At 39.1% G+C, this 285,863-nt stretch overlaps 17 protein-coding genes, 5 long non-coding RNA genes, 3 other non-coding genes and 15 pseudogenes across 42 annotated transcripts; 20 read left to right on the top strand and 20 right to left on the bottom strand.

Moving 5' to 3' along the window:
• The first annotated feature begins 3,237 nt into the window (after nt 1–3,237).
• On the top strand, nt 3,238–3,476 carry LOC147924744 (signal recognition particle RNA; annotated as a pseudogene).
• A 1,346-nt stretch (nt 3,477–4,822) lies between these two features.
• LOC147924743 (uncharacterized) lies at nt 4,823–7,552 on the top strand (annotated as a pseudogene).
• Nucleotides 7,553–7,870: 318 nt separating this feature from the next.
• On the bottom strand, nt 7,871–9,626 carry LOC104759890 (cytochrome P450 71B28-like; annotated as a pseudogene). Its single transcript, XR_015587317.1, has 2 exons — nt 8,783–9,626; nt 7,871–8,674 (listed from the first exon to the last, which is right to left on the bottom strand). The product of XR_015587317.1 is annotated as a cytochrome P450 71B28-like (transcript).
• Nucleotides 9,627–34,789: 25,163 nt separating this feature from the next.
• On the top strand, nt 34,790–39,023 carry LOC147924742 (uncharacterized). 3 transcript variants are annotated; one of them, XR_015587641.1, is made up of 6 exons: nt 34,803–35,280; nt 35,380–35,526; nt 35,736–35,853; nt 36,012–36,087; nt 36,314–36,414; nt 38,713–39,023. It is a non-coding gene; the product is annotated as an uncharacterized LOC147924742 (long non-coding RNA). The 3 variants fall into 3 exon arrangements; XR_015587639.1 differs by lacking the exon at nt 38,713–39,023 and having other exon boundaries at nt 34,790–35,280; nt 36,314–36,482; XR_015587640.1 differs by lacking the exon at nt 38,713–39,023 and having other exon boundaries at nt 35,622–35,853; nt 36,314–36,482.
• A 13,024-nt stretch (nt 39,024–52,047) lies between these two features.
• Nucleotides 52,048–53,248, top strand: LOC147924741 (uncharacterized). The gene is made up of 2 exons (XR_015585962.1): nt 52,048–52,323; nt 52,809–53,248. It is a non-coding gene; the product is annotated as an uncharacterized LOC147924741 (long non-coding RNA).
• A 7,630-nt stretch (nt 53,249–60,878) lies between these two features.
• Nucleotides 60,879–61,997, bottom strand: LOC147924740 (uncharacterized). The gene has a single exon (XM_087496930.1). It carries the CDS (start codon nt 61,995–61,997, stop codon nt 60,879–60,881), a length of 1,119 nt encoding a protein of 372 aa, XP_087353056.1.
• A 26,460-nt stretch (nt 61,998–88,457) lies between these two features.
• On the top strand, nt 88,458–90,170 carry LOC104759879 (putative F-box protein At3g20030 pseudogene; annotated as a pseudogene).
• An 8,802-nt stretch (nt 90,171–98,972) lies between these two features.
• Nucleotides 98,973–101,495, bottom strand: LOC147924739 (uncharacterized). The gene is made up of 7 exons (XM_087496929.1): nt 100,878–101,495; nt 100,583–100,789; nt 100,418–100,507; nt 100,230–100,337; nt 100,051–100,128; nt 99,476–99,796; nt 98,973–99,377 (listed from the first exon to the last, which is right to left on the bottom strand). The coding sequence occupies exons 1-7, from the start codon at nt 101,493–101,495 to the stop codon at nt 98,973–98,975; spliced, it is 1,827 nt and encodes a 608-aa protein (XP_087353055.1).
• A 132-nt stretch (nt 101,496–101,627) lies between these two features.
• Nucleotides 101,628–111,967, bottom strand: LOC147924737 (uncharacterized). Of its 3 annotated transcripts, none has more exons than XM_087494168.1 (6): nt 109,975–110,052; nt 109,256–109,880; nt 108,891–109,178; nt 108,684–108,789; nt 108,517–108,592; nt 101,628–102,178 (listed from the first exon to the last, which is right to left on the bottom strand). In XM_087494168.1, the coding sequence occupies exons 2-6, from the start codon at nt 109,750–109,752 to the stop codon at nt 101,628–101,630; spliced, it is 1,518 nt and encodes a 505-aa protein (XP_087350294.1). In that variant the 5' UTR covers nt 109,753–109,880; nt 109,975–110,052. The 3 variants fall into 3 exon arrangements, with proteins under 3 accessions (XP_087350294.1, XP_087350293.1, XP_087350295.1); XM_087494169.1 differs by lacking the exon at nt 101,628–102,178 and adding an exon at nt 111,711–111,967 and having other exon boundaries at nt 108,026–108,592; nt 109,975–111,614; XM_087494167.1 differs by lacking the exons at nt 108,891–109,178; nt 109,256–109,880; nt 109,975–110,052 and adding an exon at nt 108,435–108,443 and having other exon boundaries at nt 101,628–102,173; nt 108,530–108,592.
• LOC147924738 (small nucleolar RNA R71) lies at nt 106,344–106,450 on the top strand. The gene has a single exon (XR_015587946.1). It is a non-coding gene; the product is annotated as a small nucleolar RNA R71 (small nucleolar RNA).
• Nucleotides 111,968–117,150: 5,183 nt separating the features above from the next.
• LOC104759880 (signal peptide peptidase-like 4) lies at nt 117,151–120,055 on the bottom strand (annotated as a pseudogene). Its single transcript, XR_015586058.1, has 7 exons — nt 119,964–120,055; nt 119,702–119,853; nt 119,404–119,586; nt 119,275–119,309; nt 118,341–118,847; nt 117,658–117,743; nt 117,151–117,556 (listed from the first exon to the last, which is right to left on the bottom strand). The product of XR_015586058.1 is annotated as a signal peptide peptidase-like 4 (transcript).
• Nucleotides 120,056–135,764: 15,709 nt separating this feature from the next.
• Nucleotides 135,765–139,233, bottom strand: LOC104758315 (uncharacterized; annotated as a pseudogene). The gene is made up of 5 exons (XR_015587701.1): nt 138,890–139,233; nt 137,035–137,120; nt 136,659–136,965; nt 136,340–136,423; nt 135,765–136,237 (listed from the first exon to the last, which is right to left on the bottom strand). The product of XR_015587701.1 is annotated as an uncharacterized LOC104758315 (transcript).
• Nucleotides 139,234–140,743: 1,510 nt separating this feature from the next.
• LOC147924736 (uncharacterized) lies at nt 140,744–143,101 on the top strand. Its single transcript, XM_087496928.1, has 10 exons — nt 140,744–140,791; nt 140,867–141,140; nt 141,398–141,488; nt 141,589–141,713; nt 141,807–141,888; nt 141,983–142,100; nt 142,231–142,394; nt 142,488–142,602; nt 142,709–142,891; nt 142,967–143,101. Exons 1-10 carry the CDS (start codon nt 140,759–140,761, stop codon nt 143,099–143,101), a joined length of 1,320 nt encoding a protein of 439 aa, XP_087353054.1. The 5' UTR covers nt 140,744–140,758.
• A 1,738-nt stretch (nt 143,102–144,839) lies between these two features.
• Nucleotides 144,840–148,281, top strand: LOC147924735 (uncharacterized; annotated as a pseudogene).
• Nucleotides 148,282–148,331: 50 nt separating this feature from the next.
• Nucleotides 148,332–149,212, top strand: LOC109129955 (uncharacterized; annotated as a pseudogene).
• Nucleotides 149,213–149,931: 719 nt separating this feature from the next.
• LOC109129956 (F-box protein At2g35280 pseudogene) lies at nt 149,932–150,573 on the top strand (annotated as a pseudogene).
• Nucleotides 150,574–155,841: 5,268 nt separating this feature from the next.
• Nucleotides 155,842–165,865, top strand: LOC147924734 (uncharacterized). 2 transcript variants are annotated; one of them, XR_015587078.1, is made up of 4 exons: nt 155,842–156,014; nt 156,126–156,289; nt 156,405–156,482; nt 165,715–165,865. It is a non-coding gene; the product is annotated as an uncharacterized LOC147924734 (long non-coding RNA). The 2 variants fall into 2 exon arrangements; XR_015587077.1 differs by lacking the exon at nt 165,715–165,865 and having other exon boundaries at nt 156,405–156,633.
• A 7,483-nt stretch (nt 165,866–173,348) lies between these two features.
• LOC147924733 (uncharacterized) lies at nt 173,349–174,051 on the top strand. The gene is made up of 3 exons (XM_087496927.1): nt 173,349–173,483; nt 173,571–173,841; nt 173,933–174,051. Exons 1-3 carry the CDS (start codon nt 173,349–173,351, stop codon nt 174,049–174,051), a joined length of 525 nt encoding a protein of 174 aa, XP_087353053.1.
• A 3,944-nt stretch (nt 174,052–177,995) lies between these two features.
• LOC104758314 (putative carboxylesterase 4, mitochondrial pseudogene) lies at nt 177,996–179,494 on the bottom strand (annotated as a pseudogene).
• Nucleotides 179,495–179,532: 38 nt separating this feature from the next.
• Nucleotides 179,533–180,899, bottom strand: LOC104758313 (putative carboxylesterase 5). Its single transcript, XM_010481154.3, has one exon. The coding sequence runs from the start codon at nt 180,656–180,658 to the stop codon at nt 179,699–179,701; it is 960 nt and encodes a 319-aa protein (XP_010479456.1). The 5' UTR covers nt 180,659–180,899; the 3' UTR covers nt 179,533–179,698.
• Nucleotides 180,900–183,959: 3,060 nt separating this feature from the next.
• LOC104758312 (uncharacterized) lies at nt 183,960–189,086 on the bottom strand. Of its 3 annotated transcripts, none has more exons than XM_010481153.3 (18): nt 188,817–189,086; nt 188,223–188,396; nt 187,941–188,122; nt 187,747–187,852; nt 187,567–187,643; nt 187,231–187,318; nt 186,679–186,865; nt 186,448–186,574; nt 186,276–186,344; nt 186,082–186,183; nt 185,900–185,995; nt 185,674–185,748; nt 185,418–185,537; nt 185,201–185,329; nt 185,015–185,092; nt 184,669–184,755; nt 184,452–184,538; nt 183,960–184,303 (listed from the first exon to the last, which is right to left on the bottom strand). In XM_010481153.3, exons 1-18 carry the CDS (start codon nt 188,869–188,871, stop codon nt 184,253–184,255), a joined length of 1,890 nt encoding a protein of 629 aa, XP_010479455.1. In that variant the 5' UTR covers nt 188,872–189,086; the 3' UTR covers nt 183,960–184,252. The 3 variants fall into 3 exon arrangements, with proteins under 3 accessions (XP_010479455.1, XP_010479453.1, XP_010479454.1); XM_010481151.3 differs by having other exon boundaries at nt 184,415–184,538; nt 188,817–189,062; XM_010481152.3 differs by having other exon boundaries at nt 184,469–184,538; nt 188,817–189,044.
• Nucleotides 189,087–189,168: 82 nt separating this feature from the next.
• Nucleotides 189,169–189,241, top strand: TRNAR-CCU (transfer RNA arginine (anticodon CCU)). The gene has a single exon. It is a non-coding gene; the product is annotated as a tRNA-Arg (tRNA).
• Nucleotides 189,242–189,353: 112 nt separating this feature from the next.
• On the bottom strand, nt 189,354–195,747 carry LOC104758311 (ceramide synthase LOH2-like). Of its 2 annotated transcripts, XM_087495830.1 has the most exons (6): nt 195,328–195,747; nt 194,897–195,108; nt 190,490–190,645; nt 190,137–190,322; nt 189,856–190,034; nt 189,354–189,697 (listed from the first exon to the last, which is right to left on the bottom strand). In XM_087495830.1, the coding sequence occupies exons 1-6, from the start codon at nt 195,727–195,729 to the stop codon at nt 189,678–189,680; spliced, it is 1,155 nt and encodes a 384-aa protein (XP_087351956.1). In that variant the 5' UTR covers nt 195,730–195,747; the 3' UTR covers nt 189,354–189,677. The 2 variants fall into 2 exon arrangements, with proteins under 2 accessions (XP_087351956.1, XP_087351957.1); XM_087495831.1 differs by lacking the exons at nt 189,354–189,697; nt 189,856–190,034; nt 190,137–190,322; nt 190,490–190,645 and adding an exon at nt 194,568–194,766.
• A 440-nt stretch (nt 195,748–196,187) lies between these two features.
• On the top strand, nt 196,188–196,856 carry LOC104759883 (DEK domain-containing chromatin-associated protein 3 pseudogene; annotated as a pseudogene). The gene has a single exon (XR_015587513.1). The product of XR_015587513.1 is annotated as a DEK domain-containing chromatin-associated protein 3 pseudogene (transcript).
• Nucleotides 196,857–203,640: 6,784 nt separating this feature from the next.
• Nucleotides 203,641–206,456, top strand: LOC104759878 (DEK domain-containing chromatin-associated protein 3-like). Its single transcript, XM_087496926.1, has 10 exons — nt 203,641–204,004; nt 204,106–204,139; nt 204,531–204,613; nt 204,797–204,856; nt 204,937–205,049; nt 205,112–205,178; nt 205,248–205,328; nt 205,408–205,491; nt 205,660–206,203; nt 206,353–206,456. The coding sequence occupies exons 1-10, from the start codon at nt 203,651–203,653 to the stop codon at nt 206,454–206,456; spliced, it is 1,524 nt and encodes a 507-aa protein (XP_087353052.1). The 5' UTR covers nt 203,641–203,650.
• Nucleotides 206,457–206,953: 497 nt separating this feature from the next.
• On the bottom strand, nt 206,954–207,837 carry LOC104758317 (uncharacterized). Its single transcript, XR_762669.3, has 3 exons — nt 207,729–207,837; nt 207,497–207,533; nt 206,954–207,382 (listed from the first exon to the last, which is right to left on the bottom strand). It is a non-coding gene; the product is annotated as an uncharacterized LOC104758317 (long non-coding RNA).
• Nucleotides 207,838–208,992: 1,155 nt separating this feature from the next.
• Nucleotides 208,993–209,529, bottom strand: LOC147924732 (uncharacterized). Its single transcript, XR_015585897.1, has 2 exons — nt 209,414–209,529; nt 208,993–209,329 (listed from the first exon to the last, which is right to left on the bottom strand). It is a non-coding gene; the product is annotated as an uncharacterized LOC147924732 (long non-coding RNA).
• Nucleotides 209,530–217,642: 8,113 nt separating this feature from the next.
• LOC109129850 (uncharacterized) lies at nt 217,643–220,620 on the top strand. 4 transcript variants are annotated; one of them, XM_087494339.1, is made up of 4 exons: nt 217,643–217,712; nt 217,820–217,889; nt 219,854–220,099; nt 220,182–220,620. In XM_087494339.1, the coding sequence occupies exons 3-4, from the start codon at nt 219,867–219,869 to the stop codon at nt 220,429–220,431; spliced, it is 483 nt and encodes a 160-aa protein (XP_087350465.1). In that variant the 5' UTR covers nt 217,643–217,712; nt 217,820–217,889; nt 219,854–219,866; the 3' UTR covers nt 220,432–220,620. The 4 variants fall into 4 exon arrangements, 2 of the variants coding, with proteins under 2 accessions (XP_087350465.1, XP_087350466.1); XM_087494340.1 differs by having other exon boundaries at nt 217,660–217,712; nt 217,811–217,889; XR_002036155.2 differs by lacking the exon at nt 219,854–220,099 and having other exon boundaries at nt 220,182–220,320.
• LOC147924731 (glutathione S-transferase T3-like) lies at nt 218,453–219,600 on the top strand. The gene has a single exon (XM_087494069.1). The coding sequence runs from the start codon at nt 218,803–218,805 to the stop codon at nt 219,559–219,561; it is 759 nt and encodes a 252-aa protein (XP_087350195.1). The 5' UTR covers nt 218,453–218,802; the 3' UTR covers nt 219,562–219,600.
• A 4,135-nt stretch (nt 220,621–224,755) lies between the features above and the next one.
• Nucleotides 224,756–225,710, bottom strand: LOC104759877 (putative CCR4-associated factor 1 homolog 8 pseudogene; annotated as a pseudogene).
• A 2,858-nt stretch (nt 225,711–228,568) lies between these two features.
• On the bottom strand, nt 228,569–230,936 carry LOC104759876 (disease resistance protein RML1A pseudogene; annotated as a pseudogene).
• A 1,549-nt stretch (nt 230,937–232,485) lies between these two features.
• LOC104759875 (presequence protease 2, chloroplastic/mitochondrial) lies at nt 232,486–239,170 on the top strand. The gene is made up of 19 exons (XM_087495637.1): nt 232,486–232,847; nt 232,974–233,142; nt 233,384–233,558; nt 233,664–233,796; nt 233,902–233,972; nt 234,282–234,365; nt 234,489–234,579; nt 234,695–235,215; nt 235,295–235,459; nt 235,534–235,752; nt 235,832–235,959; nt 236,593–236,782; nt 237,275–237,358; nt 237,438–237,535; nt 237,702–237,966; nt 238,045–238,207; nt 238,290–238,470; nt 238,569–238,640; nt 238,871–239,170. The coding sequence occupies exons 1-19, from the start codon at nt 232,583–232,585 to the stop codon at nt 239,010–239,012; spliced, it is 3,216 nt and encodes a 1,071-aa protein (XP_087351763.1). The 5' UTR covers nt 232,486–232,582; the 3' UTR covers nt 239,013–239,170.
• A 1,936-nt stretch (nt 239,171–241,106) lies between these two features.
• Nucleotides 241,107–242,372, top strand: LOC104758320 (cyclin-dependent kinase inhibitor 7-like). Its single transcript, XM_010481157.3, has 4 exons — nt 241,107–241,479; nt 241,649–241,707; nt 241,794–241,952; nt 242,075–242,372. Exons 1-4 carry the CDS (start codon nt 241,165–241,167, stop codon nt 242,142–242,144), a joined length of 603 nt encoding a protein of 200 aa, XP_010479459.1. The 5' UTR covers nt 241,107–241,164; the 3' UTR covers nt 242,145–242,372.
• Nucleotides 242,373–253,412: 11,040 nt separating this feature from the next.
• Nucleotides 253,413–255,455, bottom strand: LOC147924730 (uncharacterized). Its single transcript, XM_087496925.1, has one exon. It carries the CDS (start codon nt 255,453–255,455, stop codon nt 253,413–253,415), a length of 2,043 nt encoding a protein of 680 aa, XP_087353051.1.
• A 9,554-nt stretch (nt 255,456–265,009) lies between these two features.
• Nucleotides 265,010–267,518, bottom strand: LOC104759873 (protein IQ-DOMAIN 23 pseudogene; annotated as a pseudogene).
• A 659-nt stretch (nt 267,519–268,177) lies between these two features.
• LOC104758269 (putative F-box protein At4g11580) lies at nt 268,178–269,553 on the top strand. The gene is made up of 2 exons (XM_010481097.3): nt 268,178–268,736; nt 268,825–269,553. The coding sequence occupies exons 1-2, from the start codon at nt 268,387–268,389 to the stop codon at nt 269,408–269,410; spliced, it is 936 nt and encodes a 311-aa protein (XP_010479399.1). The 5' UTR covers nt 268,178–268,386; the 3' UTR covers nt 269,411–269,553.
• A 280-nt stretch (nt 269,554–269,833) lies between these two features.
• Nucleotides 269,834–269,940, bottom strand: LOC147924729 (small nucleolar RNA snoR26). The gene has a single exon (XR_015588013.1). It is a non-coding gene; the product is annotated as a small nucleolar RNA snoR26 (small nucleolar RNA).
• A 94-nt stretch (nt 269,941–270,034) lies between these two features.
• Nucleotides 270,035–272,668, bottom strand: LOC104758268 (coatomer subunit beta'-1-like). The gene is made up of 9 exons (XM_087496924.1): nt 272,657–272,668; nt 271,787–271,897; nt 271,467–271,658; nt 271,241–271,381; nt 270,912–271,121; nt 270,737–270,828; nt 270,512–270,628; nt 270,357–270,414; nt 270,035–270,267 (listed from the first exon to the last, which is right to left on the bottom strand). Exons 1-9 carry the CDS (start codon nt 272,666–272,668, stop codon nt 270,178–270,180), a joined length of 1,023 nt encoding a protein of 340 aa, XP_087353050.1. The 3' UTR covers nt 270,035–270,177.
• Nucleotides 272,669–273,064: 396 nt separating this feature from the next.
• On the bottom strand, nt 273,065–274,313 carry LOC104759872 (coatomer subunit beta'-1-like). Of its 2 annotated transcripts, XM_087494281.1 has the most exons (4): nt 273,966–274,311; nt 273,583–273,881; nt 273,424–273,495; nt 273,065–273,334 (listed from the first exon to the last, which is right to left on the bottom strand). In XM_087494281.1, the coding sequence occupies exons 1-4, from the start codon at nt 274,227–274,229 to the stop codon at nt 273,103–273,105; spliced, it is 867 nt and encodes a 288-aa protein (XP_087350407.1). In that variant the 5' UTR covers nt 274,230–274,311; the 3' UTR covers nt 273,065–273,102. The 2 variants fall into 2 exon arrangements, with proteins under 2 accessions (XP_087350407.1, XP_087350408.1); XM_087494282.1 differs by lacking the exons at nt 273,065–273,334; nt 273,424–273,495 and having other exon boundaries at nt 273,583–273,664; nt 273,732–273,881; nt 273,966–274,313.
• Nucleotides 274,314–282,561: 8,248 nt separating this feature from the next.
• Nucleotides 282,562–284,152, bottom strand: LOC104758266 (glycylpeptide N-tetradecanoyltransferase 1 pseudogene; annotated as a pseudogene). The gene has a single exon (XR_015587577.1). The product of XR_015587577.1 is annotated as a glycylpeptide N-tetradecanoyltransferase 1 pseudogene (transcript).
• Nucleotides 284,153–285,863: the final 1,711 nt, after the last annotated feature.

Below are 285,863 nucleotides of genomic sequence, written 5' to 3'. Positions count from 1 at the left end.
TGATTTGTGATGGAGCAAACCATCTATTTATAGGTGGGAAGAGGACCTTACTCCTCATTAGGGTTTTGTCTCATGATTTAATCTCAACCATCCATCATAGTAGAGATGAAGACAATGGTGACATGTGTGATAACAAGTGTCTAGTATTGCTTCAAACACAACATGCAACTTCACACTTGTCCTCTTATAAGCTTTAGCATGACATGTAGCTTAATACTTGTCCTTATAAGCATAAGCTTTACATGTAGCTTAACACATGTTCTTTTGGTTCCCAAATGATTAAAATATAACAAACCCAATTAAATAACCTACTAACTATAAGACCACATACATGGGTAAGAAATAATTATTTTCTTATTATTTTCTTACACCAACGACTTACAACCGAGGTGACTGACAAGTTCCACACCGTCGAGAATTCTCTTCACCGTATTGTGGAAGACAACCGTCAGGTAGCGGCGGAGAGCAGAGAAGCCATCAACCGCCTAATGGCCACACTTAACAACAACCGTGACGGTGCTATACAGGGTCCTCGTGAGATCCGTCGGATGGAGAATACTCCACCACCCCTTGCTCGCCACGTCAAACTGGAACTTCCTCGTTTTACTGGGTCTGACACGTCCGAGTGGATCACAAAAGCTAAGCAATATTTCGCCTATCAAGAGATACCCACAAACCAACAGGTCCAACTCGCTTCCTACCATCTCACTGGTGAGGCCAACGAGTGGTGGCAAGCAACATCCGCACGTCTAGGCACTAATGTCTATGATACCCCATGGGAGGTGTTCGAATCGGAACTTTGGAAACGCTTCGGTCCTATGCGGGGCCCCTACTTTCACGAGGCATTGTCAAAAATCCAACAAACCGGTTCGTTGCGTGAGTATCAAAGGGAGTTCGAACGCTTACAAAATCGTGTCACCAACTGGTCGGAAGAAGCACTGGTGGGCACATTTCTCGGCGGCTTAAACAGGGCTATTGCGGCCCAATCCGTATGTTCTCCCCGACAACACTTCAGGAGGTTTTCAATTTGGCACAATTAAGTGACGACCATTTACAGGCGCAGAAGAAGACATTCAATCCTCGCCCATATACACATGGTTTGCTCCCTTCTGCGACGACGCAATGGTCACCGCCGAACCCTACAATACAACGCTCTTCTGAAAATCGACAGGCACAATCAACACCACCCAAACGGCTGACGTGGGAAGAAATGAAACACAAACGCAGCCTTGGCCTTTGTTTTAGCTGCGATGAGCGCTACAGTCCGGGCCACAAATGTCGGACATCTCAGCTTTTACTCATGGTGGGTGAAGATGATGACTCGGAGGAGGCAGAAGAAGAGTTCCACGAGGCAATCGAACCGGAGATAACAGCACACGCTTTGACCGGGTGGGATTCACCCCACTATTCGGGTTCACGCCATGATCAACAATCAACGCCTGGTCGCTCTCGTCGACAGTGGCTCTACGCACAACTTCATCAGTGAGCGCGTGGCTAACAAACTCAATTTGAAATCGACACCAACGACACCGTTTAATGTCAAAGTAGCGGATGGACACCCACTCCGCTGCAAGGGCGCATACCGGAAGGTCTCCCTCGCGCTGGGTTCCACGACTTTCGTCCTTGATTTGTTTGTCCTTCCCCTCACCGGACTCGATGTCGTTCTCCGAATACAGTGATTGGAGCAGCTAGGTCCGACAGTTTGCGATTGGAAGGCTAAAACTATGCAATTCTGGTGGCTGGTCACGAACATACTCTTACTGAGCTGAGGCCCAACAATATTTGCCAAGCTTGTCCAGATGAGTTTTCTAGAGAATTGCGCAAGGGCCAGGCCTGTTTTACAGTCAGTGCCCAACATGATGTCATCATCGACGACACCGTTTCTTCCCTACCGGAGGATTTACAACGACTTCTCCATAACTTTGTCGGCGTTTTCTCTACTCCGACACAGCTTCCGTCTAAACGTGAGATTGAACATCGTATCGTACTAAAGGAAGGATCGGATCCTATCAATGTCTGTCCCTATCGATATGCCCACTTCCAAAAAGATGAAATCGAGCGTCAAGTGACAGAGATGCGAATAGGTTGTATTTGCTTTCTTGTTCTAGTGGAATCGAAATATGGACGTGGTCCCCGGGAGTAGGAAAAACCGAACCTCGTTAACAAAGTTCTTGTGTTCTTTACTTTCTGCACTTTATTATTGCCTCATCCACATTTACATAAGACACCAAGGTGAGTATGACCGATGCGAATGCTCTTAGAGACACATCTATATTTATTTATTCTAGATGCTTATTGTTATTGCTATACCTTCTGTGATCTGACGGATCCCTTGTGCTTAAGAACTTAATTTTTTTCATCAAATTCTTTTACAATACACCAATATATTTCCAATGTGCATGCATGCTTAGTTCTTAATATATAGTTTTTATACGTATTTACATATAAGTAGCTAAGCAACTAGTAACTTATTAGTGACAAGGGTGTGACTTATCTACTTATCTCATGTAGCACAAAGAAAGGATCTAGATTCTAGATTTAAAACAACCATGATACTAAAAAAGAGAATTTATGAAGGGTTATTAGAAAACTTATCTTGATTTGTGCCATATTGGCCGTGTTTGCGTTGAAGCTTCCGAGCCGAAGTGAATTTTTTTATTTTTTTGATCCTCTTTTTTCTGATGCAGAACAAACTTCAGTTTGATCTCCATGGAAAGACTAGTCTTGTTAGCGTGGATGTTGGACCCTTCCGTAATATCTTCAACAACAGTCCATATATAATGACTAATTGAATGTTGGAATGACCATGATCACTGTTCTAATAAGAGAACATTGCTCTAATATACAAGAATCTGCATCAGTTTTTAGAATACAGATTCTCTCGTGATTTCATGTTGTTTTGCAATGCTTGCATAGTTGCATTATTGCTAAACCATTGTTGCTTACGATTGTATGAATATATGAAGCTGCAGCAAATAGTTATTAACTTGATACGTGTTTTAATGAAATTAACCATCACACGTAATAAAAGTGATACTTATCTTTTTTTGGTGAATTTTGTTCTTCAAAGATTCTTCCTTAAAATTTATTTATCTTTTTTAAAAATATTTGCCTCCCAATATTGTAGGGTGTCTGAGTTCTAGTATATTACTAATATACTAATGTGATAAAGTCCCACATCGGAAGAAACAAACTTTTCTTTCTTGGATAAATAAGTTAAGCTTTCTACGTTAGTACGTCGAGCTGAGTAACGTTGGCTTGTGATCCGACTGGAGACAACAAAGGTGTTGGAACAATGGGTCGATCTCATTGCGCCGGGTTCGGGTTTGGCTTTCTACTGGCCTGCCCATTCTAAGTCGGGAGTTGCGATTTTGGTCCCGTCCACCTCCCGCTTTCGACGGTGGAAGGATTACAGGCCGGAGCCTTCCGAGTCCACTATGACTCAATAAGCCGACTCCAACTGGACCATCATTTTTTTGCAACCAAATCACATTACAGACACAAATAATTCATTTCTTGTTTATGAATCAAGCTTAGTTGTATGTAACCAAACCATATATATTCAGTGGAGAATAAGAAAGTGACCATTATTTTTTTATCTTTGAATCTCTAGTGTACACTACAAGAAATTTGACTATTGATAGCATAAAAGGATAGCGTTTTTGATGTTTATGCTATTTTTGAGTGAACCGTATATTAAAGATAGCGTTTGGTTATTTGTAAACGCTATCTATGGTTAACAGCGGGAATTAAAGATAGCGTTTGGCCCATTCTAAGTCGGGAGTTGCGATTTTGGTCCCGTCCACCTCCCGCTTTCGACGGTGGAAGGATTACAGGCCGGAGCCTTCCGAGTCCACTATGACTCAATAAGCCGACTCCAACTGGACCATCATTTTTTTGCAACCAAATCACATTACAGACACAAATAATTCATTTCTTGTTTATGAATCAAGCTTAGTTGTATGTAACCAAACCATATATATTCAGTGGAGAATAAGAAAGTGACCATTATTTTTTTATCTTTGAATCTCTAGTGTACACTACAAGAAATTTGACTATTGATAGCATAAAAGGATAGCGTTTTTGATGTTTATGCTATTTTTGAGTGAACCGTATATTAAAGATAGCGTTTGGTTATTTGTAAACGCTATCTATGGTTAACAGCGGGAATTAAAATTTGACGCGGGCCAAAATTTGGTTCCTAAAAATTTGTAAACGCTATTGAAATTAAAAGGGGGAAAAAATTCGTCATTTCCTAAGGCAAAAAAATAGATCTAAGGCAAAAAGAGTTTTCATTTTTCTCTCTTTCTCGATTTTTCCTCTCAATCGACTTCTCAGTCTCTCAAACTCTCAAACTCTCAAACTCTCAAACTCTCAAACTCTCAAACTCTCAATCGACTTCTCGACTTTTCCTCTCAATCGATTTCTCTGGCTCTCAATCGATTTCTCAGTTTCTATTTCTTTCTTCCTCAACTCGGTTTCTCTTTCTCGATTTCTCAGGCTCTCAATTGATTTCTCAGTCTCTAGCTATTTCTCTCTTCCTGAACTCGGTTTCTCTCTCTCTCGCAACTCGATTTCTTTGTCTCGGAACTCCATCTCTCTCTCTCTCAACTCGATTTCACGGTGGAAACCCTAATCAAGGAGTACACTCGATTCTCACACTCAGATTAGCCGGGTGGGTAATTTTATCTTTGCTTGTTCTCTGATTTGTTGATTTTTTGATAGGGTCTTGTTGGACGATGAGTTCACTCTGATTCTCACACTCGATTCTCTGGTTTTAAATTTGAGTGTATGTGGAGCTGAGTTACGGTCTTGTTGGACGATGGATAAGTCATGGGTTTGGCTACCACGGTATGACATTATTTCCGGTTTTTTCATTGCACAGAAGTCTTGTTTTCATAGAAAGCTTCAGTATTTCAGAAATACAGTGTTTTAGCTTTTCTATGTATATGTTTGGTCTTGAAATTCGTTTTTAACAGAGATATGCTATTGAACTTTTTAATGTTTGTTGCTTACAGGGCTAGCCTTGAGTATGGGATAGGAGCTAGAAATTTTGTGAATGCAGCAACAACAAGTTTGGGTAATCCTAGTTCTATGCTATGTCCCTGCACACATTGCCGGAATTTGTCTCATCAAGGAACAGAGACTATGTTTGATCATCTACTGATTAGGGGAATGGATGAGAAATACAAGAGGAATTCGTGTTGGAGCATTCATGGTGATAAGAAAATTGCTCAGCCAGATGAAGATCCAAGCTCTGAGTTTGAAGCTTATGATTTGATTAGAACAGCCTTCTTTGATAGTGATTCAAAGCCCAGTAGCCATAGTGAAGATCAGAATGATGATGTTGATAGTGTAGAAGAATCTGAGTTTAGAAAGAAGCTACAAGATGCGGAAACTCCTTTGTATTCAATCTGTCCCAACTACACCAAGATATCTGCAATCATGGGGCTTTACAGGATTAAAGTGAAGAGCGGTATGTCGGAGAACTTTTTTGATCAGTTGCTCAAAATGGTTCATGAAATGCTTCCTAAGGACAATGTGTTACCGAGATCAACAGATGAGATGAAGAAGTTTCTGAAAATTTTTGGGTTTGGATATGACAAGATACATGCATGCAAGAACGATTGTATCCTATACAGGAAGCAATATGCAGATATTGAAACCTGTCCAAGATGTGGTATCTCCAGATGGGACAGGGATATGAATACCGGTGAAGAGAATAAGGGGATTCCAGCAAAGGTTCTAAGGTATTTTCCAATTAAAGATAGATTTAGGAGGATGTTTAGATCCAAAAGAATGGCTGAAGACTTGAGGTGGCATTTTAATAATGCAAGTACAGATGGTACAATGAAGCATCCAGTTGATTCATTAACTTGGGCCAATGCGAATGATAAATGGCCTGAGTTTGCTGCTGAACCAAGAAACCTCCGCCTAGGCCTTTCCACTGATGGGATGAATCCTTTTGCCATCTAGAATACGAAGTATAGCACATGGCCAATATTATTAGTGAACTACAACATGCATCCGACATTGTGTATGAAGGCTGAGAACATGATGCTCACTCTTTTGATCCCTGGGCCAACTGCACCGAGCAATAACATTGATGTCTTCCTAGCTCCATTGATAGATGATCTGAAGGATTTGTGGCATGAAGGTATTTTAGTTTATGACTCTTTCATGAAGGAGAATTTCACACTTAGAGCAATGTTGATGTGGAGTATAACTGATTATCCAGCATTAGGATCATTGTAAGGATGTAAAGTCAAAGGGATATAGGCATGTATTGTTTGTGGAAAAGATACGCCTTCTAGATGGTTAAAATTTAGCCGTAAGCATGTGTATTTGGGCAACAGAAAGAGGCTCAGACCTGATCATCCATACAGAAGAAGAAAGAAATGGTTTGATAATACAGTAGAGAAAGGAAGTGCAAGAAGAGTTGAAACTGGAGTAGAAATCTGTGAGATGCTTAAGGATTTCAGAAATGATTTTGGTAAATGTATAGAGAAAAAAGGGAAAAGGAAAAGAAAAGGTATAAGTGAAGATGCAGAACCATCGAATGATGAATCTGATGAAGACGATGGTAGATGGAGGTGGAAGAAAAGGTCCATCCTGTTTGAGTTACCTTACTGGAAGGTATATAGATTCAAATTTCAATATAAAGTTGCATATCATATATATATTGAACTAATTCTGATTTGAGTTACCTTACTGGAAGGTATATAGATTCAAATTTCAATATAAAGTTGCATATCATATATATATTGAACTTCAAATTTCAATATATATTGCATATCATCGGTAAAATTTTGATTTTGGTTGATTTTTATGAAACTGTATTATTATCATTCCCTGTTCTGATATATATTTGTTTATGACTGACTTAGGTACATGACATGGTCATCATCTACGATTGTAATGTGGAGGAGGATGAGATAGTTGCTGAGGGTCATATATGGTCTACTGATCCAAACGAAGTGATCAATGATATTCGTATTGGTTCAAATGCTGCAGTGGTGAAGGTTGATAAGGTGGTTAAGAAAGATGCTTATTTGTGGAGACCAACTACTGAAAATTACTTGATGGAGCATGTACTTCAAGATTATATTGCCTGGCCAATTAACAAGATCAATACTCAACCTTCAAGAGAAGCATCACCAAAAGCATCATCACCTAAGGTATAATTTCCAGTGACTGAATTTTAAGTTAGTCAAATGTTATATAATGATCTTGAGTTGATCTTTAATTTTGTTCTAAGTGGTAGAGTATAAGCTGCAGCGTCGGTAACAGCTCAACAAATGGAAAGAAGACTTGCATGTTGTTGGACTGTGAAAACTCAGGAGAGATCGTTGCAGAAGGTATAGTCATGTCAGCCAATCCAGAAGACACAGTCCACTGTAAACCCTTAGGACCTAATGCTAGCAAGGTATGGGTTAAAATTATAAAGATTGGAACAGCCAAAGTATGGAGACCAAGTGCGGAAGTGGAATGTGTTGCTGATGCTTTAGGTACAACAGTGGCATGGCCTACTGATAAGATTGTAGGGTCTTGAGTTCAACACAGTTGTGTTAGAAACAAACTAGGGCCTTAGCTTGGAACTTGAACAATTGTGTGGTGTTTATGTTTGGCTAACTAGTTTATAAGTTTATTGAACTATTGTGTGGATTATGTTGGTTAGTTGGATTGAAAACCTAATGTTATTTTATAAAAGTTTTCTTCTTCACTTCATTTTGTCGTAAATCAGGAATCCAAACAAATAGCATAAAAAGAATGCTACAAAAAGTAATATAAAAATGTAAATAGTCTAAAAATAACGAAATATAATCGCTATTGTATACACTTAAATATGGCGGTTATAAAAACGTTATAGTTTTTGTCAACATTCAATAGCTCGCTAAAAACGTTATTGTTTATCAACATTCAATAGCGCGCTGAAAACGTTATTGTATATCAACATTCAATAGCACGATAAAAACGTTATCTAAAGTGTCAGACTTTTTATCGCGGGCGATGACATAGCGTTTACCAAACCGCTATCGTATGATACGGTAGCGTTTTTCAGGCGCTATCAATAGTCAAATTTCTTGTAGTGGTACATATATAGTCAGTGGTGAAGAACTTGAACGAAGTTAAGAAAATCTTCATTTCCAGTGACGATCTCGTTGGCTTCACCCATCTGCGGCAATCCCCAATCGAAGAAGTAAAGCAAATTCAACAATGCCAACTCAACAAGCATGATTCCCATTGTCATCCCTGGACATATTCTCCTACCAGATCCAAATGGTATGAGCTCAAAGTTTAACTGTCGAGAAACCTGTCAGGGTTAAACTCATCTGGCTCCTCCCATAGTTTTGGATCACGAGCAATCGCATAGGCATTGATAATGATCTGTGTTTTCGCAGGAATGTCGTAGCCTTGGATCTTGACATGAGACAATGTCTCTCTTGGAAGCAAGAGTGGAGCTGATGGATGTAACCTGAATATCTCCCTGACCATGAGCTTAAAGAAGTGAAGTTGGTTTAAATCTTCTTCTGTTACTCTCTCCTTCTTGTCCCCAAGTGTTGTCCGAATCTCGTCTTGCACCTTTCTTCATGACTTTCGGGTTTCTGATCAGTTCGGTCATTGCCCATACCGCTGTGGCAGCGCTTGCGCCAACTCCTGCTATAAATATGTCCTGTGACATAAAACCAAAAACACAAATGTTAATGTTGCAAGATCATCAAACACTTCGGAGTATATATAAAAACTTGAAAAAAGACTATTATATTTTAGGTTTACGTACCGAGATCATCCCTTTGAGATGATCAGTGGTGAACTGGAAAGCATCTCCATCTTTCTCTTGCTTCTTCATCATATCGATCATCACGTCAATAATATATGACCTCTCTCTTCCAGGCTTGAGATGATGATCGAGAATTTTTTGAAAGAAAGTGTCTAGTTCCGAGAAAAGATTGTTCAACCTCTTGTTCTGACCGGAGATCCGGTCGATGAGCCTACCGATTCTTCCGGGAAAGAAATCAGAGAACAGAGACTCTCCTATGAGCTCATCAGACTTGTGCACAAGATCAACGATATCCTATCTTCATCAACGAAGTCACACTGTCTCATAGAGATTGATCCCGAACCCGATCCTACACACTATGTTTCCGATCAAAGTGAAAAGGGTTTTCTCAAGATTCACCGGAGATCGTTTCGTAGCAAAATCAGAGAGTTTCAAGCTGAAGAGTTCGACCACCGAGAGCTTCCGCATCACTCTCCACTCTTCACCGTAAGGTGCGAACCCGACGTCTTTAAAGTTGTAAAAAGTTGCTCTGGTCCTGCCGTCTTAGGTCGACTACAACACTCAAGAACGTGGATCTTTAGAACTTCCTCTGCTGCTTCTTTCGAAGAGATCACCACCACGGGGACGAATCCGTATTGGAGAAGCACCACTGGTCCGTACTCGTCGGAGAGGTTCCGGCGTTTCCTGGGATGTAGTTCCCGGCGTTGGTGTAAGTTTCTGATGATCGGAAGCGTCTTTGGACCCGGAGGAAGCTTCCATTTCGAAGATTTGAAACTTTTCAAGAAGATTAAGATAAGGGGTAAGAGGCAGAGGAAACAGAGGAAGAGTGACATTTTTTCTTGGCCTTCGTCTTTCTAGAGGTTAATAATATATCCTATTATGTATTCCTTTAAAGGGCAGACCATGATTATTCAACTCATAAGTCACTGTCCGCTGTAGACTTGTAGTGTCACTGTCGATAATAATACACGAAGACTAAGTGAACGAACAAAAGCAAATTATAAACAAAACTCTTTTACTTCCTGTAGTAGTGGTTCGATTGATTACATTAAAGATTGGAATCTTGACTTTGCGGAAATATATAAATCGTTTACCTAAAAAAATCTACAAATTGTAATATTGTATGAACCTTGAAAAAAAAATGTGAACGACTTAGATGATCAAATATTACGTTTGGACTTTTGGACAATTATATGACCATATTGTATTATAGTTATCAGTTATTATCACATATCAAAGTACCATTTTTAGTACGAGATCTACCATTTTATGAAATGTTGTTGATTAAAAAATAAACTAAACACTAGTGTCACTCTTTGTATTCTTTTTTTCCTTTGGCGTTTTCAGATTTGGACTATAAATTTGATGAAATCGAGATCATCACGTCCTAACGCCTCGTTAAATAAGCAAAGATTATACCAGAATTAATAAGAATTTGTTTTGCGACTTTTTACTACGTATAAGTATATATTAATCTAGGTATATGGTACATACATATTACTATATATCAGTTAACTGTGTTCCAGTGGTCTACAATTGAGTTGTGAAATTGCTTTAAGCATGACAATATAAATCTAATCCGCATTTAACAGCTGTGTTTTTTCAATCGTACTTTTTTGGATATTTTCTGAAAGTCCTAATGGATCATTAGAACGGTTATTTATGAAAAGTTACAACTGTTCACTGTAAAGTTGTATTGATTGGAACATTCGTATCTTTTGAAATCTATATATATTTGTCTGTTTGAACTGTTTTCATTTTTTTACCATGACACAAAATCAACAAAAATTTAAATCTTAACGATTTATACATTTTTCAAAATGATTCTCTAGCATTCATTCTTTTAAAAGTCAAGAAATTCTTCTAATTCTTGATTTAACAAAAGATTTTTGGAATGATGAATCTAATTTACATCTTTTAGTTCATTTTAAATATAAAAGTTTAATGACAATACCTCAAGTGTTTTTTCAAGATTTAGATGGATTACATAGTGGGTTTTTGGATTGACATTTCAATATATTTAAACCCAATCCGAATACATGCCACCAAAAGTTGTGTTTTTTCAATCGTACCTTTTGAATAATTTTTTTAAAAAATATTTAAAAAATTTAAATTGTATGTTTTACAAAAAGTTGCGATTGTTCATTGTAACGATTTTTTTGTATAATTGCAACTGCTCATTTTAGAGATGTGTTTATTCGAATATTCGTATCTTTTGAAATCTATTTGTTTAAACTGTTTTCATTTTTTTGCCATGACACAAAATAGTATAAAATTTTAATATCAACAGTTTTTACAGCTTTCTAAATTATTCTCTAGCATTCATTCTTTTAAAAGTAAAGAAACTCTTCCAATTCTTAATTTAACAAAAGATATTTGGAATGATGAATCTAATTTACAACTTTTAGTTAATTTTAAATATAAAAATCTAATGTCTATATATAATAGCAGTCCGAATAAATGCCACCAAAATTTGAGTTTTACAAAAAGTTGCGATTATTCATTGTAACAGTTTTTTTTGGTAAAGTTGCAACTGTTCATTGTAGAGTTGTGTTTATTCGAATATTCGTCTCTTTTAAAATTTAGATATATTTGTCTTTTTGAACTGTTTTCATTTTTTTGCCATGATACAAAATAATATAAAATTTTAATATCAACAGTTTTTAGAGCTTTCTAAATTGTTCTCTAGCAATCATTCCTCCAATTCTTGATTTACCAAAAGATTTTTGGAATGACGAATCTAATTTACAACTTTTAGTTAATTTTAAATATAAAAATTTCATGAAAATACCTAAAGTTTTTTTTTCAAGAGTTTGATGGATTATAAAATGAATTTTTGAATTTGACTTCTCAATATGGTAATAAAGATGTCTTCTATTTAAAAGCAGTTTATATGAGCTATTAGGTGAAATCAAGTGCAGACATAACATTTGCGTTTTTTTGTAGCACCTTTTCATTATATTTTTTTTAATTCAAACCGTTGTATCTGTTCATTGTAAAGTTGTGTCTTTTCACTATATTTTATTTATATCTTTTCATCACAACATTTCGGTCTAACAGGTGTGTTTATTTAAATAGTCATGTCTTTTAGTCCATTTTATGTTAAATCTAAATAATTAAATATCTAATATTCAACGTTATTCTATAAACTAACTAAAATTTTAGAAATGATTATAGCAATAGAGAAATTTAATACAACTTAATATAGAATTTACAGTTGCGCCTATTTTTATCTTAACTTTTTGTTAAAAAAATAGTTTAATATTTAAAAATAAGAATAACAATCTGAATAAATACGAACAACAATTGCGACTTTGCTTAGTATTTTTTTGTAAGAAAATTTTTTTATTCCTTTTTTTAAACTCAAACACTTGTATCTGTTCATTTTAGAGTTGTGTCTTTTCATTATATTTAATTAATATTTTTTCATCACAACTTTTCGTTCTAATAGGTGTGTCTATTTAAATAGTCATGTCTTTTGAACTTTCTATATATTTGTCTTTTCATCAATAACTAACAAATCATTCGTTGAAACAAATTTTCCGTTTTATGTTTAATCTAAATAATTTGAATATTAATATCTAATATTTAACGTTATTCTATAATCTAACTAAAATTTTAGAAATAATTATAGCAATATAGAAATTTAATAAAACTTAATATAAAATTTAAAGTTGTGTTGCATCTATTTATCGTAACTTTTCGTTAAAAATTATTTTAATATTTAAAATTTATACTCCTTCCGTTTCAAAATATAGGATGTTTAAGGTAAATGCACACATATTAAGATAGTTTATTTTTCTTTTTAAAAGTATCATATATATTTAAATTAAAAAATATTCAACCAATCATAAAGAAGACTGTTAAAATAATGATTATAAATCATTAAATATATATTAAAATTTGCATGGATAATTAGAAAACATCTTATATTTTGAAACAAAAAAGAGAGGCCAAAACATCTTATATATTGAAACGGAGGGAGTATTATTTTGTTTTTAATTATAATTATTTAATAGAAAATTATATTTTCTCATTACAACCATTAGTTCAAGGGATTTTTGCCATTTATGCCATATGTTTTGTAATTGTTTTTCAATGTGCCATATTGTCGAAACTTTTCCAAATCTGCCATATTCAGTAAACATGGCAGTATAAGTTTTACCAGATTACCCTCCTTATTACTTTAGTTTGACGGCGGCACGAGGATAGGGGACGGGCGCGTGTTGAGAAGCTGAGCGAGTTGAAAAGGGCGAGTGGTGAGAAGCTGAGCGAGTTTACGCGGCACTCAGGACGTTCTTAAGAATACGTGGACAATTTCCCGAGAATCAATAAAGCTATTGTGGACAAATATAATTATAGACGAAGTGTAAAATTGGTGGACTTTAAGTAATCTTATTTGAAGTTGTGAACCAAACATAAGGTCGTGGACTATATACAATGTAGAGAAGATACAATGTCGATAAAAGTAAGTGACGAATATAATTATAGACGAAGTGTAAAATTGGTGGACTTTAAGTAATCTTATTTGAAGTTGTCAACCAAACATAATTCCGTGGACAAGATACAATGTAGACAAGATACCATGTGGAAAAAAGTAAGTGAATGGTATGAATTACTAATAGACCCTCCAAATTGGCGGGATGAAATGTGTTGTTGAGCGGCCTCATTAGCAACTGACAAGACGTGTAGTTAATGCCTATGGGTTGGATAATAGGGTGTTTGTTGAATAATTTGCAGAGGATCCTGTTCTCTAAAGATTTTGAGAAATTGGACAAAATTTTTTTTACCTGGAAACGAGTTGGAGGTGATTTTTTAGGAGACGACCGTCGTGAGTATTTGTATGGTTGTGGTGGACAAAAATTTGATGGAGAAGCTTTACGTGTTGTCCTACAAGGCAGCCATATAAGTTATAGTCGTCCGCCACAAATGATGGTGGTTGGAGAGATGTATAAGGTTCTCTCAATAAATATCGTGGGACTTATATAAAGGTGTAATTTTTGAAATCTTTTTCATGGTTTTTGGCAGGACTTAGGGTTTAAGACATGGAAGAAACCGTCTGTGCCCTTTGTGGCGAATGGGAATGTTGTGAAACTGGAGAATGGAAGATTTTCCCTGCCCATGGGGAAATGGGAAGTGTCATATGGAATTGCCACATGTTTCCGGGAGTTTGAAACATGCATAAAAAACGTTTTTCATTTAAACAAGGAGTGTAGCGTTGTTTTGACTTTTTGTGATTCTTCAGGTGAAACGGGGCCATTAAGTAATGGAAAAATGCCCCCTGTTTTAGTAAGCAACGATGTGGAGTTGGCGCTATTGAAAAGGAGAAATAGTTAATTTGTAGGGATGAGGTTGTACGTTACAGATAAGGAAGTTGGGGAGGCTGATGTGTGCGGGGTGGAAGAAGAAGGTCTTTCGGATGATGTCCTGATAGCGTATGTGGAGGGATTAGAAGCACAAGAAAAAGGTGAAAGAGTTGACGGTGTAGCTATTGGACAAGAAGGGCTAAAGTCGCACGATAAAGAACAAGAAAGAGCGTCAACTTTGATGGACGACTATATGTCTACAAGGTTGTCGTCCACCACGACATTATTGGAGAATGATGGTGGACAAATCGAAGGTCGTCCAAACAGGCCGATGAGTAATATGATGGTATGTTCTTTGGGGTCCAGCATGAGTAACACTGTCATAGATTTAAGCGTTGACAGGACAGGTGAAATTCATGCATCACAGACCGACTTGTCGACGGAAGACAGCCTGGTAGAAGTGGAAGTTAGGTCATCGAATACATTTACTAATGATGAAGATATGAGGGATGCAGAAGGTTCTGTTTGCGTTTCTGATGATGAGCCAGATTACAATTTTGACGAGTGGAGTGAGAGAATTAACAACGATTATCCACTTGATTGGGATCCTTACTTAAGAACGGATACAGTGGAGGGTGTTGTGCCTGTTGAAGGAGAGACGGAAATAGGAAACAGTGGGTTGAGGATGGGTGATGAATTAGATGTGTTTAGGCAGGGTTTAGGCAATGATCCTCTTTTGGAAGAACACCCAAGAACAGGTAGCCAGGTCAGCATTGGGGATGAGGAGTTTGAGAGAGCTAGATCTTTAATACTTGACGTTCATGACCCCTTGCTGTTGGAAGATTCTCCACCATTTCATGATAATGTCAAAGGTGCTCCACGCCACGAAAGATACATGGACCTTAAAAGAGCAGAAGATTCAATTTATATAGGTCGAATTTTTGAAAGCAAGGGAGCCCTTCGACAAGCACTTTGTGTATATGCCATGAAAAGGCTATTTAAATTTTGAATTTGGAAGTCCGACAAAGGCCGGGTCATTGCAACATGCGTGGACAAGAACTGTGGTTGGCAAGTATTTGCAACCAACCACCCGAATTCGCTAAATGTGGAAATCAAGACTGTATGCTTGAAACATAGCTGTGATGTTTCGTTGAGGTCTAAATATGGGGATAAAGCGACATGAAGGATTTTTTCCGAATTAATACAAGCAAAATTTGCAAACGGGAAGAGAGGTCCACGAGCATGTGATCTACTTGAGATGGTGCTGGCAGAGCAAAACGTTACAATTTCCTATATGAAAGCATGGAACACAAAGGAATTGGCCATGAATGCTGCCCGTGGGAATGAAGAAGAAGGTTATCATTTTTTGGCAACATATTTTCATTTGGTTGAGTCCACGAATCATGGGACTATCTACGATATTCAGACATGCGTTGATAAAAAAGGGAACACTAAGTTTAAATATTTATTTTTTTTGCGTTTGGTGCGTCCATCAGCAGGTTTAAGTATCTGAGAAAAGTTATTGTCATTGACAGCACAGCTATGAAAGGTAAATACAAAGGATGTTTGGTTGCTGCAAGTGGTCAAGATGGGAATATGCAGATCTTCCCCCTCGCTTTTGGAGTAGTCGAAGTGGAGAATGATAGTGGTTGGGTATGGTTTTTTAAACATTTACAACAGTTTGTTCCTGACGAAGAAGATTTGGTATTTGTATCAGACAGACATGCATCCTTTTACTCTGCACTCGGCAAGGTTTATCCACTAGCGCACCATGTCGCATGTGCAGTCCACCTGTTTAGGAATGTGAAGCATAAATTTAAATGCGGTGGACTTGCTAGCATGGTTTCAAAAGCTGCAAGGGCATACACAATAGGTGATTTTGAGTACTGGTGGAAAGAAATTGAGAATCGGAAGCCAGCTTGTGCGATCTATCTTAGAGAAATTGGTTTGTCTCATTGGACTCTTTTTCACTTCTTTGGAAATCGGTACAATGTTATGAGTAGCAACATCTCTGAGTCCCTGAATGCAGCAATGGTTAGGGCGGTGGATTACCCTATTGTTTCGATGGTAGAATTCATAAGGGCTATGTTGATGAGGTGGTTTTGGTGTAGGAGGAGAAAAGCACGTAAAACGAAGAGTCGGTGGATTGTGCTGTATCATCCGCCAGTGATTGGATATATCAAGTTAACGATGGAATCGGTTGTGTGTTTACAGTGGATTTTGAGAATAAAACATATACCTTCAGACGGTTTGACGTGCTCAAGATTCCTTGTTGTCACGCTTTGGCAGCCTCACAAGTTCGGGGAGTTGATAAGTACACGTTGGTTGATGAAATTTATTTTGTAGGTCCGTGGACCAACAAGTACAAGGGTATAATTATGCCAGTCCCTAATGAGAAAGACATGGTTGTCCCAGAAACATGTACGGAGGTTGATGTGAATCCACCAAACACAAAAAGAGGTGGTGGAAGACCACGTAAAAAAAGGATACCATCTCAGGGGGAAGGGCATCACGTAAGTAGTGTAAATTCTCTCTATACTTCAGACTTTGCACTTTTTGTTTACTAGCATGTAACATGTTATAATCATTGTTTAACAGGGCAAGCAAAAAGGAGGAAAGCAGAAGAAAATCCGCAAATGTGGTAGATGTTTCAAAGTTGGCCACAACAGGAAGACATGCTCCACTCTTATATGAAAGGGGTGGCTGTCATTTTAAATAACAATATGTATTTCGGGGGTTTTTAAATTTTGTATGGACCGCCATAACGGTTGTTAGCATATTAAGTTTGGAGGACATCTTACTTTGATCTATAATGTCCACATAAGATACATTGTGGAGGACAAGTTAATTTGATCTCAATTTGTCTACATAAAATCAATTGATAGACAACTTAATTTGATCTTAAGATGTCAACCATTCGTGTGATGGACAACTTAATGTCATATTCATTTCTCTACCATTCGTGTGATGGACAACTTAATGGTATGTTCAGTTGTCTACCTATCAATTGATAGACAGCAATAATAAGATGGACAACTCGTAATAAGTAGATAGACAACATTCATAATGGACATACATATGATAGGACATACATATGTAGATAGACAACATTCATAATGGACATACATATGATAGGAAGTTTTTTTTTGATGGACAAAGACGTAGAAATAGTTTAACAAGGGAGATGAACGACCAACTTAGAGAAGACCTTTAGAGAAGACCTATCGGACGTGGACAAACGCTACAAATAAAACTATGGACTACATGAATGCATAATAAAGGGTGGCTACCAAGACAAAGAGGAGAAACCCAATCGCAACCCCTAGGAGAACATGAAACGTACTGTTTCTTGTTACGGCTAATCCAGAATAGTTAGACCCTTGGTTTTTGATGTTCCCCCTCAATTCATCCAGTAGCTCCGTGTAGCCCCCAACCATGGGACGAATTTGATGCCTCAGTTCCCTCATTTCTTGACCCAGGAATTTGACTTCAGCCCACATCCTTGACAGTTCGATGGTATCGCCATCAGGTCCTAGAGTGAGGTACGATATACGGTCCTCCTGTTGAAGAATCTTCATGTGGAGGTCGTGAATTTCGTCTAACACGGCTTTTTCCCAGGACTTGACGAGATGAAGGCCACCATCCTAACCAACATAGAAAACAATATTTTAGCAGAGATTAGTAGATCTACTTTGTATAAAATAGTGGTTGAGGCTTACATTGTAATTTTCACACTTGTAGAATAAGCGGCTGTGGCCATGATTGATGTCTGGTTCCAGAAACAAGGCACCACCACAGTTACACTTCTTAGGGATCCCAAATTTTCCGTTACGTCGGTCTCGGGAATTGATTGACGAGATGGATGAGGCAGATGAGGAAGAGGGTTGACTGTAGCTATAACGCCCCATTCTCAGGAGAACTTGTTTGCAGTTGATTCTCTTAGTTCTCGGGGAGGAAAATTAGGGTAAAAATGTAGGAGATATCGGTATTAACAAAAACTATAAATAAATAAATGAGACATCACTATTATCCAGTTCTGACAACACGCAAAGGTTTTGATTTGGTACAGCACATACAAGTGGGATGATGGACCCCATAATAGATTATAATAAACGTAGACAATATAAATGTTTAAACGATGGACTTGTGACAATGTCAGTTAGGTTCTTGTAGACAAAAGTAGACAACATTAAAACGGACAACATAACGGACAACATTAAAACGGACAACATTAAAAAGAAGGACAACATTAAAAAGAAGGACAACATTAAAACGGACAACACATAAAAAGAAGGACAACAACAATTGTTTAAGGTATTAGGAACAATTGTTTAAACCTTTGGTATCGCCACCAAGTGTAGCATGTCGGGCACCTGTTGCATGGACAACACTTCGCGCAAACGTCAGGGTTGGTAGGAATTCTCCTTTGTAACTTTAACAATCCTTTAACTCGCCCATGTGCGGAATGTCCACCAACTGCAATCATATCATAGAAAACTATTTGTGCGACGACATTTATTGCGTCCTCATGAAGGAACAAACTCCTGAACTTTGTCATTAGGCCAACTCCCTCTAATGTTTCCCCAACACATAACATCAAAAGGGTTAGAGTGAAAGTCATGGATGAGGATGGATGCTTATTACCGAAGAGCAAGCTCCACTTGTACGAAAGCAAGGGTATGGCTTCACGGTAGTCGCCATATCTGAAAATGAATCTTATAGCCTCTAAATACATTGCCGTAGGGTTTTTAGCCATAATGGTGCATTCGAAGAAAGGACGAAACATATATCCATTATTGACAACAATATGATTGTGGTCAATAAGGAGTATTGAGGCTTCTCTCAAAACGCCCTCATCAAACGCAAGTCGCATACCATCCGGACCAGAAGCAATAAGAGGACCTAGGTGCTGGAATCTGTCCTTTTCGAGGAGGCTAACAATGTATATAGCTAGATGGTGTGGGATGGTAAGGAGGTTCGTCATGGCTGAAGTGTAAGCTCTAAATAACTGTGTACATACTAAATATAACAAGAGACATTAGTAGGTATAAAAACACCCTTATAAATGACAAGTTGGTTCGGAAGTAGTGTGATATTACGTGTGGTTTTAAGTTTCAATAACTTTCTAACCTAACACAGTACTACGTTAATTAACACTTGTCGTTATCCATACTAGGTACAGAAACACATTTCGTATGAGTAGTAAAGCATAATAGTAAGTAACCAAAAGACAACAAAATCTGAAAAATAAACTTAGGTCAATAAGTAGCAAATCATTATAGTATGCAAAAGACAAATAAATCTGAAAAATAAACTTCGGTGAATGAGAGACAATAAGTTTTACAAAACCATAGAAGTAGTTACTTAGGTTAAAAATCCCATAATAGTATGCGTAGAAATGTGTACGCGATCAGCCACATAGGCTGAGTACAAATTCGTCGTAAACATCAACAGCAAATCGCATCCGCATCTCGTCCACAGTCTCATCTGTCAATCCATCCAACCCCAATCCTTGCGCGTGTAACTCTATAAACTTCACGGTCAGATGGCCACAGTGTCCGGTCCGATCGTTTTGGTAAACATCAATGACCCTCTCATACGAAAAGACATTAGGTACGGGATAGGTAATACTTTCCTTCTTCACAAAATCCTTGATTGCGATAGGAAGCATTTCAACGATCGGTTTCATGTGTCGCGGAAGCTTTCTCGAATCATTCTTTATGATAAGGGGATCAAGGATGAATACATGTCCCAGCCTCATATCTATAGCCGCTGCAACCCAATGACCCTTTCCACAATTCAAAGGTACGTAGACAGTGTCGATGTCAATAAACCAAGCCATCCTTGCTGACCGACTCGGGACTACACCTCTAATATAGTTCTTAATGACACTGTTCCAAACAAAAGTCGACTTCTTTTTTGTCTTCTGGTATCGACTGTAATCATGAGCCAGAGTTTGTGAAAACCAGGTATCCAGCACCGCAACCCTTGACTGAAGAAATGAGTCACCCAATCTTCTCCACAAAATGGTCAGCATGGCTTCAACATGCTGAAAATATTGGTATTAGATATTTCGTCTGAGGGCAATAACGAGTAAGAAATACAGAGCATGTTAAGCAATTACTTATTGAACTATCAACCTAGTTTGGCGGTTTGTATATGCATTCAAAAAAGTTGCTTTTCACCCTATGACCATCAACGATGTACTCCCTGAAATCCACAAAATATTGAGATCAGACGAATCCATCTGACCAGATAGTTGATCTACTGTAACTTACTTCTTCCGATAAGATGCTAGCTTTGCTAAGAATTTCTTCTTAATACGTGCTTCCACGGGCCGGAAGGTAATGTACGCATGTGCTTCAGATTCGGGATCAGGTGCCTTTTCTTTCGAGCATCCTAATGAGAAACCAAACCTTCTAGTCTTCGTCCTAGCTCTTTTGGCGGGAAGAGGGGTAAGCTCTTCTAACTCATTACATGGCTTCCTTTTCTTTCGCTGTAACATAAATTTCCAACCATCAGGACTTCAGCAAACGGTCAATATAAATTATGTTTAGAATTTCCATGTAGCTAAATACCTCATCAATGTGTACTGTCGATAACTGTGCGTCCTCGGCGTGCTTGTGATGATCAACTTCTCCATCATCCTCTTCTCCATCATCATCTTCTCCATCTTCTTCTTCTCCATCATCCTCTTCTCCATCTTCCCCTCCTACATCATCTTCTTCTCCAACATCCTATTCTCCATCTTCTCCTCGTAAATCATCTTCTTCTCCATCATCTTCTTCTCCATCATCCTCTTCTCCATCTTCCCCTCCTACATCATCACCTTCTCCATCATCCTCTTCTCCATCATCGTCTTCCACATGATCCCCCGCTACATCATCCTCTTCTCCTTTATCACTATCTCCACCATCCTTTTCTCCCACATCACTATCTCAACCAATACCTTCTCCCTCATCACTATCTCCACCAACATCTTCTCTGCCAAAATCTTCCAATACTATAACTCCGTCAGTTTGTCGCTTACCTTGGGCATCACCTTCTCCGTCTTGTTCATGTTTGTCATCTTGGTCAACTATTCCAGGTGGGTCACCTCCTCCAGCTTTGCCACCTTCGTCACCTTCACGCCGAAAACCAGCAGCTTTTTCAGTAGCAGAGTTTCCTGAGCACTCCCCAATGGTTTGCAGGATTACCTTTGAACCACCAAAAAAAATAAAAAAGTTAATGTTACTCTAGGCGGTTTTCCATAACACAGCATTACACCCGCTAAGGCACCCAATACATACATAACATACCTCATCTGCTCGTGGGATTTTCACTGATCCGTCTCCCCTTATTGACCATGAGGACTTCTTAATATGACTTCTCAACTCCGACTGGGTAATAGGACCACAGTGATCAAATACACATTTCTCCCTTAGGGTTTTCATAACATCATCAACTATTTCGTCTCTTAGTGCACCCCTCTCCAACTCAAGCTTTAACTCTATCTTCGCAATAGCTGCATCATTTCTACAGTCGACCTCCTTCAAAAGTTCTTCAGCAGTTAACCCATCTACAACCATATTACCTGAATCACCATCCAGAATTCGCAGGTTTGCAACCTTGATATTTGCCTTTTTCGTGTTGCCTCTTCCTTTGAGGGTGCTAATTCTACCTAGTGCAACTTTTTTGGGTTTCTCAACGAAAGTGGTACTTAGCATAGGCAACTGTGCAAACCCACCATGCCAGTCCTCTTTCCGAAAACTATGTCCATCTTCAAGTTTACCCAAAATGTAATCCACTCTGACATCATCAACCTCATCACTCCAAGAGTAATCATGAATGTCAAAGTTCCGGTCTGCAGAGGGTAATATGCTTTGAACTTAAAGCTGCGTTTGGAAAAATGATCACCCACTTATATACCAAACAAATTAAAATTTTAATTTAAATGGTGGAATAGATTATAAAACTTACAGTAGGATCAATCTTGGTTTGAGCAATTGTGGAATTGTGGAAGGTCTTAAGCATGGTGAGTTGGAGGACTGAACGATCCGTAAATGTCAACTCATCTGATGCTTTTGGAAGGTACTTTTCCACGAGGGGAATAACATGAAAAATCAACAGTTGGAAGGAAAGTGTAAACCCGAGAGTTGCTGTATGTGACTGGTTAAATTTGTCAACTAGTTTGTCAACACAGTCGACTTTATCACCAACTTTCACCATTTCTATTGTCTTGCCAAATGATACACGCCCCCACGAATATTTGGCAAATGCTTCTACATCTTTCACCATCTCCACAATTTTTTTCGAAGCTCTAACAGTAGATGAGTCGCAAAGCAATATACCCTCAACAATTACAATTAGCGCCAATTGCAACCTCCTTGCGCCATCCATTTTCTTCGACTTTGGCATCCTCTTGTCTAGTTTCAACATATTAACAATCTCTTGTATAGTATATGAGTTACGAGGCCTACTTCAGCAAATGATTCAGAATCAGGCTTTAACATCTATGGATATCGCAAAATGGTTTGCAGAGATGAGCAACAAGATCGACTCAGGATACAATGATCTGAACGCCAAGTACGAATCGCTCAATACTAAGGTTCAATATCTCGAAGGCCACCACAACAACCAACCAACTCCAAAGCTTAACCAACTCCCAGGAAAGGCTGTTCAAAACCCTAAGGATTATGCCACTGCCCAAGCCATCTTCCTTGATGATGATTATGAGGATTACCTCACTGGGGACAGTGATGATCAAGATGGGGAGGATATGGATCACCCAATGAAAAATGAGGCCAAATACTATATATCCGAGTATGAACCCGAGCCTTCACCCGAGGAGACTGATCGAGTTGATGGTCGAGCACTGGTTCGAGAATCACAAGTCGAAGAACAACCCGAGGTGGAACCCGATGACCTACACGATGATGGTGATCGGATGATGCATCGAGTAGATGTTAAGAAAAGAGATCAACCTCAACTACCTGTAACAGCAAAGGAAGGGGAGCTAGAGGAAAGGTTCAATGCTGCACTTGACATCCAGTTGGAGGTGCTTGCAGAGCGAATGGCTAAGCGTAAAGCTCCACCACCTAAGCTTTTGCCGCCACACGAACTTCAGGAGGAAGCTGCCAAGGAAGCAGCTCGATTGGAGAATGAGGTTAAGGAAGCTGTCAAGGAGATTGGGTTCGAGATTCTCAGGACTGGAGTGTGTTTAGATCCTGAGCTGCGAATTGAGGAGAAACTAGAAGATCCTGGCTCCTTCAGTCTGCCCTGCTCGATAGGAATTTAGATCTTCAAGAATTGTTTGTGCGATCTGGGAGCTTCAGTTAGCATTATGCCTCTGTCAGTAGCCAAGAAGATGGGATTCACTGATTTTAAACCAAGCAATTTGTATTTGGTTATGGCTGACAGAACCGTGAGGCATCCGATTAGGATCCTGGAAAATCTGCCTCTCCGAGTTGGAAGAGTGGAAGTCCCCACTAACTTCATGATCCTTGATATAGACAAGGAACCAGACGATCCACTGATTCTAGGAAGATCATTCTTGGCAACAGTTGGTGCTGTGATCGAGGTAAAACAAGGTAAGAAGAATAGAGCATGGTGAGCATTTCAAGATGGAATTTGATGTGAAGAAAGGGATTAAGAGGCCAACCATTGATGGTCAAGCTTTTTCCACTAAGACCAAGCAGAGGAAGGTCAAACATCTTGAGGAGGTCAACACCACATTTGCCTTGGAACCTGGACAAAACCTGGAGAATTTGTTGAACCAGCTTGCTACAGTGGAGAGGATTCCAGAACCTGTTCCACCTGGATCCCATGCTTAAGGAGCATGAAGTGTCAAGCTTAGTGACTTTAAACAAGCTCACTTGGGAGGAAGTCCCAAAGGTATCTTTTGTTTTGTTTTATTTTTGATTTATTTGTTTTATCTTATTTTTCTATTTTTGAATTTTCAAAAAAAAAAAAATGGAAAGTTAAAAAGGGAAATTGAGAAACCCGAGGGTCAACCCGACACCGTACTCGATGCGCCTGATCGTGTCCATGCTCGGGTGGTGAGTGGAGTCCAAATTCCACAAGAAAGCCCACTCTCGGCGAGGCCCACCAACCAAATCCTACTCTATTTAAGGGTTTCGAACCCTTCTCCCTCATTATCACCGATAAGTTGCCTCTCACCCCTAAAGTTCTTTTAGCTTCCATACTTTCTATTCTCTCTAAAACTCGAGTTTCATTCGATTTACTTTGGGACTAACCCTATTAACCTCAAGACTTAGCTTTTTCTTTCAAGGATTCGACAATGTAGCCAATTGCGAAAACCTACCAAAGGAAGGGAAGAAGATCAACCTCCACCGCTGCTACAACCGGAGGTGATGCCATCGAACCTCGAGAGTCCCAAGGGAGAGGAAACGTTCCTCATTCCCAACCGCTGGCTGGACGTTTTGCCTTCCCAACCTGATGCTCAACCCGATCCACCACCCGATCTGATGCTCGAGTAACCGATCGAGTAGGCCACCGAGTTCGCTCACCGAGTCCAATGGCGAGTGCTGTTCGCCGCTCTCCTTGACGTAGGGACCTGTCTACGTCCAAAAGAACCGTTACCGACCCCATGGAGGTCGATTCTGATGCTAGAGGAGAAGAGCAAGGGGAGATCCAAACCTCTCGATCAAGGAGAAGAGCTGCGGTTGCAAGAGGGAAGAGACCGGCTTCAGAGAAGGCTGAGAGGGTAGCTGAAAGAGCAGCTGAGGAAGAGGATCAAGACGCAGAGGAGGAGAACCAAGAGAGAGAAGAGGAGCAGAGAGAGAGAACACGCCAAGCCTCGCGGAGGCTGAAGCAGAAGGAGGTGGATACTCCGGCAAAACTCTTCAAAGTTTTCCGGAAGATGAGCTTTGTTGGCACCCGATACCCTCACCGTGAGACCATGAAGCAGATGGGCATCGCTAGAGATGTTGAGTTTCTGTTTGATATGTGCCACTTGGGCCATATGATGCGAGCCCACCTTGACGCATATGAGGAGGAGACGGTCCACTTCCTTTCGACCTTGAAGCTACATTATTTCGAAGACCACCCGAGCCTACTACCCAATGGGGGGATCGGGTTCATCACCTTCTCCGTGAGGAACAAAGAGTACCAGCTCACTTTCAAGGAGATGGAGAAGCTATATGGCTTCAAAGCTGGTAGTGGAGAAGGAATGGAGGTTAGCAAAGAGGAAATGAGGTCCCTATGGCTGAGAATAGGAGACAAGCTCCCCTACAAGTCCACAAGCTCCAAATCCGTTCAAATAAGGAGCCCTGTCTTGAGGTATTTTCACAAGTCCCTTGCATGCACTCTTCTTGCTAGAAAAGAGACTGGGAATGTGAACGAACATGAGCTCCAGCTGCTGGACATTGCATTGTGTGGAGTTTTGGACAATGCTAGGGATGGTACACCGCTAGTTGGAGATGTTGCTACTAGTATGGTGTTTGTGCTACTCGATCAATTCCTCTATCTTAAATCGTGGGCAATGAAGAAAAGAGAAGGAGGCGGAGAGATCTCCATTGGAGGACTAATCACACCGATCCTAGTGGCTTGCGATGTGCCCTTGAAGGGAGTGGTACACAACCCGAGATGGCTGGATGTAGACTACCTCGTGCTGGCGAGAGTTTTGGCCCATGAGAGGCCTAATGACATGATGCTGTTCAAGTTCGTCCATCCAACTGTCGGAACTGCCCAAATGATCCTACCTAATGTCATATGCACCAAGGTTTGGCTGGGAAACAACATTGACTTTGCACCACCTTTGGAGGAGCTGTACAACCCGTAGGAGGAGTCCGAAGCTGAGAAGAGAGAGAGGAAACTAGGCAGAGACAGGGAGATAGCTCGGAGGATTTCGACTTTGAGGAGTATGTGTGCTCTCAAAAGCAACCGGTTGGAGTGAGGGAAGCTCACAAGAGGATCAGATGGCTGAAGAGGATGAACAAGTTCTTGGTGAGGAAGGTAAAGGATCTTACCGGTTCAGTGAAGATAATGGGAGGTCAGATCAAGGAGCTGCAAGATAAGGCAAGCTGTGCCTCAGCCCCTACCTCGGCATACGCACCAACTTGGATGGGGAGAAGCGGACCGCTAGGAGGATCTCGAGGACTGCCACCTCCAGAGGCCCACAGAGCATCATCATATGGGTACACGATGAGGGAGATGTCACTCGAACTAAAGCATCATGGAGAAGCCATTCAGACGCCTACCTTATGCCCAACCCGATGGGATACACGATGCCCTATCCGATGCACCCATCGAGCACCCATTCGGGTGATTACTCGAGACTTTTTCCTCCGCCCTACCAGATGCCATTCATGATGCCGTACAAGATGCACCCTGCAAGTGGATACACGGGTGATCATTCTGGACCTCTTCCGCCGTATCCGTCATACTACCCGATGCCATACCCGATGAGCTATGCGATCCCACCCTCGATCAACCCCTCAGATGTTGGTCCGAGTAAGTCGTCCGTGCTCATTTCTAAGCTCTCTGACGAGCAAACACCGGCACCTGCTGAAGCCAGAGACGACACTGGCTACACGTTGGCAAGTATGGAGGCTGCTGCAACCTCCTTCTTCACTAACCCATGAGGTACCACTTTCATCCGATCTTTGTATATATCATTGCATTTAGTTTAATTCATTTTGTGTGATTCTTGGATTCTTTTTCCAACTTTTATTTACACAGGGACTGTGTAATTTAAGTTTGGGGGAGGGTCCTAGAATGTATTTAACATTGTGTTTTATTTTCTTATTTTTATTATTTCAAATTTTTGCATGCTAGTTTTATTCATTTGAGTCTGCATCTATGTGCATTAAAAAATCCAACAAATTTGAAAAATTTGAAAAAAAAAAAAAAAAAAGTGTTCATGTAGTTGCATTTACATATTAGGATTGAGTCTAGTTTGTTTCATATAGGATTGTTGCTTATGCATCTTAGGAGACAATGATTAAAACTACCTTGTTTAAATCAAACCTTAGGATTGAAGCTATAGCCCTTATCACAGTTCATTGTTGCTAGATCAATCTTTGGAAAAAAATGAAGAATCTTTGCTTAGATCCCTGTGTCGTTTGAATGCTTCCTCCACTTGCTTGAACATTAGAACATCTCTATATTACTGGATTTAATTTGAACTTTAATTGTCTTGCTTATGGAACTTGAATACTTGCTCTTGGTAACTCTAAACTCGGGTTAGCACTCCACTTTTACCAATCTTTTCGTTTAACCCGATTTGTTTGTCATACCCATGAACCCAAACCTTTCTTTCAAACCTTGTTGTCAAATGTTGAGTGAGACCTTTTTCATTGTGCTATAGGTTGTGAAACCTTGAGAGTATTGAGAACGATAAAGAACTGCCTCTTGATTTAGCTAAGTTAGAATTTGAACTAGCTAATAGATTCGGTCTTGAAAGATAGGTGGTTAGTATGTTTATTTGGGGTTGGGTTGTGGAATAAATTAAAAAGAAAAGAAAGTCCCTAAGGTTAGAATAAATTAGCTCTAAGTCTCTAAGTAAAAAAAAAAGAGAGAAAAGATCTTGCTATAGTCTCCTCGAAAGAAAGAAAAAAAAACATATATAGACATATTAGGAGTTTAGCAAAGAAAAAATACAAAAAAAAAAGAGCTAGAATTTTTAAAGTTTAAACCTTAGGGAGTAAAAGAAAAAAGAGTTAAATCAAGGTTATGGGTAGCTTAATTCTAGGGTGTTTGGTAAAATAATAAAAAATAAATAAATAAATAAAGAGAGAAAGTGAATGAGAAAAGGGTAGATCATCAAGAGTTAAGCTTTTTATGCCCAAATTGTTCTCAGTCTTAGATAGTTTTCACAACTGTCTAGCATTCCTTCTTTTGAGAGAAAACCACCCCAATGAATTTGTTTGAAACCACCTTACTAAAAAGCCTTACCCTTGAAACCAATTGAGCTTGATTCACCTTCCATTTGCAAGAATTCGCCAAAACACTTAATTGAATGTGAAAGAGATGTTCTTTATCTTTAGTGGGAGGTTGAGCTAGATCGATGCATGGTAATAAGCATAGAAAAATATTTGTAAGTATGTTGATTGATCTTAGCACCATTAAACTATCTTTAAGGACTATAGCTTGAATCCTTTGCTTAGCATATTAAGGTTATGAGTCCCCGCTTTCAAACCATACCCTCTTACTTCCTTGCTAGAGGACTAGCAAGATTTAAGTTTGGGGGTCTGATAACTCTCTAATTTACATATTTTTAGCATTCTTTTTTTGTCTATATTTTGCATTGTTCATACCTCTAACTTAAAATTTTTAGGTCATTAACTGTAGGAATTCACTTTTAGACCATTTAGGGTGTTGCATTTTTGCATTTGCATGTTTTGGATGAAAACATGTGTTAAAGAGCCTAAAATGGGGGAAAACAAGGACAAACTCGAGCATATATGTACCCAAAAGAGCCATCGAGCTGGAAGAACAAGTCCAAACCCCAACACGATCGAGAAGGAATATATAAATCCCTCCTCTCCTAGCTCGCAAACGAGCACGCCACAGACTCTCAAACCAGAGAGCGAGAGCTTTTGTGAGAGAACTGAGCAACTCAAACATTTTTCCCTTTTGGTTTACATTTTATTTCATAGTTTTTATCATTTTTCTTAGATTTCTATCTTGTATCTTTTCGTTGCTTTTTTTCTTATTATTATGGCCGAGTAGTGTAGTAAAGTTTCTAGGGATGGGATAGATGATTTTGTGTTTTTGATCGGTTAGGATGCCTTAGTTTGATTGTATATGTTTGATAGATTTCCTTCTAGGTTGGTGTTCTTAATGCTGTCAACCAACCGAGAGGTTGAGATTAGATCTAGAGTGTTTTACCACCGAAAGGTGTAGAAGAGATGCTTGAATCAACCAATGCTAGAGGTTCACTCTCTCTGAGTAAGAGATTAGATGAGTTAGGGTTTACTGACAATAATGAATCGATCTTAATGCCTGCTTGGTCATGTTTCTCCAACGAGAGTTGGGTAGGGAAGTGATCAAGGTTGATTGTTGCTAGTGCGAGAGTGTGGTAACAGAGTTTTAGAGGTTCATTGTCTAGGAAATATTTGCTTGAGGCATGTAAGGCATCTGTATTGGTCAAGGATACTTAGGATTCGATTACCCCATCCTTAGAAGCTTTCATATTTTAATTGTTTGCATTTTCTTTCATTACTCGATCACTTACCCGATCAGATACACGATAACATGTATCGAGTAGTACCTCGAGCTGTTCATATCTCATTTGCTTACTCGATCACCCCACGCGATCATGTACTCGAATGCTTGCATCGAGTGCTTAGGTCGTGTGGTTTTTTTATTTATATTCTTATCTTTCATTTATTTTAGGATTGTTAGATCAAAACCCCTATTTGCTTGGCTTGACTTGTATTGTTCTGATCATATCCTTCCTGCTGCTAGTGAAAAACAACCATTTGGATTGATAACCCTTTGTACTTCAACTGCATAGGGAATTGATACGCTGGGTGAAAACCTGTCTATCACAGCTTCACTGACCCAAGACCATAAGCTTCTCCCATCTCATTGTACTTAACTTTCTCCTGTGTATTTGGATCCTTTGCAATGTATTTCATTCTGGTAGGTCCTCGCTTTTTCTTACGATTAGGCTGATGTGTTTCCTGCTCATTATCAGAAGCAGGCAATTCAGACTCAGTGTCATCCACTGGATTATCATTTATACCTTCGTCAGCATTTTCAGCAGCAGACTTTTCGTCTTCTCCATCATTCTGAGTCGCAGGCAGTTCAGATTCCTCATGATTTTGAAGCTGTTCAGATTGATGCTCAGTATCCTCTAAATGTTGTTGTTCAAATTGCAGCTCAGGTTCTATTGTACACACAAACTCTACCGCACTATCTTCCACATTCTTCTTCCTTTTAGTTGCTTTCTTATTCTGACCCATTTTAGTTCACCTGAAAACACAAGATAAATAGTTAATTAAAATGGTAGACAACAATTAAACACAAATCATACTTAGTAGACAACAGTTAAACACAAATCACAACATTATTAACAACAAGTGATCAATCAATATAACATAACTAAATGAAGCTTCCATTACTGAACAAGAAGATCCAAAGATACATTAAAGTTTGTAAAACAACATTTTTTTTAACTAAAACATTTCTTTCAAACATAAATGCCTTCACAGTCAGCTCTGGCATTTTGTGCTTCATCATCTAAGTCATCATCGGTCATTGACACAACTGATGGCAATGGCCCACAATCTAGATTTGCATCTGCTGAATCCTCCTCACTGTATCTCCTGGGAGGACATTTCAGAGCAACATACCAATTAGACATATCATCTTCCCTTGAGTAAAATATTTGCTTTGCTTGAGAGGCTAATATATACGGATCCTTTGAGAATGTAACTTGGCTGTGGTTGAGGTTAACAAGTGTGAATCCATCTTCCACTTTGACACCATTATCTCTAACTGCCCATTGACACCGAAATAGAGGGACATAAAAGACATGATAGTCCACCAAAATTATGTCAAGAACTCTGCCATAGTATGACACTAAATCAACTACTTGTGAAGTGTCTCTTGCACTGGAACTACACATTGTTGTTGCCTCATAAAAGACTCCACTATTCTGACTTTGCCTTTGAACTTAGACAGTATGAAACCTCTGCCCATTTACTATATAACCTGGCTGTACTACGCGGACCATATGCCAATCATTTAAGTGTTTCTCCATGTGTTTCTGAATCAATATGCACCTACAGTTGACAGAAGTCAGCTTAAAGTTTTGGGCCGCCAAATGTATATAAATTTCACTAATAAAAGACACTTGCCTGTTCCTTTAACCATGATGCAAAATTCTTAGTATGCAACTTCCACAACAATGGTGCATCACGTCTAGCTCTTGCATCAGTGTCTTGTAAATATTCTAGGTGCATGCTTGTAGATAGATAATACATGAAATATTAGACTGTTGTTCATAAGTGACAACTAACAAGTGAGATTAATCGGTAAACAACAACTTACTCCACATATGGCCCACCACAGCCGTGTTTTGTATCACTGCAAGATGGATAATCTGTCTCTCTGATTCAATAAGCTCCATAGACGTTGCTGATGATATTGGACGACCCTCTAATATGGACTTGCTTTCATATTCTGTATTTCTATCAAGCTTCTTTTCTACTTGTGTTGTCTTCTTCAAAAATTCACTGCAAAACCTCATGCTTTCATCTGCAAGGTATGACTCAGCTATACAACCTTCTGGTCTTGCTCGATTTCTTACATAGTCTTTCAAAATTTTCATGTACCTAGTCAGAACGAAAACTATGAATATCTACACATAATCATCCAATTTTATGAATTTAAGTATAAATCTGAAACCAGTACCTTTCAAAAGGGTACATCCAACGAAAATGTACTAGCCCTCCTAGTCTTGCTTCTCTTCCTAGGTGTACCGTCAAGTGCACCATAACATCAAAGAAAGTTGGAGGGAAAAATCGTTCAAATATGCAGAGTGTTTCCACAACTTCAGCTTCCATTACTGAAATTTCCTCTCTATCAATCACACGCTGACACAAATTGTGGTAGAATGGGCACAATCGTTTAATAGCCAGCCTAAGACCTTTAGGTAATAAACCTCTAATTGCAACTGGGAGAAGTTGTTGCATTAAAACGTGATAATCGTGAGATTTGAGTCCTGTGATCTTGCAATCATCTAAGGTTACACCTCTCGATATATTAGAACAATATCCATCCGGTCCTTTGAAGTCAAATAGTCGTTAACAAAAGATTTTCTTCTCTGCCTTTGACAAAGACCAAGGTGCTGGGGGAAGATAAGTTCTTTTACCTTGGGATTTAGGGTGTAAATCCTTTCTAGTGCCTAGAACTTGAAGATCTTTCCGACAATTAATACCATCTTTTGATTTTCCACAATGTTACAGTGTCGAGACAATACTTGCATACTTGCAGCCACGTTTCTCTCCACATGCATTACGTCTAAATTGTGTCTTACTGGCAGCTCCTAACCAAATACAAATACACAGTTAAGGAAACTAACAAAAACCTGAATCGAGAAACTAATTTATATTCAAGCAATCAACATACCTCCCAATAAGGTAGCTTGAAAAAAATTGATCTTTTTTTCCATCTTGATAACTCATCCAAGTCAACTTCTTCTTCTTCTTCTTCCTCTTCCTCGGATTCAAAATCTTCATCCTCACTGTCAGCTACTGAAGCAACACATTCAGTCCTTTTTCTTTTCTTTCCAGGTTCTCTACCATTTCCAAAATTATTTCTGTAATTTTTCAAGAGTTGAGCAATATTACGGCCACTTAATATTCTGTCCTTTCTCCCATGTTCAGCATGTCCATCAAACCATGTTTTTTTTTAACTTGATACATATGTGTTGGAGGTAGAGACTTTCTATGGCACATAAAGACATGTTTTCTGCTGTGACTCAACAACAAACTATCTGTGTTCTTCCCACATATAGGACAGCCCATTTTTCCCTTTACTTTGCAGCCAGCCAGATTCACGTAAGATGGAAAATCACTTATATTCCAAAGAAGCATTGCCTTAAGTGTAAACGTCATTTTACTAAAAACATCATATGTCAATTATCCATTGCTCCACAAATGCATTAGATCCTCAATAAGAGGTTCTAAGTAGACATCAATGCTATTTCCCGGTTGATGTGGACCTGGAATCAACACGGTAAGCATGATGTTCTCCTTCGTCATACATAGGTGAGGAGGCAAATTATAGTTCACCAGCAAGACCGGCCAAGAACTATACCTTGTATTCTTTATGATAAAAAAGTTAAATCCATTTGTGGACAGTCCAAGACGGATGTTCCTTGGTTCAGCAGCAAATGATGGGTATTTATCATTCATTTGATCCCACGTCATAGAATCTACTGGATGGCGTATCTTCCCATCGTTGCTCTTGTTACTGAAATGCCACCTTAAGTCCTTAGCCATTTCTTCAGACCTAAACATCCTCTTCAGACCTAAACATCCTCTTCAGACGAGAAATTATCGGAAAGTACCGTAATACTTTTTGTGGGATACCCTTCTTGACTTCACCAGTGTGCATATTGCTCTTCCATCTTGAAGCCTTACATTTGGGACAGTTGTCCAGCTTCTTGTACTTCTTTCTGAATAGGCAAAAATCATTTATGCAGGCAAGAATCTTTTGATAACCTATATCAAAAGACTTCAGAAATTTCTTCACATCATTTAGTGATGTGTGAAGTACATTACCATCTGGTAACATTTCTGACAATTTCTCAAGGCGATCATTGAAGCTTTTGTCGGACCAGCCATTCTGTGTCTTCATTCTAAACAATGTCACAATGGCTGATAGCTTGCTATGGGAAGAACAACTTGGATATAAAGGGGTTTCTGCATCAGCTAGCTTTGCGTAGAACTCATCATCTATCTTCTCTTCCCCCTCATCATTCTCACAATTTCTTAACGGCTCTTCATCCATAAACTCAGCAACTTGATATAAACCACAAATCTCATCATTCCACCGACTTAATTTCTCAACGAATTCACCCCCTGAGTCCACTTCACCGTGATGATACCAATCTTTCCCCAACTTGTAAGTCTCATCCATGCCTCTAGTTACTAGATGAGCAACCACAACACTACACAAATGACGATCTACATTTCTACAGTCAATGCATGGGCATATTACCATGCCACTGTCTCCTAACTCAGCAGCCACCGTCCGGACAAATTTCCAGGCACCTATTTCGTATGCTGGATCAAGTCTTCATTGTATTTGGAAGGAAGAACGACACAAACGAAGATACCTTAATGTCTATATTCCTTTATTGAAATCCTAACATTATGTAATCAATTACATACCTGCTAAGATGAACCCATTCCTTGTCCAGCATTTTAGTTTTTAAATAGTTGAATCTAAAACTAAGCATAAGTTTTTAAACAGCTAACAAAAATAAATACAGAAATCTAAATAAAGCAGATGTGACCAAAACCAAGCAACAATCAGTTCAAGCACATGAAGAGGACACAAACATGCAATTTTCAGATTCGACCAAAATCAAGCAACAATCAGTTCGCACATGAAGAGGACACAAACATGTAATTTTCGAATCTGAACAAATATTTTAACGAAAATGTGAACAAACTTACAGATTTGTTGTTTAGGTTTTAGATTTCTCTTCTTTCAAGTTTGTCTTTGTTGTCGGACGAGCTTGACACCTCACAAAACGAGATTAAAAGTGAAATTTAGGTTACTGATCGAAGATAAGAATGAAATTGAAACAAAAAAACAATTAGCTGTCTAATTTAGGTTATATACCTTCGTCGTTCTTCGTCTGAGAAATCGAAGAGAAGAAGATATAGCTTGTCTGAGAAATCGAAGAGGAGAAGATATAGCTCGACAGAGAAATTGAAGAAGAAGATATAGCGCGACACAGAGACAGAAGGAAATTGAAGAAGAAGATACAGAGATAGAAGGAAATCGAAGATACAGAAATTTGGTCCGCGATGGCGACGGTGGTAGATTGTGTCTAAGTTTTCAGACTTAAACTTTTTATTTTTTTGAGACTTATGTTTTGTGATAGAATGAAAATTTTTGCTAAGTGTTAGAGCGGTTGAATAAATTTTGGGCCACCAAAGTGATTTTCGCATCCCACTTATGCTATAAATGGGCTTAGCACTAATAAAGTGCTTTAATATAATTTCTAAAATCCGAAAGTATTCTTTAACAGACAGTTACAGAATTAGTGCTATCAATAAGCAAATTTGTTGTAGTGAGCGGCGGTGGTGGAGGAGGAGGATTCGCCTGGATCTGCCGCCAACGAGTCATCAAAACCGCCGTCGGATCGACCTTCTCTTCGTCAACGTGGATCTTCATCTTCATCGTCCCCAGGATCGTCATCGTCTTTCACGGAAGAACAACGAGCGATCGTGAGGGAGATAAAGTCGAAGAAGGATTACTATGAGATTCTTGGATTAGGAAACACATGTTCAGTTGAAGATTTGAGGAAATCGTGTCGGAAACTCTCGTTAAAAGTTCATCCCGATAAGAACAAGGCTCCTGGTTAAGTCTGTGTCTTAGATTGTTGCCTTCTAGGTCGCTTTAATGGTGTGTGAAAGGTGAAAGCTTTAAGCTTCGTTTCTATCTCCTTGAGAACAATAAGGAGTGGTGCAAATTGTGACACCAATCTCTTCGTCTCTGGCAGTAAACCCTTTTTTATCACTAGATTCATTTCTGGGTTTTGGGGTTTCTGGCTTTTTAACAAATCCCATCTAAATCTGATTGCTCTTATTCCTGTTGTAGATGGATTATAGCTCCTAGCTAGCTACTGAATGAAGTGTACTATGCGTTCTCACAGGCAAAGCGAGAGTTCAGTTTTGGTGATAGTTTAGAAGAGAGTAACTGAGTTAGAGGAACAAGTGGAGAGAATTTGGAGCCAGACTCATTGAGGTAGCAGCGTTATTGATATATATGTTTATTACCCTTGTCTTGTTCGTGGTGTGGAAGAAAAAACAATATTGAAGCTGTGTTTTCTTTTCTTGCAGCTCCTAAGCTTAGAACAGCCATGACTTTTCGTCTTTACACATAAATGAGCAAATGTTCTGGAGATTGCAAAAGTAAAGAACCTTTGATTCATGTTTAACCTCCGATTTTTGCAGGAAAGAAGGTAAATTGTTGTAAGAAGTGCAAGTGGCTATCGCGGTCAAGTTTGTCTATGTTCTCAATGAACACTTGTAGGACATGCTCGAAAATGAGTTTTATGTTGGTGCTTACAAGGTCTATTCACTTGGCTTTTAATGTTTTGGTATTATAAAGGGTTGAATCTTTATTTTTCAATAACTGTTGTGTTTTTTAGTTGATTGTATTCATATGATCCAGGGAGATTCTTTAAAGAACAAGGACTAAGATTCATGTTTTATTTATTCATGTTTCAGGGAGTTGTATACTTACTTACTAGCTCAAGCAAAGCAACAATGTGGTGGACAGATTACTTCTAAGATGAATGGAATGGTTAGTTTCCTCGTGTTTCTTATCGTAAAGTGGTGCTTCCTGCTGCTCTAATGATTTATGCTCTCTATATCATCTCTAGCAAATACTTGTGTTCCTTTGATTCTTATTTGTTTGTAAATTGCTCTAGTTTATGACGATAGTGACAAAATAAGGTTCATCTAATTAAGGAGCTCGATAGAGTAACCATACATGTTAGTATTTAAATGTTACTTTCATGCTTTACCAGGTTTGAACAGAAGAAGACAGTAGCAGTATTGAGATGGAATTTAGTGCAGCAAGGCAAGAAGGCTTTGTTTCAAAATCCCAAACATACTAATCGAATTGAAAGTAAGAAAAGAATCTATTGGTACATCATATCATTTCATCATTCATTATAATCATACATTTTATCATCATATCAAAGTATATGATATCAAACAATAGACATATCCAATCACATAGTTTCCAAGCCTATACAAGCAATTCATGAAGAACATGTTTAGAAAATAATCATTGTGTTTCCGCGATTACCACCCTCACATTTGCCACTTAAATGTTGAAACTCAGTTCTCCTTTCCCATGTCAGACCCAATATTAAAGAATACTCATACAAGCTGCAGCTCCATCCAACCTCAGTTTGCCAACCAAACATTACAATGTCACCATTTACTCTATACCAACGAGCCTCCGAAACACATAAGTAAAATCACAACCAACCGTTAAAATCGAAATCCCATCCGTTGAATATGTAGCTAGTAATAGCATGAAGAACTCCACAAAGTTTCGGGAAAATCGGACATTTCTATGAACTCCAAATGTTGCCTTGAAGAACCTATCTCGGAACAGCATCTTAGGATATCTGAGTTTACAGACTTTGCAGTTACTTTTCCAGAAAGAAACGACCATAACTCCTCGAGTTTAAGTCCGATTAAAGTTCCGTAAACTGCTACGGATTCTTCACTGAATCAGCTTTCCAGAGACGCCTAACTCGTGATCTAACTCCTTCTGTTTCGACGGGAATCATCCCCACAAAACATGAACTCGGATCTGCCTCCTTAATTAATTTTCCTCCTTTCTTTTTATTTGCTTCCTCCACCTCTGTTTACTATGGTTTTGCTCCTCCACCACCACCTAGACTTTCCACGGCCATGACATGAATAAACAGACCCCACCTGTGTTCTCCACCACCGTCGCAAATGGCAACGTCTCGTTCTCCCCTCTCCTTCACGACTACTTTTCTCTCCTCTTCTCCCTTTATCTCCCTTTTCTATCTCTTCTTCCACTTCCATCTCTCGGCTCCATATTGTCGTCTTCTCTTTCATGTCCTCTCTTCTATTTTCAACTCTCTCAAAAGCTTCCCTTCTCTCCTTCTTGCAGCGAGGGAGATACATACGTAGGTCTATATATATATATATATATATAAATATGTGCACTATGCACACTTCTAAACGTCCAAACCCTTGTCGTTTCAATCAATAGAGTTACTGGGCCTTCATGGGCTGAAAATTATTAACAAAAATCAGCTTAACTCCCAATTAGAAGAAAATTATATGTCGGTTTGGGTTCACAAATGAGATGGTTAGGGTTTAGATTTTACAAGTAGAACAAAATTATATGTCGGTTTGGGTTCACAAATAAGATGTTAGAGTTTAGATTTCACAACTAGAACGAAATTATATGTCGGTTTGGGTTCACAAATGAGATGATTAGGGTTTAGATTTTACAAGTAGAACAAAATTATATATCGGTTTGGGTTCACAAATGAAATGGTTAGGGTTTACATTTTATATGTATCGGTTTGGGTTTATTAAAGAGCGATTTAAGTTTTTTAAATTTTATAATAATGTATACAGATTTTATTTCCTTATTTTATAAGGGAGTGAATGGAGAGGTTCACCCCTAGGGGTGAACCCAAGTATTGTTCGTAATTTAGTATGCGAATCAAATCAGCAACAATATTATCAGCAATTCAGCAAGCAATTACGATAATTAAATTCTCAAACCATCGAATAAACTATGAAACTATACTAGGTATAATATGGAAACCTCACACACAATTCCATAACAAAAACATGAATCAAGTAAGTAAGAAAGATTGAACCAATATATATAAGCGAATCACACGCTAAAATGTATATCAAGCTAACGAGAGCAAATGTATATCAAACACCTAATAATCATATACCACTATCTATTTTTTCTTAATAATTAATGACTCGGTAATGAACGAGAGCAAACCGGCGATACCTACAACAATATAGAAAAAAATTAATTGTTAAATTAAAGAAAACAATATTATATATATGACTTTTCTAAAGTAAAAATATGATCTTTATTTATATGTTATACCCTCCCAATAGGCGGGCTAAACTCTTTTAATACAGTTGTCATTGAGTAAATCAATAGACTCCGTAATTTCCACAGAGTAACCATTATGATTTATGGTGTATCATCCTCCTCGAGCGTAGCTCATTCGCACCTAACTGTTGCCACAAACTATTAAAACAGAAAAAAAAAAAAGAGTTCTCTGGTAATCGAGTCTTAGCAAGGATGTCAGAAACTTTGTTGCTCTCAAATGATATCCAGCTAATCTTGATCATTTCAAATCTTTTAATCCATTTCATTACTTCTCGGATTCAATTATAGGTTGCAAAGTTCATATGGGTTCCGTTGAGAAGATTGACCACCTCTTTGCTGTTTGCTAGCATGGTTCATTACTAAGACCATAGCCTAAAACTCACTTTTAAAGAGTTATTTGTTGTTGTCCCAATAGCGTGTCCAGATCCCATGTTAAGATAGATAAAATTTGAAATTCTAAACTTCCCTAAAACTTTGCTATCATTCATTTCTATTTACTTCAAAAATCTTTATTTGTTTTCCATATCTTAGATATTTTACTTGTTCTCCAAGATTTTCTATACTCGATCAATGAAATACCCTAGAATTGTTATAGGAAAGTTTAGAATTTCAAATTTTATCTATCGATGAAATACTTCACTCGTATTACCATCCATAAACTTCCAGTGCTACTATGGGACAGTGAAGCAGTCTACACCACTGAGAAAGAAGTCGATCACATTGTCACCCAAGATTCACCTCAAGGAAGAGTGAGAGTTGGCTGAGTTGCACCATTTCGCTTTAAATTTTATTGTTCCCTAAAAATTTGCTATCATTCATTTCTATTTACTTCAAAAATCCTTATTTGTTTCCATATCTTAGATATTGTACTTCCTCTCCAAGATTTTCTATACTCGATCAATCATATACAGTAGACATCTAAATTATAGATATTGAAGTCCAGTAGAGGTTTTTAACTCATAACTAGGATTTAACCCGCGGTACACCGCGGGAAAATATGTTTAATTTAAAAAAATTCAAATTTATATTGTATGTACTTGTTATTTTATTAATTTTAAAAATATAAAATTTTACAGGTATTTGATGTAAGTATTCAAAGTATAGGATTTTTGTAGTGTTTTCAAGGTTTTAACCTGTGTGATATATTTATAGTTGAAACACAATCTTTTATGGGTGTGAGATGATGGATGTATGCAACGGTGAGATATGAAATGAATGGATGGCAGGGTATTTCAATTCCCCTTATGCAATTGTAGTACAAGAGGTGTCAATCCAATCTGAGAGTTGTGAACAATCAAGATGTGTATATGAGCCTAAGTTAAGCCAAATATGCAAAGGATGTTTGTCACTAACAATCCTATTAATGAAATGTAAAGAGCAGAAAGTAAAACTACTAGAACTAGATACTAAATGTAAATGGAACAGAATGATTATCACTAAAATGAAGCTAGAATAGAAATAGAAACTATACTAATGAACTAATGCAAGACAATAATGAACAGGAAAGTAAGTAAATGCAACAGAAATGCAAATAGAATGAGACTAGAGATAAGACAGGACAACTACAAATCATGAACAAGAGTTCTGGGGATGAACTCGAGCAAGCACTCGATCGAGTGTAGATCGAGTGCAGGGTCGAGCTGGACAAATCCGTGAAACAGAGCAATGCAAGAAAAACAGAGCAACACAAGAACGAATCAAACAACAATCAAACAGCAGGATTAAGACTTAAAAATCAATAAACAAGGAAGGCCTTGAGGAGGGATTCATGGGCTGGACTAATGATTGAGGTTATCTAACTTGGTCAACAAATCTCAAGCAAACTCTGAGCTAATCTCTAGACATATAAATCTAAGACAAGTTTCTTCCACTCTCATGGCAAGAAACAATCAAACCTATGCAATTCTAGACTTGTTCTCACACAGTAAAGAATCTACACAAGCAGGCAGTAAGCAATACATCTCAAACCAAACAAGACCTCTAATCTCTTAGCAAGCCTAATGGTAAGCTCTAGAGCTAGCCTTATTTATGCTCCTTAAACATTGGTGTGATGCTAAGATGCTTGAAATCAAACCCTAACCTCTCAGTTCAGGATTAGCATTAAGAACATCTAGCCTAGAAGAGATTCTACCACAATCAAGCTTGACCAAAGCAAACAAACCTCAAACACAGCCCAACCTAACCCATCCTCAAGATCCTAAGCTACTACTCACAAGAACACATGATGAGCATCAAAGTCATAAACCCAGAAAATACTGAAACTTGCATCAAATGAAAGATAAAACAAAGATCTATAACATTCAAGAAGGAATCAAACATGAATTCTTAATATCTTGAAAGTTATGAAACCAACAAAATCCAAGAATCTTCTGTTTTCTCTCTTAAAAGAGTACAAGATCTAAGAAAAATAAAAGTGCAAAAGGAATAATTCCCAAAAGGGTAAAAACTAGGTTTCTAACTATTCTAAAAAGCTGGACTCTTTGGTTGCTGCAGGTACAAGGCTTTATATAGGAGAGGAGGTCGAAGCCCTAAAAATACTAAAAGACAAAATAGTCAACGGCTCGGTCAACTCGACCATGTGCTCGGTCGAGTGGCTGGTCGAGTTGGCTTTTCTTCTGCTTCCTCCACTCGGTCGAGTCCTCCTCAGCACACGGTCGAGTGTCTGGTCGAGTGAGCAGTCGAGTTGGACTCTGGACCTTGTTGCTTCAACCTTAACTCTCTCTTGCTTTCTCCTCAGCATTGCTTCCATGCTCCTTAAGCTCCAAAAGCACCTGTTTATGCATGAAAAGATGCAAATGCAATGCAACTATACTCTAATGCATGATTAGTCCTAAAGCTACACAATAATGGCCTAAATGGATAGCAAAAGATGCAAAAGATGTTAATAAACTAAGGGAAAACAAGGTAAAATATATGAACATCAACACCCCCAAATTTAGTCTTTGTTTACCCTCAAGCAAATAATCAAGACATAAGAAGGTAGGTGAGGTTTGAAAGTGGGATCTCAGCTCCTAAAGCTTGCAAATAGACTATCTAGAATCAATGTCCAAGTTACTAGTACTATGATGCAAGTTGAATGAGCTGTACTTAAAGATTTTAGACAAGCATATCACAACCTTTACTGATTTGAGCCTTAGATATCCACATGCATTCAAATCAACCATTTCCTTTAACATTCATTAATCAAGAACACGAATCAATTCTATGCAATGCTTAAACTCATTTGGCTTGGAGATAAAAGTTTAGAGACAATGATGGTCTCTCTTTAGAGTGGGGCTTATCAATATCAAGGTTCTCTCATAAAAAAATGGATTGAGCTTTAGAAGAATGCTAAAGGTAAGAACACTTAGACACATACAAGAACAAAATCTTGTCTACCCAAAGGCACCCAAAGTGTTTATCCTATCAATCTAAACCCAAATGATCCTAGTGCTACCCTTTAACTTCTTCTTTTCTGTTTCACCCTTTTCTCTTTTGGTTTTCAAGTCTTTAGGAGAGGTTTCTTATTTGATCTTTCTAGTGGGATGGGGGATTCTTACTTATTTGCTATGGTTCTCTTTTCTTCTTATTCTTACGACATACAAGCTTTTTGCTAGACTTTTCTTTTTATTTCTTTTCTTGTCTTTAACTAGAACCATCGTAATAAAATTTTACTTCCCATCATTTCACTAGACCTTGCTTAAACACATTCTCCTCTTAAAGACTCTACCCTTTTTCTTTCTCTTTTTCCTCTTTTCTTTTCAAAACAACCAAGTCCCAAACCCAACAAGTGAACCACCTAGTCCTATCTAGTTTGAAAAATGCAAACTAGAACTACACAAGGTTTTACTCTTGTCAGTTCAAACCTAACACTTTCTACCAAGCTCAATCCTAAAAATATAGGCCACAACCACACAAGAATAAACATGGCTTGAAAGAAGGGTTGGTTAAGGGGTAGGGAAACTGATTTTAATCAGCTACTTAGATCAACAAGAGTGGTAAAAATGAGAAAGATGATCCAAATATGTATATGGTATCCATGAGTTTAAAGCAATGCACACATTGATATTGAAATTCAATATTAGGTTCTTATAAATAGGAAATAGTGTCAAATCACAACATGCTTCAATATAGACCAAATGCAATGTAGGAATTCAAGGCTTGGTTCAATCTTATGCTTCTAACTACTCAACTAGCATCAAAGTACTATTAACTTGGGCATTGATCCTAGTCTAGTGAATAAGCAAGCTAACAAGGATATACTCATCATAGATCCCTAATGCAAATATTATACAATCCTAAATGAAACATGCTAAACAAGATCCTAATATGCAATGCAAACTACATGAACACTCTTTTTTTTATAAAGATTTTTGCTAAAATTTTTCAAATTTTTAGGGTTTTTCTATGCCTTAGATGCTTATGCAAATACTAATATGAAGATGCTAAAAATTTGAAATAAGAACACAAAACACAATGTCAAATGCTATCTCAAACCCTCCCCCAAACTTAAATCACACAGTTCCTTGTGTGAAAGAAATTTGTAAGAGGATTCAAGACTAAAAACAAAACACAATTTCAAATGCAATGATATTTACAAGTTAAGGTGATAGTGGTACCTCAAGGGTTGTGGAAGAAGTTGTCCACATCCTCTTGCATGCTGTCAAAGGAGTAGTTGGGGTCTTGTTGGTGACTTCGAGATGGAGATTGGGGCAGCTCGACGACGGCAATCGACCTGCACTCGGTCGAGTGCGTGCTCGAGTGGGGGGGGGGTCGAGCTGGACCGGGTGTGTCCCTCTCTTCTTCTGTTTAGACTCCCTTGCTTCCCTGACCATGCAAATACCAAGACAAAAGTCAAAATACCAAAATCGTAAGCAATATATACAGAGATACCTTAGGGACTTCCTCCCTAGTGAGCTTGTTTAAAGTCACTAAGCTTGACTTCTATAGGTTTTGAAGCTTGAAGGGCATCCTTGAGAAGCATTGAGCACTTTTCATGTGTCTCCTTTTCTCCCAAATACTTCTTAACTCTCTGACCATTAACTGTAAACTCACTGCCATTTTTGTTGAGAAGTGTGACAGCTCCATATGGTAAAATCTCTTTTACTTCAAAAGGACCTCCCCATCTACTTTTCAACTTCCCAGGGAATAACTTGAGTTTTGAATTGTAAAGCAAGGCTTGGTCTCCAGCCTTTAGGTCTTTGATGAGAATCTTCTTATCATGGAAGGCCTTAGTCCTCTCCTTGTAGATTTTGGAGTTTTCATAAGCTTCCAATCTGATCTCCTCAAGTTCATGCAGATCAAGGCTTCTCTTAGCTTGTACTGTCTCAAGATCCAAATTCAAAAGTTTGATTGCCTATAGACCTTTGTACTCAACTTCAACTGGGAGGTGACAAAACTTTCTATACATAAGCTGGAATGGGGTTCTCCCTATAGGTGTTTTGAAAGCTGTTCTATAAGCCCAAAGTGTTTCATCAAGTTTACTAGACCAGTCCTTCCTTGTTGCTCCTACTATTCTTGATAAAATGGCCTTGATCTGTTTGTTTGACACCTCAACTTGTCCACTTGTTTGAGGGTGATAGGCTGTAGACACCTTGTGCTTAACTCCATACTTCCTTAGCATCCCTTCAAAAATCTTGTTGATGAAGTGTGTCCCTCCATCACTTATTACAACTCTTGGGATTCCATACCGTGGAAAGATTATGGTCTTGAAAAGTTTGAGAACCACCTTATGATCATTAGTGGGGCTGGCAATGGCTTCCACCCATTTGAAGACACAGTCCACTACTACTAAGATGTAGACATTACCATTTGAAGGAGGATTAAAAGGTCCCGTGAAATCAATTCCCCACACATCAAATATCTCAACTTCAAGAATTGGATTTTGAGGCATCTCATTCCTTCTTGTTATATTCCCCATTCTTTGGCAAGCATCACACTTTGTGATGAACTTGTGGGTGTCCTTGAATAATGTAGGCCACCATAGGCTAGCTTGTAAGACTTTCTGGGCTGTCTTAAAGGTTGTAAAATGGCCTCCATAAGCAGAACCATGGCAATGTCCTAACACTCCTTCAACTTCATTCTTTGCTATGCACCTTCTAAACAATCCATCTGATCCCTTCTTGTATAAGTAAGGTTCATCCCAATAGTATCCATTGATGTCCTTGAGGAGCTTCTTCTTCCTATAGGGGTCCATATCTGCTGGGACTTCTTCACACACCTTGTAATTGACTATATCAGCATACCAAGGCAGATCCTCACTCTCAAGTGCCATCCACTCCTCCATTTCATCCTGCTCGATCGGGCACCCAAACACACTCGGCCGAGTGCCTGTTCGAGTGGGTGGTCGAGTTGTGGGCCGTGTTGTCCCAATCAGCATCAGTTTCTCCTCAGGCATCGAATCATCAATTGGAATCTCCTCTACTATCCTCTTCCTGGACAAGTGATCAGCTACTCCATTCTCTATCCCCTTTTTATCAACTATTTCCATGTCAAACTCTTGGAGAAGCAAAATCCATCTCAACAACCTTGGTTTTGAATCCTTTTTTGAGTATATGTGCCTCAAAGCAGCATGATCAGTGTACACAATTACCTTGGACCCTATTAAGTAGCTTCTGAATTTTTCAAAGGCAAATACCACTGCTAGGAGCTCTTTCTCTGTTGTTGAATATCTTCCTTGAGTTTCATCCAAGGTTCTACTTGCATAATGAATCACATGCAGCCTCTTATCTTTTTTCTGTCCTAGGACTGCTCCTACTGCAAAGTCTGAAGTATCACACATAATCTCAAATGGAAGATCCCAGTTTGGAGCTTGGACTATTGGAGCTGAAATCAAAGCAGCCTTGATCTCCTTGAAAGCCTTCAAGCAATCTTCATCAAAGTTGAACTCAGTTTCCTTACAAAGCAACCTTGTCAATGGCCTAGCTATCCTTGAGAAGTCCTTGATGAATCTTCTATAAAACCCAGCATGACCAAGAAAGCTTCTTATGTCCTTGACTGTTTTGGTGCTTGAAGTTGAACCATGACTTCAATCTTTGCCTTATCAACCTCAATCCCTTTCTCTGAAATCTTATGACCAAGAACTATCCCTTCTTCAACCATGAAGTGACACTTTTCCCAGTTCAAAACTAGATTTGTCTCCTCACATCTCTTTAAAACCCTGCACAAATTAGCAAGACAAGAAGAAAAGGAGTCTCCATAGACAGAGAAGTCATCCATAAAAACTTCAACAACATCCTCAATGAGATAAGAGAAGATAGACATCATGCATCTTTGAAAAGTTGCTGGTGCATTACATAATCCAAATGGCATCCTTCTATAGGCAAAAGTACCATATGGACATGTGAATGTTGTCTTCTCTTGATCATTAGGATGAATAGGAATTTGGAAAAATCTAGAATATCCATCCAAGAAACAGTAGTGAGTGTGATTAGCTAATCTTTCCAACATTTGATCAATGAAAGGAAGAGGAAAATGATATTTCCTAGTGGCTGAATTAAGCTTTCTATAATCAATGCACATTCTATGTCCTGTAATGGTTCTAGTGGGAATTAACTCATCATGATCATTCTTTACCACAGTAATTCCTCATTTTTTAGGGACACAATGAACTGGTGAAACCCAAGTACTATCAGAGATAGGATAGATTACACCAGCATCAAGCAACTTAAGGATCTCTTTTTTAACTACTTCCTTTAGGTTGGGGTTTAACCTTCTTTGAGGTTCAATGCTGGAGTAAGATTCATTCTCAAGATGGATTCTATGCATGCAGAGACTAGGTGAGAGTCCTTGAATGTCATCCAAGGTATAACCAATAGCTTTTCTATACTTTCTTAGCTCAACAACTAGCAAATCAAGTTCTTTTTTACTTAACTTAGCATTTACTATCATAGGATAAGTAGAGTTCTCACCTAGAAAAACGTACCTTAGCCCAGTTGGGAGAGGTTTGAGCTCTACTTTTGGTGCTTTTAGTTCAGACCAATCATCTGTGGAGGACTCGGCAGTGCACTCGGTCGAGTGGCTCTGGTGCTCGGTCGAGTGCGTGGTCGAGCTATCCAGATTTGCTATTTGAACTGACCAGACTTCTTCTCTTAATGCAGGTAACCCCTCAAAAACCTCTGGATGGTCTGATTCCCTACAGGAGTCCAACATCTCCTCATAGGCCTTGGTTTCTTTATGAATGAATCATTCCTCCCCACTTTTGGTTAAGGCAGTCCTAAGGTGATCTTGTTCTGCTAGTTCTTCCATCAGTTCTCCTGCTAATTTGTCCATCTCTTCAACCCAAAAGACTTGCCCTCCAATGGTTGGTTTCTTCATAGCCTCTACAATATCAAATGTCATCTTGAGGTCCTCTCCCAAGTTGAGATCAATCTTCCCTTGTCTCACATCTATTATTGCTCCTGCTGTAGCTAGGAAGGGTCTCCCTAATATTAAAGGGTCTTTTGGTTCTTCATCCATTTCCAAGACTACAAAGTCTGTTGGGACTTCTTGGAGATGATGGGTACGTTAGAAAAGTGTGTCTTGGCGAAGCTGTGAATCATGGAGCATCTCTCAACTTCAGCGAATATGCGGCTTCTTGCCCACTTGTGTGTTGTGGCTCTTATGTTCCAAGTTTAGCACATATCAACCAACTTGCAGGATTCAAGAAGGAAAGAGAAGAAGAGGAGGCGAACCAACAACCACTCGCTAACAAGAAGACTCACTATTAATTAATAGCTTTTTTTTTTGCATATCTTTTCATTCGTTTTTGTTTTGCATTGTCCTCTGCACACAATGACCCTTATTCTTGTTTCTGTTACAGTTTTAGCTGATCAGACATTATACAAATGTTCTTGTTCTGACTCCCCCGAATTCCCCCTCTCATTTGTAGTCATTTACCTCTCTCAGGCGTACTTGGTTACTGCATTCTGCATTTTAATATTTTTTTTACCCTGGTGTTTCCTTATTTTGTGATATTCAAGGTTTTTGTTGTTTCTTGTTTATCACAATGTAAGCATATTATATAAGTTAAACTAGTTGATATACGGGTTGTTGTATACTATGTTATGATAATCAATTTAAACTTATTTAATAATTATAAAAAAGAAGCATAACAAATAAATTTCACCTTCAATAACAGCTTTGACACTTTTTTTTAATTCAAATTATACAATACCAAAATACATCACTTATTTAAATATAATTAGAATGTACAAACATATCTCTTGAATTTCTTCAATTTTTATTGTTGAACTTTGATAATAGTTTTCATATGCATTTTGAGCATTTGACAGTAAACAACATATTATTAATGATAACAATGAAAATTTTCTATAATATTCATATATTTAATTTATGTTGTTAATATAAAATATCATATCACCTAAACTATTTAAGGGTTAATATGATGAGTCTTGTTAAAAAAATGCATTACTATTTTGATGGAGGTAAAAGAGAGTCAAAAAATTTGATTTGATGATTATATTACAAAAAGTTCGTTTAAACAGTCCATATTTCTAAGATAAAAAAATATACATGAATATATAAGAAATAATCAAACATTCAAATTAAAGAATGGAGATTGCTTCTTTAGCTTCATTCGCTTATTGTGATATGATTAAAATGTATATTTAAAATATGTATCGATAAATGAATTTTCTTGTACCATTAGCCATCAAAGTTTTGTTATGCATATTTATTTTTAATTTAAATTATAAGAAAACAAAGAAGAATGGAAAATCACATATAAACAAAGAAAAAAAATTAAAGAAGGTGATCTGGTTGCGGAAGTCAAGAGAGAAATGGTTCAACTTGGGGGGACCGGAATACCAGCTTCTTTCATACCTTCACTATTATTTGACAACGTCGGAATAGGGTTGAGGCTTTGAAAAATGATGCTGGAGTTTGGTTGACTGATCCACAGGAGCTTGAAAACATGGTAGTGGCATACTATAAGCGGTTATACTCTTTGGCGGATGTTGACTTGGTTGTTGCTGGATTACCAAGAGGAGGGTTTCAAGCATTCACCTAGGAAGAGAAGCTCAGTCTCAGTAAGCCTATGCTTGCTGAAGAGGTGAAGAATGCTATCATTAGTATGGGTGCATATAAAGCTCTGGGCCTAGATGGATACCAACCCATCTTTTACCAGAAGTGTTGGGACGTTGTTGGAGAATCAGTCGTTAAGTTTGTGTTACAATTCTTCGACACGGGAGAGCTTCCGTCGGGGCTGAATGATGCATTAGTATGTTTGACCCCTAAAGTGGCCAAGCCAGAGAGGATTACACAATTTCGACCCATCAGTTTGTGTAATGTTATTTTAAGATTATAACAAAGGTAATGGTGACACGGTTGAGGCTGGTGATATTCAAGTTGATTGGTCCTTCCCAATCAAGCTTTATACCAGGACGACTAAGCATGGATAACATTGTTATTGTCCAGGAAACAGTTCATTCGATGAGAAGGAAGAAGGGTCGGAAGGGTTGGATGTTGTTAAAATTGGATTGGAGAAGGCTAACGATCGTATAAGGTGGGATTTTCTGGAGGATACATTGCTTGCAGTAGGTTTCTCGAACTTATGGATTAAGTGCATTATGTAGTGTGTCACAAACCCGTCAATGAACATTTTGTGGAATGGAGAAACAACAGAGTCTTTTAAACCTTATAGGGGGTTACGTCAAGGGGATTCATTGTCTCCATCCTTGTTTGTCCTGTGTTTGGAGCGTCTTTGTCAGATGATTGATAGAGCTACAGCGGGGAAACAATGGAAACCGATCAGGTTATCACAAGGTGGACCTCTTCTTTCACATATCTTCATTGCTGACGACCTGATTATTTTCGTTGAAGCTTCAGTAGCACATATACGAGTTATTCGGGGGATTCTTTAGAAGTTTTGACTTGCTTCGGGACAGAAGGTGAGCCTCGAGAAGTCAAAGATTTATTTTTCTCATAATGTATCACGAGATATGCAGCGGTTGATATCAGTGGAGAGTGGTATTAAATCAACAACTGACCTGGGTAAGTATCTTGGGATGCCGAGTATCTTCGAAGTTAGCAGGGTGGAAGGAAAGATGTTTGAGCTTTGCGGGTCGGCTAACATAAATGAGAGCTGTCTTAGGAGCGATCCCGATTCATACCATGAGTCCAAAATGGTTATTGGATGAGTTGGAGAAGGTGTCACGTTCTTTTCTTTGGGGTAGCACCTTGGAGAAACGAAAGGAACATCTTGTAGCCTGGGATAGGGTTTGTGCTCCTAAGGGTGAAGGAGGGTTGGGCATTAGGCGTATGCAAGACATGAATAAGGCGTTACTCGCTAAAGTGGGGTGGAGGTTACTGGGTGACCAGGACAGTTTATGGTCTCGTGTGCTTCGACGCAAATACCGGGTGGGGGATCTCCGGGTGGTGGACTGGTTAAAACCAAAAGGGAGTTGGTCTTCCACTTGGAGAAGTGTAGCGATTGGTATTAGAAAATTGATTTTACCAGGTCATGGTTGGGTTGTAGGTGATGGATGACAGATTCGTTTCTGGAAGGACAAGTGGTTGTTGGAAGTGCCTATCATCAACAGAGCAGAAAATGGGATCACTGAGAGCAGAATGAATGAAATGGCAAGCGATTTATGGGAAGATGGGAGGAATTGGAGGTTGGACGAAATAGCACCTTAGGTTTCGGTGGATGTTAGGTTGAGACTCGGGGCTGTGGTTATGGATACTTTTTCTGGGGCTCGAGATAGAATATCATGGCCAAAGACGGCAAATGGACAGTTCACAGTCAAGTCGTCGTACTCTATGCTTACTCATAATCCGTGTGAGGGTCCCTAGCCTGATTGTTTTTTGACTCGTGTTTGGGGTGTTGTGGCTCCGGAGCGGGTGAAGGTTTTCTTGTGGTTGGTTGGACATCAGGCTCTAATGTCGAATTCTGAGAGGTTTCGTCGACATCTATGCGCCTCTTCGTTGTGTGAAGTTTGTAAAAGTGGAGAGGAAACTATACTTCATATATTGCGGAAATGCCCGGCGATGAATGGGGTTTGGAGGCGTCTGGTACCAGTTCAGAAACAGCCTTGGTTTTTCTCTGCGTCTTTACTTGAATGGCTTTTCACTAACTTGAATGTGGAGACATGTTCAAGGGTTTTGGTGTGGTCTACTTTGTTTAGTGTTGCGGCTTGGTGGGGGTGGAAGTGGAGACGTGGTAATGTGTTTTGGGCGTAGGGTAAATGCAGGGATAGGGTGAAGTTCCTGAAGGATTTGACTAAAGAGGTAGAACTTGCTCACAGAGCTAAGAGGTTGATAAGATCAGCTCCGGAAAGGGAGGAGAGTTTAATAGGTTGGTCTCGTCCACTGAGGGGATGGTGGAAAATGAATACTGATGGTGCTACAAGAGGGAACCCGGGTTTAGCGACTGCAGGTGGTGTCTTGCGGGATGAAACAGGGGTTTGGCAGGCGGGGTTTTTTCTTAACATTGGTGTTTGCTCAGCTCCGATGGCGGAATTTTTGGGGGTCTACTATGGTATGTGTTTGGCATGGGATAATCGAGTTGAGCGGTTGGAGTTGGAAGTGGAGAGTGAGATAGTGGTCGGCTTCTTACATACATGGATTAGTGCGACTCATCCGCTGTCTATCCTGGTACGGTTGTGCCATGACTTTATATCAAGAGACTGGGTAGTCCGGGTTACTCATGTGTATAGAGAAGCTAACCATCTTGCTGATGGATTAGCTTCCTATGCTCTTTCTTTACAGCTTGGTTTTCATTTGTTTGAGGTTGCTCCGCCTTGTGTTGCGGTTTTACTCTCGCAGGACATTAGTGGTTATGTTACACCAGGGACTGTTTGTATTTGAGTTTAATTTTTCTTTAATAAGTTAGGGGAGTCTACTCCATTTGTTCTACCAAAAAAAAGAAAAAAAATTAAATTTTCTAAAAATATATGCTAAACAAAATATATAATCATATTGAGTCTAAGACATTCATGGATCTTATCGAGGATTACGAAAAAGCCTCGGATCAGAAGGTGAATCTTGATTAATCATCTATCATGATTGGGAAGAAAGTATCATCCCAAACCCTTGTTTAAAAACATGGCCGCCGAGGCCGCGGTTATCGTTCGGTGGCGGTGCTCTACCGGGATTTTATCCAAATCAATTTTAAAATCAAGAAAATAAAAAAAAAAAACAATTTTTCTGAAAATAGGATGATAGATGTTGGATCTAACATTTGGTTATTAAACAAAGTTGAGTTGAAGGAAAAATAGATGAAAAATATGTATTTAAATGACTGGCAGTCATAAACTAGGGTTGCAGGTTCAAAAAAATCAGGTGGAGAAGATGACCTAAAAATATAAATAATAAGTATTATTTAAAAAATGAATTAAAATTTTGATGGAGGTAAACAGTGTTACAAAAATATATTTGACGATTATATTACAAAAAAGTTTATTTCAACTGTCCATTTTTTTGAGAACACAACAAATATACATGAATATGTAAGAAATATTCAAACATTCAAATTAAAGAATGGAGATTGCTTATTTAAGTCATCTCAAACGGTGGAGCTAAAAACACAACAAATATACTTTATGTGAAGCTGTGATTGGCTAGGGAGAAATTTTTTTTATAGATATATATATATATATATATATATATATATATATATATATTATTTTTGTGTTTGGTTCCCATGACTCTCGTCGCTTGTCACTCACATCTCTCGTCTCTCTCTCTCTCTCTATCTCTCTCAGTTTTTTGAATGAACGGCGAAAGGAAGACCAACAAATTTACAGGAGAACCCGTGGGAAACTTGGCGTCCACTGGCTTTATCATCATCTTTAATGATGATGGCACCATTGGCGACGATCGGTTCATCAAATCGGAAGCATATTGTTTAACCAAATCAGAGATTCAAGTGGCCACATCTTCGATTGTTTGGTTCAGTGATCCTTTAATCTGTTTATCTTGGTAAGAATCTATCTGATTTCAATTGTAGGTTGTCATGCATTCGGATTAATTTATGTGAAGAAATTAGGGTTCAACGAATTGAATTGACATTGATATTAGGAAAATTAGGGTGCTATGTTGTTAGAAGTTTGGGAATTGGAAATTGATCTTATTGTCTGATTACCGATAAAAAACCTTGTTTTTGATTGACAATAAGAATCAGTGGTTTTTTGTAAGTTTTTGATAAGTTTAAAACGATCTTCGGTTTAAAACCTCGCTTATTCTCACTTGTTTATTTCCAGTTGTTTAATCTATATATATAAAGTTACCTTTCTTCACTCCTGGTGCTGCCACATCAGCCACTCCATTAATTTAATAAGCCTAGTTCTTTTTGACATAACCCACTAAGCAATTCCTATTCCTTTTTTTCATATTTTTTAAAAAGTCCAGTTTCATATTTCTTTAAAAATCCAATCCATTAGTAATACATGTTTTATATGCTGTAGAAACAAAACCCTTCTCCAAGAAGCTCCACTCCGCCGTTCACTGGTGTGCGACCTGAAGTGTCCCCCTGATACACAGGTTTTCACCCAGGGTATCAATTCCTATGCAGTTGTAGTACAAAGGGTTATTAATCCAAATGGTTGTTATGCTAGCAGATAAGATTTGATCAGAACAAAGCAAGTCAAGCCAAGCAATAATAGGGGTTTTGTCTAACAACCTAAGGTGAACAAAAAATAAGAAAACAAAAAGAACAAAAATCAAGAACAACTCGAAGTACCACACGATGCAGGTGATCGAGTACCTGATCGGGTTGGTGGTCGGGTTGATATAAAAATAGTAAACATCAAGATAAGAAAGCTCCTAAGGATGGGGTAATCGAATCCTAAGTATTCTTGACCAGTACAAATGCCTTACATGCCTCAAGCAAATATTTCCTAGACAATGAATCTCTAAAACTTTGTTACCACACTCTCGCACTAGCAACAATCAACCTTGATCACTTTCCTACCCAACTCTTGTTGGAGAAACATGACCAAGCAGGCATTAAAATCCGATTCATTATTGTCAGTAAACCCAAACTCATCTAATCTCTTACTCGGAGCGAGTGAACCTCTAGCATTGGTTGATTCAAGCATCTCATCTACACCTCTCGGTGGTAAAACACCCTAGATCTAATCTCAACCTCTCGGTCTGTTGAAAGCATTAAGAACACAAACATAAAAGGAAATCTATCAAACATATACAATCAAACTAAGGCATCCTAACCGATCAAGAACACAAAATCATCTATTCCATCCCTAGAAACTTTGATTCACTACTCAGATCTCATGGCAAAGAACATAAACCCAGAAATAATAAAAATTGCATAATCATAAAGATGAGAAAGAGATAAACGTTTTATTAAAAAGAAGCAATAGCAAAATGTAAACAGAATTCAAGTTGAAAGAAGAACAAAAACATGAAAAGAAATGCTAAGAAAAGAGTGGAGACGGCTCTCGCCTTCTGTCTCCCGAAAATAGGGTTAAGAGGGGATATTTATAAGGAAACAGGTTGACCTAGCCACGACAGCGGCCATGTCAGCAGGTATCCGACCATGCTACACGAGGTGGAACTCGAGCTCCCCTTCGGGTGAATGATCGGATAGGTGATCGGGTGGTTCCATTCTTCGATCTGGATGTATATACGCTTACTAAAACAGAGTTAACTCTTGAACCGCACATCCGATTGGACTCAAATCACCACATTTGGAAAGAAAACTCGATATCCTATAACTTTGATGAAGAACTCAGAAGCTGAATCCCACCGTAAAATCTTCATTCGAGTCGATATTTGCAGGTCTCGTCATGAACTCGACCAGGTGCTATGTGGTAATTATCGGGTGGTTTGGTCGGGTGCCTCCTTTTTCCTTCTTCATGCTTCTGTGTAAACCCTATAAATGTAACCAGTTCCTTCCTTGTGATAGCTGCAACTTGTTAACCCTTCTTTTTGCTTTTTTTAGGCTCTAAAGTACATGTTTTCATCCAAAATGTGCAAATGCAAGAATGCAACACCCTAAATGACCTAAAAGTGAATTCTTACAGTTAATGACCTAAAAATGCTAAGTTAAGGGTATAAATAATGCAAAATATGGACAAAAAAGGATACTAAAAATACGTAAATTAGAGAGTTATCAAGACTGTCACAAAAAGGATGCTAAAAACATGTAAATTAGAGAGTTATCAGGATCATATACATGCCACAAGGGAAAACAATATGTCCTAAACAGGACCGTCACAAAGACCAAACAATCTGTCCTCAACAGGACCGTCACAAAGACCATCTATCCCAAAGGACCGTCAGAAAGACTATCTGTCCCGAAGGACCGCCTAAACAGGCACTCTGGCTAAACAGCCCGCCACAAAGGCCATCTACCCCGAAGGACCGCCTAAACAGGCACTCTGGCTAAACAGCCCACCACAAAGGCCATCTGTCCCGAAGGACCGCCTAAACAAGCACTCTGGCTAAACAGCCCGCCACAAAGGCCACACATCTGGCTAAACAGCCCGCCACAAAGGCCACACAATGTCTAAAAAGACTGCCACACACGGGCACAATGACTCAAAAGTCCGCCACTAAGGCCACACAAGCCCTTCCAAGGCTCTCCACCGCTAAAATGGATAAATTCTAACTCACCTAAAATTTTCCATATTTAGCACTTTCTATTTTTTGGAAACTTTCCACTTTTGGAAACTTCTATTTCAGGAAACTTTCTCCAAAACTCCACATCACGAAAACTTTGTACCCCGAGCACCACCTCATCTTGTTACTGAGTCGCACAACAAACCACCCCAAGCGACAGAGTAACAAGAGAGATGGACTGGAATACTCCATTCGTGCTCCAGGCACGGATTATAGATGGGAACAGGCTAGACAAGTTCAAGTCGCGGCTTGCTTCTCATACCACTTCTTAAACCTTGTCTTCATCCTCACCTCAGGCTCCCAAGTCTGCTCCTCCACACAATCACAGTCCCAAAGGACTCTCATCAAAGGAATCTTCTTCTTCCGAAGTTCCTTAATCCTCCTCTCGAGAACCCTCACTCGTCTCACCTCCAAAGTCATGTTAGCCTGAAGATCTTCAGGAATCTTAGCCAACAACTGATCATCCTCACAGAGACACTTCCGCAACATAGACACATCGAAAACCTTGTGGAATGCATGCAAGACCTCAGGTAACTCTAGTCTATATGCCACTGGTCCAACCCGCTCAATCACTCTGAACGGACCCATATACCTCGGACTTAACTTAGTCTCAGTCAATGACCTGTTCGGACCCTGCAACATGGCCAACTTGAGGTACACTCTGTCTCCTACCTGAAACTCAAGATCTCTCCTCCTCCTATCAGCATAACTCCTCTGCCTATCCTGAGCCTCCTTCATGTTCAGCTTGAGAACCCGAATCTTCTCTGAGGTCTCCTGAACAAAATCTGCCCCATACATGCTCCTCTCCCCCACCTGAGTCCAGCATAACGTTGTACGACACGGCCTCCCATACAAAGCCTCATAAGGAGCCATCCCAATACTCGCCTGATAACTGTTGTTGTAAGCAAACTTTACCAGGTTCAGGTGATCTGCCCAATGGCCATCCCAATCCAAAACACACATCCTCAGCAAATCCTCCAACGTCTGGATCGTCCTCTCTGACTGACCATCTGTCTGGGGATGATAAGTTGTACTCATATGCACCTTAGTGCCCATCTCTGCCTGAAATGCCTTCCAGAACACCGAAGTAAACTTAGAATCCCTATCAGACACAATACTTGCTGGCACCCCATGCAACCTGACTATCTCCCTCACATACTTCTTAGCCAAGACCGCTGCTCCATCAGTCTTCTTAATGGCCAGAAAATGTGCTGACTTAGTCAACCGGTCCACAATGACCCAAATAGCATCAAACGTCATCGACACTGGCAAACCCACCACGAAGTCCATAGTAATCATATCCCACTTCCACTCAGGAATGGGTAGACTCTTCAGCAAACCGCCAGGAACCTGATGCTCAGCCTTCACTAGGTGACACACATCGTACCTCGCGACCCAACTAGCTACATCCTTCTTCATCCCGACCCATTGATAGTACCTCTTGAGATCACGGTACATCTTAGTCGCTCCTGGATGAATAGAAAACTTGCTCGCATGAGCCTCTCTCAGAATCTCCTGCCTCAACTCCTCATCCTTGGGCACACAAACCCGACTGTGCACCAAGATAGTTCCATTATCTGAGACCTGATACACTGAATCAACATCCTTTGAGGCATTCACCAGCCCCAAATCCTGCTGTTGAGCCAACCGCAACCTACTCAGAAGATCTGCTCTATTAACTGCTTCCAAACCCAACGGTTCCTATGAAACAGCACACAAGCTCAAAGCACTGATCTCTCCTACCAGAGACTCCTGAGCCGAAGCTACCCTCTTCCGACTCAGATCGTCTGCAACCGTGTTAGCCTTTCCAGGGTGATAGGCTATCTCCAAATCATAATCCGCCATAAGCTCCATCCACCGCCTCTGTCTCAAATTCAGCTCAGGCTGAGTGAATATGTACTTCAGGCTCTTACGATCTGTAAACACCTTTACCTTTGCACCATAAAGATAAGATCTCCAAATCTTCAGGGCAAAAACTACAGCAGCCATCTCCAAATCATGAGTAGGATAGTTGCCCTCATGCTTCCGCAACTGCCGCGAAGCATAGGCAATCACTTTCCCATGCTGCATCAGCACACACCCCAAACCAACTCTAGATACATCAGTATAAACCACATAGGGTTCTCCCTGCTCAAGCAAAGCCAACACTACCGTAGTAGTCAACATCTCCTTAAGGGTCTCAAAGCCCTCCTCACACTCCTGTGACCACACAAAAGGGACATCCTTCCCTGTCAACTTAGTCATAGGGCATGCTCTACTTGAAAAACCCTGCACAAACCTCCTGTAGTAACCTGCCAAACCAAGGAAACTCCTGATCTCTGTGGGATTCTGCGGTCTAGGCCAATCCCTGATAGCCTGAATCTTCTCCGGATCTACAGAAACCCCCTCTGCAGAAACAATGTGACCCAGAAAACCCATCTCACGCTGCCAAAAACTGCACTTGCTTAACTTGGCAAACAACTTCTGCTCCCGCAGCTTCTCCAAAACTCCCCTCAAATGCACTGCCTGCTCCTCAGGACACTTAGAATATACCAGGACATCATCGATGAAAATGATGACAGACACGTCCAGAAACTCCTGAAACACGCTGTTCATCAATCTCATAAACGCTACTGGTGCGTTAGTCAACCTGAAAGGCATCACCACAAACTCATAATGCCCATACCTCGTCCTGAAAGTCGTCTTCCTCACATTTGCCTCATCTATCGGTATCTGAAGATAACACGACGCCAGATCTACCTTGGAGAACCAACTAGCACCTTTCAACTGATCCAACAACTCATCGATCCTAGGAAGAGGGTACTTGTTCTTCACAGTGACCCGGTTCAAACCCCGATAATCGATACACAACCGGAAACTTCCATCCTTCTTCTTCACAAACAACACCGGCGCTCCCCACGGTGATACACTAGGACGGATGAATCCCTTACTCAACAAATCCTCTAGCTGCTTCTTCAGCTTCTACCATCTCTGCTGGAGCCATTCTATAAGGAGCCTTGAATAATGACATCGTCCCCGGTTCCAGTTCAATAGTGAAAGGATCCGAACAAGATGGTGGTAACCCCTGCAATGACTGAAATGTTGGGATTTAAGCGGAAGAAGTTGAGAAGAAGAGAATTGTCGGCAAGGAGAATGAGATAAAATGTTGTATTCCATAAGTGAGTATTACAAAGGTTTACATAAGACTATTTATACTAAGGGAAACTAGGGCTACACCCTTTATTACAAATCGCATAAGAGATAAGAGATAAGGAAAGAGAATTGGTTCTTCCCAAGAGTGAAAGCGACCCCTCCTTGTTTTCTTAAACAAAGCACAACCCGTGACTCCTCTCTCTCTTCTACTCTAACGGCTACAAGGAGGATCTCGAACCTTCTTATGGGCTTTAATGCAACCAGTCCTCCTCACTACTCCATATATTCGTAGGTGACTCGGCCTTATAGCATAACTGTATGGACGACCAATACTTGTTCGGACTAGCATGATCACTTGTCAATACTCCCCCTCAAGCTTAGCTAGGTGAAACGGCTAAGCTTGGAACCCATGAGAGATCACCTCATTAAAAACCTTAACATAGAAAACCACATGGGACAAAACTATGCTAAGGAAAAGAGTGTGATCTTCCATAGGTTAGGAGAGTTTCTCACGGATGTGTAGGGTCTACTAGTCCAAGCTTGCTGGAGATGTATTTGCAAATTTGATGACTAGTAGCCTTGGTGAAGATGTCGGCCAATTGGTCTTTGCTTGGAGTGTAACACGGTAAGACTACCCCTTCTTTAATCTTTTCTCGCACCTTATGACAATCTACCTCAATGTGCTTAGTTCTCTCATGGAAGACCGAGTTGGTTGCTATGTGTATCGCCGCCTTATTATCACAATGCATGGTGATTGGTTGATCAGACTCTACTCCAAGATCCTTAAGGAGGCCTTTGAGCCATGTGAGCTCGTTGGTTAGCTTCTTCATAGCCCTATATTCCAACTTGGCACTTGATTGAGACACAACTTTCTGTTTCTTCGACTTCCAGGTTACTAGGTTCCCTCCAATGAATGTGCAATACCCTGTCGTGGACCTCCTATCTATTGTATCACCCGCGTAGTCCGCATCACAATAGCCGACAAGTTCCGTGTTGTTGTTCTTTCCCATCCAAATGCCTTGTCCTGGACTACCCTTGAGATAACATAGGATCCGCTCGAGCGTTTGCCAATCAAAGTTCGTTGGAGCCTTCATGTGTTGGCTGACTTGGTTCACCGCATAGCATATGTCCGGCCTCGTGATCGTGAGATAGATAAGCTTTCCCACCAGCCTACGGTAGCGTCCCACATCTTTGTATGGTTCGTGCAACTTGTTAACTGGAGCACCGTGTGTTGGCTTCTCCCCCTTTCGCTTGACCTGGTGACCTTCCTCAAGTGGCGTTGACACCGGTTTAGCTCCTATCTTACCTGTCTCATGTAAAAGGTCAAGTGTATACTTCCTTTGAGAAAGAACAATCCCTCTGGAGAGCGAGAGATTTCTATCCCAAGGAAGTATTTAAGTTCACCTAAATCCTTAATATCAAAGGTAGAGTTAAGAAGAGCCTTAGTGGCACAAATACTGTCCTTATCATCACCGGTGATAATGATGTCATCTACATAGACGAGAACGACGACGTGGCCACCGTTAGTGCGGAGAGTGAACAGCGTATGATCAGCTTCAGAGCGCTTGAAACCATTCATGCGTAGTGTAGAGCTGAGCTTGTGGTACCACGCCCTCGGAGATTGTTTGAGACCATATGATGTGACCCGGAAACGCGGTCACGATACGGTTGCGGTACGGTCGCGGCTTGAGCTCTCGGTCAACTTTCAAACGATAGAACTTTCCTCGGCCGAGGTTCTGGACTTTGGATCTAGGAAAGAATCAAACGAGGGAAACGGAGTTTGAGGGAATTGAAACGAGCCGTTTGGGGAGATACGTCGAGAAGCCACGAATGGATCGGTCGGGCGGTACGGATGCAGAACGAACGAACGATCGACTACGGTGGAAACGATGGCGGAGACGATTTGAGGCGATTCAGTGGAGAACTCGAGAACTTATGAAAGACAACTCGGGGTGCGAAGGGGAAAGATGGAAGCAAAGTGAAGAGGGAAAATACGAATGGATCGAGAGACGACACAAGAGGTTTGGCTCTCCTCTTGATACGGTCTCTAACAAGGTCGAACCTGGTTCGAGGCTTGTTAGGGTTTTCTCAAGGTTCAATCCCGGATTGAAGAAAGAGAAGAGTGAGACAAGTTTCAAGAATCTCTCTTGAAGAAAAGTTTTATTTTCATACAAGTCTAAGGAGGAACAAGGGCTTAAGGAGAGTTTAAATAGCTAGGTCTAGATAGGAGCTTAAGGACACGCGGATTCATCTTGATCCGCACATCGTCTTTTTGACGTGTCCCCTTTACAAGAGAACACATCGCCACCTTTTGACTAAAACTCTTAGCCACAAACACTCTCCAACGTTCACAAACATAAGGATCAAAAGAGAATATTCTTACATTCAAAATTAAAGAGAGATAACCGCCTTGGCCTTGCGCGTGAAGCAACTTAGCCTTTAGGCGTTTTGCGTTTAGCTCCATGCCTCGTTAAAACCTTCTCCGGTAAACCCATTGGGAAAAACCCGGAGGGAGGAAAACGAGTACACTTCCTTGCTTAACGACTTGACCGTCTTCACTCTTGGGTAAGAGTGAAGACTAAGCGGACTGAGCCTTCGGAGTTTTCATGGGGGGGCTGGCTTTGGACGAATGTTCGGACAAACAGGTTGAGCCGCTGCTTGGCCGCCTTTGCTGAGCTCTTGGAACGTGTGGTGGCTCCGGGAAGGATTGTTGGAGCCTTGGCCGCGTCTGAAGAGGTTGCCCTGGTCGCGTCCGATGCGTCTTAGTCAGGCGTCTCAGTCTCGTCCGGCGTATCTTGGTCTTCTTGGCCGAGGTCGCGTCCTGCGATCACATCACCATAGATCGCCTTGTGAAGCCGGAGAACTTTACCCGGAGCAACAATGTGCTCTAAACCCGGTGGAGGATGTATGTAGCCTTCCTCGGTCAGTTCCCCCTGAAGAAATGCGTTCTTGACGTCCATTTTATAGAGCTCCCAAGAGAGGTTAGTGGCCAAGGACAAGACGACCCGGACTGTATGGAGTTTGGCCACTGGAGCAAAGGTGTCCGTATAGTCAAGTCCATAGGTTTGAGTGAAGCCGCGTGCGACCAAGCGGGCTTTGTAGCGCTCGATCTCTCCAGTGCTCAGATATTTAATAGTGAACACCCACTTGGAGCTGACAGCCTTTTTACCTTGAGGGAGATCAGCCTCGTCCCAAGTTCGATTCCGGATCATAGCCGTCGTTTCATCGTCCACCGCATCAAGCCACTCCTTATATTGCTTAGCTTCCTCATAGGTTTGAGGAACAAAGTGCTCATCAAGCTTACCGAGGAAGGCAGAGTGATCCGAGGAGATAAGGTCAAGCAAACACACGGCCTGAATAGGGTGGGCAACAGCCTGATTGTTATAGTAGACTCGTTGATTCTTTAACCTTTCACTACGCCGCGGTTGTTTTAAATGTTCACTGCGCCGAAGTGGTGGTGGAGATGGTGTGGGCTGGCCTGTCTCAGCTGTACTATCGTCAGGTGATAGATCAGGTGGTGTAGTCAAGGCCTCTTCGGATTGTGTCTCTCTTGGCTCTTGAATATTGTTCTCCGTACGGGAAGGAGAAGCATCATGAGTTCCTGGAGGTTCCGGTAATATTGTAGGCCCATCGGAGGGTGGTTTTGGTAGAGACGCCTCGGGATATGATGGTTTGGTGACGCCCAAATGGTCAAGGAGGAACCGCAAGTTGGCTGCCCGGTCAGTGTTGGATTGAGATAAGTCTTTTACGCCTTCCCAGTCCTTCTTATCATAATACCCTTGTTGTTCAAGAAACTTCACATCTCTAGAGACTAGTGTGCGGCCAGTGATCGGATCGTAACACTTGTACCCCTTCTGACTTGTTGAGTAGCCAATGAACATACTTCTAGTGCTTTTGGCCTCAAGTTTATTCCTTTGTTCTCCGGGCACTAAAACAAAACAAACACACCTGAACATGCGTAAGTGATCAAGAGAAGGTTTAACTTTGTTTAGTACCTCATAGGGTGATATGTCATTTAAGACTTTTGTTGGTGTTCGATTGATTAAGTAGCACGCCATCATGACCGCATCACCCCAAAAACGCTTAGTGACATTCGAATGAAACATCATTGACCGAGCCACCTCCATTAAGTGTCGATTTTTCCTCTCGGCCACTCCATTTTGTTGAGGCGTGTATGGACAGCTGGTCTGTTGGAGGATTCCATGCTTAGCTAGGTGCTCTTTGAGTTTGTGGCTTTTATATTCACCTCCATTATCCGATCTTAGTACCTTTATTTTTGCATTAAATTGATTAGTAACATAATTCTGAAAATTGACAAAGGCATCATAGACTCTATCGTTAGATGGTAACAAGGTGAGCCAAGTATATTTAGATTTCTCATCAATAAAGGTCACCAAATACTTGTTATTATCCCTAGATAGGCAAGGAGATGTCCACACATCAGAATGTACTAAATCAAAGCAATGTTCATAAATAGTACTTGATTTCGGAAAAATAGTCTTGCAATGTTTACCAAGAATACAAGACTCACAAGTGGAGTTATCAAACGAAACATTAGGCAACATCAATTTAAATGCACAAGAATGAGGATGGCCTAGTCTAGCATGCCACACATCACTTAAACTACTACTAAGATTCGAAGCAAAAGAAAAAGAATTAGAAGGGCTTGAAACTTTCTCTAGGACATAGAGATCTCCTCTACCATCTCCTTCTCCAAGAACCTTTCCACTCTCAATATCCTGAAAATGTACACTGTTAGGTCCGAAAATTGCATAACAATTCAAATCTTTAGTAGCTTTCTTAACCGATAAGAGATTCGAAGTAAATGAAGTCATAAAGAAGGCTTTAGAACTTTTATCAAACAATTTTAGTTCTCCTATTCCTTTAACCTGTACTCGATCTCCATTAGCAATAATAACATTACCTAGTGCCGGTTTTATGTTGTGTATAAGACTAGGTTTTGAAGCAAAGAAAGTGGTACCGGAGTCCTTTAGCACGGCAATGGACTTGATGAGGACCTCTAGGTCCGACTTTCTCACCAGGTCTCCAAGGGAAGCTGCCATGGCCGTGGCTGCTGCGTCTCCTTGTGAAGGATCCAACATTTGTCTTTAAGATGGCCCCTCTTCTTACAATGGTCGCATACCATTGCTTTCCGGTCCTCATGCTTGTACACTCCCTTGTTAGCCGTAGCCAAGTCCTCCTTACCGCTAAACAAGCCTAGCGACCCTTGCTCTTTTTGAACTTGAGAACACACATCTTCAAGAGTCGGAAGCTTGTCACCACGAAGGATGTGCTTGATAAGGTCGTTGAACGCCGGGTTCAGAGTGAGGAGGAGACCGAAAACCTTGTCTTGTTCCTTTCTTTCGTTGAGGATGGCCGGATCTATGGTGCTTGGCCAAAGCATCTCTAGTTCGGCCCAAAGAGACCTAAACTTGCCGAAGTGCTTTGTGAACTCCAAGTCTTCTTGGTGGAGACAGTTGATAGCCTTTTTGACTTCAAACACCCTGGTCAAGTTAGTCACGTTTCCATACACGTTCGCAAGTGTCTCCCATAACTCCTTGGCCGTCTCACAGTAAGAGTATGCTTCAAGGATTGGTGCATCAAGCGAATTCTGAAGAATGGCAAGCACGGTCTGATCTTCTTGGAACCATTTGACTTCCTTTTCAAGTTCAGCCTCCTTGTCTTCTTCCTTTCCTTCTTTACCGTCGTTCTTAGTGACTTTCTTGGGAAACTGGTCCGTTTCAACGTGGATCCATAGTCCCCGGCCACTCAACGCGGTCTTTGTGGTTCTTTTCCACAACAAGTAGTTGGCCTCCTTTAAGACCACCGGTGTAACAATAGGTTTGGTAGTGTGAAACAAGGTTTTGTATGTGGTGATGATGATGAATGTATGCAATGGTGAGATGTGAATGGATAGATGGATGGGTGTTTCAATTCCCCTTCTGCTGTTGCAGTATAAGAGGTATCAATCCTAAATGAGTGTTTGTGAACAATTAAGATATGTATATGAACCTAAGTTAAGCCAAATGCAAAGATTGTTTGTCACTACAATCCCTAAGATGAAAATGTAAAGATGCAGAAAGTAAAACTACAAGAACTAAGAACTAAATGTGAATGGAACAGAATGATTATGACTATATGAAGCTAGAACAGAAATAGAAACTACTATGATGAACTAATGCAAGACAACAATGAACAGGACAAAGAGTAGATGAAACATAAATGCAAATAGGAATGAAACAGAACAATCACAAATCATAAAGAAGAGTTCTGGGGATGAACTCGAGCAAGCACTCGACCGAGTGTAGGTCGAGTGCAGGGTCGAGCTGGATAAATCCGGGAAACAGAGCAACACAATAAAAACAGAGCAATGCAAATACGAATCAAACAACAAGCAAGCAACATGATTAAGACTTAAAAATCAATAAACAAAGAAGGCTTTGAGTAGGGATTCATGGGCTGAACTAATCATTGTGGTTATCTAACTTGGTCAACAAATCTCAAGTAAACTTTTGAGCTAATCTCTAGACATATAAATCTAAGACAAGTTTCTTCCACTCTCATGGCAAGAAACAATCAAACCTATGCAATTCTAGACTTGTTCTCACACAGTAAAGAATCTACACTAGCAGGCATTAAGCAATACATCTCATACCAAACAAGACTTCGAATCTCTTAGCAAGCCTAATGGTAAGCTCTAGATCTAGCCTTATCTATGCTCCTTAAACATTGGTGTGATGCTAAGATGCTTGAAATCAAACCCTAACCTCTCAGTTCAGGATCAGCATTAAGAACATCTAGCCTAGAAGAGATCTACAACAATCAAGCTTGACCAAATCACACAAACCACAAGATCAATCCAGCCTAACCCATCCTCAAGATCCTAAAGGACTACTCACAAGAACACATGATGAACACAAAAATCATAAACCCAGAAAATATTGAAACTTGCATCAAATGAAAGATAACACAAATATCTACAATATTGATGAAGAAATAAAACTCGAAATCTTTATATCTTGAAAGTTATGAAACCAACAAAATACAAGAATCTAGTATTTTCTCTCTCTCAAACAAGTACAAAATCTAAGGAAAATAAAAAGTGCAAAAAGAATAATTCCCAAAAGGGTAAAAACTAGGTTTAGGGAATATCTAAAAACTGGCCTCCTTTGGTGGCTGCAGGTACAAGGTTTTATATAGGAAGGGAGTGGAAGCCCTAAAAGTACTAAAAGACAAAATTGTCAACGGCTCGGTCAACTCGACCTGTGCTCGGTCGAGTGGCAGGTCGAGCTGACTTTTCTCGTGCAATCTCCACTAGGTCGAGTCCTCCTCAGCACACGGTTGAGTGTCTGGTCGAGTGTGCGGTCGAGTTGGACTCTGGACCTTGGTTCTTCAGCCTTAACTCTCTTGCTTTTCCTTCATGATTGGCTCACTTCTCCTCAGCATTGCTTCCATGCTCCTTAAGCTCCAAAATCATCTGTTTATGCATGAAAAGATGCAAATGCAATGCAACTAAACTCTAATGCATGATTGGTCCTAAAGCTATGCAATAATGGTTAAAATGGATAGCAAAAGATGCAAAAGATGTGAATAAACTAAGGAAAAACAAGGTAAAATATATGAACATCAACACCCCCAAACTTAGTCTTTGCTTGCCCTCAAGCAAATAAGCAAGACATAAGAAGGTAAGTGAGGTTTGAAAGTGGGATCTCAGCTCCTAAAGCTTGCAAATAGACCATCTAGAATCAATGTCCAAGTTACTAATACTATGATGCAAGTTGAATGAGCTGGAATTAAAGATTTTAGACAAGCATATCACAACCTTTATTGATTTGAGCCTTAGACATCCACAAGCATTCAAATCAACCATTTCCTTTAACATTCATTAAACAAGAACATGAATCAATTCTATGCAATGCTTAAACTCATTTGGCTTGGAAATAAAGGCTTTGAGACAATGATGGTCTCTCTTTAGAGTAGGCCTTATCAATATCAAGGTTCTCTCATGAAAATGGATTGAGGTTTAGAAGAATGCTAAAGGTAAGAACACCTAGACACATACAAGAAAAAAACCTTGTCTACCCAAAGGCACCCAAAGTGTTTATCCTAGCAATCTAAACCCAAATGATCCTAGTGCTACCCTTTACTTCTTCTTTTCTCTTTAACCCCTTTCTCTTTTGGTTTCCAAGTCTTAGGAGATGTTTTCTTATTTGATCTTTCTAGTGGGATGGGGGATTCTTACTTATTTGCTATGGTTCTCTTTTCTTCTTATTCTTAAGACATACAAGCTTTTTGCTAGACTTTTCTTTTTTTCTTTCTTTATTTTCTTTAACTAGAACCAATTTCAACAATCTCATACTTCCCATCCTTTCACTAGACTTTTACTTAAACACATCTCCTCTTAAAGACTCTACCCTTTTTCTTTCTCTTTTCTTTCTTTTCTTTTTATAACAGCCAAGTCCCAAACCCAACAAGTGAACCACCTAGTCCTATCTAGTTTGAAAAATGCAAACTAGAACTACACAAGGTCTTACTATTGTCAGTTCAAACTTAACACTTTCTACCAAGCTCAATCCCAAAACTAGGCCTCACACACTCAAGAATAAACAAGGCTTGAAAGAAGGTTTGGTTTAGGGGTAGGGGAACTGATCTTAATGATTTAATCAGCTACTTGGATCAACAAGAGTGGTAAAAAGGAGAAAGATGATCCAAATATGTATATGGTATCCATGAGTTTAAAGCAATGCACACATTGATAATTGAAAGTCAATATTAGGTTCTTATAAGTAGGAAATGGTTTCAAATCACAACATGCTTCAATTTAGACCAAATGCAATGCAAGAATTCAAGGCTTGGTTCAATCTTATGCTTCTAACTACTCAACTAGAATCAAAGTACTATTAACTTGGGCATTGATCCTAGTCTAGTGAATAAGCTAGCTAACAAGGCAAACTCATCATAGATCCCTAATGCAAATATTATACAATCCTACATGAAACATGCTAAACAAGATCCTAATATGCAATGCAAACTACATGAACACTCTTTTTTTATAAAGATTTTTTCAAAATTTTTCAAATTTTTATGGTTTTTCTATGCCTTAGATGCTTATGCAAGTGCTAACATGATGATGATAAAAATTTGAAATAAGAACACAAAACAAAATGTCAAATGCTATCTCAAACCCTCCCCCAAACTGAAATCACACAGTCCTCTGTGTGAAAGAGATTGGATTGAGGATTCAAGATCAAAAACAACAAAACACAATATGAAATGCAATGATATTTACAAATGAAGGTGATAGTGGTACCTTAGGGGTTGTGGAAAAAGTTGTCCACATCCATCTGCATGCTGTCATAGGAGTAGTTGGGGTCTTGTTGGTCACTTGGAGATGGACTTTGGGGCAGCTCGATGACGGCGATCGACCGCGACTCGGTCGAGTGCGTGTCCGAGTGGGGGGGTCGAGCTGGACCGCGAGTGTCAAAATGTTGACCTTGCGGCTGGCAAAACTGCTGGTAGAGAGCTGGAACCATGTAGTATTGAGGTGGGATGGGAGGGTAAAATGGATAACCTGGATAAGCAGCTGGAGGTGGGAAGCCATAGGGTGATCTGGGCTGGTACTCGGCCGAGTGCATTGGAGGTGCTTGGTCGAGTGGGTGCTCGAGTGACCCGGTCGAGTGCCTCGAAAATTGATGTTCTCGGGTACTTGAGCTCCTCTTCCTCTGATTTGGCTCATACATTGAAACTCTAGCTGGTTCCACAGGAATAGCAACCCTTGAAAGTGCTCTAGTTGAGCTACTTCTCCTCAAAGGGCTTGAATGGCTAGGAGATGAGTTTCCACTCTTCAGCTCATCAATCTCCTTCTTTAAGCCTTTGATAGAATTAGACATGTTGGTCACCTTCTTCTTCAGCTTATCAAACCTCTTTCCATGCCACTTGCCCCATTTTTGCAAAAGAGTCAACCTTTTGGCATTCTCCCTCACTCCTCTACTATCCCTTGATGAGGGCTCATAGTCTTCAAAATAGAACTGCTCCTCTCCATCAGCTACTTTTGCATTCCCAGCTTCCTCAACTCTAGGTTGAACCACTCCATCAAACCAATGCTCCTCAGCTGGCCAAAAGTCAATGTTGGCTCCTTCTTGAATGGTGGTGAGCTCTTGGTTAGGCAATATGAATTGCTTTTTCCAAGTGTTGGAAGCTCAAAGTTGAATATGTGGTTCCCTTGATGCATCTCCTTGGCTAGGATGAGAGTAGAAGTGAGGTAGCTTGAGTCAATCCATCTTGGTGAGACCCTTTCTCCTCTAAGTGGAACTTTAGCAGCATGAAGGATTGGAGTGATGATGCCTCCAATGGTAAGTGCTCCTCTTGACCCTTTGTTCTCCAACTTTCCTACCCAACTTCTCAATTGAATCATGTGGTCAATGAGCACCATTCCTAGATCAGTCTCCACTGTGCTCCTAACAATGATGGTACCATTCCTTGCTTGAAAGATCACTCCATTAAGAGCCAAGTCAATCATCTTTAGCTCTCCCTCATTGATGTTCCCAGTTTCCTTCCTTGCAAAGAAGGTGTTGGCAAGAGCTTTGTGGAAGTACCTTAGGACTGGGCTCCTTATCCTTGAGCTCTTGGAGTTGGAGGATGAGTAGAGCTTGTTGTCTCCAATGGTTTCCCACACAGCATACAACTCTTCTCTTGGAACCATCAAACTCCTATTGCTCCCAACCTCAAAACCAAACACATTGGACTCTGGACCTTGGTTCTTCAGCCTTAACTCTCTTGCTTTCCCTTCATGATTGGCTCACTTCTCCTCACCATTGCTTCCATGCTCCTTAAGCTCCAAAATCACCTGTTTATGCATGAAAAGATGCAAATGCAATGCAACTAAACTCTAATGCATGATTGGTCCTAAAGCTATGCAATAATGGTTAAAATGGATAGCAAAAGATGCAAAAGATGTGAATAAACTAAGGGAAAACAAGGTAAAATATATGAACATCATAGTGTCCATGAACAAGATTTGCGAGAGATAGAGAGAGAGAAATAAGAGTAGCGAGTATAGAATACGAGTAAACCAAGAATAGAGAGAGAAAGATTGAAGAAGATAGAGTATAAGAGAGAGTAAGAGTAGGTTTATAGAATCAAAGATCGAAAAACTGCTCTGATACCATGTTGGGATTTAAGCGGAAGAAGTTGAGAAGGAGAGAATTGTCGGCAAGGAGAATGAGATAAAATGTTGTATTCCGTAAGCGAGTATTACAAAGGTTTACATAAGACTATTTATACTAAGGGAAACTAGGGCTACACCCTTTATTACAAATCGCATAAGAGATAAGAGATAAGGAAAGAGAATTGGTTCTTCCCAAGAGTGAAAGCGACCCCTCCTTGTTTCCTTAAACAAAGCACAACCCGTGACTCCTCTCTCTCTTCTACTCTAACGGCTACAAGGAGGATCTCGAGCCTTCTTATGGGCTTTAATGCAACCAGGCCTCCTCACTACTCCATATATTCGTAGGTGACTCGGCCTTATAGCATAACTGTACGGACGACCAATACTTGTTCAGACTAGCATGATCACTTGTCAATATGAAACACATCCTCAAACTCCTCCACTACCGGAATACCGCTAACCGTAGACTTCCCCACTGACTCTGGCATAGATATAGTAACCAAATAAGCATCACGGCCCTTCTCGATCATCTTCCCAGCCTAGATGGCCGAGATCACGAGACTCCCCGAAGTTGGTCTAATGCCCTGAAACACCAACTTCCCTCCTGGACGCTCAAACTCCACTCTACCCCGATGGCAATCCAAATGCACCATATGCCGATGCAACCAATCCATCCCGAGAATAACATCATACAACTCCACTAGACTGATAAGCAAATCCGCTGGCCATGACTCTCCTGCGATCTGAATATCAACTCCTCCAACTCGTCCAACAACCCTCAGGAATTTGCCTCCCGCAACTCTGACAACTCCTGAACGCTCCCGGGATCCCCTCTGACTTCCGCGCTCTCTGCACACTCCGGAGTAATGAATCAATGAGAAGCTTCAGAATCAAACATAACGTGGGACTTAAACCCGCCCACCAACAAGGTCCCTACACAAACCTCATGTGTTGAGAACCTAACACTTTATCACAGGAAAAACATAAAATCTGAACCGACTAAAATTCACAAAGCTTAAGTACCAGAAATTATACATGTGATCTCCCCGGCACTGGTTCCACCAGTCTCTGCTGTCGTGTAAACCCGTGGCGCCTGCTCAATACGAGCCACCTGCTGACCTCCAGGCTGCACCTGCTGCAACGCTGCCACTGCTGCCGGCTGCAACTTGGGACATAAGGGCCTGAAGTGCCATGGTAGCACTCCTCTTGGGACAGCTAGCAAACTTGTGATCCTTAATCCCACACTTGAAGCAACCCTCGCCACTCTGCGTCTGCGTAGCCTCCCACCTCCTCTTGGTTCCCTGCACAGGCTTGCCGCCCTTGCTAGAACTTCCATGATGCTGAGCCTTACTAGGCAGAACTGCTGGACTAACCGCCACTGACTGTGCCCAGATATCCTGCTCAATCTCTGTTGTAGTCTAAACCAGCTCTGCACGCGTAGCATAACTACGTCCTCTACAATGGACGCTCAAGTCATCACGAAGAGCCCTCATAAACCTCCTGATCTGGGCCTCCTCAGGCTCTATAGCCCGATCCCCATAACAAAGAAGTCGACTGAACTCCAAGTCCAGCTCCCGCACTGACCGTGTCTCCTGAGACAACTGAAGGAACTACACCTCCAACCGGTCCAAAGCCTCTCTAGGAAAATACTTGCGGTTGAACTCCAAGACGAAGTCAGCCCAAGTCATCTCCCTCTGCATTCTCCTAGCAACCACTTGATCTCCACCAAACCTGAGCATCACCACTCAAATGGTGGACCCCTATGTCCACCCAAAACTCACCAGGACTTCTCAGAGTATGGAAGTTACGTTCCACACTCGTCCCCCACGCATCTGCAACAGTAGGGTCTGTATCACCCAAAAACTGCACAGTCTTGAGACGCGTCATCTCCTTGAGCATAGACAAATAACGTCCATGTGCTCCTGCATCCGCAGCCACTGGCTGCCGCTCCTCCGCCACCACTGGTGGCACAACCTGAGCCTGAGCCAGTACCACAGCTGGCAACCACTCTAACACCTGTGCTAGCAAAGCTGCAAAATCAACACCAGGGACTCCCACACCCGGGACCCTAGCACCACCTGGAGCATCAACACCGCCCCCTTCGGCCACACTCACAGAATCCCCCAGAACACCCTACGACTCGCCAACACCCTCAACTGTCACACTCTGTTCCACGGTCTCACTAACCTCTAGGACTCTGCCCCTACCACAACCACGTTCGCGTCCACGACCACGATCAGCAACAGCACCATCTCTAGCCATCTACACTACCATGAACAGAAGACTAAGCAAACAAATTTCTATTGTAACACAGAAAACATAAACTCACTGTGGAATCACACAGTAGGCTCGAAGAGGATGTTCTAGGACTCCATGCCACACACAATTGACTAACTCACATAATCAATCAAAGCATGCAAATCCCAAACATCTACAGCACAAAGCCTAGTGAACCCAAACCTAGAACCGTAAGGGCTCTGATACCAAACTGAAACGACCCGACCCATTTTTTTTTTAATAATAAATAATAAATATAATATAATAAATAACTACAACTAGTGGTCTTATACCCACTAGCCACCTAACCACAAACACAATCAACAGCGGAATAACAATACCAATATCCAATAAATATAAATAACCAATATTCATAACATAACTAATATCAAAATAACCAATCATCAAAAAACATGGAACTAGCAACCTAGCAATGTTTCTAATGACTCAACTCTAGAAACCTAGCAATGCCGGACAACATCCAATCGAGTCCCTAGAACATCCTCCTCTTCATTGCCTTGATTCCACGATCACACTTTGCCTTTACCTGCACCACAAACACATATTGCAATGCATGAGTATTTTATAAAAACTCAGTAAGGCAATCCTCCCAATTACTGGGCTATACACACAAGCAATAGAGACATCTCTAACCATCAAACAACAATCAACAAACAACAAATAACAAACCAGGACTCTGCATCGGCAATTAGTAAGGCTTTCAAGCCAGATCGGCTGGTATGACATTATACAAAATCCGAGAAATATTATGTTGAATGGGGTTATAGGATAGGAAAGTATACAGTTGACAAAGTAGAGTTCGGCCCAACCTGTACAGCTCTAAAAGCTCATGCATAGAAACTTCGCCTTGCACCAAAAATTAAGCATTTTTTGGCAAATTGCATATGGTTCCCTCCCTGTGATAGACAGCTTAGATCACCGAGGCGTACAGTGTGATACTTGGTGGAAAAGATGTGATTCCGCGATCAAGACAATTAATCACGTTCTTTTTGAGTGTACATGTTTGCGTAAAAATTTAGGAATTGTCTTCAGTTTGGTTAATACAAGTGGGCTTTCCCTATGATTTGGTGTTTGCGAACTTGGATTTTATCTTTTGGAGGGGATCATCTCAATCGGGAGAACTTGAAAAAATTTATATAGTTATCATGTTTCTTATGGTCACTTTGGAAAGATAGGAATACAAAACTTTTTCAAGGAACGGACGTCGAGCCTTTTGATATCATTAATCAGGCTTTGTGTAAAAGATACTCTGGAAAGAGGCACAATCGTTGTCGAAAGACTCGCCGGGGACCTCAGAGTCTTTGGAACTTCATGGTCATTTATCTCATTTCCCGATAGATGTTTGACACCCGGGTTTCAGAGACATTTAGAGAGGTTTAAAATAATTGATTTGGCCACATATGTCACCAAAATGCACTTATCTTTTCGGTCAATTGTCCTGAGAGAACTCAAGAAGTGTGCTTATGTTGGAGTAGTCTCAGGATGGCTGACCATCCGGAAAGTGACTCTTGGAACTGTGTGAGTGAGGACAAAACACAGGGTTAGATCATGTAATGATTTGTAGGGAAGGTAACAAGTCTTAAAAACCTCCCGGACGTAGCAAGCTGACCATCGGATATGGATGAGCTCACGGGCCTACTGAGAGGATGTGAGGCCCATTAAGGAAGGTATGCCCATGGACTAGGAGTGGACATAGAGCCCACTAAGAGGTGATGGTCGGGGCGTTACAAGATAACTATTGGAAAGAGACTTATATTCAGGTTTGGGATGGTGGTGTTGTACCAATGAGGATCAGACTTTACTACTAAGAGTAAAATGTCTTTGTCAGAGTCCTTCCCCCCTTTGATCAATGTTAGAAGCACTGATATGGGTCATGGATAGTTTCGTTTATAGCGGAGTTGTTTGTCAAGGCTTTGAGATAGAATCTGCAGAGCTAGTCGTGATGATCCAGATCCCTGAAGATTGGCTGGTGTTTTCCAACCTACGAGATGATTTCAACATCTTCGTGAGTCCTTTCCTTCCTCTACCTTTGCTAGAATCCTATGTTCGTCAATGTTTAAGGCGACTTGTCAAACTCGGTTTCCCAGATCACTAATATCAGTAAGTTTATTTATTAACTATTTTTCTCTTGTTTCGGCTATCAATATTGAAGTTCTCTTATAATTAATGTTTGGTTGACAAATATATATATATATATATATATATATATATATATATATATATATACTCTTACAATGATAGAACATATAAAAAGAAATAAAATATTTAGGATTGAGATGTGATCTTACAATGATAGAACATATAAAAAGAAATAAAATATTTAGGATTGAGATGTGAGAATGATTATTTATATGATACTAGATGAGGACCCGCCCGATGTGCGGGTTTAAAGTTTTATAAATTAAATTAAATTTAACAAAATTATGTTAAAATTTGTTGTATGTTATTTATAAATTTTATTTATATTATAATACACTGATTTATATCCATTTATAAATCTTTTATGTAGGTTACTATTAAAAAAGTATTTTTTTACATCTAAAATATACTCTATGTTACAAATATATTCTTTATCACCACCTAGAAAATATCTATATGAACACATTAAGCCAATTATTTTACTTTTACTTCTGCATAGTTTTTTAATTACTAAAATTGTTGGCTCAAAAAATATATTACATAATATATTGATCAATGATGTATCATCACAATAATGCATGATCACCATGGAGAAAACCTCGGCTCCGCCCTCATCCCTTATGGAGAGAACCTTGCGTCCAACCTCCTCCACCATGGAGAGACTTGGCTCTGCCTTCCTCCTTTGGGGAGATAACCTTGCGTCCAACCTCCTCCACATTCCTCCCTGGGGGAGGGAACCTTGTGTCCAACCTTCTCCACTATAGAGAGAACCTCGGCTCTGCTCTCCTCCAATGTGGATAGAAAATGTTCGCATCTTTTTGCTTTCTCAAAATGGCTTTGCTCCGACAACCAATGAAAGTTTAAACTTTTTTCTAACGTCACAAAATCTTTTGATAGTACCTAACGTTAAACCTTTCCCAATGTATTCGTGGAAAGTGTCTTTGACACACTATGATGTAGCCTCTGTCTCTGTAACGCCTCAACCGCCACCTTGCTTAATAAGCCCATGTCCACTCTCAGTCCATGGGCCCACTTTCCTAAGTGGGCCCTACATATATTCCCGGCCCATGGTGAAAGGACCGACCTTTTTAAAAAAAAAAATAATAAATAATAAATATAATATAATAAATAAACTACAACTATTGGTCCCATACCCACTTGCCACCTAGCCACAATCACAACCAACAGTGGAATAACAATACCAATAAATATCCAATAATAATCAATATTATAACCAATAAATATAACATCAACAATATCCAATAATCAAATGACAGGAAACATAGAACCAGCAACCTAGCAATGTTCTAATGACCCAACTCTAGCAATCTAGCAATGCCAGACAACATCAAACAGAGTCCCTAGAACATCCTCCTCTTCATTGCCTTGATTCCACGATCACACTTTGCCTTTACCTGCACGAGAAACACACATTGCAATGCATGAGTATTTTATAAACACTCAGTAAGGCAATCCTCCCATCTACTGGGTTATACACATAAGCAATTGAGTCATCTCTAACCATCAACAACAATCAACAAACAACAATAAACAAACCAGGAATCTGCATTGACCGACACCAACATGCATCGACCGACACCAAATGGAGGTTGCGTCGACCGACGCAAGATCTGCGTCAACCGATGCAAGGTTAACTTGCATCGATCGATGCTCCCAATGCATCGAACGACGCATTCTCGACATAACACGAAAACCCTAGAATTTACGCGCCGTCCTCGCATCTGCATCGACTGATGCACAAAGTGCATCGACTGATGCAATGCAGAGCATCGTTTTCCTCCAAAGCTTCTCGCCGGATCTTTGTTCCTACAACCACAAAACTCGATCCCAAGCCACAAGAAAGCTTCCTAACGTCAAGAACAACGATCAAACAAGTCTAACAACACACAACAAGCAAATTAGAGAGTTCTCAAGCTTAGATAAGCCATGGTCCTGCACTTACCTTTGCCAAGACGAATCTGAACCTAAACACAAGAAGAAACCGCCTCTAGGAAGCTCCTACAACGTTCTAAGCCTCAGATCTCACCAAGAAACGCCACAAATCACCCAAAATCTCCAAAACTTCTCAAAAACTTTTTCTCTCTTTCGTTCTCTCTCAAAAACGGCCACAACACCACGAATGAGACAAAAAATCGTGTTAAGAGTTTTTCCTTCACCCAAAACGCAGCATTTAACTTAAGTCAAAACGCATAATCTCAACCTTGCATCGACCGATGCAACAACTGCATCGACCAATGCAACTCATAAACCGGATTTCGGTTCACGGATGTTACAATTCTCCCCCACCAATCTAGATTCGTCCTCGAATCTCGAACAACCATCAGCCAAGGACTCCCGTGCAACCGTTTCCACGGCCCACACTCCTCCGACTGATCTATAGAAGGTCACCTTTAGGCGATAGACTCATGCTCCAGGCGTTATTTGCTCTCGACTTTTTGGACTTTCCTTTACTCATAGGCCTAAACCTTGAGTTTTCATTGGCTCCTCATCAGACCAAAGTCTGCATGCCAATGTTGGCTCCTCATCGGGCCTAAACCCGCATGCCATAATATATATATCCAAAACTCGTCTCTCTGGTTGCCACCCTACAGCGCGCCCCTGGATCGTCATCCGAAGTCGATATACCAACCATATTCCCAAGCCACAAAGTCTCTGAATATGGCAGTACTAGGAGAACCTAAGTCCTCCAAGAGCCGCGAGCAAACAATTCTGAACACGTCTGAGTCCTATCCCTATCCAAGTTTCCTTCCCGTGGCTCGCATAAAACATCTCAATGTCCTACCAACCACATATCCCCTCACTGGAATACCTCATGACCAAACAAGGATCATATACAAGGCCAAACAAAATGTCCTAAAGAGGACCGCCACCAAGGCCAAATAAAATGTCCTAAAGAAGACCGCCAACAAGGCCAACCAAATGTCCTAACAGGACCGCCACCAAGGCCAAACAAATGTCCTAAACAGGACCGCCACCAAGGCCACTCGTCCCGAAGGACCATCACAAACACCATCTGTCCCGAAGGACCGTCACAAAGACACTCTGGCTAAACAGCCCGCCACAAAGGCCACACAATTTGGCTAAACAGCCCGCCACAAAGGCCACACACGGCTAAACAGCCCGCCACAAAGGCCACACACGGCTAAACAGCCCGCCACAAAGGCCACACAATGTCTAAAAAGACCGCCACTCATGGCACACTAACTTGAAAGTCCGCCACTAAGGCCACCCAAGCCCTTCCAAGGCTCTTCACCGCTAACATGGACAAATTCTAACTCCTGTAATACTTTCCATATTTAGCACTTTCCATTTTTTGAAACTTTCCACTTTTGAAAACTTCTATTTCAGGAAACTTTCGTCCAAAAACCCTGCCTCACGGAAACTTTGTACCCCGAGCACTACCTCATTTTGTTACTGAGTCGCACAACCAACCACCCAAGAGACCGAGTAAACAAGAGAGATGGGCTAGAATACTCCATTCCCGCTCCAGCCACGGATTACAGACAGGACCAGGCTAAACAAGCTCAAGTCGCGGCTTGCTTCTCATACCACTTCTTGAACCTTGCCTTCATTTTCGCCTCAGGCTCCCAAGTCTTCTCCTCAACACCATCACAGTCCCAAAGGACTCTCATTAAAGGAATCTTCTTCTTCCAAAGTTCCTTGATCCTCCTCCCGAGAACCCTCACTGGTCTCGCCTCCACAGTCATGTTAGGCTGAAGATCCTCATGAATCTTAGCCAACACCTGCTCACCCTCACGGAGACACTTCCGCAACATAGACACATGGAAAACCTTATGGAACGCACGCATAACCTCAGGCAACTCCAGCCTATATGCTACCGGTCCCACCCGCTCAATCACTCTGAACGGACCCATAAACCTCGGACTCAACTTAGTCTCTGTCAATGACCTGTTCGGACCCTGCAACATGGCCATCTTGAAGTACACTCTATCTCCTAGCTGAAACTCAAGATCTCTTCTCCTCTTATCAGCATAACTCCTTTGCCTATCCTGAGCCTCCTTCATGTTCAGCTTGAGAACCCAAATCTTCTCTGAGGTCTCCTGAACAAAACTAGCACCAAACATGCTCCTCTCCCCCACCTGATTCCAGCATAACAGTGTACGGCATGGTCTCCCATACAAAGCCTCATAAGGAGCCATCTTAATACTCGCATGATAACTGTTGTTGTAAGCAAATTTTACCAGGTTCAGGTGATCTGCCCAATGGCCTCCCCAATCCAACACACACATCCTCAGCAAATCCTCCAGCATCTAGATCGTCCTCTCATACTGTCCATCTGTCTGGGGATGATAAGCTGTACTCATATGCACCTTCGTGCCCATCTCTGCCTGAAATACCTTCCAGAACACCGAATTGAACTTAGAATCCCTGTTAGACACAATGCTCACTGGCACCCCATGCAATCTGACTATCTCTCTCACATACTTCTTAGCCAAGACCGCTGCTCCATCAGACTTCTTAATGGCCAGAAAATGTGCTGACTTAGTCAACCGGTCCACAATGACCCAAATAGCATCAAAGGTCCGTGACACTGGCAATATTACCACAAAATCCATAGTGATCATATCCCACTTCCACTCAGGAATGGGTAAACTCTTCAGTAACCCACTAGGAACCTGATGCTCAGCCTTCACTAGCTGACACACATCGCACCTCAAAACCTAACTAGCCACATCCTTCTTCATCCCAACCCAATGATAGTACCTCTTGAGATCACGGTACATCTTATTCGCTCCTGGATGAATAGAAAACCTGCTCGCATGAGCCTCTCTCAGTATCTCCTGTCTCAACTCCTCATCCTTGGGCACACAAACCCGACCATGCACCAAGATAGTACCATTATCCGAGAACTGATACTCTGAATCCACATTCTTTGAGGCATTCACCAGCCCCAAATCCTTCTCCTGAGCCAACTGCACCCTACTCAGAAAATCTGCTCTATCCACTGCTTCCAAACCCAACGGTTCCTGTGAAACAGCACACAAGCTCAAAGCACTGATCTCTCCTACCAGAGACTTCATCTCCTGCTCCTGAGCCGAAGCTACCCTCTTCCGACTCAGAGCATCTGCAACCGTGTTAGCCTTACCAGGGTGATAGGCTATCTCCAAATCATAATCCGCCATAAGCTCTATCCACCGTCTCTATCTCAAATTCAGCTCAGGCTGAGTGAATATATACTTCAGGCTCTTTTGATCTGTAAACACCTGTACCTTTGCACCATAAAGATATGATCTCTAAATCTTCAGGGCAAAAACTACAGCAGCCATCTCCAAATCATGAGTAGGATAGTTGCCCTCATGCTTCTGCAACTGCCGCGAAGCATAAGCAATCACCTTCTCATGCTGCATCAACACACACCCCAAACCAACTCTGGATGCATCAGTATAAACCACATAGGGTTCTCCCTGCTCAGGCAAAGCCAACATTGGCGTAGTAGTCAACATCTCTTTAAGGCTTTCAAAGCCCTCCTCACACTCCTGTGACCACACAAAAGGAACATCCTTCCCTGTCAACTTAGTCATAGGGCGTGCTACATTTGCAAAACGCTGCACAAACCTCCTGTAGTAACTTGCCAACCTAAAGAAACTCTTGATCTTTGTGGCATTCTGCGGTCTAGGCCAATCTCTGATAGCCTGAATCTTCTCCAGATCTACAGAAACCCCCTCTGCAGAAACAATGTGACCCAGACTGCCCATCTCTCGCTGCCAAAAACTACACTTGCTCAACTTGGCAAACAACTTCTTCTCCCGCAGCTTCTCCAGCACTGCCCTCAAATGAACTGTATGCTCCTCAGGACTCTTAGAATAAACTAGGATATCGTCGATGAAAATGATGACAGACACGTCCAGAAACTCCTAAAACACGCTGTTCATCAATCTCATAAACGCTGTTGGCGCGTTAGTCAACCCGAAAGGCATCACCACAAACTCATAGAGCCCATACCTCGTCCTGAAAGCCGTCTTCCTCACATCTACCTCATCAATCGGTATCTGATGATAACCCGACCCCAGATCTACCTTGGAGAACCAAGTAGCACCCCTCAACTGATCCAACAACTCATCGATCCTAGGAAGAGAGTACTTGTTCTTCACAGTGACCCGGTTCAAACTCCGATAATCAATGCACAATCTGAAACTCCCATCCTTCTTCTCGACAAACAACACTGGCGCTCCCCACGGTGATACACTAGGACGGATGAATCCATTACTCAACAAATCCTCTAGCTGCTTCTTCAGCTCTGCCATCTCTGCTGGAGCCATCCTGTTAGGAGCCTTGGATAACGGCATCGTCCCCGGTTCCAGTTCAATGGTAAAAGGATCCGACCGAGATGGTGGTAATCCCTGCAAAGACTGAAACACATCCTCAAACTCCTCCACTACCAGAATACCGCTAACCGTAAACTTCCCCACTGACTCTGGCATAGATATAGTAACCAAATAAGCCTCACAGCCCTTCTCGATCATCTTCCCAGCCTGAATGGCCGAGATCACAAGGCTCCCCGAAGTCGGCTAATACCCTGAAACACCAACTTGCCTCCGGAACGCTCAAACTCCACTCTACCCCGATGGCAATCCAAATGCACCCTATGCGGATGCAACCAATCCATCCCGAGAATAACATCATACAGCTCCACTGGACTGATAAGCAAATCCGCTGGCCACGACTCTCCTGCGACCTGAATATCAATTCCTCTAGCTCGTCCAATCACTCTCAGGAACTTGCCTCCCGCAACTCTGACAACTCCTGTACGCTCCCCGGAATCCCCTCTGATTCCCGCACACTCTGTGATCGCCATGGCACTGGTTCCACCAGTCTCTGCTGTCGTGTAAACCCGTGCCACCTACTGACCTCCAGGCTGCACCTGCTGCAACGCTGCCACTGCTGCCAGCTGCAACTTGGGACAAAAAGGCCTGATGTGTCCTGTCTCCCTACAATGATAACATACCTGAGGCCCTACCGTCGGAGCACTCCTCTTGGGACAACTAGCAACCTTGTGATCCTTGCTCCCACAACTGAAGCAACTCGCACCACTCGGCCTCTACGTAGCATCCCACCTCCTCTTGGTTCCCTGTGCAGGCCTAACGCCCCTGCTAGAACCACCCTGCTGCTGAGCCTTACTAGGCTGAACTGCTGGAGCTACCGCCACTGACATCCTCCTCAATCTCTGCTGATCTGATTATTTGCTCGGATATCCTCCTCAATCTCTGCTGCAATTTCAACCAGCTCTGCACGCGTAGCATAACTCTGCCCTGTACAGTGAACTCTCAAATCATCATGTAGAGCCCTCAAAAACCTCTTGATCTGAGCCTCCTCAGACTCCAAAGCCCAACCCCCATAACAAAGAAGTCGACTGAACTCCAAGTCCAGCTCCCGCACTGACCGTGTCCCCTGAGACAACTGAAGGAACTACACCTCCAACCGATCCAATGCCTCCCTAGGAAAATACTTGCGGTTGAACTCCAAGACGAAGTCAGCCCAAGTCATCTCCCGCTGCACTCTCCTAGCAGCCACTGATCTCCACCACAATTCAGCATCACCACTCAAATAGTAGACCCCTATGTCCACCCAAAACTCTTCAGGACATCTCAGAGTATGGAAGTTACGTTCCACACTCGTCCTCCACGCATCCACAACAGTAGGATCTGTACCACCCAAAAACCTCTCAGTGAAAAGGCCCTTCATCTCCTTGAGCATAGACAAATAACGTCCATGAACTCCTGCCTCTGCAGCCACGGGCTGTCGCTCCTCCGCCACCACTGGTGGCAATACCTGAGTCTGAGCCGGTACCACTGGCGGTAACCGCTCCAACACATGTGCTAGCATAGCCGGAACATCAACACCAGGGACTCCACCCGCTGGGACTCCCACACCCGGGATCCTAGCATCACCGGCCACTAGAGCATCAACACCGCTCCCTCCTGCCACACCCACGAAATCCCCAGGTACACTCTGCGACTTGCCAACACCCTCAGCTGTCACACTCTGGTCCTCGGTCTCACTAACCTCTTGGACTCTGCCCCTACCACGACCACGTTCGCGTCCACGACCACGTCCGCGTTCACGACCACGTCTGCATCCACTACCGCGTCCACAACCACGTCCGCGTCCACGACCACGACCAGCAACAACACCATCTCTAGCCATCTGCATTACCATGAACAGAAAACTAAGCAAACAAATTTCTATTATATATCTGTTAATGTAAATATATTTATATAATTTCTAAGAGAGAATATTAAGCCGTTGACTCATTGTCAGAGTAATTGATTTCGAAGATAGGGAATATAGTATTACTTGGTTTTCAGTTCGTATCTAAAACATATTATAAAACTAAACACAACCAATATATATTTTTCCTTTTAAATATAAATAAAAGTTCTTAACAAAATTATTTTTAAAAAGGTTGAATAGGTTAAAATATACTCATGAAGGACACATGGTTTTAGCTAGTTTTGTTTAGTAGCAGCATTTTCCATTGCAAATACCTGAATTTAAACTTAAATATCATGTAACAAAATGACTAAGAAGTTTTGTTTTTAAGAATATATATATATATATATATATATATATATATATAGTGTTAATTCACCTCTTAACTTCAGCAGACTCAGTTCACAACTTGAAAGGGATGAAGATCAGCAATACAGGGCCAACAATCAACCACCTAATGACTATTGATGACGCTCTTTGCTTTTGTAATGCACACCCAAGATCTTGTTCTACAATAATGGGGGTCATGCTTGATTATGAAAAAGTTTATGTTTAAATGGTAAACTTGAATAAGCCGGCCATTACTAGAGTGAAACAACATGTCCAGACAAGATTCATAATATTGGAGGGTGTGGTAAATACTAGGGGTTACCAGAGCCTATTGGTTGGAAAAAATATATAGATATTTATCTATGTTGTGGAGAAAGTTTGACAGAGGACTAAAGGGTGGAACACCATATCTTTATCAGAAGCAGGCAAGGAATTCTACTCAAAACAGTGGCTATAGCCATACATGTTTACTCGATGAGCTGTTTAAAGCTTCCTAAGGGAACCATTGAAGAAATGAATAGTATTTTGTGGTGGGATAAGAAGAATGGTAGAAAACTGATGAATTGGGTCTCTCGGCGCAGTCTAGGACTGCGGTTTGTCATTGTGGCCTGTGTGGGTTGGTGGTGGAGGAGTCTTAATCGGAGTTTGGGGCGGTTTCGTTCTTCTCCGGTGTGGCAGTAGACTTTATGTTCATTGTGGTAAGTTCTCTCCACAGCTTGTGGTCCTCTGTTTCTTTAGGCATTGGTTGTGTTGTGAATTCGGATGAACAGAAACAGAATAAGAAAGACTTTGAAAAGAGAAACAGAGTGTTCTTGAGGCGAATACCCTTTGTATAGGGTTTATATTATTAATCTGATAAACAACCTTACAATCCCCTAGTCTTCTTATATAGGCCTCAAAAAACCCGATACAATAGGAAATAAAAGATATTGTGAATCTTCTAGAATCTATTACACCGTACAGGCGGCTGCGCCGCCTACACCCCCAAAACCCTAACCCTAAGTTGCCTTGAGTCGGTCTCTCCAAAAGCCTAGTAAAAGCCCAGTAAAAGCCTTGTACGCCTTACACAGTCTTGTACATCTTTGTAGACGTCTTCAGAGATTTCAAGTCACTTTAACAACAAACTCCACATTGACGACAAAATCTCATTGACTTCAACTTCAACTCCTTGTTAGCTTTTGGGGAAACCTTTTGTCTTCATCTAGCAATGAAAGACCTGGAGCAAATCCAAGCAGTGCTTGAACGTCTCCATGGTGACTGGCTTGGTCAACATATCAGCTGCATTCTCAGACGTGTGCACCTTCTGCAGTAAAATCACACCAGAAACTGACAACTCTCTGATCTTGTGATATCTTACCTCAATGTGCTTTGTTCTACCATGATACACTTGATTCTTTGCCAGATATAAAGCACTCTGACTATCACAGTGTAGCTGAACTCCACCTTGCTCAACACCCAATTCCATTACAAGTCCGCTAACCCATAATGCCTCCTTAGCTGCCTCTCCCATTGCCATGTACTCGACTTCAGTGGTTGACATGGCAACTACAGACTGTAACACAGACCTCCAACTTATAGGTGCTCTAGCAAGAGTAAATACATACCCGGTTGTAGATCTCCTGTTATCAAGATCACCTGCATAATCTGAATCAACGAAACCCACGACTTCTGCCTTGCACTCATGTCCTCCAAACATGAGACCACGATCTGTAGTACCCTTCAAATACCTGAGAATCCATTTCACTGCATTCCAGTGCTCCCTCCCAGGTTTAGACATGTACTTACTGATTTGACTAACAGCTTGAGCCAAATCTGGTCTTGTGCAAACCATCGCATACATCAGACAACCAACTGCACTAGCATAAGGAACTTGTGCCATGTTTCTGATCTCCTCATCAGAAATAGGGCTCTAACGTGCTGAGAGCTTGAAGTGATTCGCCAGAGGAGTAGACACAGGTTTTGCATTCTTCATGTCAAACCTTTCAAGTATCTTCTCAATGTAGCTTCTTTGAGATAACCACAATCTCTGAGAACTCCTATCCCTACAAATCTCCATCCCAAGAATCTTCTTTGCAGCACCAAGATCCTTCATCTCAAACTCTTCTCCCAGTAGCCCTTTCAACTCAACAATATCATCCATATTGCTTCCAGCAATGAGCATATCATCAACATACAACAGCAAAAATATGGGAGAATTATTACCAATGTTCTTCACATAAACACAGCAGTCATACTCACATCTCTGGTACTCTATCTGCAACATGTAAGTATCAAAACGTTTGTACCACTGTCTAGGAGCCTGCTTCAGCCCGTATAAAGATCTTTTCAGTCTGCATACAAGTGCCTCCTCTCCAGACTTGACAAACCCTTCAGGTTGCTCCATATATATCTCTTCCTCCAAATTCCCATGGAGAAACGCTGTCTTCACATCCATCTGCTCAAGATGAAAATGCCAACAAGCTACCAGTCTCAACACAACACGGATGGACGTGTGTCGAACTACAGGGGAGAAAATCTCGTCATAATCAACCCCTGCCCTCTGTGAGTACCCTTTCGCTACTAGTCTCGTCTTGAAAGTCACAACTTCCTTCTCAGAGACTCCTATTTTCCTCTTGAAGACCCACTTGCAACCATTTGCTTTCTTCCCCTTTGGAAGTGTTGTAAGCTCCCATGTCTGATTCTTGTTCAGACTAACTGTCTCCTCTGTCATAGCAGCAATCCATTCTTCCTTTTCAGGACTGTTAATAGCTTCACGAAAACTTGATGGATCATTTGTACCAATCATCAAAGCATAGCTAGCCATATCTTCATACCCATATCTGACAGGTGCCTTCACTACACGCGTTTCCTTGGTTGCAGCCAAACTCCCCTCTGTACGTATCTGATTATCCTTCTTCCCCACCTTAGGAGACTGCTCCACCTCAGGGGTTTGCTCATCTGCTTCTGCTGCTGGTCTAGCTTCACTAGACTCCTCTTCATCCTCCGCTATCTCTGAACCAGTATCAGCCTCAATGGTTACAGGAACTCGTTGTGAACTCGCCTGTAGCAGCATGTATTGCTCATCAAACACCACATCTCGGCTGATCGCTCTTTTCTTAGCCTCAAGATCCCATAACTTGAAACCTTTCACGCCTTTCTCAAATCCCAGAAAAACGCACTTCTTGGACTTCGAATCCAGCTTTGACCTTTCGTCGTTGGGAACTAACACATAAGCTGGACATCCAAAGATTCTCAAGTTTGATAGATCAATTTCTACCCCAGTCCATACCTCTTCAGCAACCTTTCCTTCTAAAGAAACCCTTGGCGATCTATTGATGAGGTAGACCGCCATGTATACGGCTTCAGCCCAGAAGATCTTCGGGAGTCCTGCATTCAACCGCAAACACCTTGCTTTCTCTGCAATAGAACGATTCATCCTTTCACTTACACCGTTCTGTTGTGGTATTTTTCGCACTGTAAAGTGCCTCTGAATACCATGCTCCTCACACAGCTTCTGAAACTCTCCATTAGTATACTCTGTACCATTATCAGACCTCAAATACTTCATCTTCCTCCCTGTTTGGTTTTCCACTTCAGCCTTCCAAATCTTAAATTTCTCAAAAACTTCAGATTTCTGCCTCATGAAGTAAACCTAAACCTTCTTAGAAAAATCATCTATAAAGATGACATAGTATCTACTTCCTCCTAATGAATGTTCTTGTGTAGGCCCCCACACATCAGAATGCACATAGTCTAAAAGACTCTTTGTGGTGTGTAGACCTGTCTTGAAAGATGCCTTGGACTGCTTCCCCATCACACAGAACCTACATAACTCCATCTTACAATTCTTCAAACCATCCAGAAGACCCCTCTTGTGAAGTTCAGACAAACCATGCTCTCCAATATGCCCCAACCGCATATGCCATAGAGCTGTGTTATCTGATTCAGTTACCACGGCTGCAGCTCCACCTACAACCACGTTTCCAAGTAAACGATACACACTCCCTGCTGTGAGCTGACCCTTCATCAACACCATATCTCCTTTGCGCACATTCACACAGTTATCATCATCAGTTTCGAACCTGAATCCGTCCCTGTGAAGTGAACCAAGAGATATCAGATTCTTCTTCACCGTTGGAAGATGCCTCACTTCAGTTAAAATCCTAAAAGTGCCATCATACATCCGAAATTTGATCTGTCCAATACCAACAACGCTGCAGCTTCTATTGTCAGCCATTTGAACAGTTCCAAAATTTCCAGCCTGATACGTGTCAAACCAATGCTTGTTTGAAGTCATGTGGAATGAACAGCCTGTATCCAGTATCCAAGAATCTGTGTGATTGCTTGTAGTCACTGCAAGCAAATCGAACTCGACCTTCACTGCGTCTTCTGCCTGAACCATGTTCAAAGAATTAGATGAACCTCCTGTCTCGTTCTGCTCCTTGTTCAGAGGACAATCTCTCTTATAGTGTCCTGGTTTCTGACACTTATAACAGATTATCTTCTTCATCTTGCCATCTCTCTGCTTTCCCTTGTTCTTCTGTACTCCGCTACCTTGACTTATACTCACATATAGTCCATCACCTTGAGGGTTGTCACTGCTACCACCACCATGCTTTTGGCGTCGGTTATGATGCCCAAGCAGCGAGTCTGTAGCCGACTGCAGACTTATCGTCTCTTTGTCAGCCAATAGTGCAGTCACCAACGTCTCATATACAGGAGTTAAAGAACACAACAGCAGCATGGCCTTATCCTCGTCCTCAACTGTAACACCCACACGCCCTAGATCTCCAGTGATCTGGTTGAATTGGTTAATATGCTGGACCAGATTTGTTCCTTCAGCCATCTTAAACCAATACAGCCTCTGTTTCAGGTACATCTTGCTAGATGGGGACTTCGACATGTACATCTTTTCTAGCTTATCCTAGATCTCTTTTGAAGATCTGAGATCTAGAACCTGATGCACGACTTCATCTCCAAGACATGTTCGTATCATTGAACCCGCCTTCTCCCTCATCTCATCCCAGTCATCCTGCGAGATCGCTTCTGGCTTTGTGTCTAACAAAGCTTTCTTCATCCCTTGCTGATTCAGCATGTCCTTCACCCGGGTCTGCCAGAGACAGAAGTTACCTGTTCCATTGAAACGTGGAACCTCAAACTTTTCGGAACTCGTCATTGAACCTGGCGCTCTGATACCAGTTGTTGTGAATTCGGATGAACAGAAACAGAATAATAAAGACTTTGAAAAGAGAAACAGAGTGTTCTTGAGGCGAATACCCTTTGTCTAAGGTTTATATTATTAATTTGATGAACAACTTTACAATCCCCTAGTCTTCTTATATAGGCCTCAAAGAACCCGATACAACAGGAAATAAAAGATATTGTGAATCTTCTAGAATCTATTACACCGTACAGGCGGCTGCGCCGCCTACACCCCCAAAACCCTAACCCTAAGTTGCCTTGAGTTGGTCTCTACAAAAGCCTAGTAAAAGCCCAGTAAAAGCCTTGTACGCCTTACACAGTCTTGTACATCTTTGTAGACGTCTTCAGAGATTTCAAGTCACTTTAACAACAGGTTGGATTAGGTTTTTGTATGTTGTTGTCGTGTTCGTTTTATGTTATGGCTTGAAAGGCTAGTCGTGAATATTAGGCGAGGGTTTCCGAGTTGAATAGAGGCAGCGATTCAGTATAGTTGGTGTGGTCTAACACATGGGAATTATTTCTTGATGCGTCATGCTCAGGATTGGTGGCAGGAGGCGGCTTCGCTGGCTGCCCTTAGATGCTCCTGTGACGCCGGTTTGATTATGTCCTCTTTAGCTGTTCCAATTTTGCGTTAGTCCAATGAGAAGCTATACGCACCCTTCTGTTATGAGATTTTGAAGGCTTGCTTTGGAGAGGGTTTCCTCATGGCAACAAAGAGAGAAGATCCGGTGTTAGTGGCAGATTTTTGAGGCGAATATATGATTCTAGACTTGAAAATCTGTTCATGAATCTAGAAGCCATTGTAAGAGATAAACCCATAAAATTAAAATTAATCATTGTCTTCGTCGGCGAGTTTAGAACATAAAAGGATATCTTGGTTTTTTTCATGCTTCAACGCTTCAAAGGCGGTTTAGTTATTGTTTTTTTTTTTTTTTTTTGTGAATGGAAAAGGAAATATACATATATATATATATATATATATTAATTTCTTTTCGGGAAAAAAAGATGACATAAGATAATGATAACCTAAGTTATATAAAGAAGGGGCAGGGCAAGTTAGAAAATCCTGATTTCCTTTGTCTTCGGAACAATGACGACGACGATCTCTGATCTTTCGAAAAATTTGGTAGAGAAGATACTCTCGAGGGTTCCGGAAACTTGTTTGGGAGCGGTGAGATCGACGTGCAAACGATGGAACAGTTTATCCAAAGTTAAGATGTTGTGCAAAGCAGAAGCAAGGCATCAGTTTCTAGGGTTCATGATGAAGAAAAATAAGCTTTGTTCAATGAGGTTCGATCTCAACGAAAAAGAAGAAGGAAGTGACGAATTTGTGGATCCATCTATAAAGGAGTTGGGTAATTTTCTAAATCAAGTGGAGATATCTAATGTCTTTCAATGCGATGGCTTGTTGTTGTGCGTGACCAAAGAGGACAACACCAGGCTCGTGGTATGGAACCCTTATTTGGGTCAAACCAGGTGGATCCAACCCAGAAACAATTACCACACACTGGACAGGTATGCTATCGGATACGACAATAACCGTCAACACAAAATCTTGAGGTTTTTGGATGATCATGAAATCGACATGGATGATCATGAAATCGACATGGGTGATCATGAAATATACAGGAAACACGTTTTTGGGTACGAAATCTATGCTTTTAGCTCTAATTCATGGAGGATTCTTATCAACGTGGTGCGTCTTTGAAGGGAAACACATACTTTATTGCTAAGGAAAAAATAATATTTGAAGAGGATGGAGAGATACCAGAGCCGGCAGACTATATACTCTGTTTTGATTTTACAACGGAGAGCTTCGGACAGTCTCTTCCTCTCCCGTTTCAGCATTTTCGTTTCGATGCTGGAGCTCTATCTTCTCTTAGAGACGAGAAACTCGCTGCATTATATCAGAGCGTGGACAGATCAGAGGTGGAGATTTGGGTTACAACTATGATTGAGCCCAATGCTCTGTCGTGGAACCCTTTCTTAAAAGTTGATATGAACAAACACTATGGTTCTGGTTTTCAGTTTCACTATGACGGTGGCAGTTTCTTCATAGACGAGGAGAAGAAAGTCGCCTTGGTTTTTCACTTTGACGAATCCGAAATGACCCGCTATGAGGATGCAGCTTACATCATTGGAGATGATGGGTACGTTAGAAAAGTGTGTCTTGGCGAAGCTGTGAATCATGGAGCATCTCTCAACTTCAGCGAATATGCGGCTTCTTGCCCACTTGTGTGTTGTGGCTCTTATGTTCCAAGTTTAGCACATATCAACCAACTTGCAGGATTCAAGAAGGAAAGAGAAGAAGAGGAGGCGAACCAACAACCACTCGCTAACAAGAAGACTCACTATTAATTAATAGCTTTTTTTTTTTGCATCTCTTTTCATTCGTTTTTGTTTTGCATTGTCCTCTGCACACAATGACCCTTATTCTTGTTTCTGTTACAGTTTTAGCTGATCAGACATTATACAAATGTTCTTGTTCTGACTCCCCCGAATTCCCCCTCTCATTTGTAGTCATTTACCTCTCTCAGGCGTACTTGGTTACTGCATTCTGCATTTTAATATTTTTTTTATCCTGGTGTTTCCTTATTTTGTGATATTCAAGGTTTTTGTTGTTTCTTGTTTATCACAATGTAAGCATATTATATAAGTTAAACTAGTTGATATACGGGTTGTTGTATACTATGTTATGATAATCAATTTAAACATATTTAATAATTATAAAAAGAAGCATAACAAATAAATTTCACTTTCAATAACATCTTTGACACTTTTTTTTAATTCAAATTATACAATACCAAAATACATCACTTATTTAAATATAATTAGAATGTACAAACATATCTCTTGAATTTCTTCAATTTTTATTGTTGAACTTTGATAATAGTTTTCATTTGCATTTTTGAGCATTTGACAGTAAACAACATATTATTAATGATAACAATGAAAATTTTCTATAATATTCATATATTTAATTTATGTTGTTCATATAAAATATCATATCACCTAAACTATTTAAGGGTTAATAATATGATGAGTCTTGTTAAAAAAAATGCATTACAATTTTGATGGAGGTAAAAGAGAGTCAAAAAATTTGATTTGATGATTATATTACAAAAAGTTCGTTTAAACAGTCCATATTTCTAAGAACAAAAAATATACATGAATATATAAGAAATAATCAAACATTCAAATTAAAGAATGGAGATTGCTTCTTTAGCTTCATTCGCTTATTATGATATGATTAAAATGTATATTTTAAAATATGTATCGATAAATTAATTTTCTTGTACCATTAGCCATCAAAGTTTTGTTATGCATATTTATTTTAATTTAAATTATAAGAAAACAAAGAAGAACGGAAAATTACATATAAACAAAGAAAAAAAAATTAAAGAAGGTGATCTGGTTCCAGAAGTCAAGAGAGAAATGGTTCAACTTGGGGGACCGGAATACCAGCTTCTTTCATACCTCCACTATTATTCGACGACGTTAGAATAGGGTTGAGGCTTTGAAAAATGATGCTGGAATTTGGTTGACTGATCCACGGGAGCTTGAAAACATGGCAGTGGCATACTATAAGCGGTTATACACTTTGACGGATGTTGACTTGGTTGTTGCTGGATTACCAAGAGGAGGGTTTCAAGCATTCACCTGGGAAGAGAAGCTCAGTCTCAGTAAGCCTATGCTTGCTGAAGAGGTGAAGAATGCTATCAGTATTATGGGTGCCTATAAAGCTCCGGGCCCAGATGGATACCAACCCATCTTTTACCAGAAGTGTTGGGACGTTGTTGGAGAATCAGTCGTTAAGTTTGTGTTACAATTCTTCGACACGGGAGAGCTTCCGTCGGGGATGAATGATGCGTTAGTATGTTTGACCCCTAAAGTGGCCAAGCCAGAGAGGATTACACAATTTCGACCCATCAGTTTGTGTAATGTTATTTTAAGATTATAACAAAGGTAATGGTGACACGGTTGAGGCTGGTGATATCCAAGTTGATTGGTCCTTCCCAATCAAGCTTTATACCAGGACGACTAAGCATGGATAACATTGTTATTGTCTAGGAAGCAGTTCATTCGATGAGAAGGAAGAAAGGTCGGAAGGGTTGGATGTTATTAAAACTGGATTGGAGAAGGCTAACGATCGTATAAGGTGGGATTTTCTGGAGGATACATTGCTTGCAGTAGGTTTCTCGAACTTATGGATTAAGTGCATTATGTAGTGTGTCACAAACCCGTCAATGAACATTTTGTGGAATGGAGAAACAACAGAGTCTTTTAAACCTTCTAGGGGGTTACGTCAAGGGGATTCATTTTCTCCATACTTGTTTGTCCTGTGTTTGGAGCGTCTTTGTCAGATGATTGATAGAGCTACAGCGGGGAAACAATGGAAACCGATCAGGTTATCACAAGGTGGAGCTCTTCTTTCACATATCTTCTTTGCTGACGACCTGATTATTTTCGTTGAAGCTTCAGTAGCACATATACGCGTTATTCGGGGGATTCTTAAGAAGTTTTGACTTGCTTCGGGACAGAAGGTGAGCCTCGAGAAGTCAAAGATTTATTTTTCTCATAATGTATCACGGGATATGCAGCGGTTGATATCAGTGGAGAGTGGTATTAAATCAACAACTGACCTGGGTAAGTATCTTGGGATGCCGAGTATCTTCGAAGTTAGCAGGGTGGAAGGAAAGATATTTGAGCTTTGCGGGTCGGCTAACATAAATGAGAGCTGTCTTAGGAGCGATCCTGATTCATACCATGAGTCCAAAATCGTTATTGGATGAGTTGGAGAAGGTGTCATGTTCTTTTCTTTGGGGTAGCACCTTGGAGAAACGAAAGGAACATCTTGTAGCCTAGGATAGGGTTTGTGCTCCTAAGGGTGAAGGAGGGTTGGGCATTAGGCGTATGCAAGACATGAATAAGGTGTTACTCGCTAAAGTGGGGTGGAGGTTACTGGGTGACCAGGACAGTTTATGGTCTCGTGTGCTTCGACGCAAATACCGGGTGGGGGATCTCCGGGTGGTGAACTGGTTAAAACCAAAAGGGAGTTGGTCTTCCACTTGGAGAAGTGTAGCGATTGGTATTAGAGAAGTGATTTTACCAGGTCATGGTTGGGTTGTAGGTGATGGATGACAGATTCGTTTCTGGAAGGACAAGTGGTTGTTGGAAGTGCCTATCATCAACAGAGCAGAAAATGGGATCACTGAGAGCAGAATGAATGAAATGGCAAGCGATTTATGGGAAGCTGGGAGGAATTGGAGGTTGGACGGAATAGCACCTTAGGTTTCGGTGGATGTCAGGTTGAGACTCGGGGCTGTGGTTTTGGACACTTTTCTGGGGCTCGAGATAGAATATCATGGCCAAAGACGGCAAATGGACAGTTCAAAGTCAAGTCGTCGTACTCTATGCTTACTCATAATCTGTGTGAGGGTCCCTAGCCTGATCGTTTTTTTACTCGTGTTTGGGGTGTTGTGGCTCCGGAGCGGGTGAAGGTTTTCTTGTGGTTGGTTGGACATCAGGCTCTAATGTCAAATTCTGAGAGGTTTCGTCGACATCTATGCGCCTCTTTGTTGTGTGAAGTTTGTAAAAGTGGAGAGCAAACTATACTTCATATATTGCGGGAATTCCTGGCGATGAATGGGGTTTGGAGGCGTCTGGTACCAGTTCAGAAACAGCCTTGGTTTTTCTCTGCGTCTTTACTTGAATGGCTTTTCACTAACTTGAATGTGGAGACATGTTCAAGGGTTTTGGTGTGGTCTACTTTGTTTAGTGTTGCGGCTTGGTGGGGGTGGAAGTGGAGATGTGGTAATGTGTTTGGGGCGCAAGGTGAACATGTGGACATGTTCAAGGGTTTTGGTGTGGTCTACCATAAGGGATCAATGCTCGAATTGGTCTCGGTCTAAAGACTAACGTTTGAAGCTGTGGGTACCAACCTTATTCTTTCCACCAACCTTGTTTTTTCCCAACCAATCTCACAGTCTCTGTCTAACGACTGATGATTTCTTTAAGCCTTGGGTAAAGTAAAGGGATTGTTTTACCCTATCTCAGTCACACAGACTACGATGTTTCTTTAAGCTTTGGGTAACAAAAGGGATTGTTATTTTTCCAATGTCAGTCACAAAGACTGAGATTTCTTAAGCCGTTGGTAACATAAGGGATTGTTGTTTCCCAATCATCAGTCACAGAGACCAAAGATTTCTTTAAGCTGTGGATAACATACCCAAACCAATCTCAGTCACAAAGTCTGAGATGTTTTTACCGTGGGTAAGAAAAATGATTGATTTGTCCCTCATCTCAGTCACAAAGACTGAGATCTCTTTAAGTTGTTGGTAACAAGGTTGTGTCATTTCCCAATCGATCTCAGTCACAAAGTCTGAGATGTTTCCAGGCCGTGGGTAAGAAAAGGGATTGATTTGTCCCTAATCTCAGTCCTTGTGACTGAGATTACTTTAAGCCGTTGGTAACAAAAGGAATTGATTTGTCCCTAATCTCAGTCACAAAGACTGAGATTTCTCTAAGCCGTTGGTAACAAGATTTCTTTGTGATTTGTCCCTAATATCAGTCACAAAGACTGAGATTTCTTAAAAAATTGGTAACAAAAGGAATTGATTTGTCCCTAATCTCAGTCACAAAGACTGAGATTTCTTTAAGCCGTTGGTAACAAAGTTTCTTTGTGATTTATCCCTAATCTCAGTCACAAAGACTGAGATTTATTTAAAAATTGGTAACAAAAGGAATTGATTTGTCCCTAATCTCAGTCATAAAGACTGAGATTTCTTTAAGCCGTTGGTAACAATATTTTTTGTGATTTGTCCCTAATCTCAATCACAAAAATTGAGATTTCTTTGTGATTTATCCCTAATCTCAGTCACAAAGACTGAGATTTTTTTAAGCCGTTGGTAACAAGGTTGGTAACCAGATTATTTTGTGATTTGTCCCTAATCTCAGTCACAAAGTCTGAGATTTCTGTAAGCCATTGGTAACAAAAGTGATTGATTTGTCCCTAATCTCAGTCACAAAGACTTAGATTTCTTTGTGATTTGTCCCTAATCTCAGTCACAAAGTCTGAGATTTCTTTAAGCCGTTGGTAACAAAAGGGCAATTTGGTCGTTGGTAACAAGGTTGGTAACAAAGATTTCTTTGTGATTTGTCCCTAATCTCAGTCACAAAGACTGAGATTTCTTTAAGCCGTCGGTAACAAATTTGTCCCTAATCACAGTCACAAAGACTAAGATTTCTTTAAACCGTTGGTAACAAGGTTGGTAACAAGATTTCTTTGTGATTTGTCCCTAATCTCAGTCACAAAGTCTGAGATTTCTTTAAGCCGTTGGTAACAAAAGGGCAATTTGGCCGTTGGTAACAAGGTTGGTAACAAAGATTTCTTTGTGATTTGTCCCTAATCTCATTCACAAAGACTGAGATTTCTTTAAGCCGTCGGTAACAAATTTGTCCCTAATCACAGTCACAAAGACTAAGATTTCTTTAAACCGTTGGTAACAAGGTTGGTAACAAGATTTCTTTGTGATTTGTCCCTAATCTCAGTCACAAAGACTGAGATTTCTTTAAAAATTGGTAACAAAAGGAATTGATTTGTCCCTAATCTCAGTCACAAAGACTGAGATTTGTTTAAGTCGTTGGCAACAAGGTTGGTAACAAGATTTCTTTGTGATTTGTCCCTAATCTCTGTCACAAAGACTGAGATTTCTTTGTGATTTGCCTCTAATCTCAGTCACAAAGTCTGAGATTTCTTTAAGCACACTACAAGAAAATTTTACATATACAGCGTCCAGAAAACGCTATAACAGGTTATCATAGCGGTATTGTGAACGCTATATATGCGCCCGTTATAATAGATATGGCACTTTACATAGCGTTTTCTTCTTATGCTATTATATCTTCCTTTTAGATAGCGTTTCTTTTATTGCAATTGTAAACTTTATATTAGTAGATAGTTATCGTTATTATTTATGGTTTCATATAATTCACAAACGCCACCATTAGTTTTAATATAGCGTTTGTTTTCTATCATTGTTATTGTTCCCCAGATTTTTAAATAATTGGATTTTTGTTTCCCATATTAGCTTATAGTTAAACATCCTGTCATTTATCAAACCAAAACATTATCTAATTGAAAAAGTTCATATATATTGCTACATCAAGTACAAATACAACAAGTTCACCAAGCCAAACAAGTTCTACAACCCAACACAATCCAAGACAATCCAACATAAGAGAAAGCTTCACATATAAACAATGTACTTATTAGGCCAAGCAGTAGTAGTACCTAACGCATCAGCAACAATCTCAAATTCTGATGTTCGTCTCCATACTCGTGCGTCGCCAATCAAGCAGATGTCAACCCAAACCTTGCTGACATTTGGACCCAAAGGATGGCAGTGGACAATGTCATTTGGATTTGTTGAAATAACTCGGCCTTCTGCAACTCTTTCTCCCGATCCAAAGCAATCCATGAGGAAGCATTTCTTCTTAGCTAAGTTGCTATTGTTGTAGCTGTTACTTGCACCACTCTACAAATTAAATTGCAGAAAATAATCACAATCACACAACTATACAACACATCATGTAAAAGACAGATTAATGTAAAGAGCTTTACCTTAGGTGATGATTCTTGAGTTGGTTCTACTTCTTTAGAACCTGATGTTCTTGCTCCTTTAGAACCTGTTGTTCCTCCTCCATCATTGAAAGATGCTCCACCTGTAATGACTAGAAATCTCAAAATAAAAGATCGAGGAAACGAACCGGAAAAGACCTAAGAAAGAAGAGGAAGGAAAATAAAGAAGAATGACCCAAGGAAGTCCGAGGAAATATTTGCGAGTCAAAGGATGACCAAGTCAAGACAGGAGTACCGGATGCACGGTCGAGACCCTAAAATTCGTCGAGAGAGTGTCGAGAAAATCGGTCGAAGAAATTCGTCGAGAAGGTCGAGAAAACTCGTCGAGAGAATCTGTCGAGAAGACCCGAGAGAATTTTCGAGGACTCGAGGAAGTTATCGAGTACCCGAGAGAATTGTCGAGGACCCGAGGAAGTTGTCAAGTACCCGAGAGAGTAGTCGAGTTGTCCGAACCGTATCGCCGAGGCGTACTGTCCGTATTGCCGAGAGATTGCCGAGTGTTGCTGAACGGAGCGTCCAAACGATCGAGAAAATGGTCTGATTGGGACGAGAATTGCCCGAAGGAACGTCGAAGTTGCTAGACGAAGGATTGAGTATTTTGGGGAAATTATTATTTTCTCAAAAATCTCAACCAATGAGAACTAAGGAAAGTGGAGGATTAATTTAATTAAGGAGAAGTTAGTGGGAAGAATTAAAAATTCATGGAGATTAAGGGAGATAGTGGGGATTAACTTAATCGAGCTGATTAAGGGAAGATGGCGGAATTCTATTGGCCAAAGATTAAACACAATTAAGTGTTAATAAACATGCACTAATAGAGAGTTTTACATGCACTAATACAAGGATTAATGGCGAGCAGCTATTGGGGGTGAGATACACGCTCAACATGCAAGGAGGGAGAGAGCCATTTGTCAAGAAGCACTAAGGGAAAGAAGAAACTCTTGGAGCCTATAAATAGAGGATACTCGACCTCATTTTTGTGTTTAGCTCAAAAACACTCAAAACACTTAATCTTTTCGAGAGAAAGAAAGAGACGAAAAGAGAGAGAGTTGTCAAGGAAGATCGAGAGGAGGATCAAGAACGATCGAGAGGGGGATCAAGAGGAGAAATCATCGACGTTTGTGTCTAGAAAAGACCAAGAAAATTCGACGGCTGTGTTGAAGAGAGATCGAGGAGATATGCGGTTGCGGTTGAAGAAGTGGGAAGCTGATCGACGAGAGGACTGTCTGATCGAGTGGTGCAGTGGAATTCCGTAGCCATCGACGCGTGAAGGAGGTGAGTTCTGTGGTAATGCATGTAGGATATACGCATGAAAAATTGTGGTTTAAATTGGTTGCATGCGTAGTTTTGGTAGGATTCATGCTAGTGAAATGTTTAAATGCACATCTAACATGAATCACCATGCGAATGAATTTGGATGCATTTTAAGTAAGATGAACACTTAAAATGTGGTTAAAAAGGATTGCATGCATAATTAAATTGGTAAAGTTCATTTGAAAGGTTATTGAATAAATTCGTGTGAGGTTAGCTTAAATGCTTAAACGAATTTTAAAGAATTAAAAGGGATTAACTCAAATGAACTTGCATGCTTAATCAAATTTGAGAATTTAAGAGATTAAATGGCGTTGCATGCGTAATTTGGACTTAAGGATTTAAATGGTTAAATCAAATGGATTGCATGTATTTTAAGACTTGTTGCATTCTTTTTGCTTAAGTCGCTTAATTTGGTTACATGCATGTAAAATAATCTTAAGTTGCTTGAAACATATTTCTTGCCTCTTGTTGATTAATCCGTGTGGTATTCTTGCTTGATTTCTTGCTATGGTGCTTGATTCATCAAGGCTTGAATTATTGTTGTGTGTTTATTTTAGCTTAGTCTCTTGAATTCGTTTCTCGAGTCTTAGCTTGAGTAGTGAGTCGATATTTTTGTTCCATAAGTGTTGTCACGTGTGAGTTTCCGACGACCACTCACGCGGGGACACTGTCATGGCTAGCTAGCTACTAGCGTGACCGCTACATGACGATGTAGCTTATTTGTGGGTGCATGTTGGTGACCTTTGTGGTCTCAGCATGGGAGGTGTTGGAACGGAACAGATTGTCGAAGTGCCCTAGGTGTAAAGAGTCTAGAGTATTCAAGCGTCCCTTGTTTATGTCTAGTCGTCTTTGCATGTTGCGTGTTGTCGAAGAGTCTATGGTATTTCAAGTTTCCTTCTCATATGCTAGACGTCTTAGTAAGTGGTGTGTGGGAGGTAAGAGTCTAAGGTCCAAGTAAACCTTGTTTCCTTAGTACTCAGTGAGCCTGGGTACCCCGTACGAATTAAGTCATAGTGATCTAACCTCTTTTGCAAGTTTATTGTTTGAATTGCTTCCACTAAGCTTTTGTTGCGTTGCTTTGATGACTTGCATGTTTTCTTTGCTTACTGGGGTAGTCGGGTTGGGAAGTAGAATCATGTTTAGGATGAAGGGGTACCCAGGCTCACTGAGTAATCTTAGATTACTCACGTTTCATTTGTTGTGGATTTGCAGGGAAGCCTAAGTGAGTCTAGAGCATGGAGTTTTCTTGTGTTTCTTGTAAAACCCTATATTTTCTTAAATAAATAAGCGTAAAGTTTTCCGACTATCTTTATATATTGCTTTAATAACTTATTTACAATGTAATATTTTGTTAAAGTAATATATTCGGTGTTCAAGAAAACATGGCAAGTTGCAAATGATACTTGGCCTTGTCCGGGCTAACACAACGCACCAGGCCACGAGGGTTGCAAAGCCTAAGTAACCTCGGTTGCGGGTGGGATTGTGCCAGGGAGGACCGGTCGGGAAGTCTGCAGCTTCTGTCCCTCGACTGGATCACCTCGGTGCAATTCTGCAAGTGGCGTCCCGTGGCTGTCCGACGGCCTTTGTGGTCATAGGACGGTTCGAGGGCGTTACACCACCTCTGTTAGAATCTTCTTTACAAAAATCCGATTCACTCTCAGACTCTGCATCCTCCATTATCTGTCTGTTACACTTAAACAGCTTAGTAAGTGGCCATGCTATGTTCACGCTCAGTGCATCACCCATCACAGAAATGTCTTCACTTGGTGGTCTCCATAATGAAGCCTCTTTGTTAATGACTTTTACAATATTCACCATTGCAGCATTCGGACCCAAAGGAATTTTATTCACCAACTGTTTAGGGTCTTTTGAAATCATATGTGCCTCAGCAATTACTTCACCACCCATAATCCAATCAACAAGCTGGACTCTATCTTCCTAAAAAAATTCATGCAAAAACATAATTCATGTGTCACCTAACCAATAAGCATTTATGTATTACCATAACAATGTAAACTATATCATAAGAACTTTACCGAGGCATCAGCTCCCTTGTTTCCAGTTGAGGAGTCCATACTGTCCACAATTAGCTTATCAAATGGCCTTGCTATCTTGGTTCCCACAGTCTGGCCAAGCTTGTCGACAGTTACTGTAGGCCTCCATAGAGATGCATTTTTATCTGATACAAAGGTCACAAGTACAGCTGACCCATTAGGACCAATTGGCATACGGCCAATCTTATAACTTGGTTCAATAGAGCATAGTTTTCCCTCAGCAACAACAACATCTTCATCTACAGACCAATCAAGTAACTGACACCGTGGTTCATCAGTGGTGTCTGAATTTGCACCATCATCCTATACACACAATTAAGTGTTTCAATAATACATCTTACCAGGAATTGAAAACCAAATTTGAATATTAACCTTACCTTTTTCCCTTTAGTTAAGTCACGAACCATGTGTCTCAAATCAGCAACCTCGCTCACCAATTATGCATGTTGAGCTTCAATCTTCTGCACATGTGCATCTCTGGCCTGTAAGAATGCTAGCTTGGTAGCAGTAACCCCTCGGCCCATTCCTCTGATTCTTCCACTCCTATCTTTCCCTAGAATTTGACTAACCGCATCTTCCTTAAGACTAACATTGGAGTTTGAGAATATCTCGCTATCAAGCGATTTAATTTGTTCCTGGTTTAAAATTTTGTTAATGCATCAATAGACATTACCAAGTAAAACCAACATTATACATCACCAAGTAAAACCAACATATGAGTTTGATAACTTCTTACAATTGTTTGTTGAAACTCCGGTTTAACAGGTCTTCCATCCTCATGGGTATGTCCAGCTATCCAGACCTTGCTTCTAGTAATCTTACTCGGGTCAGGTGCATTTTTCTTCTACAAGTACGAAGAAGTAGTCACAGTCACTATTTATAGTATATAACTAATGAATACAATTTATCACTACATAGACATACCATTTCATCAGCAAGGCGATTCATTCCTTTGCGACTGGTTGTGTGTGGAATCTGTGCTTTCCTCATAGCCCTGTACTTCTCACTTCGTTCCTAAATAAGTCATTCCAATTAATATATTAAATATAAGTAAAATTACATAAATCAATTTTGTATTTGAATGCAAACCTTGAAAGCTTTGCCAGTCCTAATCTTCACCCACTTGAACCATGATGATTCACTATGAATGTTGCTTGGTTTTAGATCTCGTATTTCACCCTTGGTCTTAGCAAGACGAATTTTTTGAAGTAGCCTAGACTTATAAGCCCTCCATGCGCAACCCATTTGCATTAACAGTGAATGTTTTTGCCAATCTTCTGTCAAATTGAACGTCCCCTACAACAAATTTATACAATATTATTATAAAAGCTTGTTAAAAGCATCAAGTAAAATACAAAGTAAAAAAAGAAAATAACACTTGTACCTGAAGCTGTTCCCACATTGTATCCTTTATCTTTGAATCCAAGTACCTCCAATCATCTAAAAGTACTGACACATGCTCCCTTACAAGAACTCCCATAAAAGATGACAGTGTAACTGATCCCTTCCCAACATGGTCACCGATGATGTTAAATTCCACATTTACTTTGTCCTCATTGCTTTTAGCCAATTTAGTCATCCTGGTGGGTCCTCTAGTTCTCCTCTTCTTCGTCTTTGACTGGTCAGTTAAACATTCTTCAGGTGAATTACCAACAGTCTCATGTTGTTCAGCTTCTTGGTCCTCTCCATTTAGTTCAGGCTCTTTCTCAGTCTCTTTCTCTTCTCCTTCTACTTCATGTTCTTCAGATGATGGTACAGCTTTTTGTTGTACTGCTGGTTCAGGGTTTAGTTCTACTGCTGGTTCAGCTTCTTCTTCTACTGCTGGTTCAGCTTCCACTTCTACTACTGGTTCAGCTTCCACTTCTACTATTGGTTCAGCTTCGACTGATTTAGCAAGTCTTTTGTTTCTTTTGGTTGTTTTCAACTCAAGAGGAATAACATCAATTCCTTGCTGACGCTTGCTACGTCTTGTTTTCTTAGCACTGGTTGTTTTTTTTGTCATGTTTTCTGTAAACAAAACCAAAAGGAAAACACGTAAGCAAAATCTGTAGACCATTACTAATAAATTTCACCTCAACCAATATGCTACCTAATATACTAAATACTAAGCCTAGTTCTAATATTCTGGTCTATACTAATCCTTTACTAAAACTCCTTCGCAATCTGCCCTAACACAGTAACTCTCATCATCATCAGAAGACTGATCCAACAAATCTTCAAACTGTTGACTGGATGACGGTGGTGCCAAAGTCTCTGCTTCTGTCTCCAACTCATGATAAACCCTTGGTGGCACTTTCATAACTACATACCAAGGGGATGCGTCATCTTCTCGGGAATAAAAATGTTGTTTTGCTTGAGACGGCATAATATATGGATCTTGTTGAAATGCAGATTGGTTAATATGCAAGTTGACAAGTGTAAAGCCGTCCTCTTCTTTCACACCATTCCCTTTGTTTGCCCATCTACACTTAAACAGTGGGATATAGAACATGTGGTAGTCCAGCAAGATGATCTCTTCTATAACTCCGTAGTAGGAAACAATGTCAGCCTTTTGATTTCTATCTCTTGCACTAGATCGACACATGGTGAAAGCTTCATAGGATACTCCACTATTTTGAGTCTTCCGCTTTACATCATTGGTGTGAAATCGATGTCCATTCACTATGTATCCCTTAAATGTCTGAGCTTCTTGTTGATAAGCTCAAATTAATCCCTAGAGCTACTCTCTCAAACAAGAGATTACTGCAGTACTTAGGGGTCGAATCCACGGAGACTCATGATCAAACACAATAGATTGTAAAGTTTTGTAAATTACGTTAAACAAGTTAAATTGAATTAAAATAAAGCAATGCTAATATTTAAATAAAAGTGTTGTGAATTCAGAAAATCAAAAGAGTTAAGCCTAGGGAATTTCTCAGGAAATTATAAAATATTAAATCAGATAAATTAATTAAGGTTCAAGCAATAAAAATCAGATCTAGAACTCTAAACTTTTGGTAAAATAATCAGTTCTCACTGCAATTATATTCTAAATTTAAAACCAGAAAATCCAAATCTCTTTGTAAAATTCTGAGTAATAAATCAGCTTTAAGAACAGGTTTAGATAAGTTCACCGAATTATTAATTCAAATTTCTTTGTAATAAACAATTCTGCTCATCAATGGTTTAATCAGGAAACAATTATATTCTCATATCAATTTATTTCCCTAAGATAACAATTCTAGGTGATCAGTCAAGAATTATTGTGAAGAACAACCAAGGATGAAGATCATAAAAGATTAAGAACCCTAAAAATCTCATATCTAATAAATCATAAAAACCCTATGAAAAACCCTAAACTTAACAGGCAAATTACTCAGAGATGTTAAATAAAGCACAAATCATAATTCTGAAAAACATGAATAGATATTAAAAGTAAAAGAGGGAGTTCAAGAAATCTTCTCTCTACAAAGAATTCAGATCTATCTCTCCCAAAAGCTCTCAATATCCTTTCTCTCAAAAACTGCTAGAAAATAACTTAAGGGTTTCTAAAACCCAAAAACAATATATATACATCCTAAAATACGTCCAGGGGTTTATGTTGCAATTATAGAAGACTTTGGGCAAATTTGTAAAATTTCCAATTTCTAGTTCTCTCGTCGGATAAACAGAAGCGTCGATCGATGCTCCTTTGTGTGGTGTCGATCGATGCCAGGTCTCTGATCCGACTCCAACTTGATTTCCTTCGGTAAAATGCTCCAAAATGATCCAAATTGTTCCATATTGCTCCATCCGTGCCAAATTCCTAAATAACCTGTAAAGACTCACAAATAACCTAGAAACAAATCAAAAGACTCAAAAAGCACACTTATATCATGGTTAAAAACCGTAAAAACCATGATATATCAACTCCCCAGACTTAGCCTTTGCTTGCCCTCAAGCAAAACATAAACTCAGACCTGTGAAAGAGGTTTGAAAACAGGGAACTCACTCAACTGCATGATGATTCTTATTCGCACTCTTCATTTACCTGACTCAAGAACTTACTACTTATATTTAACCAAGATTAGCATCAACATTCCTTACTCAAATCCCACAATCCTTTGGAATCTCTAAAATCTCCGTTGTTATCTCATTATATAAATTAAAGCAAGTACAGGTGAGTTCTTACCTTGGGTGTATCGAACAGTGGCATATGGACTCTCTTCAGGCCAAGACATTCTTCTTACATCTCCTTTCCTCTCCCTTTTCTCACTTCCATATTTTTTTCTTTTCTTAATCCTCTTTTTTTTAGCAAAGGTGTAAGCGAATACCGGGGTCATCGGTAATTTACCTACCCCTCGCTTCCAAGCTTTGTGTGATCACTTGACTCAAGAGTAGAATAATAAGGTCACTGGTAATTTACCTACCTCTCTAAACTGATCAAAATCATCTCATCTTTTATTTCTCTTTTTTTCTGATTTTTTTTTTCTGAAACACTGAAGGGAAGAGAGAGGGGAGACATACTTTGAAAAATTGCACTGTCTTGTATGGCCTGAAGAAAAAGTCTAGTCCACTGATTTCCAACCCCAAAGTAAGAGATTAAGTCCGGTTAAAATCATGATAAAAGTTGAGACAACGTTAGATCAATCAGATATCCATTGTATAAGGGCTTTCAGGATTGTTGATAAGACTCATAGTCTTTCTAAGCTTCAGTTCAGTGGGTTGTCTCCCACTAAGCGCTTGTTTTCAGTCATTAGCTTGACTGTGTTGGAGCTCAGGCATCCGGAGGAGCAGAACATGGCATTGAAGTCCTCTTCATCCAAGGTGGTGTATAAGCTTTAGGTGCATGAGGTCTGCCAAGGATGGTAGGAACAGGACCAGGGCGGGACTTAGGTATGGGAAGGTATCTTTTCTGTCCTGCAAAATCATCAACAGAAGAAACAAGCGCTCTACGGTAATCTCGTGGCTTGGTTAACTGCAAAACAGTTTTTATCTCGTTGAAATTCTTGTTGATGATAGGAGGAAGTTTAGGAGAAGGAGAAGCATACCTTGGCCGTACCTAAGGGCTCTGGAGCGTGGATTGGGGGGCTTTCTGTTTGGGAACATGTTTTTGACTTGGAGCATCAGTTTTGGAGCTGTTCTGTCTCGGTCGTGGAGGGGTGTCGATCGATACCCTCTTGGTGGTGTCGATCGACACTGCTTCTGATGCTTGTGAATTTGCTTCTCTGCAGCTTATCTGAGCAATCTTCTCAACAGAAAACGTCTGTCCATCAATGGTAGGAGCTATCCTCAGCTTATCCATCTCAAAGTTCATACTCAAACCATCCACATTCAGTTCTATGTGTCCCTTCTGCACATCAATGACTGCACCAGCTGTAGCCAAGAAAGATCTTCCTAAGATGAGAGGATCTTTAGGCTCTTGATCATACTTCAGCACCACAAAGTCAGTGGGAATCATGAAGTTACCAACCTTAACTGGAATATCCTCTAACACACCTTCAGGAATTCTTCGGGAGCGATCAGCCAAGATAAGAGAAATCTGAGTTGGCTTGAATTCTGTCATCCCTAGTCTCACAGCAACAGAATGTGGCATCAAGTTGATGCTAGAACCAAGGTCACAAAGTGAGTGTGCAAACCTTCCTGTGGAGATAGAGCAATCAAGTACAAAGCTTCCAGGATCTGGTAACTTCTTAGCAGTCCTACATTGAATGATTGCACTCACTTCCTTAGAGACAACCACCTCCTGCTTCTTTCCCTTTTTCCTCTGTGGAGGCTGGTTTAACAGAATCGCACTGACATCCTTAGTAAGCAGTGCTCCTTCCTCAGGGCTCAAACCATTTGATACCATTCTCTTGAAATAGCGCCTAAGTGGTGGTGAAAGCTTTACTGCATCAATCAAAGGCATCTCAATCATCACCTTGTCCATCATATCCTTGCATCTAGCTTCCTCAAGCTCCTGCTTAGACCTCCTAGGCTTAGGAAAAGGAACCTTAGGTTGGTACACCCTTTCAGCAGCTGGAACCTGAGATTTTGCAGTTTCTGGGTTCGTCTGAGAGGAGTGTCGATCGACACCCAGGTGGTGTCGATCGACACCAACATCTGGAGTTGAGAGATTTGACCATTTTTCACCCTGTTCTACAGAAACAATTTCAACATTATCTTCATCCCTCACAGATATGGCATTGCAAGCATGTCTGGGGTTTGACTCAGTTCTTCCAGGAAGAAAACCCTCTTGTCGTTTGACAGACCGAGTAGTCTGAATAACCTGATTCTCCAACTTCTTGACATGAATGTTCAATGCTTCAATCTTTCCATTCAGCTCAGTGTAGACATTGTCAATCTTCCCATTGAATGTCACTGTCAATTGCTTCTGTCCTTGCAAAAGCTGCTCAAGCATGGCCTCCATTCTACTCTCTTAGGAGGTGGAGACAGATAAGATGAATTCCCATATGTTCTTGTATAGCCATTGTTCTGTTGCTGCTTCTGCTCACCATTGTAAGGCTTGTTGCCTTGCTGATTACCAAATCTATGTCCGTGATACCCAGCTCCATACACATAGTTGACATTCTCCTCTGTATTCTCTGACTCTGGCTCAAATGTCTCAACTTCAGCAGCAAATTGGACTGACTTCTTTCCCACAAGAAGATTATGCACTAAATCCAGCTTAGCATTAACAGAAGCTAGCTGATTTGCATCAAACTCTCCATGCAGTCTCTTTCTTTCAGCATCAGCTCTTTTAGTGCTATTGCTAGAAGCCAAATTTTCAATTAAAACTTCAGCATCTTCTAGAAATCTTGTCTTGAAGTTCCCATGACTTGCAGCATCTAAAGCTAACTGATACTTCCAATCACACCCTCTAAAGAAGATACTCAATAGTTGTACCCTTGAAAAACCATGGTGTGGATAGTCCCTCTGATAAGCTTTGAACCTCACCCAAGCTGCCTTGAAAGCTTCATCATGTCCTTGCTTGAATGAAGAGATCTTGACTCTCAGCTCATCTGACATTGCATCATCATAGAAGTGGTTAAGGAAAGCCACCTTGATATCATGCCAATTTGTCAAAGATCCAGCTGGCAACTGCTTCAACCAATGAGATGCCTCTCCTGCAAGTGAGTATGGGAAGAGCTTGCAGAATATGAAGTCCTCAGTCACTCCATTAGCCTTGATACTGGTCAACAGATCCTCAAAGTTCTCAATATGGTCCAAAGGCTTCTCATGGGGCAGGTTAGAGAAAGGTCTCTGCCCAACTAGCTGGAAGTAAGCAGGCTTCAGCTCAAAATCATTCCTCTCGAATGGTGGAGGAACAATAGCAGACCGGTTCTCATACACAAGATCAGCCCGGTTGTAGTCCGCAATGGTCCTGATCAGATCCTGGTTGTGGTCCAGTCTTCGAACTGGGTTCTGGACATGGTTGGCAGCTCCACGTACATCTGTAGGAAGGGGGTGTCGATCGATACCCTGTTGGTAGTGTCGATCGACACCGTCGACACCATCAGCTGGTTTGTCAACAACAGCAATTTCAGCAATCACATTGCCCTCAGCATCAAGCTTTTGGCCCTGCTCATTGCGCAAATGGCCCTCTTGATCCCTCAAAGCACCATCCTCATCTCGCATCAGAATGATGGGGTTAACCATCTTCAGAGATTTGGCTGCTTTTCGGTTCTCACGCTCAAGTTTTCCCAACTCTTGGTTTGAAAGATTCACAGTAGGACCAGTCTTGTTGCTCCTTGTGTGAGGTCTAGGAGGCATGCACCTGAAACACCAAAGAGAAGAAAAACAAAAACGTGTAAGTAGAAAATAAAAAGAAAAGTTTAGACAAAATTAAAAACTTAAATCTAATGGTGGATCAGAGAGTCCCCGGCAACGGCGCCAAAATTTGATAAGCTCAAATTAATCCCTAGAGCTACTCTCTCAAACAAGAGATTACTGCAGTACTTAGGGGTCGAATCCACAGAGACTCAAGATCAAACACAAAAGATTGTAAAGTTTTGTAAATTACGCTAAACAAGTTAAATTGAATTAAAATAAAGCAATGCTAATATTTAAATAAAAGTGTTGTGAATTCAGAAAATCAAAAGAGTTAAGCCTAGGGAATTTCTCAGGAAATTATGAAATATTAAATCAGATAAATTTATTAAGGTTCAAGCAATAAAAATCAGATCTAGAACTCTAAACTTTTGGTAAAATAATCAGTTCTCACTACAATTATATTCTAAATTTAAAACCAGAAAATTCAAATCTCTTTGTAAAATTCTGAGTAATAAATCAGCTTTAAGAACAGGTTTAGATAAGTTCACAGAATTATTAATTCAAATCTCTTTGTAATAAACAATTCTGCTCATCAATGGTTTAATCAGGAAAACAATTATATTCTCATATCAATTTATTTCCCTAAGATAAAAATTTTAGGTGATCAGTCAAGAATTATTGTGAAGAACAACCAAGGATGAAGATCATAAAAGATTAAGAACCCTAAAAATCTCAGATCTAATAAATCATAAAAACCCTATGAAAAACCCTAAACTTAACAGGCAAATTACTCAGACATGTTCAGTGAAGAACAAAACATAATTCTGAATAACATGAATATATATTAAAAGTAAAAGAGGGAGTTGAAGAAATCTTCTCTCTACAAAGAATTCAGATCTATCTCTCCCAAAAGCTCTCAATATCCTTTCTCTCAAAAACTGCTAGAAAATAACTTAAGGGTTTCTAAAACCCAAAAACAATATATATATACATCCTAAAATACGTCCAGGGGTTTATGTTGCAATTATAGAAGACTTTGGGCAAATTTGTAAAATTTCCAATTTCTGGTTCTCTCGTCGGGTAAACAGAAGCGTCGATCGATGCTCCTTTGTGTGGTGTCGATCGATGCCAGGTCTCTGATCCGACTCCAACTTGATTTTTTTCGGTAAAATGCTCCAAAATGATCCAAATTGTTCCATATTGCTCCATCCGTGCCAAATTCCTAAATAACCTGCAAAGACTCACAAATAACCTAGAAACAAATCAAAAGACTCAAAAAGCACACTTATATCATGGTTAAAACCCGTAAAAACCATGATATATCACTTGTCGTGGTCCAAATGCTAACCACCTTAGCTGCTTAGAATGGTCCTTTGAGTTACTTGGGATCTAATGAAAAACTCAGAAGGAAAGCAAGTATTTAGAAATAGTTTTAGATGGTAAGAATTAAAAAGATATGTATCTTTATCTAACTGCAAACCTTCTCTTTAATCCATTGTGTAAACTTTTTCCCATGCAATTTCCATAAAAGAGTTTCATTTCTTCGGCAATGCACATCCGTAGCTTGTAATTCTTTCAAGTGCATACTATATAGAAATGTCAAAATTGTTTATAAAAGTATTAGACAGATATTTGTAAAAGTGAAACATGAAAAACAATAATAGCTAGGAAATGTTGTCAAACTTACTCAACATATGGAGTAAACATTGTTGTGTTCATCAGAACATATCTATGCGCTATCTCCCGCTCTTTCTCTGTAAGGACAACTGGTTTCCCCTTGTTAATTGGACGACCTTCGAGGATGTGCTCATCTGGTTCATGATCTTCATTACGGACTGCAGCTTCCACAACTGGTACAGAAGATTTTAGAAACTCCAACCAGAAAGCAATGCATTCTCCTGCCATGTATTCCTCAGCCATACAAGCTTTCGGCCTTGCATAGTTCTTAACATATGACTTAAGGGTTTTCATGTACCTACATATCAAACAATGAAATATCAGTTTTCATTACATTAAGTAATTAAAAGAGATTTTAAAAACATAAATCACTACCTCTCAAATGGATACATCCATCTAAAATGGACCGGTCCACCCAACCGTGTCTCCCTTGCTAGATGAACAGGAAGGTGGAACCTGATATCAAACATGGAAGGAGGAAAGAACCTCTCCAGTTGGCACAATGACTCAATAACCTCAGCCTCCAATGTTATAAACTTCTCTGGATCAATCACACGCTGACACAATCGATTGAAGAAGTTGCATATTCTAGTCAATGCAATCCTAGGTCTAGTTGGCAGCAGTCCTCTCAAAGCCACAGGTAACAAGTTTTGTAGTAACACATGGTGATCATGAGACTTCAAGCCACCAATTGTAGGAGGATCAACTGAAACACAGTTTGCTATATTCGCACAATACCCATCTGGTCCTCTGAACTCAGACAATCTCTTGCAGAACTTCTTCTTTTCCATCTTTGAAAACCAATAAACAGCAGGTGGTAAGTACTGTCTCTTCCCACGTACTTGTGGATGTAATGCTTCCCAAATACCCATATCTTCCAAATCTTGTCGTGCCTAAAGCCATCTTTAGATTTAGCACTATGCATTAGAAGGGACAACATGGCATCAGACACGTTTTTCTCAACGTGCATTACATCGATGTTGTGGCGAACAGGCATATCCTAATACATGGAAACGAAGATATAAGTTAGTAAATGGCAAAGAACTAAATTTATATATAGTTTTATTTAAATTTTATATATAAAATATGCTAACCTTCCAGTATTCAAGATCGAATAAAATAGACCGCTTCTTCCACCTCCATTGATAACTGTCTTCATCATATTCTTCTTCTGAAATTTCATCATCTTCACAGAAATCAGACCTCTTTCTTTTACTTTTTTTTATCTAAAGCTCGACCAAAATCATTCTTAAAGTCTTTCAAATGCTCAAATATCTCAGCCCCTGTTTGAATTCTACATGCAGTCCTTTGTTCTACCGTGTTGTCAAACCAACTCCGTCTGCATCTGTAAGGATGCCCAGTTCTGAGTCTTATCCTATTGCCCAAGTAGACATGTTTTCTACTAAACTTAAGCCACCTAAAAGGAGTATCCTTACCACAAACATTACACGCTTGTTTACCTCTAACTTTACATCCTGCCAAAGTCCCCAAAGCAGGATAGTCACTGATTGTCCACAGTAAAATCAGATTAAATGTTTCCTTTGAGAAGGCATCATAAACATCCACACCTTCATTCCACAAATCTTGTAAATCTTCAATCAACGGTTGAAGATACACGTCGATGTTGTTGCTCGGTGCAGTTGGTCCAAGTATCAACAGAGTCAACATTATATTGTCAGCCTTCATACACAATGTAGGTGACATGTTATAGTTCACAAGAAACACTGGCCATGTACTATACTTGGTGTTTTGAATTGAAAAAGGATTCATCCCATCAGTACACAACCCAAGTCGAAGATTTCTCGGGTCTGACGCAAACTGTGGCCATTTAGCATTAACCTGTAGATTTGTGGAATCCACCGGGTGCCGCATCATTCCATCTTCTGAAGCATTACTGAAATGACAACGTAGATCCTCTGCCATCCTTTTCGATCTATACATCCTTCTGAATCTGTCCTTTATTGGGAAATATTTAAGAACTTTAGCTGGAATCCCTTTCTTTTCCTCTTTTGTGTGCTTATCCATCTCCCATCTTGAAGCACTATATCTAGGGCAGCTTGTCATATCCTCGTATTGCTTCCGGTAAAGAATGCAATCGTTCTTGCATGCGTGAATGTTCTCATATCCAAAACCAAATACCTTCAAGAACTTCTTCATCGCATCTGTTGAATGAAGAAGATTCAGAATTTATGAAAAAGTTGAATTATCTCCAGGTAGCATGTCGTGCACTATCTTTAGAAGCTGATCGAAGTAGTTTTCTAACATCCCACTCTTAACTTTAATCTGGTACAACCCCATGATAGCAGACACTTTAGTGTACTTAGAACAGCTGGAGTAGAGTGGAGTCTCAGCATCTTTCAACTTTTTCATAAATTCTGAATCTTCTTCATGATGATCTTTATTGTCACTCTGATCTGCATTGTCATACTGGGCCTGTGTATTATCATCACCATCAAAGAAAGCAGCTCTAAACAACTCATAAGCTTCAAATTCTGAAATTGGATCATCACCTCTTGTTAAATCCCTTATCTCCCCGTGATTACTCCAACATCTACTCTTCTTGTATATCAAGTCCATACCCCTAATAATCAGATGATCTACTATCGTGGCTAATGGTTGATGGCACAGATTCCGGCAGTCAATACATGGATAAAACATATTTGGAGGATCTCCCATTCTCCTTGCTGACCCATAAACAAAGTCAGTTGCTCCTTTCTCATACTCGAGACTATTCCTATAAGGTAAAAAATACTTTCAAGTTCAATAAACAGTCATAAAAAACTCAGTTGTAACTTAATAAATTATTAGTAATAACAATATAAAACCATACCTTGGAAGCCAAACCCAAGACTTGTCCATGTTACACAGCTCCATGGTCAAACGATTACATACATTTGTGACAAGAGATTATTATATCAGACATATTCAAACTCAATTAAACCAACAGAGATATATACTCAGTGACATCGATTATAGTCAAACAACAGAGAATATGACAGACTCAGTGAAACAAAAGAGATACATATAAAACTGCAATTACCTATAGATAAGTAGGATTTTGTAAAGAAGAAGCTGTGAAATGAGAACCTGCAAAAGAAGAATCGATTATAGTCAGAATCTTGTAACCTTAAGAACTGAAACCTTAAACACTTAAACCAATTGAAACCATAAAATTCTTGTAAAGAATAGTCGATTATAGTCACAATCGATTATAGTCAGACAAAATCGAAATCGAAACAGAAACATCTCGAAACCCAAAATCGAAACAGAAACCCTAAATAATTGACAAATTGTCGAAAAGAAAACCGAATTAGAACATCTCGAAACCCAAAATCGAAACAGAAACCCTAAATAATTTACAAATTTGTCGAAAAGAAAACCAATTTAGAACATCTCGAAACCCAAAATCGATTACCCAACATATATATATCATTCAATCGAAATCTGTACCTTCGATTTTTTGAGAGAGATAAGAGATTTCAGAGAGAGATAAAGGGTGTCTGAGAGATAGAGATTCTAAGGATGTGAGATTTTGACAAGAATCGAAGAATTTGAGAGATAATCAACGGAAGAAATTGAAGAACCCTAGTTCGCGAACTTGTGAGAGAGAAGCAAAGGAAAGAAACTGATATGTCGACTAAGGTAAAACGACAAAGCATAAGAGGGAAACTGAAAATATTGGGCGCTTGTTTTTACTTAGCCGGGAAACAAAATTTTTTTGGTCCACCTAAACTAATATACAGCGTTTTAAACCTCGTATTGCTATCTAAACATACGCTTCTAAAAACTGTAACTTCTAAAAACATTATATAGCGTTTAAAAATTAACCAAACGCTATCGAATATATGCCGTTATGTTAACTATAGCAGAAATGAAATAAACGCTATCTTCATATGCTATCTTTACTACATTTTCTTGTAGTGGCAGTTGGTAACAAAAGGGCAATTTGGCCGTTGGTAACAATATTTTTTTGTGATTTGTCCCTAATCTCAGTCACAAAGACTGAGATATCTTTAAGCCATTGGTAACAAGGTTGTGTCATCTCCAATCAATCTCAGTCACAAAGTCTGAGATGTTTTTAGGCCGTGGGTACCAAGAGGGATTGTCTAGTCCCAATCTCAGTCACAAAGACTTGATAATCTCTATAAGCCGTCCCAATCTCAGTCACAAAGACTTGATGATCTCTATAAGCCGTCCCAATCTCAGTCACAAAGACTTGATGATCTCTATAAGCCGTCCCAATCTCAGTCACAAAGACTTGATGACCTCTAAAAGCCGTGGGTAACAAAAGGGATTGTCTTGTCCCAATCTCAATCACAAAGACTTGATGATCTCTATAAGCCGTCCCAATCTCAGTCACAAAGACTAGATGATCTCTATAAGCCGTCCCAATCTCATGCACAAAGACTTGATGATCTCTATAAGCAGTGGGTAACAAAAGGGATTGTCTTGTCCCAATCTCAGTCAAAAAGACTTGATGATCTCTATCAGCCGTCCCAATCTCATTCACAAATTCTTAGATTTTAATAAGCCGTGGGTTGCAAAAGATCTTCCTAATCTCAGTCACAAAGTTTTAGATTTTCATAAGCCGCGGGTAACAAAAGGGACTGTCTTATCCCAATCTCAGTCACAAACTCTGAGATTTTTATAAGCCGTGGGTACCACCAAAAGGGATTGTCTTATCCCAATACTCTCAGTCACAAAGACTGGATGATCTCTATAAGCCGTGGGTACCAAAATAGATTGTCTTGTCTCAATCTCTGTCACAAAGACGGGACAATCTCTATAAGCTGTGGGTAACAAAAGGGATTGTCTTTTCCTAACCAATCTTAGCCACAAAGACTGGATGATCTCTATAAGCCGCGGGTAACAAAAGGGACTGTCTTATCCCAATCTCAGTCACAAAATCCGTGATTTTTATAAGCCGTGGGTAGCACCAAAAGGGATTGTCTTATCCCAATACTCTCAGTCACAAAGACTGGATGATCTCTATAAGCCATGGGTACAAAAATAGACTGTCTTGTCTCAATCTCAAACACAAAGACTGGACAATCTCTATAAGCTGTGGGTAACAAAAGGGATTGTCTTTTCCCAACCAATCTTAGTCACAAAGACTGGATGATCTCTATAAGCCGTGGGTAACAAAAGGGACTGTCTTATCCCGATCTAAGTCACAAAGTCTGAGATTTTTATAAGTCGTGGGTACCACCAAAAAGGACTGTCTTATCCCAATGCTCTCAGTCACAAAGACTGGATGATCTCTATAAGCCGTGGGTACCAAAAGAGATTGTCTTGTCTCAATCCCAGTCACAAAGACTGGACGATCTCTATAAGCCGTGGGTAACAAAAGGGATTGTCTTTTCCCAACCAATCTCAGTCACAAAGACTTGGATGATCTCTATAAGCCGTGGTAACAAATGGGACTGTCTTATCCCGATCTCAGTCACAAAGTCCGAGATTTTTATAAGCCGTGGGTACCACAAAAAGGGACTGTCTTATACCAATACTCTCAGTCACAAAGATTGGATGATCTATATAAGCCGTGGGTACCAAAAGAGATTGTCTTGTCTCAATCTCAGTCACAAAGACTGGACAATCTCTATAAGCCGTGGGTAACAAAAGGGATGGTCTTTTCCCAACCAATCTCAGTCACAAAGATTGGATGAACTCTATAAGCCATGGGTAACAAAAGGGACTGTCCTATCCCGATCTCAGTCACAAAGTCTGAGATTTTTATAAGCCGTGGGTACCACAAAAAGGGACTGTCTTATCCCAATGCTCTCAGTCACAAAGACTGGATGATCTCTAGAAGCCATGGGTACCAAAAGAGATTGTCTTGTCTCAATCCCAGTCACAAAGACTGGACGATCTCTATAAGCCGTGGGTAACAAAAGGGATTGTCTTTTCCCAACCAATCTCAGTCACAAAGACTTGAGGATCTCTAAAAGCCGTGGGTAACAAAAGGAACTGTCTTATCCCGATCTCAGTCACAAAGTCTGAGATTTTTATAAGCCGTGAGTACCACCAAAAGGGACTGTCTTATCCAAATACTCTCAGTCACAAAGACTAGATAATATCTATAAGCCGTGGGTACCAAAAGAGATTGTCTTGTCTCAATCCCAGTCACAAAGACTGGACAATCTCTATAAGCCGTGGGTAACAAAAGAGATTGCCTTTTCCCAACCAATCTCAGTCACAAAGACTGGATGATCTCTATAAGCCGTGTATAACAAAAGGGACTGTCTTATCCCGATCTCGGTCACAAAGTCTGAGATTTTTATAAGCCGTGGGTACCACCAAAAGGGACTGTCTTATCCCAATGCTGTCAGTCACAAAGACTGGATGATCTTTATAAGCCGTGGGTACCAAAAGAGATTGTCTTGTCTCAATCCCAGTCACAAAGACTGGACGATCTCTATAAGCCGTGGGTAACAAAAGGGATTGTCTTTTACCAACCAATCTTAGTCACAAAGACTGGATGATATCTATAAGCCGTGGGTAACAAAAGGGATTGTCTTATCCCGATCTTAGTCACAAAGTCCGAGATTTTTATAAGCCGTGGGTACCACCAAAAGGGACTATCTTATACCAATACTCTCAGTCACAAAGACTGGATGATCTCTATAAGCCGTGGGTACCAAAAGATATTGTCTTGTCTCAATCTCAGTCACAAAGACTGGACAATCTCTATAAGCCGTGGGTAATAAAAGGGATGGTCTTTTCCCAACCAATCTTAGTCACAATGATTGGATGATCTCTATAAGCCGTGGGTAACAAAGGGGACTGTCTTATCCCAATACTCTCAGTCACAAAGACTGGATGATCTCTATAAGCCGTGGGTACCAAAAGAGATTGTCTTGTCTTAATCCCAGTCACAAAGACTGGACGATCTCTATATACCGTGGGTAACAAAAGGGATTGTCTTTTCCCAACCAATCTCAGTCACAAAGACTGGATGATCTCTATAAGCCGTGGGTAACAAAAGGGACTGTCTTATCCCGATCTCAGTCACAAAGTCTGAGATTTTTATAAGCCGTGGTACCACCAAAAGAGATTGTCTTATCCCAATACTCTCAGTCACAAAGACTGGATGATCTCTATAAGCCGTGGGTACCAAAAGAGATTGTCTTCTCTTAATCTCAGTCACAAAGACTGGACGATCTCTATAAGCCGTGGGTAACAAAAGGGATGGTCTTTTCCCAACCAATCTCAGTCACAAAGACTGGATGATCTCTATAAGCCGTGGGTAACAAAAGGGACTGTCTTATCCCGATCTCAGTCAAAAAGTCTGAAATTTTTATAAGCCGTGGGGACCACCAAAAGGGACTGTCTTATCCCAATACTCTCAGTCACAAAGACTGGATGATCTCTATAAGCAGTGGGTACCAAAAGAGATTGTCTTGTCTCAATCTCAGTCACAAAGACTGGACGATCTCTATAAGCCATGGGTAAATAAAGGGATGGTCTTTTCCCAACCAATCTCAGTCACAAAGATGGGATGATCTCTATAAGCCGTGGGTAACAAAATGGACTGTCTTATCCTGATCTCAGTCACAAAGTTTGAGATTTTTATAAGCCGTGGGTACCACCAAAAGGGACTGTCTTATCCCAATACTCTCAGTCACAAAGACTGGGTGATCTCTATAAGTCGTGGGTACCAAAAGAGATTGTCTTGTCTCAATCCCAGTCACAAAGACTGGACGATCTCTATAAGCCGTGGGTAACAAAAGGGATTGTCTTTTCCCAACCAATCTCAGTCAGAAAGACTGGATGATCTATATAAGCCGTGGGTAACAAAAGGAACTGTCTTATCCGGATCTCAGTCACAAAGTCTGAGATTTTTATAAGTCGTGGGTAACAAAACGGAAGTCTGAGATTTTTATTAGCTGTGGGTACATAAAGGGACTGTCTTATCCCAATACTCTCAGTCACAAAGACTGGATGATCTCTATAAGCCGTGGGTACCAAAAGGGACTGTCTTATCCCAATATAGACAGAGACTAGATTGGAAAAAACAAAGGATAGGTCTTTAGACAGAGACTACAATCTTTAGACAGAAACTTTGTACTTACCTCCATAGCCGTCTACAATCTCTCCTTTGTTCATGTGCTGCTCGAAGAGAATAGGTACATGTTTTGGCGTTACATACTCATACATAGACACAAGAATGATTCTATCATCAAGTCAAAATCAGGGTATGATTGATTTGGACATTACAGAGAACGTCAAAGTTCAATCAACATCTTAATTTTTAAAAAGAACACTCAAAATGAATTCTTGATCTCCTTTGGAAAATTATTATAAACCCACATGAAAGAAAGAAGTATGTCGCCTCAAACCAGTCAATAAAATATATATATTTCGTTACGCACCAGTGTCCTGTGACTTCCCTATTGATGTTTGATCTATAGATGATAACATTCCCAGCGTATTTGTGACCACCAATGTGAGAACATGGGCTAACTGACTTTACCTTGAAGACCATGAAACTGAAGTTCTTCTCTGAATCTACTAACCAGCGACGGCCCACAAACCCCACATCGCCGGTCTCAGGATCCATGGGAACATACAAAGACATATGAGCCTTTTAGCAATTCAGGATTTCCAGGCAGCCATTCACCATCCTTCACAAGCACCTCTTCCACAAACGTTTCCACATCAAAAAGAGTCAACCTTCTGCATTTTAGTTTAATTGAAACTGTCAAAAACAAGTCCACATTGTTGAAAAGTGAGAGCAAAGAAATCTCCAACTAGCACAGCAGGACTTTAACCCTTACCTGTATCTTATCATATCAGGAAAGATAAGTACATCACCATTGGAGGTCTCTGTTCCATCATGTCCCTCGCATATTGTGAGTCGAGTCTACATAGCAATGGACGAAAAGGAAAAAAAACGTGAGCCACGACGCTTAAAATATCATAAAATGCCAGACCTCTAAGGCCTCATCATAAGACTATCTGATGATAAACAATCAAAACATCCATTAAAGACAACATCTCCACTTAAATTCAAAACTGACATAGCAAATGAAATAAGAATAAAGAAACTGCACAATAAAGCTAAAAAAAACGTAGCTGCGTGCCCTATGATCCCATCTTGAAGGCAAAAAGTTATGATGTTGTTATCTATAGAATCTTGCTAGAAATAGACACTTTATCTTATCTGACCCAAACATAAAACCTGAGAGTCACCAGGAAAGAGTTTTTATGACTCACTAAGATCTTAAACATGTATTAATTAAAGCCAAAAAAACAGAGAGCAAGTGCTTTTTTGCTCATTTGGGAGGACATAACTTTCAAAAGAAGAAAAATAAGTTCGAATCACAAAGCCATGGAACAAACTTAATCAGACCTAAATCTATGAGAAATTGAGAATCAAGCAATAAACTTGATTCAAGTCAACAGCTGAATCAATCCGATGAAGATGGAATAAAAAAAATCGGAGATTAGGAAACCTCACCTCAGCCAATGAAGCCTTTCCTTTATTGTGTCCTTCACCTTCACCATGACCATAAGTTGGAAAGTCGTGCTTACAAGTATATCTTGCCCTATCCAAGCAAAAGAGTATTGTCGTGTAACTGCCCAAATTACAGCAAATGTTATGCAAAAGGGACAAACAGCCAGCGTCAAGTACAGTGCCGGCCCAACATTCATGAGGGCCCTACACAAAAATCTAAAAATGTGTCTTTTTCAGCTATGACAAAAATTATAGGTTTTCAATAGAGGCCATAACTTGATATTTTAAAGCCTTTTACATATCCTAAAAAGGAAAAAAGGCCTTTTACATGTAAATAATCTTTAAAATAAAAAAGGCCTTTTATTTAAGTGAAAAAGGCTTTTAAAAATTTAGGCCCGAATCCTTGGCTTCACTTGTTTCCCCTGTGAGCTGGGCTTGGTCAAGTATGAGACAGCACCCAGGAAAGGAACTTTGACATATGATTCTCCAAAGCGGCGGAAACATCTGAAACTATAATAAAGCCAACGTCAGTATCAGATATCTATTTTTCTTTTTTAACTTCTAAAGAGTGAAGAAGCATGCACATATGAAACTTTTTCTACAAACAATGCAGAGAGTTAAAGAACACATATTCAAGTGAATAGTCCTATCATATCATAGTCAACCAAACAAAACAATTAATGGTTTCTCTCTGGTTCTTTATTACACGGCAAAACAAGCCCTAAAATCCAGACAATGCAGAACGTAGGAAGTTTGAAAAGAGATCAACCCACGGGAATAAATAATGAACAACTATTTGGGGTTAGGAGTGTTTCTTATAGTATTCAACTCATCAATGGATGTTGTACATCTTAATGTATCCTACTCTTTTAAGGCAAAAAGAGGTGAAACATGCTCCTGACGGCGAAATGTAAATGAGAAGAAGAAATAAACATACCATGAAAGTAAAGCGACCAAACAGGTTTGCAGCCCCTTAAAGTACCAACGAAACTTTCAGTATCAGTAACAGGATGATTCAATTAGGTATTTCTATGATTTCAATTGGTCACAAAATAAACGTTCTGACCTCTACGCCACCTATGCAAAATAGTACCACCAACACCTCTATAGACCAGAATGACATAAGCTTGTAGAGCATGATCAGGAAACAAGAAGCAACCACTACAAACAAAATTGCTGATATCACGGTGACCTCAACAACACCTCTAGAGCTGGTGGTTGATAGCTGCAAAAGTTCATCTGATCCGTCCTGCAGTTTAAGATCAATAACAAAGAATGAGGGCACTTTTCATTGGCTGTCAAAGGTTCGAACATGATGGATGTCCACAATATAAAGTTGTACGAAATTCCAAGCCAGCAAGCACCTTTAACAGCTTGTCTTGCTCAATAGCTTCTTCCCTGATAGTCCAGGCAGACCAATAAGAAGCACATAAAATGGTACCGACAGCCATAAGCCATAGAAAGACCTCAGCCACATCAACTGCTGGACGTTTCGGCGAGTAGAGCTGCAGAGTAACTGAACAAATATAGTCAACACCAACATACAGAAAAAGAGAGAGCAGAGAGATACCAAAATACAAAACGAAACCTCTGCTGAAGTACAATTAGATTCATACAAAGAATTACCTGTGTTGTTACTTTGGACTATGTTCTCCAGACTTCTACCAGCATCAACAGGAATAGTTATATCTAACATTTTCGCCCTTCTCACAGACCATCTTGAAAAGATCTGCAAAACAACAATCAACCTTGCCAAACTCAAGAAAATAACTAGAATTTTGTTTGCTTGGGAAATAAATACTATCACCTGTTCACACTCAATGTGTGTAAAAGTAAAACTACAAGAATAGGAATAATTTTACAGAAAAAGACTTCAGTGAAGTTACCTGTACTGTTATTTATAATAAGGATGGCCGAGGCACCAGCTACTTCAGCTATCTTAGTTTTGGTGGTAAAACTGCATTTACCACGGTAAACAAGAATGACCTCTCCTGTAAGCTACGGAAAGAAAATGAAACTGGAATTACACACAGAGGTGAAACAAGAAGAAAGAACAGGGATCCTGAACTTGAAGTATCTGTAATAAACCACAAAGAAGATATCACATTTAAGGATCTTGGACTTTTTAAATGAGAAAGATCCTTCTTTCCTTGTTTCAAGATACATATGAATCATCTCTTCAAATTGGAAACCACAAATTCAAGATAATGATTCAAGAAAGAAAGAAAGGAAAAAGACAATGAGGCTCTCAGAATCCAATCAGAAAACGGAGAAGGCAAAAGAGAGAAGAAACCTATACACTTGGAAGTTTTCAGTTTCTGTTGTTCTGTTTCTTAGCGTCCAAGGAAGTTCCATCTTTTAGGGTTTCGCAAGCATCTTTATCCATTCCAAGGCTGAAGAGAGCAGCAGCCTGAAGATAGAAAGCCGTTGGCCACTCAGGAGACACTACTTGCGCCTGCATTGCATCACCAAGAGCCTCTTGAGGCATGTTGCTCATCAGATAACACAAACACCTCCTTGCAAAAACTGTTGGTGATACCATTGTGCCATCTTCGATGAACTGCAGATGTAATAAGAGAACACAGAAAATACAGATTGAGTGGAGTTTTCTTGTATCAAGAAAGTAACCGACTTCACGTTTCTTACCTGTGTGTAACATTCAACGGCGGTGACAAAGTCCTTGGCTTTGAACGCAGCATCTCCTTGTTTCTTGGCGTTGAGAGTCTCCTGAATCTGGTCGGTCCACACTTGGATAGACAGCTGCATTGCAAATGAAACAACGATCATCTAGTTGAATTTATCAGAGAATAAGGACGGAAGACTACAGAACATATTGTTTTCTGTAACCAAGCTCCACACTTTCAGGTCATTGACCTCGTAGAAGATGAAGAGGCTTCTTGTTCATATACATACCTCATTTGCCACGCCCTCGTCGTCGTCAAGCCACAATATAATATAATACTAAAAGGAGAGGAATTACAACTTCAATAAAGCCGTTAAGTTCTGAAACCGCCCTTCTTGTGTTTTCTTCTGATAGACCCATTTCACCCCTAAAAATTCAGACAACGGTAATGTGTTACTCTCTATCACCAAGTAATATGGAAACCGCGAGAAAACGAGCCCATAGCCGGTCTACAATCTCTCCTTTGTTCATGTGCTGCTCCAAGAGAATAGCTACATCTTCTGGCGTCACACACCCATACCTAGACACAAGAATGATTCTATCATCAAGTCAAAATCAGGGTATGATTGATTTGGACATTATAGAATTTGTATCAAGAATACTCTTTAAGTTTAAGAACACAAAGCTAAAAGAATTACTCTCTTTTATTAATCTTTAGGAAAATCTCTCAAAACCTAAAGCTCTCTTGTTCTCTCTTAAAACACATACATTATGCAATGACTCTGCATCTCCTTTTATATTAAACCTTACACAATATTCTCCTAACTCAATTAGGAAAACTAACTTATCTTAGATATCTCCTAATACTCAAATATGTATATTTAGCTTTTCTCCTAAATATACTCTTCTTGGGCCTCAAGCTATTTCAAGCTTAACCCAACATTCTCCCTGCTAAGCTTGAAATCTTCATCACCAATATCCTTCACACCAATAAGCTCTCTCATCTCCTTGAATTTAGTCCTTCCAAGAGCCTTAGTCAAGATATCTGCCTTCTGTGCTTCTCCAGGAACATGCTCAACTTCAACCTGTCCATTTTCAACACACTCTCGGATAAAATGGTATCTAGTGTGTATGTGTTTGCTTCGGCCGTGAAAAACAGGGGTTTTGGTAAGAGCTATCGCCGACTGATTGTCAATTCTGATAACAGCTTTCTCACATTGTGTCTCCGAAATCTCATTAAGCAGATCTTTAACCATATTGCTTGTCTTGCCGCCTCTGTAGCAGCCATAAATTCTGCCTCACACGACAAGAGAGCTACTGTCTCCTGCTTCTGAGAGCACCAAGTGATCAAGCTTCCTCCAAGATAAAAAACATGACCAGTTGTGCTTTTCCCATCATCCGGATCCACATTGTGACTGCTGTCACTGTACCCGATCAAACTCGAATTCCCTGAAGTCAATCTACTGAAGGTCAGTCCTAATGTGGTGGTTACTCGCAGGTACCTTAAACACTGCTTCATAGCTGCTCCGTGCGACTCGTTCGGGTTCTGCATATATCGACTCAGGACTCCTACACAGAATGACAAGTCGGGTCTTGTGTGAAGTAAGTAACGAAGACACCCCACAAGTTTTCTGTATTCTGTGGTGTCAATATCTTTCTCTTGTGGTGACTTAGATAACATCAGTCCAGCTTCCATCGGTGTTTGAACAGGGTTGCAGTTAGACATTCCAGCCTCCTCTAATATCTTCAATGCATAGTGTCTCTGACTCAAAGTTATCCCATCCTTGTGTTGACATACTTCAGTTCCTAGATAGTAAGTCAGCTTACCAAGATCACTCATTTCAAACATGGACGCCATTTCACTTTTAAACTTTTTTATGACCTCCACACTCGAGCCTGAGATGAACAAATCATAAACATACACTGCAACGACCAGCATTTCTTGATTCACTCTTTTCCGATAGACCGAAGGTTCTTTAGAGCACTTCTTGAATCGCAACTTCTGAAGAACTTCATTCAACTTTTCATTCCAAGCTCTTGGAGCTTGTCTAAGGCCATACAAAGCTTTATTAAGCTTGTACACCTTTTCTTCGCATCCTTCGACAACAAAACCCTCAGGTTGTGACACAAAAACAGTTTCCTTTAATTCTCCGTGAAGAAATGCCGTCTTGACATCAAGGTGATGAATCTCCCATCCTTTGGACGCTGCGAGACTGATAAGAAGACGGATTGTTTCAATCCTTGCCACCGGAGCAAATACATCCTCGAAATCAATTCCCAATCTCTGTACATACCACTTAGCAACGAGTCTGGCCTTGTGTTTATTTATGCTTCCATCAGAATTTTTCTTAAGCTTGAGCACCCACTTCAAGCCTATTGGTTTTGCTTCTATTGGAAGGTCAACCAAATCCCAAGTATGATTCTTCGTGATAGAGCTGATCTCATCCTCACACGCAAGCATCCAATGCTTTGACTTTTGTGCTTCAGAAAAGTTTCTAGGTTCTTCGTTCAAGATCATCAGCAACTCTTCACCACATACTTCAGCTAACAACACATAATCATTGAGATATTTTGGTTTGACGGTTGCTCTTTGCGATCTCCTGAGCACCGTTGTAGTGTGATCCTCATTACCAACATCTTCTCTCCCATTACCATCATCGCTGTCTGTGTCAGACGTGATGGTTTCTTCTGCAGTTGGGATATTACTCGAGTTATGTTCAAGTCTCCTCTGTCCTACAAGCCTCCTCTGTTCTTTGTTACCTTGCTCTACATCATGTATACCATGATTTCCAAAAACTCCAAACTGAATCCTAAACTCTCCAGCTTTATCTTCCTCTGCAACATTCTGACTCCAGTTCCAACCCTTTGTCTCGTCGAACGCAACATCACGGCTTACTGTTACCTTTCGAGTGACTGGATCATACAACCGGTAGGTTTTCGACCCTGGTTCCGTACCAAGGTGAACTAAAACTCTCAACCTATCATCCAGTTTTCATAGGTGAGGAGCCTCTGTTCTTGCGTATCCTAAGCACCCAAACACTCGAAGATGACTAAGATTAGGTCTTCTATCTCGAAACATCTCATAGGGAGTCTTATCTTTAAGTGTTCTTGTAGCAACACGGTTAAGCAGATATGTTGTATGCCTGATTGCTTCTCCCCACATAAAATTGGGAACTCTCATATGCTTGAGTACACTACGGGTCATCTCCATCATAGTCCTATTACGCCTCTCGACAACTCCATTCTGTTGTGAGATGTCTAGTTATTCCTGCATTAACACAGAAATCATTAAACTCTTGCGACACGAATTCTCCTCCACGATCTGTTCTGAATGTCTTGATATGCTCCCTTGTTTCTTGCTCCACCAAAACCTTGAATCGTTTGAACTTGTTAAATGCCTCACTCTTTTCTTTCAGCAACGACGTCCACATATATCTTGAATAATCATCGATTAGCACAAAGATATACTTGTTCCCAGCCATTGTACTTGGAGTTATGGGACCACAAAGATCTCCGTGAATCAACTCTAAAGATTTAGTTGCTCGATAAGTAGTGGCCTGTGGGAATACTTGACGTGTTTGCTTTCCAAGTAGGCAAGAACCACAAATCTCTTTTTCAAAGTTCATCCGTGGGACTCCTATGACAAGTTCTCCTTGTATCATAGCTTTCATTGATCCAAAATTCAGATGACCCAAATGGGCATGCCACCTGGTAGTGTCGCTCGTTGCTGCAGAGAACAAACACACCGAGTCCTTAATTCCCATGTGTACTTTGTATAACCTGTTCTTCGATCTGGTTGCTTTAGCTAGCAGCTTGCCATCACAATCTCGCATTATAAGATTGTCTCCTTTCATTCGGACATCGCAGCCTGATTCTGTAGCTTGTCCTAAGCTGATGATATTGCTTTTGAGTCCCGGTATGAAGTACACATCAGCCATTGTTCTTGATTCACCATTCCTGTCTATGAATTCAATTGTCCCCTTCCCTTTGATGTCGATTCGAAAGTCATCACCAAAGCGTACTTTCCCAATAACAGCATTATCAAGACTTGCAAAATACCTGCGGTCTCCTGTCATATGGTTGCTGGCGCCATTGTCAAGGTACCAAGCATCCTCTCCAGTGTTTGTTTCATAACGGCTTGGCACAACCTTCTCTTCATTTAAATTCACGATCTCATGTATCATAAGTTAATCTGCTTCCGCTGTACATTTATTGTCGGTTTCCTGCACCTCCTGTAGCTTAAGTAGACGGTCAGGACAGTTTGAAGCAAAGTGTCCTGGTTTGTCGCAACGATAACAGATCACCCTTGACGTATCTCGTCCACCATTGCCACGCCCACTGTTGAATCGTCCTCCGCGACCTCTACCTCTACCAAAACGTCCTCCACGTCCTCGACTTCTGAAATCTCCGGATGAGTCATAGTATGGTTTAGATTCCATGTTCGCAAACATCAGTTTGCCTTGATCATCCTAAACTTCCTCTTCTTCCTCAATGATGCGCTCTTTATAGGTTTTCAAGCGGCCAATAATATCTTCAAAACTTGTATTTTTCAGATCGAGTACCTGTTCTAGTGAGGCAACGATGTGAATATACTTTTTCCGTGGGAGACTCTTGAGAAACTTCTTGACAAGTTTAGATTCCTCAATTTATTCTCCTAAAGCAGCTGATTTTGAGGATATTTCAGAAAGCTTGCCAGAGAAGTCATCAATTGATTCCGTGTCCTTCATCTTCAAACGATCAAATTTGGCCATCAATGTCTACAATCTTGCTTCTTTGACTCTCTCTGCCCCTACATGTCTTGTCTTTATGGCCTCCCACACCTTCTTCGCCGTGTCCAATTCTCCAACTTGCAAGATAAGTGTCTCAGGAATCGATTGGAATAACAAGGCCATGGCCATGTTGTTTTTCTCATCATCATCATCATAAGATTCTTCGATGATATCCCAAACCTTATGCACCCTGAGAAGAATTCTCATCTTCATAGACCAGACTGTGTAGTTGGTCGCAGTTAGCATGGGGCACTTGATCGAAGAAGAAGAAGAGCCTCCTTCTTTTATGTTTGCTAGCGTCGTACTTGATGACTCCGTGATCTCTCCCATAGTATCGATTGACAAGCTCTGATACCAAATATAGAATTTGTATCAAGAATACTCTTTAAGTTTAAGAACACAAAGCTAAAAGAATTACTCTCTTTTATTAATCTTTAGGAAAATTTCTCAAAACCTAAAGCTCTCTTGTCCTCTCTTAAAACACATACATTATGCAATGACTCTGCATCTCCTTTTATATTAAACCTTACACAATATTCTCCTAACTCAATTAGGAAAACTAACTTATCTTAGATATCTCCTAATACTCAAATATGTATATTTAGCTTTTCTCTTAAATATACTTTTCTTGGGCCTCAAGCTATTTTAAGCTTAACCCAATAGACATTACAGAGAACGTCAAACTTCAATCAACAGCTGAATCAATCCGATGAAAATGGAATAAAAAAAAAATCGGAGATTAGGAAACCTCACCTCAGCCAATGAAGCCTTTCCTTTATTGTGTCCTTCACCTTCACCATGACCATAAAAACTTCTTTGACCTGAGATTTCTGTCTGAGAGGATAAGCCATGTATATCTGGTGAAATGGTCAACAATGAGGAGATAGTATTTGAGATTTTCAGTGGAAACAACAGGAGAAGACCATACATCAGTTTACAAATATTCAAGAGGGTGTGTAGAGACAATTGTGTTTGTAGAAAATGGTTACTGTTGGCTTTTATTGATTAAACCATCAGAACAAGAAAACTGTTTCTGAGGAGAAGGAGAAAGAGGTAAAGAGAACTGAGAGACAATTGTTTTTTAAAACAGATAAAGAAGGGTGCCCATGTCGAAGATGCCAAGAGGAGATATCGGTTTTTGGTGTAGGAGTGGCCGCAAAGATAGAGATGGTGTTGTTATTAATCGGCCATTCATAAAGCTCATTCTTACTACTGCCTTGGAGCAATTTGGCCCCCGTGCTCAGATCCTTCTCCTGAAAATAGGCAGGATAAAATTGAACAGACACATTATTAGCGTAGCACAACCGATACACCGAGATAAGGTTCTTGCAAACATTTGGAACATATAGAACATTCGTAAGAGCAAGAGATCGAGATGGTGTAGGGAGTAAGGCGGAACCAGTATGTGTTATCGGGAGGCCAGAACCATTGCGATGGTGACCTCTTCACCACCCATATATGGTAGATGAAGCGCCAAGTTGGAGAGATCAGATGTTAAGTGATGAGTAGCTCCACTATCGCAGATCCATGGAGAGGAGGAGGACGCCATGGAAACAATTTTCACGAGGTTGCCATGGTGGGTTAGACGAGGTATTGTATCCACCAAGACCGGAGGAAAGCTGAGAGCATCGGCGAGCACTGTGGCCGAAGACACCACAAAGCTGACAACGCCCTTGGTAACCTCTGCCTTGGGAGCCACGAGGAGTTTTGATGGTTCTGCCACTGTCCCCGAGACGACCCACGAGACGGACCACGAGAATGAGTGTTGTTGTTGTTGTTGTGATTGCCACCAGAAGATTTGTAGGATGCTACATTCGCGGACATTGGAATAGAGGAAGAGGCAGCATGCGCAAGAGATTGAAGCTTCAGATCAAAGTTGAGGAGTTTCTCGTGGAGCTCCGTCAACGATGGAGAAGAGTCACGGCCATCAATTTGGTCAACCACCGGTTTGTATTCATCGAAGAGACCACTCAGAATGTAGTCAACCTGATCGTCGTGATCCATTGGCTTGCGGAGTAAGGCCAGTTGATCAAACCGTGTGGTAATAAAGCATTGGACATAGTCATCCACAGAGCGAGTACCTTTCTTCCAGTGTTTAATCTGTTCGCGAATCTGTTGAATCTGTTTGATGTGTCCCCAACTTGGCTTTGCATAAGTGGAAGAGAGTGTACTCCAGATCTGAGCAGAGGTTGTCACCTTGGAAAAGATAGGTTGAACCTCAACAGCGATGGCACCAAGGAGACTGGAGTAGATGAGTTTATCCTGGCGTTTCCAAGTAGTGTACGCTGGATTGACGGTAGTGGTACCAGCAGAAGTAACTGTGGCAGCAGGAGCAGCAGTGGAACCATCAAGGAAACCAGCAAGATCATATCCATCGAGTAAGGCGTGAACTTGGCGGTTCCACATCAAGAAGTTTGATGCCGTGAGCTTGGTCACATTCGACATGTTAACGTTGTGAAGCATGGAAGCATCAGAAGTGTCAATAGTTTCACTCTGAGAAGACATAATCGGAAGAGGAGAAGAAGACGAGAGGGAAAAGAAGAAGAGGAAGCAAGCGGCGGAAAAAAATTTTAGGTCTTAGGATATGCCCGCTCTGATACCATGTAAGGTAAGCTGTATATTATTATGAGAATGTTTACAATATATATAGCTTTTGTACAGTAGGGTTTTGATGAGAACTAATTACAAATGTAACCCTAATCTAAGTCTTTCCTTTACATCTCCCTCTTTGAGTTTGTTATCCAAGTTCCCGAACCTAAATCTTATCCTCTGTGCTTTGGCCTCTCCTTAGCATTTCTTTTCTCTTCCCTGTAACATATACTGATAACGTCTAGTCAAAACATATTCCAACGGTACAAAAACAGAGAGAACAGAGGAAACAAAGTTGGTTATTATTAAGAAAACCGATAGATGAAACAACGTTCTCAAAGAAACGCAGAATCACTTCTCACCTGCAGAGTCTCGAAAAGAGAATCTCCGGCAACGATGAGGAAAGCAAGTACTAGAAAGTTCTAGAAAAGTTTACAACTCTGAAATTGCATAAAAATAAAGATAAGCTAACATTGCTTCTTATAATGCCACCACACTAACAGTGTTAACCGTTACTTGACGTTGACAGCCTGCAACCAATGCCACCTACACATTGCCAGCTTGATTTTTCCTTCCTCACGTGCTCGTTACTTACTTATCCATAACAATAAGCCCCACATACGTCAATTGCCTCTTTTGCTATATCAAAGCCCCCTTGTTCAGAGAACCTTGTCCACAAGGTTCAAAGGCCGGAAACTTGCGCTGTAAGTCAAAAAGAAACTCCCAGGTAGCTTCATCTTCCGTTTCATTTGTCCATTGAACCAATACCTTTGTAACCGCATGCCCTTGCCGCTTAACCATTTGACGAGCCAAGATCTGTACCGGTTCTTTAACACTGACATCCGACAGAATCGATGGAAGCTGCAACGAAGTACAAACGTTACCGACTGCTGCCTTGAGCTGTGAGACGTGGAAAACCGGATGAATCAAAGAATGGTCTGGAAACTGCAGTTTGTAAGCCATTTTTCCACAACGGTCGATAATCTTGTAAGGCCCGTAATACTTTGGAGCGAGCTTCTGAGTTGGACGCATAACCACCGAGCCTTGACGATATGGTTGTAGCTTGACAAATACCAACTCACTAATATCAAAGTGCCGTTCAGAACAATGCTTGGCCGCTACCTGTTTCATACGATGTTGAGCTCGTAGAAGGTGAAACTTGAGAACTAGTATCATTGCTTCTCGTTCCTGCAGACTTCTGGCCACGACCGCAACCTTGGACTCACCAGGCAGATAAGGAAGATGGACAGGAGGACTTTGACCATATACTGCCTCGAATGGACTGATTTTCTGAGTGGAGGTGTGAAAATTGGTGTTATACCAAAACTCTGCGAGAGGTAACCGGCGACTCCACAACTGAGGACAATCACTACACATGCAACAAAGATAAGTCTCTAAACATCGATTAACAACCTCTGTTTTTCCATCACTTTGAGGGTGATAAGCCGTCGAAATTTTCAGATCAACTCCCTGAAGTGAAAACAACTCTTGCCAAAAGTTACTGACGAATATCGTATCTCTATCACTCACAATGGACCGAGGACACCCATGAAGACGAAAAACAGTGTCCATAAATGCTTGTGCGACTGATATTGCAGTATACGGATGAGATAAGGCCATGAAATGAGCTGATTTAGTTAGTCTGTCCACCACCACCAATATCACTGTCTTACCAAAAGATTCAGGAAGGCCTTCAATGAAGTCCATTGATAAATCAGTCCATATCGTATCAGGAATAGGAAGTGGTTGCAGCAACCCTGGATAAGCCGATGTGTCGTACTTGCACGTTTGACAAACTGCACAACTTCTTATGAACGTTTGAATGTCCACTACCATGTTTTTCCAGAAAAATAACCCCTTCACTTTCTTATAAGTCACATCTCTTCCTGAATGGCCCCCAGCTCCCGAACTGTGCATCCATTGCAAGATGGTGTTGCGTAACTGAACGTCATTAGGGACTACAAGACTGTCATTGCCATGTGTAACACTTCTGCTCCTTCGACCCGTGACAGAGCATCAACTGCTATATTGTCCTTCCCCTGCTTGTATTGATTCTCATAGTCGAACTCCAACAGCTTAGGCAACCATTGTTGCTGAATGGGAGTATTTAACCTCTGCTCCAAGAGATATTTCAAGCTAAGTTGGTCAGTTTTAATAACAAAGTGATTTGGCAATAAGTAATGTCGCCATTTTTGAACCGCAAAGACCACTACAAGCAACTCCTTTTCATATATCGACAGGTTCAGCTGTTTCCCCTTCAAATGTCGACTGATGAAAGCCAAGGGGTGACCCTCTTGCATCAATACTGCCCCAATACCAGTAGAACACGCATATGTTTCCACCAGAAAAGGTTTACTAAATACTTGCAGTGCTAGAACGGGTGCCTGACTCAGAGCCCTCTTCAGGTTTTCGAAAGCTTCTAGTGCCTCCTCAGACCATAAAAACGAATCTTTCTTGGTCATTGCAGTTAAAGGACGTGCGATAGTTCCAAACCCTTTGACAAAACGTCGATAATAGCCTGCTAGCCCGAGAAACCCACGTAATTGTTTCAAATTTGCAGGAACAGGCCAGTTTGCAACATTGTTGACCTTGGCAGGGTCTGTAGATACCCCACCAGCAGCAATATAATGCCCCAAATACTCAACTCTATCTGTTGCAAACGCACACTTGCTTTCTTTGGCAAATAGTTTATTTTGCCTCATTGTCTGAAAGACTTGCTTCAAGTGATTGATGTGCTCTGTTAGGTTTGAGCTGTAAATCAAGATGTCATCAAAGAAGATGAGAACAAACTTGCGCAAAAACTCCCTGAACACATCATTCATCAACCCTTGAAACGTAGCCGGTGCGTTAGTTAAGCCAAATGGCATTACAAGATATTCGTAATGTGCACTGTGTGTCTTGAATGCTGTTTTGTGAACATCCTCTGGCTCCTTGCGAACTTGGTGGTACCCTGCTCTTAAGTCAATCTTAGAGAACACAGAAGAATCTCCCAACTCGTCCATTAGATCTTCAATGAGTGGAATTGGGAACCTGTTTTTGATGGTAAGGGCATTGAGTCCCCTGTAATCCACGCATAGCCTCCACGTATCGTCTTTCTTCTTGACCAATACTACCGGAGATGAGAAAGGGCTAGCACTGACTCGAATGGTGCCCGCAGAAAGTAATTCTTTTACTATCTTGTCAATCTCATCCTTCTGGTAAACCGAATACCTGTAGGGACGTTGGTTAACCGGGTCGCTTCCCTCCTTTAAGACTATCTTGTGGTTATGTCCTTCACGAAATGGTGGTAAAGCTTTAGGTTCCTCGAACAGGTCTGCATAGGTGGTTTTTAATTCCGTAATTGCTGCATTATCAGCATTGTTCTGTTGACTTAGCTCCACAGCATAAACCATTGCTTCTTCTTGTTCAACTACCTCTTGAGCACAGATCATTGAAATTTGAATCGCTTCCTCATGCTTCTTATTAAACTTGATAGCCTTAACTGTTCTCACTGAACCTTGTTTAATACCATGAAGTAGTATTTTCTGACCGTTCCACCAAAATCCCATTTCTAACTTCTGCATATTCCAAGTTGTGTCTCTTAATGGTGCTAACCACTGAGCCCCTAACACCACATTGCAACCTCCCAAAGGAATGATCATGAAGTCATCTTGAAAGTTTGTGCCCTGAAATGACCATTGAAACTGAGAAACCTTCCCTTGAACCCCCCAACTTACTTCCGTCAGCTACTGCAACTCTCGAAACCCCTGCAGTTTGAACATTTAGCCCTAACTTCTTTGCTGTACTAGGGTCCATAAAGTTGTGTGTCGATCATGTGTCTAGCAAGATGAACAGCACCTTCTTCTTGTGAACTCCCTTCACCTTCAACGTTATGTAGTCTGAAACCCCAGCGACTGCACTAATTGACACCATAGGCATGTCTTGATTATCCTCCTCTGAAATCAGTTCACCATTTCCCATGTCTCCTTCTTCCTCTTCTTTAACCTCAATCATAAAAACCTGTGACTTCTTATGTTCACGATAATGGTTCGGTGTATACTTCTCATCACAGATATAACACAACCCTTTTGCTCTCCTCGCACTCATTTCCTCTTGCGATAAAAATTTCCTTGCTGGTTTCTGCACATTAGACCCCACCGTCTCAGTAAAATTCTCCCTCTTACATTGAATTGGTTGTCTCACAACTGCAGTTGAGCTTCCTCCATGAAACTGCTTGATTTGTGTTCCTCCAGGTGTATTACCTTTCGTCATGGGATGAGCCTTCTCATAAAGTCGACCGAGCACAAAACATTGGCGAACAGTTTGCGGTGAAAACATCCTGATATGCATCTGAGTATCGAGACGGAGTCCTACAAGATAAGATCGCACCAAATAGTCTTCTGACAGAGTAACTCTCGTTCGTATCAGATCAAATTTCTGATTATAATCCACTATTCCATCAGTCTCCTGCAAAGCTTTCAACTCAGCAATCAGGTCCTCCAACACATCAACAAATCTCTCCTTCATCAACAGCTTGTACGATGGCCAATCGTTCAACAAGCTTTGACCAAACGGAGTTTGTACCAACGCATGATGCCACACAGATGCATGACTATCAAAATGCATAGTAGCCATTCACACCTTTGAATCATTTGGTGTAGCATCAAGAACAAAATAGTCTTCTACCTTACAGATCTACTCCGAGAAATGTTCACCATCAAAACGGGGAAAGTCCACACGCCCTAAACGAGTAACACCTACGTAATGATCAGATCCAAAAGATCCTCCACCGCGATGTTGACCCGAACCACCACTTCCATCTGGCAACGCTGACACCGCCAAAGGACTGCACTCTTCATGAAATTTGCTCGAAAAAGCCGGAGGTCCCGGTATCAACTTGATCAAATGCATCATGTCAGCCATGTTCTGCTCCATCTTCTTATCTTGCGCTTCAATCGCACGTTCAATCGCATGAGTCCGAACAAGAATGGTTCTCGTATCTCTGATCGTCTCGCTTTCTCCTTCTCGAGCTTCATCACCCACCAGATCTTGCCGTACAATCTAAGATCTCGTCTCCACACCCATCGTTCCGAGGTTCGACTTCGCTCTGATACCAATAATAACGTTTAGTCAAAACATATTCCAACGGTACAAAAACAGAGAGAACAGAGGAAACAGAGTTGGTTATTATTAAGAGAACCGATAGATGAAACAACGTTCTCAAATAAATGCAGAATCACTTCTCACATGCAGAGTCTCGAAAAGAGAATCTCCGACAACAATGAGGAAAGCAAGTACTAGAAAATTCTAGAAAAGTTTACAACTCTGAAATTGCATAAAAATAAAGATAAGCTAACACTGCATATTATAATGCCATCACACTAACAGTGTTAACTGTTACTTGACGTTGACAGCCTGCAACCAATGCCACCTACACACTGCCAGCTTGATTATTCCTTCCTCACGTTTCCTCACGTGCTCGTTACTTACTTATCCATAACAATAAGCCTCACGTGCGTTAATTGCCTCTTTTGCTATATCAAAACCAGTGTAAAAGAAAGCGGTCTAGGCGGCCGCCTAGGCGCCGTCTAGGCGCTAGGCGGCCGCCTAGGCGCCCGTCTAGGCGCTAGGCGCTCAGCAGACGCCTAGATGGCCACCTAAACCGCTTAAAATTACATAAATTATATTTTAATATTTATTTTTGATTTTTGATTTTTAAATTACATATATTTAAATTATTATGTTTTATATATATATACATAATTATAAACATTTATATGTTGTTAATATAACTTAAATAAATGTATTTTTTTACTTTTATTTATAATTTATATATTTTTTTTTTTATAACATATATTTTTGTATAATTTTATATATTTAATGTTTTATGTTGTAAACGCCTAAACCGCCTAAAACCGTCTAGGCCCCGACTAAGCGTTCTAGGCGCTAGGCGCTGGATCACCTCCCAGATACCGCCTAGCGCTTTCTTGAACACTGATCAAAACATTAATAACAAATGGGCGTATGGTACAACAATTTACATAAGAATGTATTTCCTAGAAAAACAAAATCTTGAAAACAGAAACGAAACCCAAAAAACAAAAATCAAAAGAAAGAAAAAATTGAAATTCACAGTAACTTAGAAACGCAGAGTCGCGATTCGTTTGGTTTATGTAAATTATCAAAGCCGATTCAAAAACAGAAACGAAACCCTAAACAACATCAAAGAGAAGTTGAAGATTTCTTACAATAAAGCTGTGCAAATCTTCTTCTTCTTTCATCTCGCGAGAGAAACGGAGAAGAGGAAAAAACAAAAATTAGGTCTCTTCAGATCGATTTCGTTCCTTTCATAAACACCGCTATTAACTTATGTCGGTGATATAAGTACGCTCCTCCACATTACAAAAAAAAATTAGGACGCTCCTCCGCGTTTTCCTTTCTTTTGCTTACAATTAGGAAATTTACTTTTTTCTATTTTTCTTAATTTTTTTCCTTTTCTCTAATAGCTATACTCTTTGCTAATTACTAATTTCAATTTATTTAGACTGAATAAAAACCAAGTTTTCCTTTATTCATAGAAAGGTGGGCTAAAATTAGCCCCATTAAATTAATGGGTCGGTTGATTACGCATAGTTTTACGGAAAAATGATTGCCAGCTACGTCAATTATATGTCAACACATCGCCACACATACAAATAATATAAATGTTTTATTTTGTCATTACATACGGACATGCATAAACAAACATGAGTTATGTGTGCAACACCATAACTATCTAATTCTGATACTTTCTTTGTCGGAATCCGGTGTTGACCGGTATTGACCGGCGTTGACCGATATTGACCGGCGTTGACCAATTTTTTTTTTTCATAAACAACAAAAGTCAACAAAATAATTACATAACTTTACTAAAAGATTATATAATAAAATTTTACTACAAAATAGTATAACATATATACATTTTCCTTTATATTTATTATATATACAAAAGGGAAATGTATATTTGTTATGTACCATATTATATTTGTTATATACAAAAGGAATATATATATTTGTTATAATACTTTGTAGTAAAATTTTGTTATATTCCTTTTATATAACAAATATAATATGAGATATAACAAATAATGAGACATATATATTTAACCTTTGATTTACCATTATTTTTATATACTTGTTATATAAAAATATTTAATAGCATGCTACATAATAAAATATAATATAATAGGATATACAAATGATATGGTATAAAATTAAAAACCAAATTTTGAATTTATAAAAGGAAAATGTATATTTGTTGTATTATTTTGTAGTAAAAATTTATTATATAATCCTCAGACTAGCTGTTCTAATTTAGAATCATGACAAGTAGCACATAAATTACATATTATCAAACAGTAATCGAAAGGGAAAATTTAGTCTGAAAGCTGAAACAAGATCACAATGTTTGATACGAACATAATCATCTTACAACTGTTTGTAGCAAGTATACGCAACAGCCACAGAAGCAGCGGCGCAGACAACAGCAAGTGCAGCATATGTATCTTCTCGCTCCCAGCTCTCTAGCCATGTTGGTATTCCACAAACCTGCCGTGCTGAAGATCCTTTCTCACTATTAATTCTAAAGAATGTCTTCCCTGCAACTTTTCTTCCCGGTGTTAGCTTCTCATTCTTGTTTCCACTTTCAAGTTGATTATCTTCTGATGTTTGTTCCAGAGACAACAACATCAGACTTGTGTCGTCTTGACAACATGAAGAGCTGTTCCCATTTTGCTGGCAACAACCGTTAGGTTCTGCAGCTCGCGACTGGCAACACGAAACATCGGCGCTGTGACTTGATGATTCCTGAGACACTTCTTCATTGCTTTGTATCGTATGGACTGCACCATTTAGCTGACACCGCCCTTGTTGAGTTTTCTTCTCATAGACCCATTTCACCCCTAATAAATCAGACAACGGTAATGTGTTACTCTCTACCTATCTATCACCAAGTAATATGGAAACTGCGAGAAAACCAACAGGCCAAGAAACTCTGTACTTACCTCCATAGGCGGTCCACAATCTCGCCTTTGTTCATGTGCTGCTCCAAGAGAATAGGTACATCTTATGGCGTCACATACCCATACCTAGACACAAGAAACAAGAATGATTCTATCATCAAGTCAAAATCAGGGTATGATTGATTTGGACATTGCAGAGAACTTCCATGTTCGATGCACATCTTAATTTTGAAGATACCTAATAAAAGAACACTCAAATGCATATTCTTGATCTCCTTTTAAAAAATTATTATAAAACCACATGAAAGAACGAAGTATGTCGCCTCAAACCAGTCAATAAATATGTATTTTGCTTACGCACCAGTTTACTGTGACTTCCCTGTTGACGTTTGATCTGTAGATGATAACATTCCCAGCGTATTTGTGACCACCAATGTGAGAACATGGGCTAACTGACACTTTACCTTGAAGACCATGAAACTCAAGTTCTTCTCTGAATCTACTAACCAGCGACGGCCCACAAACCCCACATCGCCGGTCTTGGGATCCATGGGAACATATAAAGACATATGAGCCTTTTAGCAATTCAGGATTTCCAGGCAGCCATTCACCATCCTTCACAAGCACCTCTTCCACAAACGTTTCCACATCAAAAATGAGTCAACCTTCTGCATTTCAGTTAAAACAAGTCCACACTGTTGAAAAATGAGAGCAAAGAGCAGGAGTTGGACCCTTACCTGTATCTTATCATATCAGGAAAGATAAGTACATCACCATTGGAGGTCTCTGTTCCATCATGTCCCTCACATATTGTGAGTCGAGTCTACAAAGCAATGGACGAAAAGGAAAAAAAAACGTGAGGCACGACGCTTAAAAGATCATAAACTGTAAGGCCTCAGTATACGACTATCCGATGATAAACAATCAATTAACATCCATTAGACACACAATGATGTGATCGCAGGACGCGACCTCGGCCAAGAAGACCAGGACACGCCGGACGCGACCGAGACGCCTGACCAAGACGCATCAGACGCGACCAAGGCAACCTCTTCAGACGCGGCCAAGGCTCCAACAATCCTTCCCGGAGCCACCACATGTTCCAAGAGCTCAGCAAAGGCGGCCAAGCAGCGGCTCAACCTATTTGTCCAAACATTCGTCCAAAGCCAGCCTCCCCATGAAGACTCCGAAGGCTCAGTCCACTTAGTCTTCACTCTTACCCAAGAGTGAAGACAGTCAAGTCGTTAAGCAAGGAAGTGTACTCTTTTTCCTCACTCCGGGTTTGTCCCAATGGGTTTACCGGAGAAGGTTTTAACGAGGCATGGAGCTAAACGTAAAACGCCTAAAGGCTAAGTTGCTTCACGCGCAAGGCCAAGGCGGTTATCTCTCTTTCCCTCTTATTTTGGTTTAATTTTGAACTTGAGAATATTCTCTTTTGATCCTTTATGTTTGTGAACGTTGGAGAGTGTTTGTGGCTAAGCATGTTTAGTCAAAAGGTGGCGATGTGTTCTCTTTGTAAAGGGGACACGTCAAAAGGACGATGTGCGGATCAAGATGAATCCGCGTGTCCTTAAGCTTCTATCTAGACCTAGCTATTTAAACTCTCCTTAAGCCCTTGTTCCTCCTTAGACTTGTATGAAAATAAAAAATTTCTTCAAGAGAGATTCTTGAAACTTGTCTCACTCTTCTCTTTCTTCAATTCGGGATTGAACCTTGAGAAAATCCTAACAAGCCTCGAACCGGGTTCGACCTTGTTAGAGACCGTATCAAGAGGAGAGCCAAACCTCTTGTGTCGTCTCTCGATCCACTCGTAAATTCCCCTCACTTCGCTTCCCATCTTTCCCCTTCGCAACCTCGAGTCCTCTTCCATAAGTTCTCGAGTTTCTCCACTAAATCATCACAACTCGTCCCCACCATCGTTTCCACCGCAACTATTCGCTCGCTCGTACCGCATCCGTACCGTTTGATCGATCCGTTCGTGGCTTCTCGACGTATCTCTAAAGCGGCTCGTTTGAATCCAGTCAAACTCCGTTTCCCTCGTTTGTTTCTTCCCTAGATCCGAAGCCCAGAATCTGTGCCAAAGAAAGTTCTACCGTTCGAAGATTGACCGAGAGCTGAAACCGCGACCGTACCGCATCCACACCGTGACCGCGTCCTCGGCTCACATCACACCATCTCCACTTAAATTCAAAACTGACATAACACATGAAATAAGCGTAAAATCAGTAACTGCACATTACAGCTCAAAAAAAACGTAGCTGCGTCCTCTTAATGATCCCATCTTGAAGGCAAAAAGTAACTATGTTGTTTTCTATAGAATCTTGCTAGAAATAGACACTTTTATCTTATCTGAGTCAAACATATACTTTAAGTAAAGCCAAAACAACAGAGAGCAAGTGCTTTTTGCCTATTTGGGATGATGAACTCTCAAAAGGAAGAAAAATAAGTTCGAATCACAAAGCCATGGATCAAACTTAATCAATCAGACCTAAATCCATGAGAAATTGAGAATCAAACAATAAACTTGGAATATGGATTCAAGTCAACAGCTCGAATCAATCCAATGAAAAATAGCAGATTAGGAAACCTCACCTCCTTCTTCATACTACCCTTTCTAGCAGATACAGCGGCAGAGAATAGCCGAGGGAATCGATCGAACTCAGCAGCTTCGATCCTAGCGGGCCAAACAGAGGGCTTTTTGTAGCACAAGAAGACATGCCTCTCGTAAAACTGTACAGTTTCCCGAAAGTTGCTCCGATCGGAAATCAGGATGAGCAAATCCGAAATCAGCGTCGTTGATGCTCTCTCCACCGCCTCCACCGAGTAAGCTGTCGCTCTGAAAACTACCGGAGCGAGAAGTGGGTTCGCGGAGACGATGCTGTCGACGGATTGCTGGTGAATGATAAAGGGTCGTCTCTGTCTCTTCCACTTCCCATTTTAAAAATTACGACCCACCCGAAGTTGGAAACTTTATAGATCGAAACTGAAAACTATGCAAGGGAGAGAGAAGAAGTGAAAGTTTAAGTGCCTTCCCACTGGCACTGTAAGGCCTCATGTTAACTATATTTTAAGAAAACAATGATTACTGAGTTTAAATATATTTTTTTCTTTAACTAAAGAGATACTCCGATTATTTAATTTTAAATCAATAATAATTCAAAATTTTAAATATTTTTGATAATTACTTCTTGAAATTTACAAAACATCAATCTTTGTGGGACAAAAAAAAATATCCCAAAACATCAATCTTTGTGGGACAGAGGGAGTATATTATTCCGTTACTCTAACTCCGGTTTATTTCTTAACTGATATTGTATTTTGCAATCGGACCGGTACTTTGCGAATCAAAAAGAACCATTTATGCTAGAAGGGGAAAATGAACTCTTTGCCTTTGTGCTGTGGCGTAATGGTCTCTCGGGGTTCTTACGTTTGTGCTTAGATGTTTTAGCTATGTAGTTTTAGTAAGTAGTAGCTTCAGCCAGAATTGGTTAAGCGTGGACATGTGTTGCACTAGCACGACAATCTTTTTAGAATGTATAACAATAGCATTTACATCCTTTTGGAACGTATTTTTGTGTGGTCCAAAAAGGGAATGTAAAAGAAGAGCACAGATTCTTGTCTTTAGATTTTGGTTCTGTAATAACAAGTTATCTTCTATATCAAAATATTACTCTTATGTGTTGATGTCACCAATTCCTGCATTTCTTAGATTGTATTTCTTTAACATGTCTGCAAAATATAAGGAGTAATAATGACTTATTCTGGGTAGATTTGCAGATATGTTAGAGATAGAGACCAAGGTTAACATGATCAGCATAAGATCCTTCTGCAATATTCAAATATCTATATATATAAAGTACAGTTTCCTTTCTCATGGTGCAGCCACGTCAGCATCCCAATGTGTGTAATAAGGCCTTAATGAATCTACTAAGCCCATTTTCGTATCCTATAGTCTCTAAGACAGCCCAGTTTCGTAACTATATCCCTCTACTGTTTTTCCAAGCCCAGTTTAATTAAAATCTCAGGACCCCTAATCTAATTATCTGTTTGCTCTATTCTCCAGATCAAACCCTTTCTGGACGATTGTCTTCTCCACCGTCCGTTGATGTACGACCTCAAGCGCCACGCCTCTTCATGTTTCCTCCCTTCCAAAGCTATCGTTTTGTTTACGTTTTAAACCGCCTAATTAGTCCTTCAATGCTTTCTCTTTCAATTGTAGTCCCACTACTTACCATTCAATTTGTGTTACTTCAATTCCTATATAATGCCCTCTTCTCCAATTTCATTCATCTTTTTTCATTCATCTTTCAATTTCTTCACTATCTGAAAATTCTATTATCTATTATGGATTCCAGTGTTGGTTCATTCACAAATCTCAAGGCCGGTCGCCTACACCAACAGATTGTAGGGAGGATGCTTCGTCACTGGCCTGCCCGGAACGTCAAAAAAGGAGGGCAACTAATGGGAATGGACTTCCTACTCATTGACGAAAATGTTTTTCCATCTCTACTTGATTTACCTCTCAGTCGATTAAAAAATCGTTCTCTAATTTCTCTGTTTTTTCTCTAGAGTTGTGTCATCCAAGGGTCGATCAATGTTAGCCTCCTTTCCAAATTTGAGAACTCGCTGCGTGATGGGCAAGTATATATCATGTCAGACTTTGAAGTCACCAGAAGCAACTCACGTTTCAAGCTCACTGATTCTCCATTCTCAATTCGTTTCATATCCACTACTGTTTTTGAAAAGCTTGACGAGTCTTTTGGTATTTTCCCAAAAGAGTTTTTCAGGTTCCGTACTCATGAGGAGTTGGTTTCTCTAGCCAATACCAATACTGATCTTCCTGGTCCGTTTAGTTTACACCCTTTCAATGTTTACTGTTTCCAATATTAATTAGATTTGTTGAAGCTAAGTTCCATAATCGATAGGCCTTCAGTATGCTCCTTTTAGAGGATTGACAAAAAAAAAATGTAGATAATATTAAGAGAGGTCGTCTTACATTTTTTTCCCAGACTTAAAATCTCTGCAGCTGTTATTCTGAAGTTTACCAAATTTCCATCCTTATCAATGCGTCTTAATTTTCCCTCTCTTCTCCCACATTAGATGTCATGGGCCAAGTATGTCCAAGCAAGGCATATAGGAATGGAATCACAGAGACCTTGGAGAGGATGTTAGTAGTTCTATCCCTTGAAAGGTTTGACCCTCACCGACGTACACCTATTATCTCCAAAGCTGAATACGGTTCTTACATTAACCCTCTTTATTGCTTTAACACATGTTTTCTTTTATGAAAGCGGGGAGAAAGTTCGACTAAGTGCTTTTGACGATCACGCTACTTCACTGGAGAAAGTTTTCAGGGAAAAAGATGGCGGGGCTTACATATTGTTGGCTACTAATGTCAACCCAAAGTTATTTGGAGGTATGCCATTATAAATATCCCCCAATCAATTCAGTATGCTTCCTATATTGCATTTAAATCTACCATGACAACTAACGATAAGCTATTCAACAGGTGAACTCTACCTCAATGCTACGTCTGGGACCAAATTTTATGCAGATTTAGACCTGACAACAACTGCTCAGTTTGCTGATAGGTAGTGCTATGTTTTAACATTAAATGTTTTTCAATACTAATTCACAAAAACTTCGTAATGTCTCTTAACCATTATTTCGTACATGAACAAGCAGGCTAAAGGGGAAACAGAAAGAAGACACCAACTATATTGCACCATTCCATGGTGTATCCAAGATTGAACATATATCTATTGATGAGCTTAACCAGTTTGTGGCTACCGGTAATCCGCAGGTCAGTTTATGAAAATGAATAGGTTCTCTCGAGAGGAATTTTTTGAAACTAATTTCCTTTCATTTCCATGTCTATTAAACCACCGACGCCAAAACTACATCTAATTGGTTTTGCTTTGCATATAATTTAGGAGGTTGAATTCTTATGCACCGCAACAGTGATGGCAATTCAAACTCAGCGTGGTTGGAGCTTCATATCTTGTGCTACATGTGGTATGAAAATGGTCAAGAAGATGGCCTCCTTAACTTACAATAACTTCAAATGTGGCTCAACTACTGCTGTTGGAGATGTAAAGTAAGTTTCTATAATGCCTACTTTGCATCGGAATAGATGAACTTTCAGATTGTAACTAATCATCTGTAATCTACCCATGACACAACTTTGAAGATACCGTGTGGAACTGGTAGTCGACGACGGAATGACCACCGGCGTTTTTGTAGCCTTTGATAAGGACATGGTGAAGTTGACCAACATACAGGCATCAACACTCTCTTCTCAGATGGTTTGTCATTACTCTTCCAAACCTTTTACATTCGTGTATTACTTGAAACATTAAGTTTCAAAACTCAAGTACTTATGTCTCTCTAATATCTTCTCGCAATCCCTAGAGTGACGGTGAAGACGCATACTGTGGTGCTCCTATACCAAAAATAGTGTCTGACATTGTTGGGAAGAAATATACATTCCAACTTAAGCTGACTAACTTCAATTTCACTCCTCACCATCAGTCATTTACTGTCTCACGTATTTATGAAACTACTGAGGTTCTTCCTGGTCCGACCTTCGTTGAGGTAAACTTACCACCACATCCTAACTCCTCTTTCCATGCTTTCACAAATTTTAACCAAACTACTTTGTTCCTGCAGGCGCAGGCAGAAGCTGGAAAAATGGTGGGTCTAGGGGCTATAGGAACTACATCATCTCCAATTCAGCAACACCAGACAAGCACAACCTCTGCAGAAGATATAACGACTGTGGAGAAATTCAATGCTTCTGCATAGATACCAGTCGAATGTTCTTTGGCACCTAAGACCAAAAAGCAGAAGAAACAGAAATGAAATTAACCTACTTCCTTACATTTTAATTTTCCATTTCCTTTTCCACTTCATTAAACTTTGTGTTTTTAAACTTCTGCGTCAGAATTTGTTTGCTTTGCATAACTATATCGTTGGTATTATTACTGTTTTCCCAATATTTCCATTTCAAAATTTATTTGCAACTCCACTTTTAAAACGAACAGAAGCTGTAATCATTTTCACCTATCATTTAACATAACATTTTAACAACATAGCTACTAAAGTGTGAAACAAATTTTAACCCGATCATAGGTTTTAAGTCTACAACCACCAAATTTCAAACAAACAGTAAAACAATTTAAAACCAAACTATATTTGTGCACAGAAGAACATTTGGAATACTAAAACATATACACATGCATCAACACAATAGTAACAAACTTTAACACCCAAATGTGCTTTACATAATTTTAAAATGCTAATTTGTCTCGCTATTGCCTCAACCCTCAGCTGTCCCTTTCAAAGAAGAGCTTCCAGAAACAGTTGAACTGGAAGTAGTTGAACTTGCCGTATGAGTTCTCTGGCACATCCCTCATTGTTCTCTAGGGAATGACAAGATTGTGCCTCTTACACTTTTAAAAAAAAAAAATATGAGATGCAGAAGATGAAACCTTACTTTACTTACAAACCCGTCAATCTCTCATTAAAATGGACATCAATTGGCTCCTTATGTATGAACCGATAATACAACTGCTTCGACTCAAAATCTTCATATATTGGGGGTTACATACCAAAACTCAGTCTGCATGTTTACCCATATGCCAATATGATTCATTTAAAACAGTAAATGTAGAAATGGCAATTTTACATTGCTACAACTTTAAACGGGTGATGGGTCAAACAACATTTGATTAATGGTAGAACCACCCCTGTTCTGCCTAATCAACTTCTCTTCATTTTACCTGTTACACATTTATAACCGTCCAATAAAACATTAACATTGAGGATTATCGAATTTGTCAAAGCCTACTTTGTTCGACACTCTTAAATCCAGAATATAAGAAAGCAATTGTGAAGAATATTTCCCCTTCCCGTTTCCCAGTTCAATCAGGAAGTCCAAACTACTACGAAAACTACAAACGACTTGCAACAATGAAATCTCCAGGAAGTGATCAACGTAGGAGGCAAAAGAAACCAAAGAACAGCAGAGAAGAAGCACGTTTGAAGGATGACAAAATAGTTTTCAAGAAAAGTAAGCTAAAAAGTTATCGAGTGAATTTTTTTTTTTCAGTGACTATAACCATGGCTTAACTAACCACCATTCATCTCTCTTAAATTCCTAAAGAGGCCAAGTTACGCCAACCATGGCTGAATGAAAAATATTACACTGAAGCATCTTCGACTTCGAACTTTTGCAACTCAGCAGTTACCAGAAACATTAAACATCTCGACTCAAAACGGTACTGCTTTTAAGTAAGGTCTACACAGCCATCTTATTCCCAAAAAAAATTTGTTGGACTATCTACAAGAGCTCAACAACTGCGACGATCAATTATGATAGCTAAACACAAGACGATGAATCAAAAAGGTACAACATAGTTATCTTTTTGCCAAAGTCGGTAAAGCCACAAATAATTCGCATAAACATTTTCGACATTCCACAACCAAACAATTCAAAATAACTTTATGTTTCACCTCCTCTAACACTTACAGAAACTTACTAATGTACCTTCTCATTAAAACAGCAGCAGCCAACAAACATGGTGAAACATCTTCCTCTAGTATTGTCAAATGCCAATTTTGTGACGCCCTGCTCTTGAGATCTGAAACAAGAAACCAAACCATATGTTGTCAACAAGGACGAGTTAGATTACCAAGAGTCCGTCCAACACCCCCAGAACTTGAGAAGCTATACAACGAGTCATCAGACTTCTGGCGCCACATCTGTGTACTCAACTCAATGCTAGCGTTCACCTCGACTGGTGCCAAAGTTGATCACACAGTCACAGGCACACAAGGACCCTATACTTATAGGATTCATGGCCAAAATTACCATTCCATAGGGTCTCTGTTACCAGAGGATGGGAAGCAACCCTGTTTTCTACAGCTATACATTTTTGACACTCAAAATGAAATTAAGAATCGTATGCAGAAGATGACAGGGTCAGGAAAAGGGAAACCGGTAGACCAAGAGATTGTTAGTATCTTGGTAATGATGCTAGATAGTATCAATGAAATGGCCAAGGTTTTTCGAAAAGCTAGAGATCGATATGAAGGTGGAGAATGCAGTGAATTCAATATCAAATTGGTCAAGCAAGCAAAGAAAGGAAAGCAATATGACTTACCTACTGCTGATGAGATGGCTGGTCTGATAGTTGGAGATTTTAGTACAGCTACATATGGACGTGATGTTATCCTTCAATTTAAGTCTTCTGAACTACAAAGGATAATTGATCTTCATCCTCTATATATGAGTCTTCAGTACCCTCTACTCTTTCCCTATGGTGAATCTGGATATCATGAGGAAATCCCATATGAGTCATCCGCAGAGAGCCAAGTTAAGAGCTCGTACATGACCATGAGAGAATACTATGCTTACCAGATTCAAACACGCTTATCTGAAGGTATGACAATTACCAAGGGAGGAAGATTTCCATCAGTACATTGTTGATGCCTACACAGCCACAGAACAAGAAAGACTTCGTTATATTGCTCTTAATCAAAAAAAATTAAGAGCTGATTTGTATAACAATGTGTATGATACTGTTGAAAGAGGAGAAATATATGCTAAACGGATTGGAAGATGAATCATATTGCCCTCAAGTTTCACTGTAGGACCACCATATATGGTGGAGAAGTACCATGATGCAATGGCTATATGTAGATGGTTTGGAAATCGTGACTTATTTATCACCTTCACAGCAAACCCTAATTGGCCAGAGTTAACAGAACATCTACAAACATATACTACCGAGGGATCAAACTCAAGACCTGATCTGCAATCTAGAGTTTTATAAAAAAACTAGAGGAGATGCTCGCCGATTTTAACAATGGAGTCTTCTTCCCTATTCCTGTGGCAGGTATTAAAATTAATATAAAGCAATCACTTCCATTTACTTACTAATTAGAACGTAAATACCTAACTATATTTCAAAAAATTTTAAAGCAGTAGTGTACACAATAGAGTTTCAAAAACGAGGCCTCCCACATGCACACATCCTACTATGGCTAGGAGGCAATATGAAAAACCCAGAGCCAGCTGTTATTGATAGATACATTTCTGCCGAATTACCAGATAAGGAAACAGACAAGGAAGGCTTCGAACTGGTAGAGCAGCATATGATACATGGCCCTTGTGGTTTAGATAGACAATATTCACCATGCATGGAAAATGGTATTTGTAGCAAGAAGTACCCACGACAGTTTGTGGACAGCACTACCATTGACAACTCCGGCTACGTTGTCTACCGGCGCCGTAATGATGACTCCAAATTTGTCTTCAAAGGTCTCACACGATTGGACAATCATAATGTTGTACCGCACAACCTCAACCTGCTGAAAAAGTATATGGCCCATATCAATGTGGAGTGGTGTTGTAAAACAAGCGCTGTTAAGTATCTCTTCAAATATATAACTAAAGGTGTTGACAAAGCAACGTTTGTTATTGTGAGACCAAGCAAAGGGAAAAGAAAAAAAGGATTGGACAAAGAAGAAGCACAACCTATTGATGAAATCAGTGAATACCTTGATTGCCGCTATGTCTCGGCTTGCGAAGCAGTTTGGAGAATATTTGCCTTCCACATCCATTACCACAAGCCAGCAGTGATACGCTTACATATTCATCATCAAGATCAACAGAGACTATTATTTGACCAGTTGCAACGATTGGAGAGCATCATTAGTAGAGAATATATAGAAAAAACAATGCTAACTAAATGGATGGCCACAAACAAAAGAGAGAGAGATTCACATGATGTTGGATACATTTCAGAAATCAAGGCATACGATCTCACATATATGGAATTCCCAAAGTATTATGTATGGAACACTACAAAGACCTGGACAAGGAGGAAACAAGGTTTTGCTATTGGGACGATTGTACATATCCACCCATCAGCTGGTGATTTGTTCTATCTCAGAGTACTATTGAATATTGTTAAAGGTGCCACATGTGTGATGACCTTAAGACAGTTGCTGGAGTTATATATGCTACAAATAAAGAAGCCTGCTACATTAGAGGACTACTAGATGATGACAAAGAGTGGCATGACATTATTAAAGAGGTCGCACAATGGGCATCAGCGTATCAAATCATGTATCTTTTTGTCACACTGCTCCTCTACTGTGAAGTAGCTAACCCTCAAGAACTTTGGAACAAAAACTGGAAATACCTAGCAGAAGATGTCCAACATAACCGTAGGAAGGTCTTCAACTTCACACAGTTAAACATAAACAAAGAGGAGTTGGAGCAATATGCTTTGATTGAAATTGAGGAGCTATTAATGGAGAATGATAAGTCTCTCACTCATTTCCAAGATATGCCTTTGCCTGATAAGGCAATTCTGAAAAAAATCAGCCAGCGTTGCTTGACAGAAGACCTGCCAGTTGACATTGGCAAAGAGAGGGTTCATCATGGCAGATTATTTCCAACTTTGAATGAAGATCAAATAAAAATTTACGAGGCAGTTCTGAATTCCGTTCAAGATAACGCAGGGAAACTGTTTTTCTTACAAGGACCAGGAGGCACTGGGAAAACATACCTCTACCAAACTATTATTGCCAAGCTACGGTCAATGTGCAAGATCGTTATCCCAGTCGCATCTGCTGGAATTGCCGCTCTACTCTTGCCCGGCGGAAGAACTGCTCATTCACGCTTCAAAATACCAATCAACCTCCATGAAGGGTCAACTTGTGATATCAAGCCTGCAACAATGCTAGCAACCTTAATTACAAAGGCTGAGTTAATAATATGGGATGAGGCACCCATGGCACATAAACACGCCTTTGAAGCCGTAGATCGCACAATCAGAGACCTGATGGCATTAGACGACGAAACTGCAGTAAACAAGCCGTTTGGTGGTAAAACAGTTCTACTAGGAGGAGATTTCAGACAGATTTTACCTATGGTACCTCAAGTCGCTAGGACACCGTACAAGCCTCTTTAAATCGTTCGCATCTTTGGTCTGCCTGTCAAATTTACAAACTCACAATAAACATGAGGCTAAACAAGTCTGATGCCGCTTTTGCAGCTTGGATTTTACAAGTGGGAGATGGAAACTCTATGTCAGCAACCACAAACCCTGAAGAACATGTTGCCGGTTTTAGAATAGCTATGGAGGAATGTTTAATGTTACCAAACATGGGGAACCACCTAGAAGCAATTTCAACTGCTGCATATCCAGGGTTCTATCGATCGTTCAAGGAAGACAACTACTTAACTGAGAGGGCAATCCTAACTCCTTGAAATGAGACAGTCCGTGAAATCAATGAATACCAGCTATCCAAGGTTGCAGGTGACAGTAAGGAATATTTAAGCTCAGATTCCCTCCAAACAGAGCTTGCACCAGGTGGAGACTGGAGTAACTTATACACAGTCGAGTATTTAAACTCTCTAGAGTTTCCAGGCCTACCAAATCATCAAATTCGCTTGAAAGTCGGCATACCAGTTATGCTCCTGCGAAATCTTAACCAAAAAAAGGGTTATGCAATGGTACACGTCTAATTGTCACCAGACTCGGTCTAAGGATAATAGAGGCAGAGATACTCACTGGAACTCATGTTGGTGAAAGAGTCCTCATCCCAAGGATTGTCCTGTCTCCAAATGACACCAAGTATCCTTTCACCTTACGTAGGAAGCAATTCCCAATAAGAGTGTGCTATGCAATGACTATTAACAAAAGCCAAGGCCAAATTTTGAAGCAAGTCGCTCTTTACTTACCACAATCAGTGTTCACACACGGCCAGTTGTACGTTGCTCTTTCCCGTGTAACCTCAAATGCTGGATTGAAAATCCTAGATGCAACATCAGAGAAGAATGGTACTGGAGGGGTCATGAATATAGTCTACAAAAAAGTCTTCAATAACATAAACACTTAAAAGGTACACTCCTAACTGCCGATGCATTATAGAGGACAACAACCATGTACAATATCCACAAACTTTGATTTAAAAACTACTCTTCTATATAGGAGGAACATATTCTAACTATTCTTTATATTCCTTCTCAGGGACTAAAACAAGACAATAGTCATCAATCAATACCTACGAAGAATGTCCCAACCTACGAAACCATTTTGTATAAAGCAATAAATACTTACAGCTTAATACATTCTCCCTTATTTTCCGAAGTTCTTATCGTTTATTCATAAGTATCAAATTTTTAAAATATTCACATCTTCAACCGAGTTTTGTTTCGTAAACCATTTTTAAAAAAAATGGATAAAATATAATGAGCCCAAAATAAAGGCCTCAACAAACTGAAGAATTATATCAACGAAAACGCAGTTTAAATTAAAGAACGCTGAAGGCCCACTATCAAGAAAACAAGCCCATCTGAATAATAAGAGAAGAAAAATAGCAAACAGATCTTCAAACGACTGATATATTAGACCTACAAAGCGACTAACCTCAATTTCGCTTGGACTCCCCACCACCACCACTATCATGATAGTAATTAAAGGCCACTAACACCAAGAAATCAATAACATAAGTTACTCAAATTTTAAAGAAATGAAACGGCAAGGACTAGCTAACTATATAATCTAACCACACGAAGAAAGCAATACTCAAAGTCACACCACCAAAACGAAAGAGAAATGTCACCTTCCAAAGAATTATCACCATTAGAAAGCCTCCCACAATATCTTCTAGGCGAAATTATCTCCAGGGTTGCAAAATCTGGACGCAACCATGTTCGTCATTGCTTCCAAGTTTCATATGAACTAGCAATAGCCTGCAAGGATGAAAGAGTTTCTAAAGAACTCAACCTCAAGCAGCTGGCCATGAATCCATTGGCAACAGTACACAACTACCAAAGACTAATGGAGAGATGTCTCCAAAACGGTAATGCAGAAGCACACTACATCGAAGGTGTTAAACAGTATTTCTACTACAACAACACACCCTCAGGACTTCATCATCTCCAAGCATCTGCTGAAGGTTTGTATGAAAAAGGCATTTATCTATATGGGATTCTCATGTTGTGCAGGGGAGAAACAGTCACGGGTAAACACTATTTGGATAAGCTACAATGGGTTAAATCAACAACAAGGTCTGATCGTTGTTGGACCAATATCAAATTATCACTCCAAGGCATCCATATCATCATGCAACCCAGCTACTTCCAATCCATAAGAGACATCAAACCAAACAAGATATGCACACTTAACGACATGGATACAAGGTGCAAGAAGTGCTACTACTACAAACAGATGAGAAAGTTTGTAAACCGTATTTGAAAATGAGTTTTACAAAAGCAAATGTCTGAAATACTTGCATCTTAATTTTCAATAACAAGTTTCTTCTCAAGCTGTTTTGATTTTAAAAGTTTAAAATTTAGAGATCGACAAATATTAATATCCCCAAAGAACAGGTTCGCTCCTACTTACGTATATAGAACCATAGCAAAATAGAATTTAGCTCAAATATAAGGTATTACTGAAGACACCATTACCACAGTAGTGGACATACAACATTTTTGGCAGACATAAAATACACTTGAAATGCTGATAATGGTTTAAAAACTCAAAGCATAAACTAACCAATTAACTCAAAAATGAATTATTTTAAACAACTAAGTTGTACAATAAACATCAGAAAATGAATAAACATGGATGCTAAGAAAATCTTGGAAAAATATAGTACTTCTGAGCCGAGAATGACACTACAGTACTACACTATAAAAGATGGTCCTCAACTACAAAGCTTTACAAAAACAGCCATTTCAAACTTTATAAACCATCGAGGAAAAGACAGTAACTGGGCAGACGACTATTAACCAAAGGCATAGATCATAAATCAAACCACTGGGAACTATTTTAAAATTGTAAGGAACCGGTTGAACCATGTTAAATGAAACACACACATTCAGGAAATATTAAAATTAAAAGGTAATAGTAAGCCAAAGTTATATTATTATTAACCAAATCTTCAAATCGGTTACAAAGTTGACACACGTATTAAAGTACGCTTTTAAATCACGAGTCCACCATTACATTAATTAGAAACGCCAGGGAGTCGAAAAATCCGGGAAAATCCATCCAACACTAAGTATCTAATTAATGGAGGACTCTTAACTAACGAGTAGACTAGATCTATTTATATGGCAACCATATACTTTATTCGTAAAGTTATAAGTGAAGGAACAAAAGAAAACAAAAAAAAAAACTGGAAAATGGCCACCAACCAAAACCGGGAGTATACTTTCTCATATGAAACTGTGCCGACCACTCTACTGAGCAAAATCTCCATCCTCCTATCAATCCAAAGGCCACTGACGGGAGGACAAGCAACCTAGGTCTACATACCTTACCCACAAAATGTGGACGAGCCAACATTGGCACACTTCAGAGGTAACTTACTGTACCATCTAGCAAGAAATGCAATTCCAGTTAACGAAGCAAGAAGAAAGACAGGATGGTTCATGCAATTTCTAGGCGCAGTTTTACAAATAGAAATTCAAAGCAATATGATTTTCCTTATACACTTCACAGTAAAAGATTACAACTTCCAGGGAAACCCCGTTCTCAACACTGAGATTGTCATGGCCAATCTACAATCATCAATCAGGACACCAAGCAAAAGAGAGGAAGAGGAAGGCTGCGTTATTTGTTTGGAAACATTAGAGGGGAAGACGAAATTAACACACTAAAATGTAACCATATTTACCACCATCACTGTGTTATCACTTGGCTATATGAGACTAGAAATTGTCCTATATGTAGGGCAACTGATCTATAAGAGAAATAGTTGTAAGAAACAATAAAGGCAAATGTGGCTACATTGTCTAACTCGATTATTGAGAAGAATGTAAACTTAATTTACCATTAATTCAATATCAACAAAACTCACAAATAAAGGGAAAAGATAAGCAAGGTTAGCTGAAAAACAAACCGGCACAAAAATACAAGTGTATACAATTTAAAATACTTTTAAAATATAAATTTGAAAGGAAACCTCCAAGTGTATACAATTTAAAATACTTTACAACTTAATAAAGGACAAAGAAATTAACAGACATTTAATATTTATTAGATTCTTACTAAAAAGAGATCTAACCGTTTACAATTTAGTTAATATTTTGCAAAACTCCTACAAATGAACTCCCCATTACTTTAAATCAGAGGAGGCCCTAATTAAAAACAAACAAACATGAACTTACGGAATGAATAACGGAGACAGAATGTTTGTTACAATACTTTATAAAAATAAGAAGAAACAGAGTTCCAGCTTTTTAATAAACAACAACGGACAACAAACACACCCAAAAAATTAGACTAATACTCGCGATGCTGTCTACAAATGTTGTTCGTTTATTTTAACAAAACAAACATAACCAAATGTTATCATACATTAGAAACAGTAATGTACAAAACATAATATACCAAGACAAGGGATTCCATAAGTTAATCACAGGTGTTACTATTTCACTTGAAAAACTAACTACAAAATGATATAAACATTTAAACAATTTTATTAAAAATAGACAAATATTAAAGACAAAACCCCACACCTACAAATTACACACACGATTATGCCATAAATTAATGAATCAGAAGAAAACGTTCAAGCTAATTATGACGTGAATATGAAAGGGAGAACGGTAAGGGAATAAAGGGAGGCCAACAAAAAGTAATCAAAGAAACACAAACGTCACAGCAAAACAACTCCACCCTATAAATAACTCTGCGAAAAGTCTAAACATCAACATCACCCACTACTTGCAAAAAATGACTACCATAAAACCCTACTCCCTTGAAGAACTACCAAACGACATCCTTGGAGATATAATCACTCGAGTTGGTCAGGTTTCAAGGAGGACCGTCAAACATGTTATGCAAGCATCACCAGAGCTTGCAAAAGCAGCTCAAGATCACTGAGTTTTCAAGAAAATCAACCTACAGCCGCTAGCAATCAATCCCCTAGCAGCCCTAAAGAAATACCAAGACCTCATGGAGAAATGCATTGCAAGTGGAAATGTGGAGGCACACTACATCAAAGGCATCCAGGAATATTTTCACAAAAGCAACACAGAAGAAGGCTTGGCACACTTGAGAAAGGCAGCAGAAGGTAACTACGAGAAGGGTATTTACCTTTTTGGAATCGTCAAGTTGTGTAGGGGTGACACAGCAGAAGGACAATATTGGCTTGAGAAGCTAGGCTGGAAAGAAAACAAAGCAAAGGGTGATCAATGCTGGAAAGATATCAAAAAGTCGTTACACAGAGTCAATGTTCAAAAACTACAGTGCTACTACAATACATTGGCAGAAGTCCAACCAACTATAAACTGCAACATCAATAACATGGATACTAGATGCCCAGACTGCTACTACTTCAAGCAAATGATAAAGTTTGTCTTTTTCATTTAGTTTAAACGTAGAGAATAAGGTTTTCCCATGTTATCATCATTTGAAGAAGCCGATAATCATAAATAAAATCCTTTGTTATACCCCTTCATATACATTACCAATACCTGACAAACAAATTTAAAGAATAGGAGAGCCAATCTGAAAGTCTGACAACAATAGAAACGATTTCAAATGAATTTTGAAAACATTTTAACATGACATCAATTGTCTCTACTTAGAAACTCGACATATATATAAAAGACAGCCCACAAAGAATGTCAAAAGAGGTGTGAAACTTCTATACGACGACAAAAAAGAGATATGCAAATAAGGCTTATGCTATAAAGACAACTACAACTTCAAAATAGACGGCACAGAGAAGTAACGCAAAATACAAATGATATGTAAAACAGTAGCAGATGCAAGACAATATATAGAACTAACAGAGCCTCATGACCGCAGGGGATGTAACAGATCAATTAAGATAAGACGCAAAAAATAAACAAAATAATCAGTAACCATCAACAATGTAAGAGATCGATAGACCGTTAGTAAAAGGAAACGATGCAGAGAAAAAGTAAGACATTAAGTTCAAAGTAGAAGTGTAACAACCCGTTCCGTGGACCCCACTAGCCTCACTACTAGCCCACTAGCCTCACTGCTAGCCGCCCAAACGGACCCCAAGCTGGCCCTGCAGGGCATCGATCCTAACCCCTCACTGGGCAAATAGAAATATTCATCCAAATCCACAGTAGGTTATTTGGTGGCAACTTGTCCTGTGGGAAGGTTGTTTAAAGGTGGGGACCAGGGTTCGAGGAACGCCTGGCGCACCAATAACCTACTGGTGGATTGGGATATCCACAGTGATGGGTTAGGATCGATGCCCTGCAGGGCAAGCTTGGGGTCCGTTTGGGCGGCTAGCAGTGAGGCTAGTGGGCTAGCAGTGAGGCTAGTGGGGTCCACGGGACGGGTTGTTACAATAAAAATCGATTTTTATGTGACAACCCATCCCGCGGACCCCACTAGCCCACCGCTAGCTGCCCCAACGGACCGTCCGTGGACCCTGCTAGCCCACTGCTAGCTGGCCCAACAGACTCCAAGCTGGCCCTGCAGGGCATCGATCCTAACCCATCACTGTGGATATCTCAATCCACCAGTAGGTTATTGGTGCGCCAGGCGTTCCTCGAACCCTGGTCCCCACCCTTTAACAACCTTCCCACAGGACAAGCTGTCACCAATTGACCCACAGGACAAGCTGTCACCAATTGACCTGCAGATCAATTGGTGACAGCTTGTCCTGTGGGAAGGTTGTTAAAGGGTGGGGACCAGGGTTCGAGGAACGCCTGGCGCTTCAATAACCTACTGTGGATTTGGATGAATAGTTCCATTTGCCCAGTGAGGGGTTAGGATCGATGCCCTGCAGGGCCAGCTTCGGGCCTATGGGGGCAAGCTAGCGGTGGGCTAGTGAGGTCAACGGGACGGGTTGTCACATAAAACAACTTACTAAATTATAGTTACTGCAAAACAAATTTAGATATAAAATCTACAACCAAAAATGCCAAGAAACAAAACTCTAAACAATATCCAAAATATACATTCAGCATCCATATTAATCAATTTAATTTGGCATAAAAAATACTATTTTTAATATTCATTCATTGCATATTTATTACTTATAAGTAATAATAGTAAAAATAAATAAAAAAACAAATTAACTAAAAATAATTCAATTTTAAAATAGTATAAGCAACTACTTAAGTTTTTAGTAAATAATAAAAATAATAACTATTTAAAAATGAATTAAGTAAAATAAATGAAAATGACAAAATAGTAAAAAATAATACTATAAATTTGTTTAAGTAATAATGTTATTAACATTAACACTATATAATGTTATTAATAATACTATGAAATTCATCAAATACACAACAAAACCCTAATATGTATGGAAACAAATCTTCAAATGTAAAACAATTAACAACAACTAAAACAAAAAAACCACCTTCCAATTATATAGTTTTCATTGTCTAATTTATTTATGTGTAGATCTCCACAATATTCATATCTACCGTCGATTAGATCCAATCTAACGGTCATCAATCAACTCTAACTTAACCCTTCTTCTCTTATTTTTGTACATCTCGGGGAAAAAATTTCTCTGCATAATTAAATATGATTTAACAACATAACAAATTGGGGGAGGGTTCGGGGGGTCTTAAAAAACATCGAAGGTGGAGAATAAATCTGACTTATCCGCCTCAAGGTTTCCAAAGATCGTCAAAAAAAAACCCCCTGATTTTCAATCACCGACGCTTCTATGCCATATCAAAAAGGTTTTCTTGAATTTTACCCTATCTCTGCGGAATCACAAAAGATTTAACCTTGATTGACTGTCCAGATCTAACGATTTTCTAATTTCCGTTTTCTTCTCTTCTCCTTTACAGATTTTCGATCTACAAATCATTTAGTTTCTTTCTATGTTCAATGGATTGTAATCGATTGTACCAGTTTTTCCTTTTTTTTGATCATTTGTTCAATTGATTGAAATAGATCTGCTCTTCTCATTTTCAAGTTTTGGATCTTTTCCTCTCTTGAATCGATAGTAAAAGTATGTAATTTTCCATTGTATTTAGTTTCTTAATTTTCATTGTATTCAATTTCTATATTTTTATTGTTGATACAAAAAAAAACGGAAACTAAAGGAATAATTTTTATCAATATAGAAACGATTGGCATGGAAGTTAAAGGATTCATATGTGGCCTCCTAGCAAAAAACGTTAAACCGAAAATCAGACAACAAGGTAAGCAAGAACAAAGAAGCTGAGCAAAACACATGAAAAATGAGCATTATTACTGTTGTAAATGTTTTACACTTTCTCTTTGAAAAATTGAACACCACTTCAAACTATGATTTTTTATTAGAAAAAAAAAACGCACCACATCTTTATAAAATTATTTTGCTTTGAATATATTCACTTAGGTATTCAACACTATTAATTTAGTTCTTTTCAGTTTTTGAATTGTCCTTATCTGTAACTATGATTTAAAAATATATATATATATATATATATTTATTATAAATTACAGTTAGTATTAGTACTAGAAACAAGATCTTCTTGGTGTGGGTGATGATGAATGATGATGAATGTATGCAATGGTGAGATGTGAATAGATAGATGGATGGGTGTTTCAATTCCCCTTATGTTGTTGCAGTATAAGAGGTATCAATCCTAAATGAGTGTTTGTGAACAATTAAGATATGTATATGAATCTAAGTTAAGCCAAATGCAAAGATTGTTTGTCACTACAATCCTAAGAAGAAAATGTAAAGATGCAGAAAGTAAAACTACAAGAACTAAGAACTAAATGTGAATGGAACAGAATGATTATGACTATATGAAGCTAGAACAGAAATAGAAACTACTATGATGAACTAATGCAAGACAATAATGAACAGGACAATGAGTAGATGAAACAGAAATGCAAATAGGAATGAAACAGAACAATCACAAATCATAAACAAGAGTTATGGGGATGAACTCGAGCAAGCACTCGACCGAGTGTAGGTCGAGTGCAGGGTCGAGCTGGATAAATCCGGGAAACAAAGCAACACAATAAAAACAGAGCAATGCAAATACGAATCAAACAACAAGCAAGCAACAGGATTAAGACTTTAAAATCAATAAACAAAGAAGGCCTTGAGGAGGGATTCATGGGCTGAACTAATCATTGTGGTTATCTAACTTGGTCAACAAATCTCAAGCAAACTTTGAGCTAATCTCTAGACATATAAATCTAAGACAAGTTTCTTCCACTCTCATGGCAAGAAACAATCAAACCTATGCAATTCTAGACTTGCTCTCACACAGTAAAGAATCTACACAAGCAGGCATTAAGCAATACATCTCAAACCAAACAAGACCTCTAATCTCTTAGCAAGCCTAATGGTAAGCTCTAGATCTAGCCTTATCTATGCACCTTAAACATTGGTGTGATGCTAAGATGCTTGAAATCAAACCCTAATCTCTCAGTTCAGGATCAGCATTAAGAACATCTAGCCTAGAAGAGATCTACAACAATCAAGCTTGACCAAATCACACAAACCACAAGATCAATCCAGCCTAACCCATCCTCAAGATCCTAAAGAACTACTCACAAGAACACATGGTGAACACAAAAATCATAAACCCAAAAAATATTGAAACTTGCATCAAATGAAAGATGACACAGAGATCTACAATATTGATGAAGAAATAAAACTCGAAATCTTTATATCTTGAAAGTTATGAAACCAACAAAATACAAGAATCTAGTCTTTTCTCTCTCTCAAACATGTACAAAATCTAAGGAAAATAAAAAGTGCAAAAAGAATAATTCTCAAAAGGGTAAAAACTAGGTTTAGAGAATATCTAAGCTGGACTCTTTTGGTGGCTGCAGATACAAGGCTTTATATAGGAGAGGGGGTGGAAGCCCTAAAAATACTAAAAGACAAAATAGTCAACGGCTCGGTCAACTCGACCTGTGCTCGGTCGAGTGGCAGGTCGAGCTGGCTTCTCTCGTGCATTCTCCACTCGGTCGAGTCCTCCTCAGCACACGGTCGAGTGTCTGGTCGAGTGTGCGGTCGAGTGTGCGGTCGAGTTGGACTCTGGACCTTGTTGTTTCAGCCTTAACTCTATTGCTTTCCCTTCATGGTTGCTTCACTTCTCCTCAACATTGCTTCCAAGCTTCTTAAGCTCCAAAATCACCTGAATATGCATGAAAGGATGCAAATGCAATGCATCTAAACTATAATGCATGATTAGTGCTAAAGCTACACAATAATGGCCTAAATGGATAGCAAAAGATGCAAAAGATGTGAATAAACTAAGGGAAAACAAGGTAAAATATATGAACATCAATACCCCCAAACTTAGTCTTTGCTTGCCCTCAAGCAAATAATCAAGACATAAGAAGGTAAGTGAAGTTCGAAAGTGGGATCTCAGCTCCTAAAGCTTGCAAATAGACCATCTAGAATCAATGTCCAAGTTACTAATACTATGATGCAAGTTGAATGAGCTATACTTAAAGACTTTAGACAAGCATATCACAACATTTACTGATTTGAGCCTTAGATGTCCACATGCATTCAAATCAACCATTTCCTTTAACATTCATTAATCAAGAACATGAATCAATTCTATGCAATGCTTAAACTCATTTGGCTTGGAGATAAAGGTTTTGAGACAATGATGGTCTCTTTTTAGAGTGGGGCTTGTCAATATCAAGGTTCTCTCATGAAAATGGATTGAGCTTTAGAAGAATGCTAAAGGTAAGAACACTTAGACACATACAAGAACAAAACCTTGTCTACCCAAAGGTACACAAAGTGTCTATCCTAGCAATCTAAACCCAAATGATCCTAGTGCTACCCTTTACTTCTTCTTTTCTTTTTCACCCTTTTCTCTTTTTGGTTTTCAAGTCTTAGGAGAGGTTTCTTATTTGATCTATCTAGTGGGATGGGGGATTCTTACTTATTTGCTATGGTTCTCTTTTCTTCTTATTCTTAAGACATATAAGCTTTTTGCTAGACTTTCCTTTCCTTTCTTTTTTTCTTTCTTAAGCTAGAACCATTTTCAACAATACTTTACTTCCCATCATTTCACTAGACTTTGTATAAACACAATCTCCTCTTAAAGACTCTACCCTTTGTTCTCATTCTCTTTTTCTTTCTTTTCTTTTCTTTTCATAACAGCCAAGTCCCAAACCCAACAAGTGAACCACCTAGTCTTATCTAGTTTGAAAAATGCAAACTAGAACTACACAAGGTCTTACTCTTGTCAGTTAAAACCTAACACTTTCTACCAAGCTCAATCCCAAAAATAGGCCTCACACACACAAGAATAAACATGGCTTGAAAGAAGGGTTGGTTAAGGGTAGGGGAACTGATTCTTAATGAGGAAATCAGGTACTTGGATCAACAAGAGTGGTAAAAAGGAGAAAGATGATCCAAATATGTATATGGTATCCATGAGTTTAAAGCAATGCACACATTGATAATTATAAGTCAATATTAGGTTCTTATAAGTAGGAAATGGCATCAAATCACAACATGCTTCAATTTAGACCAAATTCAATGCAAGAATTAAAGGCTTGGTTCAATCTTATGCTTCTAACTACTCAACTAGCATCAAAGTACTATTAACTTGGGCATTGATCCTAGTCAAGTGAATTAAGCAAGCTAACAAGGAAATACTCATCATAGATCCCTAATGCAAATATTATACAATCCTAAATGAAACATGCTAAACAAGATCCTAATATGCAATGCAAACTACATGAACACTCTTTTTTATAAAGATTTTTTCAAAAAGTTTTCAAATTTTTAGGGTTTTTCTATGCCTTAGATGCTTATGCAAATACTAATATGAAGATGCTAAAAATTTGAAATAAGAACACAAAACACAACATCAAATGCTATCTCAAACCCTCCCCCAAACTTAAATCACACAGTCCTCTGTGTGAAAGAAATTTGTAAGAGGATTCAAGATTAAAAACAAAACACAACTATGAAATGCAATGATATTTACAAGTGAAGGTGATGGTGGTACCTTAGGGGTTGTGGAAAAATTTGTCCACATCCATCTGCATGCTGTCATAGGAGTAGTTGAGGTCTTGTTGGTGACTTGGAGATGTACTTTGGGGCAGCTCGACGATGGAGATCGACCGGGACTCGGTCCAGTGCGTGTCCGAGTGGGGGGTCGAGCTGGACCGCGAGTGTCCATTACCTGTCCCTTCCTCTTCTATTCAGACTCCCTTGCTTCCCTGACCATGAAAACACTAAAGCAAAAATCAAAATACCAAAATTCTAAGCAATATATACAGAGATACCTTAGGGACTTCCTCCCTAGTGAGCTTGTTTAAAGTCACTAAGCTTGACTTTTGATTGCCTTTTTAGGCTTGAGTTAGAGACCAAGAAGGTGATGAAATCCCCCTGGTTCTACTTGATAACCTTTGTGTTCCTTCTTGATCACTACCTCCTTAGCACTTGAACCATGTTTCTTTTTAACCTTGAGCTTTGGCCTTGCTCTCTTCAAAGTCCTTTTGTTCAGCTTGACTTGGAGATCCTTGACTAAAGCAGTCAGTTCTTGAACAGAATTCATAAGCTTCTCCACTGAATCTTCTTGAAAGGTTAGCTTACCCCTTGAAGCAGTTTCCTCACTTGAGACCTCATGATCCTCCTTTCTTTTGATAGTGTAAGGTGGATCATATTTTGAAGGCAGATTAGTGGGATTGTTGATGTCAAACTTCATAGTGAAGTCTTCAGTCAGGTGGAGCTTGATAGTCCCCATCTTCACATCAATAACTGCCCCAGCTGTAGCTAAGAATGGCCTTCCCAAGATAAGAGGGTCTTCAGGCTCTTGTTCCATGCTCATGATTGCAAAATCAGTTGGGATCCTTGCTTCTCCTATTTTGATAGGGAAGTTTTCAATCACTCCAACCACATCCCTCTTGGATCCATCTGCTAGACTGACATAGTAGTTGCTGTCCTTAAAGTCCTCATACCCCAACTTCTCAGCCACTGAGTATGGCATCAAGCTCACTGAAGCTCCTAAATCACAAAGGCACTTATTGAAGTGCATGTAGCTGATGGAACAGGATAAGTTGAATGAGCCTGGATCTTCAAGCTTTGTTGGGACAATAGCTTTCCCAATCTCTTTCAAATCCTTCATATCTTGGTCATGAGCCCTCTTCTTTGACATCTCAAGTAAAAAATCCTGATAGAGAGGGTATGGAGCATATTGTTCCAACACAGGTCCTCTCTCTTCTTCTTGGTAAGCAATGATGACCTCTTGTATGGCCATCACTTCCTTCTTCTCAATTACACCCTCTTCTTTCAAGGCTTTCTCTTTCTCTTGTTGCAAATCTATCTTCTCCTTTTTCTTAATGATCTCCCTGAGTTCTCTTATCTTTTGTTCCTTGAAATGCCCTGGTAATGGTAAAGGTGGTTTGTAAGCAGGAGGAATGTATCTAGCAGGCTTAACAGCTTCTGTGTCTTCAACTCGATCAGTCACTCGATCAGGTACTCGATCGTGTGTGTGGTCGAGCACCTGGTCGAGTTGTTTCTCTGCTTCAGTCTGCTCAGTAAAACCTTCACTCTGGGCTTCAATTAGTGATGAATTCTCCCCACCTTGAACCTCACTGTCCTCAGTGACATATTCCTCATGGAGATGGATAGCTTTAGCAGTGAACTCCTTTTGGTTTTGAATAGCTTGTTGAGGATGTTGGTGTGGCTTAGGAGCTAAAGTAGAAGCAATGGAGCTATCCATGTACTGGAATGAAGAGGTCAGACTCTCAAGCTGGTGTCTCAGGTCATGAGAATAGGAATTCAATTTTTGGTTCAGCTCTTCAAACTACCTTGCCTCCTCAATCTGCTGATTGGCTTGCCCAAGCAATAGTTGTTGCATCATGGCTCTTAAGTCAGGTTCTTGGGCTTGGTAGGTCTGAAACGCTGGAGGGTGACACCATTGAGTCTGGAAACCTTGTTGCTGGTGCATGGGTGCATAATAGAACTGACTGCCTTGAAACATGGTTATTGACTCGAACAGACACTCGGTCGAGCACAGGCTCGAGTTGATGGTCGAGTCATTTGGGAAGTGCTGTCTATTTAGATCCGGCGTCTGACTCGATCAGGTGCTCGATCACGACTCGGTCGAGTGGTGGTCGAGTTGATGGTCGAGCTGGCACCTGAAACCCAATCACAAACAAGCAGGAGAAGAAACAAGAGCAGTAGTGAACAAGTGGTTATACGAACTTAATCTTAGACTAATATGGATCTTAAATGTCACAAAAACACACTCAAATGGGCAACGGCGCCAAATTGAAACAAGATCTTCTTGGTGTGGGTGATGATGAATGATGATGAATGTATGCAATGGTGAGATGTGAATGGATAGATGGATGGGTGTTTCAATTCCCCTTATGTTGTTGCAGTATAAGAGGTATCAATCCTAAATGAGTGTTTGTGAACAATTAAGATATGTATATGAATCTAAGTTAAGCAAAATGCAAAGATTTTTTGTCACTACAATCCTAAGAAGAAAATGTAAAGATGCAGAAAGTAAAACTACAAGAACTAAGAACTAAATGTGAATGGAACAGAATGATTATGACTATATGAAGCTAGAACAGAAATAGAAACTACTATGATGAACTAATGCAAGACAATAATGAACAGGACAATGAGTAGATGAAACAGAAATGCAAATAGGAATGAAACAGAACAATCACAAATCATAAACAAGAGTTCTGGGGATGAACTCGAGCAAGCACTCGACCGAGTGTAGGTCGAGTGCAGGGTCGAGCTGGATAAATCTGGGAAACAGAGCAACACAATAAAAACAGAGCAATGCAAATACGAATCAAACAACAAGCAAGCAACAGGATTAAGACTTAAAAATCAATAAACAAAGAAGGCCTTGAGGAGGGATTCATGGGCTGAACTAATCATTGTGGTTATCTAACTTGGTCAACAAATCTCAAGCAAACTTTGAGCTAATCTCTAGACATATAAATCTAAGACAAGTTTCTTCCACTCTCATGGCAAGAAACAATCAAACCTATGCAATTCTAGACTTGTTCTCACACAGTAAAGAATCTACACAAGCAGGCATTAAGCAATACATCTCAAACCAAACAAGACCTCTAATCTCTTAGCAAGCCTAATGGTAAGCTCTAGATCTAGCCTTATTTATGCTCCTTAAACATTGGTGTGATGCTAAGATGCTTGAAATCAAACCCTAACCTCTCAGTTCAGGATCAGCATTAAGAACATCTAGCCTAGAAGAGATCTACAACAATCAAGCTTGACCAAATCACACACCACAAGATCAATCCAGCCTAACCCATCCTCAAGATCCTAAAGAACTACTCACAAGAACACATGATGAACACAAAAATCATAAATCCAAAAAATATTGAAACTTGCATCAAATGAAAGATGACACAGAGATCTACAATATTGATGAAGAAATAAAACTCGAAATCTTTATATCTTGAAAGTTATGAAACCAACAAAATACAAGAATCTAGTCTTTTCTCTCTCTCAAACAAGTACAAAATCTAAGGAAAATAAAAAGTGCAAAAAGAATAATTCCCAAAAGGGTAAAAACTAGGTTTAGAGAATATCTAAAAAGCTGGACTCTTTTGGTGGCTGCAGGTACAAGGCTTTATATAGGAGAGGGGGTGGAAGTCCTAAAAATACTAAAAGACAAAATAGTCAACGGCTCGGTCAACTCGACCTATGCTCGGTCGAGTGACAGGTCGAGCTGGCTTCTCTCGTGCATTCTCCACTCGATCGAGTCCTCCTCAGCACACGGTCGAGTGTCTGGTCGAGTGTGCGGTCGAGTTGGACTCTGGACCTTGTTGTTTCAGCCTTAACTCTCTTGCTTTCCCTTCGTGGTTGCTTCACTTCTCCTCAACATTGCTTCCAAGCTTCTTAAGCTACAAAATCACCTGAATATGCATGAAAGGGTGCAAATGCAATGCATCTAAACTATAATGCATGATTAGTGCTAAAGCTACACAATAATGGCCTAAATGGATAGCAAAAGATGCAAAAGATGTGAATAAACTAAGGGAAAACAAGGTAAAATATATGAACATCAGTACTTCAAGTAGCTCCAGTTTGGCAGGTGTCTACCAAATGAGTAGCATCTGTCTCATTGTCATTTTCCTTACTTTAGGGTATATTTCTTTTGCTATCTACGTCATGTTAAAATTTCTATGAATTGTTTACTAATTTTTTTGGAATTTTAATGTTTTGTTTATATTCTTTGTATTTAATTTTTCCCAAAAAACTATAATTCTAAAAGTAACAATTGACCATTAATTATGGAGATGTTTATACATATACATAATATAAAAACTTTGGGAAAGTAATAAAATGTTTAAATCGGAACCAATGCATGGAAGTCTCCAAGTCCAATAAAAAACATTTGACACACTTCCAAATAAAGAAGATTTGATTCTCTAAATTTTTAACTACCAAAAAAAAAAGTCAGACCTTTTACATCTGTAACACCCGCAAACCAATTTTTGGTATTTTGGTAAGGGTGTCGATCGACACCTTCTCGTGAGGCATCGATCGACACCAGTTGTGGCCGGTTTGGTCGGTTCCTTTTTAATTGTCCGGTTTGCGTGGTTGGTTTAGGGAATCCCTAAAATCGAGTTTTTAGAGGAAGAAAACGACCTAGGGTCGTGTTGTTTTGTGTTTTCTGCCGTTTTCAGAGAAAAAGAAAAGAGAGAGTAGTTCTTGAGCTTCTGAGAGAGATTGGTGAGATTTCTTGCTGTTCCTGGGAGATCTAAGGCTGGGAAGGTGTTAGAAGCTTGCTAGGAGTGAGGGAATTCGTTCTTGTTGGTCAGAATCTTCTTGAAAGAGGTGAGTGCATGACCATGGCTTATCTAAGCTAAGATCTCTAGATTTTATGTGATTTGGTGCTTATGTGGTTGTTTCTTTGAGTTCTCTATGGTATTTCGTCGCTGTTTTGGCTGGGTTTGGCCTCTGGGAGTGCAAGGAGCGGATTGGGGAAGATTGGAGGCGAGATTCGGAGTTTTTGATCGAAGGAAATCGCTGCAGGGCAACGGTGTCGGTCGACACCAGTTGGGGTGTCGGTCGACACCAACGCGAGGATGGCTCGAGACTTTGGCGAGTGTCGATCGATGCCATGTGGAGGTGTCGGTCGAACAAACTAGGGTTTTCGGGAGTGTCGGGCAGGGTGTCGATCGACACCAGTATGGTGTCGGTCGACACCAGTATGGTGTCGGTCGACACCAGATTGTCAGTGTCGATCGACACCATCCGGTGTCGGTCGACACCCTTCTTTCAGCTACGACGGATTGTTGTGTGCTTTGTATAATGCCTGGTTTGTTTTATTGATTGTTGTTTGTGGCATGTAGAGATCTTATTGCTTGTGTGTATAGCCCAGTAGATGGGAGGATTGCCTCACTGAGTGTTTATCAAATACTCATGCATCTCAATTTGTGTTTGTGGTGCAGGTAAAGGCAAAGTGTGATCGTGGAATCAAGGCAATGAAGAGGAGGATGTTCTAGGGACTCGATTGGATGTTGTCTGGCATTGCTAGGTTGCTAGAGTTGGGTCATTAGAAACATTGCTAGGTTGTTGGTTCCTTGTTTCTTGTTGTTTGGTATTGGGATATTGCCTTTGCTATAATATTGGTTTGTTATTGGTTATTATTGGTTTATTATTGGATATTGATTATGATATTCCGCTGTTGAATGTGTTGGTGGTTAGGTGGCTAGTGGGTATGGGACCACCAGCTGTAGTTTATTTTATTATATTATATTTATTATTTATTATTAAAAAAAAAAGGTCGGTTGTTTCATTTTGGTATCAGAGCCCTTACGGTTCTAGGTTTGGGTTCACTAGGTTTCTGTTGTAGATGTTTGGGATTTGCATGCTTGATTGATTATGTGAGTTAGTCAATTATGTGTGGCATGGAGTCCTAGAACATCCTCTTCGAGCCTTCAATGAGATTCCACGGTGAGTTATTGTTATGTTTCTTTGTGTGGTATTGATATGTTTTATGCTTGCTAGCCTCTGTTCTTGGAAGATCAGTGGTTAAGGTTTGAGTTGTTGGTCGTGGACGGGGACGTGGTCGTGGTCATTGTCGGGCGGGTCCCGAGGCCAGCGAGTGTGTGGTCCAGAGTTCCACGAGGAGGTACGTCAGAGGATCGCAAGTGTATCAAGAGGGACCAGAGGGGGTTAGCCGGTGAGCATGCCGGTGGTGCTGGGAACCCAGGTGTGGGGTTGCAGCAGGTGGAGCCAAGGGTCGAGATGATTGCTTGGCAGATCGGTTGGCGTGCTGTTGGAGCGGTTACCGAGAGGGGTACCAGTGTAGGCTCCAGTTGTGCCGCATGTGGCGGGGTGCAGCCGAGGGCTGCGGATGTTGAGGACTTTCCACCTTATGTTAACAGGATGGAGCGGTTGTAGATGACCGGTATGAGATTATTCTCAAGGGGTATCGGACCTAGAGAGGCGGATAGGTGGACATATGCAGTTGGAGCAGATATTTCTCTGTTTGGGGGTTAATCCAGTTGGATATTAGATGATCAGTGGGCAGGTGTAACATTGCAATGTTATACTCGGACCACAGGAGGTACTTTGTGTCGAGAGATGTTTATAGTCATTAAGGATTGTTGCTCCTAAGGAGATGATTATTCACCTGAATACCGATAGCTCGAGGGGCTGAGGGCTCCGAGAGTGGCAGAGGGGATGATGTTCCCCTGAGGGGATGAGTAGTTCCCCTGATACCGAGATCTTGAGGATTGTGGTCCAAGAGTGAGACGGTATAACTCGAAGACGCTGGTCTGAGAGTGAGATCGGTATGGCTCAAAGGTTGCGACCTAAGAGAGGAAGAGTTGTGAGCAAGCAATGTATAGAACGTGAGTATGAACATAATGACGGAATGTAGACCTCGAGAGTGATGATGGTTTAATCTTGGATTTTAGGATTATGTTGGCCGGTGGGCCAGGGTTTTATGACCGGAGTGGTCAAGAATATGTGGCTGATGTGCCAGGATTGAGTGGCCGGTGGTGTTGGAGTCCCGGGAAGGAGAGTTGCAGCAGATATGAGCCGGTAAGGGCATGGTTGCCAGGTACATAAGATTCACGAGAAGCCTTCATGGCAGGATAAACTAATCGTTTTGACGATGGTGGATGAAGTTCATTGGAGACGGACAGGGTTACTAGATTTAAGGTTTTGGTAAGCTTGCTGAGGGGAAACAAATCAAGTAGGTTAAGTTGGCGGTCTGCAAAGCATTTGATGCTGTGAATCGGAATATGCGAACGTATGGTACTTGTTTGTTTTATTACGCTCGTATTGATGATTTGCTGTGGAGAATAGCTAAGCGGAAAGCTAATTTTGGATTAATCTATCTTCTGTAAGTTTTCCCTAAGAGACATGTTACTAGAGGTTCTTGGACGAACAAGAGGGTTGACATTCGTGTGGCTTCGAGTTGATGTCGGCGTACTTGAGTGTTTGTTTGGCAGAGCTGAAGAAGCAGCTAGAGGATTTGTTGAGTAAGGGATTCATCCGTCCTAGTGTATCACCGTGGGGAGCGCCGGTGTTGTTTGTGTAGAAGAAGGATGGGAGTTTCAGGTTGTGCATTGATTATCAGGGTCTGAACCGGGTCACTATGAAGAACAAGTACCCTCTTCCTAGGATCGATGAGTTGTTGGATCAGTTGAGGGGTGCTACTTGGTTCTTTAAGGTAGATCTGGCGTCGGGTTATCATCAGATACCGATAGATGAGGCAGATGTGAGAAAGACGGCTTTCAGGATGAGGTATGGGCATTATGAGTTCGTGGAGATGCCTTTTTGAGTTGACTAACGCGCCAGCAGTGTTTATGAGATTGATGAACAGTGTGTTTCAGGAGTTTCTGGATGTATCTGTCATCATTTTCATCCACGATATCCTGGTTTATTCTAAGAGTCATGAGGAGCATGCAGTGCATTTGAGGGCAGTTATGGAGAAGCTGCGGGAGCAGAAGTTGTTTGCCAAGTTGAGCAAGTGTAGTTTTTGGCAGCGTGAGATGGGCTTTCTGGGTCACATTGTTTCTGCAGAGGGGGTTTCTGTAGATCCAGAAAAGATTCAGGCTATCAGAGATTGGCCTAGACCGCAGAATGCCATAGAGATCAGAAGTTTCCTTGGATTGGCAGGTTACTAGAGGAGGTTCATGCAGGGGTTTGCAAGCAGAGCACGTCCTATGACTAAGTTGACAGGGAAGGATGTTCCTTTTGTCTGGTCAGAAGAGTGTGAGGAAGGCTTTGCAAGCCTGAAGGAGATGTTGACTACTGCGCCAGTGTTGGCTTTGCCTGAGCAGGGAGAACCCTATGTGGTTTATACAGATGCATCTAGAGTTGGTTTGGAGTGTGTTCTGATGCAGCATGGGAAGGTGATTGCCTATGCTTCGCGGTAGTTACGGGTGCATGAAGGTAACTATCCTACTCATGATTTGGAGATGGGTGCTGTAGTTTTTGCCCTGAAGATTTGGAGATCTTATCTTTATGGTGCAAAGGTACAGGTGTTTACAGATCATAAGAGCCTAAAGTATATATTCACTCAGCCTGAGCTCAATTTGAGACAGAGGCGGTGGATGGAGCTTGTGGCGGATTATGATTTGGAGATAGCCTATCATCCTAGTAAGGCTAACACGGTTGCAGATGCTCTGAGTCGGAAGAGGGTAGCTTCGGCTCAGGAGCATGAGATGGAGTCTCTGGTAGGGGAGATCAGTGCTTTGAGCTTATGTGCTGTTTCACAGGAACCGTTGGGTTTGGAAGCAGTAGATAGAGCAGATCTTCTGAGTAGAGTGCGGTTGGCTCAGGAGAAGGATTTGGGGCTGGTGAATGCCTCTAAGGATGTGGATTCAGAGTATCAGGTCTCAGATAATGGTACTATCTTGGTGCACGGTCGTGTGTGTGTGCCCAAGGATGAGGAGTTGAGGCAGGAGATTCTGAGAGAGGCTCATGCGAGCAAGTTGTCCATTCATCCAGGAGCGACTAAGATGTATCGTGATCTCAAGAGGTACTATCATTGGGTCGGGATGAAGAAGGATGTAGCTAGTTGGGTTTCGAGGTGTGATGTGTGTCAGCTAGTGAAGGCTGAGCATCAGGTTCCTGGCGGGTTACTGAAGAGTTTACCCATTCCTGAGTGGAAGTGGGATATGATCACTATGGATTTTATGGTAGGATTGGTAGGATTGCCAGTGTCACGGACCTTTGATGCTATTTTGGTCATTGTGGACCGGTTGACTAAGTCAGCACATTTTCTGGCCATTAAGAAGACTGATGGAGCAGCGGTCTTGGCTAAGAAGTATGTGAGAGAGATAGTCAGATTGCATGGGGTGCCAGCGAGCATTGTGTCTGATAGAGATTCTAAGTTCACTTCAGTGTTCTGGAAGGCATTTCAGGCGGAGATGGGCACTAATGTGCATATGAGTACAGCTTATCATCCCCAGACAGATGGACAGTCTGAGAGGACGATCCAGACGCTGGAGGATTTGCTGAGGATGTGTGTGTTGGATTGGGGTGGCCATTGGGCAGATCACCTGAACTTGGTAGAGTTTGCTTACAACAACAGTTATCAGGCGAGTATTAAGATGGCTCCTTATGAGGCTTTATATGGGAGGCCATGTCGTACACCATTATGCTGGACTCAGGTGGGGGAGAGGAGCATGTTTGGTGCTAGTTTTGTTCAGGAGACCTCAGAGAAGATTCGGGTTCTCAAGCTGAACATGAAGGAGGCTCAAGATAGGCAGAGGAGTTATGCAGATAGGAGGAGGAGAGATCTTGAGTTTCAAGTAGGAGACAGAGTGTACCTCAAGATGGCCATGTTGCGGGGTCCGAACAGGTCATTGTCAGAGACTAAGTTGAGTCCGAGGTATATGGGTCCATTCAGAGTGATTGAGCGGGTTGGACCAGTGGCATATAGATTGGAGTTACCTGAGGTTATGCGTGCATTCCATAAGGTTTTCCTTGTGTCTATGTTGCGGAAGTGTCTCCGTGAGGGTGAGCAGGTGTTGGCTAAGATTCCTGAGGATCTTCATCCTAACATGACTGTGGAGGCGAGACCAGTGAGGGTTCTCGAGAGGAGGATCAAGGAACTTCGGAAGAAGAAGATTTCTTTGATGAGAGTCATGTGGGACTGTGATGGTGTTGAGGAGCAGACTTGGGAGCCTGAGGCAAAGATGAAGGCAAGGTTCAAGAAGTGGTATGAGAAGCAAGCCGCAACTTGAGCTTGTTTAGCCTGGTCCCATCTGTTATCCGTGGCTGGAGCGGGAATGGAGTATTCTAGCCCATCTCTCTTGTTACTCGGTCGCTTGGGGTGGTTGGTTGTGCGACTCAGTAACAAGATGAGGTGGTGTTGGGGTACAAAGTTTCCGTGAGGCGGGGTTGTGAAGGAAAGTTTCCTGAAGGAGAAGTTTCCAAAAGTGGAAAGTTTCCAAAAATGGAAAGTGCTAAATATGGAAAGTTTTATGGGAGTTAGAATTTGTCCATTTTAGCGGTGGAGAGCCTTAAAGGGGGGCTTGTGTGTGGCCTTAGTGGTGGACTTTTGAGTCAGTGTGCCCGTGTGTGGCGGTCTTTTTGGAAAATGTGTGGTCTTTGTGACAGGCTTTTTAGCCAGAGTGTCTTTGTGACGGTCCTCTTTAGGACATTTGTGTGGCCTTGGTGGCGATCCTTTTTAGGACATTTGTTTGGCCTTTGTGGCGGGCTGTTTAGCCAGAGTGTCTTTGTGACGGTCCTTCGGGACAGATAGCCTTTGTGGCGGGCTGTTTAGCCAGAGTGTCTTTGTGACGGTCCTTCGGGACAGATGGTCTTTGTGACGGTCCTTCGGGAACAGATGGCCTTTGTGGCGGGCTGTTTAGCCAGAGTGCCTTGGTGGCGGTCCTCTTTAGGACATTTGTTTGGCCTTGGTGGCGGTCTTCTTTAGGACATTTGTTTGGCCTTGGTGGCGGTCCTCTTTAGGACATTTGTTTGGCCTTGGTGGCGGTCCTCTTTAGGACATTTTGTTTGGCCTTTGTGGCGGCCCTTGTGGCGTGTATATGATCCTTGTGTGGTCATGAGGTATTCCAGTGAGGAAATATGTGGTTGGTAGGACATTGAGATGTTTTTACGCGAGCCACGGGAAGGAAACCTGGATAGGGATAGGACTCAGACGTGTTCAGAATCGTTTGCTCGCGTTTCTTGGGGGACTTAGGTTCTTCTAGTACTGCCATATTCAGAGACTTTGTGGCTCGGGAGTATGGTTGTTATATCGACTTCGGATGACGATCCGGGGGCGCGCTGTAGGGTGGCAACCCGAGAGACGAGTTTGGACTTTTCCTTATATATTATGGCATGCGGGCTTCGGCCTGATGAGGAGCCAACATTTGGCATGCAGACTTAGGTCTGATGAGGAGCCAATAAAAACTCAAGGTTTAGGCCTATGAGTAAAGGAAAGTCCAAAAAGTCAAGAGCAAATGACGCCTGGAGCGTGAGTCTATCGCCTAGAGGTGACCTTCTGTAGATCGGTCGGAGGAGTGCGGGCCGTGGAAACGGTCGCACGGGAGTCCTTGGCTGATGGTTGTTCGAGATTCGAGGATGAATCTAGATTGGTGGGGGAGAATTGTAACACCTGCAAACCAATTTTTGGTATTTTGGTAAGGGTGTCGATCGACACCTTCTCGTGAGGCATCGATCGACACTAGTTGTGGCCGGTTTGGTCGGTTCGTTTTTAATTGTCCGGTTTGCATGGTTGGTTTAGGGAATCCCTAAAATCGAGTTTTTAGAGGAAGAAAACGACCTAGGGTCGTGTTGTTTTGTGTTTTCCGCCGTTTTCAGAGAAAAAGAAAAGAGAGAGTAGTTCTTGAGTTCTGAGAGAGATTGGTGAGATTCCTTGCTGTTCCTGGGAGATCTAAGGCTGGGAAGGTGTTAGAAGCTTGCTAGGAGTGAGGGAATTCGTTCTTGTTGGTCAGAATCTTCTTGAAAGAGGTGAGTGCATGACCATGGCTTATCTAAGCTAAGATCTCTAGATTTTATGTGATTTGGTGCTTATGTGGTTGTTTCTTTGAGTTTTCTATGGTATTTCGTCGCTGTTTTGGCTGGGTTTGGCCTCTAGGAGTGCAAGGAGCGGATTGGGGAAGATTGGAGGCGAGATTCGGAGTTTTTGATCGAAGGAAATCGCTGCTGGGCAACGGTGTCGGTCGACACCTGTTGGGGTGTCGGTCGACACCAACGCGAGGACGGCTCGAGACTTTGGCGAGTGTCGATCGATGCCATGTGGAGGTGTCGGTTGACACAAACTAGGGTTTTCGGGAGTGTCGGGCAGGGTGTCGGTTGACACCAGTATGGTGTTGGTCGACACCAGATTTTCAGTGTCGATCGACACCATCTGGTGTCGGTCGACACCCTTCTTTCAGCTACGACGGATTGCTGTGTGCTTTGTATAATGCCTGGTTTGTTTTATTGATTGTTGTTTGTGGCATGTAGAGATCTTATTGCTTGTGTGTATAGCCCAGTAGATGGGAGGATTGCCTCACTGAGTGTTTATCAAATACTCATACATCTCAATTTGTGTTTGTGGTGCAGGTAAAGGCAAAGTGTGATCGTGGAATCAAGGCAATGAAGAGGAGAATGTTCTAGGGACTCGATTGGATGTTGTCTGGCATTGCTAGGTTGCTAGAGTTGGGTCATTAGAAAAATTACTAGGTTGCTGGTTCCTTGTTTCTTGTTGTTTGGTATTGGGATATTGTCTTTGCTATAATATTGGTTTGTTATTGGTTATTATTGGTTTATTATTGGATATTGATTATGTTATTCCGCTGTTGAATGTGTTGGTGGTTAGGTGGCTAGTGGGTATGGGACCACTAGCTGTAGTTTATTTTATTATATTATATTTATTATTTATTATTAAAAAAAAAGGTCGGTTGTTTCAACATCCCACTAGCATCAAACATTTATTTCTCAGCATTTAAAAACGTTTATCGGTTTTGAAACAAAAACTCATATTTCATCTTTCATCTTACATACTACTCATCTTTCATCTTCCTTACCACTCATCTTTCATCTTCCTTACCACTCATCTTTCATATTCCTTCTTCTATTCAAGTAATTAAACAAAAATATTATATAAATGGTTGCATACATAGAAGAATTGAATCAGACAAAGAAGAGATTGAGTATTGCAGTGAAAATACTCCGCTTGCGGACACCCCATATACTATTCGGAGAACCCATCTATAAATGTTTGATTTTGGTGGATGAGAAGGTAATTTAAATTTATAATTTTTTTTTCCTACATGTTAAGTTTTTAATAACTTATATTCATATCATTTGCTTTTCATTTTTGATGTAGGGTAAAAGAATTGATGCTAAAATCCAACCTCGAGATTACTTCGATCGATTCATAGACATATTGGACCAAGGACAGTGGTTTCTTTTTTATAGGTTCAAAGTGAGAGAAAGCCAGCAAGCGTCAAGGAACTCAAACAATCAATTCGAAATATTGATTACACGCAAAACACAGATCAGCCCAATACCTCCCAGGTCTTCAGACAATTTTTATAATTTAACAGATGGAACAAAGTTTCAAAATGCTACACCAGATGAGAGAAACTGTTGTGTTGGTAAATTAATAAACCCTATAATGCTTTAATTGTTTAATGTTCACCATCTGCTTCTGATTTATCTTTGTACTCTTTTTTTTTTTTTTTGTAGATTTTTGTGGAAAGGTGTTGGAAGTAGGAGAACGTCGTTTTATTAGTTTCCTTGATTATGAAGGTGGATACAATGGCCAGAAAAATGTACTTCCTTTTACTGTTATTGACATCGAGTAAGTAATCTAACTTATCTTTTAAATTACTTATAAAAATTCTTTCTTTTCACAATTTTTAAAAAAATCACTCGATCATAAATAAATGTATTCTTTTCCTCATATTTCTCCTCTTAAGTGGCAAGGAGATTGATTGTATTGCAGTAGGTGAAACCTGTTGGGAATTTATGTATAAATGGGATAGGATAGTTGCAAACCCTACCTATGAAGGTGTGTAACATCCGTGTTCCGGGAATAGAGTTTGAGTTATGTTGAGTAAACCAAAAGAGTGGATTTTAATTAATTTTGGTTTAATTAAATCCTGGTTTAATCTAACTAAACCAAAAAGCCCTAATCTCTTTCTCAACTCACGCCTCCTCTCATGCTTTTGTGTTTTGGTCGACATTTTCATCTGAGAGAGGGAGAGAAAGACAGTTAAGTGTTGGTTATTTGGTGCAAAGGAGAAAGAGAAGGAGATCAAGCTTTTTCCTTAGTTATAAGAGAGAAACAGAACTGTCAGGATTTGGGAGAAGGAGAATTCGACTGGTCAAATCGTTTTGAAAGGTAGGAATTTTTAGTATGGTTGTAGCTAAGAGATTTTCGTACACTCGCCTTTTTATAGAAGTGAATTTGGGTTAATATTCTAGGAGATATTGGCAGTTTCGTGGGGCGTTTCTTCTCATTCGCGGATTGAGACCAGCAGGTGTTACGGGATCGATTGTGGTTTCATCTTAGATCCGATTGTGCTAATATTTTGGCCGAAGCTTCTGGACGTATAGACCTTGCTTTTCACCGGAGGGATTAGAAAGTTAACGGTTCGTTTTGATTTCGTGGTTTCACTTGTGAGGTTATTCTTTTCTGGTTTTTTTTCTGGCAGTTTGTTTTCAATATTTGTTTGTTGTTGTGATTGGTTGTAGGAACAGGTTTGGTTGTTCTTGGATATTGGAAAGCCTCTCATTTGGTTGTATTTAGTTTTGTGAATCACTTGTTAAGGTAAGTGCAGGACCATGGCTTATCTAAGCTGGAGATTTCTCTAATATGCTTGTTTATGTGTTGTTTGGCTTGTTGATTGTTGATTGTTGATCGATGATTGTTGGTTGATGGTTAGAGATGTCTCTATTGCTTGTGTGTATAGCCCAGTAGATGGGAGGATTGCCTTACTGAGTGTTTATTAAATACTCATGCATTGCAATATGTGTTTGTGGTGCAGGTAAAGGCAAAGTGTGACCGTGGAATATGGGCGACGAAGACGAGGATGTTCTAGTGGTTCGTTTGGTTGTCTGGCTTCTGTTAGGTTGCTAGAGTGGAGTCCTAGAATGTTGTTTAGGATTGCTGGTTCTTTGGATGTTGTTTGGATCATTAGTTTATGATTGGAATTAATATTGGCTATTTATATTTATTGGATATTGGTAATGTTTTCCGCTGATGATTGTGATTGTGGTTAGGTGGCTAGTGGATATGGGACCACTAGTTGTAGTTTATTATTATATTATATTATATATTTATTATTTATTATTAAAAAAAAAATGTCGGTCTTTTCATTTTGGTATCAGAGCCCTTATGGTTCTAGGTTTGGGTTCGCTAGGTTACTGTTGTGATGTTTTGGATTGCATGCTTTGATTGATTATGTGAGTTAGTCAATTGTGTGTGGCATGGAGTCCTAGAACATCCTCTTCGAGCCTTCAATGAGATTCCACGGTGAGTTATAGTTATGTTTCTTTGTGTGGTATTGATTTGTTTTCTGCTTGTTAGCCTCCGTTCTTGGAAGATCAGTGGTTAAGATGTTTGAGTTGTTGGTCTTGGACGGGGACGTGGTCGTGGTCATTGTTGGGCGGGTCTCGAGGCCAGCGAGTGTGTGGTCCAGAGTTCCACGAGGAGGTACGTCAGAGGGTCGCAAGCGTATCAGGAGGGACCAGAGGGGGTTAGCCGGTGAGCGTGCCGGGGGTGCTGGGAACCCAGGTGTGGGGTTGCAGCAGGTGGTGCCCAGGGTCGAGATGATCGCTTGGCAGATCTGTTGGCATGCTGTTGGACCGGTTACCGAGCCAATCTCACAAGATTTTCCTCCTTTCGAACACAAGTTATTGGTTTTTTGACAAAAGCATTAAATAAATAAGAGAACATTCTGCAATATTGTTTGAGAAAGTTTGCAAGATTTTATGAGAGATTTTATAAGATTAGGAAAAATAAATCACAAGATTTTAAAAAACTTTCTAAACAATCTGTTAGAATCCTTTATTTTAAAGTCATTAAAATTTTCATTAAATCATGAACCAATAACCCCCCTAAATCCTTTGTTGACAAAATATTCTAATAAAATCATCCAAAGTTTAATGATAAAATCTCCCACAATCACACTTCATTTTCTTTTTAAAAATATAAAAACTCTAAAAAATAATCAAATCTCCTAAAAACTCACTCAGATATTTTAAAATTCTAAAATTTTGAAATCTATCAAATCCTTTAAAATATAAGTTTAATACCCCCTCTTAAAGATTTTTATAAATAACAAGTAATTTTAAGAAAACTATAGAATCCTTTAAATTGTCAAGTTCAATACCCCTCTTATTGTATTACAAACTCCACAAAGGTCTTCATCAGTTTGGAAGCATTTTGAGAATTAGGGTTATGGAGATGGAAGCAGAGTGCTTCCTCTTCGTCTTCCACCACTTCCATCACTCCTTGCCACTCACTCTTCTTCAACTTCGCCGCGTAAGCCAACCCTTGCCGCCAAAACGCATCTTTACCGGCCACAGCAACCAAAACCTTCTCACATCCCAACCCGGATATATCCGTCCCAGAGCCAACAACGTTAAGCCACGGATCATCCACTCCATCTACACTATTAGGGCTCCAGCGCTGTCTCCGGCGATAAAAACTTTATTTAAGTCGGCGTGTTCTTTTATCCAATCATCAGAGTGAGAAAAGATCCACTGAATAGCGGACCAAGAATCATCGCTCGGAGTTTCTGTTCTTTGACTCGATACATCCATCGGAAGCTGCCTATAGTTACATTGGCAACGTTCTTGATACTAAGATTCGTGGGTGGCTTAAGGGTTAAGTCATCACGATTTGTGGTCAAATTATTTTGTTTCATAATGCGACTATTTGTGGTCTTGTCGTTTTTAATCAAGTATAACTTTGGCTCTTACTGGTGCTTTAAATTTTAGCGGTATTGCACAAAGGAAATCAGTTGACAATTCCATTTGTTGGAAAAATTCAAAATGATTTGAGTTTTTATGAGATTTTAAATGATTTGATGATTTTAGGGAAGTTTATATGATTTTAGTAGACTTTTTAAAATATATGATTGAATAACATAGCATTTGTAAATTTTATACAAATCACTTAAAATGTCAAATTGAATACACACCCTAAATTTGTCATATCAGTGTCATTTTGTTAGTAAGTGTTACGTATGGTAACAAATCATTAGTTTCTTTTTAGTAAAATGATAAAATCACAACTTAGATTGCTTTCCATTACTTAGGGGTGGACCAATAGTGTATACCAAAACTGTCATCTGTAAATGTATCTAGACATTTTAAAAGGGTTTTATTTGTATGATCCCGTCTATACCTAGTTTAATTTGAGCCTGATATTGCACAAAATTAAGACAAATTAAGATAATGACAGACTTTTTCTATCGTTTGTTTTAGGGGTTAAAATCCGCCGAAACGTTGTCATCACAAATCACAAATCACAAATCAATCATTGTGCCAAATTCGATGCATATAATGATATGCAAATTTCATAAATTCGTAAAACTCATCTAGATATTGGGTAAATATAGACAATTATGAGGTGGACAAATTATACAATATCTATTTTCATTTGAACACAAATTATTATTGTTCGATGACAAATTAGAGTGTTTGTTGTCAGTGCAGAAGACGTATCAAAAACGAAATTGTATTACTGCATGTTTTTTTTTTTGTTAACACATGGCTACGACTTTGTTGGGTCACATAGTTGGTAGGGAAGTTGAAGCACACACTTATCGAAGTTATGAAAACACATAACGAAAGAAGAAGAAAGCGTTGTAAAACACTACTAGACCAGTAAACGATTAGTTGATGCTACGTAACGTACCGCGGCCACGATTACCACTAATCGTCCACCGACAAAAGTCTCTTGGAGCTTTTGTGTTACTGGTTTTGCTATGGAATAGAAAAAGAAGACAACCACAAGTCTCATTCATGTATTTGATTTCTTGAACCTAAATTTTAATCAGAGAGATTCTTTAACCGGTTATAAACTCCACAAATTTCTTCATGAACTTGGGAGTATTTTCAGAACTAGGGTTTAAGAGATGGAAACAATGATCTTCACCTTCTTCCTCCATCACCTCCACCGTTCCTTGCCACCCACTCTTCTTCAGCTTCCCCGCGTAAGCTAAACCTTGCCTCACAAACACATCTTTTCCAGCCACCGCAACCAAAACCTTCTCACATCCCATCCCGGAAAAGTCCGACCCGGATCCAACTACATTAGCCCATGGATCATTCACTCCATCAACACTATTCGGACTCACAAGCTTTTCCCAAACTTGTGCAACTCCGCTTCTGATCACTCTGTCTTGCACATCGTGTTCATCGACAGGATCTTTTCCCCAAAAAGCTGGATGAACAATCACAGTCCCTTTGATTCTTGGCTTAAGCTTCTCTTTACCAGCTCTCATTGCCATGTGATGCGATATATTACCGCCGGCCCTATCCCCGGCGAGATAAACTCTTTCGAAATCGGCGTATTTGTTAATCCATTCTTCTTGACCAGACCCACCGTAGTGAGAGACTATCCACTGGATCGCGGACCATGCGTCCTCATACGCAGCCGGAACCGGATCCTCCGGCGCACGGCGGTACTGAACAGAGACGGCGAGGCAGTTACCGGGTTTGACAACCTCGGTGAGGAAATTGTGGTAGATTGGGGAGAAAGGGAAGTAGGGGACTCGACGATCCAAGCACCACCGTGGAAGTAGATAAGCAGAGGGAGTTTGTTAGCGGCGGTGAGTTGTGTGGATTTATGAGGGAGGAAGAGACGAACGGAGAGGTTATGCTCCGGCAGGTATACAACATCTTTGGAAAAGACGTCGTTTTGTGGGTTTAGGGAAGCCGGGACGGTTTCGATGCCTGAAAGACGCTCGATACGACCGTCTTTGTAAACCCGGATGAACGGAGGATGCTCGGAGATTATTTCAGATGAAGAGTGTGAACAAAAACAGCGGAGAGTTGATAGCCGGCGAAAGTTCCGGCCGGAGACGGCGATGGTTGTCGGTGACGAGTGAGGGCGAGGGAGCTGGCGAGTTAAGCAAACGAAGAGAGATTGCGAAGAGGAAAAGGTGATTCGTCGGAGCATGATCACCGGAATATTTTATCCGGCGAAGGTTGCTATCTATCTACTTATCTAGGTGTCCGATAGAGAATGTGCGTTTGTTTGGGACTTGGGTTCTATCACTTTTGTCGGAGAGGAAGTGCTTTTGGATAAGAAATTAATGAAAATTAGAAAATAGATAACCGACCCGGTTGAAAACATAAAATTAGTAAATTACATAACCAAATTCAAACCGACCCGGTTAAAAACATAAGGTTACATAAACCAAATTCAAATCCAAGATTACATAACCAAATTTAAAATCATGAAGAACAAACAAACATTTTTACAAAACATTTTTATCAACCAGTAGTAATAAAATCGACGAACTTGTTCAAAAACTTCAAAGCCTTATCAGAATCTGGATTCTGCAAATGAAACACATGTCCTTCATCTTTTTCCTCAACCACTTCCACACTCCCACCCCACTCACACTTGTCCAGATTCCTCGCGTAAGCCAAACCTTGCCTCCAAAACACATCTTTCCCAGCCACAGCAACCAAAACCTTCTCACAACCCAACCCCGAAAAATCCGACCCGGATCCGTTTACGTTAAACAACGGGTCATCCGTACCGTTCACACTATTCGGACTCGCGACTTTTTCCCAAACCACCGCGATACCGCTTCTCATCTCTTTGTCTTGCATATCGAGCTCATCAACCGGATCTGTTCCCCAGAAAGCTGGATGAACAACCGCGATACCTTTGATTTTGATACCTAGCTTCTTCTCTTCACCAGCTTTCATCGCCATGTGATGCGATATGTTACCTCCGGCGCTGTCTCCGGCGAGAAACACTCTGTCGAAATCGGCGTGTTTGTTGATCCAATCTTCAGGACCACCACCAGATCCGTTAGCATGAGAGAAGGTCCATTGGATCGCGGACCATACGTCTTCGTACATCGACGGAACCGGATCCTCTGGCGCACGGCGGTACTGAACAGAGACGGCGAGGCAGTTTGCTGATTTGGTGACAGCCACGAGGTAGTTGTGGTAGATTGGGGAGAAAGGTGACTCGATGATCCAAGCTCCGCCGTGGATGTAGATAAGCAGAGGTAGTTTTTTGTCTACGTGGACTTTTTGAGGGAGGAAGAGACGAACGGAGAGGTTGTGCTCGGGGGAGTATATAACGTCTTTGGAAACGACGTCGTTTGATGGATCTAGAGACGACGGGATGATGTCGTTTCCGATGAGTCGCTCGACGCGGCCGTCTTTGTAAATACGAACGAACGGGTGAAACTCAGAGGCGATTTCAGATTTCATTGATGAGAAGTGTGGTTGGAGTTGGAGCTTTTGTGGAGTGGAGTGTGACGCGTTTATGTAGTAGTGAGTAGTGAATATTTTAATTTTTTTTTTTTTATAGATACGAGTACGACGCGGCGTTGCATTGAGAGAGAGTACGAGAATTTGACACGTAGCATTTATTTCTGTTTCTCTTTTTTTTTTTTGGTTGGTAGTGTAAATTTGAAGAAAATGACAAATAGCAAAAAGCAGATGGATTCTTTAAGAAGTTTCAATTATTTGCAAGTTACAACACAGCTAATAGTAATATGGGCAGAGAGATGTTGACAAAAGGGATTTTTGCCATTTATGCCATATTTTTAAAAATTCTTTTCAAATGTGCCATATATTGTTTTACCTTTTTAAAAATGCACACTCAGTTTTACTAGATTACCCTTACAATTAAATTTCTATCGATGGTGGCACATGGAGAAAGACGGGCGCGTGATCAGAAGCATTTCCCAAGACGTGTGGACAAGAATTTCTTGAGATGCATAGACAAGAATTGGTGGACAATAGATAAATATATAGTAACAAAGTGGTGGACAACGTAATGATATCAAAACAAGTCCACAAAGTTATGGACAACATATTAAGTTGAGACAAATCCACATAGTGGTGGACACAACATATTCATATTGGAACTAGTCTACCCACCCATACCAAGTGGACAACAAATAAAATGGTAGACAATATTTTTTGAAAACGAGTTACTGATTTACTAGGGTGTCAAGAATAAACAACCTTCCAATTACACATGATAGACAATATCATAGTAGACAATAATAATAACAAAACGATTTCGTCTACTAAGGTTTAGTCTACTGAGTTACTAGGTTGTCCAGACAAAACGATTTTCCAGATACCATATCTGGTCCAACCAAGTGCAAATTTGTCTACTCCAATTTCTATAACTTCATAAAGATAATATCACAGTAGACAATAACAAGAGACATGACTTAACTGAACCGGAGACATAATGATAGACAAAATCTAACACAAAATAGACAAATTCAAAAGAACACTACACTTCATGATAGACAATATTTTTGTGGACAATAATAATAACACACCGATTTAGTCTACTGAGTTTCTATGTTGTCTACAATAAATGTTTCTCCAGATTCTAGATCTGGTCCATAATGCGACGGGAATCTACTGTGTTTTCTCGTTGACGGAAGCAGACGGATTTGTTGAACCACTATCAGGACCACTTTCAGAGAGCGATGGGCTCCAGAAATTTGGAAACAAAATTATAGTTATAAGTTGATTTGTTGATTTGTTTAAAAGAGAAGAGAGCAACACACAGAAAACCACGTGAGAGAGAACAGGAAAAAAAACAAAAATGGAAGATGAAGATATTGCAGATTTTGCCAGGGACAATTTAGTCTTTCTCTTCTCCCTTCATGCCATCGTTATGGCACATTAGAAAAGACTTTAACGATTATGGCACATTTGAAAAGAAAATTAACTATTCATGGCACATTAGTTAGTTTTCTCTTGACAAAACACCTTCAATCAAAGGAATCAAATCTTTCTTGTCTAGCCATTTTGTATATAGTATCAATATCAAAATTCCTTCTAGTTTAGGACTCTTTTTTTGTGGAAACAAAAACATTTCTGTTTATTTCTGTTTATGAGAATTTGACACGTAGCATTTATTTCTGTTTCTCTTTTTTTTTTTTTGGTTGGTAGTGTAAATTTGAAGAAAATGACAAATAGCAAAAAGCAGATGGATTCTTTAAGAAGTTTCCATTACTTGCAAGTTACAACACAGCTAATAGTAATATGGGCAGAGAGATGTTGACAAAAGGGATTTTTGCCATTTATGCCATATTTTTAAAAATTCTTTTCAAATGTGCCATATATTGTTTTACCTTTTTAAAAATGCACACTCAGTTTTACTAGATTACCCTTACAATTAAATTTCTATCGATGGTGGCACATGGAGAAAGACGGGCGCGTGATCAGAAGCATTTCCCAAGACGTGTGGACAAGAATTTCTTGAGATGCATAGACAAGAATTGGTGGACAATAGATAAATATATAGTAACAAAGTGGTGGACAACGTAATGATATCAAAACAAGTCCACAAAGTTATGGACAACATATTAAGTTGAGACAAATCCACATAGTGGTGGACACAACATATTCATATTGGAACTAGTCTACCCACCCATACCAAGTGGACAACAAATAAAATGGTAGACAATATTTTTTGAAAACGAGTTACTGATTTACTAGGGTGTCAAGAATAAACAACCTTCCAATTACACATGATAGACAATATCATAGTAGACAATAATAATAACAAAACGATTTCGTCTACTAAGGTTTAGTCTACTGAGTTACTAGGTTGTCCAGACAAAACGATTTTCCAGATACCATATCTGGTCCAACCAAGTGCAAATTTGTCTACTCCAATTTCTATAACTTCATAAAGATAATATCACAGTAGACAATAACAAGAGACATGACTTAACTGAACCGGAGACATAATGATAGACAAAATCTAACACAAAATAGACAAATTCAAAAGAACACTACACTTCATGATAGACAATATTTTTGTGGACAATAATAATAACACACCGATTTAGTCTACTGAGTTTCTATGTTGTCTACAATAAATGTTTCTCCAGATTCTAGATCTGGTCCATAATGCGACGGGAATCTACTGTGTTTTCTCGTTGACGGAAGCAGACGGATTTGTTGAACCACTATCAGGACCACTTTCAGAGAGCGATGGGCTCCAGAAATTTGGAAACAAAATTATAGTTATAAGTTGATTTGTTGATTTGTTTAAAAGAGAAGAGAGCAACACACAGAAAACCACGTGAGAGAGAACAGGAAAAAAAACAAAAATGGAAGATGAAGATATTGCAGATTTTGCCAGGGACAATTTAGTCTTTCTCTTCTCCCTTCATGCCATCGTTATGGCACATTAGAAAAGACTTTAACGATTATGGCACATTTGAAAAGAAAATTAACTATTCGTGACACATTAGTTAGTTTTCTCTTGACAAAACACCTTCAATCAAAGGAATCAAATCTTTCTTGTCTAGCCATTTTGTATATAGTATCAATATCAAAATTCCTTCTAGTTTAGGACTCTTTTTTTGTGGAAACAAAAACATTTCTGTTTAGAAATGATTCTTTCCAAATAGTACATTATTCTCAATATTGTTTTTAGAATGATTCAATATTGCTTTAGTTTGTGATCATCACTCATTCACTCTCATCACATAACTTTTGTTTTATATTGAAATACAGTAATTGATCATTTGTTGAAGAAAGACAGTATTATTGAATTGATGCTGAAACAATGAAACCTAGGATTCTGTCGTTTCTTTTTATTTTTGTGATGTGGTGTAATATACTTTAACGCTTAACTTAGGAGAAACCTTACTCCATTCTCCTATGTTTTATTATAAACGTAAGCTTAAAGAACCATTTACTTGCTATACTCTTTCTTCTTGCCTCTGATAGAAGAAGAAGAAAAGAAAAGCTTCACTCCTATAGACTCTTCTTGTCTTCTTGATACCAAACTGGATTAATACTTTGTCATTTTCTTGTTTACAGTCTCGACGTTTTCTGCTCGAATGTGGGATCCATGCACACGACAACCTGCTCAAATTATTTGAATAACAAAAAAGATACTGGTTAACACCAAACTATTAATGTAAACACTTTATAACATGTCATGACTAAGCAAAAAGATGTATGATTCTTCATTACTCTTTAACTTTCCATTAGTTAAAAAAGACATTTTAACCTTTCCAGTGCTTTTACCCGAATGCAGATACTCAACAGCATCTGCAACAGCGTTTAGACCTATAAACTTCTTCTGATCAATCCCAACCTACCCAATGGTCAGCGCAAGTAAAGTGAGTGTTTGGAATAGTTAATGAAGAATCAATTTGATGAACAATCTGAATGTGAGCAAAAGAAATTCAAGACAATTAGAGGATGCATTCAGCTGGATGCATTACCTTAAGCTTTCCGAGAGAGTAAAGATTGAATAGCTTGTCAAGATTTGGTTTCCACAGTTGACTATATTGCACCAGAAAGAAACCAGCCTGAAACAATTGTTGTTTGTTTAGTTATTGCAAATTAACTCAAAGGTAAGGAATCTGTGTGTCCTACTGTCCTAAATCAGCATTTTCGACGCAGCAGTTTGAATTGAAACAACAGTGTCAAACTCTTAGACAATTTCGAAAATACCAAAACCAGGATTGGATGCAAAAACAGAGAGACCAAAGGATAGACAATATCATAGATACCAAAACCAGGACTGAATGCAAAAACGGAGAGAATAACATGGCCGTTTCAACATACCACAGTTTGGCTTTTTGCTAATATTTTCTCGCACAGCCCTGGATAGTTTGCAGGTTGCCATCCCTTCTCTCCTTGATACTGAAAGACGAAATCAAGTTATATATATACGTCTCTGGCAATTTCAAAACCCAAATAGAACAGTACTGCTGTATAGACAGATGTACAAAGAGTGATATGATAGGGAACCTGAGAGATCATTCCAATCACGATGAGTCGTCCGTAAACAGCAAGAGCATTCAAGCACATATCAAACATTTGACCACCTACTGATTCATATATAACATCTACACCCTTTGGAAACTCCTTTTTCAAGACCTGGAAATATTAAAACAGTATTGTTTAATTGTAGACTAGCCACATAGATACTAATAATATAATAACTAGAGTTTCCATTTGGACCTACCGTCTTGATATCCTCGGCTCTATAGTCGATGACACGATCGACCCCAAGATCTTTTAACAGCTTGGCCTTATCTGATCCTCCACAAGTAGCAATCACCTTATTCCCTGCTAACTTTGCAAGCTGCATAGAAAATCTCTCAAAATCAAGATTCTAGCTGGCACAAATACTTCCACAAATTATATAGAAATGATATATGTTCTGGTTAGTACTTTAAACAACTAGATAGTCTTATTCAATCAACTTTATGTATTCATACCTGGACTGCGAATTGTCCAGTCCCTCCTGCAGCAGCAGTCACAAGTACCGTTTCACCTGATTTCATTTGTCCTGCCTGTGAATACGATAACGAACATGTTAGGCATATTAAATATAACAACTTAAGAATATCAGATAGGAATGATACTAGACATGCATTTGAAAATAAAGAATAAAGACTATGAAAACAGACAGTTAATAACACTCGTTAGTAGATCAATCACGACCTTTTCAAGGGCGATTAATGCAGTTAATCCCGAGGTAAGCATGGCAACAACTTCTGCATCCGGTCTTGGAACAGGAAGCACATGCTTAGAAGAAACCTATCAAAAGAGAGGTTCACATTTTGATCAATGAAGCCTCGAAAAACTCTCAAAATATTGCTCATATGGTTTAGGAGGTCTCATACAATCATGTATTCAGAATACGCTCCAAATGTCATAACAGCAGCTGGAGTCCCAACTTCCAAATTCTTAACAGATTCTCCCACTGCTGCAATTATTCCAACTCCCTGGAAAACTGAAGCAATTTAGCATTTTGATGTGAACCTGATAAAGCATGGTCCATTAAGAGCTGTCGAAGTTGAAATGGAACAAAATTTACCTCAAATCCAGCATCAAAGGGAAGCTTCGGGGAGCCGCCGCCAAAGTAACGACCTGAGCTGAAGTTCACCTGCTCATTGTATACAACAAGGACAGATTAAAAAGTTTAGGGTGAGTTGCCTATTAATGGAGAAAAAGAAGGTTACAAGGAACAACTAAGAAGGTGGTCTTACATCACTTGCGTTAACACCAGCATAGATGATTTTCAGGAGAACTTGGTGTGGTCCAATGGGTAGTTTTAGTGGTGCGCGGATTTTGCGGGTAGCATTGCGGAAATTATGAGACAAGGCGTGTACAATTCTGAAGGAGAGAGTAAGCCATCAGTATGTGTACTCTAAGAGGACATAGAAATACAACATCCATCCAACCTATGTCCTGGTTCTAAGAGTCACATATTATCTTACATTTTCTCGAAGTTTTGAGGAAGTTCAATCTTGGTAGATAGTTTAAAGGAAGGTCCTTTCTTGGAACTTGAACCCACCAAGTACTTTGCCTCTTCCATTGGAGTTGGCCAATACTCCAAACCCCTGCGGTTGGTAATCCACAAACAAGCCCCGGCCTTCTTCTCATCGGTTATAAGCTCAAAAGCACCTAAATCAAAAATATGGCAAACCCATGAATCTTTAGTAATGGCTTGATCTCATACTGGTATCTTTCTTAGATCGAGAACAACTTGCAATGTCGATAGAAGGAAGAGGTGATAACAATCCATAAAACAGAGAGATATATACAGCTAGGAATTAAGAGCCTTCATATGTTCCAAATATTTCTGCACCGGACTAATTCTCCACATTTTTACTGAACCAGTCAAACCATGTCAAACAAAGCATAAAACAAGAATAATTTGCTCGGTATGGAAACATATATAGAAAGCAGCGAAAATTTCCAGCAGACATATGCAGTTGATCCCTAAGATATCTAAGTCCAAGGGGTTATAATCAGATATGTGTACACACCTTTTATCAACATGTCCATAGACATGAAACCGCCTATTGACTGAAGTACTGAAGCAGTCATACCTTCAGCTAAGTCTGTCTTGATAAACTGCACAACGAAAGTTTTGAAGCAAGAATTTAGACAACACACTCAGCAAACAGTATTTTGGTTGCGACAGACACATTCATAACAGAGCTTTTTGAAGTAACAAATGTTTTGATGAGAGAAAAAAGAAAATTCAAACCCATCTGGCTCAAGTATGATACCCTATGTCACTGATCAAATATATTCTACCATTTAGATAGCCCAATAGGGCATAAGTAAACATTTTGGGAGACATAAGATATTCTTCTTACTTCAGGGCAAAGCACATTGATGCGGATCCCTTGACGCCTGTAATACCCTAATGATCTAGTGAATAAGACGACACCAGCTGTAGACATGTAACATATTTGAATAAACCAAAAAGATAAAATGGTATAAATTCAATGAACATGTTTGGAAGAAATAACAAAAACAAAAGTAAAAGATAAAACCTTTAGCGGAAGCATAGATAGGATCAATGGGCATTGGATAAAGACCCGCAGCTGATCCCATGTTAATGATAACTCCAGGCTTTTGTTTGGTTTTCATAGCTTTAATCTACACAAAAGTGGAATATCACAATAATCAGAAGTTTCATATAAAGCCAAGATATATTTCTTAAGAGTAGTGTGAAGTGAAGTCTTACTGCAAGTTGTGTGCCTTCAATAACTGCAACGAGATCCACATTAACAGTGTGTTTCCATGATTTAGAGCCATCAGTGTCATCTTTATCAAATCTAACGGGATTGCCAATCCCAGCATTGTTAATGCAGATGTCCAGTGTTCCATATGTGTCTAAGTGCTTCTCGAAAGCAGCCACGAGATCTCCTGCTCTCATAATAATCCAGGAAAAAAAAAATCAATAACAACAACTAAGACAGAGTTTTCTGCTTTCATCTTCAAGCTAACTACTACACCCTACACTCACCTCTACTAGTCACATCACATTTCACAAAGATAGCAGATGGAAAGCTTAACCCTGGATGAAACTTGGCATTAGCCTTTCGGACGAGCGAGGTAGTCTCTTGTCCTTTCTCCTCGGAAAAATCAGCCACAGTTACAAACACTCCTTTCTCAGCAAGAGCTAAGCAGAGAGCTCGACCTACACAAAATCATCACCAAAAAGATTCACATTTTACTTTAGATTGCAATGGCAACAAAAATATCCGGACACAGAACTATACTATAGACAAAAAAACAAAAAGGGAGTAAACAGAGAGACAATAGTATTGAAGTGCTTACACACACACGAAAAAAAAACAGTACAGATGTGTTCTGTCTGTATCTTTCTTTCATCATGGGTAAAAAGCTTTTCAATACATAAAAGCATAAGAATCAATATCATGCATCACACACCAATCTCATACGTAAATCTAAAAAGTATATAGTCCAGCGTCAGCAAATCTAAGCAATTACTAAAAAAATTTTTACTAAAAACAAAGATTACCTATAAGATTTCAACAACGACATGAAAGTTACAAAATTAATAATTCAATTATCGGAAATGTAAGTTTTTTTTTACCGAGGCCGGAGGCGCCGCCAGTGACGAGAGCGGATAAACCAGGCTTGAGCTCCATTAAATTGAATTAGAAATCAGCTTCGATTTGGTTAAGGTTTCTTCTTACGAGAAGTTGGAGCAGAGAGGTTGGGTTGAAGAAGATGAAGATTGAATTGTTTGATTCCTCTCCTCGGAAAACTCGAAAATAAAATCAAGAAGCTAAAATGAGAGCCCCACCGTGTGTTCTATTGTGACACGTCTGCAATCATTACGACACTTTGGTTTGCCAAACCCGTTTTGTCCGAATCCGGTTTGTCCTGATAAAAGTGGATATGAGAAAGGTTAATTATATTAAAGTACAAAGGTAGTCAACAAAGCGCCTGTAGCTCAGTGGATAGAGCGTCTGTTTCCTAAGCAGAAGGTCGTAGGTTCGACCCCTACCTGGCGCGTATGTTTTATTTTGTTTTTTCCCTTCTCCATTTTCAATGTTTCCATATACGACTATTATGTAACTCTCAAGAAGCAAATTGGCTTAATGGATCATTAATTTGCGGTTGTTAGTTTTTGATCAAACCAGTCAGACTTTGGTTAATCTTCATTTCTAGGAGTTAACAACACACAAAATACAATCCTCTTTTGAAGAGAAGAGATAACACTGTCAACTAAACTAGGTTTTAACCCATACACAAGGGGTTGAATTTTCATGAACAAGACTTTCTTTTACTATTAGTAACGTATCCTAAATTTGCATATATTTCTTTTTCTTCTGATCTTCTTCTCTCTAGTCTCTACTCCAGGTTAATGAGTGTAATAACAATGCTAAATAAAGCGTCATTTGAGGTATGTGGAATCCACTTTTTCCACCATGGCCTCTAGCAATAAACCCTAATCATCATCCTCCGAATCTGCCATTGTTGTAATGAAAGTATAAGTCACTCAAAACTTCCAATCCACACATATATGAATAGTGTGACTGATATATCTCATGTGTGATTGTCAAATGTTTATGAGCAAAACTTATAATCTTACATACAAATATTGACAAAAGAATAAGTGTTGTTACCTGATCTTATGTCTTCTCCCACTTTTCCTCTGTTTTCAAGCTGTCTTACAATCATCGCACAAATAAGATACCACCAATATATGTGGAAAACTAATAGCATTAGTAACATTGTATTGAATGCATAGTACATCATTTTGCCTTTTACTGATGTCATATCCAAATATCCTAGTAGTTCCCAGCTGAAAAAAGGGCATATCGATAAATATCATTGCACGAAACGATAAAAAGAGTAAGAGAAATTTTATTCTTTAGGAGTATATAAACTATGTGTGTGTGTATACCTTGTAGCCCTGATGATCCAAAATGGGAAGTAAACCAGCCGCAGCAAAAACCAAGAAATAGCAAAGAATCCAAAACACACACTTGCTCCAAGTTCCTTTCCCGAATACTTGAATATCTTAGCAGATTCCATAAACACGTCACTCGCGTCATGAATGGCGAGGATGATTGATCCAATTCTAAAGAAGCTGCATATGAATAAAATAGTAAAGATCAGTTTTTCTATAGCCCTTTTGATCTAAAGAATTCCATTATAGATCTAAAGTGTTTATCTATGCTATTTTAAGTTTCAATCCAATCTCAACAAGTATTTTTTTGCAAGATAATGCCAATAGACAAATCAAAATCTGATTACCCCACTAAGTATGAGGAGCCAATGAGGATGATAGTAATTATGTGATGAGACATCGTGACAGCAAAGTCCTTTCTTCTGGTCTCCCACGCAAGCAACGCAGCAACACTATAAACATAGAACCCACACTGGCACATATAGAAAAGCTCTAGAGAAGACCTACAACAACAACAACAAAAATATTAGTTACTTGAAGTTTATCATGAGCTAAGATATCATTCACTGTTCCAATCACATGTTCTAAGAATCCTGTTGTAAATGTTTGCTTCATATGGGCTTATTTGGTCTGAACCAAGAACTGGGCCTCTATTGGTGTGAAGCCCATACAGGATCCGTGTTGTGTGGCCTGCAGGACTAAACCGACATAAGCTCTAGGGTTTCACTATAAAAGAGAAACTAGGGTTGAAGAAACGTGTATGCTGAAAAAGCCGCAGAGCACGCACTAAAGAAGCTGGAGATACATTGGTGACGGCTGTAGGGCACAGCGCAGGGCGCTGTGCATGGCAGACGCAGAGACGCAGGGCGCAGTGCAGAGAGCATGCGCAGGGCGTCGTACATGGAGCTTGAAGCTGTGCGCAGAACCATGATAAAGGAGCAGAAGCTCGGCTGGGGTCGAAGGGCTGAGAGTCGGACATAACCTTGTCTAGGTTTAAGGTGTCTTCAGGACACTCTGATGAGAGACGAAGGTGGAGCTGCTTCTTTGGGGTTCTGGAGGTGTTTCAGGGTTATACATGGAGGGGAGAGCTGAACAGAGACAGAGAGAGGAAAAGAAGAAAACCTAGATCTATTATGTGTTTTCTTCTTCAGGTTATTTGTAGTTGTAAGTTCTCTAAGCTTGTATATGAAACACTATTGTAAACCTTGGTTGGTTGATAGTGGATGTTTGTGGGAGAAGATTCCCACACGAGATGTACCCTCTGCATGAGGGGAACTCGTTAAATCTATGTGTTATGTTTATGTTATGCAAACTGATCTGTGAAGTAGAAGAGAAGTAGGGGCAGAGTCGCGGTCTGCGGTTCACTACAGAGGTGAATCGGGGTCTGCGATTCTCAACAAGTGGTATCAGAGCACAGGCTCAGGAATTCACAGACTCAGGCATGACGCTAAAAGCATACAAGGAGGATCCGGAGACTGTTGTAGAAGACTTGAAGGTTGAATCAATTATGGGGTTGGTTTAAGGTGGAGTTATCTGCAGTATTTGATTCAGGTTCATGGATGGATGTGTGAAGGTGATTTGCACATGGCTGTGAAGAAGGAATTGATGCATCATCCATATAGGCTCAAAACTTATCAAAACAGGAGTTCAGTTTTCCGCTGCGGTCACAAGGTACATGTGATGTTCTGTTTTGAAGCTTCTGAAGCTGTTTCAGTTTATGGAATCTAGACACTAGGAGAACGTAAAGATGTAGACGTCTTCAACTATTGAAACGTCAGTTTTCGGTTGTTGAAAGTATGTGTAGTGGTGTTCAGAAATTGGTTGAAGGTACAACTATTGGAGTCACAGATTTACTAAGGGACGCCTTCAAAGGTAAATCTGTGTAAGAGGGTTGTTAGGTCAGCTAGTTGTGTCGAAGATTCAGATGAGTATGAAGATGGACCAGGCAATTTGTATTGAAGTGGTCAGATTTGAGAGGTGTTGGGTGAATGGTGAAGTCTCAAGAATGGATCAGGTTGTTAGAGATTTGAAAGGACTACAATCAAGGTAGGTCTACAGAGAATGGAAATGCAGAAGAGTACCAAAAGTCGAAGTTGCAGCCAATGCGATTTTATTTGTCAAGGTGGTGTTGGTTCTTCAAGGTGACTTAAAATCTCTGGAAGACTTTTGTAGACATTGCAGGACTGTGCAAGAGTTTGCAAGTAAGTGCAAGAATCTACAAGGCTGACGGAAGGTGACTGGGGTTAGGTTTTGCACTGAGAAGAGAATCAGAAACAGAAAAGTTTTGGTTCGCCTGTTTGCATCTACAGAGATGATCTGGTGGATGAATCTTCTGAAGGTATCACTTGTAGGAAGTTTAAGTGTTTGTTGACACTTAATAAGGAAGCATGTGAGTATAAGGGGAGGATTCAAGTAGATCTCTGGTGGTTAAAGATGCAGGTTATGATAGACAAGACTAGTAGAAGACTAGTGGGTCTAGCAACATCATTAAGTTTTCTCAGGAGAGTCACTTACACGAAGGTTAAGTGAGGATTCATCAATGGTAAAGACATGTCAAGTTTTATTGATGAATGGTTAGAAAAGGTATGATGCTGGTACCAAGGTTCTTCTTGGTAAGGTCTGCAAACGTGAAGAACTATTGCAGGGTTATGTTAACAGTAGGTGTGGCTTCAGGGATTCTAGAGTGAAGCACTAAAGGCTGTTACAAGGAGACTAGCAGAGGTGCAAAAGCTGTTGGTCGGACATCCGTTTTAATATGAGGTTGAACAAGAGTTTGTATTGTCATATCATACAAGCTGGGTTCATAAGTCAGTTGGTTAAACAGATGGGATGTAAACTCAATCTCAGGAGTAATACATTGAGTTGAGATTGTTTACATGATGAATCAGGGATTGTTTCTGGATTGAAGTATGTATGATTCATGTGTTCTGCATGAGATTCAAGGAAGTTTGGTTCAAGCTCAGTGCACATGAGGGGAATCAAAGGTCGACCAAGTGAATCAGGTTGCAGACAGATACAGATGATATACAATCATGATAACAGGTCTGTGGTATTTATCAGAAACCATGGAAGAGGTTGTGTGATTGTTGTAATCGTGTTCTGAGAGGTTGATGTCTCATGTTTTACTAGTTCTAAAAGTTTCAAGATCAAGGTTCCATAAGCAAGCAAGGTGTTACTTGCGGGTGAATTAGAAGTTCTGGTTCTAGGTGGAGCTGTTGTGAGGAACAGGAGAATCGAGTAAAGGTCTTCATAAGTGTTTCTAAGACCAGGAGAAACAAGGTTGAAGAAGATGATTCGTGTAAGGAGTGACAAGAACATGTTGGGACAGCTGAAGAGTATCATAAGCTATTCAGAGAAGCTGTCAAGAACAAGATGAAGCTGTATTGCTTTGCAAACTGAAATTTCAGAAAGTTCGAACGTAAGGACAATCATGACAGTCTAAAGATTTGATAGGTGCTGGGAATTTCAGAGCAATAGAGGATGGCATTGAAGAACACAAAGGAACATTAAACGGTTGGTTGTGTTCTGTATTGATTATCAAGAAACAAGGTTGTAAGGGTTTCTTCAGTTGTCGGGTTCAGTGGTCGGAGTTCGTCTGCAAGTGGGATTACAGTCATCAGAAGAAGAAAGCTTGAGGGAGAGTCGCGAATCTCTTTAAGTTTCTGAAGATGAAGTTAAAAATTCCTAAGGTGGACAAAAGATAAGGATCATTGGGAGTTGCAGGTTCTACAGGAGAAGACAAGCTTTGTTTTTCTTTTCAGGAAAGAATCAACACAAAGGGGATTTTGTGAGTTGGACCAAATGAAGCAAAAGGTGGAGTTTGTTGTAAATGTTTGCTTCATATGGGCTTATTTGGTCTGAACCAAGAACTGGGCCTCTATTGGTGTGAAGCCCATATAGGATCCGTGTTGTGTGGCCTGCAGGACTAAACCGACATAAGTTCTAGGGTTTCACTATAAAAGAGAAACTAGGGTTGAAGAAACGTGTATGCTGAAGAAAGCCGCAGAGCACGCACTAAAGAAGCTGGAGGTACATTGGCGACGGCTGTAGGGCACAGCGCTGTGCATGGCAGACGCAGAGACGCAGGGCGCAGTGCAAAGAGCATGCGCAGGGCGTCGTACATGGAGCTTGAAGCTGTGCGCAGAACCATGATAAAGGAGCAGAAGCTCGGCTGGGATCGAAGGGCTGAGAGTCGGACATAACCTTGTCTAGGTTTAAGGTGTCTTCAGGACACTCTGATGAGAGACGAAGGTGGAGCTGCTTCTTTCGGGTTCTAGAGGTGTTTCAGGGTTATACATGGAGGGGAGAGCTGAACAGAGACAGAGAGAGGAAAAGAAGAAAACCTAGATCTATTATGTGTTTTCTTCTTCAGGTTATTTGTAGTTGTAAGTTCTCTAAGCTTGTATATGAAACACTATTGTAAACCTTGGTTGATTGATAGTGGATGTTTGTGGGAGAAGGTTCCCACACGAGATGTACCCTCTGCATGAGGGGAACTCGTTAAATCTCTGTGTTATGTTTATGTTATGCAAACTGATCTGTGAAGTAGAAGAGGAGTAGGGGCAGAGTCGCGGTCTGCGGTTCACTACAGAGGTGAATCGGGGTCTGCGATTCTCAACAAATCCTATTAAGAACAGGCAACATGAAATTGATGTAATAAGCCCAATGGCTCCAGTACATATTTCTAAATCGAGAACACAAAGGCCATCCGTACATGATAATCAAGAAACCAAAATTTGAATTGATTAACTCACTTGAGCTCTTGATTAGGCCATCCGTGGAAGTAGAGTTTAATATCTCCAAACCACGGCTCTGGATAAACGAATCCGAGAACAAATAATTCACAACCAGCATAGTACAACAGTTTCCACAAGGACTCTTTGCATTTGACGATTTTCGCACGAGTAGTAGCATCGTTTAATTTTAGTGGAGACGAACCTGTGCTCAATAGCCAAAAAGCTATCCTCTGCAAGACTCAAAACAACAAACAACGAAACACATTAATCAGTATCATCACAACGGTTCTTGCAAATGTAATAGATAGATCATAGTTGCTTAACATTGATAACAATGTACAATAACACACATGCAACGCTTAAGCAATGTTCTTTCTCAGCTTTGTGACACAGAACCTTCAAGAAAAGCGATATAAAACATACTACAAAGATAAGATAGTGTTTCTTACATGAAAGACGAACTTATCGAGGAATAGCCTCGAAAAGAAGAATCCAAAGGCAAAGTAGACAGCGGTTTGGAAATGCGAGGCTTTAAGGTTTTCGGACGTCATTATCATCGCTTGAATATACAGATTCAACCATGTTCCGGCGACACAAACTATGCCGGAGAGACCTCGGTTTTCACGGAGAAAAACATCAAAAAACAGAACAGAAGAAGTTAGAAAGTTATAGTTGTCGCTGGAAACAAGACCAAAAACTGTGGCGGCGACGGAAGAAGAACCACGGAATTGGGCGAGAATGAAGAGGAATGGATCATAAAAATTGGAGAAGAGCCTATAAAGACGGAGGAGAAGCAAAGGCGCATAGAGAGAGAGAAGAGTTTTATGGCAGAGAGATTCGAAATGCGTCATTTGTCATGCCTCTTTTGCAACTTGTTTTTTTTTTTTTCTTTCTTTTCTAGTATTTTAGTATTTAACTATTTACAATCCATTTTAATTGTTTTGTTTTGTTGTTCGATTATTATATCCTAAAAATATTCAAGTATAAAAAAGTAAAAACAGGTATGTCGTATTTAAAATTATTTTAGTATTCAAGTTATGTTTATCAAATACAATATAACTACAATAGGTTTTTTGTTGTTGTTGCATATATGCCAGTGTGAATTCAATGCGTTTTTATGAGATTGAATGTTTTTTTTGCTACTCCTTGAGTCTGGATTTGGTTATGCAGATGTTGAATTTGTTTATAGGGAACAATTAATTTCGGCTTGTTGCAAATATATAATCTTATGAACTTATTTTCATGCACAGCCTTTGATTACAAGAAGAAGTGTTTTTGGTGGAAGGATCTACTGAACTGTTTTTTACAAATGGGGGAAGATACAAAGGCAACGTTGAGCCAACAGCAAACAAGACTTGCTCTCTTAAAACGCCAACATAGGCTATGGCTGGAAAAAGGAGGTGGAGAATGCTGGAGGTAAAGAAACACAAGAACTTACGAAAGATGAGGGTATATATGTCTGAACCAAAGAAAATGGAGATAGATGCTGAAATAAAGAAAGATGATGAAAAAGCTGTGACAGAAGATAAAGAGTCAGAGGTTAAGAGCAATGGAGACAATGCTGAGACTGAAAAAGTGGACGAAGATGCTAAGGTCACAAAAGATGAGGGACAAGCAGAGGCTACCAACATGGACGAAGATGCAGATGGAAAGAAGGAGCAAACTGATGATGGTGTTTCAGTGGAAGATACTGTAATGAAGGATGTGGAATCCAAAGACGATGACAATGCCAAAGATGATGAAAAGCAAGACACCAAAGAGACGGGTAGTACTGAAGCAGAACACAAGAAAGCTGGGAAAGAATCAGAGGAGGACATAAAACATGAAGGTGAAAAGTCAAATGGAACGAAAGATGGGAATACCGAAGACATCAAAGAGGAAGGAAAGCTGGTAGATGAAGACAGCGACAGAAACTGTTGAAAAAGTGGATAATATGGATGAAAAGAAAGAAGTGGAGAAATGTGAAGGCGCAGAATGAGGAGGAGTTGGTTGAAGAAGGAAAAGAGAAGGAAGATAAGGAAGAAGAAATAAAAGAGTAAGTTGAGGCGGTAAATGATGTGTCTGCATTTTATAGGGTTTTCAGTATAGTTTTTAGGTTTGTTTTGAGTCTTTTCCTAGGTCCAAGTGTGCTTTTAGAGTCCTTTTAGTCCTTTGTGAGTCTTTATAGGTTCTAGGTTACTTTGGAAGGAATCTGAGCGTTTTGGGGATGAAAACATGCATATGGAGCCAATTGGTTGAAGACTGATCGAGCTAGAAGGCAGATGGAATGAGAGCAGAAATACGTTCAGGATCGACTGATCCTTTCGAGATCGACCAATCCAGTCCCCGACGCAAGTTTTCCTTTTTTGTTTTAAACCGACTTTTAGGGTTTTATTTTGATATTTAAGTTAGAGGCACGACCTCCAGAGACATAAGCTTTATTTTTCTGAGACTATTTTGTATTGAGAGCAAAGGGAGAAGATAATCCTTATTGACACTTTAGAGAAGATTTCTAAACCCTATTTTATATTCTCTTGCAATTTAATTTTGATTTCTTCATCCTTGATTTGCTGTGTTTTGATTTCCATGTCTGAGTAGTCTCTCTGTTGGGTTTCGGGTTTCAAAGGGGGATTTATGATTCATTGATTTAGGTTGTTAGACTTGGGATTTATCTATTGTGTTCTTCATCTATTGTTGTTCTTATTGCTTAAACTAGATTAGCTACCTAGTTTATGATCTTAGGTTAAATTCATCTAGGCATCAAAATTGTTGTTGAATTACTTGAAAAGAACATAGGTGAGCAAGGTGATCCTTAGCCAACGACAGTTGAAGTTGGGGCACCTTGTGAACAAGTCAAACTTGAACTTATTGCTTGCTAGGATTGTTTAGATTCAAACGACTGTTTAGGGTTCATTCAATTCCTTGCATAGAAAACTAATGCTGCGACAGTAGGTTGGTTTTATATTTGAGATTTGAGTTCTAGAAAGGTTCCTAAAGCTATCCCAATCCATCACCCAATTTTGTGATCATAACCCCTGATTGATTCCCTTTGCCCAATACTTTCTCTTAATTTTACAAACCCTTATTTATTTTCTGTTTTGTTCGGTTACTTGAAAAAAAATTATCTTATTGCTTTAGCTATACTCGGTCTATATAATTTCATAGTGTATCGTTTGGTTTCTGTGGATTCGACCCTGAAGTGCTACGACGAGACCACTAGATCGTGGTTGAGTGTGCTTCGGGTTATTTATTTAACTCTAGATCAATTTGGCACCGTTGCCGGGGACCAAAACGATTGCCTTTGAGATTTTAGAATTGAGTATAGTCTAAGATTTCTTTTTGTTTTTACTAATTATTATTATTTTCTCTTTTTGTAGATTAAAAAAAATGAAAAATGTTTTTGGGGCCATGGATTACGATGACTGGCAGCAGGAAGAGGAGACCACATTTGATGAAGACATTCTAGATGAGCATTTTGTGGAGCCACCGTTCGATGAGAGTGTTCTTACACCGGATCAAAAAGTTAAGTTGGATGAGCTTTACATGGAGCATCCAACAACAACAAGGAGGAACTTAGCAGCAATGATCTGGTTGAATCTCATCTCACATCAAGCAGTACTTGAAGGGAGGGAGCCCACTTTCACAGAGATTAGGGAAGCTCATGCTTGCGAAAATGTAATATATTGGGTTCCACCAAGCCAAATAGAAGGTACATGCGTTTCCACCCTTGAAATTCATGATTTTGAGGATATTCACATGCCATGCATTGAAAATACTTCTAGTTTGGATACTCCATTGCTCATTGATGAATGCTATGATTTGATATGTGAGTCTCAATGTCTAGACATCTTAAGAGCAGAAAAACTTGCTAGGGATTATCATGAAATATGTTTTGATATTGAATATCATTGTGCTTTGAATGTTCATGGTCTCGAGTTTGAGTTTTCAATGCCTAATGTATCTAGCTCTCTTCTTGAAGAATCTTACCTAGGGTGTGTTCTTGATATTGATATAATTTTTCATGAAACAAAGGACCCTGAGGTGGATTATATGAATGAGGATATTGTGTTTTATGAAATTAATGGTGATGAAGTTAATTATTTTGTGAAATCCTCGTTTGAACCTGAAATTGACTTTATTTTCCCATTAAATGCATTTGATCCTCATGAGCATCCAACCATCAAGGAATATTTCAAAGTATATGCTACATTTGTAGTAAACTTCCTTGATGTGAATTTTATTGTTTTGCCATGGATAATTGTGTGTTGCTTGACACATATTGTTTATTGCACTAACAAGAGAAGGACTAAAGGTCCATTGACTCAGCCTTTTGATACATATGATTAACATTTTGTGTTGAGCGGTCAAGCTATAGACCTTAAACAAGCGCTTATGGGAGGCAACCCATGGAGTTTGTGCTGGCTTACCCTTTTATTTCTATTTGTCTTGGGATTTTGGTTTTGCTTTTAGGATTTATTACGGTGAAATTACGTCCGGTGTTAAGTGTTTTCAGGAACAGGTTCCAAACGCAAAAGATGCAAATTTTTTTTTTGTTCCAGTAGCTTCGGATCGGTCGATCCTCCTTAAAGATTGATCGATCCTGTTGGTTTTCTGTGGGTGTCTCTAAGTTCAATAATGTTGCAGATCGGTCGATCCCACCCTAGGACTGATCGATCCCCACCCTGCCAACACCACTCCAACACCAGATGCGAGATCACCGGTTTTTCATTCTTTTCCTTTCTTTTTCTTTTTCAATTTTCTTATTTTCTTTGTCGGAGGTTCCTTTTTCTTGGCTTTGCTTTCACACCGGGACGGTGTGAAGTAAGTCCGGGGGAGGGATGTCTCTAAGTTACTAATGTCGTTTTCTTTGGTTGTTTTCTTTTTGGTTTTTCTTTTATTTGAGTCATTTTGTCGAGTCTAAAAAAAAACGAAAAAAAATTGGGAAACTATGAACATTTCTAGGAATTTTTTGCTTTGAACTAACACTCTTAGAGCATGGGCATTGGTGTCCCCATATTTTTGGTCCCCCAAATTTAATAGTATTATTTTGAAAGGTTCTTATTTTTAGTATGAGCATTGGTGTCTATTTGTATTTGGTCCCCTAATATTTTGAAAGTTTAAACATTAATCGAATTGTACCTTTGGCTATGTACAAACCCAGCCAAAATCGAATTCCATGAAACAATGTTTCTACAAGTGGTCTCATCAAATACTCTAACTCTAAATGCTGAATCAACATCATATCCTTTGGCATACATATCAATAAGTGAATTGCACACAAACACATCTACCAAACCAAGAAACTCCAAGTCATACAATCAAACTCTCGTATCCCAGAGCTCAAGTCTCCACATTTCATGTAAAAGTCAGCAATCGAGTTCCCCACAGAAACAAAAGACTCAAACCCTCTCTTCAACAAAATCCCTTGGATACACTTACCTTGAAACAGCCACGAGAGCTTAGCACAAGCTTTGAAATCTCCAGATCTCTATATCTCTGAATACCCAGTGAGCACTTCCCGCCATCTTCCATAAACGGAAGCTTGCTTAATCTTTGATGACAAAGCTTCTACCCGTAAACATCGCTCTTTACATACAAATTACCTGTTAGAAGCAACCAACATGTTCACATAACCCGTGTTCTGATGAAAACCAAAAGGACCAAGAAGAAGACGAGACGTTGTAGTACCTGTAGCAACATACTCTGGAGCTGCGTAACCTTGTGTACCCATAACCCATGTTGTGATGTGAGATTGACTTGCGGAAGGACCTATGTACCTCAAAGAAAGCAGTAGCAAGGACTTTAGTAATCACATATCATAAAAGTAACCACATAGCTTGAAGTCGTTTCATTTCCCAAACAAATTTTTACAATCCATCAACAGTTGCATTGCAGCCACGTAAATTTTACAAGTTGACAATGTTTCATTTCTGTAGAGAAGCAATGGCTTAATCACAGAAACAACCACAATCTTAGCAAAAACTCATCAGCGAGGACTAAGGTTAATGTAATCTATGAAGCAGGAAACAAAACCACACCCAGATTCACATAAAAACACATCGGTGAGAACTTAGATCCTCAAAGCAACCACATAGCTTAAATTGCCCTAACAAATTCAGATTCCAATTACGATCCATCAACAAGAACAACGCATCAACATTACATTCCGTTGTATATAACCACAAAATCCACCGGATCTTTGCAAAAAAATGGTAAGGCAGAGCTTTCAAAGCTTACCTTGAGGCGAGTACAGAGAGAGAGGAAATCGATGGCGGAAGAAGCGGAAGAAGTGGGAATCGCCGCGGAATTAGGAGAAGGAGGAGGGACAGAACCATCTCCGGGTTGAGTGGAATCGGAAGCCATGTAATGAATCGCACGGTTAAGAGAAGAAGAAGAAGAAGCTGCGGAGGCGGAGGAGTAAGTGAATCGGAGAGTGGAACGAGTGAAAGAAGGATTTGGTCATCCGAGAGAGAGTGATTTGCAGAAGAAGACTCGATTCACATTCTGTTTTGTGTTAACCCTCGCCTTCGTGATATCGTCGAGGATGTGTATCACCTTTGTCGTCGCCGTCGAGAGAAGAAAGAAGTCGAACAAAATTTGTCTCGATAAATTTTTTTGGTTTAAACCTAGAGAATTCGACACCCAATCAGAATAGACCACGTGGCGAAGAAGACGGACAAAAAATGTCCTATAATAAGAACCGTTTTTCGATAATGGGCTTTTTATAATTAAATTAAATTCAAAAAAAACCAGGGACGGCCCAAATCGACGGCGTTGCCCATGGTCTTATGATTGCTTTAGTACTTCTAATTTTTGAATGAAGCTTGGAATGAACATGAGCAGTCTCAACACGCCCCAAAAGACCCTCGCCAAAGAGAACACTAAGTTGATTCGATGTTGTCTCTAGCTTTGTAAGGACTTAACCGGATTTAACTTCTTGCCTTGGGGCTTGGTATACATCAGACAAGACTCATCCCTTCAAGCCTTACAAGACATGCATCTCCTCGCAAAGTATGCTTCCCCTCTCTCTTCCCTTCAGTACTTAGTAAAAAAGAAAAAAAAGAGAAGAAGAGGATATAGGTAATAAAAGAAGTGAACCGAGGGTTGTGCGTAAACCCGTGCAGCCTTCGGAGCTCATGGAAACCTGTCCACAAGAAAAGAGCAAAGGATTGATAAAAAAATACAATGATACCCTAGAAAAGTAGGGAGAAATCAATCCTTTGGAAATGAGAAAAGAGAGAGGAAAGGGAGCATATGAAGGAGGTCTTGGGCAATAAAAGGTTGAAGGAGTCAATAAGTTTGGTGATCGATATTCTCTTGGCGAGACTGCACATTTTAACTAATCTGATTTAGAGAGACAACAATGGGGATGTTGAAGGTTCTCTAAGGCCGTGGAGTTCAGAGTAGGGAGTGTTGATCCTAATCATGGGCAGAGTACAGACAGTAGTTCTCAATTTGATGTGATGAAGAGTGCAAAGCAGAGGTTCCCTAAAATTTGTGAGTTTCCACTTTCAAACCTTTTCTCTGTTCTTGAGTTTTTGTCTATTCTTGCTTGAGGACAAGCAAAGATTCAAGTCCGGGGGAATTGATGTGTCTGCATTTTATAGGGTTTTAACTATAGTTTTTAGGTTTGTTTTGAGTCTTTTCCTAGGTCCAAGTGTGCTTTTAGAGTCCTTTTAGTCCTTTGTGAGTCTTTACAGGTTCTAGATTACTTTGGAAGGAATCTGAGCGTTTTGGGGATGAAAACATGCATCTGGAGCCAATTGGTTGAAGACTGATCGAGCTAGAAGGCAGATGGAATGAGAGCAGAAATACGTTCAGGATCGACTGATCCTTTCGAGATCGACCAATCCAGTCCCCGACGCAAGTTTTCCTTTTTTGTTTTAAACCGACTTTTAGGGTTTTATTTTGATATTTAAGTTAGAGGCACGACCTCCAGAGACATAAGCTTTATTTTTCTGAGACTATTTTGTATTGAGAGCAAAGGGAGAAGATAATCCTTATTGACACTTTGGAGAAGATTTCTAAACCCTATTTTATATTCTCTTGCAATTTAATTTTGATTTCTTCATCCTTGATTTGCTGTGTTTTGATTTCCATGTCTGAGTAGTCTCTCTGTTGGGTTTCGGGTTTCAAAGGGGGATTTATGATTCATTGATTTAGGTTGTTAGACTTGGGATTTATCTATTGTGTTCTTCATCTATTGGTGTTCTTATTGCTTAAACTAGATTAGCTACCTAGTTTATGATCTTAGGTTAAATTCATCTAGGCATCAAAATTGTTGTTGAATTACTTGAAAAGAACATAGGTGAGCAAGGTGATCCTTAGCCAACGACAGTTGAAGTTGGGGCACCTTGTGAACAAGTCAAACTTGAACTTATTGCTTGCTAGGATTGTTTAGATTCAAACGATAGTTTAGGGTTCATTCAATTCCTTGCATAGAAAACTAATACTGCAACAGTAGGTTGGTTTTATATTTGAGATTTGAGTTCTAGAAAGGTTCATAAAGCTATCCCAATCCATCACCCAATTTCGTGATCATAACCCCTAATTGATTCACTGCGCCCAATACTTTCTCTTAATTTTACAAACCCTTATTTATTTTCTGTTTTGTTCGGTTACTTGAAAAACAATTCTCTTATTGCTTTAGCTATACTCGGTCTATATAATTTCATAGTGTATCGTTTGGTTTCTGTGGATTCGACCTTGAAGTGCTACGACGACACCACTAGATCGTGGTTGAGTGTGCTTCGGGTTATTGATTTAACTCTAGATCAGTAAAGGCTGAGGTGGATGAGGCAAAGGTTGAAGATGAAAAAGAAGGGAGTGAGGATGAGAACGACAATGAAAAGGTGGAAAGCAAACATGCAGAGGAAGATGAGCAAGAGGAGAGAATTGACGATAAGGAAGATGAAAAAGCAGAGAGTGGTGATGATAAAAAAGAAGAGAGCAAGGGTTCTAAAAAGCGGGGGAAAGGAAAGAGTTCTACTGAAAAGGTTCGTGACAAGACAAAAAAATGAGGAAGAAAAAAAGGAAGCGGAGCCTAGGACTCCTTTCTCCAATCGCCCTGTGCGTGAGCGGAAATCTGTTGAAAGGCTTGTTGCATTGATTGATAGAGACTCTTCGAAAGAATTCTATATTGAAAAGGTTTGCCAATACTTTCCTGTGTTGTGTAGAACTTCATTGGTAGATGTGTTCATAATTATCTTTTTGATGTTACTGAGTTGAGTATCTTTTGGATATTACAGGGCCGAGGTGCATATCTCAAAGATATTCCCAATGGTATGTTGATGTTCTAATTAACCTTGTACTGAATTTTCTGTTAGCTTTCCGAGTTTCAGTTTGAGCCCTAATTATTTCCTAATGTGTGGCATGGCCTAAACCTTCATTTATTGCTGGAAATTTAAGTGCTGGGTACTACCATTTGTGAAATTGCGTTTAAATAGTCTGTGTTGATTGATCTACATATGCTATTCTGTTCTAGCTATGTGAATTTTCATCCAAATGTTTCTCTTGGCATTTAGCAATTACAGCTGGGCAGAAGCAAGATTTTTTTGGAAACCAAAATCTAATAATTATGACCAACATATAAGATACCTTTATTAATTGTTCCATTTTTCATCTATTTTGCAGTTGAAATTAAATAGATAACTTGAATATTGTTTCTCTATAGTTGCTAACAAGGTAGCGAGGAAGAAGGCTGATGAAACTTTGAAGGTGCTGCATGGAATTCTATTTGGTGGGAGGAGAGGGAAGGTGAGCGTCTATGTGGACCCTTTCACATTCTGTTGCTTCAACAGTTATAATTCTAAAATTGTCAGTTATGGGCATACTCTTGTAGTTTTTAACGAGTGGTTTCGACTCAGGTGTTGCAGCTTTTATCTTAGCAGCTAGTCCTGCTAATTATGTTTGTATGTCTTACTCTTGTTGCTTTAACAGGGTGCTCAGATCAGGACTAACATATTGGGGTTCTCTGGTTTCGTTTGGCATGGAAATGAGGTGTGTAACATTACACATAGAGATTGTTTTACGTATGCCTTTGCTTCGTATATAATTGTGGGAGTCTTTGTTATTTGCAGAAGAAGGCAAAAGAGAAAGTAAAAGAAAAGCTTGAAAAATGCATTAAAGAAAAACTGTTGGAGTTTTGTGATGTGTTGGACATACATATTACCAAGTCTACAATAAAAAGAAGGTCATTATGGTTATTAATTTCTAAGTTGTTCTTCAGATTCATTTTTCTTCCTGTGTAAATAGATGGCATCAAAGTTATAATTTTTCTCTCCTGTTGAGCTGCTTGATCAGTCATTTCTGGTTGCACGAAGTTTAAGCTAATTCATTTCCCCCTTTTATAAAATACGGCTACTTATTGTTGCATGTGTTTTCAACACAGGAAGATATCATTACAAAACTGTTTGACTTTTTAGAGAAACCTCATGCGACAAGCGACATATCTGTTTTTGAGAAAGAGAAGGTAATTTGGTGTTATAAACATTGTTTGTTTTATTTGTTATTGGAATCTTACATTCTCTTGAAACATTCTCTTGAAACAGTCAAGTAAGGGAGCAAAGCGCAAGAGAACTCCCAAGCAAAGTTCACCTGCAGCTGGGAGTTCATCCTCCAGACGATCAGCAAATGTATCAATGCATAGCTTAAAACTCGTGACTTATTTGATTCATTACTCATGTTATTTTCTCTGAAGAGAATGTGTGCTTCAATGTTAGCTTATGTGCAACTGTCCATCATAGGTCCATGCCTCTTGCCAATTACCTAAATCCGATTATATTATTTGCTCTTCCTTGCAGAGCCGAAGAAAGTCTGAAGAGGCAACAAAGGGTGACAAAAAGAGTGCAGCTCATTCTGATGAGGAATCTGAAGAGGAGAAAGAGGAAGAAGAAAAAGAAAAACAGGAGAAAGAGAAGAATGCAGAAGAAGAGAATAAAGAGGACGAGAATGAAAATGGCATTCCTGATAAATCTGAGGATGAGGCGCCTCAGCCTTCTGAAAGCGAGGAGAAAGATGAATCTGAGGAGCATTCTGAAGAAGAAACTAAATGTGGTTCTAAATTGTCAGCTGGGAAGAAAGAATCAGCAGGGAGAGCCAGAAACAAGAAAGTGGCAGTCGCGGCAAAATCCAGCCCACCAGAGAAAGTTACACAGAAGCGATCATCAGCAAAACGAAAGAAAGCTGATGACGACAGTGATAAAAGTGCAAAGCTGTCCTCTAAGAGGAAGAAGTCTGAAAAATTTACCAAGGCCTCCCCGGGTCCTTCAAAGTCTGCATCAAAAGAGAAGCCAGCTGGTTTGGTCATTATCTTGTTCTTTATCTTCCACTTAGATGCTCGCTTAGGTAAAATAAAGCACATGTTGAGTGTAGGGTTTGTCCGATGCATTGGATAATCTTATTCCTTGACGAGTTCATTTGCAGAAGCTACCCAATATTGCAGCCACGAATGTTTTCTGACACTATACTTATCTGTGTTTATGTCTATGCAAAAGCAAAAAGAGCTGGAAAAGGGAAAGACAAGCCTTCTGATAAAGTGCTGAAAAATGCAATTGTAGAGATCTTGAAAAGAGTGGACTTTACCACAGTGATGGGTTAGGATCGATGCCCTGCAGGGCCAGCTTGGGGTCCGTTGGGACGGCTAGCGGCGGGCAAGCAGGGTCCACGGACGGTCCATTGGGACGGCTAGCGGGGGGCTAGCAGGGTCCACGGACGGTCCGTTGGGACAGCTAGCGGTGGACTAGTGGGGTCCGCGGGACGGGTTGTCACATCTTCTAAGTTATTTTTGTGTTTAGTTGTAATTGTTTTTTTTTCCGGCTGAGTGATTTTTTTGGATTCAATGTGAGTTGTGTTTTATGGTTTTCTTATGTTGTCCTTATCATTAGTATTTCTTAATCTCTTTAGTTGAGTAAAGGTGTGTTCATCTATGTCCTTTAATATTTGGCAACTTTATTTTTAAGATCGATTGTGAGAAGTTTGTTCATTATAAGACTTGAAGACTCTTGAAGGAGAGTTCTCGTTAGGTGTAGGCCTCATATTTTGGGCATTGCTACACAATTTGTCTACTTAATTCTCATATCCTAATATGTTATGTGATTTTAAGACAATAAGATCCGATAATATTAAAAGTTGAGGAAGTCTAAACATACATGTAGAAAGTTAACAAAGTTTACAAAATAACAAAGACAATAAATTGTAACAGTACAATCTTCAAGGAGCGTTACCAGATCGTGAGGATCCTTCTACTTTTGGGCATTTTTTTTGGATGTCTCGGATAATTCTCATGTACAGTGGGTCAATGTCTTCTTCGTCTTCCTTGATGCGTATTAAGTAGTCTAGGTGAGCGAGAGATTTTCTGTACTGTAGCCTTGTTATCTCCTTCACATCATCATCCTCGGAACTTCCTTCACCTTGCTCACCTTTTTGTTTGATTTTCACCTTGCTCACCTTTTTGTTTGATTTTCGGTATCACGTTCTTTGCTGGGAGGCCACATATGATTCCTTTTGCTTCCATTGAAATCCTTTCTGTATTGATAACAGTGATTCGTTTAGTTTCGTTTTCTTTTTCTATCAACAATCAATTACAGAAATTAAATACAAACAAAATTAAGTAACTTAATACAATAAAAAATTATATACTTTTACAATTGATTCACCAAAAGAGAAGATCGAAAACCTGTAAATGATAAGAGAAGATCGATTACAATCAATTGACTAAATGAGTTAAAAAAACAGAAACCTGGTACATGAGATTTCTATTGAACAAAGAAGGAAACTACAAGATTTCTAGATCCAAAACCTGTAAAGGAGAAGAGAAGCAAAAGTGAAATGAGGCAATCGTTAGATTTGGAACAGTCAAGAAATGTAATACCTTTTTTTTATGCGGCAGAGATAGGGAAAAATCGAAGAAAACTTTTGGATCTGGCCAGGGTTCGGTGAAGATTAAAAACCAGAAGGAAATAACAAAATTTATTGTTTTCGAGATGTTAAAAAATAAGAGAAGAAGGGTTAGGTAAGTGTTGATTTATGACCGTAAGATTGCATCTAATCGACGGTAGATATGTAAAATTTGGTGATTCACACCTGATTTAATTAGCCAATGAAAATTATAGATTTGGAGTTTTATGTTTTTTTTTTTGTTTTATATTTGTTGTAATTTCTTTTGTTCTTTTGAGCTTGGCTGGCCTGTGTTTGTTTTAACAATATTACAGTATGATGTAAGAAGTAATAAATATATATCTATATATATATATATATTTTTCTTTATTTACAAATAATAAGAAGTAATATATAATATAGGAATTTTGATCACAAAACATACAATTTGTAAACCAAAGAGACGGAGTTGTGAAGCTAAATTTTTGTATATTAATTTTACCATGGTTCATAAACTGACCGCTATTTTAAATCCAACTGATTTTTCTCTTGATCCATTTTCAACGGATTTCTTGGCTTGATTTGATTTGTTATTATTTTTAGGCATTAATTTTGTATTTTGGGTTCATATATAATTTTTTTTAGTTTTTGTATTATATTTTGGTTGCTTATGTTGTTTTGTTGGATAGTTTTTTATAGAAATAGGTTTTGCATTAAGTATAATTTAGTTAACTGTTTTTTATTTTTAGTAGAAGAATAGGATTATTTTTATAACACTTAGCTCTATATGAATATTAGTTATACTAAAGTGTAGAAGAAGTCAAATGAGTTGGTATCTTGTCAAAATATAAAAATTGTTTTTTTGTGTTAAAACTAAATAAGATTATAATTTTGGTATATGTATAATTTACTAATTACAGTTAGTATTGTGTAGAAACTTATTAATTTAAAATATGTGTAAGTAGTTTTTTTTTTGGTTAACCGTATATATGCATGTTGCTTACTTGTTCTGCCAGGATCTTTTCAGTGAAACACCTTCATAGTGTACAGGCTGAACTTTTATCCCTTTTAATAATAGTATTTCAGTAGAATAAGCTGTTATTGAGCTGTGTTATATTGCTGCATATGGTATGTTTTAACAAATCTAAATTGCTATATGTATAGAATAAACCTTAAACTCATTATTATATAGTACTTTGTGTCCCTACGTTCAAACATGATTTTCTTTTGAATTTACTTGTTAACATTAGACCTAAGCCTTTAACCAAAAGTTAAATAAAACTTTGATCAAACTATAATTCAAATACACATAATTTTAGAATCCAACAATAATAGTAGGGATGATAGAGTACATTATTCTCTGCAATTAAAGGTTAAGAATTACAACATATTGAACATACTAATAAAAAGTACTCGTCGTTGTAAAAGTCCCACCATTTCTTGACCAGAATCTTGATATTTGCTCTGTTCATGTTCTCTTCTTCTCCAGTAAATCTGATACGAAGATTTGGCCACTACAACTACTAAGTAGAATCGATCTCTTCTTCTTCGGTTCCCTCATAATCCTCATCATCTGATGACTCGTAATAATAAACTCTGGAAAAAGGGAACATAATGTATAAATTAAATCACATATGAAATTGATATTAAAATTATTCAATCAACATACTATGAACTTACAGTGCGGGATCTCTAGTAAATTCTTGGACTTCGTCACTAAAAAAAATATATGAACATCTCATTTGAGACATTAGACAATGATCACCTAAACAATGAAAAGTAAGGTTAGATATTATATTATACCATTTTTGGTCTGTTTTTTATAATAAACTTTGAATAACATGATAATACCTCCAAAGCAAGAGGTTCTCCAAAACATTAGCATACACATTATTGGTTCACCTTGAAAAGACCGACCTTTTTTTTTTTAATAATGAATAATAAATATATAATATAATATAATAATAAACTACAACTAGTGGTCCCATATCCACTAGCCACCTAACCACAATCACAATCATCAGCGGAAAACATTACCAATATCCAATAAATATAAATAGCCAATATTAATTCCAATCATAAACTAATGATCCAAACAACATCCAAAGAACCAACAATCCTAAACAACATTCTAGGACTCTACTCTAGCAACCGAACAGAAGCCAAACAACCAAACGAACCACTAGAAGATCCTCCTCTTCATCGCCCAGATTCCACGGTCACACTTTGCCTTTACCTGCACCACAAACACATATTGCAATGCATGAGTATTTAATAAACACTCAGTAAGGCAATCCTCCCATCTACTGGGCTATACACACAAGCAATAGAGACATCTCTAACCATCAACCAACAATCATCAATCAACAATCAACAATCAACAAGCCAAACAACACATAAACAAGCAGATTAGAGAAATCTCCAGCTTAGATAAGCCATGGTCCTGCACTTATCTTAACAAGTGATTCACAAAACTAAATACAACCAAATGAGAGGCTTTCCAATATCCAAGAACAACCAAACTTGTTCCTACAACCAATCACAACAACAAACAAATATTGAAAACAAACTGCCAGAAAAAAACAGAAAAGAACAACCTCACAAGTGAAACCACGAAATCAAAACGAACCGTTAACTTTCTAATCCCTCCGGCGAAAAGCAAGGTCTATACGTCCAGAAGCTTCGCCCAAAATTTCAGCACGATCGGATCTCAGATGAAACCACAATCGATCCCGTAACACCCGCTGGTCTCAATCCGCGAATGAGAAGAAACGCCCCACGAAACTGCCAATATCTCCTAGAATATTAACCCAAATTCACTTCTGTAAAAAGGCGCGTGTACGAAAATATATTAGCTACAACCATACTAAAAATCCATACCTTTCAAAACGATTTGACCAGTCGAATCCTCCTTCTCCCAAACCCTGACAGTTCTGTTTCTCTCTTAACACTAAGGAAAAAGTTTGATCTTATTCTCTTTCTCCTTTGCAACAAATAACCAACACTTAACTGTCTTTCTCTCCCTCTCTCAGATGAAAATGTCAACCAAAACACAAAAGCATGAGAGGAGGCGTGAGTTGAGAAAGAAATTAAGGCTTTTTGGTTTAATTAGATTAAACCAGGATTTAATTAAACCAAAATTAATTAAAATCCACTCTTTTGGTTTACTCAACATAACTCAAACTCTATTCCCGGAACACGGATGTTTCAATTCTCCCCCACCAACATAGATTCGTCCTCGAATCTCGCACAACCATCAGTCAAGGACTCCCGTGCAACCGTCTCCACGGTCCGCACTCCTGCGACCGATCTACAGAAGGTCACCTCTAGGCGATAGACTCACGCTCCAGGCGTCATTTGCTCTCGACTTTTTGGAGTTTCCTTTACTCATAGGTCTAAACCTTGAGTTTTTATTGGCTCCTCATCAGACCTAAGTCTGCATGCCAAATTTTGGCTCCTCATCGAGCCTAAACCTGCATGCCATAATATATATAAGGAAAAATCCAAACTCGTCTCTCGGGTCGTCACTCTACAGTGTGCCTCCAGATCGTCATCCGAAGTCGATATACCAACCATACTCCCAAGTCACAAAGTCTCCGAGTATGGCAGTACTAGGAGAACTAAGATCCCCCCAGAGTCGCGAGCAAACGATTCTGAACACGTCTGAGTCCTATCCCTATCTAGGTTTCCTTCTCGTGGCTCGCGTAAAACATCTCAATGTCCTACCAACCACATATCCCCTCACTGGAATACCTCATTACCACACAAGGATCATATACATGCCACAAGGGCCGCCACAAAGGCCAAACAAATGTCCTAAAGAGGACCGCCACCAAGGCCAAACAAATGTCCTAAAGAGGACTGCCACCAAGGCCAAACAAATTTCCTAAAGAGGACCGCCACCAAGGCCACTCATCCCGAAGGACCGTCACAAAGACCATCTGTCCCGAAGGACCATCACAAAGACCATCTGTCCCGAAGGACCGTCACAAAGACACTCTGGCTAAACAGCCCGCCACAAAGGCCAAATAATTGGCTAAACAGCCCGCCACAAAGGCCACACAATGGCTAAACAGCCCGCCACAAAGGCCACACACGGCTAAACAACCCGCCAAAAAGGCCACACAATGTCTAAAAACACCGCCACACATGGACACAATGACTCAAAAGTCCACCACTAAGGCCACACAAGCCCTTCCAAGGCTCTCCACCGCTAAAATGGACAAATTCTAACTCCCATAAAACTTTCCATATTTAGCACTTTTACATTTTTGGAAACTTTCCACTTTTGGAAAATTCTATTCCATGAAAACTTTCCTCCAAAACCCCGCCTCATGGAAACTTTGTACCCCGAGCACCACCCCATCTTGTTACTGAGTCGCACAACCAACCACCCCAAGCGACCGAGTAACAAGAGAGATGGGCTGGAATACTCCATTCCCGCTCCAGCCACGGATTACAGATGGGACCTAGCTAGACAAGTTCAAGTTGCGGCTAGACAAGTTCAAGTTGCGGCTTGCTTCTCATACCACTTCTTAAACCTTGCCTTCATCTTCGCCTCAGGCTCCCAAGTCTGCTCCTCAACACCATCACAGTCCCACATGACTCTCATCAAAGGAATCTTCTTCTTGCTAAGTTCCTTGATCCTCCTCTCGAGAACCCTCACTGGTCTCGCCTCCAATGTCATGTTAGGCTGAAGATCCTCAGGAATCTTAGCCAACACCTGCTCACCCTCATGGAGACACTTCCGCAACATAAAAACATGGAAAACCTTATGGAATGCACGCATAACCTCGGGTAACTCCAGTCTATATGCCACTGGTCCAACCCGCTCAATCAATCTGAATGGGCCCATATACCTCAGACTCAACTTAGTCTCTGACAATGACCTATTCGGATCCCGCAACATGGCCATCTTGAGGTATACTCTGTCTCCTACCATAAACTCAAGATCTCTCTTCCTCCTTTCAGCATAACTTCTCTGCCTATCCTGAGCCTCCTTCATGTTCAGGTTGAGAACCCGAATCTTCTTTGAGCTCTCCTGAACAAAACTAGCACCAAACATGCTCCTCTTCCCCACCTGAGTCCAGCATAACGGTGTACGACATGGTCTCCCATACAAAGCCTCATAAGGAGCCATCTTAATACTCGCCTGATAACTGTTGTTGTAAGCAAACTCTACATGGTTCAGGTGATCCGCCCAATGGCCACCCAATCCAACACACACATCCTCAGCAAATCATCCAGCGTCTGGATCGTCCTCTGTCTGGGGATGATAAGCTGTACTCATATGCACCTTAGTGCCCATCTCTGCCTGAAATGCCTTCCAGAACACCAAAGTGAACTTAGAATCCCTATCAGACACAATGCTTGCCGGCACTCCATGCAATCTGACTATCTCCCTCACATACTTCTTAGCCAAGACCACTGCTCCATCAGTCTTCTTAATGGCCAGAAAATGTGCTGACTTAGTAAACCGGTCCACAATGACCCAGAGAGCATCAAAGGTCCGTGACACTGACAATCCTACTACAAAATCCATTGTGATCATATCCCACTTCCACTCTGGAATGGATAGACTTTTTAGTAATCCGCTTGGAACCTGATGCTCAGCCTTCACCAGCTGAAACACGTCGCACCTCGCGACCCAACTAGCTACAACCTTCTTCATCCCGACCTAATGATAGTACCTCTTGAGATCACGATATATCTTAGTCGCTCCTGGATGAATAGAAAACATGCTCGCATGAGCTTCCCTCAAGATCTCCTATCTCAAATCCTCATCCTTTGGCACGCAAATCCGACCGCGCACCAAGATAGTACCATTAGCTGAGACCTGATACTCTGAATTAATATCCTTAGAGACATTCACCAGCCCCAAATTCTTCTCCTGAGCCAACCACACCCTGCTCAGAAGATCCGCTCCATAAGCCGCCTCCTAACCCAATGGTTCTCGAGAAACCGCACACAAGCTCAATGCACTGATCTCTCCTACCAGAGACTTCATCTCCTGGTCCTATAGTAACCTGTCAAACCAAGGAAACTCCTGATCTCAGTGACATTATGTAGTCTAGGCCAATCCCTGATAGCCTGAATCTTCTCCAGATCTACAGAAACTCACTCTGCAGAAACAATATGACCCAGAGAACCCATCTCACGCTGCCAAAAACTACACTTGCTCAACTTAGCAAACAACTTCTGCTCCCACAGCTTCTCCAGAAATGCCCTCAAATTCACTGCACGAAAATACCAGGATATCATCGACGAAAATGATGACAGACACGTCTAGAAACTCCTGAAACCCACTGTTCATCAATCTCATAAACGTTGTTGGTACGTTAGTTAACCCAAAAAGGCATCTCCACGAATTCATAATGCCCATACCTCATCCTGAAAGCCGTTTTTCTCACATCTACCTCATCTATCGGTATCTGATGATAACCCAACGCCAGATCTACCTTAGAGAACCAAGTAGCACCCCTCAACTGATCCAACAACTCATCGATCCTAGGAAGAGGGTACTTGTTCTTCACAGTGACCCGGTTCAAACCCCGATAATCAATGCACAACCGGAAACTCCCCACAATATAATGATACACTAGGACGGATGAATCCCTTACTCAATAATCCTCTACCTGCTTCTTCAGCTCTGCCAAACAAACACTCAAGTATGCCGACATCAACTCGAAGCCACCTGAATGTCAACCCTCTTATTCGTCCAAGAACCTCTACAAACTTGTCTCTTAGGGAAAACTTCCACAAGATAGATTAATCCAAAATTAGCTTTCCGCTTAGCTATTCTCCACAGCAAATCATCAATACGAGCGTAATAAAACAACAAGTACCATACGTTCGCATATTCCGATTCACTGTATCAAATGCTTTGCAGACCACCAACTTAACCTACTTGACTTGTTTCCCCCCAGCAAGCTTACCAAAACCTTAAATCTAGTAACCCTGTCCATCTCCAATGAACTTCATCCACCATCATCGCAACGATTAGTTTATCCTGCCATGAAGGCTTCTCGTGAATCTTATGTACCTGGCAACCATGCCCTTACCGGCTCATATCTGCTGCAGCTCTCCTTCCCGGGACTCCAGCACCACCGGCCACTCAATCCTGGCACATCAGCCACACATTCTTGACCACTCCGGTCATAAAACCCTGGCCCACCGGCCAACACAAACTTAAAATCCAAGATTAAACCATTATCACTCTCGAGGTCTACATTCCGTCATTATGTTCATACTCACGTTCTATACATTGCTTGCTCCCAACTCTTCCTCTCTTAGGTCGCAACCTTTGAGCCATACCGATCTCAGTCTCAGACCAGCGTCTTCGAGTTATACCGTTTCAGTCTTGGACCACAATCCTCAAGATCTCGGTATCAGGGGAACTACTCATCCCCTCAGGGGAATATCATCCCCTCTGCCACTCTCGGAGCCCTCAGCCTCTCGAGCTATCGGTATTCAGGGGAATCACCATCCCCTTAGGAGCAACAATCCTTAACGACTATAAACATCTCTCGACACAAAGTACCTCCTGTGGTCCGAGTATAACATTGCAATGTTACAACTGCCCACTAAACTTCTAATATCCAACTGGATTAATCCCGAAACAGAGAAATATCTGCTCCAACTGCATATGTCCACATATCCGCCTCCCTAGGTTTGATACCTCTTGAGAATAATCTCATACCGGTCATCTACAACCGCTCCATCCTCTTAACATAAGGTGGAAAGTCCTCAACATCCGCAGCCCTCGGCTGCACCCTGCCACATGCGGCACAACTGGAATCTGCACTCACTCTTGATCGAAAGAACATGTTTCTTCTTCCTGCTTGTTTTTTTCCAATGTTTTTTTCAACCTGATTTTTTAATATTCAATATGTTTTTTTTTTCCTGCTTGTGCTTCTCTAGATGATGAGTCGTGGACCCAAATGATGGTAAAATCCTCCTCACAAATTGTTTTTATATTTTAATGCTCTGTTTCCAGTGATTTTTCAGCTGCTGGGTTGTTTTTACTTCTGATTTTATCAAACAGCACACAAAAATATATTGAAATACATTGTTTGAGCCTGTGGCCTGCATTTGTTTGTCTCCGCTCTTCGTCTGAAAATTCAAAAGTTTCTTCGCTCTACATTTGTTTGTCTCTGTTTCTTATCTCTTGCCTCTGGTCATCAAATATTTTGGAGAGAGAGATAGAACAGTTAAGATCTCAAGTTATGACGACGACGAAAAAGACGACGGCATGTTCTCACCACGTTGGCTCTTCTTCTCCACCTTACAAACTCATATCCGCTGCCCCAGAAGACCCACATTCATTTAAATAAAAAAGAACAAACAAAAATTCATGCTCTATGATTCACACAATCTCTCTATTTGATGAAAGTGTTTTCATGACTTTTTTTATGAAGAAAATGACATAAAATCTTAAACCAATAACATAATATTTCAATTCATTAACAATCCAAGATTCTTTTGTTTTATTTGAATAACATAAAACTTTGAATGACTTTATAAAACTCTTAATCCAATAAGACTAAATTTATGAAGATTTTAGATAACATTTTACAAATCCACAACTAATAACACCAAATTTTAAAAGAGTTTTAAAAAGTCTTGATTGAATAACTACATATTTTACATAACTTTTAAAGTCATTAAAAATCTCATTAAATCCTAAACCAATACCACCCCCTTAACTTCTTTACATCGTTGTTGACTTTTAGTTGGTATTGTTTTGTTTTCCATCGTGACTTTTACTTGGTCGTTCTAATGCCATGCCTCTTTCAACTACACTCACTAATTTTTGAATGTAGGAGTTCTGTTTTCATCTTTTAGTAGTTAAAAGGTTTATGAAAACTGTCTTGTATAATTTTTTTGGCAATGAAGTTCGTAGAGTTGTTGAATGCCCTGGAATGGGCTTTTTTGAACCGAAAGACTCTTTCTATGTTGCTAAGGTATTGCTCGTATGCCTAGCTGTGACTATAGCCAACTCAGCAGTCATATTGATTATTTTTCCCCGTCCTCATTGTTTAGACTTTCTGGTCAATCTTGAGGTAACAAACTCCTCATTCTCTTTGCTATCTGTTGAGTTGTCTGCAGTTTGTTGTTTGCTTTTGATTTCTAAGATGAAACAAAGAGTAAAAGACCTTTTTTTCTTAAATTTCTCTCATTAGAAAAACATACATCATACAAGCTTAGACCAAGTGCATTGGCGTCCCAATGTGTCGTCCCATGTAATAAAAATGCCAAATTTAAATCGAAATCATGTTTTTAACTAAGAAACGTCTCTACTTATGGGACGTAATTCGACCGTCCTCCATTACACGTGGCGCCGTCTTATTTGCTGATGTTTTTTGTAGGGTTCGACCAAATGTATCGAGGGTTCGACTCATTTTGTTTATCTCCGTCTCTCTTTCTTTATCCTCTCTCTCTGGACGGCGATTTGATTCCGAAGGATGTTTTCCTAGACAATTGCCTGAAGCATAGAGAAATCCGCCGTCACTTTGCTCTCGCCGGTTGCAATAGATAGAGGTCTGTGTTCGTGCTTCGTTTCTGATGGTAGATGGTAGAGTTTATTTGATGTATTATCTTTTTTGGGTTTTAAGGGATTTGTTTATGTGATTCGATCGATTTGTCTCTCAGTTATGATTCGATTGTTGAGTATGTGTGTTTATGTACAAATTCCCTCTTATTTTAATTTCGATTTAGGGTTTCATAATATGTTTTTGATTTCGATTTAGGGTTACGATTTAGGGATTCGATTTAGGGATTTGATTTAGTTTTTAGGGTTTCGATTTAGTTTATTGGGGTTCGATTAAGGGTTTGGATTTATTATTTCTCTGCTTTTAGTTTCTGATTTTATGACCACAAGTAATGTTGGTTCCAATTTTTTTTTTTCGGATGCAGATTTCAAATTAAAAGTTTGTTGCTTTGGTCGGATTTCGAAAGGGATAGCAAGCGAGTCGACATGGTAAGGCAACCACATTAAACTCATTACTACTTTGTTGTGTATCCGTATTCTGTCTTGTTAAACCGAGTCTAACATTTTACTTGTTTGTTGTTTATGAGTTTCCTCAGCTTTCATCTCATGAAAGCCTCACATAAGGAGAAATCACAGAACAAGTAGGAACAATCAGAGAGACAAAAGGTAAATAATTGATTCAATTTGGCTAAAAAATGTCAATTTCTTGTTGTTTGTTGTATACTTGTGGTTTGTAGTTGTCTCATTTACTGATTTGCTAGACTAGTGTTGTTGTCTACGTAGTATATACTAGTTCATAGTATTTGATTGAAGTTAGTTTATAATTATACGAAAGTTATTGGTGATGATCTCTGTTCTAAGTAAATTATTAATGCAAATGCGACTGTAACTAAAGCTACCTAGACATCAATATTTATGTTTCTGTAGTTACATGGACAATGTTGTTACTGTCAACGTTCATATATAACCAAACTCGATACTTAAAACTCTTGTTGATGTCTAGGACTGTTGTCTTTAAGACTTTAACTAAAGCTATCTAGACTTTAACTAAAGCTATTGTCAACGTTCTTATATAACCAAACTCGATTCTTAAAACTCTTGTTGAAGTCTAGACTTTAAGTAAAGCTATCTAGACTTTAACTCTTGTTGAAGTCTAGGACTGTTGTCCTAAAACATCTTCTCTATTTATTATAGTTGATATTTGTTGTCATAAATTTTGATTAGACTTAGGTAGGTGAAGGTTAGGTCTTTATGATTTTAATTTATTACTTGATAACATTTCACCCTTTAAACACCAAAGCAGCTTTTCAATCTTTCTCAACCATCTACTTGCTCTTGTTTATTGTTCTTGGTTCTTTGGTTCTTGGTTCTTTTCAATCTTTCTCAGTCATCTTCTCTCTCTCGTTTATGGTTCTTCGTTCTTAGTTTCTTGCTTCCTTTCAATCTTTATCAATCATCTACTCGCTCTCGTATATGGTTCTTGGTGTTCTTGCTTCTTTTCAATCTTTCTCAATCATCTACTCGCTTTTTCAAACAATCTTTTCAATTTCTTTCATAATCATCTCAAACTCTTGTTCATATGAGTTATTATAATACATTCAGTCAGTCTTCTAGTTATTTAGATCTCCTCAACAGTCAAGGAGAGACACTTAACCAAGAAAACTCTTCTTCCGAAATACCTCCTTGGAGTTCTCAAGATTCCCCGGATGTATCTCTTTCTCAAGAGGCACCTGTGAGGAAGGATAGGAAGAAGTGGAATCCTGCTGACGATGAAATCTTGATCAGTGCTTGGCTGAATACTTCCAAGGACCCGATTATTTCTAATCAACAGAAGGGAGGAAGCTTTTGGCAAAGGGTTCAAAAATACTATACAGAGTCTCCGCATGCTATAGGCAAGGGTGAACAGGGGCTGAACATAAACTGTAAACAGAGGTGGTTCAAGATCAATGAGTACACTAACAAGTTCTGTGGGGCATATGCAGCTGCAGAGAGACAAAACAGTAGTGGACATTCTGAGAATGATGTATTGAAGGTCGCTCACGAGATATACTTCTCCGACTATAAAACCAAGTTTACAATGGAGCATTGCTGGTGTTTGTTAAGGTTTGAGCAGAAATTCCTTAACCAAAACGCGGTCAACACCACCTCACCTTCAGTCAGAACAAAGAGGAAACCAGTTGCTGCAGCTGATCAAGACGATGCAACCCCTACTGAACTAGACTCGGAGACTCGGCCTCAAGGTATCAAGGGTGCGAAGGCTGATAGGAAGAAAGCTCAGGGAAAGGCTCTTGCTGAGTACACGAGCATGTGGGAAGTCAAGAGGAGCGATATGGCTTAAAAGGAGAAGCTGCAGAAGCTTGCCATTCTAGACACACTCCTTACTAAACCAGAGCCACTTAGTGCAGCTGATCAAGCTATCAAGGATAAGATAGTGGCACAATATTTCTGAGTTTGATGTATTGATAGTGGCTCAGTATTAAATTATGTATGTTCGTGTTTCTGTAGTTGCAAACAATTAAGTATGTTCTTGTTTCTCTTTCAATGTTTAATTACGTATGTTCTTGTTTCTGTGTCAGTGTATGTTCTTTACTATATTAATAAGACAACACTGTGTCTTGTATTTTTTGCAGGTTTCGCAAGACCATGGGCCACGACTACAGCTACTCTCAGCCTGATTCCTCAGATCAGGCTGCTATATACTCTGATGACACTGAGGGCAGGGAAATAGCAGCTTTGATACGGATGGATGAGGCCGAGAGTACTCGAGAAAATGATCAAGCGATGCAATACCCTCCCCAACCTGAGGTTGAGTTCGGATTCCCCAAAGTATGCTACTGTGGTGGTCAGCCTCTACTATCCTCAAGCTACAACAGAAGGTCTGTCGTTTAACTTTAATACATTATGAATTGATTTGCTATGTTTCAACATATTATGAAGTGATTTTGTATGTTAATGCAGATACTTCACATGTGCGAATGTTGATGATGGAGAGATGCATATTCACAAGTGGTGGGATGTAGCTGTCATGGAGGAGATGGGCGAGATGAACAAACAATGTCAAGTGCTGTCTGAGAAGGTGGATAGCCTCACAATCGCAAGTGACTATGACTCGCACATCAGTACTGAAACCGAGCAGAAAATAGTCATGTTAGAGAAGGTAGTGTTAGAGCTACAGAAGAGTAGAAATAGGTTTAGAAATGGTACATAATTGATATTCGTAATTGCTATTGTTGTATGTTTAATATGTATGGTGGTGATGTCTATGAAATTGTAATGACATTGTATTTTTGTGTCACGGGTAAAAGTTTGTGTAATTATAACTAAGTTTGTGTAATGTCAAAAAAACTAAGTTGCTATTGTTGTATTTTAGGAATGAATACATTTTAATGACATTGTATTTTTGTGTCACGGGTAAAAGAACGCATGACACACAGCTGAGTCACAAAGATTGAGTGACACTGCCTTCACGGGTAAAAGAAGGCATGACACACAGCTGAGTCACAAAGCACAAAGCTTGAGTTCACGGGCAACACAAAGCTTGAGTTCACGGGTAGCTTGAGTTCCTATATATATGCTTATTCAACACCAAAGAAACAAAATCAACACCTTCTTATCTTTTTCTACATTCCAATTTTTCTCAACATCAAAACAAAGAGCCCTTAAATTTTTTTTTTCATATGGCATCATCATCAAACCATTACCACTACCAAAGAGACGATGCGGATAATATGGATGGTTACTTTGATGATTATTTTGATAATTTTCTCGAAAATTCTAATATCATTCAAGAACCAATAGAGCGAACGCCACGGATTTTTATAGAGAGAAACCGGGAAGAAGGCCACATTAATCTTTGAAATGATTATTTCAGTGATACTCCAACATACCCGGAGAATTTATTCCGGCGACGGTTTCGCATGCACAGGCCATTGTTCATGCGTATTGTGCAACGTCTCTCTACAGAAGTCGAGTATTTCCGTCAATCCCAGGATGCAACCGGTCGGGCTGGTCTGTCACCTATTCAAAAATGTACTGCAGCCATTCGCCAATTGGCATATGGTACTGCCTCCGACACAGTAGACGAGTATGTACGAATTGGTGGTTCAACGGCTCGGAAATGTTTGCACGAGTTTATCGCTAGAATAATCTTGTTGTTTGGCGATGAATACCTAAGACGTCCCACACAAGACGACCTAGAGAGACTACTCTATCAAAATCAACAACGTGGATTTCCCGGGATGGTTGGGAGCATTGACTGCATGCATTGGGAGTGGAAGAATTGTCCAACAGCTTGGAAAGGGATGTATTCACGATCAACCGGAAAACCTACAATCGTGTTAGAGGCGGTAGCTTCGTATGACCTCTGGATATGTCATGCTTTTTTTGGAGCTCCAGGTACTATGAACGATCTTAATATTCTGGATCGATCAAATGTTTTTGATGACATTCTTAACGGTAATGCTCCGGAGGTCAACTACTTTGTATACGGAAGGAAGTACAATTTGGTGTACTATCTCACCGATGGTATTTATCCCAAATGGGCCACATTTATACAATCTATCCGGCTTTCACAAGGTATGAAAAATTCTCTTTTCTCTAAAAAACAAGAAGTTGTGCGGAAAGATGTTGAGCGTGCCTTTGGAGTCTTGCAAGCTAGATTCGCAGTTATTAAAAATCCATCTCGTTTATGGGATAAATACAAAATAGCAAATGTTATGAGAGCATGCATAATACTCCATAATATGATTGTCGAGGATGAACGAGAAACATACAGTTGGCGAAACATTGTTTCTGAATTTCAGGACGGAGAAGATGTGGATCAAACATATACCGTCGGTGCCGCCAGTTTGGGTTCAAATATGAGCAGTACGATTACTTGTCGAACACATTTGCGGGATAAACAAGTTCATGACCAGTTAAAAAAAGATTTGATTGAGCATATTTGGACAAACTTTGGACATCTTCCACATAATGAAGATTAATCACAAAAATTCTATGCAGAGAATAAAATGTTTGTTTTAACTTATGATGTTTGTATGGTTTATGTTTTTGTTTTTAATGTTTTAATTGTATGTTATGTTTTTTTCCAAGTTTTTGTAACTTTGTAATTTTCTTATATTTTTAATGTTAATGTTATATGTTTTATTTGAATTAAAACTTTAATATGATTTTACTTCTTAATTTACGTAATTAATTTTTAAAATAAAAGATAATATTATTTTTTTCAGGGGACCAATTGTGAGGGACACCAATGCTCATACCAAAATTAAGAAACTCTGAAAATAAGATTAAAATATTTGAGGGACCAAATTTTTGTCCCAACCAATGCCCATGGTCTAATAACCAAAAGCAAGCTAACAACTCTCTGACACACGACATGCTCTCTTTCCTACCCACTAAAAAGGCACTTTTACTAGACAAGTCTTTGTGTGTGTTACATTGAGAAATATCTGGAAAACTTCTCAACCGCGAGCAACAACCCATGTCAACCTAAGTTGATGTTGGTGGGAATAACTTGTAGCTTAGAGCACCATGACGCATCCAGCCTCTCCAGTTTGTGTAGATTCCTAATAGAAGAGGGAAGCTCCACCAAACTTGTGCAAGACGTAATTTTTAATGTCTCAAGATTAGTAGCATTCGAAAGATTCGGGATTTCTATCAAATATTTGGAGTGTCCCAAATCTATCTCCTTGAGATTTACGAGGGGCTGCATAGTCAAACACAACAATTGAAACACAATATTTGGAGTGTCCCAAATCTATCTCCTTGAGATTTTTTTTTTTGGGTGACGAAACAATTAAATCGAAACGCGTAAGAAAAGTAAAATTTTGTAAATGTACAGAAAAAAAAAAAAAAAAAAAAAAAAAAAAAACAGACATGTTTCTCTTTTCCAGCACCACTAGTGGCATTTTTTCTCCGTAAATTGGAACTTGATTTTGTTTAGAGATAAGTAGCTGGAATGAGCTCAGAGCTGAATCCACGAGAAGATCGGAGATTAGTGGGACGACGGAGGAGGAAGAAGAAGACGAAATTTAAAAAAATTAGGGATCTAAACCTGCAACAATTTAGTCCCAATCTCAATTATAATACTAAACCGGAGTATTCAAGATGATATTTATTGGGCCCAAAACTTCATAAACGGGCCGAGTCATGAGAATCAGACAATCAGTTTTCGGGTTCGGTTCGGTTAGAACCAGCTAAGTTTGAATCAATTCCAGATTAGGTTCAGTATGAAGGTACACACTACTACTGCATATAAAAGAACTAGATTAAGTTCGATTGGTCAACTGTTAACTTGCAAATCACACATTGCTTCTTAACAAACTAAAAAAAAATACAGAAAGTCTTCAGACAAACTAGATTGAGTGGTTGTGGTGGTGGACAGAGGAACAACACCAGCAGAGGCAGTAGCTTCAGCAAAGAGTCCCACATAGTGACTTTGATATCCTTACTAGACTTGAAGAGCGAATCTTTCTGCTCACCTAAGGCCTAGACATGTGTATATTAATTATAGCATTGTTTGTTGTTTCTGCTCACCTCACCTTAGCTTTCTTTGCGTTAGGCGTTTGGCTGTTTCAATCCACCACTTTGGTTTTTCTCTAACCTTAGCTTATTAGGCTTCTCGAATCATCAACCTCAGACTTTTTTCCGACTTGGTTTGTTTCATTCCTTATACCATTGCTTTGATTATTCTAACTGTGGCTTCTTCTTCTTCTTCTTCTTCTTCTTTCAGCTGAAGAATCACATGGTTTCTAAACATCAACAAGTGATGCTTCCTCTGCATCTTTGAACTTCACCTAGACTTTGTCAAACAAGGACATAAAACTCCTTCACTACTCCATCTTCATTGCTATTTTTCAGAAGATCTCCCTATTTTATGGTACAGTTGTGAATAAGTTTTTGCAAGGTTTGATGCATGGTGTTCTCTCATGTCACCACCTTCTCTTTTTCCTTCTTTTCTTCTCTGACTTAGTCTCTCGGCTTTGCTCTTTTTTTTTTGTCCTTCAGCCTTGCACTTTTCTTTCTGCACTGTGCAGGCTCTTCTCTTCATCACCACTTCACGTGGCTTTGGTTGTTCCATCCAGACTGAGATCCCCGTTGTAGGATCTGAAGCCGGTTGCAGAGCCTGCAACATCCTTCTTCTTCTTCTTCTTATATATGCTTACCAGTGATCCGGTTGCAGAGAAACTTCTTGTCTTGTTTAATGCTTCACTATCATCTTAATTCTTACACAAATTAAACTTGTCTTGAGATAATTATAAAAATTTTAGCTCTCAAAGAGACTGACTTCATTAATAGGGAAAACAGTCACTGCAGATTCTGAGAAATTTGTCAAGAAAGAAAGACAAAAGGGTAGATTTGAACAATAAAACAAAAAAAAAACTCATCTTTTCATCAAAATCAAATCGGATACAAACAGTTACATTAATTTGAGACAATACTAACAGGAAGAGATGTGTTGTTGACTAACACTACTAAACACATCAAAGTTAAGAGGTAAGGACTAATTAAGCAGTGTTTTCCTTGAGATTTTAATACATACATAAGCTAGGCCCATAGCCAAAATCACCAAAAGGAGGAAACGCAGGAACAAACATCGGAGTTAGTAGCGGAAACGGTGGTGGAGGAGGCGGTGGTGGTGGTAGTGGACTGTAGCATCTGGTCATCATCCCAAGGTGGAACTGTTGTTGTCTGTGCTTCTTTAGACGATCAGAGATGATTCTATAGCCGCCGAGTCCATAAACAAAGCCTTCGGCCTCTTGCACATCGGGGAAGATCTTAGTCATCTTAACGAAAACCCTAGCGGTTAATTCGCTATCTGAACCGGCGTGGTGAGCAGTACCAACACGGTCAAGTCCCAACGCATCTGCTATACGCTCTAAACCTAAACGACAACCAAGCCCTTCGTATCTACCCGCGATAGCTTTAAGATCAAAAACAGAGCCGCCGAGGGTTCTAGCTACGGCTTTCGCAAACATGGCAGCAGTCACGGGTAAAGACTCTCCTCTGGTGAAACACTTCAACATATACGCGATATCATACAACCCGTGAAACGTCACCCAAGTGATGTTCCTCGTCCTCTTCAGAATCCAAGAGAGATCATTGAAGAAACCGTCGATTTCAATTCCTTGTGCCCTAATCTTCTTCAGATCTAGACCGTTGCGTTTTAGGAACTCGATGGACTTGTCGTTTCTCGCGTTTTCAGCATCCGAAATCAGAGAAGTTGATCTCCCAAGTTCCACCGACTCTTCCGTTGCTGTCGAACAGAGTTAGACCTAACTGGATCAGTTTCGTTTTGTTTACGCTGAAGCTCATGTCTATGTATCGTTGATCGTCCGAAGCCTGTTGTGGTGTTTCTCTTAAGCTACCTGGAAACTCTGTATCAAACGCTATAAAACGATAGTTTCTTAAACAATCTTTGATCGAATTCATCTCTTCGTTACGGTTCCACATCCAAATCTCACGGCAATTTTTCATCATACTCATCGTCATCTCTGTTTTTTTTTGTTGGTATAGTAGGAGCGTGTGAAAAAACAAAAATAAGAGAACAACAATACTTATATGTTTCAGTATTTTTGGAGAAAAGGAAAATTTCCTTTTTCCAGTATTATTGATTTTAATTTGCAAAAAACCTTTTATTTATTTTTGTTTAGGAACATCTCTTTTTGTTTAGCCGTAATCTTATGTCTTGTTGTTGTTATTGTATCTTAATTCAACCAATCTTGTCTATTATTTTCTAAATATACACATTGTCTTCTTTCTTGCTAAAAACTGTGATATGCCTAATGAAGTTTTCTTACATGTTTACTTTATTTATATGGGATTTTACACAACGCATGACAAGTATCTAACATCCTCTGTTTTCAACTCTGGTTCAGTACTGAATCATAGTGATCAACTTATTTTTATTAATCTTTTAATAGTAACAATAACATATACAACTTATGCTGACTAGTAGTATTTGCAAGCTTCACACTCATATTAGAAGTGATTCTTTATACTGCTATTATGCCAGATGATTTGTTCCCTTCCATTATGTCTGCAGCAGCTTCCCATTCCCCTTGACCTCTATCTCCTGATGGTTACTTGGAAGCTTCGGCTGACTCGTTTGTGTTGACTTGTAAAGGGCACTGAGATACATATGATTTCAGCTGTATAATCCAAATATATATATATATATATATATATATTCATTCACCAGCAGAACAGCTAAATCACACAACAACAAGCTTAATGTAATTAAATAATCATTCCCATCCCACCCATTTCAGGTACTTAACATTAATCAGGATCAATACCCCTAACGAGCTTCCACCAATACGACCTGTAAAAAGTTTTCTATGAGGATATCACTAATGTTTTGCTTCTCATGTTCAATTACGATGAAAGCAACATACTCTCGGCTACTTATTTCTCACGAGAGCTAAATTAAACACTAGGAAGCTTAATGCATTAAGTAAGCAAGACATTACAGGTTTCCTAACACAAAAACTTACAACAAACAACAAGATTTATCAGGATCACAAACCTAGAGAGCTTCGACCAATAAGACTTGTAAGACGATTTCTCACTAATGTTTGGTTCTCACATTCAGTCAAGATGCAATCAACATAATAGGGGAATCACAGACAGAAGGAACAAAAGAGTTTAGAGGGTGAAATGACAAACCTTAAACCCGGTGAGATCAGGGACTACGTAATTCGGCAATTTTTCTTGCTGCACAACGTATCCTCCTGTAAAAACCCACGTCACAAAACTTAGAGAAAGATAAAACCAAGTCTAGAAAACAAATGCAAAAAAAATTCAAAAGAGATGATATGTAACAAAACTTTACCACATAAGCAACGATTAAGAAAGATACAAGCACTCTAAGATAATGAACCAAAAGAAACTACAAACCCTTTTAGAGAATGTTCCCCTTCTATGTTTGCAACAACAGTCAAAGCTTTACTCCATCTCAGCTTCTCCTTCTCCGTCTTACCTTCACAAGTTTTCTTTTTAAGAGTTTCTGTATAATTATTCTCCTTGCTTCTTTCTCCAGAGTCACAAAACTGTGGAAATGCATATGTACTCTCTGTAGTGAAAAACTGAAAATAGTATCATTCCATAATATGATCCGTATTTTATTTAGTAGGAAAAATGTGACTACTACATAATATTTAAAGAAAGAGGTTACTTTATATGAGATCAAACTATCATGAAGATGGCGAGGAAGCTAAGGAATGACTTACCTCTTTTCAGGGGGTCTGGTCTAACCATTGATCCTCATACTGGTTTGGCCTCATGAGATTACATGAGAAGTTTGTAGGTCGTATTCATCTTTGTCTTCTTCTTCCTCAGACCAACTTTCCTAAACCAACTCTAGTGACCTGTATGTTTACTGTTTTTGATCTTCTCAACTAGTAAGACCTTCACAGCTTCAAAGTAATCCACTTTGTTGCTACTACTCTCAGCTACAAAGTAGTGCACTTTGATGCTACTACTTTCAGTTTCAAAGTAATCCTCTTTGCTGCTACTACTCTCAGCTTCAAAGTAGTCCTCTTTGCTGCTGCTACTTTCAGCTTCAAAGTAATCCTCTTTGCTGCTACTACTCTCAGATTCAAAATAGTCCTCTTTGCTGCTGCCACTTTCAGCTTCAAAGTAATCCTCTTTACTGCTACTACTCTCAGCTTCAAAATAGTCCTCTACTCCTCTTTGCTGCTGCTTCTCTTAGTTATAAAGTAGTCCACATCACTGTTGGCAACAGTTTCAAGGTTTTCCATTTTGCTGCTGCTACTCTCACCAATGAAATAGTCCACTTCACTGCTGCTACTATCAGTTTCAGAGTAGTCCAAGATCTGTACACCACACTCAATAATCTTTTCATCTTGTCCCACCCAGCAGAACTCAAATAGACTTTCGCTTGTAGTGACTTCCGCTTCACACTCAATTATCTCGTCGACGTGCTCTGTGCAGCTTAAGTCCATATATAGAATTTCTCTCGTAGTCCCATCTGCTTCAAGAAAAATGGGTTTTATAAACAACCTCCCAAAAAATATTAACAGATATTCTGTTAGGAAATGAGACTGTCTTTCCCAGTATTGAAGTTGGTTAGTAAGCACACATCCTTTGCTTTTTAAACGACAAACTATTTTACTTATATCGCAGACCTCAATTGGTGGAAGCAGGAGGCAAACCTTAAATCTTGAGAAAGTCCCCTCACCACCCATAAGAGATCACAATTCTTGGACATTGAAGAACGTATTTTTTTAGAATAGGTTTTGAATAAAGTATGATTGGGATTAAAAAAAAAAGACTATTATTAAAAATTGTAGGAAAAGATAAGATGGTCAGAAATTTACAAGTCAGAATGTGTTTGTCTTTCTTTTTCTTAGACCAAGCTTCCTGAAGCAACTCCAACAACATGTGTACTTAAATCTTGAGGAAGCACTCCCTGGGGAAATGGTTATGGAGTTTCCTGTAGCTTTGTCAGTGTACTCCACAGGGAGTTCTTTACCGGGTAAGCAAGCATACTTGGCTTTCAAATGGTGTATGATCTGTCTTCTTCCTTCTTCATTGAGCCTCAAACAGTTACGGAACATGAGTTCCCGGACTGAAAATAATTCAACTTTCTAGTGAAACACAATTGTCTGCGTGAGTAAGGACTTGAGCGAAAAAGGGAGATCCGCCACTGACACGAGTTTTCTACAGTTTTCGATGATAAGAGTTTGTAGCCAATGGAGACTGCTAACGTAATCTGGAATCATCTCTATACCACTACTGCTTAAATCTAGCTTCCTTATATTTTCTGGAACATGTGCTAATCTCTTGAGGTCTCTACCAACAAGTCTTTTGGGATGTGACCAAGGACCAACAATTGATGGACCTCCTACACAGAGATTCTTGATGTTCCTAGAAATATCTGGAAAACTTCTCAATCGTGACGAATGGTTTGTGTCGAATTTCTCAACAGATGCTAAACTGTTGTTGGTTGGAACAAGTTGTAGTTTTTTGCAACCCCACATCCTCACTGTTTTTAGTTTGTGTAGATTCAAAATAGAGCAAGGAAACTTCACCAAACTCGTGCATTGGATAAGTGTCAGTGTCTCCAGATTTGGGATCTCTTTCAACTTAAAAGAAAAGTTCAGATTTACCTTCTTCAGATTCACAAGGGACTGCATGTCAAACACCACAACAAATGAGAAATATCATAAATAGCTAAATCATCAGGAACGTATTAAAAATAATACATCAAATACCCACCTGGATTCCTCCCCATAGCTTCTCGAGTTGGCTTGATGGCATATTGAGCTCGATGAGAAATTCAGACCGAAATGTTGGAAGAAGACTTGTTCATGGGTATGAACTCCAATATAGATACATTAGACGAGAGCGAAACTCCATGTCTTCTAGACGAGGTAGAAATTCCTCTAGTGTACCCAAGCTAACATTTGCATTGGAACCACCCATGTAAACTCTTAAAAATTGGAGATTACGCATTTTTTCAAATGCTCGTGCACTTATAGACAACTCCCTGGTCTTGGACAATATCAAAAGATATACCAATGACAGATTCAGCACTCTAACATGTACCCAAAAAAGTATTTGGTTGATCAGTTTGTTATCACAATAAGCAAAGACGTACCAAGTAAAATATATGTAAGAACTTACTGATCTATTTGCCAGTACACTCAGAACATCTTCGGCTTCTACTAAAAACTGACGCTTTCCTGGCTCGCTAGACTGTTCCACAACTTCCTGCCTACCCAATTTTTGGAGTAAATAGTGCATCATTACCTTCCCATGCCATCGGTAGATATATGCACGAGAGCTTTATCGGCTAGGACCTTCAAGCCATTTTTGACATCCAAGTTACTATCAGCAAGCATCGATGTCACATGATCAACATCCTCATTATTGAAGAAGCACGCTATGTGGAGAAATACAGTTTGATGTTTCTTCAATAATTTGTCATATCCCACTCTTAATATGTCCTCAATTTTTCTATTAAGAATAGTTTCTAGACTATATAATTGAAGTTCCCACTCTTCTTTGGTCTCACCACGCAAAGACGAACCGACGACACAAAGGCCTAACGGAAGATTACCACAAAGCTTTGCTACTTTATATGCAATCTCTTCAAAACCTTCTGGTACAGAGCTTTGTTTGAAAGCAAAGAGACATAAGATCTCAAGAGCTTCTTTCCAAGATGGAAAATCCACATGGCAGATATCCTGAATCCCATGTGCCTTCAAAATCTTCATATCTTCTGTAGTAACGATGATCCGACTTCCACAGCCAAACCAAGAAAGTTCTTTAGCCAAAACCTCTAATTGCTCTAGATCATCTACATCGTCAAGAATGATGAGCACTCTTTGATCTTGTAGCCGATCTCTTATTGCACCTAAATGATGTATCTTCATATTCTCTTGGCTCAAAATCTTAGACAGAAGGTGCTGTTGCAGAGACTTCTTGGATTCATTGTCATCAACACCCATCCTGCTCTTAAGACTCCCCTTGAGGTTTTCCATAAAACATTTAAGTTGAAAACTACAAGAGAGTTGATTGTATAAAGCTCTAGCAATGGTAGTCTTACCAATCCCTGCAGGACCCCAAATTCCAATCATCTTTGACTTCATCACTTTCCAGGCATAACTACAAAGAGTTCAATTTTCTCAGCTTCTTTGCTTGCGAAGTGGTTGCGTAGATGACTGAGAAACCCTTTACGGACATCTGGACCGTGGAAGCTTGGAAAGACTTGGTATCTCCTTATGTGAGACAAGGAAGAAGATGAAGAAAAAGCCATAAGAGATCCCAATTCTTGAACTTGAAGAAATTACTGTTGGGAAAGCAAGTTCCTTTGGTTATGTTTGTATCGGATCAAAACGCGTAAAGAGACGAGAAAATTTCGAAGAAGTTCCGAGGAAGTAGTCGACGACTCATTAAAGTTTGTTTCTTTATAGTCTTAATTTTCAATTGACACTTTTGGTGAAATGTGCTCTCAGAGTTGAAGTATCAAGAGTTTCAGAGAGACATGCATGTATGTATGTATTGTGGGAAGAAGAAAGACGAACGGTTCAGGAAAATTCAAATTAGGGTTCTCAATCCAATCCAATTGTACATTTGGCTTGGAAAGTAAACCGAGTTTTTAAATTGGTTGTCCCCGCACCGCCCAAACCGAATTCGATTACTTGGTGAAAAGATCGTGTTTAGGGAGTGATATTAGTGTCGTCAAGTCATGTAAATTCAGCACACATGTTAGGGAGTGATATTACCATTCCGGTCAGATTAAGACTTTTTGTTCGGTTCCGAGTAAAACAAAAAATTCAGTACGATCTGATTTTGAAGTAAAAGAAACATTAATGTTATTGTTATGTACATTCCCTCTCGTGAACTGCTCTGCTCTTATCTTTTTTTTTTCTCTACATTGAAAAAAAAACACTAATAAGAACTCATACATTATTCATAGGCTTTGAACTAGGGTAGGGTTTTTATAATCCCCTGCGTAGATGATGAAGAAGACGCAGCAAAGCGGAAATGCTTGTTCCCGTGCTCTGCTGTCAGATCAGATGGTCTGAAGCCGGTCTCTTTGGTCTCAACTGCAAATGACAAATTTTACAAAAACAACAAGTTAAAGAGATTTAGAAGAAAACAGCCAAAATCAACAACAGTTTGGTCATCTGAAGAAGTTTAAGATTTGTTCTATATTGTCTAGATGAGGGAAACAACGGTGATTTGAATAAAAGAATTAAGAAGAACTATGAGGAATAAGAGTTGTGTTTTCTTGTAATACCTTTTCTTCAGCTCGTTGATAGAAGAAGCTGCGTATGAGTATGTTTTTCACTTCTGTAGTTATCACCAGTTATAACCAAAACATCCAAGGTACAACATTAGTAAAAGCGAAGATGTGATCCATGAAAAAACTCGAGACTGTTGATATATGATCAACACCCATTTTATTTGTCTTAAGAAGTGATTCATAGTATACAGATTAAGTAGATCGCTCTATCAAAGCAAGTTCAAAGATCAGTCAGTCTCTAGCCAAGATCACAACTTCAGAAGGCCAATTTTATACACTATAAAAGGTTAAAATCTCTAGCCGAGGAACATGCAAGGTCTGTAAAAGAAAGAAAAACGAGAATTTTTGTTTCACCTTGATCGTATCATGTGTGTAACAACAAGTGGTTTTAAGAATACTCTAGACAATTGAATAACAAGTGGTTTAAATTTGTTTTTTGTAAATCCGGTTTAAATTTATAACCGAACCGAACCGCTTAAAGCTATTTCTATGTTGTTGACCAAGAAAAAAAAAATTAATTCCGCCACGGAGAAAACGACCTTAAATAAAACTTCTCGCCGGAGAAGATATTCCGGTAGCCATGCTCCGATCGGTGACTTGTTCCCCGTCTCTTGGCTCGACCTCTCTCTTCTTCCGCTTTTTCCGCCAGTTCCCTCGTTCTTTCTCGTCGACGACCGCCGTCAGCCGCAACATTCGCCGGCTTTCTACTCCAGAAGCTGCTGGGAGACGGCTATTTCTAAGCCGTGGCTTTAAGCTTCGCTCCGCCACGAGCCGCAGTCTCAGTGGCCAGTTCTCTCGCTTATCCATTCGCGCCGTCGCTACACAACCCGCACCTTCTTATCTCGGTGAGGTTCTTTAGCTGGATTTGAAACTGTGCTTTGTACTTTTCCCCAGTTTAGTATAGATGTGAACCTTTTACTCTATACCTAATTGTACGCCATTTCTGATGAGTGGCTTTGTGTCTAATGTAGGACAAGATGATGCTGAGAAGCTTGGATTTGAGAAAGTGTCGGAAGAGTTTATCTCAGAGTGTAAATCTAAGGCTGTTCTTTTCAAACACAAGAAAACAGGTTGTGAGGTGATGTCTGTTTCAAACGATGATGAGAACAAAGTGTTTGGCATTGTTTTCAGAACTCCTCCGTAAGTTAAATCTTTTTCCTGCTAGCTTATCTTTAGTGTGGGTGACTTATAGGTTCTGTTCTGTCTTGGAATTTTAATTAATCCAAAACGATTACTAAATCACCTCAGTGTTCTGAGATTCTGAGGTCAAGTGGTGAAGTTATTGCCAAATGTTGAATAGTTTACCCTTTGAGTTGGAATTGTCTTTACGAGCTACTTGTAGTTAATTGGCGCTGTAACCTGTAAGTGGTTCTTGATGCAGGAAAGATTCAACTGGAATCCCTCACATACTGGAACATAGCGTATTATGTGGGTCAAGAAAGTACCCGCTGAAAGAGCCATTTGTTGAATTATTAAAGGGAAGTTTGCATACCTTCCTTAATGCATTCACATATCCTGATAGGACTTGTTATCCAGTTGCTTCCACAAATACAAAGGTAATAATACTTAAAATACTCTATTCTTTCCCAAGCTCTATCTTTGTGCTATGCGTACATATGTTCAAGTTTGGTCTGATCACATTTCATTACTATCTATGCTAGGATTTCTATAATCTTGTTGATGTATACTTGGACGCTGTGTTCTTCCCCAAGTGTGTGGATGACGTTCACACTTTTCAGCAGGAGGGCTGGCACTATGAACTTAACGATCCTTCAGAAGACATATCGTACAAAGGTTCTATATGTTACAGATGCCTAGTTTAAAAGCTTTTTTTCTTTATATACCTTGCTTTGTATTAACTTGCTCTCGCTGTCGCTTTGTTAATGTTTCATATATCAGGCGTTGTTTTTAATGAGATGAAAGGTGTCTATTCACAGCCTGATAATATATTAGGACGGATAACGCAACAGGCAAGTTTTCATTGTTCCTTAATTTTCTTTAACAATTTCTTCGTGCAATCTCATACTAAGAGTGAATCTGTTAAGGTTTGAGTGGATGTGTAGTGTATGAATTAGTTAGCTTTGTTATTTTTAATCTTGTATAGCTTACCTGATTAGATGTGTATGCTTTTATAGATATTTATCTTTGCATGTGCGCATCTGTATTTAATATTTTGTTGCTTTCTTACTCTGGTCATCACTTCAAGATCTGTTCTTAATCTGCTTTCATTATTTTTTGGTACAGTGGTTCTTATTGTTCTTCTATTTTCTTTTTAATAGGCCTTATGCCCAGATAATACATATGGTGTTGACAGTGGAGGTGATCCAAAAGATATCCCGAAGCTTAAGTTCGAGGAATTTAAGGTTTGTTAAGCAGTTTATGTGATTTAGTGATATGTTGAAATAATATGATTTATACTGCAACAGAATCGTAATGATATGTATGACGATTATAATATAATATTCTTTATATGGTGATAATCCCAGGAGTTCCACCGTCAGTATTATCACCCAAGCAATGCCAGGATATGGTTCTATGGAGATGATGAACCAGTTCACCGCCTCCGCGTCTTGAGTGGTAAAGAGTTATATCTTATATCATATTTTCTTAAGGAGATTGTCCTCTTCTTGATTTATGTTCGCCATTGTATTATTATTTACAGATTTTGTGACTATTTTACTAATTTGCGCAGAATACTTGGACATGTTTGATGCAAGTCCAGCTCGAGATAGTTCAAAGGTCGAACCACAAAAACTATTCTCTGGACCTCGCAGGATTGTTGAAAAATACCCTGCTGGTGAAGATGGTGACCTTACGAAGAAGCATATGGTGTGCCTTAATTGGCTGCTTTCTGACAAGCCACTGGACTTACAAACTCAACTTGCACTTGAGTTTTTGGAACATTTAATGCTTGGGACTCCTGCTTCCCCGTTAAGAAAAATCTTACTGGAAAGCGGTCTAGGAGAAGCACTTGTTAATAGTGGGATGGAAGATGAACTTCTCCAGCCCCAGTTCAGTATTGGTTTGAAAGGTGTTTCCGATGATAATGTCCAGAAGGTTGAAGAGTTGATCATGACTACTCTGAGAAAGTTGGCAGATGAGGGGTTTGATACTGATGCTGTCGAGGCATCCATGAATACCATTGAGTTTTCTCTGAGAGAAAGCAATACAGGATCGTTCCCTCGTGGTTTATCACTTATGCTCCAATCAATTGTGAGTTTATCTGCCTTTTTCTTTATGTTTTTCCTTATCTATTATAGTACTGTATCTTATTTTAGTGCTGGATGCTTAGGCGAAATGGATATACGACATGGATCCTTTTGAGCCATTAAAGTATGAGGAACCATTGAAGTCCTTGAAAGCTAGAATAGCTGAAAAAGGATCCAAGGCTGTCTTTTCCCCACTGATAGAGGAGTTTATTTTGAAGAACCCTCATTGTGTTACTATCGAGATGCAGGTAATTTTCTTTTCCGAGTTTCTCATTGCTTTCTAATGTTTCTATTACTCTATTTTAATAACACGTTTCATCAGCCTGATTCCGAAATAGCTTCTCAAGAGGAAGCGGAGGAGAAAAATATACTAGAAAAAGTTAAAGCAAGTATGACAGAAGAGGATCTTGCAGAACTAGCGCGTGCCACAGAGGAGTTGACATTGAAGCAAGAGACTCCTGATCCTCCTGAAGCACTGAAATGCGTTCCAAGTTTAAACTTGAGTGACATTCCAAAAGAACCTATATATGTTCCCTCTGAGGTGATTATTATATTAGCTCTCTGCAGTCGTTGGATTTTCGAACAATTTTTCAGCTTGATGCTGATATGGTGCTTTGTAGGTTGGAGATATTAATGGCGTGAAGGTTTTGCGGCATGATCTCTTTACAAATGATATACTCTACACTGAAGTAGTCTTTGATTTGGGCTCACTAAAGCATGAGCTTCTTCCACTGTTACCCCTCTTCTGGTAACTTATTGGCTTCTACATCTGAATTTTAATCTTTAGGCTTTATATTCTGCTTTTGGGGTTTTCTCCTAACGTTTCCGGTAATGCAAGTGGTTAAATATTTAATGAAGAATTGCTATAAAATAATTCCATCAATCCATGTTCGGTAGATTGAATCTCTAAAAAAATCACTATTATGGATGTCTGATGTAGCTTTAAACATTTAGTATGACATATTGCTTGGTTTTCTGTCCGAGAGAGGCTCAATGTCTATTTTACTATTGCTTGAAATTTTATTTTAGTGCTCTCAACGACGCTCAGTTGAAATTGTAGGCTAAAAGGCCTGCTTCCAAGCCTTCTGCTGTAGTGTCATGGTTTGTTATACGGTTCTTGGTTGCATTTTAGTGATAATAGTATCAAGGTCAATTTCTGATATCTTCTTCTCCTACTTACGTTTGTTTCAAATTTTAGTCAATTTTCTTAATAGCTTCATTGCATTTTTTGTCTTGTATCACCCTAGACATTTGCATGCTATGTTCTTGTTCCAGTTGTAGTTTATGACATATTATACCTTTTCGCAATAATTTCCTTTCAGTATAACCCAATGAGATAAATTCGTAATTTTTAACGCCTACATAATTCCTGTCTTGACAGTCAATCATTGCTAGAGATGGGCACGCAAGACTTGACCTTTGTCCAACTTAATCAGTTGATTGGAAGGAAAACCGGAGGGATATCAGTTTATCCACTTACATCCTCTGTGTGGGGTAGGGATGATCCATGTAGCAAAATCATTGTGCGTGGAAAATCCATGGTTGGACGCGCTGAAGACCTTTTTCACCTGGTAATTTTTGCTTTAACATCTTTAACTTATCACATATTGTTGGAGATTTGCGTATGTTGTGATAGTAAATCTCGGTGCTATATCTTTCCTATACCTATTCTGTCCATCTTTTTATCAGAAAACAAATGCTGTTTCTTTCATCTGTGTATATTTATCTGTCTCCTTATCTCTGCCCTCTTGAAGCAGAAATGCTTACTTTTTTTTATCTCTCCCTGTGCTCATCCCATTTGGTGAGCAGGGTCTGATACTATTTATGCGTGTTCAAGGTAGAATATAGAGTTAGACTACATAATCACTTGCTACATGAATCAGAAATAGTGTATCAGACCCTCCTCACCAAATGATTGTGTAGAAAATAGAAATGGTGATTGTGTAATGTAGACATAGAACGTAGCTGTAGTTTGATCGAAGAACCATGCGATTCTTGAATTTCTAGTTGATTTCCAATAGAAATTGTAGTTAATTACTTATGTTTCATTCACTTTGCTGCAGATGAAGTGTGTGCTGCAAGAGGTGCGATTTACAGATCAACAACGGTTTAAACAATTCGTCTCTCAGAGTAGGGCCGGAATGGAGGTATGCAGTTCTTTCTTCCTTTTGCATAATAATTACAACATGGTGGTACTAGTATAACACCAACTTGTGTTCATTTCAGAACCATTTGAGGGGAAGTGGTCAAGGAATTGCTGCTACGAGGATGGAAGCAATGTTGAACGCTGCTGGATGGATGTCTGAACAGATGGGTGGTCTCAGGTTGGAACTTGATAACCCTTTCTTAAAGTGCTAGTTCTCATCATCTGTGTAGCATCATCTTGATTTGATTGAAACCTAGCTGTGGGTGAAGAAACTTTATTCACATTTTTAGTTTGATCCTGAAACTTGTAGAGAGACTAATAGAGTTTTGCTTTTCTCTTTGTAGTTACCTTGAATATCTACATACTCTCGAACAGAAGGTGGATCAAGACTGGGAAGGAATTTCATCGTCACTTGAGGAAATCAGAAGATCTTTCCTTTCCAGGAATGGTTGCATAGTTAATATGACTGCTGATGGAAAGACTCTTACAAACACGGAAAAGTTTGTTGGAAAATTTCTTGATTCACTCCCTGAAAATCCTTCTGGTGGACTCGTCACTTGGGATGCACGACTACCTTTGAGAAATGAAGCTATAGTAATACCAACCCAGGTAAACAAATTGAAAACCCATCGCTCAACTTTGATTATAATTATATCACGATTTTATTCATGCATGGCCTCTCGACAGGTGAATTATGTGGGGAAAGCAGGTAATATATACAGCAGTGGCTATGAGCTTGATGGGAGTTCATATGTTATATCAAAGCATATTAGTAACACATGGTTATGGGATCATGTTCGTGTTAGTGGTGGTGCATATGGGGGTTCCTGTGATTTTGATTCACATTCAGGTAAAATTGTTTCCTTAAGAGAGTTTTCGTCACGTTGACTTGTTATGCTTTAGACCTGACCTTTATGTTTTCTCGTGTGCAGGAACATTTTCGTTCTTATCTTACCGTGATCCCAACCTATTAAAGACTCTAGACATATATGATGGAACTGGGGATTTCTTACGTGGCCTTGATGTTGATGAAGACACCCTTACTAAAGCAATCATTGGGACAATTGGCGATGTTGATTCATACCAACTCCCTGATGCCAAAGGTTATAGCAGGTTTGATGTTTATTTTTGGATTCTTCTCTGGTCTTTTGGTGGCTTTTTATCAAGGAATGTAATGGATTCTGAATCTAATGTCCTATCTCTATCTCCAGTTTGTTGAGGCATTTACTTAATGTAACCTACGAAGAGAGGCAAATAAGGCGCGAAGAGATATTAACAACAAGGTTAACTTCGTTCTCTCGTGTTTGCTTTAACGTGTGTACATATCAATTCAAACATCTTTTTCTCTGTCTGCATCGCGGATCTCTTGTGGCAGTATACGGAATACCATGTTTTGATCCGAGTTTTTTTAGTGTTTGGAGTTTCATGACTTCTTTTGAATATCCAGTTCCAATTCTTCAACATAGTTATTCTCAAACGGATTAGAAAAGTAACTTTCTCTTTGATCTCACAGTTTGAAGGACTTCAAGGAATTTGCAGAAGCAATCGACTCGGTGAAAGATAAAGGCGTTGCAGTGGCCGTGGCATCACAAGAAGACATCGATGCAGCAAACAAAGAACGCTCAAACTTTTTCGAGGTGAAGAAGGGTCTTTGAGTCTGAGACCCTCTTAAAAAGTAGCTTAGCACAATGAGGAAGAAAATTTTCTTAGGTTCATATTATTTTGTGGTTTATTTCACTGTGTTTTACATATAGAGTTATATGCCAACATCATGAATTTATCATAGTTGAAATAAAGCGTTTTCACCTCAAAACACAGGCTTTTTAGCTACTGTTGCATTTAAATCGTTAGTTTTTTCCCTAGTTCTATTTATATTTCATGTTCTTATCAGCACAAGTTCTCGAGGATTTTCGTGTACCTTTTAGGTTTCAAAACCAGTCTTGGTTAAAAATGATGAATCAGATAGACATTAGTTTCATGACTTCATCATTGGCTGGGATCGAACAGTGCATGTGCTTTGTTAAAAAAAAATTGGCTCCCAATCATCTATTACTTATCATGTGTCCTGATCTTGTTACCTTCATCCTTTGTAATGTTTCTCATGCTTTATGTGTTTCGTTTTTTGAATTAGGTCTTAAACATTCCGAAGTGAAATTAAAATTTTTACCCTTTTAGGGCATTGGCAATTTGGCATAAAGAATCTCTAAGTTACTTTTTTGAAGTGAATTAGTCTTTAAAGAAACTTTTTTATTAACATCGATTCATAAAGATACTTTTATGGTTAGTTCATAAAAAAAGATACTTGTATTGATGAACCTTTCTGGCCTCATCCTTTCTGGCCTCATCCTTTTACCAGGAAGATACTTGTATTGTATTGTTCTGATCAGAAAACATGGGTGGTAGATAGCAACATCATGGATAAATGATTGAATTGAATATATATTTTGGAGATTAATCAACTATGATAAATTTTGGATAAATGATTGAATTGAACATTTCATTATACTGTTTTTTCGATTGAATTGAATATATCTATATATATATATATATATTTTGCTCGTGATTAACTCACTCACCCAATTCCATGAACTAATAACAAGGCATCCTACATCCTTTTTGTTTTAAGAGTTTTTAAGGTTAAATGTTTAGAAGTATACTTTTTACAATATTTGGTCTTCACAGTTACAATGGCATATGCAATGAATGTTATAGCCATTTTATGGATTTTACAGATACAATTATCGAAATGAATTGATTGTATGTGTTTTTGTTTTTTCGGTGACATGTGTAAATGTTATTTTTAACTAAATGGAAAAACACCGATATAGTACATGGTGGAGCGACAAATAAGAAAATTAATTTCTTATTTCCATCCAAATTTAATGCTTGTTAGCACAATTATTTAGTAACGGTCAATTATTGCTCATTATTTCACTGCCAAAAAAAATCCAAATTGGTCCCATTTTTTATTATAAGGAAATGAAAGTGTAACTTCTTAACCAATTTTGGCATTTTTGGACATGTAGAGATTTCATGTAAGAGCTTGATATTTTAAAGATGGTTTTTGTTTTTTTTTTTGTCATTTAATAAGTCCCTTAATAACTACTGTATTAATTGATTGTATTTATAGTTCTGTCTCAACTCTCAAGAGGTACTCGTAAGAAAGTGAATCCTTTAGGTTCACCTGACGGCTTAAGTAATTAATTAATAACTAATTGGGATTTATACTCTAATCTATGTAATCTAGTCATCGATGATTTTACTATAGTCATTGATATTTTTATTTGATAGAGATTATATTTTCTCGCGTTATATATTAGCCTAGTTATAAATTTTTCTAAAATTATTATACAAATATGTATACCAAGATTGTGAAACTTTAAAGATGAAAAACAAAAGACAGCTATTTTTTACAGCTTGATCCAAAAAAAGTACTATTTTTACAGCATATACGAAACGACGACGTTGTTCCGCCAGTTGCTTTAAAAGGAAGCTAAAAACGGCAAAAAAGACGCGCCGTTTCGAATCCCGACGGCGTCTACGTAGGAAGAAAAAAAAAAAAACGAAGGTCCGTAACGGTGCCGTTACCTGCTTCCCACCGTCAACGGCCCATTTATCCGCTATAGCCAAGGCCCAATAATTAAATCTCAGCCGTTGAATTAATCAACGGCTCTAGATCCATCATCTTCCTTCCTCTCTCTCTCCCCCCAAATACCCAAAACCCTTCCTCCTCTGTTTTTATTCATTAATCAGAGATTCAGAGAGAAACCCCAAACTCTCCAGAGAGAAACCCAAAAAAAAAAAAAAATGAGCGAGACAAAATCGTTGATATTCAAGAGAATCGCTGAGTTCGAAGGATCAAACATCAAGAGGATAAGACTCGAAGACGACGATGATGATGATGATGACGACGTTTTACGCTCACCGACGAGAACGCTTTCTTCGTCTCTGTCCTCTTCTTCTCTAGCTTACTCTGTTTCAGATTCCGGAGGCCTTTGCTCCGCCGCTTTATCTGAAGAAGAAGACGATGATCATCGTAGCTCAAGCATCAGCTCTGGTTGTTCTAGCGGTGAAACTAACGAAATCGCTACGAATACTCGTCTTGCTTTTTTAGATCTGGAGGTAAAATTTCAAAACTCGATTCTACAAATTTTGAATTTCTCTGTTTGAATTTCTTTTTATTATTATTGGTCTGGTAACACAATAAATGCTCTGAGAAAGATCTGATTACGTTTTTTTCAAAATTTTATTTAACGAACAATTAAAGAGTAATTGATTGTTTCCGTTTCAGGCTCATCAAATCTCCGAAACTGAAACCGAAACCTCAACGTTAATCTCCAACAATTTCAGGTTAAATACTAAATCAAACGTTTCAAAGCTTTCTTCATCGTTTCGTCTATAAATTCATAATCTCTCGAGTTTTTTTTAATTTACAGAAAACAGGGAGAAACAGCTGAGATGGACTCGGCGACGACGGAGAGGAGGGAACAGAGAAAGACGGAGATGAAGAAGATGGAGAAATCACCGACGCAGGCGGAGCTTGACGATTTTTTCTCGGCGGCGGAGAGATTCCAACAGAAACGATTCACAGAGAAGTGAGTTAACTTTTTTGATTTTAATGAATGGCGTAGGATATCATCAAACTCACGCGCATAATAGCAAAAGTATGTACTTTTTAATAAACGTGTGTGTGTGTGTTGTGGTTGTTTGGATAAAGGTACAATTACGACGTCGTTAACGATACGCCGCTTGAAGGTCGGTACCAGTGGGTTACTCTGAAGCCATAAAGGAAGAAAAGGGAAGAAGAAGAAGAAGAAGTAAAAGAAGAGAGACAGTGCTAATGTTACACGTAGTAGTACTGTGAGTTTTTGTCACAGTCAGTCAGTATTTGTTTTTGAATCTCTCATTTTCATTTGTGTACAGTCCTCTAATTTTAATTTCCGACTTTTTATCAAAAATCTTTTTTAACTTCTTCTGCGTATACCAATGACAATGTTTTTTATCTTCTCTCCAAAGCTTACCTTGAATTTGAGTTTTTAACAAGAGTGAGTGGGGTTACAAATTAAAATTGGAATTATTGTGTCAGTAGTAAAGTTGCAGTTTTTTTTTTTTTTTTTTGTCAGTTTTGGTGTTGTAGTTTTTGTGTGTTTTGGTGTTGTGCACATAATTAGCATTTTCATGAAATTGGGAGCTTTTGTATATAATGAATTTGGAAAGCTATTTATTGTTTTTGATCCTTCTCACTCACTCACTATATCATCAACATGTGTTTTACAATTTGTTTCTTTACCTGATTCCGTTGGGATTATATTCCCTTTTTTCAATTTTTATTTTAATTTGCTTTTTACAGCAGACAACGGCGCGTGTCTGCACGTGCTTTCTGTTATTTTAGTTTTTATCCTTTTTTTTATAGTTTATATCTTTTTTTCCTTATTAATGTACTTTTTGCGGACTGACTGTTATATAGCGAATTTTTTTCCAAAGGATGATACTGATTATTTAGAAAAGAAAAACAAAAAGTAAAAATTGAACGTCATAAATAGGTGATCTCTTCCAACAAGCCACGTGATAGAGGAGGAAGGGTAGTTTTGTCAACACCAAAACAATGAAAATATATATGTTGTGAGTGACTTGGTGACCAGGCAAATGTATTTTTTGCTTTCTATTGTTAACAACTGTTCCTACCTAGCTAGTACTAGCTATCGTGCCACAACATTTTTTTTTCTTCAATGTAACTAAAACTAATAATAATTTAATAAAATTTTTAGTGAGGTAGATTATAATATAATGTTTAAATGTATACCTTTTTCACTTAAAAAATGATATTTATACCTTTTTAAAATTTTTGATTTCTTTGCAAATGTACTTTTCATGTCTATTTTTGTTTCAATAAAAAGAATTTCAGTTGTTAAAAGTTTATCTCTTTGGTCGGCGAAAGTAATGGAGATTGTAGATGAAAGAATGGGTAAAATGATGACCCAGTCTTTTTAGTCATAAATACATGATTTAATAATCTTTTCAATAGAAGTTTTTTTTTTTTTTTTTTTTTTTTTTTTTTTTTTTGACAACAAAAGATCAGCTCATATGAGTCAATGCGAAAGAAATGAATCTACAAATAAAACATGCTGCGGTAAAATACGCGCTTGGCGTGCCAAAGAATCCGCACTAACATTAGCACTTCTTGGGATTAAAGAAAGAGAGAAAGACGTGAACTCCTCCCTATCCAAATCGATGTCATCGAGATATGTCTTAAACGCCGGCCAGTCTTGAGGGGAAGACACCATCTTCACCAAGTCTGAGCAATCTGTATAAAAAGCTACTTCTCGAAAATCATGTCCAATCATGCAGCGCATAGCCCAAACAAAAACTTCTACTTCTACATGTAAAGGGAAAATACTCTGACGAAAATTGGTGGCTCCTTTAATCGTCGACCCATCCATAGCGGCTGAACATACCCAACCTGCACCCGCGTAAACGTCTCCCATTTTCCATGATCCATCAACTAAACACCTGTAACCCGAAGAGACAGTGGGCAGTGATCCTGCTCGTCCTATCCCTCTATCAGTAGTGACACGAGGAACCCCTAGTTGATCCTCTACTTCCTCCTCTGTTTGAGCCTGTAACCATGTGGTAGATTCCCCTACCGCTATCCTAACAACCTCCTCTGGCTTTTCTATGATATTCTCAAAGACCCGAGCATTCCGCGCCTTCCAGATATACCACATAATCCAGAGAAAAACCACAATCTGAGCACCTGGGTTGTCAGTGCCCAAAAAGTGATCCACATTTGCATATAGAGAGTTTGTGGGGAAAGAAACATGACCAACCGGTACCTGAGCTAACGCCCAAGCCTGTCGAGCTGGTGGGCACCGAAAGATAGCATGATTTACCGTTTCCTCATCCTCCCCACAGCGGGCACACCCCGAGTCACAAGCAATACCCCGCCGCCGTAAATTCGCTGAAACCGATATACATCCGGATAAAACTTGCCACAAGAAGTGTTGTATTTTTGGTGGGCACGCCACTCGCCAAACTCCAGCTAGAAGGGGAGTAATATCCGGCCCGATTCTAGACACGAGCGACCCTTGTTTAGCCGATCGTTCCGTATTATACCCTGATTTAACCGAATACTTTTCTGATTTTGTAAAGTGCCAACCCAACGAGTCAACCGTTTGAGGACTACCCAAAGGTATAGCCCTAATCAAAACAGCCTCCTCCGGGGGAAAGTGCTCGAGGAGCATATCGAGACGCCAAGAATTAGTTTGACGGTCAATAAGATGTGAGATTTTCAGAGAAGGGTCCTGTAAAGGTCCCTTGCTCACAGCTGGTCTGGGGGATTGAGCTGGAATCCATGGATCAGTCCATATAGAAATGGAATCACCAGAGCCAATCCGTATAATGAGCCCTTTGTTGACCAAAGATCTAGCAATAGAAGTTTCAATAGAAGTTTCAATTGGAGATTTTCAATAGAAGTTTTTAAAATTCAGATCGGGTGTAAAAAGAAATAACCAGCAATAAATATTGAAAAGTAATTTAATGTGGGTTAAAATAAAACTTGGGGAAGGGGAGACTAGTAGTAGGGGGAGTATTGCAACTTACAAGACTGCATGCACATGGCTTGGATCTTGTGAGATACTTTATTTTACACATCAGGATCCAATGTTAGTTCATAAGTAGTACTATATGGCTATAGAGTGTTGAACCTTTCCGTGCACACAAGTTTACCCCTACCCACACGTGTTCCTTCTGCTTATTAGTATATTACCAAATGCCAAGGTTGTGATTTTTTTTTTCCTTGTCAATAGCATAGAACCAATTTATATTTTGGATTAAATAACATGTTATTATGTAATCTATTTTAAAATACTGTAAGAAAGAAATAAAAAATACTAACATATTTACTACTATTGCCTTGCAAAGTAGTCTATTGACTCTATTCTATATGGTTAATTGGCAAATTTACACTGTGGAAAAAAAAAATTTGGCAAATTTACACGTTATATTATTATTGGCAAATTTACACGTTATATTATTAACTAACCCCAATTTCTAAATATATATTCATACAATTTTAACTTTTTTGGTTTTCACTTGGAAGAAAGCTATACTTACCTCTGGTCTTGACATATAATATGTTTTAACTTTACTGTATTGGGTTTCTCTGTTGTAGTGTTTAATGGGCTTTTAAAACCCAGTAATATTTTCGGGGCATAATTTGTAACACTTAAAAAAGCCGTACGTCTTATCAACAAGTTTTTGATGGCGGACGACGGTGCCTCCGCCTCCTCTGATTCAAGCGAAGAAGAAGATTTAAAATGAGTCAGCTCTTTCCGTGATGTGATCCTCCAACAGATTCTCTCTTTGATTCCGGTAAAACTAACTTCAGCCTCATTTCTTTTGGTCGGTCCCAACAATGTCACTTTTCAATGTATATGCAAATGTCCCGACAATGTAATTTTTCTTTATAATGTCATGTAATGTCCAACATAGTTATAGCGTTGTAAGGATGAATGTTACCTCTCAACAACAATCGCATAATCCTCGTTTGTTTGTATGTAATAGTAACTTTTTTGTTTTTTTGTACAACTTGGATGTACGTAGTAATAGTAACCCATAAATAGTGATAGTATTACCGAATTTAGGTACTCTCAAGTCTCAACAAAGATATCCCTGCGTTGATATTGGCATTCTTCATCAACGTTAGTTTGTTAATTACCTAGAAAAGTCTACCTTCTTGCGATAATGATCTAAACTTATATATAAGAGATTACGTAGTGTGAGCCATTGTTGATTGAAAGTATGTCATCCCACATGGGTTAGAAAACTAAATGCTTCTATAAAGTCCGATTGTGAGAAGCAAGAAACCAAGAGATAGAGATACATGTGATGTCACCATGATTAGGTGTATAACGTTGAGCATCCCAAATAGATAGATATCTTGGCTTATATGTTTCATTGTTCCTGTCCATATTTTCCCAACCAGAGATGTTTTCTAAAGTAAAGTATATCTTGTTTCCATATAAGCACAATTAAAAACAAAAACAATAAAAGAAAGGAACAAAAATTCTTTAAAGAATTTTGACTTATTTATTGAAGACTCGTGAGATATGAAGATTTACAATTTGAGATTGTAACGTATTTTTAAGTCAAGAAGCCATCAAAATGTATTGGATCTCATGGTGATTAATTAGGTCTAGATATGTTTATTAAGAAAACTAGATTATATGTCTCAGACGATGTGCCAGGTTAATTTTGAAATACCAGTAAAATAAAATTTGATAAAGAGATATATTAGAATTTTGTTATAAGTAAAAACTATCTTGTGAAAAAGGTAGAAACACTTTCAATTAAAGAAATTGACAAGTTATTATTTTTCATTGTCTTAATATACTAATTTACATTTTCATATTTTTAATCTATTGTTATGTTTATCATAATAGTAACAAAATTTTCAATCACCAATTTTATTGTCAAATATTCATCATTTTTACTATTTTCAAATCTCAAAAAAGTAATTTCATAATTTTCTTCTAAAATATGATTACACAATTTCTTCAGAAAATATATTACATGCAAATCATCGGTTAAACCGTCATTTTATTTATATTAATTTACAAATATACTACCTACTTTACAATACTAAGGGGGGTGTATTGAACTTGATATTTTAGGAGATTTGATGGTATTTTAATATTTTAGAATTTTGAGAGATTTGAGTAAAATTTTAGGAGATTTGATTATTTGTTAGAGATTTTAAATGATTTGATTATAAAATAATTTGGAATTTGGGGAGATTTGGTTATTAAAGTTTAGGTGATTTTAGGATAGCAACTTGGATTTCAATGTGTCTTGTTCTCAAAGTTTCGAGATGAAAGATCATGTGAAGAAACTCATCTATAGTTCATGTATTCTATACGACTTGCAATTAAGCATAGTTTATATATTTATTTATTTTCCTGGTGCTCTTCTGCAACACTGACTTCGATTGGTATCATTCAAAGGGGCTTTTTTTTTCCTTTTCTTCACGTCTTTAGTTTGATTTTAGGAGTAAGCTTTTAGTATACATGGTGTTATTTAGACGAGCGCCCAAAGTTAATCACTTGAGAGTAAGAGGTTCGCTTGGGTGATAAAGGACTTCCCCTCTTTGCAATGTGACAAGTGTTATTCTGCTCCAGTCATAATAGGTGACTGCAAATGGATCTATCATTCATGGTTTTTGGTTGACTTGTTTTCTTTTGTTTTTTTCATGCGTCTTTGTGCCTTTCCCAAGGGATGAAAGGTTAATTACTTCTCTCTGTTTCTGGATGTTGTTGATTTTGAATCATTGCCTTATGGATGGAGAAGATACGTAAGAATTCGGCTAACTATAGTTAAACAAATTTCGGAAGAACACTCATTTTCTTAACAAATACACACCTTATGTTCTGAAGTATGTATTTGATGATGTAAAGGTATAGAGAACACAACACACACTATAAAACCCTTGGAACGCGCCAAGCAAATGCTTTATTCAATCTTATAAAATCTTCTGTTTCTTACAAGACTTGAACCTAAGCTTACTCTCTTATCTATCTAACACAACACCCTGTGTAGATCTAAAAGAGTTAAAAAAACACACTCTCCTTCAAGGTTTTTTGTTTCTTGAAGGTTTACAAATTCTCACCACTTTATCCCCACGAGTGCTAGCTCTTTTTGTGGCTAGCCCTCGTCTCTTTATACCCTTCACAAATGATCTCTAACCTAGATCTTTGTGAATCCCTAACTAAAAGGAAATATTCCTTATCCTAAGAAATATCCTACCTTATCTCTCTCGATCAAATATACTCTCAATATTTTCGTGTATATCTTGATCCTCTACTTTCTTCCTTCCCACGCATCTTGTCACAGCATCCATAATATTTCTCCACGTCAGTCCATCAGCCACGTCAGCAAATCAGCACTCTGAGACACTTCATAGGCTCCTGTCGTCTTCAGAGCTCTGATGCACTTTCAATCTCCCCCTTTTTGACTGAATCTTGCCACACAAGCAACCATCGCATTTAACCTGTCAACAACAGAAACAACCAGCAACAACCAACAACCAGACACAACTGCACTCACAGTGCATCACAGCTTACACAAGCATCAGAAGATTAAATGACCAGCAAGTAAGCATTTCAATCAGGCATAAAGCTCAGATAAACCAGAACCAGTCTCAACACCCAAACAAACCAAGTCCAAAGCAAAGAAAAAACGAGCGGGAGTATAACATCGGAACCAATAAACAATAAACAGAAAACAACAGAAAAACAACAGCTCCCCCACAGCTCAAACTCCCCCTCAAGCATCTGAACCAGACTCATCTCCCCCGGCTTAGTGGACACAGATTAGTCAAAAATGTCAACATACACACGAAGGAATAGCCAGAGATGAGACAACTTACCAGCGCCCAAGGCGTCTTGCAGAATTTGAATAGCCAATCGGATGGCTTTACGCTCTGTGGATGAACCACTACGAACAGTCTTCTCTGCGGGCCGTGACACAGTCTTCTTCCCTGTTGTCTTTTTCGCGTCTTGTTGCTGAAGACTTGGAACAGGGTGCTGAGCTTCCAGGAGCTGATGAATAAGGCTGGGAAAAGGTAGACGAAACCCAGACTGAGCTTGCAGGCCCAACTGTATGATCTGCTCATAGATCATCCTCCCAAAATCAAACGGAATGCGATGCATAATCATGTAGATTACCATGGCTCTGTTCGCTGAAATGTACCCTGTATTCACCGTGGGAGACCAGTTGCTGCAGCAAATCTTATGCAAATCCTTGATCACTGGGTCCTTGATTGCCGTCGACACCAGCTGCTTGCAGGTCTTCACTTGACCACTAGATAGAAAGAGCGCAAGATCCTCCTCCAGGATTGCAGCTGTCTGTAGCTTTTGTTCACGCACATCAACAGCTTGAAGACCGAACAAGGCATTAATGCGGCTTGGGGAAAACTCATACATCCAATCTCTGACAAGCACATCAACTGAGTTTCCTTCAACCTTAACTGTTGGAAGATTTGCCCAGAACTCATAAACAACCTCAGAATCATAAGGGATGATTTGGGTGACTGTTCTCAACAGACCAGCTTGATCAAGCAACTCCCTAGCAGAGACACCTACTCCCTGAGTATAGCAAACCTCAGCAGCAATGGTTCGAGAGGTGAAGAAACTATACCGTCGAGCAGCCTCAGCAGACATGAACCGTTTTGTGTCAAATTCCTTTGACGATGCACCGCGTGAAGAGGATACACCCTTGTCCTTACGAAGAGACGGACGCTTGGAGTCACGACCGTCTGTATCAGCAGCTGATTGTCTCTTACGCAAACGAGACGAGATTCCCTGATTCGACACAGTAGGAACAGGAGCATCACCAGTGAGATCGACCACCGGAAACCTAGAATTCACCTCTCTCGGCGGAGAAGACTAAGAGTCGCAGGTCTCGTGATTCCCGTGAGAAGGGGAGGGAAATGGATCCACCCGAATCGGAGATGCAGTGACGGACTCCTCACGAGGCTGATATACCACATGGCTGTCGTGGGATCGATCGGAACATGTGGAGATGGCGGAGGCAACGAAGACGGTGGAGTGTGGAGCTCCTCATCCGAGCTAGAGTCATAGTGGAAGCCACTAAAGATGGATTTCATGATGTTCAAAGAATTGATCGACAAGAGAGAAGAAGAAGATTGAGCAGAAGTTTAATCGACACAGGATTGAAATCACAGAGGTGATGAGGAAAACGCCAAAACCCTAGCCGCTCCTTTTTATACACACCCGTGAGTTTCAATGGGCTGCACACCACTCGGCCCAAAACATTAAGAATTTCCTGAAACTACTCAATTAAACATCAGTGTACACCGCATCTATTTCCTCTTTTGACTGGAATCAATCGTTAATTCATTCAAACATAATGAATACCGGTGCATTAATAAATCTCATTCTTCCTCTTTTACGACTCAAATTAGCAGATTCATGAATCAAACACACAGATACATACAACCACTAATCATTTATTCTGAGGGACCCAGATCAAGAATTAAACACACATGAGCATTATTATTATTTAAAAAAAAAAAAAAAAATTAAAACAGTTCAAAAATCAGAACACTAACCAGACTTTTGTCGTATCAGCCACTTGTTCAGAACCTTCAGTAGGAGCTATCATAACCTCTTGAATTGTCAAAGATCAGAGTACTGTTGCATGTGGGTAGTCTTTCACACTGGCATGCCTTTAGCCTTCAGTCCATCCCAATATGTTAAGGCAGCTGGAGTTCATCTCTTTGAAGAGCACATACCTCTTTTTTTAATTATTATTTTCTTTTTTTTTTATTTCTCCAAACAGCCTCATGATGACTGCTTCAGCACCTTGAGCTTTAGTGACATTATTTGATTGGAACAGTCACTGAATCTGAATTCAGCATTCTCTAGGTTATTAAACCTTCGAATGACTGTGCATGTCTCTTTACAGCTCTTTGACCTCCTCAAATCATGGCAACGTTTAACAGGATGGACAGACCGGCATGACAGGCAGCTATTTCCCACATTTTTCAGAAGAATGATCTTATATATATTCCAGGATTTCAATGATCTGCCTTAGACCAATACAACTAAGAGAAAACAGTTAGAGTTCACAGACACCAATAGACTTCCTCAGATTTATGAATCTGTTGAAATTCAAAGGCTTGGTAAACAAATCAGCCAACTGAAAATCAGTGCTCACATGATCTATCTCAATCAGTTTCGCCTCAACAAGTTCACGAACAAAGTGGTGTCTAATATCTGTGTGTTTTGTTCTAGAATGCTGGACAAGATTCTTAGAGATATTTATTGCACTCAAATTATCACAGTGAATTAACAGAGTATCAGAATCCATACCATAGTCAGAGGACATTCGACGCATCTACATGAGCTGTGTACAATCACTGCCCAAGGCAATGTATTCAGCCTCAGCGGTTGATAGTGAGAAACTGTTTTGCTTCTTACTGTGCCATGATATTAGATTGTTGCCCGTAAAGAAGCATCCTCCACTTGTACTTTGACGATCATCCACAGAACCTGCCCAATCAGCATCGCAGTATCCACTCAGACTGGTGTTGGTATCCTTGGTGAAGAGAATACCAAAGTTCATTGTCCCTTTAACGTATTTGATGATCCTCTTGACTGCCAGTAAGTGGGACACCTTGGGCTTGGCCTGGTACCATGCGCATATCCCCACTGACAGACAAATGTCAGGCCTACTTGCTGTCAGGTAGAGCAAACTTCCAATCATACCTCTATATAGTCGTTCATCCATATCCTCTCCTTCCTCAACTTTTGAAAGCTTGTCATTGACTCCCATAGGTACCTTAGCTTCTTTACTCTTCTCTAAACCAAACCGCTGTACTAATTCTTTGTCATAGGTGCTTTGAGACACAAAGATCCCATCAGCTGATTGTTCTACTTGCAAACACAGGAAGTATTTCAGCTTTCCCACCATACTCATTTCAAACTCCTGTGACATGTTTTTCACAAACCTTTGCACCAGAGATTGACTGGTAGAACCAAAAATGATGTCGTCCACATAGATCTGAACAAACATCATAGCATTGTCGCTGTTGAGAACAAACAATGTCTTGTCTACACTTCCACGAACATAGCCTTGATCCAGAAGAATTGTAGCCAATCTCTCATACCACGCACATGGTGCCTGCTTTAGTCCATACAGGGCTTTCTTTAGTCGAAAAACATGCTCAGGGTGCTGTGAGTTTCCAAAACTTTTGGGTTGCTCAACATAAACCTCCTCTTGCAGTATTCCATTTATAAAGGCACTTCTGACATCCATCTGATGCAGAGTGAACTTAAGAGCACATGCCATACCGATCATAAATCTGATGGACTCCAACCTTGCCACGGGAGCAAAGGTTTCATCAAAATCACTTCCCTCAATTTGAGAGTAACCTTGAGCTACCGACCTTGCTTTGTTAAAACAGCCACTAGCTTCATTCTTTTTCTTGAATATCCTCTTTGTGCTTACGACATTGACGTCAGCAGGGCGCTGAGTGAGCTCCCAAACATCACTTCGTGTGAATTGTTCAAACTCATCTTGCATAGCAGCAATCCAGAACTCATCACGAAGCGCCTCCTTGGGATTCTTGGTCTCAATGGAAGAGACAACGCATGCAAATTGCACTACATCAGAGACCTGAGAGGCAGACTTTTGTTTCTCCACAGCCAACTGAGCAAAATGAATCTGCTTCCCTCTGGTAACTCTACCCCCCTGAATCGCACCTATAGCATCAGTAGAGGAGTGATTCCGATGGCCCTGAGAAGGCACATAATCTGGACAAGAAGGTGATACAGGCCTGACAGAGACTACAGAACTAGCAGCTTCTGTCATAGACTTCGCAGCATCAGTTACCAGGTCTGTGCCGGAGACAATAGGCACCTGTGCTACTCGTAGATATGAGGTGTTGTCAAACACTTCATTGACAGTCCCCTGTACGGATATTAGGCGTACAGGGAAAGCAGTGTTGTGCCCGGAATAACTCAGAAAGGAACCTTCATCACTTTTAGAGTCAAACTTATTCAACTGATCCTTATCATTTAAAATATAACACTGCCATCCAAACATATGAAAATAGTGCACAGTTGGAGACTTCCCTTTCCACAGCTCATAGGAAGTCTTGCTTGTTCCTGGACGAACATGCACACGACTGATGATGTAACAGGCTGTGTTCACAGCTTCATCCCAGAACCAATGAGGCACTTGATTTCCATGTAGCATTGTGCGTGCCATTTCTTGCAGCATTCTGTCCTTACATTCAACGGCACCGTTCAGTTCAGACGTTCTTGGTGCAGAAAACTGATGAGTAATCCTTTGATGTTCATATAATTGCTCAAACTTGTCGTTTAGAATCTTACCACCATGATCGCTTCTAATGGTCTCGATTGAACACTTCTCACATTTATTCTGTATAGGCCCCATCAGATCCATGTGAACCAGCTGTAACGCATGACTTGTGCGAATATCTGTTAGAGACCCATGAGATGCTTTGGTCTGTTTTACCTTGTTGCATGGCCCACATAAAGGTGTGGATCACCTTTCAGCTTTGGCAGTCCATGTACCACCTCTTGGTTTGCCAACTTCACCATTGTACGAACATTCACCTGACTAAGTTTCTGGTTCCACAGTTCTGCGTCTAACTCAACAGTTGCATTGAAACATGCCCTTTCTGATTTCCACATGTAGCAATTATTCCCAGATCGTTTTCCTCTGAGTCTGACAGACCCTTGTTGATCAACAGCTTTACAGTCCTTCTTTGTGAAAGTAACATCTAAGCCCTCATCACACAGTTGACTGACACTGATCAGGTTGGCCTTCAATCCATCTACCAAGAACACATCATTCAATTGAGGTTGAGTGGCATCACTAGTTGTACCCTTCCCTCGAATTGTTCCCTTTCTTCCATCTCCAAATGTGACTCTTTCAGCAGCAACGTCCTCTATGTGAGACAAATTGTCAAGAACTCCTGTCATATGTCTGGAACATCCGCTGTCAAAAAACCATTTCGCCTGACCAACTTCAGTTCTATCAGCTGTGTATGCTACATGACAGTAGAGATCATCTTTTCTGACATAGCCTTGTCTCTCTCTTCTCACAGCTGGGTAGAAGCTACCATTATGTACTAGATTTGTCACACGACTCTGAAACCTGAAACACTGGGCCTTGTAGTGATTTAGATGACCACAGTACCAGCATCCTCTTCTCCTGCTGAGACCAGCAGGTTGCTGAGCAGTCTGAGGATAGCTCTGCAGACCATACATTCGTCTCCCCGGTACCTCACGCTGCACAAACATATGCTTAGAATGCATGTTTGCCGTAGAAGCTTGATTATAACGTCCGTTTGATGCAGTAGGTTGTGCTTTGAGTTTTGGCTCAGGGTTCTGCCCTTTAACAAACTGAGTAGACTTGTCAGAGCTGCCCTTTGCAGTGCTTGATTGTCCTGAACTGAGCAAAGAATCCAGATCTTTAGTTCCTTTACTTAGCATTCTGATGCTCTTCAGCTGTTCTTCCAATTTCTTCTCAAGACGCAGAGACTTGTCTTTTTCTTCACTCAGTTCCTTAGACAACATTGCCATGTTCGTCTGAAGCATATCTCTTTCAGCAGATAACTCACTATTATCTTGCGTCTTTTGCACAATAGTCTGAATAAGAAGACTTATCTGATCTTCCATCGACAAACCAACATCCTCTCCATCAGTGTCTGACTCATTTTCCTTGTCAATCTCTTCTGTCAACAACCGATCTTCATCTTCTTCATCTTCCTCGATTACTCCCAGCAGAGTCGTAATGTTGTTCAGAATTTCACCTTTGTTATCTTCTTCACGCTTATAAGATTTAGCAAGCCTCTGTTCCTTTATAGCTTTAAGAGCAACTGACTTAGCATTTACCTTCACTTTCTTCTTTTGAAGCAACTCAAAAGCCTCCGTCATTTCGACAACTTGATAGTACTTGAGTTCATCAAAGTTGAAAGAACCATCAATAGCAGATCTGTGCAGCTGAAACTTGTTGTGAAGTCCTCGGAGGAATTTTTTGACCAGCTTCTTGTCCTTGTATCGTTTGCCCAAAACGGCATATTCTTGAGCAATACTACTCAAACGACTACTGTAGTCTGTTACAGATTCGGTTTCAGTCATTTGCAAATTCTCAAAAACAGATGCAAGATGGTCCAACCTTGTATGTCTGTCTCGGCAAGTGCCTTCAAACATGACAACCAAAATGTCCCATACCTCCTTGGCTGATACACAATCTTGAACTTGATTAAAGATATCCCTTGGCAACGATTCGAAGATGACCATCAACGCCCGTGAGTTATGCTTAGACTCATCCTTTTCTTCAGCTGTCCATTTCTCTTTGTGTTTCTGCACCAGTTCACCTTCCTCATTCTTCTCAGTTGGAAGAGACCAGCCGTCTTCCACTGCAAGCCAGGCTTCCATGCCAATGCTTAAGATGACTTGCTTGATTGAGACTTTCCAGTAACCAAAGTATTCTGGATTCAGTTTCAATGGTCTTTGTAACGCAACACTCTCCAGTGATTTCTCCATACCCTAGTCACAAGATCTCACCTGTTGAAAAAGATACCAGAACCTTTTATCAGGTGCTTGCTCTGATACCAATTATAAAGGTATAGAGAACACAACACACACTATAAAACCCTTGGAACGCGCCAAGCAAACGCTTTATTCAATCTTATAAAATCTTCTGTTTCTTACAAGACTTGAACCTAAGCTTACTCTCTTATCTATCTAACACAACACCCTGTGTAGATCTAAAAGAGTTAAAAAACACACTCTCCTTCAAGACTTTTTGTTTCTTGAAGGTTTACAAATTCTCACCACTTTATCCCCACGAGTGCTAGCTCTTTTTGTGGCTAGCCCTCGTCACTTTATACCCTTCACAAATGATCTCTAACCTAGATCTTTGTGAATCCCTAACTAAAAGGAAATATTCCTTATCCTAAGAAATATCCTACCTTATCTCTCTCGATCAAATATACTTTCAATATTTTCATGTATATCTTGATCCTCTACTTTCTTCCTTCCCACGCATCTTGTCACAGCATCCATAATATTTCTCCACGTCAGTCCATCAGCCACGTCAGCAAATCAGCACTCTGAAACACTTCATAGGCTCCTGTCGTCTTCAGAGCTCTGATGCACTTTCAGATAAGAGTTAAGAGAGAAAGAGAGAGAGGATAGGAGAAGACAGTTGCAGAGATGGAGTTTTTTTTTCCATTGTCGTCAATGGATGGAGGACCGGAGGTTCTTTTAAGGGGGTGTAAGCTTTTTATTAAAAATCCTTCAAAATTTCACCTCTAAAGGTGTGATTTTGTAAGTCATATTTTTGAACTAAAAATGTTAGAAAAAATCTCCTAGAATTACATTTTGTAGCTTTTAAAAAATATTTGTGATATTTTGAATAACAGTGGATTTAAAGTGAAATTTATAAATTATTAACTGAATAACAAGAGATTGTGAATGATTTTAAATGATTTATTTAAATTTCAAATTCAATAACACATGATTTCAGATGATTTTTAAAAATCACTATTTCAATAACAGAGGATTTTAAGAATACTTCAAAATCTTCTAAAATGTCAAGTTCAATACACCCCCGTAAGAATGTGTTTTACACTCAATCAACATTAACCGGTGAAGAATAAATTTTTACCCCAACTTCCAAAATATCTCTACAACACACATTAAATCAACTATGTATCTTTACTTTCATATTTTTATATTTTTTTTTACATTAAAATTTTTAGCTAAAAAAATATTACGATTAAAATATGTAATATAGCAGTAATCGATAAAACATTTATAAGAAATATATATACTCAATTACGTTGAGTCTATGACAACTCAATAAAAATTGAAGAATTAAGAGAAAATTAATTTCACATAATTTATAGAAAATTATAATCACAATGAAATATGAGTATGTGATTTTTTAAAAATGAAAATATAAATTAAAAAAAAAAAAAAACAGAAAGTTTTATTTTAAATCACTACATATTTCAAATTAGTCAAGAAAATTATAAAAAATAATGTAAAATTTTCAATGATATATCATACATGTCGTAATCTGAAATTCTAAGCACATTGATACACGATAGATCAAAATAATTCAAACATGCAAGCAGAAATCAAAATAGATAATCTAAAAAGTAAAAATATTGGAATTTTTTTAAAATATTGTAAACACGATTACCACTTGAATAGATGCCAACACTCAACGCGGAAACCATCATAAGTCATTAAACCAGCAATGAATCAATTAACCAACAAGAATTCCAAAACCAGATTATCATAGATAAACAAAAAAATCAAAATCAACAATAAGCAACAATTTCAATGAGTAAATCAACAACCTAATCAACATGCAACTAGCAATGGTTCCAGTTATAAAACAAGCATAAAACAACAACATCCAACGAGATCCTACATCTTCCTTCTTCGGCATAATCTGAAACAACCTGACCTGCTTTTTAATAATCTATATAATAATAACAATCTGAAAAAATGCCAACAGTTGCAATTTTTCATCGTACTTTTTCGTAACACATATATATGAATATATATATATATATATATATATATATATATATATATTCTTTGACAGAAAATTTCAAAGGTTGCATCTCTCTAAAAAGTTGCATCTGTTAAATGTAGAGTTGTGTCTCTTACAAACAATTGTGTCTATTCAAATGTTCACATCTTTATAAATTTATATATAAGTGACTTCTCATCATTGTATTCAAATTTTCTTTATTTTATATTTTTGACAGAAATTTTTTACAGTTACGTCTCTTTAAAAAGTTGCGTCTTGAATATAGAGTTGTGTCTTTTACAAACAGTTGTGTCTATTCAAATGTTTCCACCTTTAGAAATCTATATATAAATAGCTTCTCATCATTTTATTCAAATCTATTAATAACAATCTGAAAAAATGCCAACAACAGTTGCGATTTTTAGTCGTACCTTTTCGTAAAATAAATATTTATATTTTTTTTGACAGAAAATTTCAACGGTTGCAACTCTCTAAAAGTTGCGTCTGTTAAATGTAGAGTTGTGTCTCTTACATACAGTTGTGTCTATTCAAATGTTCACATATTTATAAATTTATATATAAGTGACTTCTCATCATTGTATTCATATTTTCTTTATTTTATATTTTTGAAAGAAAATTTTTACAGTTACGTCTCTCTAAAAAGTTGTGTATGTTGAATAGGGTTGTGTCTTTTACAAACAGTTGTGTATATTCAAATGTTTACATCTTTAGAAATCTATATATAAATAACTTCTCATCATTATATTCAAATTTTCTTTATAGTTGTGTTAGTTAAAAGAGAATTTGTTAGAAATGATGTCTCAGCACTGTGAGAAATTTATTGCAGTTTGATATATTTTGTTAATCGTTGTAATATTTAATTATATTCAGTCTCTAGGTATACAACCATCTATTCATCGAGGGTTATCATTCTATTGGTATGAATCCAAACCGAAATTTTTGTTTTTAGCTGTAAAAAATGTGGTTCAAATTGGTTTTTCAGAAAATGAGAGCATATTGGCTCGTATATGTTTGTTTTTTTTTTGTCACAAGTATATATATATATATATATATATATATATATTTGTCTACTCCATGTTTTTTTGATTAGGAAACTAATTGTATTATAGAAAACAATATGGATTTCTATATTTTTATTTTAAAAAAAAATCTGATTATGAAATATCAAGGTAAAATAAAAATAAAATATCACAGTTCGTTCTATTATATTTTCTACAGTTGGGAATATTCTGTTTATTGGGAGATGAAAAACCGGTGATCAACAGAAAGATTGACGGTTGAGATGATTGTCCAATAAACTATCTTGACGACAAAGACTTATCTACAACTTCAAATAGGTTAAGGAAATTTGTATATTTAGTTCTAGTCATAATGCACTCAAATTGAAATCTTAACAATAAAAGATACTGAATATGAAATATTATAAAAATTTGAAAAGGTTTTGAATTATGACTGCCAAAAAAAAGAGGAGCGTGTGAGAGCAATGAACCCGGCTGTCCTTGGCCTCCTTAGACGCGTACATTGTGATGCTACATCATACACCTAAATGTTATTGTTATAAGTTCTAACTATTATTCTTCCCCTCTAATATTTATTATATTATTTATTTATGTGTGACTCAGGATAATTAACCAACATCTTACGCGGAGAAAAATAAGTAATAAGTACATCCAATGTTGGATTAACCATATATATATAATGACTATAGGTTGTTTTATATAAAAATATGTTTCATCTATAAGCTGTTTGTATTATAGATTCATTTACAATACTGCCTTTATGAAAATAGATGTATTCTTTTTTTTATATGAATATATAATAGAGTTTTGATTCAAATAAATAAATATGTGATAATTTTCTGTTTAGTTATTTTCAAATTTGAGAGGATTGATAATTTTCTTACTGATTGACTGAATAGTAATATTTATATTCATTTTTTATGAAGTAAAAATTGATTTTGGAAATAGAAATATGTTTGATTTATGCTAAAAAAGATTAAAATAATTTATAGAAAGGAATTTAAACAAATCATTATGTCATTTTAAGAATGGTCCTCAATTAATATTTTGAATATTTGTAATTTATTATATGATTATTTAAGAAATTTATAGTATCTTATACAATGTACTCATAATTTTATCATTTAAAATAAATAAAAAAATTTGAAAAATATAATCATTTACATATCATATTTGACAACAAAAGAATAAGTTGTAACAGTTCATAAAATATACAAAAATATGACTGTAAGGTTAAGAAGAGAAGATACGACTGTAGATTGCATTTAATTATTCTTTAGAAATTAAAAATATTTTACGAAAAATTACAACAAAAAAACACAGATAAAAAGTTACATTGAAAAGATGCGAACGAAAGGTTACGACGAATAAAAGCGAACGAAATAACACGACTGCAATGTTATCTCATGGTAGTTAATCGTAAAAATCTGTTTAATTTAGCATTGATAATTATTTATTTAATCATATGTGAAGGTAAGATTATTTTTTAAAGAATATTTTTCAGTAAAAATATAAAGAATGTTTTAAAAATTTGTATGTTTTTGAAATTTTTATTTGATAGTTTAGGAATTCCAATAGTTTAATAAATAAATTTAATTAAAGAATTTTTGTAATAAATATTTTACTAAAATGAGTTCCCCCGCGATATCGCGGGGGCTCCATACCTAGTATTAATAATAATACAATAAAATATTCCATAATAATTAATTATAACCCTAACAATAAACTAAAAACAAATCAACATACACAACGGAAGAAAAACCAAACCAACTCTAATTTAATTTATATACAATACCAATCATAACCAATATAAACCAGTAATCTAGCATGCTTCTAAACCAGGTTCTAACAATAAAATAACATAAACACAACACAACAACCGAGACCCTAGATCATTCTCCTCCTCATCGCCATGATTCCACGCTACACATGCATTACCTTCACCACAAACACAATGAGATGCGTGAGTATTACCAGAAATACCCAGTGAGGCGATCCTCCCATCTACGAGCTATACACACAAGCAAATCAGGAGTACAACCACAAATAAAACATAACAAACCAGTTATTGAATAGAACACCCAATAACATATTCACCACACCTACACATCATCACACAAAAGAAGTCATACAATCCAATCGCTTAGATAAGCTCACGGTCCCGCACTCACCTTATCAAGCTGATTCTAACAACAAAAACAACCAGGAGAAACTCTCCTTTCGTCTGAAACAGTCCGGAAACGTTCCACAACAAGCCACACAACCAAAAGCAACCTTGAAGCAAACTGGACAGAAACATCAGAAAAGAACAGTCTCAAAGACGAAACACTAGAATAAAAATAAAACCAACCGGAAATTAACTAAACCGACTCCACTCCAATTCTTGATATAAACTCTAATATTTTATATTTTTTCGGGACACGGGCATTAAATAATCATACGGTCACAATTTACTTTTACATGTACCACAAGGAAAAGATGCATAAGTTTCCTTGTTCTAAAAATCGTTCAAGATGACTGATTCCTCGTCGGAAAGGCATCGGATTTTGTTGTAATCAGAAGTTGAAAATAAATAAGTTATTTGCTCTTCTAAACTTAAGAAATCAAATGTATTTGAGTAGATCTATCAATTTTGAGTAAAAATTTAAAGAAAAAGAAAGAGAAAAGTGAATAAAATGAAGAAAAAAACAGGCCGCCATCTAGGGATGCAAAAATAGAAGGAAGAAAATGATTTATACCCTTCATTAAGACTTAAGTTAAAAAAACCAGCCGAATATGTGTAGGGGCTCAAACTCATGACTTTTTAGAGCCCTAACAACAGCCGAAACCAATACCCCAGTTCTAATTTATGTAGTTTGTATCTAAATAACTAATATATACATAAAACTAGGTCCCAATTCATCCCTGATTTTTCTGCTAGGCGCTAAATCCACTTCAGCAGCCTGACTAGAGCCTAGTGATTTGTTAACCAAAAATAAATATTATCATAAATACTTAGTGAGGCGATCCTCCAAACAACTGGACTATACGCACAATGGCAGACCCACGTAGAGTTTATGTGGGTCAACTGACCAGATAAAATATTGAAATAGTATTGTTTTGCATGTAAAGTTGTAAATTCTCAGTAGCATAGTTGGTCTTTCTTTAATAGAGATCCCCCTAACCTCGGTTTAACACCTCCTTACTACAACAATTGTCTCTTTTTCTATTTAAAAAGCTTTTAATTTTTTTTGACCTAGGTAAATTTTTTTCCTGGGTCCGCCACTGTATACACATAAGTGATTAAGACACAATCATAATCAACAATCACAAAACAATCAAACCATGCAACGAAGTAACATAATCCACGCCTGATGGAGGGTGTCGCTCGACACCCGCACTCGACAACACCAATTATTTTCTGGTGTCGATCGATACTATGGATAAAATATTTGACCGACAACTCCACTTAAGTATTTTAGGGGACAAAGTAAGTTTTGATCCCTCAAGAAATATAATGAAGAAGAACGCTATACGTTAAATATAGCTAAAGAGAATAAGATTTGCTATAAAAAAATTTGTTTTTATTAATCATCAAAATATCCTCCCCTTTTTGGGTGTACAAGGTTTCATATTTATATCCAAATAAGGAATTAATGTGGTCATTTAATCCTATGATTCTCTATTAGTATTTCCGTTTTGATTATGCATTACTTCGTAATGCTATGATTTTGAATTGACTGGGTCTTCCCTTGAGCCTCCATTTTGTAAGCCAATCTTCAAGCTCCCTCGTCATCCACCTCGATTTACCGAGTTCCTACTTCCTAGGGAGTTTAGGATTGTCCATAAATCTTATGGAACCCCGCAAGCTGGATCACTTTGGTGCCAAGCTCTTTGCCATTTGGTCCCACAAAGAATACATGTCCTTCTTCTTTTTGAATGGGGCCTTTTATAAAAGATCCAGGCCTATTAGTGGATGTTCCAAGTCAAACAGACACCTTCACTTGACATCACCAGAATCTATTTTGGTGTCGACCGTCACCTCCACTTGTTATCGATAGGCACTTATTGTGTAACCACTCGTGACCATCACATGGTGTAGATCAACACTCATCTGATGTTGGTTGATATTGACGTCCTCTGAAACAACCCTTCCCGTTTTTTTTTTTTTATACCTTAAATTACTAGTGGTCCCATACCCACTAACAACCTAACAACAAAACAATAACCGCGGATAACCAAATAAAACAATTCCATTAATCCAAGAAAATTCCAACATAAATAATCCAATAACATCATAATCCAAACAAAAGATCAACCAAAAGCTAACATCCTACAATGTTCCAATGACCTAATCTAGCAACCTAACACCAGCTAGACCACAATCAATCAAGCCTCTAGAACACCCCTTCATCATCGCCTTGATTCCACGATCACACTTTGCCTTTACCTGCACATCACAAACAACAATTGAGATGCGTAAGTATTATCATAAATACTTAGTGAGGCCGTCCTCCCATCTACTGGGTTATACACACAAGCATATGAGACTCCCAAGTCAACAAACAACAATAACACAATCAATATATCAAACCAGGAAAATAAGACTCGGCAGGTACTAGTGTCGACCGATGCTCAATCGGTGTCGACCGATGCTACAGGAACTGGTGTCGACCGATGCCGGAATGGTGCCGATCGATGCTACTCGAGACGGTGCCGATCGATGCTCCACAAAAGTGGTATCGATCGATGCCTCTTCTGCAGTCACGATCTGCGCGAAACTCAGCGACGAACTCCGATTCCAATCAACACAGAATCGACTCCAAACACGTCTAACCATCTCGGAATTCACTAGAAATCACAAATACAATGTACCCAAGCAAGCAAACACCACAAATAACAAGGAATCACACAAAACAAGGGAGATCTCATGCTTAGATCAACCATGGTCAAGCACTCACCTCAAGAACAGGAAGATTGAATTGAGGAACGTGGAAAACAACACCCCCAGAAGCTCCCCCTTCGTTTCCAGCAACAGCTAACACTTCTACTGCCTCAGATCTCTCCAAAATCTCCAAGAACAAGCCCAGAAAAACTCAAGAACGCTTTTCTCTCTTTTCTCTCTTTTTCACTCAACGGCGACAACAATGAGACTCTCCAAAACCCTTAATTCGTCTCTTAACACCTAAATGCGATTTAGGGATTTTAATTAACCAAAACCGAACCAATCAGCAATTAAAACGAACCCGACCAAACCGGAACACTTGGTGTCGATCGATGCCACCAAGGGTGTCGATCGACACCCACACCAAAAATACACAAATTGGTTCGCGGGCGTTACATCCTCGACATCAGTTTTTTCGTTCTCCTCCTCGACGAACCCTAACACCATTCATTTCTCCCACAACAAAATACACAACAACAACCATACAAGGTCATCATCAACAACAAAACATTGATCATAAAGCAAAGAAATCAATCACACATCACAGAAAATCACATATACACACAATCTTAACGCTTAGATAAGTTACGGTCTCACACTCACTTCGAAAGTAGAAGATATTTTGACAAAAACAACACAACACGAGAACATCAACCTCCTAAATGTTACAACACGTTTAGATCTCATTTTCCACTGACGTATCTCACCAGAAACCACACAAAAACCTCTTTTGTCACACACATAACGATCTCTCAACAGTCAACAGGAAAAAAAAACGGCTCTAAAACAACAAGAGGCGTCGAGCCACTTAAATAGAAGATCCCTAGAGTTTTCTTCTTTCAAACCACATTGTTGTCAACCGACATCCACACCAATAATCGAGTTTTTGATTCATGGGCGTTATATTAAAAAAAACATGATTAACACATGCAATGAAATATAATCGGCTGACTGACACATGTTAAGATAATGTAAAATTTACAAATTTTTAAATCTCAAAATTTATGTAAAATATTTTCTCTTTTGAATAGAATTTTCATATTTACGAAATTTTCTTGTTTTAATGGAGTGATATGCTTCAAAATTGTATACTTTATTAGGTTTTGAACCCATGTTACGCGTAGATTTATTAAATATATTTTAATAAAAATTATATATGATTAATGATGGTAATAAAATATTATCTTATAAAAATAAATAAATTAGTATTGTCATTTTCATTTTCAAAATTTGTGGTAATTTTCATTGTTACTTTTACCATCTGGTTCTTCGTTATACTCTTTTTCTTCTTCTTTTCACATTTTTCCACTGAAAAACCACACAACTTGTTAACCCATCAAACTCCATGAACAAAATTATTTCTTTTCTCGTAAAAATTTGTAAAATTCATGAAGAGCAGCATAGTCAACACATGCATCCAATTATTGATAATTTTATCCATAGTCAATGTGTGGTTTTAGATCCACATGTTTCGAATCTTCTCCGACCAAAATCCTTACTTGGTTTATAATAATTTAAAAACATAATAAAATATACTAATAATATGAATCATATGATATATAGAAATATGAGTACACTGTAAGAACATAATAATTATAAATAAATAATATTAATTATGTTATATCATCAAATAATATCAACTGTATCATATTCTCAAATAACTGTAACCGTATATAACCGTAACCGCTTGAACCGGAACTGTATTTAAACGTAACCGTTTAACCGTTTATTAAACGATTATAGTTAAGATTAAACAAAATTTCTAACCATAACCGATGGTTAATAAACCATAACCGTGACAACCGTAACCCTGGTCATGCCTATGTATAGCTAATAAAATATGTGTGTTTGTCGTCGGAAAATCGGTATTTTCATACCCTAGCTAAGAGGGTTGTTGAATTCCTACCCCAACATTGACATTGAGCAAATCCATACATTATGTTCAATAATATTCAAATTCAAGACACCAACTTGTAAAACTGTGTTGAATCATACACAAGCCGTTAACGGCTGCTTACGTGGAAGCCACGTAAGAAACGACGTCGTTTTGAGAAACAAAATAAAGGGCTTGTTTTGGCAAAAACGACGTCGTTTCAATCTTCTTCGTCCTCTTTTATTTCTGCCACGCGATGACGGTGATCGGAACTTAAACTGATTCGTCGGAGAAGAGAAAGTGGCTCTGCAATTGCTTCATGGAACTCATCAATGTCTATAACTCTAACGCCACCGCCATTTCTACGTTATCTGGTTTATGCGGTGTTGTTTTGGGTTTCACCATCGACCCTAATACCGATTGCAACTTGTAACTTACTACTAAACCTTTCCTCTTTGTAAACAAGAAACGAAGAATGCATCCTCGATTTCGCGCTTTGGTTACGATTCAATCGATCAGAAAGTCCTCCTCCGTAGTAACCAGGGCTTCCAACATCCGCACTCTCTTCTGCAACCACCGTGTAGTAGTAATACTGTCCTTGAACAGATCTCTTGTAGCCACTGGTATCATTAGAGACCTCAGCTCTCTGTTTTGGTGCGCTCTGTGACCGGACTTTAGCTTTATAAAACTCTATGTTAGCCATGTAATTCGGATGATAACCCGAGTAGTAATAGTTATTACATCCCCAAGAATACTCGCTTCTTGATGTCGGCGTAAACGGAGTTCTTCGTCTTGATCCACTAGACCCAACTTGTGGACTATTCTCTGTACTCCTTGGACCCAACAAAGATTGTTGTCTTTTCCTTGGAGACTCGTTGTTTCACTCTGAACGTAGCGGTTTGGGGTGAAAATGAGGCTTCCAAGTATCCACTTCTAGGATCTTGTCTTCGTCTTGGACTTCCTCGGCTTGCCAATCTAACCGCTTAGAGCCACTACGGTGGTCCATAGAGCTGACTTCGGCGTTTGAAACGCAGCGAGTGTGGAGAGAATGCGGAGAAGAAGAGGAAGATGGGAATAATAGAGCGATCGAGGAGTGGAAAGAAACAGAGGAAGAAGAAGATTGAAACGACGTCGTTTTAGCCAAAACAAGCCCTTTATTTTGTTTCTCAAAACGACGTCGTTTCTTACATGGCTTCCACGTAAGCAGCCGTTAATGACTTGTGTATGATTCAACACAGTTTTACAAGTTGGTGTCTTGAATTTGAATGTTATTGAACATAATGTATGGATTTGCTCCATGTCAAAGTTAGGGTAGGAATTCAACATACCACCTTAGCTAGGGTATGAAAATACCAATTTTCCGTTTGTCGTCCATCTTTCTTCTTTAAACTCCAAAACTTGACTCAAACATCAAATCAAGGTCTTGCGATGTCAATCCTTCTTTCTTAGACCCAAAAATAAAAATAAAATAATGAAAGAATATCAACTCATCTATAAAATCATACACAAAAATATGTTTTATAGCTCATAAGAAATAAAAAGCACAAACGTAGATAAATAAGATAATTTATGTTTTGCATCAATATTTCTAGTATTTTAAACTTTTATAAGGTTCCGAAATATAAAATTTGAACCTTTTAAAAAGTTTCAATATTTCTAATATTTTAAACTTTTAAAATTTAAAAATTATAATATTTAAAACTTTTTAAAAGCTAAGAACTTTTAAAACTTTCAATATTTATAATATTTAAAATTTTAAAATTCTAAAAAAATTATAATATTTTTTTGAAACTTTTAAAGTTTTAATTTGATCAAATAAAAAACCGGATCAAACCGAATAATTTTTAAACTTGGACGCTTGATAAATCAAACTTTCCTGCTCATTCGTTGTTGGAAGCATATTAATCTTATTGTTCTGAACCATTGTCTAAAACTTTTCTAGCCGATGTGGGATATTGTGCATATTAATCCTGATAAGTTGTTTTAAAATAATTCTTAATATATAAAATTCTATAAATTTTTAAAAATGTTAATGAGTGACATGTCAAATCCCGATAGGTTATTTAAAATCCTATTTGGACAGCCTTAGAAGCTATAAGCTTCTACTTTTTATTAGTATAGATTATATATGTTGTGTTTTTTATGTTAAGGATTTATTTCATTTTCTGTTGCATATGTCAAAATCTAACTAGAAGAATCTTTTTACACATGCAAAAATCATATTAATTGGTTGACAAATGTCACAATCATGTTAATTAGTAACTTAGAAAACTAATCTTTATTTAATGTATAATTTTCATTTAACAAGTTTTTCAACAAACAATATTTGTGATTCTTTTCTTTTTAGAATTAGTAATTTAATATATTTACTAGATTAGCTTATATAAAATTATAATTTGAGTTCTGTTACTTTTATGATTTCTAATTTGTAGTTTATTGTAAAATTTCTTTGTATTGATATATATTTTATATAAATTTTCAAAAAAGCAATTGTAATCCTTTTATTTTTACTATCTTTAATTTATTGTATAATCTTCTTTTTATAAATATAACTCTTCTTTATATACATGTCAATATCTTATCAATACAATTCACAAGTGTCACAATCTTGTTAATGTCTAACTTTAAAAATCAAAATTTATATAATAAGAAATGTAAATTTTTTTTATTATATTAAATGAACAAAGATATTATACTATAGTCTATAATTAAAATATTATTATAACTAAATTAATTGTTTAAAAATTATTAACTCAATATAATTTTTAATCCCTAGATCTGTTATAATTAATGTTCTAGATATGTTTATTAAAAAAAGATATGTAGATTTTCATAAACTCAATAGAAATGTTTCTCTTTTAGCTGAAAATAATTAAAAAAACATTCAATATGAATTTTGAACATTTGATTGTAGTTATAATATTTTAATTAATTCTATCCTTGTATCCCATATATAGTATAGTAACCAAAAAACCTACTGATTTTCTTATAATCATATTTTTGACTATAAAATCACAATATTTTAGAGATCTAATGGCGTTGAAGGCTTCTTGACTTAGCAAAAAGGTTACAATCTTAGCTTAGAAAAGATGTCTGGTTGGGAAAATATGGACAGAAACATATTAGCCAAGATATTTGGGATGCTTAACGTAATTGACATAATTATGGGGGCATCACGCGTCTGTATCTCTTGGTTCCTTGCTTCTCACAATCGGACTTTATGGAAAAGTATAAATTTAACTGATCTCAAACCAATAAGTTTAGATGATAATCCCAAGAAAGCCGAGTTTCTTCTAGATAACAATGATGAAGAAAGACGATATCAACTCAGAGATATCCTCATGGAGATAACTAAATTCAGCAATACTATCACTACAGATCTATTTCTGGACTACTATTACTATATACAAGAGGAGGATCTTGCGATCATTGCTGAGAGGTAAATTGCATCCCTATAACTGTGTTTTGGACAATATATATCCTTAAAAGTTATGCAATTTGAATTCAATTTCTTTTTATGTTTTTAGGATGCCAAACATAAAAAAAATTGCGTTCACGCTCTGGTGTGATCTTAACGAGAATTCGTTCCAGTTTACTTTCAGCAGGTGGAAGAATCTCCAAACGCTGATCCTCACTCAACCTAGGTTCGAAAAACTAGATCTCGATCTTCGAGCTATTGGAGATAACTGCCAAAGCCTCACTAACCTAAAACTTATTCGTACACTAACCCGAGATCTAGCTGAGCAACTTGTATGTAATTTCTCTACCTTGAAGAGGTTAAGTTTTCAATGTGCATCTGTATGCAATATAGCACTACTATCACTCATCATCAACCACCACAACCTCAAGATCCTAAACCTTTCACATTGCATTTACGCGGAAATTATTAACGAAATATTTGGCGATGAGGATGAGTTGGGTTTGTTACCTAGCGAAAATATCATACAAACTGGCACTCAAAACCTTGACGCATTTATCGTGTGTTCAAAAGACTGTAAGGTGTGTAAAGAGGTATGGGATATTGCATGGCGTGGTGCGGGTAATAACTATAAGTATTACATGTTTCAGAATAAAAAATGGAAAACTGATGCGATAAAGGAACTTGAATTTTAAATTGTGAAAGGTTTGTTATTAATGTGTTATCGGTAAATGTTTATTTTCATGCAAAATCCCATCAACTTTGTTTTTGGCTATGTATTCGGTTTCTTTCGGTTAATTTTGGTTATATTGAGTAAATTTGGTTAGTGTGGATAAAATTTTGGTTAGTTACGTTTATATTCAAATATCCGAACCAAACCAAACTGAAAGAAACCAAATCTAACCGAACCAAAATTTCTAAAATATCTGAATGGAACTATATTACTATATCGACACTAATTGAAACCGAATACAACCAAACCAAAATCGAATGGTTAACCGAATGCATATGCCAACTAGTAGTTACTATGCAAATGAAGCCGTACTGACCAAAATTTAATTCTAATATCAATAATGTTTTGTATTCTATGGAATTAATTGTTTTCTCCCTCTCGTTAGAAGTATCTCAGAAATTGAAAACCCTCTTTTGTTTCTTCACTAGCAAGTAGCAACCAAAGTGCAAGGATAACAAATTCTTTCATGGATTAATTAATCATCGATCCTCTATTTAATTAATACTATTTCACATGCATCTGTTTGTTGGGTGTTCTCCGGTTGTGTGGCCCGGCAATTAATCACTGCTGATATAGTAGTGATGTGTTTAGTCAATGATATGCTCAAATTTAGAGCTACTCTATAAAATTAAAAAATCTATTGCAAAATTTAGGAGTTGCATCCAAGAGGAACAAGTAATTATATTTATGACCCACAAAGAAAAGCGACATAGCCCTCTCTTTCCACATCTACAAGGCTTGAACACTGGTTTGTGGGAACGTTGTTCCTGGTGGGACGTAGCCAAGTTCTATCCAATGTGCTTCTTCTTTAGCAAAATCCTGTCAGAAGTTACGAATTGAATGAGCACAAGATAAATATGGGTACAAGTCATGGGAATCAAACATGCTTCTCAAAAGTACACACTAACCTCGAGCGTCTCACATTTGTTACCAGTTACTTCTAGATCTGCCAAGAAACGTGCCACGCTGAGAAGGTATATGAAGATGACAATATCAGAAAATTTATAACCACAACGCGTATGTAATGATGATATAATACAAGGGAAAACACACTCTCGTATACCTAATACGCTCTTCCTCAGGAATTGAAGTGAAGACTTCAAGAGCCTGAACCAACTCTCCGCGCAACACAAGTCTCTGGTACGCAATCAAACTTGTAGGTAAAGTGTAACCAAACAAGCTGTAAACAATCAAAGTTGGCAAAAAAAAAAAAAAAAAAAAAAAAAAGTCAGAAAGTTAAAACGACAAAACATTCGTCAGCAGTGATATTTGTAAAACATCTGCTCACTTAAACTCTTCGTCCATTAGATAAACCCGACTTGGATTAGCGGGAGACACCATAAATGACATAGGACGAGGCAGAAAACACATTACCGTTGCCTGTAATTTAAGAGTTGTAAATACAACATTGTACCTAACAAATTAAAAACACAACAATTTTCTTAAAACCAGAGCCTCTTTACCTCAGAACGACCACCAACACAGTAGGTAAGCGCATCATGCTCAGTGATATAGATAAAACAATTCATAACCCATACGCCATCTCGAACACATTCATCTTCGGCTACACTGAGAGTTGTACCACCTTCGCAATTGAGGTCAAGGATTTTTAACGATGAATCACCGGCAATTGCAACGAGATCATCACTTTCAGAACAATATACATTCCGAGTCTGTAGCAAGAAAACATTAGCCGTGAATAGGAAGAGACTTTGTGGCAGAAAAGAGCAGTATCAATCTGCTAGTGCAGTTTACATTATTTATCTACACTTGTGGAATTTTAACAACTTACTTTGACGGTAACATCTACTCGCGAAATGACTACACATTTCTCCCAATCATAGAAGTCGATGAAATCACTTGAGCTCACTGCCAAATACGTCCCACCAAAAATGCGCTCTACTGAGTAAGGAGGTGTCACAGTCCCCTTCTTCTGCACACATATATAATTCACATAGGCTGTGGGAAAAAAAAAAAAAAAAAAAAAAAAAAGGAAAGTGCAAAAAGGAATCACGAACCTCGAAGTTCTTGTTGAAGATCTCGATGTGTGACGAATCTGTCTTGACAGCATGTCCCCCCTTAGATGACCAAACAAATTCCAGTGCCGAGCCAGATGATGCAACTTTCCGTGGTAAGGAATTGTTGATAATAATGTACTTGCCATCTCCACAAACAACCACAGACTTATCATCAGGGCTGTGCTCTAAGCTCTGAAACATATATTACATGATAGTGGCTAGTTACAAAAGTTATGGTGCAATCTATCAAACTGCTAGGAAAATTATATACTAGCAGTACATATCCAGTAAAGGGGAGCAACAATGTATACAGATGCCACTTCAGGATAAAAATCACAGGTTGTTAGCAAATGCCTAAAAACCCAAGGGTGTCCCTCAAAATCCCAATGGTTTCCCTCATAACCCCAACAGGGTCTCTCAACACCAGTAACCTAAGTAAAGGTCACAAACCAAACCCATTAAGCTAGGGATGTTAAAAGTGGGTAAAAACCCAGTGGGTACCCGAAACCCATGCTTAAAACTGGGTTTTGGGATCTGTTTTTTCTCTAAGAAATTAAATGGGTTAAAAATGGGCAGATACCCAAAACTATAAAGTCTTACACGGGTTTACCCTATCAGTTATAGGTACCCATTGGGTTTTTTTTTTTCTAATCACCTATACTTTTTTTTTGTCAAGTCTAATCACCTACACTAAACCCGCAAAATCACATTTTCCTACCAAAAACACAAAACACGAAAACTCGTTTTTCTGCCAAAACTGCAAAATTACGTTTTCCCGCCAAAACAGCAAAATTATATTTTCTTGTCAAACTGCAAAATCACGTTTTCCCGCCAAACTCGCAAAATCTCGTTTTACCTCCAAAACCGCAAAATCTCGTTTTCCCGCCAAAATCGTAAAATCTTGTTTTCCCGCCAAAACCGCAAAATCTCATTTTTCCGCCAAAACCGCAAAATCTCGTTTTCTCGCCAAAACCGCAAAATCTCGTTTTCCCGCCAAAACCGTAAAATCTTGTTTTTCCGCCAAAACCGCAAAATCTCGTTTTCTCGCCAAAATCGTAAAATCTCGTTTTCCCGCCAAAACTGCAAAATCTCGTTTTCCCACCAAAACCGTAAAATTATGTTTTTCCGCCAAAACTGAAAAGTCATATTTTTCTGCCAAAACTGCAAAATGTCGTTTTTCTACTAAAAACGCAAATTCTCATTTTTAAATATTTATTTAAATTTAATATGAAATAAGCAAATTATGAACAAAACTTTAGTTTTATCTAATATATAATAATAAATTTTGTTTTATCTATTTAAAACAAAACTCTTTAATATATTTGCTATTCTTTATTTAAATTATATAAAATTATAAATTTTTGAAAATTGTTACAGATATAGTAAAATACACAAAATACATAATATAAATCACATTTGGTATCAAAAAGTTAAAGATAAAATTATATATAATATAAAATGCAAAATACATCACATAAGATAAATAATTCGGGTATCCACGAGTTTACCCACAAAACTAAAAACCCATTCGGGTTTACCCACTAGAACCTAAAACCCATTTGGGTTTTCAAACTTGGGTTTTTTCTGGGCAAGTTTTTTTCGGGTTTGGGCTGGGCTGGGTTTTTTGAATATTAGCTCATGTTGGGAAATAACATGAGCTAATATTCAAAAAATCTAAAAAAGAAAAGAAAGCAACAACCGAAGAATTTGTTAAATCATTTAAACTCCATACCTTATCTGCGGCACTCCCAACATATATCTCCCTGTGTTTAGCAAAAACAATTGTCCCCTTCTTGTCCATACTAGCCAATGGTATTTCAAGGCTAAATTCCATCAAAACGGGTCCACGGTTGCAACCAAACACAGCCCTGAAAAGGTATCGTATAAATAATGCGTAAATAATGTAGGAGGCAGAAAGGGATTAAGTATTGCCATATTAAAGGTCTCAGAAACTTACTGGTATGAACCAGTCCCGTGTCCGATAGCAAAACATCTCGAGTTAGACCTCAACTTCAATGTTTTCTCAAGCCTAGATGTCAAATACTGATACTCAGTTAAATTAATTTGGGGTATGAAAAAGTGAAGGAAACTAGTCAATAGAAGTTATTAGCGTTACCTGAACGTGGTGGCAAGCCATATGAAGGCAGTTGCATCTTCGGATACTGTAATAATTATTGGGATCACTGGATGGAAACAAACTGCTGCAACAGAGTTAGTATGACCTTTAAGTGTCTCAAGGCATCTCTTAGTTTGGTAGTCCCACACCTTAGCAGTCTGATCAGCCGAGCAAGTGATAAGGTACGGTTTATCGCTAAGAGTAAAGTAGTCTACACACAATACCCCATCAAGATGTCCTTCTTGATGTTCCTCTCCACCTAAAGTACACTGTGGAGAGTGAGAACCAAGGCTCCATATCTAGATCAAGGAAAAAGGTTTAGCTAGTGGAAATAATAATGGAAAAAAATGAAGTGAACAAACAACAAGTACGTAATTACTTACTTTTGTGGTATTGTCAAGTGATGCACTAGCAAAAGTATTGTCGTCTTTGGGATTGAACGTGACGTGCACAACAGAAGCAGAATGCCCTACAAAAACCCGAAGAAGGCACCAATCCAAGTCCCAGTTCCAGAGCTTGATTGTATTATCATGAGATGATGACAAAAGATATGGAAGGGTGGGATGAACAGCAAGACACATAACGGCAGCAGCGTGAGCATCACTAATTACTTTTATTGGCTGTCGCGAATTCAAGTCCGAGTGCATAGTGTACCATTTGTAGACACAAATACAGCCGTCGCCAGATCCAGCTACAACCCACTGCTTGCGTGGAAGTGTGGAACAAACTTAGCTGACCAAACTGCATAACAATGACATATGCACGTTCACTGTAAAGAAAGGACATGAACAAACCAATAATAAAATGTATATATATTCGAATAAAAATGTACCTGGAGTAACACCACCAGACGGAACGAATACATGTATTAATGCAAATTTCTCAGAATCCCAGATTTTAATAGTTCCATCTGCCAAACCTCCCAGGATCCTGTAATTATAAATTTAAAACATATTGATTAAATTTAAAACATATTGATTAAATTTAAAACATATAAGAAGGATGTAATGGCGAGAGCGTACCATGGTCTATATGGATGGAGTTCCACAGAGAGTACTGCCGCGTTTGAATATATTGCAATTGCCGACTGATCCAAACATGTGTCAGGAAATCGGATAAAAAAAGATATGATAAAAAAAAAAAAAAACAAGCAGTCAGGAATTTTACCTCATTATAAATTCCCAGAGGCTGTCAACAAATTCAAAGAAGAGTCAGAGCCGATTGAAGCAAATAGAAAACTTTTTAAGTTGAAAAAACTCAATGTATTTAGAGATCTCAAGGCGTTCGTCGATTAAGGGATGAATTAGTAAAATATCCAATTTATAGCAACGACTAACCATCTTTGCAAGTAGGAGTTCGGCTACGGGCAAAAGAAGATCAGAAATCTCGGAAGAGAAGAGCGTTGTGCGATGGGTTCGGAAGAGGGCGTTGGTTGCCAAACTAGGGTTTTTTTTCTCTCTCTTCGGTGTGCTTGTTTATTTACGTGATTTCTTTTTCCAGAGTCATTTATTTAGTTACACATATGTATTAACATTTTTTTTTTAAGAATAAATTATAAAGAAACCTTTCTTTCATAAACAACTAGATTTAAACCTGCGTACACTAGGGGACAAGTTATTTGGTAAGATTAGAAGGCTGAAACTCCTCTTTCACAATAAAAATATACACAATTTGATCCAGAAATATTCCAAAATAACTAGAGTCTTGACACATTTATTCGTTAAGTATTATTAACCTCACTTCCCAAAATTTTCCGAAGATAGATACAAAAAACAAGACTCTAACCACTATTGATCATGCAGTCCAAAATCTGCCAAAAAAAAAGCAAGCTGGAACTCCTCTTTGACGCCGAAAGATCCAAACCAGCAAGAATCTATAAATTTAGTAGCAAGTTACTGACACATTTATTCGTCAAGTATTATCAAGTTCTACTTAACCCCATTCACAAATGTTCTAACTAGACTCATAAAAGGAGTAACTTTTTTTTTTTTTTTTTTTGAAAATTTGTGAATTTTCATTAATGAAACGGATTGTAAAAAGTTACAATTTGAAACAATAGGTAGTCCTCATAAAAAATTAAAAATGAGGCCTAGCTAAAGTTGGAAACACCAAAAGTGCAGGGTACATTAGATAATTCTCAGCCAATCCCTTAGGAGGTTTTTGAAGTTTTTCCGGTGACCCTTTGCAAGGATTGCATCTCTAACTTGTCTGTCCAGAATCTTGTACTGCACCTGTGGTGGAGTTGAGACATTGTTGTGAAGACGGTTGTTTCTTTCTGACCAGAGAGTGTAGATGACAGCCTGCGATACTAGTCTCTTAAGCGTCGTGGAGGAGATAGAATTTTTGCTGTTCAACCATTCAGAGAAAGCGTCCCACGTATGAAACACAAAAGGGGAATATCCAAGTCGCCTAGTAACTTCAGTCCAAAGGTCTTCACTGTACTCACAGTGCAAGAAAAGGTGCTCTCGTGTTTCAGGATACCGGGCACAAATGCAGCAGGATGGTTCCACTGCCATTCCCCAGTAAGCCAACCTTGTTCTTGTTGGTAACCTGTTAAGATGAGTGAGCCATAGGAGAAAAGCATGCCTTGGAATTGCACCTTTGTACCAAACATTTTGTGTCCACGGCAGGGTGTTCTGTTTATGACGGAGAGCCTCCCATGTTTGCTTGATATTAAAAGAGCTTGATTGCACTCCCTCGATGGTCCACACGAAAGAATCATCTTCATCAATACTCTCAGGTGGTTTGACCGTGGTCAGGTGAATCTGCAGGAGTTCCGCTTGTGGCGATCTTGCTGGTCGAATTAGCCAGTTTGTGGCAGAGCACGCTAAAGCCACAGTACTGTTAATTTGGATCCCAGTTTGTGATGGCCCTGAAGGCCCCAAAAAAGAGATGAGAGGTCCAAAAGGAGTCCACCAATCGTACCAGAAGCTTATTTTCTCACCATTTCCAAGTTTCCATCTCAGAAAACGAGCTGCTAGAGTGCAAAGGTACAAGAGAGTTTTCCAGGTCCAAGAGGTTTGCTTCTTAGCATCAATCTCCCAGAACACGCCATCCTTGATTTTGTTGTTTCTTATCCATTTTACCCACAATGAGTCATCAGCAGAAAATAACCGCCAAATTAGCTTTAGACATAATGTTTTGTTCCACAATGAGAAGGATCTAAATCCCAGACCACCTTCTTCTTTTGGCAGACAGAGGGAGTTCCACGCAACCTTTGCATATGACTTTCTTGTTATATCCCCAGACCAGAGAAACCTTGAACACAGACTTTCTATGTGCTTTAGACAAGATTTTGGCAGAATGAAAGCAGATGCCCAAAAATTGACTATACCATAGATGACTGTGGAGATAAGTTCTTTTCTCCCTGCATAAGATAGAGCCCTGGCTGACCAAGAGGTGAATCTGGAGGTGATCTTATCAATTAACGGGCCATATTCCAACACTCGCAGCTTCCGGTTCATCAAGGGCAGTCCCAGGTAACGAATGGGCAATGAACCAATACTGAAGCCAAGAGTAGAAATCCCTGAGGCTTCAGTATGGTTCACTCCCGCAATATAGAGCTCAGTCTTAGCTTTATTCATGGATAAACCAGAAGTCTCAGCAAAACTTTGTAACACTCTTGTAATGTTGTCTAGAGAGTCTTGTTTGCCATCGAAAAAGATCATGATGTCGTCCGCAAAAGCCAAATGAGTAACCTGGGGGTTTGTGGCATTGGGGTGGTGTCCTATAAGCCCATCATTGAAAGATTTGTTTAGAATCTGCGTGAAAACCTCCATAACCAGAGTGAACAGGAAAGGGGAAATAGAGTCGCCTTGTCTAAGCCCTTTTGCACCCTTGAAGAAGCCACACGATTCACCATTCACTGCTACAGAGAAACGAGGAGTTGAGATACATTCCCAGATCAGGCTTACAAAGTGTGTTGGAAAGTTCATGGCCTTCAAGGTGTTGAGGATGAAGTTCCAGTGAACCGAGTCGAACGCCTTCTTGAGATCAACCTTTAGCATTCCTCGGGAAGAAATATTTTTCTGGTTGTATCCTTGAACAAGTTCTGTGGCTAAAAGAACATTTTCCACTAGAAGTCGTCCCGGGATGAAAGCAGACTGCGTATTAGAAACAAGCTCCGACATAACCAACTTCAGTCTATTCGCCAGTAACTTAGATACCACCTTGTACACTGTATTACAACAAGCTATAGGTCTAAAGTCAGACATTTTTGAAGCATTCTGAGTTTTGGGAATAAGCGTAAGCAGAGTGGAGTTCCATTGTTTCAACAGTCAGCCTGACCGGAAAAACTCTAGTACTGCATCTGTTAAATTTGGACCGACAACTTACCAGTGAGTGGTGAAGAACTCGGCACAATACCCATCAGGGCCAGGTGCTTTGTTTTTAGGTAGGGAAAAGACAACTGCTTTTAATCTCAGATGGAGTTATTGGAGCAGAAAGAACCTGGATTGCAGAGGCAGAACACCTTTGAGGCAGAATACCAGATAGGTCCTCAGCTGATAAAGGCAATGCAGAAGAATAAGCACCCAGAGTTTTCTTAAAAAAATCCACTTCTAAACATTGAATACCCTCCCTAGAATCAATGATTTGTTCATTCTCATCAGTAAGAAACAAAATAAGATTCTGAGCTTGACAAGACATGATGACTCTGTGGAAGAATTTGGAGTTTTTATCTCCCTCCTCTAGCCAACAGATCCTATACTTTTGCCTCAAGGTATGATTCCTCGGCCAAGGCTAGACTACACCATCTCTGGTGAGCTTGCTTTTCTTCTTCAAGAGCTTGTGAGGAAGGGGAATTGAGAAGCGTTCTTTGGCAGACTTGAAGTGCTTCGAAAGCTTCAGAAACTCATTTTTCTATCTCGGAGAAGTTTTCCTTCCTAAATTCGTTAATGACAGCTTTAAGCTCCTTTAGCTTCTTGGAGAATAGCAACATCTTGGAACAGTCAAATTTCAAAGCAGTCCACCAAACCTTGATTAGAGGTGCAAAATCTGGGTGCTTGTTTAATATTGTTAGGAACTTGAAAGGCAGATTCTGTTTCTATTTGTTAACGTCTAAGAAGACGCAACAAGGGATGTGGTCCGAGAAACCTGGCTCTCCAAATACTCCAAGTGAGTTGGAAAAAGAAAGCAGCCACTCATCGTTTACGAGGATGCGATCCAGCTTTTTTGTGATTAGTCCTACGTCGTGCTTGTTTGACCAGGTAAAAGTGTTTCCGCATAATGGTAGATCGGAGAGACAGGAGTTTATCAAGCATTGACTGAAGTCTCTCATTCCTCTTATCATTACGTTACTGAGGTTAACTGATTGCTCATGGGGGTATAAGATTTGGTTGAAATGTCCCAAAACTATCCAAGGTTTGTTCATCACTGCAGGAGACGAAGCCATTGTCTGTAGTTCAGCCCAAAGAAGTTTTCTCTCATCACAACAAGTTGAGGAAGCATAGACGACAGAAACTATCAGCTCCTGATGCAAAAATGGTAGCTGAACCAAGCAGGTAGTCATTTGGAGGGATGTTGACAAAATTGACACATTTACTGAAGGATGCCAGATGACCTAGATCTTCCCAAGATCTGAGTAATCATAGTTATCAGCCGAGAGCCAACCGGAAGCTATACTAGACCGTATATACTGAGCCTTCTCAGGACTCACATGAGTTTCTATGATACCACCAAAAAGAGGTTTATGGAACCTCAGCCATTTCCGCATACTCCTACGTTCAATAGGGTCATTAAGACCTCTTACATTACGACAAAAAATATCCATAAAAGGAGTAACTTTGATCATGCATTCCAGATTCTGTCAAGCATAATATCTGAAACTCCTCTTTGACACAATCTGAAGCAGCAACATTGCAACTGAATTAAACTATTCAATCTTCTACCAAGATCTTTTCACACTTATTCTTCCAATAATCTAAAAAGTTCTACTCAACCACATTCACAAATGTTCTAATTAGATTATTTAAACGCAGAAAATGTATAAACTTGGATCACGTATAGTCAAGTTCTTTCAAGAATGTATTCTGAAACTCCAATTTAACAACACAATCTGAATAAACAACATTGGCAACTAAACGATTTACTAACAAAATCTAAACTTAGTAGCAAGATCTTACAATACTCACAACCAAATTCACAAATGTATTACAACATCTTCTCAACAATATCAAGCAGCAACGTTAAAATTAACCATAGACGTGACCGGAGTCGTGGGAGCCGCCGTGCCGATCACCTGTAACATCTCTGGTTTTTCGAGAAAAATAATATGAACTTTTTTGAAATCGCAGTTTTTTTCATTAATTTTATAATGTTGAACCAATCAAGTTGGTTAACTTACGTAATACCAATTATATTTGACCGATTTTCAATTGAAATATTTGACATTTTCGATTATTTAGTAAAATGAAATGACATCAAAAGAACTATACATATTTAAATGCAATATTATGACGTCAAAGAAAATGAGATACAATTTTTTTTTTTTTGAAATGCCTACAATGTTAGTAAAATACAAAAAAAAAAAATTCATCGTTCACCAAAATACATCTTCGAACCAATTATTTGGAATCAATTCAAAACAGTTGACTTGTTTAATATGATTTCAAATAAAAAACATTTGACAATTTTGAATGCATGAAAATAGAATGTAAAGTTTTTATTTGTAATTTTTGAAGTATTAGATTGTACTGTCTAAGTTAATGCTCAGTGATAACTATGTAATTTATTTTTCAATTTAATAAAATATGTTATTAAAATGATTATTTTTCTACAAACTTTTTAAACATCTTCATTTCCCATATATCAAGAACCATAAGGTCTTGGAACCGTCGTTTGAGTTATGAAATCCAACTTTTTCCAATGTATATTTTGAAGAATTAAACTGTCTTAGAGTGCAGTTTTTATTTCTATACATAATCCAGTTAAATATCTTACATTTTTTATGAAAATTAAGAATATATAATTTACTTCCAAAATTATCTTCCAAATATTTATAAAATTAGAATTGTTGCTTAATTACTAAATAGCAAAAATATAATCAATGTTTTTAAATATGAACCTAGTATCAAACCAGATTATCATATAGATATGAATTACTGAAACTGATCGAAGTAACCGGTAACCAATAAAGAAAACATATTTTCTTGACATTGACATTACGAGTAAGGCTATCATGCTTTAAATAAAACAGTCATCTGAAACGTACCATATATCTATCATTAAAGAGTTGTTAGATGAGTTGTAATATGAGTATTGGTAACACACGGAAAACGCTATTATAAAGCTTTCCATAAACGCTAGGACATGAGGAGCTATAATAGCCTCCCTACATATGATAGCACTTTTAAATGCTAGGCTAGTCAACCCTATTATAGCGCTAATCTTTTGCTATAAAATAATCTTTTATAACATTTGATTAGTGCTATGATGTAATTTTTCATGACTTTTTTTAGTGTTGTAAAATATTGTTTCGTATCATTTTATTAGTGCTGCTTTAATGTATATTTTTATGTTCTATATTTCAATTATTTAAAACCTATATTGCATAAAATATAAATTGCAAATTGATTCATAAATAAAATATAACATTAAATTTATAAAACATACATTTTATATAGAATCATTCTATCAAATATCCAAAAGATACAAATACTTGAATCACACCAACCAAGTCATACGGGCAGATCCCATTGTTCCTCGAATTGGCTCGAATTGTGCCAATTAATAATAAGTACGTATGGTTCTGCAAGACTACAGCAAAATTTGACCCCTTGTTAAAAAAAAAAACACCAGTTCGTTTCCATAAAGGTGTTCGTTTGCAAGCTTAAGACAGGTTATGTAGAAATAAGTGTAAGGTTTCTAGTTTCAGAGAAAGTGTTTGTTTGGGTTACTATTCAGAGGGAATTGATTCTATTGTGGTTCCTGTTGTAAGAAAACTCTCAACAGGAAGGATTAACATGTGTGCTAGTGAATGGTGATAGACTGATAGATACTCACATATTAATGTAGATTATAATAATAATGTTCCGCACCGCACCATACCAGCTGTGTTCATGGCTGCCTTGGAACCTATCAAGGATAATGAATAAGCTGTGAAAGCGCATATGGTATTCACCTTAGACCAGAGATGTAGTAAAAAACTATTTTGGCTCATTGGAATCAAGTCTCTTTCATCTCTACACTCTGTACATGGAGAGAGCAGCTCTGGCAATATTGATGGTTGGTCTTCATTTTCTACTACCTCAAGCATCATATGAGTCAAAAAAATTTCTCGCCCTTTACCATAGAGAGTCTCTAATAGAGACACTCTCGGAGCATCAGGTGCTAAACTACTACGTCATCTTTAATTGCAGAATTCTCTTTTAGGATGTCATATCAAATGGGTTTAGCAGGGATTTCATCGATTGGCCTAATTGGTTTGCTCTAAACTGTTGAATGTCACATCTTCTTCTGCTGAACTAAATGCGTTTGTTGTCAATTCTCACGTCCACGAGCTTCAACAAGTATGGTGTTGAGTGTTGACCCACTGAAAAGTGTTTTAAGGTATTCAGGAGGTAAAACAATTCTTTTACTACTGTTCCCTCACTTTCACCTGTGAAAAAGGCAATCTCGCCAAAAACTGCCACATAAGAGAGAGTCAAGGAGCTCTGTATCTGATTCCCGTTAATTCTCTCTTCTCATAGCAAATAGTGTTTCAGAATTTTGATCCTTTGATACTTATCTTCTTGGTCAAGAAACTGGGCTAACTTGTACTATTAGGTAAGCTTGGTGGAGAACAATTGGTTTCCAATTGCTTCCAAGATTTGCTTTTGTATTTTTCTCTAAAACTTTGGGAAGTTTTGTTTTTTTGTTTTTATATTTTTAGACCATTACAATATTTTGATGTGCCAATATGTTATTGATAAAAAGCATCAGTTTCACTACCTTAAAGTTCCAAAACAAATCTGAGGCAAATTTTGTTGTTTGTGTTGCTAGTTCAGAGGAAAAACGCAGTAACATTAATTATTTTGACTTTGTAGACATGCAAACATATAAAAAGGCTCTTAAACTTTCCTTCTTTTGCCAACAATATAAGATGCCAATTATTTTAATAGTATATATTAGATACAATATAAAATGCCATTTATTTAATAGTATATTAGATCAAGCTTACGAGAGAGCAAGCCCGACTTCACTTGTGATGGCTTCAATGCACTTCCCAAACGGTAGTTATAGAGATAGTAGTGGGATCAAGCTTACCAGAGAACAAGCCCAACTTCTGATGGATTCAATGGACTTCCCAAACGGTAGTTATAGAGATGGTAGTGAAGATGAGCACCCTCTGATCGACGAAACTTCAATTCTGTAAAGAAACTCGCATTCTGCATCACGTCCAATGCATAGAAAATATCGACACCTTTTTGCTTAGAGACGGTTAGCACATCATTCATCAGGTTGGTAAGTGAGGTCTGTGTCACGACATTGTAGTAAGAATAAGCACATTGAACTGTTGTGTTTTTCGGGTTACGAGAGTCAGAGTCGGAGATAGTGAAAGGAACAGTGTAGAAGCTGCAGAAGTCCGTGATCTCAGAAGTTTCAGGGCTTACTACCAAGTAAGTGTGGATGACATCTTCTCTCGGGAGAAACCAGTGCTCGACATCGTCTGCATCAAAGCAAGCCGCAATTCCAAACTGGCTAAGGTAGTTCCTGAGGAACTCTGTAACACCAAAGACATCAAATGGTCCCATTTCCCTAAACCCAGGAGTGCTCGGTGCATCTGGTACTTTGTAAAGTTTGACGGCCATGGACATTTTCATTCTTTCACCAAGGTCTGCATATCCAGCATCAATTAGCTTCTTCGGGTTCAACATTCTGCCCCAGTATTGGCAGGTGGTGACTGGTCTAGAGACTACATCACGTGAGGTATAAGCGGCTTGCCATATATTCTTCAAGCGGACCCTTCTAGTCACCTCCATGATCAGGATAGGAGCAAGTCTCCTAGACCTGAGATCCGTGTCGATACACAAGAAATTTATATTAGCCATGCTAATAACCTTATCACGCACCCTGATTCTTGCTGGCACCCCACTGATGAAAGCAACGAGCTTCTTAGTGGCCTTGTCACGGACTCCAACATGCCAGCTCTGGTGATAACCAGGTGGACACAATGCCCACATCAGCCACTCCTTCGAGGGATGGACATTGCAGTTAAGTTTCTGAGCATAGTGATCCTTGAAAAAGTTGTAGACCTCGGAGCACATGTCATCAGATTTCATATCACATGTGATCCATTCATAGTCTTCACGAAGGTTGTACGGCTCTTGCCTGACCTCGGATACCAAAGTTGGTGGCTGAATTGGGCCTTCAGGCAAAGTCGTGTCTCCCATATCCTCCAACTGCACAACAGGTTGAGTCTCCCAAAACTCATGAGTCGTCATGGTTCTACTTCCACCTGAAGTATACTCCTTGGGATTCGGTTTCGGTTTTGGATCTGACATTTTGATGTTTCGTCACGCTCTTTATATAGCAACATCGATGTGTTTGGTCATTAATTTATTCGGATTCACATTACGATGCTTTGAAATTATGGTCACCTAATCATGCAATCGTTCGTTCAATGGACTATAAAGGTCTTAGCTTTGACCAACAGATAAGTAATTTATTTTTAACGTCTTGAGAGAGATTCAAAGTTTGAAAGCTTCTTTGATATATTGCTAATTTCATCTATAATTTAAGGTTTTTACAACAAGTGGGGAATGTTGGGCATTCGGGTAAAGTAGAATAGTAGATATGCCTCATGTTTAACCAGCCGCTCCATCTCATCTCCCAGTCCAATTCATTTCCAATCTTTCAGTTTTCGAGTATTTCGAATTCCTCAAAACTTACCGTCAGATTTAGGTGCACGTGTCATCACCTGCTTTCTTCAAAACTTTTCGCGCCATAATTCAGTTAGCGGAGACGGTCGATCGTCGCAGTTCATTTGACGGACCGTTGTAATAAGCCTCTCACGTTCAAAAAAACAAGACAACTTAACGCTCTTTTATTGGGCCTTTTATTTTATGGTCCAACAATATTAATCATCTGTATCTTATTTTAAAAATACATATTTTATTTTAAAAAACAAAAATTATGTACATTGGTTTTCTTTTCAACACTTTTTTTTTCTTTTTAACACTCCACATCATTATTTATTTCCTCCACTTAATAATTCAACATCTATTTAATTTTTGTCATCTACAATGGTTTTGTTTAATAAAATTCAACACCTTATTTTATTTATTTTATTATTTATTTTTATATGTTCAGATAAAATATAGCAAGTCTTTATTTATAGAGTATGAAAGATAATAAATTTTGATGTAAAGCAAAATAAAATAAAATTTTGATTACTATAAAATAAATGATATCAAATAGTTAGTATGAAATTAAAAGTATAAAAAACTTTAACAACCAATAATAATGCATCATGTGTCGATCTCCATTTTTGTTTATTCAATTTCAATATGGTTTAATCCACATAGATTTTATTCATTTTTCAACACCCTCATTCATATGAATTCCACACCTCCATTGTACATGATATCAAAATGACGTTAGGTATCTCAAGAATATTTCAAAATTGATGATACGATAAAAATTGCATCAATGTTGTAAACTAGAGAGTTTAGGGAAATCTCTTGTTCTTATTATTGAATGAAGTCTCAAGAGGTTACATATATATAGGTTCCCATAAGGGATTAAGTAAACCGACCTAAGACTAATACATGGCCGATGGGCCTAAGTACAATGGACCGTAACTATAGAGCTAATACACGGGCCGGTCAGATAGAGTCCACTAAGTGTTTTACAACACTCCCCCTTGGACGATATGACCGTGCCTATGCTTGGACGGGATCGCTGCAATGTGCTTAGGGGATGCTGCCTCATTAAAACCTTACCAGGAAAACCCATTGGGACAAAACCTTGGTGAAGGAAAAAGAGTACAGCACACATTGCTCCCCCTGTTCCAAACATCACTCTAAGTCCTTAAGTCTCCGCATTCCAATCTGGTGCGTGAGCTTCTTGAATGTTGTAGTCGGTAGAGATTTGGTGAAGAGATCGGCTGAGTTGTCACATGATTGAACTTGCACCACTTGAACTTCTCCGACCTTTTGTAGTTCATGTGTGAAGAAGAACTTTGGCAGTATGTGCTTCGTCCGATCTCCCTTGATGTAACCTTCCTTGAGTTGTGCGATGCAGGCTGTATTGGCTTCATATAGTGCTGTTGGCTCCTTATCATCAATATTGACCAAGCACAC

This window comes from Camelina sativa, chromosome 17 (genome assembly GCF_030686135.1).
Source record: "Camelina sativa cultivar CO46 ecotype springtype chromosome 17, ASM3068613v1".
NCBI lineage: Eukaryota > Viridiplantae > Streptophyta > Magnoliopsida > Brassicales > Brassicaceae > Camelina > Camelina sativa.
The sequence above is the reverse complement of the archived record's forward strand: the minus strand, read 5'-3'. Positions and strand labels throughout refer to the sequence as shown.

What these genes read in the sequence shown, in the direction of transcription:
- LOC104758313 (XM_010481154.3), bottom strand. Translation starts at nt 180,658, where the DNA reads ATGAAATCTGAAATCGCCTCTGAGTTTCACCCGTTCGTTCGTATTTAC.
- LOC104758312 (XM_010481151.3), bottom strand. Translation starts at nt 188,871, where the DNA reads ATGGAGCTCAAGCCTGGTTTATCCGCTCTCGTCACTGGCGGCGCCTCC. An exon ending in GAGCCGAGGATATCAAGACG is followed by an intron (nt 185,330 to 185,417) that starts GTAGGTCCAAAT and finishes TAATATTTCCAG; the next exon opens with GTCTTGAAAAAGGAGTTTCC. An exon ending in TAGCAAAAAGCCAAACTGTG is followed by an intron (nt 184,756 to 185,014) that starts GTATGTTGAAAC and finishes CAATTGTTTCAG; the next exon opens with GCTGGTTTCTTTCTGGTGCA.
- LOC104758320 (XM_010481157.3), top strand. Translation starts at nt 241,165, where the DNA reads ATGAGCGAGACAAAATCGTTGATATTCAAGAGAATCGCTGAGTTCGAA. An exon ending in TTGCTTTTTTAGATCTGGAG is followed by an intron (nt 241,480 to 241,648) that starts GTAAAATTTCAA and finishes TTTCCGTTTCAG; the next exon opens with GCTCATCAAATCTCCGAAAC. An exon ending in CAGAAACGATTCACAGAGAA is followed by an intron (nt 241,953 to 242,074) that starts GTGAGTTAACTT and finishes GTTTGGATAAAG; the next exon opens with GTACAATTACGACGTCGTTA.
- LOC147924736 (XM_087496928.1), top strand. Translation starts at nt 140,759, where the DNA reads ATGGGAATGGACTTCCTACTCATTGACGAAAAT. An exon ending in GTAGTTCTATCCCTTGAAAG is followed by an intron (nt 141,489 to 141,588) that starts GTTTGACCCTCA and finishes CTTTTATGAAAG; the next exon opens with CGGGGAGAAAGTTCGACTAA. An exon ending in ACTGCTCAGTTTGCTGATAG is followed by an intron (nt 141,889 to 141,982) that starts GTAGTGCTATGT and finishes ATGAACAAGCAG; the next exon opens with GCTAAAGGGGAAACAGAAAG.
- LOC147924731 (XM_087494069.1), top strand. Translation starts at nt 218,803, where the DNA reads ATGAGTTATTATAATACATTCAGTCAGTCTTCTAGTTATTTAGATCTC.
- LOC104759875 (XM_087495637.1), top strand. Translation starts at nt 232,583, where the DNA reads ATGCTCCGATCGGTGACTTGTTCCCCGTCTCTTGGCTCGACCTCTCTC. An exon ending in TAGGACGGATAACGCAACAG is followed by an intron (nt 233,973 to 234,281) that starts GCAAGTTTTCAT and finishes TCTTTTTAATAG; the next exon opens with GCCTTATGCCCAGATAATAC. An exon ending in CTATATATGTTCCCTCTGAG is followed by an intron (nt 235,753 to 235,831) that starts GTGATTATTATA and finishes GGTGCTTTGTAG; the next exon opens with GTTGGAGATATTAATGGCGT.
- LOC104759872 (XM_087494281.1), bottom strand. Translation starts at nt 274,229, where the DNA reads ATGCACTCGGACTTGAATTCGCGACAGCCAATAAAAGTAATTAGTGAT. An exon ending in TGGCTTGCCACCACGTTCAG is followed by an intron (nt 273,496 to 273,582) that starts GTAACGCTAATA and finishes TTTGACATCTAG; the next exon opens with GCTTGAGAAAACATTGAAGT. An exon ending in CACGGGACTGGTTCATACCA is followed by an intron (nt 273,335 to 273,423) that starts GTAAGTTTCTGA and finishes ATACCTTTTCAG; the next exon opens with GGCTGTGTTTGGTTGCAACC.
- LOC147924740 (XM_087496930.1), bottom strand. Translation starts at nt 61,997, where the DNA reads ATGTTCATTGGCTACTCAACAAGTCAGAAGGGGTACAAGTGTTACGAT.
- LOC147924737 (XM_087494168.1), bottom strand. Translation starts at nt 109,752, where the DNA reads ATGGGTATTTGGGAAGCATTACATCCACAAGTACGTGGGAAGAGACAG. An exon ending in TGGATGTATCCATTTGAGAG is followed by an intron (nt 109,179 to 109,255) that starts GTAGTGATTTAT and finishes TTTGATATGTAG; the next exon opens with GTACATGAAAACCCTTAAGT. An exon ending in ATGTTTACTCCATATGTTGA is followed by an intron (nt 108,790 to 108,890) that starts GTAAGTTTGACA and finishes ATTTCTATATAG; the next exon opens with TATGCACTTGAAAGAATTAC.
- LOC147924739 (XM_087496929.1), bottom strand. Translation starts at nt 101,495, where the DNA reads ATGACAAAAAAAACAACCAGTGCTAAGAAAACAAGACGTAGCAAGCGT. An exon ending in GGACTGGCAAAGCTTTCAAG is followed by an intron (nt 100,508 to 100,582) that starts GTTTGCATTCAA and finishes TGACTTATTTAG; the next exon opens with GAACGAAGTGAGAAGTACAG. An exon ending in ACAAGGGAGCTGATGCCTCG is followed by an intron (nt 99,378 to 99,475) that starts GTAAAGTTCTTA and finishes GAATTTTTTTAG; the next exon opens with GAAGATAGAGTCCAGCTTGT.
- LOC147924730 (XM_087496925.1), bottom strand. Translation starts at nt 255,455, where the DNA reads ATGGAGAAATCACTGGAGAGTGTTGCGTTACAAAGACCATTGAAACTG.
- LOC104758311 (XM_087495830.1), bottom strand. Translation starts at nt 195,729, where the DNA reads ATGACGCATTTCGAATCTCTCTGCCATAAAACTCTTCTCTCTCTCTAT. An exon ending in TGGCCTAATCAAGAGCTCAA is followed by an intron (nt 190,646 to 194,896) that starts GTGAGTTAATCA and finishes TTGTTGTTGTAG; the next exon opens with GTCTTCTCTAGAGCTTTTCT. An exon ending in TGGATCATCAGGGCTACAAG is followed by an intron (nt 190,035 to 190,136) that starts GTATACACACAC and finishes CCCTTTTTTCAG; the next exon opens with CTGGGAACTACTAGGATATT.
- LOC104758269 (XM_010481097.3), top strand. Translation starts at nt 268,387, where the DNA reads ATGTCTGGTTGGGAAAATATGGACAGAAACATATTAGCCAAGATATTT. An exon ending in CTTGCGATCATTGCTGAGAG is followed by an intron (nt 268,737 to 268,824) that starts GTAAATTGCATC and finishes TTATGTTTTTAG; the next exon opens with GATGCCAAACATAAAAAAAA.
- LOC109129850 (XM_087494339.1), top strand. Translation starts at nt 219,867, where the DNA reads ATGGGCCACGACTACAGCTACTCTCAGCCTGATTCCTCAGATCAGGCT. An exon ending in TCCTCAAGCTACAACAGAAG is followed by an intron (nt 220,100 to 220,181) that starts GTCTGTCGTTTA and finishes ATGTTAATGCAG; the next exon opens with ATACTTCACATGTGCGAATG.
- LOC147924733 (XM_087496927.1), top strand. Translation starts at nt 173,349, where the DNA reads ATGGTTGCATACATAGAAGAATTGAATCAGACAAAGAAGAGATTGAGT. An exon ending in TGATTTTGGTGGATGAGAAG is followed by an intron (nt 173,484 to 173,570) that starts GTAATTTAAATT and finishes TTTTTGATGTAG; the next exon opens with GGTAAAAGAATTGATGCTAA. An exon ending in TGAGAGAAACTGTTGTGTTG is followed by an intron (nt 173,842 to 173,932) that starts GTAAATTAATAA and finishes TTTTTTTTGTAG; the next exon opens with ATTTTTGTGGAAAGGTGTTG.
- LOC104759878 (XM_087496926.1), top strand. Translation starts at nt 203,651, where the DNA reads ATGAGGCAAAGGTTGAAGATGAAAAAGAAGGGAGTGAGGATGAGAACG. An exon ending in AAGAATTCTATATTGAAAAG is followed by an intron (nt 204,005 to 204,105) that starts GTTTGCCAATAC and finishes TGGATATTACAG; the next exon opens with GGCCGAGGTGCATATCTCAA. An exon ending in CCTCCAGACGATCAGCAAAT is followed by an intron (nt 205,492 to 205,659) that starts GTATCAATGCAT and finishes TCTTCCTTGCAG; the next exon opens with AGCCGAAGAAAGTCTGAAGA.
- LOC104758268 (XM_087496924.1), bottom strand. An exon ending in GAGTAGATGTTACCGTCAAA is followed by an intron (nt 271,122 to 271,240) that starts GTAAGTTGTTAA and finishes TTCTTGCTACAG; the next exon opens with ACTCGGAATGTATATTGTTC. An exon ending in CCTGAGGAAGAGCGTATTAG is followed by an intron (nt 270,415 to 270,511) that starts GTATACGAGAGT and finishes ATACCTTCTCAG; the next exon opens with CGTGGCACGTTTCTTGGCAG.